The sequence below is a fragment of the Mercenaria mercenaria genome, chromosome 18 (genome assembly GCF_021730395.1).
Source record: "Mercenaria mercenaria strain notata chromosome 18, MADL_Memer_1, whole genome shotgun sequence".
In the NCBI taxonomy this organism is placed as follows: Eukaryota; Metazoa; Mollusca; class Bivalvia; order Venerida; family Veneridae; genus Mercenaria; species Mercenaria mercenaria.
In genome coordinates this window covers 45,370,206-45,658,563 of record NC_069378.1, presented here as the reverse complement: position 1 = coordinate 45,658,563, position 288,358 = coordinate 45,370,206, and the positions used below count along the sequence as shown (strand labels likewise).

At 34.1% G+C, this 288,358-nt stretch overlaps 11 protein-coding genes and 3 long non-coding RNA genes across 25 annotated transcripts; 12 read left to right on the top strand and 2 right to left on the bottom strand.

The window, feature by feature from the left end:
* The first annotated feature begins 33,292 nt into the window (after nucleotides 1-33,292).
* LOC123539203 (cytochrome P450 2C31-like) lies at nucleotides 33,293-84,628 on the top strand. Of its 6 annotated transcripts, none has more exons than XM_045323722.2 (9): nucleotides 33,293-33,422; nucleotides 73,952-74,242; nucleotides 77,418-77,592; nucleotides 78,064-78,299; nucleotides 78,980-79,183; nucleotides 81,038-81,176; nucleotides 82,336-82,549; nucleotides 83,306-83,485; nucleotides 83,784-84,628. In XM_045323722.2, exons 2-9 carry the CDS (start codon nucleotides 74,111-74,113, stop codon nucleotides 83,992-83,994), a joined length of 1,491 nt encoding a protein of 496 aa, XP_045179657.2. In that variant the 5' UTR covers nucleotides 33,293-33,422; nucleotides 73,952-74,110; the 3' UTR covers nucleotides 83,995-84,628. The 6 variants fall into 6 exon arrangements, with proteins under 6 accessions (XP_045179657.2, XP_045179653.2, XP_045179654.2 ...); XM_045323718.2 differs by lacking the exon at nucleotides 33,293-33,422 and adding an exon at nucleotides 56,457-56,607; XM_045323719.2 differs by lacking the exon at nucleotides 33,293-33,422 and adding an exon at nucleotides 58,192-58,352.
* Nucleotides 84,629-90,939: 6,311 nt separating this feature from the next.
* On the top strand, nucleotides 90,940-123,930 carry LOC123539205 (uncharacterized). 3 transcript variants are annotated; one of them, XM_053530760.1, is made up of 9 exons: nucleotides 90,940-91,022; nucleotides 113,215-113,494; nucleotides 114,993-115,167; nucleotides 115,639-115,874; nucleotides 116,553-116,756; nucleotides 118,494-118,632; nucleotides 121,844-122,057; nucleotides 122,622-122,801; nucleotides 123,114-123,930. In XM_053530760.1, exons 2-6 carry the CDS (start codon nucleotides 113,423-113,425, stop codon nucleotides 118,518-118,520), a joined length of 714 nt encoding a protein of 237 aa, XP_053386735.1. In that variant the 5' UTR covers nucleotides 90,940-91,022; nucleotides 113,215-113,422; the 3' UTR covers nucleotides 118,521-118,632; nucleotides 121,844-122,057; nucleotides 122,622-122,801; nucleotides 123,114-123,930. The 3 variants fall into 3 exon arrangements, with proteins under 3 accessions (XP_053386735.1, XP_045179664.1, XP_045179663.1); XM_045323729.2 differs by lacking the exon at nucleotides 90,940-91,022 and adding an exon at nucleotides 93,758-93,842; XM_045323728.2 differs by lacking the exon at nucleotides 90,940-91,022 and adding an exon at nucleotides 95,814-95,922.
* Nucleotides 121,918-123,324, top strand: LOC128546031 (cytochrome P450 2U1-like). The gene is made up of 3 exons (XM_053529814.1): nucleotides 121,918-122,057; nucleotides 122,622-122,801; nucleotides 123,114-123,324. Exons 1-3 carry the CDS (start codon nucleotides 121,918-121,920, stop codon nucleotides 123,322-123,324), a joined length of 531 nt encoding a protein of 176 aa, XP_053385789.1.
* Nucleotides 123,931-127,522: 3,592 nt separating the features above from the next.
* Nucleotides 127,523-131,486, top strand: LOC123539206 (uncharacterized). Its single transcript, XM_045323731.2, has 3 exons — nucleotides 127,523-128,301; nucleotides 128,470-128,682; nucleotides 129,280-131,486. Exons 1-3 carry the CDS (start codon nucleotides 128,280-128,282, stop codon nucleotides 129,555-129,557), a joined length of 513 nt encoding a protein of 170 aa, XP_045179666.2. The 5' UTR covers nucleotides 127,523-128,279; the 3' UTR covers nucleotides 129,558-131,486.
* Nucleotides 131,487-137,954: 6,468 nt separating this feature from the next.
* Nucleotides 137,955-158,708, top strand: LOC123538914 (acetylcholine receptor subunit alpha-like 1). Its single transcript, XM_045323329.2, has 8 exons — nucleotides 137,955-138,239; nucleotides 138,659-138,792; nucleotides 140,598-140,642; nucleotides 142,699-142,808; nucleotides 151,792-151,943; nucleotides 152,651-152,819; nucleotides 153,669-153,886; nucleotides 155,129-158,708. Exons 1-8 carry the CDS (start codon nucleotides 138,164-138,166, stop codon nucleotides 155,659-155,661), a joined length of 1,437 nt encoding a protein of 478 aa, XP_045179264.2. The 5' UTR covers nucleotides 137,955-138,163; the 3' UTR covers nucleotides 155,662-158,708.
* A 1,838-nt stretch (nucleotides 158,709-160,546) lies between these two features.
* Nucleotides 160,547-176,685, bottom strand: LOC123539414 (coadhesin-like). The gene is made up of 11 exons (XM_045323989.2): nucleotides 176,590-176,685; nucleotides 172,449-172,511; nucleotides 170,971-171,189; nucleotides 169,747-169,968; nucleotides 168,531-168,683; nucleotides 167,045-167,215; nucleotides 163,135-163,302; nucleotides 162,667-162,837; nucleotides 162,132-162,310; nucleotides 161,282-161,395; nucleotides 160,547-160,714 (listed from the first exon to the last, which is right to left on the bottom strand). Exons 1-11 carry the CDS (start codon nucleotides 176,591-176,593, stop codon nucleotides 160,619-160,621), a joined length of 1,560 nt encoding a protein of 519 aa, XP_045179924.2. The 5' UTR covers nucleotides 176,594-176,685; the 3' UTR covers nucleotides 160,547-160,618.
* Nucleotides 176,686-181,598: 4,913 nt separating this feature from the next.
* On the top strand, nucleotides 181,599-221,139 carry LOC123539491 (cilia- and flagella-associated protein 65-like). 4 transcript variants are annotated; one of them, XM_053530725.1, is made up of 40 exons: nucleotides 181,599-181,716; nucleotides 183,816-184,094; nucleotides 186,033-186,171; nucleotides 188,236-188,366; nucleotides 188,865-188,979; nucleotides 189,491-189,575; nucleotides 189,813-189,958; nucleotides 190,744-190,857; nucleotides 191,634-191,742; nucleotides 192,366-192,481; nucleotides 194,049-194,198; nucleotides 194,631-194,828; nucleotides 195,697-195,783; nucleotides 198,752-198,844; nucleotides 199,330-199,465; nucleotides 199,979-200,064; nucleotides 200,702-200,828; nucleotides 201,243-201,411; nucleotides 201,960-202,098; nucleotides 202,612-202,751; nucleotides 203,057-203,141; nucleotides 203,413-203,571; nucleotides 203,961-204,126; nucleotides 204,402-204,530; nucleotides 205,209-205,362; nucleotides 205,891-206,088; nucleotides 206,522-206,606; nucleotides 207,152-207,310; nucleotides 207,788-207,898; nucleotides 208,302-208,493; nucleotides 209,225-209,383; nucleotides 209,932-210,075; nucleotides 210,655-210,771; nucleotides 211,277-211,417; nucleotides 212,114-212,191; nucleotides 213,679-213,881; nucleotides 215,408-215,545; nucleotides 216,358-216,637; nucleotides 217,248-217,357; nucleotides 219,454-221,139. In XM_053530725.1, exons 2-40 carry the CDS (start codon nucleotides 183,829-183,831, stop codon nucleotides 219,617-219,619), a joined length of 5,520 nt encoding a protein of 1,839 aa, XP_053386700.1. In that variant the 5' UTR covers nucleotides 181,599-181,716; nucleotides 183,816-183,828; the 3' UTR covers nucleotides 219,620-221,139. The 4 variants fall into 4 exon arrangements, with proteins under 4 accessions (XP_053386700.1, XP_053386703.1, XP_053386702.1 ...); XM_053530727.1 differs by having other exon boundaries at nucleotides 181,709-181,733; XM_053530726.1 differs by having other exon boundaries at nucleotides 181,711-181,830.
* On the top strand, nucleotides 219,916-225,772 carry LOC128550565 (mucin-1-like). Its single transcript, XM_053529813.1, has 2 exons — nucleotides 219,916-219,980; nucleotides 224,857-225,772. The coding sequence occupies exons 1-2, from the start codon at nucleotides 219,916-219,918 to the stop codon at nucleotides 225,770-225,772; spliced, it is 981 nt and encodes a 326-aa protein (XP_053385788.1).
* Nucleotides 225,773-225,820: 48 nt separating this feature from the next.
* LOC123539492 (uncharacterized) lies at nucleotides 225,821-235,928 on the top strand. The gene is made up of 11 exons (XM_045324135.2): nucleotides 225,821-225,882; nucleotides 229,183-229,286; nucleotides 229,567-229,635; nucleotides 230,095-230,169; nucleotides 230,638-230,733; nucleotides 231,412-231,450; nucleotides 231,881-231,910; nucleotides 232,832-233,024; nucleotides 233,523-233,663; nucleotides 234,187-234,537; nucleotides 234,835-235,928. Exons 2-11 carry the CDS (start codon nucleotides 229,239-229,241, stop codon nucleotides 235,290-235,292), a joined length of 1,500 nt encoding a protein of 499 aa, XP_045180070.2. The 5' UTR covers nucleotides 225,821-225,882; nucleotides 229,183-229,238; the 3' UTR covers nucleotides 235,293-235,928.
* Nucleotides 235,929-241,587: 5,659 nt separating this feature from the next.
* On the top strand, nucleotides 241,588-246,461 carry LOC128550665 (uncharacterized). Its single transcript, XR_008368370.1, has 3 exons — nucleotides 241,588-241,889; nucleotides 242,677-242,718; nucleotides 246,405-246,461. It is a non-coding gene; the product is annotated as an uncharacterized LOC128550665 (long non-coding RNA).
* Nucleotides 246,462-248,276: 1,815 nt separating this feature from the next.
* Nucleotides 248,277-250,102, top strand: LOC128550633 (uncharacterized). Its single transcript, XR_008368342.1, has 2 exons — nucleotides 248,277-248,851; nucleotides 249,632-250,102. It is a non-coding gene; the product is annotated as an uncharacterized LOC128550633 (long non-coding RNA).
* Nucleotides 250,103-257,365: 7,263 nt separating this feature from the next.
* LOC123539116 (uncharacterized) lies at nucleotides 257,366-261,333 on the top strand. 2 transcript variants are annotated; one of them, XM_053529995.1, is made up of 5 exons: nucleotides 257,366-257,467; nucleotides 258,315-258,516; nucleotides 259,253-259,390; nucleotides 259,680-260,030; nucleotides 260,651-261,333. In XM_053529995.1, exons 4-5 carry the CDS (start codon nucleotides 259,859-259,861, stop codon nucleotides 261,025-261,027), a joined length of 549 nt encoding a protein of 182 aa, XP_053385970.1. In that variant the 5' UTR covers nucleotides 257,366-257,467; nucleotides 258,315-258,516; nucleotides 259,253-259,390; nucleotides 259,680-259,858; the 3' UTR covers nucleotides 261,028-261,333. The 2 variants fall into 2 exon arrangements, with proteins under 2 accessions (XP_053385970.1, XP_053385971.1); XM_053529996.1 differs by lacking the exon at nucleotides 257,366-257,467 and having other exon boundaries at nucleotides 257,517-258,516.
* Nucleotides 261,334-266,864: 5,531 nt separating this feature from the next.
* On the bottom strand, nucleotides 266,865-275,653 carry LOC128550445 (protocadherin gamma-B4-like). The gene is made up of 5 exons (XM_053529510.1): nucleotides 275,429-275,653; nucleotides 271,598-271,838; nucleotides 269,323-269,447; nucleotides 268,503-268,571; nucleotides 266,865-268,308 (listed from the first exon to the last, which is right to left on the bottom strand). The coding sequence occupies exons 1-5, from the start codon at nucleotides 275,484-275,486 to the stop codon at nucleotides 268,076-268,078; spliced, it is 726 nt and encodes a 241-aa protein (XP_053385485.1). The 5' UTR covers nucleotides 275,487-275,653; the 3' UTR covers nucleotides 266,865-268,075.
* Nucleotides 275,654-275,840: 187 nt separating this feature from the next.
* Nucleotides 275,841-282,035, top strand: LOC123538507 (uncharacterized). The gene is made up of 2 exons (XR_006683741.2): nucleotides 275,841-276,201; nucleotides 280,154-282,035. It is a non-coding gene; the product is annotated as an uncharacterized LOC123538507 (long non-coding RNA).
* The last annotated feature ends 6,323 nt before the right edge of the window (nucleotides 282,036-288,358 follow it).

The window sequence follows — 288,358 nt, the reverse complement described above, 5'->3', positions numbered from 1 at the left end:
TTTCTGTTTATTGTCTGTAATGCTTGCAAGGTTTTTCTTATTTTCTTGTACTGCACATATACAAAAGATGTTAACAGGATCATAATTGAGCCGCGCCATTTGAAAATCAACATAATGTGTTTGCGACCAGCATAGATCCAGACCAGCCTGCGCGTCCGCGATCCATGCTGTCCACTTTCAAAGCATATAGCAATCTGGGAAACAGTTAGCGAACAGCATGGATCCGCGCAGTCTGGTCTGGATCCATGCTGGTCGCAAACTCTGGTTTTCTCATGGCGCGGCTCATATGTACAAAATGACAGACAGAGCTAGTGATCATTGAATAATATAGTACAACTGAACCTCTTATTTAACTCAAACTATTTCAACTGTTTTGCAGATGTAGCTTTGGCCACAGAAAGTTGGAATGTGGAACACTTGACTCCTCAACTCCCCAGCCCCAACCACTACGCACATAAACAATCTATTTTCATCATCGCTATATATCCCTATGCAAACACTGTTCATACAACAAAGGTATATCTTATCTCACTGGAATTAATACACACAAGACAAAAATGTTCATCAGAAAATTTTTCGTACACCAATCCTACTTACATTTACTTACGTACACGTACTTTATCAGGCTATCCCAGGTTTTCAAAATCTTAACAGAATGTCTGATATGGCAAACACGAAGAGGGCAATATTCAAGACTTTAAATTGAATGTTTCATAAATGTACTTATCCTGCATACTGCAGTCGCAATAACGTATATTTTTATGTTTACTATGTTTATGTTACAATGTGTATATGATTTTAATTAGTTATTCACTGTAGTTATGTAATTATCTTGATCTTGTGCCTGGATATACTGGAAATGAATTGAAGTGAATGTCATTAAGAAGCAGTGTCCACATATACATCTAGCAAAGTCGAAAGTTAGATGACCGCTGCACAGCACCCTCATCTACTTATTGACAGTGTTCACGTCACTTATTCTTCAATGTCGTGGTTTTGAACGAACTTTGAAATATAAAATTTGCTTTTTTAAGGAAACCCAGCTGACTTGCGAAGGTCTTGATACTGTATCTGTGCTAACTAGTGCCTGATATAATTACATGGTACACTGTGCATTCCTTCGCCTTTACAATGTTGGACAGTCCCATATAACCAGCAATTTGACAATATGGCTTAAAACTTTACAGAAACGTAAATACAGTAATCAATTCCAGCAGGTAAATAAATAGTATATATACGATAACTACCCCCTCCGATTTAGTCAAATATAAGTGAGGTATTTTATATTTTACTCTACTAGTACAGACACAGGGCGATCTGACCAGAGGATCAATCCCCCAGAACAGATAGAGAAAAATCCTTTTTAGATACAGTCTTGTCCGGCAAACTTAGGCTAGCTCTTTGCGAATAGACAGTCTGGTTCTTTAACGTGCCCCTGGTGTATAGCACCGATACCGTCTTTCCTGGGAAGAACCAACCAGTTCATGCCTCTATGTATAAAAATTATATATAATCGCCAGCAAGATCCGTCGTCTTGTGTCTCCAGCTCTTGTTTACTTAACAAGTCCGCTGTTGATCCGACCTTGTAAGTTTCCTGGTAATAGATAGTAATTATCTTACAATTTTCCTGGTAATAAATTGGCTACAAATTACAAATGCATTGATATTACATAGGTAATATTACATTGTATGTATTATCAAGCTTCCTGGTGATAAATTAAGATTAAATTACAAGTTACCAAGTAAATGATTAGAATATTGTGAAATGTTTCCTGGTTACTGATCTGCATTGAAATTATAGTTTCCTCGTAGGAGGTTATTCATAATGATATGGCATGCGGCAAAAAAAAATCCTCTATTTATTCATATTTATTAATTTCCTTGGTAATACATCTGTTCATTAAATTACAAATTTCCTTATTAGAATAGTATTAGATTACCCATTTGAAAACAAGCTGAAATTTAATATCTTGTTTTTTGTTTATAGATATTGTTTTTCGTATTCAATTAAATGCCGAATAGGGTTTTATGCTTTATTACATGCTTGTGTCGTTTTATAGCTACAGGTAACGATCTCTATACAAATTCTTCATAATTGAAAATAGAAACAAAGAATTACACATATATAACATGCTATAAAAATGCAGAATTACAAATGTACTATAATATTTAGGAAGTTCTATGTTATGGGAATGAATATATAAGGAAACAACTTTATACATCTCCGCCTTATTTCTTTCGTTTAGTTTTTGTATATTTCAAGATAAATAAAATATAAGAGGCACTAAAGGAGCATTTTACAGGACAGAAGGCTGACAAAAATTAATCTGTTTGTATGTCTGACAACGATTCTGTTAACGCTTAACCTGCTAAATTTCTATAATGATCATTTCCCTCTATCAATTTGGACAGTACTATTAACTGTTAGAAGGGGTGCATACCAAAAAGATACCGACTTAATGGCGAACGGTGCAGATCTTGATTAGACTGCACGGATGTTTAGGCTGATCATGATCTACACTGGTCGCAAACTTTAAGGCACCATCAATTGTGCACAACATGATAAAAAGTTAAGAACTAAATGGTCAATAACGCAATAAACATTTAAGGTAAAAGAAACATTAATGAGCTAGAAATGAAAATCCGCGATGTCCATTCAAGATTTTTGTACTTTCATATCCTTTCCACACCTGTAACGTAATAAAACGTTTTAGCGTCTGTCGGCCCATTCACGCTTCCGTAGAATCAACATTTATTAGACGAGATTAATTTTGAAATTATTTCTTAAATGTCTAGGTCTGCAGATCGCAAATACGGAAATATCTAACATCCGAGGCATATACTGACACTTTCAGACGACAACAAAAAGGACCTTTTGAACGATTTGTCCGAAGTTTGTTCCGCTACGGACCCCTGTGGGATTTGTGTTTATTCCGAGTACAAATATTTTTTCGTAGATGAAAAGCTGACATATCGTGCTAAAGCCCAAGTATTTTCAAAGCATCAGAAAATGCTAAAAATGTACTGAGTCTCCCAATTAGTAAAAAAAAAAGTCCACGAGCATACATTTAGACGGGCTGGCCCCTGCGCGTGACCCTGACTAGACTATCGGTCAATGCAATTGCGACTTTCGTTTTCAAGTTTAGCCTGTCTACTTTCATTTTCTTTACTTCTGGAAATAGCTGAAGGTCGAGTGACGTCATTTTCTGTGTTGTCAAAGCATAAATATGCCTGGCGAGATTACAAGATAATGTGCCCGGTGTCTTAAGGATATACTGTTTTTACATTCTTCGGTGATCAGATTATACCCCGAACAAATCGCATACACGCATTGAATGGAAATTGTCGAATTTAATTACGGACGCACTAACTAATGGAGCACACACGGCAATCTGTCAGGAACCTTTGCAGCATTCAAACGCGGTTCACTAGTAAAATTTCTGAAAAAAAAATGGTACTAACTTTTTGACAAATTTTCAACTCTTATGGTTGCTAATTTATAAAATAGAAAAAGTGGAATTCCGTGAGAAACGGCGTATGGTCCCCAGTTAAAATAATGGGTTTGCCCTAAACGAGAAAACAATGAGCTGAACTAAACAAACTGGAATTTAGATAGGAGACCTGAGGTAATAGAGACCAAAACACAAAGTTAATTATACCTTTCCCATTACAGTCTTTACGTCCACCTGAAATCTGAAACAAATTTATACATACTTTGAAACAGCATTTCTCTGGATTTATACAAAAGTTATCCTACACAAATATATTCCTCTTATCAAAAAGCATTTATAATAATTATTCTTTAAAATTTAAAGATAATCCCGATAGCGAAAAAAAAAAACATGTTACATACATATTTTCTGGTCTTTCTTATGGAATAATTCTCATACAAGAATACCCGATAGTACTAATTCACCCTATTCCACTAAGAAATATGGTGCGTATTATATCCTTTCCATAGCCGTAAAGTACTAAAACGCATTAGCCTCTGTTGGCCCTTTCACGCTTCTGTAGAATCAATATTTATTTTGAAAATATTTTTGAAATGCCTAGGTCTGCAGCTCTCAAATAAGGAAATATCTGACATCCGAGGCATGTAGTGACATTCTTAGACAACATCAAAAAGAACCTTTTGAACGATTTAACGAAGTTCCAAAAATATCCATATACCCTTGCTCCGTTACGAACCCCTGTGGGATATGCGATTGTTTCAAATGCAAATAGTTTCTTTCGTACATGAAAAGCTGACATGTTATACTACAGCCTAGTTTTTTTCAAATCATAAGAAAGCGCTGAAAATTGACTCCACATTAGCATAAATTTCCACGCGCATACATTTAGAAGGGGTGACCCCTGCTCGTGAACATTGATTATAGACCAATGTTAATGTGACTTTCGTTTTCAAGTTTAGCCTGTGTCTTTACTACTGGGAAAATCAGAAGGTCGTTCGACGTCATTTTCTGTGTTTTCAACAACATACGTATGCCTGGCGAGATTGTATAAATATGTGCCGGTGTAATGAAGTATTTCGACCCCCATAGAATAACGACCCCCCGGTCATTATTCTATAGAAAATGTGACTCCTTTCCTGTAAAATATTGACTCCCCTTATAAAAAACTGACTCCCTTTGAAAACTCTATAGAATAACGACCCCCCGGTCATTATTCTATAGAAAAACTGACCCCTCCAAGTAAAATACTGACTCCCTAAAGATGACTCCCTTCGAACCTCATAGAATAACGACCCCGGTTATTATTCTATAGAAAAAGTGACTCCTTCCATGTAAAATACTCACTGCCGAAATTACTACATTCGAATTCTCATACAATATCGATTCCCGGACATTATTCTATTTAAAAAAGTTACGCTTTCCGTGTAAAACACCGGCTCCTAAAAGACTTTCGACGATAATATCTATTAAAAAGTGATCCTCACCAAACCTAACGGACAATTTTACTAGATCTACAACTCTAATACCCTCCATTGCCAATAGTTAACATTTTGATTGTACTACTACTACTGGTGCCGCTACTTCTATTGCTATTACTACATGTACTTCTTCTTCTTCTACTACTACTACTACTACTACTACTTCTACTACTACTACTACAACTGCTACTACTGATACTACTATACCTGCTTCCACTAATACGTCTTGTACATCTACCTCTTCTTCTCCTGCTGCTGTTGTTGCTGTCACTTATTCCTCTTCTGCTGCTGCTGCTGCTGCTGCAACTGCCACTGCCACTGCCACTGCCACTACTACTACTACTTTCTATTGTTGCCGCTACCGTACTTTACTGCCACTGCTAAGTATTGCAACTTCTATTAATACTAAGTTCTATGCTAGCAGTTTCTTGTGCAGTTTTCTTCTGAAGAATTACTTCATACCGAAGTTTGCAGGGATTATTGACACTGGTGTGTTTTGTGAACGTATTGTGAATTGTTATTTTCCTGAAAAAAATGTATACACCAAGATACAGCGTCTAGAAATAGAATCCCTTTTCCCGTTGCGGAATGCTCTGATTTCTGTGTCAAGTGATGGTATCTGGGGCTAATGGTCAAACGGAAGGACGGACGGACGGACAAGGGCAAATCTATATGCCCCCCTCCCCCGAGTGGGGGCATAAAATGCAGCAATTAGGCCTTAGATACATGAGTTATCACTAAATTTGACCAAATGACCGGGGTCGTTTTTTTATGGGAGTCAATATTCTTCGTGAGGTTCAGTTTACTTCACGTGGGGGAGTCATAGTACTATGATCTGGAGGTCATAATACTATGACCGGGGGGTCACTTTTTCTATAGAATAATGACCGGGGGGTCATTATTCTATGGGGGTCGAAATACTTCATTACACCGGCTCTCCTAAGAATATGTCATCTTCTATATCAAATATACAAGAGAACAATCTAATACAAAGATGATACGTTTTTGATAAAATCTTAAGCAAAAATCATTTTCAAACTGAGCAAATTATTTTTGTTTTATCTTGTTATGACTTAACAAAAAATTTCCGTTATAAAATTGTGTAAAATAGAAACAGTGTACTTATATTCAGTATTTTGTCGAGAAAGCCTTTAAAATACGAAAATGTTCTGAGCAAAAGAATGCATGATTGAATGATATTAGTGCCATGTAAATTATCCACTGGACCCATAGAATTATGAAAATGTAGCAACTATTTTAGGTAATAACTACCATTTCATTAATATGGCGCCGACTGTCTGAGTAGTTAGTATTAAATCTGCATAAAACAGGCGCATTACCCTTTAATTTGTGATTCATACATTCCTCAATGTCTTCTTATTGGGAGGCATTTAAGAAATGAAATGATTTTTTCGGTGTTCATGCGAAATGAACGACAGAATAGGATCTGCCAATCCATGAATCGCGCTAGGATAGGGCGAATGTAAATATTCCTCATTATACATGATGTCATGCCTCTTTATCATGCGTATTTGTACAAAGGTCAATATTTTTTAACAGTTTATGAGTACTCGTGTGAACTTCGTCTGTCTCTAAGATCTATAGCAAGAAATTGCAATTTTAAATATTTTAGAACATTACATGAACATTAAACTATATGTTGAGAATGAAACTTACAGTTGCTGTTTTTATCATGAAAAACAGTAGACTACAATAACGTCACGGAGTGAATGTGCGTGCATAGTTAACAATTAAGAGGACTTGGCTCACGTGCTAAAATGTATTAACTTATATCAAGAGTATGACTTCCTTCCGTGTCGTATATATTCGAAACTGTTTTAGAATGAATTCAATCGATTCCTGATCGAGCTTCAAATAACTAGCATTGGAACATTGTTGTTTAGTCATATTGACATAACTCATGTTATTTATTTGAGATATGTAATTTTGCCGATTAATTTTTACATAAATTAAAAACATTTCATTGTCATTTCCGTGATTGTCCACGTATTACAAAATTTGATGCTATTATGCGTGTAGTATAAAAAATGAATTACAGCTGAAGCCTTTAGAATGGAAAGTTATTTTGCCGTAAAGCTTAAAACTTATAAAATCAAGGCTTCTTTTTTAATTTATGAATCTAATCACAAATTGTAGTGAAGGTATACACAACCTTTCAAATTCCATACTTTGTGAAATAACAATCTCAAGTGGTATGTTGTCATGTCATTTTGTTCTATAACAACATGACATTGTTCAATTTGCAATATTACAACTATCCAATCCTTTTGGTTATTTTAATTCATCTTTAAAAAAAGTTATTCTGCACAGAAATACCGTAAATACATCAATTTATCTACTAGGTACTTTTGAACTCCCCAACTATATAATTATTTTTCAAATGAATAATTACAAATTGAAAATATCAAAAATAGACTACTAATTATCTTTAAATTTACCTTTCAATTTCCACAGACAGAGTCTGGATCTGGCTCAGGTGGCAAGTTCGATACTGATTTCCTATGAGGTCTCCTCCACAGACAAGCAAAAAAGGCCAGGGCTATTCCCGTTAGTTCTGAGAATATGTTGTCATTGCTGCGAACGTTTTAAATTATTTGATCAAACGCCTTCGTGTTTTTCATCTATTGCTGAACCGCAGAAATGTCCCTTTATCTAAAATGTGTGTTTTGCTGATGAATTAGTTTCAAGATAAGTCTTTCTGGAGTATAATTTGCGGTGTTGACATTTGCAGTAGAAATGTAAAAATGATTGCTTAATATCAAATTACTCTTGATTTAAACACAGCACTCGCCTCTGTATTTATGCACGCCTCCAGATTCATAATAAACTGTATCGAACTTTTAGTTCAAAAGGAATTTATTTATTTAAAGAAGTTATAAATTAAAAGGGGAATTAAAGTGATATCATGAGTTCAGGCCCCATTTTGAAAAATAAACCTTAAATAATTGCTTGACCAAGTCTGTTATAATTTCAAATGCTTGTTTTGTGCCAAATATGCGTCTTCAATGTTGACTTTCCATCTATATTAGAACCGAATATTACTATTTTCGAAGTTTGAATTTTACAGACAAATAAGTATAGAAATAAAAAATATGCTTGAGCTAATACCTAAGTTCATTATATCCTGCTGAAATAGAAATACCATATTTGCGTAACTGAAATAAGTACTACAGACAAATACTACTAGCTACAGTATAATTTAGTTATAAATACATGGTCATGGAACAAATAAACGTTAAATGACAATAACTCTTGAAAGCAATAGCACAATCTTAAAATAACAGACTTAACTCAGTTGTTACTTAAGTTTTTATCGTGAATTTGGGACCAGGTTCACAGAAGTATTTTAATAATATAACAATTTAATTTTTATAGAATATTTCCGAAAAGCTTTCTGAAGTTGAAGAGAAGCAACTCCTCTTAAAAAGACTGCCGCAGACAAAATAAGAAAATTGGAAAATTATTGTTTCGTACTGGTAAGTAGTATAGGGGTCGGTTTGGCCCCACGACTGCGCATGCGTGAGAATGACGTCATGCGCGGCGGCCATTTTGAATTTTATGTTTAGAATGACATCATCTTTCTATTTTAAGAATGACTTCACTCTGCTATTTATATCTCCCAGAAGTATATAGAGCTGACTTATATACCTATCTAGGGCGTGTTCGCGCACATTGAGGGTCAGGTGCTCCGCCCTAGACGGGGAGATACCATGAAAACAAAATATTTCAAGAAAATCAAATAAATATTAATTATATTTGAACATATAGATTTATCTATAAACTAAATGAATAAATACATTGTATGGTAAACAAAGAACTTATTAATGATAACTTAAAGCAAAATATTTATTAATTTTTAATTAAAACCATTAAGCTTTATTTAAGATAGCTACGTTAGAAATAACGTTAACTGAAAATAAAGTATTACATTTTTGCTTACGATGTTTCCTCCTTGGCGTCCACTGACAAAATGACTACAATCATAAGCGTATTATTCCTAAATGCGCATGCTCGGACCTATTTTTCATAATGACTTCATAAGCTATATTTAGATAAGGTCATGTAGTGCATCAAACGTGATCATGGTCCAGAATGTCTAGCGTGTGTTGATTTAAGGCCGGATAGATGGACAATAAAAAGTAACATGTCCAAAGTTAATCCCTTTAAAGTCGCCACAAATGTCTGGCGTGTATTTATTTAAGAGCGGATGCGTTAACAATAGCCTATTCAACTGTCAAAGTTAATCCCTTTAAAGTCGCCACAATGTCTGGCTTCTGTTGATTTATGGACGGATGCATTAACAAAGGCCTATTGATCTGTCCAAGTTAATCCGTGTATTGAGTACGGGAAGGGAGGTGACATCAGGTCTGGGTCGCATATGGACCGAAGTGCCTCTTTCATACCATCAATGATATGATGTTAAAGAACATTTTTCTTAAACAATTGCCAACATTTTTAATGACCATCCAGAGTTTAGAACCAGTAAAGGGCTTTTTTAAGAAGTTGCTAAAATCATCAAAATAAGACGTTTTAGGGTCCATTTTTACATTTTGGGTATCTGACATTTTTGAAAAGCCCAAAGGTGTACTTTACCATAAACTAGGTGCCAACCGGAAATGAAGTCATTAAAATTTCAAAGTCATCGTACAGACTCGGGACCGTACCGTTAGAAAAATCTTTTCGAGTAGGTTCAGAAAATATGTACAATTACGGGTCTATCTCTATCCGTTTTCCAGATATTGAGGTTTAAACCAGAATCATTCATCCGGAAACACCCGGCTTCATGCCTTTATTATTAAAGATAACCTAGGCATGTTGGGTATCTAACCGAAGGTCTCGACTAGTACTATAAGTTGGTACACTCAAACCGGAAGTGAAATCAATCACGCGTAAAATTCACATTTTCTGCACGTCCCTAGACTCGAACCTACACAAGCACAAGCACAAGCACACGCGTACACACGAGAACACACACACACACACATACACGCACACGCACATACACACATAGACACACACACACACACACGCATACGCGCAATCACACACACACACAAGCACACCCACACGCGCATACATGCATGCACGCACACACGTACGCGCCATTAAACAATATATGTAACATCATCAAAATATTCAAAATTATCAAAATCTTTCGTGCCTATTACCCTAGTACACAGATTGTGTCTGCAACTTCATTAACAGGTATCACAATAATATCTTCCTTTGTAACTTTACATTTGTCATCTTTAGTTATTACAACAACATCATAGTCTCCGAAACTGAACATGCCAGTTCCACTACGGTGTAGATACTCCAACACATCACACAATATTTCATATATATAATTTAGAACATCTAGAATTTTGAATTAACAGAGTATACATTTCAATGTAATCGTACAAGTCTATGCATGAAATTCAACCTTCAGCGGATTTTAAGTATTAAATTTTTTGACTTGAGATCGGCTTAAGATAATGTATGAAAGAGAACTGGCCGATGTTGACACTATACTTTGAAAACTGTAAAAGCGGATTAAATTTCGGTCAATTTTATGACTTTTAGGAGAAACTTATAGAAACGAGTATTTTGTGTTATAAAACTTTTATAGTCCTTTAGGATACTGTCTTAAGTACAGTTAGGTTCTAGAAAGCCTATTTCGACCATTCTAGGAAATCGTCAAGATTTTCAATAAACATAAATACATTGAACAATCAGTTTTCCCCATTTCGTGACACACTTTCTATTCATCAATTCTGAGATGTTATTTCATGTGATAGAATTCATAAAAATCTTCATTTACATCCCCATTCTCGATTCGATTTTCAACCGTTATCGAGTTATGACGTAACAGCGATTTTAAAACCTTCTTTCTTAAACTTTGCAATAAACTCTTGAAACAGATAGCATTGGAAAGATCTCGTCGCATAGGTTTCAGAAAATGTATAGATATTTACCTCTATCTAGATCCGTTCTCAAGATATTGGCGTTTAAAGATGAAGTGACGTCACCTTTTGAGCGGTAAATTCAATTTCGCAACCAAAAGTTTCAAAATGTAATTTCTCCTCTATTTGTGGACCGATTTTAATGATCTTGGTGTCAAACCAAAACGCTTGACGAGAACTAAGTGTTGGTAGCATACAACCGGAAATGAAATCACTCATGCGTAAAATATCGATTTTCTCCTTTATTACTCAACCGACTATACCCGTGTTTGGTATCCTACGAAAGGTTTTGACTAGTACTATTCCATTGTTTGCACTAAAAGAATATGGGGTCACTCACGCGTAAAATGCGTCAAAGTAAGCTTACCTGATCCATACACTTTGAGATCAAAAATGACAATGAACGAGTTCACAGTGTCATTTAGAACTGCTAGAAACGCTTATTGCGAAGCATGATATCAATTTGTGAAGCGATGTTGGAGAAATAAAATACAATAAACGAATATGTTGTTTTATTTGTGTACACCACAACACCTACTGACGCTTCTTCTTTTCTTTCAAATCAAATTCGAACGTATAGGTTATAAATAACAAATGCATATTGTTCTTTCAATCTTTTATTGCCAAAGCTTGTATCACTAATACAGGTAACATGTATCAACTAAAATAAGACAAAATAAAGTCATCATTCAACTTCTTGCAATACACATCAAACGGTTTTAAAATGTCCTTCATTTTTCGCCCAGAACATCGGTTCATAATGTAATATATGCAATACAGCCCGCATATGTTTGAATCTGTATCCTGTATTTGACTGAAATTCATCTAGTAACGCTTCTTTAACACTTGCTCAAAATGAACTTTGTAGTGCTCTGGTCTATTACCTAGTGAATCGAAAAATTCGTCGGGTCCCCTTTTTGGAAAATAAAAGGCCACCCAATGTTTTCCTGATCCCTGGCTCGTGTCTGTATTTGAAATGACGTATTGTCCCCTACGTATCTGAAGTTGGTCCGCCGCACATATTGTCACAGGGTACTCTTTTAACATTTTCTCGAGCTCGTAGTTATTCATTTTAAAATGTATAGGTGTTCCAATCCATAGTATCTTGGGTCATATTTTGGCGATATTCTTACGTCGTTGGTGTCTAAATCACGACTCAAAGGTGTGTCCCTTTTATCCCTATGTACGCTTCAGATCACTATGCTTTCGTGACCGTCTTATTTCCGACCTAGCAATATCAACCGCTTGGGCTACGGGTGTCACAAATTTTTACTACGGGAGATCTCACCTTTTTGTTCTTGTGCTTCTCTTTCTTGTTTCTCTTTTAGTTCAGCCATTTTTCTTCGATGTGCACCGCTTCCTACAAAGTAACGGCCCATATGATCAGGATACACATATCCGTCCCTCAAGTCTTTGAAGTGTTGTATCCATTTTTCCGGGTCCGGTTTATCCGGTACCCATTTTTCTCTGTTTATAATCGTATACCTCTATGGAACCCATTTTGCATGATGAAAGGTAAAACACGCAAATCCTTCTTACAACGTTCATTCATCATCATCCGATTCTTCATCGTCATCATTTTCTTTATTATCATCCATTGAATATTCTTTTTGTGCTTTTATGATCGGGCCACAACTCATCAAATAGGTCTTTTCTAAGGCAATGGCTTGCCGAACAGATTCTTTGACAGTCATGTTGTGCTGACTTCTTAGTTTCTTAGCCGACTGTAGAATCTGCTGCTGAGTAGGGTCGTTTTGTAGCTCATAAAAGTCAATTAGAAATCGGCATAATTTTGTCTCAGTCTCTTTCTTAATTGGGGCAATTCATCATTAGCAGTGCGACTGTACGCTTCTTTAAAAGAGAGCCCTTGTTCTGTATAGTTGTTTAACTTTAGCTTTAAATTGTTCCTTAATAGATTGTCTGAGAGATCCTGAAAACGCTTATCACATATCTCACGACGTGATCGCTGTTCTATAATCTCAACTTTTCTGCGTTTACCTGGAGGTCCCTTGATCAAAGATCGTTTCTTTACAAAAGTATCATTATTTCTGTTTTCTGTTTCATCATCACTATCATCATCATCATAGTCATCATAATTCTCCTCCTTATCTTCAAACTTGTCATCATTTTATCAGATCCTTCACCATTGAAATAGTCTTCTGTTTATATTCATCATCTGTTCGTTTTCTCTTTTCTGGAGTGTTTGCCTTGAAAATGTTTTCACGTAAACGGTGTTGTTCTGGGGTGCTTGATTTTAAGTCTAATTACCAAATAACCGTGAGGTCTTGATGTCGCTCGTTCAAACCGTTTCATAAAGATGTTACTAGACGAAGGATATATTCTTCTTGCCAATGTAGCCACTTGCTGTCTATCAATAGGATTATTAAATAGCACCAGATACTGCGTATTTAAAGCGATATCTCTGCAGGCTTTACCTTGAGGAAACAAATTTTGGGTGAGATATACAACAGATATGTTCCTGTGGTGACTGCCCTTGGTGAAGAGATCAGCAATTCTTTGGTCGCCATTTAGCTTCAGTCATCAAGTCGTCAAAGACAGCAGTTCCTTTGACTAACATTTATATACTGGGAATCATTCAAATAGTCTGGATATACCGTGTACAAATTCGACACCGGGGATTTCACGCTGGAAGTTCATCATACAATGGTTGCCATTGTCCAAAACACCATATATACGCTGAGGCTGAGGTCTTACAAGATTTGATGATAGCAGTTTCCTTGTCCATTCAGTTTTTCCCTACCACTTGGTCCAGAAACGACCATAGAAAATGATGTTGAAACGTCGTCTCTCTTGAAGTGTTCAATATTTGTAATGATGGTGAATAGTTCCCAGTGTGGTCGTCACTCCAATGCTTATTACGTTGATGTCTCAGCATGGCGTCGCGCCTAGAGAATGACTGGTGACATAGAGGGCACTTATTCATTTGTGAAGTAGATGTAAAATTATTTTCATACAACAAGACACTGCTTTGTATTCTTACAAATTTTAAATGCCATTCTTACGCTTATTAAACATATTTTGCTGTCAGAATTATTGTCAGTAATGGTGGTGGTGGTGTGGTGGTGGTGGAAGACGTGGTGGAGGTGGTGGAGGTGGAGGTGGAGGTGGTGGAGGTGGCGGTGGACGTGGTGGTGGTGGTGGAGGAGGTGGTGGAGGTGGTGGTGGAGGTGGTGGTGGTGGAGGTGGTGGTGGTGGTGGTGGTGGAGGAGGTGGTGGTGGTGGTGGTGGAGGTGGTGGAGGTTGTGGTGGTGGTGGAGGAGGTGGTGGTGGTGGAGGTGGTGGTGGTGGAGGTTGTGGAGGTTGTGGTGGTGGTGGAGGAGGTGGTGGTGGTGGAGGAGGTGGTGGTATTGGTGGTGGAGGTGGTGGTGGTGGTGGTGATGGTGGAGGACGTGGTGGTGGTGGACGTGGTGGTGGTGGTGGTGTATGTGGATGTAGAGGAGTTAGTGGTGGTGTGGTGGTGGAGGAAGTAATGGTGGTGGTGTGGTGGTGGTGCAATGATTGTTGTTATAGTATTTCTAGCCTTTGTGTCGATATGTAATATTCTGAATGCTTTGTGCTTCAATGATGGCTGCGTCGATTTTAGGAAGAAGTTGTATGATTGATTTCCACTGCTTAAGGTAAAGTTGTATTCCAATGATACTTGCGGTGTGTATTTATGAAACGTCTCAAATCCACTAGGATTTCACTATCTCTGTTGCAGACAGTAATATATACGTTTTGCTGTATATCGAACTGTTTCATATAGTGGCAGGCAGTCTGGTTTTCATTCACTTTAATTTCATAATCTACGTGTGTAGTTGAATTCTTAGTCGCAAACGCTAAAGCGAAAGGCAAGGTAAATATAACAATAAGTATAATCGTGCATAAGATGATTGCTTTTTGTCGTTTGATGATGACATTTGAATGGCGAGAGTTTTCCATACTGTAAGCGTTGACGTCTAAAGTCAGACTGATTTGACTAACTAAAAGCGTGCTCCAATATACACATTTCGAAGGGACTCATTTTCAAAGCAAGGCTTATATGTAGAAAAGGGAGTGATTTCATTGGCTGGTTAAAAATAGAAATTCTAGTTAGGAACAGCTTTGAACCAAGCTATCGCATAAATGACAAGTTTAAACGTGTAAGCTAGCCTTCCTTTGAGAAATAAACCAATCAGAATGCGTCATATCACTAGCCAATCAGAGCATTGCTATAACCTTTACTGACTAATCAGAACGCTGCTCAGACTCCATTTAGTTTACTTTACCCTGTGAATTCGTTCATTGTCATTTTTGATCTCAAAGTGTATGGATCAGGTAAGCTTACTTTGACGCATTTTACGCGTGAGTGACCCCATATTCTTTTAGTGCAAACAATGGAATAGTACTAGTCAAAACCTTTCGTAGGATACCAAACACGGGTATAGTCGGTTGAGTAATAAAGGAGAAAATCGATATTTTACGCATGAGTGATTTCATTTCCGGTTGTATGCTACCAACACTTAGTTCTCGTCAAGCGTTTTGGTTTGACACCAAGATCATTAAAATCGGTCCACAAATAGAGGAGAAATTACATTTTGAAACTTTTGGTTGCGAAATTTGAATTTACCGCTCAAAAGGTGACGTCACTTCAATCTTTAAACGCCAATATCTTGAGAACGGATCTAGATAGAGGTAAATATCTATACATTTTCTGAACCTATGCGACGAGATCTTTCCAATGCTATCTGTTTCAAGAGTTTATTGCAAAGTTTAAGAAAGAAGGTTTAAAATCGCTGTTACGTCATAACTCGATAACGGTTGAAAATCGAATCGAGAATGGGGGATGTAAATGAAAGATTTTTATGAATTCTATCACATGAAATAAACATCTCAGAATTGATGAATAGAAAGTGTGTCACGAAATGGGGAAAACTGATTGTTCAATGTATTTATGTTTATTGAAAATCTTGACGATTTCCTAGAATGGTCGAAATAGGCTTTCTAGAACCTAACTGTACTTAAGACAGTATCCTAAAGGACTATAAAAGTTTTATAACACAAAATACTCGTTTCTATAAGTTTCTCCTAAAAGTCATAAAATTGACCGAAATTTAATCCGCTTTTACAGTTTTCAAAGTATTAGTGTCAACATTGGCCAGTTCTCTTTCATACATTATCTTAAGCCGATCTCAAGTCAAAAAATATTAATACTTAAAATCCGCTGAAGGTTGAATTTCATGCATAGACTTGTACGATTACATTGAAATGTATACTCTGTTAATTCAAAATTCTAGATGTTCTAAATTATATATATGAAATATTGTGTGATGTGTTGGAGTATCTACACCGTAGTGGAACTGGCATGTTCAGTTTCGGAGACTATGATGTTGTTGTAATAACTAAAGATGACAAATGTAAAGTTACAAAGGAAGATATTATTGTGATACCTGTTAATGAAGTTGCAGACACAATCTGTGTACTAGGGTAATAGGCACGAAAGATTTTGATAATTTTGAATATTTTGATGATGTTACATATATTGTTTAATGGCGCGTACGTGTGTGCGTGCATGCATGTATGCGCGTGTGGGTGTGCTTGTGTGTGTGTGTGATTGCGCGTATGCGTGTGTGTGTGTGTCTATGTGTGTATGTGCGTGTGCGTGTGCGTGTATGTGTGTGTGTGTGTGTGTTCTCGTGTGTACGCGTGTGCTTGTGCTTGTGCTTGTGTAGGTTCGAGTCTAGGGACGTGCAGAAAATGTGAATTTTACGCGTGATTGATTTCACTTCCGGTTTGAGTGTACCAACTTATAGTACTAGTCGAGACCTTCGGTTAGATACCCAACATGCCTAGGTTATCTTTAATAATAAAGGCATGAAGCCGGGTGTTTCCGGATGAATGATTCTGGTTTAAACCTCAATATCTGGAAAACGGATAGAGATAGACCGTAATTGTACATATTTTCTGAACCTACTCGAAAGATTTTTCTAACGGTACGGTCCCGAGTCTGTACGATGACTTTGAAATTTTAATGACTTCATTTCCGGTTGGCACCTAGTTTATGGTAAAGTACACCCTTTGGGCTTTTCAAAAATGTCAGATACCCAAAATGTAAAAATGGACCCTAAAACGTCTTATTTTGATGATTTTAGCAACCTTCTTAAAAAAGCCCTTTACTGGTTCTAAAACTCTGGATGGTCATTAAAAATGTTGGCAATTGTTTAAGAAAAATGTTCTTTAACATCATATCATTGATGGTATGAAAGAGGCACTTCGGTCCATATGCGACCCAGACCTGATGTCACCTCCCTTCCCGTACTCAATACACGGATTAACTTGGACAGATCAATAGGCCTTTGTTAATGCATCCGTCCATAAATCAACAGAAGCCAGACATTGTGGCGACTTTAAAGGGATTAACTTTGACAGTTGAATAGGCTATTGTTAACGCATCCGCTCTTAAATAAATACACGCCAGACATTGTGGCGACTTTAAAGGGATTAACTTTGACATGTTTACTTTTTATTGTCCATCTATCCGGCCTTAAATCAACACACGCTAGACATTCTGACCATGATCACGTTTGATGCACTCATGACCTTATCTAAATATAGCTTATGAAGTCATTATGAAAAATAGGTCCGAGCATGTGCATTTAGGAATAATACGCTTATGATTGTAGTCATTTTGTCAGTGGACGCCAAGGAGAAAACATCGTAAGCAAAAATGTAATACTTTATTTTCAGTTAACGTTATTTCTAACGTAGCTATCTTAAATAAAGCTTAATGGTTTTAATTAAAAATTAATAAATATTTTGCTTTAAGTTATCATTAATAAGTTCTTTGTTTACCATACAATGTATTTATTCATTTAGTTTATAGATAAATCTATATGTTCAAATATAATTAATATTTATTTGATTTTCTTGAAATATTTTGTTTTCATGGTATCTCCCCGTCTAGGGCTGAGCACCTGACCCTCAATGTGCGCGAACACGCCCTAGATAGGTATATAAGTCAGCTCTATATACTTCTGGGAGATATAAATAGCAGAGTGAAGTCATTCTTAAAATAGAAAGATGATGTCATTCTAAACATAAAATTCAAAATGGCCGCCGCGCATGACGTCATTCTCACGCATGCGCAGTCGTGGGGCCAAACCGACCCCTATACTACTCTGGTAACAGGGAGAGTTTGGTATATTTGGTTAAAAGCTGTAACTTCCTCCACCCTTTTTACACACACATCTATTTCAGCTGGATTTTTACTTGAAAAATGCGCATAATTCCACTTTATATCAAATGTTATGTGAAACATCCTGGACATTTGCAAATACTTGTAGTGGCTTTATACACACTGAACATAATATAAGATGCCGTTGACTGACGACTTATGGTGTTACGTTATTTTGAACTCGTTCTTTCGCGGAATAATATTGCGCTCCTAAAGTCGCACAATATTTACGCTGCAGACTACATGCATATTTCTCGATACAAATATAAAGATATTTCACCTTAAGAAAACTTGATAATGAACCATTTTGCCTACTTTGAAAATGTAACAAGTTAAAAACGGTTAAGCCGCAATCATTTTCAGTTGACTATTCTCTAATTGAGCCGTGCCATGAGAAAACCAACATAGTGGGTTTGCGACCAGCATGGATCCAGACCAGCCTGCGCATCCGCGCAGTCTGGCCAGGATCCATGCTGTTCGCTAACAGTTTCTCCAATTCCAATAGGCTTTAAAAGCGAACAGCATGGATCCTGACCAGACTGCGCGGATGCGCAGGCTGGTCTGGATCCATGCTGGTCGCAAACCCACTATGTTGGTTTTCTCATGGCACGGCTCAATTAACCTTTGCGATTTGTACTCAGATTTAAAGACAAGTATATAAAACGTTTGACTGTTCTAGATTAACTAGACATGTTCTGTTTGTTTTTTTTTTTTCTTACAAATTTTTCAAATAATCCGATTTTTCCAAGATCTTCACCTCTCAAGATTTATCTGAGTTTTTACCACAGTATTTAGGCAGATGCTCATTTACATCGGACTGATAGTGGCAACAAAGTTTCGAGTCTTAGGTAACTAAAGTTTTAAACTGATAAATAGACCGTATATTTTCTTTCCCTTTTACGTTAATATAGCATTTCTAGAAGTATGAAATATTTATCTCCTTTCGCGCTCTTATTGTAATGGCTTGTTTGCACATTTTGATGTAGCTTAAACTATAAACGTTTATCCTATAGTCGTGTTTATAGTTTTGTATGTTTATAGTTTTGTATGTTTATAGTTTTGTACTATTGTAGAGACTTTTTCTGTTTATCTTTATATTCTATATGTCAGTTTAATTCATACGAACGTTGTCTAGATGACTCAAATGTGTATTTAACTCTTTGCAAAAATGAATTTTCTGTTTAAAATTTATGAAACTTATATTTCTACTCTTAATTATATCTGTGAAGGCCTTATTTCTTAAAAATTCTTGTGAGATTTGTAATTAATAAATCAAATGAAAAAAATGAAGTATTATACGCGAATTTGAGACTAGGAACAAGTTCAACTTAAACTCTTTATACTAAGCCTTAACATATTATTATTAACTATTTAAATGCTCGATTTTATCGGTCTTACCACAATACATAAGGTTATTCTTGCATATATATCAGACGTGGATTTCCGGTATTTTTATCGGTGCTGGCAAAATCCATCTTACACCCCAGGGTGTAAGATGACTCTCGTGCTTTAAATGACGTATTACGAACTACATATATGTAGAATATTTATGTAGTTATCTATATTTTATTTCAAAACACGGAATAAAAACCCAGTACCTTGAAAATTCCTCTTTAATCCTGGTGGTATATTTCTCGATTCAAAACACCTTATTTTATCAAAAAAAAATCATAACGTTACGCTGCAACTGATAAAACAAAACTGGAACTATAGATTGTTATTTGTCTTTGAAACGTCATGACGTCTTTTTCTGTTTATGGACGTTGCTTTCCCACGCTTTGTTTAAATACGCTGCTATGAGAAATAGTTCTAAAATGAAAGCCGTTCGATTGATTTTATTTTTATCATTATTTTGATATCAGTATGCAAGAAAAATATTCTGTCACTGGTTATATGTGCAGATGGGAATATCCGGCTCTCTGGTAACTGTTTAGGTGTTAACTCAGCTGGATCCTCGTTACCGCCTAAACAGTTACCCTCGAGACCGGAAATTCCCACCTGCACCTGCAACCAGTGAAAGAATCTTATATTACAAACTCACCAGTTATCAATTTTAAATTAATATTTGTTCCCGATCATTTATTTTAGTACTGACAAATCTGCCTATTTCTCTGGTCATAAATGTCAAATGCAATTATATAAAAATACAATTTCTTCACAAATTGAACGTCTTGACTCTGTGGAGTTGATCTTTTTTGAAGTGAGGCAACTTATATATAAAGCAGATTGCATGCAGTATAGTTATGCTTTTTCGCTATGTAACATTTATATGCGCTCTGGCGGACGGGATAGATTGACAATAGTGATAGCCATATCTGGTTACAACATTTTATCTTCCAGTATACAATTATCTTTATACAATGTTCACGCACTTGTGATGATGTTCAATGTTTTTGACATATTTGACACAACGATATTTAACACCGTCTTTATTAATGTTATTCATGGAGAGACGATGTTATAAAGATAAAGACGAATGCCATTTATTTAACAAATATATTTAGTAAATATTCCCATTTTTCATTTAAATCTGTACTGAATCCAACACACCATTGACAAAAATAGTTAAATTAGCTTTTGCATAATGGGAGAACCTAAGTGTCATATTTTTCATAAGAGTTGCATACCTCATTAAATCTGAAACGTTACTTGAATATACACGCTAAGATGACCGCTTTCACTGCTTGAAAAGTGCTGAAGGCATAAAGGTGTTGTAATGCTAAAAAACTCAATTTCTAATAATCAGTATTGTAGGTGTATAAAGGAGTATTACTGTAGAAAAGTGTGTAAGATAGTTGCTGAAAAAAAAATGCAGCCTTTCGTTTTTGTAAAAACTGGTGGCATTTTATGGTTTATTTGGAGCCGCCGTAGCGCAGTGGTAGCGCGTCCGTCTTGAGATCCCGACCACTGCCTTGGTGGTAGTGTCCTTAGGCAAGACACTTTAATTCCACATTGCCTCTCTCTCTCTGCTCTTAGAGGTTGGTTCCATCTGGAATGAGTCTCGAGAGCCATTATTATAAGTTGTAAGCACTTGTTTGGCAATCGAGAATAAATAAATAAACTAATATAAGGTTTATTTAAGGGTTCGTCCCGTCGGTTTATGCTTCAAAATAATAAAGGCATTACATATCTTTGGTATAACACATGGTATTGCTATAACATTTGGACGTTGGCCTCAATTCATTTGATCGAATTGATTTGATTTGTTATACATAAAGAAAGAAGGAACATCGATGTTCAAATGTAACATGTGATAAAAATATCAAGTGAAGGCATATTCTTATCTTAAGGTTACGATGACAGTTATTATTTCTGTTTCAAAGAAATTACCTATGTAATAAAGTTAAGATGTTTCAAAGACTTACAAATGATCGACAATAAGGTGCACTGATGCACGGACAGACATAATTACGGAAATACAGGGCAAAACTTTTTCAATAAATCTCCACTACATGTTGCTATAGTTTGGTTCGAAATTCCAGTATACATTACATTTATATATAAGCGTCATCGGTGTTGTGACAGACGGGACAAAGTTGTTCCAACACAGCCAAATATCCAGTCCAATACTCTTTATGAGGTACACTTATGGTGATTTAATTGCAAAGCTAGATTGAAAAAGCCTCAGACAGAATAGTGTTTCAAATGTTTACTATACAGTAATACTACGCAACATCTAGGGTATACGATGACAGTAGTGGGGGTTTCACTTTATCAAATTATATAGTATATTATCGGACAAAAAAAAAAAACAATCCGCTGATGTGAAACATATAAAACGATTATCCGCTCAAGAAGTTTGACAGTAGATTACAAAAAAGTTATTTCTTCTTTTTTTAAATCCCGCTCAATCACATCTGAATATCCCTATTCAGAAGAGTAAACTTTGTGACTATTCTAAAGATATGTTCACAACTTTCTAAATTCGCTCACAGCATGTTGTAAAAATGTTTAACCGTTTTGAAATATAAACGCTTTAATTTCAAACTGTCGCAAGTGGCACATGGAAAACAACACAGCACAGCCATCGTTAATTTTACATCACTCTTCATATTAAGGGGAAACTGATAGCACATTTTTTTTCGACACAATGTTCATATTTACTTTTGCTTTAAACTTTATCATGGAAAACTCACTCATCGAACATACATGAAATTATACTAATTATGCAGTTACTCATCAAATAAAACGTTTCAAATGATACATTATATTAAAACGTAAGCTGGTTTTTGTTACTTATTAAGTCGCGTGAACAGGACATATCAATTTTGACAACACAGCATAATCCGGACGTGTCATGTCATAGGGGAGGGGGATTGTAAAGCGGATATGCCATATTTTGAACGGCATGACATATTGTTTGTCTTAACTGTCACGTCCGGTTCACTTTAGGAAACTGGGTTGACAATGAATCAGTAAACTGTGTCAGTTTACTGGTAACTGAATATTCCAATACGGTAAACCTAGTTTTATCGAAGTCTGGATAAAGGTGATAATTTCTGATAATAAACTACCATAAAATTAACAATTTCTAACGTTTCTATTCGTGGCTAGACCTAACTATCCACGCCGTATATGTGACTGGGGTATTATTTAGACTTGTAAGCTCCGAATTGCAGTTACGATGTCTTAATTAAGCTACAGTCACACATACGGATATGCCCGTGCGTTGAGGTACGGTACGGATGGGATTGGTCTGTGGTGGGGCGGACATGGATAAGTTCGGAGCAGTTCTTCTTAGTACGAGAAAAATGGTGAGAAATGTGGAACAAAAAATACAGGACCCGAATAAGTATTACGTTGAACTATGTATTATTGCGCCTGGCAACTTGCCCAACGCGTGGACGGGTCTGCGGTGAACTACGTTGAACAACGCTTAAGTACGGGAAGTAAATTCATCTAACGTCTTCTATACTTAAAACGAATTCATCGTTGAAGCTCTAATATCATACCATTGTTATATCAAAATGTAATGACTTTCATCCTCGCGACGTCAAACATGTGATGATAGCGGTTTATATATGTTCAGGGGCCTGACTAAAATTGGAGATTTATAATCAAATTTACTTTTTGCTGCAGAACTTTTTGTAAGCGGTATCATTCAGGGTTTTCGCATAGTTTGTGTGGGTTGTTCTGTTCTGTCTACAATTTGAAACGTATGTGTTCCAAGTTTGTTGGGTTGTTGATTTGATCGCTTGCTTGGAAAAGTCGGTTTTGTTATATGTATCGTTACTCTGGAATACTTTTCTGTTACCTATTGCATGGGGAAGCAGAGAGGGACTAAATGCAAGGATTATTGCTCCGCTTAACCTTGGACCCGAAGTAAATCTGGTATATCCGTATTTGCGGGAGGCCACAAGCTGTGGCAAAAATGTATACGATGATAAACAGGATATTGTATGAATAATGTTTCTAATTTATTTTAATTGCGTTGTGATTAATCTATCCTATTATCATAGCAAAAAATGAACAATAAAATATGTGATTCAGGTAATTTAATAAAAAACATGCGGATCACTTAATACGATGCTTTATCTATGAACTTGATCAAATAATATGTTAAAACGCCCGACAAATATCTAGACAGTATATCTTTCATAACGGTTTAAGCAAAGACTTGTGATATGCTTTAGAAGTCGTAATATTTGTCATTATAAAAACATAAACAACATACGATATAATTATAGTGCGTTTTATTTAACCTGGCGGGGCGGAGTTAACCTCTGGCTTATGCAAATAATGGTAATCTCATAAAACGAGCAAAATTGGTAGAGTTACAGTGGTTACAGTGCAAGGCAGATGACCAGTGAATAAGAAATCAGGTTGCCAAATATACTGCATACCCTTTACAATAATGCAGTGGACCATCGCGAAACCACGCCCCGCAAGGTCAATTAAAATGGACTATAGCATATATTCAAAATACGATATTTTCAAGGCTGCTTTTATATACTGGCTTGTAAGTGAATTTACCATTCTGCACATAAACTTAAAACATTGTAATTAAATCAAGTCGTTAAAAGATTTCTGTATTATGCCCTTATTTCAAAATACATCAATGCTTTTAGTAAAAATCACTATAAATTAATTTCAAAGTGTCTCTATTAGTTAAGTGTATGAATCAAAAGACTGAAAATAGTGTAACGGAAGGCTGGGGCAAGGTTATCCATACACACAGACAAAGTCCTGATTATGAGTAATTTATTCTATTGTTGATCAATCAAACATCTAGTAACTTAATTACTTTGTTTGTAAAATGAATTTTATAAAAGAAAATAAACTTGCGATCCATATTCAAAGTTTGGCCACTGTCACAGTAATGGCTAATGTACTGCCAAGGCGTCCGTTAGCACTTCAAGTTGTTTTTTATTTTTTTAGAAAAAAATCTTTTTTTAGCTTAATAAAACATAAAGAAATCTCATTGTATCTTATTATTGTGGTTGTTCTGAAATAGTCACACTGCAAATAACCAAAGGTTAACAATGACAAAAGTGGGCGTTTCACTTCATGACAAAATGAAACCTTTACAACAGACACCATTTAACAGATGAAAAACGTTGCGTGGGTATTAATCATGAAATTATCACATAAATATGTTTATAAACAAATTATAAACTATATATAAACTGAAAATGTTTAACATCTTTTTCTTTTTTTGCAAAATATAAATATTCTATATTCTCATTTAAAGCGGTTATTTCAAAAAGAGGTTTCCAACTTCAAGAATGTGCGTCATATATTACCATACATGTTTTACTGTTTATCTTAAAACTGACTCTTTGTTGCAACAAGTATTGCCAAAACCAATGAGAAATTATATACATGTATTATTTATGTTTTATTAATTTTATATCCATCTTCATACGGTGATTTTCTTGAAATACTGAGGCTATAAACCATACTCTGTATGGCTGGATTCAGTGTTGTTTTCTTGTTGTTTTTTTTTATAATTCTGGAGTACATTTCAATTTTGTAATAGAGCTCAGCTTTAGCTGAAGCTAGCAAGCGTGAGATAAATTGCACATTTCATTATCTTTTTAAAAGACTCAATAATTCCGTGACTGCTATTAATTTTCTTGGTTGCGGTCTGTACCGATGAGCCTTTTGAGGGGTCTTCTTGCAGATTATATTACTAATAGATAAACTGTAAATATGCTGAAACAATTTTGCGCATAATAAGATTAAAATAATACGCTTATTGTGTGTATAAATTCTTATTTTATTTGCAGATCTTTCACACATTGTTTCGTTTACATAATGACGACTAAACGGAAATGGTACGCTAAACATCCGATTTTTCTGATAAGAAACGCCCCCCTTGGATATTGTTGCTATGTCTCACAAGCTTTCTCCAAAATGGCGGATACACATGATTCCGCTATGACGGATTCTCTTTTATAAAGTATCTAAATCTTCTACTCATTACTGTAAAAAGATCAAAAACCTGTCGGATCACACGCTAAATGAATCATTTAATAATTTACATTAATTCCATGAAGAAAAGTGATGAAATGTAGCTGTTAAATGTCGGTGACCGAAATTTGAAGATCGCCGTTCACATGTGTATGTTTTATTTGCCTTAAAGAATTCCGTTTTCTCGGGTGCAGCATCGTATGAAAATCCTGTGACACCTGTCTGAGAACCAATTCAAAAATACATGTAGCTGTAATTTCTTGAAATGATACACTTGATAAATGAACATGCTACTTGGGTTTCCACAATAATTTAATACATATGGTCACTTCTTTTCTTATTTCTAGATGTCATATTTACATTTTATATGTAAAGCATCTCTTTTTTCACACATGACCGTGTCGAGAACGAAAAATTTAGAACTTTACAGTCTGTAGGTACTTAGTTACGGTAAGCTTGTGAGACACAATGGCGCCTTAGCAACAAAGTCTGCGGATCGACGGATAACGCTTTATCTTTTTGGCCAATATTATTGGTTTGATTGACAGACCGGATCCATGCATTGGCTGATTTAGACTAATTTAAGAATGATCTTTAAGTTGCGCATGTTTTTCTTATAAAACAAGTCAGCTTTTTCTGGATTAACTTAAAATTTTAAGAATGTTTCTCATTGCAGAGTTGGTGCAGCCGTTCGGCGCATGCGCGGAATTATTATCAAATGGAACGCACGGCAAAAATACTCATTTTTTTGCATGTCCGCATGCATTTAGTGTATAATGTGCATAATATATTGACTAAAGGTTAGGGTTAGGATCACCATGGTTACAAAATATATACATTTAAGGTATTTTTGTTCAAATTTAGTTAATCCGGTATATACCGGAGTCTGTAATATATCACGGGCGCACCAACTCTGTATTTAGTCACAGCCAAATTTTAAAGGTACACTAGACCACAATATTAAGAACTTCAAGATTATGAGTATAAACAGTATTATGTATTAGGTGTAAAACAATACAAACTCAGTACATGTAGAGCTAAACAGGGTATAAATATGAACTACCATTAAACGTGGAAGTTTTAAAAGTACTCTACGGCGTTTAATTACGCTGTAGCTCTACATTCACAATTAATGTATAATTATATTCAGTATTAAATGTTAAGTACATTTGATGAGGAGTTTCTTTTTACAATTATTATGTAAATATCGAAAGACTAATTATTGTAGTGAAAGATGGGCATAACTTTTTGTCAAATTGTTGTTAAATATGTCTTCTTTCTCAAGCTAAGTTAAATAGGGGCAAAGGACAAATTTGAACTTCCAAACATTTGTGTTGATACCGGTGCGAAAAAAAATCATTAAAAATACTGTTTTGAGAAATGTCAGGGAAGTTTAGAGCTGATTTATTACATACACTTGTCATCATATGACATTTACAGCCTTCTATGATAGAAATGAGTAAAACTCCGGTTTTAGGACACTAAATTTTGAGGCAAAAATGGTCACTCACTGCGCGACCTGTCTTATCTGCCTGCGAATGACTGTCCTAAAACATGTATATTTTTAAAGCAAGTGACCAGACGAAATTAATGGTGGTAAGAAAAGTGTCTCACAACCGTTTACTTTTTCCGCAAATTTGAGCTAAATCTAGTCGGATGGATGCCCGTTTCCATTTCGTTGGAATGCGTTACCAGGGGGTAAACCCGGCCGTCTACGCGGAGCTACCTATTTATTTTACACAATTACTACTCGTCCGCGGGATTCCTTAGTTCTATAAACACCATAAATTACCAGTTGAATATAAATGCCTTTAATTTTTTAATTTTTTTTTTAAATACGAAACTGGTCACTTCTTTACACCAAGTCAAAGTTTACAGCGAAAAAAAGACAGTCAAAGATAATGGTATATGGTAGACAGATTTGGTGGCACAAAACAAAACGTGTTGGGTTAAAATGGTTGAACGATGAATTATCTAACATCTAATCTGGCGTTGTATTACAAACCTATTGTTCGCAAACAAGACATATTATAACCTAATGCTCATTGTCAATGTCATTTCTTCATCAACAAAATAAAACTACAATCATTTCATCACACAATATTACGTGAAGAAGTTTGTAAACTCCGGTACATGTAAAAGAAGATAATACAAAATGTACATAACATTAAAACTTACCTATCCAATATATATATATTTACAGATCGTATTGGCGAATCTTGGAGCATGGTGACATAAATGTCTAACTGCTTCATTATATTAAAACACATATGACTATACTGAATATCATAACTAACGTCTTTAATCAAAATTTAATGTGATATGTAACAGGATCCTAGTAATATGAGCGTCTCTTTGTACCTGTTCAAAGCTAATATACTTGACATATTTATTCAGTGAAGCTTTTTATGGTAGGAAACTTAAATGTTGGTATAATAAAATGAATGGAGAAACGACAAAAAACTGACACGACTAGTATAATGTTCTTTTTTATTAGTATAACATTGCTAGTGACAAATTTTGTTATGGGTAGAACTGCATACTTGAATGTTATTAGGTTTGTATCTAGCAATATGTACCTGTTTTGTAACGGAAATATTGCATGGCTTTAGGAGCGCATTATTATTCTGAAGAAAAAAAAAACAACAACAAAACTTCTTGGTGCAACTCTAACAATATTTTGATAACGTACATTACGCATCTAAGCTAAAAGATTTTTTATTATTATTATTATACCACATTTATATAGCACTCTTTTCATGCACGTGCACACGTTCAAAAGTGCTTCACAGAAAAATTGCAAAAATACTAACAAATACACATACAAAAATAATGCATTCCACATTAACAAAATTCATAAATGTAAAACGTATAGATTAAACAAGACAAACATACATACATATTTAAAAGTATTTAGGTTACCCTAGGATAAAATGCTGTTCTACGCAGATTTATGAAGAAGAAGAAGAAGAAAAGAAAGCATCAATGTATCGGTCAGTTAACAAAATATTGTACAAAGAAGTGGGATTTTAGCAGGCTTTTGAAAGCAGCTAGCGTGTCAGCTTCCCTGATCTTGACAGGAAGGGAGTTCCAAAGCTTCGGAGCAGTGCAAGAAAAGCTGCGATTGCCATACATCATGGTTTTAGTTTTTGGCATAACCAATGACAGTATGTCTTGTGATCTTAGGTTTCTGACCGGTTTATACACTTCTATCATATAACTAATATAGGCAGGGGACTGATTGTGTAAAGCCTTAAATGTGTGGGTCAGAACCTTGTACTGCACCCTGTATTTTACTGGCAACCAATGGAGCTCCTTCAGAACCGGTGTTATATGATTGCGACGGGGCGTCTTGGTGGTGACGCGAGCTGCCGCGTTCTGGACATGTTGCAACTTGTTAAGTGTGTTGTTTGGTATACCACTTAACAAGGCATTACAGTAGTCTAACCGTGAAGTAACCAGACTGTTGATAAGGGTCTTTGAGGCATCACTGGTAAGATACCGTCTGATGTGACCTATTCTGCGAAGTTGTGCATAACCAGCCTGGCACACAGAGTTGACTTGTTGTTCCATATCCATACTGCTGTCAAGTACTGCACCAAGATTCCTAACACATTTTGTGGATTTTATCACAGAGTCACCGATCTTAATAGAGACGTCATCAATGTACTTGGGAGTTACGCTTCGATGTGAATAGCATTACCTCCGTTTTATCAGCATTAAGCTTCAGCATGTTGCAATGCATCCACGAGACAATTTCAGCCAGACAGCTCTCAATGCGGCGCAAAGGCTCACTTCTAGCCACAGCCTCTATCGGCTTAAAGGATAGGTATAATTGAGAGTCATCGGCATAGAAATGGTGTAGAAGTCCATGACGTCTGCATAAGGCACCACGGGTTTAGTGTACATGATATAGTTCTTTGGACCAAGCACTGATCCCTTGGGCACACTGTATTTCATCAACATAGGCGTCGACAACTCACCGTCAACGCACACAGTTTGACAGCGGTCACTAAGACATGATGACATCCATGCAAGTGCTTTGTCTGTGACTCCAAAATGATGTTCAAGTCGGTGTAACAGCGTTTGGTGGTCAATCGTGTCTAAAGCTGCAGACAGATCGAGTAATACGAGGACTGTTACAGAATTTTGGTCAAGGGATGTGAGGATGTCATTCTGTACCTTTATCAAAGCCGACTCAGTTGAATGAAACTTTCTGTAAGCAGACTTACAGTGATGTAAATGTATACTCTAAACTGAGTAAAACTGAATGTCAATATGGAAAATATAGACGTTTAATATTCCTTTGTTACTTATAATGTAACGGAGTTTATAACTTAGTATGTGGTAAAGATTATTAGTTACACTCACTGCTTGTTGGTGACAGGATACGGGATATACGCTGTCGAGGAAATCCATATCAAGCGAGAGCAATAAGCTGTGTAAACGATTTTATCTTGCCGACTACCTTTTACTTACATGCTATAATCAACACATTTTGTAAATAACAAAGCTTCTTACAGTGCAGACGGGAATCCTAGCTTCGCTCTCGCCTGATATGGATTTCCTCGACAGCGTATATCCCGTATCCTGTCACCAACAAGCTGTGTAAACGGTTTTATATTGCCGACTACCTTTTACTTACATGCTATAATCAACACATTTTGTAAATAACAAAGCTTCTTACAGTGCAGACGGGAATCCTACAGTCATTTGTTTGGTCATCAGGTTTTGTTTATAGTTGATTTACAACAGTCATAAAATGCACAGTGACCTGTGTTTTGGTTAAATTACAAAACACAAAAGCTCATTTACACAGGTTATGAACTGGTTTAGATCAGAAACACTAAAAAAAAATCTTGTCCCATCCCTTCGAAAGTCACCGGATTTCACGATGTCACAAATGTCTTGATACTTAGGCTTTCATCCCGTTTCCTGTTAAATCATTTATCTTGCACGTAGATTAAATGATCCTACAACAAACTGCTAACAAATATGTCAATTCCTTTATTTTACGATGATTTAACTTAAAACAAAATTTCAACTTCCGTGTATCCTATACAGAGTTATTCCGCTTTTACGGCTAACTTTTGTCAAACTTCATGAGCCTCAACTTAAGTAGAATGAAATCGGCAAGAAAACACTAAATTTACTCTTGGAAATGGTACTATCGCTGGAGCTAATAAATAATCTGACTTGATTCAATTACGCCAGCAGTGTGGCAGCCATTTTGTTTTTATCAAAATTCATATCTGAAATATACTAGCAGGATATGGAATATATCCTGTCTCCATGTGACGTCTATTGACCAATAGAAATGCAAGAAACTTGTAGGAGGCAAGATAAACTTGCATATGTGACGGGTAATGCAAAAGTGATATCCTGTTGATAAAGCTTTGTTACACCTCAATATGGTAGCAACGCACTTTGGTAGTCACTACCAAAATTCGGCCGAGTTTTGGTAGTGAGAAAATGCGTTGCAATTGTACATATGATGTGTAAAGGATCATGGAATAGAACGTGTTTCGGTAGTGTTTTTTTTTTCTACCTCAGGGGCTGTGCTCATTTTTATATTACGCACAAAAGAGAGAGATAAAAGGGGGATGTCTCCTATAAAAATGGCGCGGGAGTGGGTTCGGAGCTCCCCACCCGAGATATAGTAACCAAAATGTAGATTCCTGCACGTGTAAAACGGGCCTCAAACGACGCGTCCTATGCAATAACATTGTATTGTTTTGTTGTTTTATTGTGCTAGTGTTGTCGGAGGGATAGTCCACCGAGATTTTTTTAAAGCACGAAAATGTTGAATTCTGTAAAACGATGTAAAAATGTAAGGATGGCACGTGGGTGCTCTTCCTAGATATTTTTAAAACATCCCACATAAACATAAATGGTGAATTCCATGCGTGGTTTAATGGTGTTAGATAATTATTTCCGGCAAAATCTTTTCTCTTTAAAGAAGATTGGTTTCATAAGTCCACCACAAATATCTTTGAAACACAACGTGAAAGAATGATAAAATGTGGACATGAGCTTAGTTTTCCGAAAACTAAATTTTTCGTCGTTAGATTTAGATTTTTATTTTGGCGTATAAATGCGAGTGGTGTTTTGGGGTCTTCCCCGGACAACGCATTCTATGGGTTTAGATGTGTAAGAAACATATCATTTACTCAGAAATTAAGCTTCCTCCGCAATAAGGTATACAATGTCATGTATCTTATTGTTTATCTACATTATTATATAAATGCGAATGGTCCTGATGGACAGAGTCTTTGACCGTTATATTCTCAAGGTCAAAATGTCATGGTCGGATCAGCGACTAAGTTCAATCATGACTCTCTTTGAAATAATATTGTCCATTCGTCACAAAATATTCTTTTTGTAAATCATGAGATTATTACTAATACCGATTTACATTGGATTTGTATATATCCAACGCATTTTGGTACTACATTCTTGTAAACTACCAAACTGCGTTGAGTGTAACGCATTTTGGTAGTGGCTACCAAAAATCGGCCGATTTTTGTAGTGACTACCAAAATGCGTTGCTACCATTTTGAGGTGCAACAAAGCTTATTTTATCAAACGTAGGGTACATTACATAGAAACAATAATATTGAGTGGCAGCATTAAATATGATTATTTATCCTTACGGTTCTAAACATTTCTATTTTTAAATGTCAATTATAAACTGCAAATATATTATGAAATAGAACATTGCAATTGCTTTTGTGTTGAAAGTAAACATGCTACAAAAGATAGAGGCAAACAGGAAAAAAAACTTGAAGTGGCAGAAAACTTATATACGACTTACATATATTACTTGCATGAACTTTGTTGAATTATGTATTGGATTATATACGGTACTTAACAAAGTTTAACTATGAAACAATTAAGTATCCAGTTTCTGTAATTTAGTTCTGACCTTGAGATTAATTAAGCTAGTTATAGCTAATTGGTTTATCTTGTATAATCAGCAGTTACATATGAAAATAAAATCTCTTTATTTTGTACAATAAACTTATACTGTGTTCAGACAGTACATTCGTATTATTCTGGTGCCAGCTCTAATTGGAGATTAAGATAAAAATTAAAAGACATTAAAATATAATCTAGTTTGCATTCACACTAGGCAGTGGAATGTGGGTTTAGGTATATGTATGCAAGAGTCATGAATATTTATAAACATTGTTGTATGATTGAAAGCAAACATGGTTGTTTTAGGGAATGATTTGTAACAATCTGAAAGAAAAAAATATATATAACCGTATTAATATTTGTGTTAACACTAACAAAATGAATGCAGATTAGATTTTGATGTAACATTAAAACTACCTCTGGATGTAGTTTTAATGTTACATTATTTTTTTTATCACTTGACCTTCAAATAATCCACATTGTAATAAACATTGTGTGCGGACACAAACTGGATTCAAAATTAAATATGTTTTAAACCACATTTAAACTATAGTCTGAAAAGAGTATTTAGTAATACGCAACAGCAACAGCACCAGTCCTATAACTGATGAGAAGTTTCTTGCCTCGGTCGCACGTTTTAAACTAATATGTGCTCAACAGGATTCATCTGTAACCACAAGTTCAGGTTAAAAAATATGCTTCCTGTTTTTATCAACATTTGATATTGCGGATGAAAATTACTTGCAACGTTGATGGGTTACCTGAAATTATAATGTTATGACTGGCTGCCGTATGTAATTTATGAAACTGGACGTACGCCATATATTCTCAGTCGCTATCTTATGAACAAAGCCACTTATGGTAGTGTGCTCATAATAATCTACATTTTGCATCCTTCGGTTATATCATAAAATCCAGAGAATGACTAAATCTCATACAGAGAATGGAATATACCTACACGGAACGCCGATTGTCACGACAGGTCAGTTACCTAATACTTACTACATGGAAATAGATGCCTGAAATTGTGTGGCTCCAATGTCATGATAAAATGTAAATAGTCTACATAATGATGAATAAGAAACGAGTATAAATAAACGGAATACGGTTTAAGGAATTGTGAAGAAACTTTGTGTTTATGGTTAACAACGTAACCTTTTACACAATCGCTTAAATATCTATTACTTTCATAGTCCGAGTTAGATGCCACTGCAAGACTTAAATAATTATTTAATTTCAGGTGCATCCGAAATTGTTTTACTTACAGAAAATGTATAATTTTATATCGAATGACGCCAATCACAGATCGCTGGACCTTGCCGTTTGCCAACAATTCTCGCTTTTGTGCCATTTTGGTTTTTCGCCACCGCAACACCTACAACACGCTTATCCGCGGGGATAGGTAGCACCGTTGGATAAATATTGAAACGCTTTATTGGTCTTACAAAAGAAATGATTATCGGTCTTACTAATGTAAAATTAAGATCAGATACATTTTTTGTTGTTGTTTTACAATAAAAGAGTGGATAGCAGTTTATTATAAAATGACATGTTTCGATGCAAGTTCTTGTGAAAATTCATGTATTTGTTGTTTTAGGTTCATTTAGCCTATGATATAGGTTCTCTGTATTTACTTCCCTCGTTACAGGATATGCCCCTTAAACAATTTGATTACAATAGAAACTTCTAGTTTTGCGAACCAAATAAGGAAGCTACGATATATATACTTGAGGAAATGTTATCAAATTAATATACAATGTAGTTATACTTTTAGCTCTAATCCCCCATGAAAAGGGACAACGCAAAACCATTAACAATTATGAGAGAAGACTATCTAAGAATACTGTGGATCAATGTCCATCAATTAATTTAAGATTTAGAAGGAAATTTAAAAACAAAATAATGTTAATATTCTGATTCCATTACATGTCATTGGGTCTCTCACTGCCAAACGTGTATGGGGCTACGTAAACGCATCAAGCAGAAGAGTAACAGCATTCACATTTATTATAAAACGTCTTTGTTTAAACTTGAACATTTATTTATAACAAAATCTGTAAAAGGATCCTCTGGAAGCAAAGAATGCAACCAAGAAGAATAATAGCAGACTCGGTTTGATTGAGTCTGTTCATGAGAGGTAATGAAATGTGCAACACCTCTCACTCACCCCTTGCAACGGTTTAAGCGGAACTCCATTACACATATGTTGAATGGACTCAATGATCCCAAAGGACCAGAAAACACAACAACACTGAATCCAACAACACTGAATGCAATAAATTTGACAGCAATATCGGGGTCCGACGATAACTGCAGTAACTGACGTGACATCAAAAAGATGAGTTCTTGGTTGGGCATAAGTTCATGTCCTATTGTCATTTTGCAGTTGCCAGAGCATTGATAAAGAAAGATATATAAAATATCTATGCTGATAATGAAACTGAAGGCGCAATTTTCGCATAGAAGAATTGCTATATGTTTAAAGAAAGTGTTGGTTAAAGACAAAACTTGAAACCCATTTGAGAGTTAAACCGGTTTATTGTGCACAAATACTTACTGTTTGCTCCAAACATATTTCAAACGGACAGTAAAAATAAAGTAATTCCCCCAAGTGAGTCCCTAACTACGCGAGCCAAACAAACACAAACACGATATCTAAAACAGGAACATCATTTGAAAAACAAATGACAAGGTAACATATGTTTTTGCGAGAAGCCAAGGGCTGCGTTGCTAAAATAATTTCAGTATATATTTTGACATGCAATTATAAAAGATTATATTTGAAAGTGCTTGGCGTTACTTCCGCATGAATTAAATGTACAAGTATGAATATCTAACAGGGAAATCCACGTTCCAAAAATGCATCCTCCCCGGACGCACGCACGCACGACCAACACATACAACCCGATAATTCTTGAAAAAAAACAACAACAGATATTTGTCTACGAATCGGAACCTATCGAATAAATCTGTCTATATGGTATCAGTTCCTTTGGTAATAAATGATAATTTTTTTTAAGAATCCGGGTGATCTTTAACCAAGTATAATTAATAATATCGTTTGTAACACATAAAATACCCCGGTAATACTAATTATTTACTTCAAAGACATCTCCTGAAAGCGAATGTTTACTTTTTGATTATTTATTAGGTAATAGCATATAAAACATCTCCCATAAAGGTGGAATTTCAAACGGGGGCAAACGTGCATGCATTTAATAATCGAATCATCGTTATCGTGCAGAGTTGCGAAATAAATATCAGTTGTGCGTTGACATGGTAACTGATATCTTAAATACACAGATCCCTTAACACCGAAACATGAACCCGTTCACTTGTGATTTTCCGCTGTGGAAAATTGAGGAATTGAATATCCTAATTCATACTTTTATCGGGCGAACCTAAAACGTGCTATTTATTTCAATATAAAATCTACCAGGTTTCTTGTAATTTTTGAACAAGTTTTCAGATGGAAAAACATTATGTATTTTGTGCATTGGTCAATAATCCTTGTCTAACAAAATGTTTTGTAGAATTTCATATTGTGCTATTAGCTTAAGATTTGAGACCTGAATAGAACAGGACTAATAATAATAATAATAATAATAATAATAATAATGATAAATTCTTTATTTTCAGAAGGCAACATGTACAGACACGCAAATAGAACATTAATAACATCTTAGTTCAAACATGGACTTCTATAACAAAAACAAAATAAGTACGATGTTAAATTACACGAACATAATCTAAAATCGCATTCATACTTCAACATTATACATAAACAGAACAAGTTTTATACTGTCAAAGACTTCATAATCTAAAGCCTTAGTTGGTACATACATGTAACACACAAGATCTCAGTGACTTTTTATATGAGTTTAGAGTGTTATGCCAGCAATATGCAGAGATATATGAAAAAGAAACTTTCATGTAATTAGTGCGTTGTTTATGTGTTACTGAACTGTTATTTGGAATCGATCTAAGGCTACATGCTGAGGTCATAGATAAAATTTTACCAACGCTTTACCAACTTGTGGACAAATACAGATTTGATTTTCTTTCGTAAAATACTTTAAATCAATAAGAGATCATAAAAATAAAAAAATATTTTGAACATTGATTATGCGTGTTATCAATATTTATAATTCCTTATTTATAAAACCTATGGTAATTTTTCTTGTAAACTATCCGTATATATCTTACATTATAATCATATCGCAATAGAAATTGGATATTATGATCATTTTTGTCGTTGTTGTTTTTATTTTTATTTTTATTTATTTATTTTTTTTGTTTTGTTTTGTTTTGTTTTGTTTTTGGTTTTTGTTTTTTTTTTTGGCTTTTATTTACCTGTTAAATGTAGTCGATGAGAGCTCCTTGGTACGGTTGTAAGATATTAAATCTTCTGATGAGGATGTTAAATATATTTATCTATAAAAGGTGTGTCTGACCGTCAGGAGTGAGGACAGGCATAATCCAAGTGTTCGATTCTGTTTAACTTCACGTATGTCTAAGGTATGTGTAACCTGCTACGCATTCAGATCTTTGAATTTGTAAGTTGTATCAGAAACACGCTACAGTCATGATGTTACATACTACCCGCGGAAAACCAGTCGGGTAGTCTCCAAGGAGAAAAGGTAAAGATATATGCACTATTGACAGTAATTCAGAAAGGGAAATGTTTTTAAAGTTTTGACAGGTAAGATAATTTTATAGCTGTACCCTTCATTCGGTGATTGTATTTATTCTGATGTCGTCCTTATTTATAGGTGGATTTATTCACAGGTAATTCTTATTCAAAGGCGCTTTTTATTCTGAGGTAGTCCTTATTAAACGATGTTCTTTATTTGAAAATAGTTCTAATTCAATAGTAGATTTTATTTATTGTACGCTTTATGTAGAAGCGGTCTTCATGCGAGATGGTCATTATTTATTTGCTAAACTACCTATTTTGAACCTACTGATCGTAAAATCTAAACGTATTTCAACCTGACACACATACATCCGAATCAGAATTAAATTTTTGTCGTATTTCATGTAATAAATTACATATATCATGTGTTTATATACGTATTGACCAATGACCCGTTCTTAACCATAGTTTCTTTTATCATTCTTAAGTTTTATTGATACACATTAACAAGTAAACAATGCTGATTAATAATGTGTGCGTTTTGTCTTTAAGTATTTGAACAGAGCGGTTTACTAGACTGATGTCTTACGAAAAGTTGATCGTAGATTTATGACAAGTACATGCCATTTAAAATAAACAATATTGGTGATAAGGTATGTTTAAATCATTAATTTTGATATGCCGTTTTCCTGTTGGTTTATAATAACAAAGTGTAAATTTAAGACATATCAGCAGTTTTCAGTGTATTTTGAAAGGAATTATATTTTATAGAATTTCATCAGGTAAGACTCTTTCTCCTTGGGTTGAGAAGTTAACAAATTTGTGTTTAATATGTTTTTAAAGTATGCAAGTGTTGGTATTAGATAGAAACTGTGAAACAGAACGAGGGATCCGTTGTATCTGTTTTGGTTACATTTTGAATATGTAAGTTCCATCATTATGTTATAATCACAAATAATATTTAAGGAAACGACCATTAGGAAATCAGGCGTTGTGGTCTATTTGGGCCCGCTCGATTATCTATTTCGTTGAAGATTATGCTAGAGTATTTATGTACTAAGGAAAAAAAATTACATTCATAAATATAACTATTTGTGTTTTTTTTTAATTATACAACCATTAGCTACAATCAAATGTTTTTTTGTTTTTTTTTTAAAGATAAATCGAATTTTGGCAAAGTTTCGAACGGGATCGATCACCTTCCTCAAAATCAATATCGATGTATGCAGCCTATAAACAATCAGGCGCAACTCATTTGAAAATATAAGATTAAAGGAAACAGGATATTTGATATTTGCCCAACCTTGATCTTCAGATGTTTATCATGTTAGCCGGGATTGAGAAAATATAAGGTATGTAAACATAACTGATAAGATATCTGATTCAACAAAGTCATCAATAACTTTGTTAATGATCTGTCCGGGTTCATCCACTTGATATATTCAATTTGGTTTTAAGGGTCATAATGGCTTTTGCTATGATTTGACTCGAGTATTATGTGTATAGGTAAGAGGATTCATGTATTCCACGAAGCGGATTATATGATTTGTCTTACCTTCTTATTGACAAATTAAAGCGGTCAACTGCAACTTCAGTTACGAAAATGACATTGATGTTTATAATACAAGTCCGGACCCTAACATTCCTTCGAGTCCATTTTAGGCTAGATGTATTTTCTTGCCAGTTTTATTTTTCAAAACAATGTCAACATTTTCATTAAAGTACATGATTCCTAGTAAAACATTTAAAAGTGTAAAATGACATAGCAATAATTAAATGAATACTTGTAGATCTAATATTAAATGCAGCCTTCACTTCAGAATGCTAAAAACTGTTATAACAGACAGGGCATTAAGTAGTACTGATGAGATAAAAACCAGATAAAATGTACCCAGAGATAACATTATGCAAACAAAAGCCGAAACGACGCTTTAAACAGAACTTTTTTTTTTCAAATTTAAGGAAGATATTTTATATTGTGTTGCTTCTTAATATTGCTTTTTCCATCTAATGAACCCATTGTACCTAAAAAATGATAAATTCCGAAGAGTGGCTGTTTTTATCAAAAAGAGAGCAGCGGAATTATACCGGTCAATTATGCAATTACAAATATACTCTTGCCTAATGTATATAAAAATTGGTAAAACTAAACAAACACGGATACTTTTCAATAACTATATAACACGGATGTAACACTTTGAAATCTTAAAAAAGTTACAGAATAGGTTAACCATCACTTTACAAAAAGTATGAGTGGAAATTTAAAATCTTCGTAAATTCTCGGAACTCATTTTCTTTTTAGATCACAGTAGATATCTTTATTTTCTTGGAGTTTTATTGTGAGGTGACTAAGAATCACTTGACCCTCATCGCTGTGGGTTCAAAATCTAGCTTGGGGTGTAGAATGTTTTCATGTGGTGAAGCCATGCAACTAGCTTACGGAATGTTGGTGGTTCAGCCCGGATGCCCGCTCGTGCCCGAAAGAATGCACAGATTGGCGATTGGGATCTTCCTCCGTTATCACAAGAGCCGACAATTCGCCATACGACCTATAATTGTAACAACGAAAACTGTTGGACCAACGCATATTTGCACGAATATATTGCATAAATCAGGTTTATATTTCAGGTTAATAAACTGTTATCATTTTGTCATTAAACTGCAAAACTTTATGTTTAAACTCAATGTCATTTTATTTTATAAAAAATAAATGTGCCATTTATCATTTCGATTCTATTTAGAATCTACTTGCAAATATTTGAACTACATTTAAGCATTCGGTCTATATCGAAATTGGAAAAGCATTTTATTAAGGAATGTTGAGCAGCATAAAACTAGTAGCCTTACAACATGCAAACTACTTGTGATTGAATTATCAAACAATAAAGCAGAACTTTGGTGTTTAGCAATGTTAAGGTTTTGTATCATGTCATATCGCTATGACGTCATATTGTTTCCCTTTATGACGTCACTGCTGAATCATACCTTAGTTAGGATAGATAAAAACATACTTATGGCCCCGCATATATATGGCACGCCAATTGTCCAATAGTTACGTGAACCCAAGTTCACGGTCGAAAAACTAGGATTAACGATCTATAAACCAGGTTTTTCGAACGTAAACCCAGGATTTTCGAATACTCATGTTCACGATCGTAAACATAGGTTCACGTACGTAAACATAGAATAACGATCGTAAACATAGGATAACGACTGAAATTCGTAGTTCAATTGAGAAACCTAGTTTATCAAACGTAAACCATGGTTTACGGTCTATATATTAGGATTATAAAATCAACTATGAATTTCGGGCGTGAACATGGGTTTACGGCCATGAACCTATGTTTACGGGTGTGAATCTATGTTTACGACCGTGAATCATAGTTTACGGACGTGAACCTATGTTTACGGACGTGAACCTATGTTTACGACCGTGAACTTGGGTATACGAGCGTGAACTATCGACAACCTAGGTTCACGCCCGTAAACATGGTTCACGCTCAATCGAGAAACCTAGTTTATATAACGTAAACATGGGTTCAAGAGCGTAAACTATGGTTTACGCCCGTTATCCTATTCTTTCGCTCGAAAATATAGGTTAGTATTCGATATTCCTAATTTTTCGACCAAGACCGTAATTACAGTCCCTGGCTCGCGGATTTTTCAAAGTCCGCGCTTCCCCGCGATTGGACCCTAGCGCGGACAATTTCCTGAGCCGCGGGGATGCGCGTTTTTTCATGCATCTCCGCAATACATTTAACAGCGTCCGCCGCGACCAAATGCAATAAAATCGATTGCGGTGTCCCGCGATGACGGTCGCGGCGCATCGCGATGAAGTGCCGGTGGTTCGCGGTGAATTGCGATGATTCGCCGCGATTAACAGGTAAATGCAGTGGCTTGTTGTTATCTATAAAATTAATTCAAAATTTCAACACTATGATGGGATAAGAAATGGAGAAATTAAACAATGTTTTATATTTTTGAATCATTTCTTTCTTTCTACTTCTCTATTTCAGGTGTTATTTCCATTAACTTATATAATTTAATAAATGCAAGGATTATATTTTTAAAACATCAGGTTTATGAAATTTAATGTCATTATGTCTTTGAACTTGTATAATGCATGTATATATACATGTACTACTGTATTATTTGTTAATTTATTTAGACAAGATGAAAATAAATAGTATTTTGTATTTTGCAAGCATTTATATATTCTAACTATTCTATTTCAAGTATAATTTCCATTAAATTCTATAATTTCATAAATGCACAAAAGACTGTCACTGCTTTTAAAATTCTGGCGTTATGTAATTTCATTGGACTCGTATACTATAATTACTAATTCATTTTAACCAGATGATTTTGGTTTTGAATAATATTGCAACAATATTTAATAAAACACTATTTATGTTGAAGTAATTGAATATGTTGATGGCTGAGTTGCGAAAATACATCACACATCCAAAATTCGATTTCATTCATCAACGTATTGTGGTCGATAATTGCCCCAAGTGCAATGATGCCCATTTGTTTTAATTCCGAGATATGAATTTAATTATAATTGATACTTATTTGAGTGTTTCATGCTATGTTCTAAATTTTCCACTGATCAGTTCGTTAACCAATAAAAATGTTACTAGTCAAGCATTAAGTACACGTGAAAATTAAAGACATGAAAACAGTCATTGTTCATCATAGTTGTGATATTGTGTTTAACTTAAAAGTTACAGAATTACGCTGGAATTAAAAAGTAACCTATAATGACACTTCGTCAACGGACGAATCAAATTTCGCATTTTCTTGTAAAATACATGTGTGACGACAAGAAACAGATCAGGAATTAAAGGACTTATTAGAACTAACAATGAGGTAATTGAAGATTTCACTTCGTTATCTTATATCTTATTATTTTCCAGGAGTTTTGCATAATATGAGCCGCGCCTTGAGAAAACCAACAAAGTAGCTTTGCGACCTGCATGGATCCTGACCAGCCTGCGCATCCGCGCGGTCTGATCAGGATCTGTGTTGTTCTCTAACTGTTTCTCTTACTGCAGTAGGTTATGAAAGCGAACAGCTTGGATCCTGTCTAGACTGCGCGGTAACAAAGCCACTATGTTGATTTTCTCATGGCGCGGCTCAATTATATAGTGAATTAATTTTTATCAGATATTATCAGATTACGAGTTTAAAAATCATATATTTACAGCTTTCTGTAATATTTTAGTGATCAAGTCTGCTACATGTAAATAAGGCGTTGAAGGTGTTACATAGTGAAATTAATAATATCGAAAATGATTTTATAATGTATATAAAATATCTGCATTTAAAACGGAATTGATTTTCACCCGATAATGTTCATGAAACTTTTGCAATAAAAATGATTGATTTAATAAAAACTAGAAATATATATCATGATAACAGATAAATTTTCCATGGATGCAAAATAAATATCATAAAAATATTTTTAAGTCAGTGCTTTAAACTCCAACAGAAATATGTATGTTTTCATTATATAAACTAACTTTTACACATTTATAACAACAATGTATTTACGTCCGATACCTTCCATTCAATTACACGCCACGTCTATATGTCATATCGATAAATATGTTACTCCATGTACTTTACTATTCGCATTATGGTTAACAATTTCGCTTTACTGTATGTTTTTAAATTGACGGCATTTTGTTACTATTAAAGATTTTTTAATTCTGTTTTTTGCCTTTCCTAGCCAAAAGTCCAAATTAAATATCCGCATTATATTCAATTTATTTACTTTTTAGACATAATAGCTATTTACGACCGCGCTGTATGAAATTTTACCGGTAATTTTACTGAAAATAGGCCGTTTTTAAGTAATTTTGTTTAGTTTAATGTTGATATCTTAATGAAAATGCCCTGTCAATCTAGCTGTATCTATCTTTTATCGATGTGGAAAGATGGAAGCAAATCTATTGGATAATAAAAGATCTACACGCATTTCCTGAGTACGGGACCTCAATTTCGCGGTATAATTCTTAACCAAAAATTACCTGTTTACCTGTTGCCTGCTTTCGGTTGCCTGTCGTCGTCTGCTTGTTTACTGTACTTCCTCACTTCTGGATTTTCCTATGTCATTCCTACTGGATTTCTTAAAGTTATTTGAGCCGTACCATGAGAAAACCAACATAGTGGGTTTGCGACCAGCATCCGCGCAGTCTGGTCAGGATCCATGCTGTTCGCTTTTAAAGCCTATTGGCATTGGAGAAACTGTAACGGAACAGCATGAATCCTGACCAGACAGATTGGATGCGCAGGCTGGTCTGGATCCATGCTGGTCGCAAACCCATTATGTTGGTTTTCTCATGGCACGGCTCATTTCTTATTAAAGTTTTATTACCTTTGTTTCTTTTCTATGTAAAACATGTAAAAATTGTGTAAATTTGGTTAAAACTTTTAAAACTAGCTACAACTGGATAAAATAAGAGTCGGCCTTTGCCGAAAACGAAAACACAAAGACTCTTAATTCTGATTTTTATTGTGCCTAAAGATTTAATAAAATTTTATTATAAAATAATATTTAAAACTAAGTTGGTAAAAACAGGTGACCATCCTTGCCGAAATGTAAAGTGGTTTACTTAGAAAGAACTTAAACAACGATTTCTTTATATATTTTATTATAATATTCTATAACAAAAAGGCCTGATATAATTAATGTATGTTCATAATACATATCACATTGTGCAACTGTTTCTTTACAAAAATAGAAAAGTGTCAAGTGTCAAGTACGTGTATTATACAGTATTTGACTATGCTTAAAATATTGATGACAATAAACAGTATGAAAAGTGACACTTCCTGCAAGTGTTAAACGGGTCATTTTTTGTTTCTCCAACCTCGGTACTCTACAATGACATGAGACAGTTTATGCTATATATTGCTTATATTTCTGTTTTATTTTGCGAATGAATATAAACATTAATCCTCAACAGGAAATCATTAAATTTCAAATTAAAACTACAAAATTCCAACGCCAAGCCCTACGTGTAAATTTTGAAATTTATCCAAAAGGTAAGATAGGAATAAATTTTAATTTGTTAAATACTATAGATATTTACTAAACTAATGGAATGACATATCAACATAAATTTTATTTATTTGTTCTTAAACCCTATTATTTGTCCATTTTAACAGAGAAACTAATGCAATTATACATGTAACAACAGTAGAGAGTTTATATGTATTTAACCTACAAAATTTACCTGGATTTCGCGGCGATTGCCGGTGGTTCACCGCGATCCATCGCAATTCACCGCGACCCGCTGAGATTATTCCTCGTGACTCGCCGCGGGCATTTATTGATACTTCTATTGCGATGTATTATATAATCACCGCGATTTTTCGCTCTTGTCAACAGCCGTTCAATGTGAAAGAATCATCGCAATTTTCCACTCAAGGCAAATATTTGTGCCGGTGGTAACGCGGAAAAAGCAAAATCCGCGAGCCAGGAACTGTATCTGATAATTGGTTTGCCGTGAACTATAGTTTACGGATGTGAACCTATGTTAACGAGCGTAAACCTATGTTTACGACCGTGAACTTGGATTTATGAGCGTGAACTATCGTTTACAAATGTGAACCTAGGTTTACGTTCGATAACTAGGTTTCTCGAACAAAACTATGATTTTCGGTCGTTATCTTATGTTCACCAGCGTGAACCTATGTTTACGGTCGTAAACCCATGTTCACGGTCGTAAACCCAAGTTCACGGTCGTTAACATAGGTTCACGTTCGTAAACTATGATTTACGCTCGTGAACCCAGGTTTTACGCCTATAAACATAGGTTCACGCTCATGAACGTAGGATAACGACCGAAATTCATAGCTCAATCGAGAAACCTAGATTATCGAACGTAAACCTGGGTTCACGAACGTAAACTATGGTTTACGCCCGTTATCTTATGTCTTCGCTCGAAAATAAAGGTTAGTATTCGAAAAACCTGGTTTTACGTTCGAATAACCTAGTTTATCGATCGTTAATCGTAGTTTTTCGACCTGGGTTTACGTAATTATTGGGGCCCGCCCGCTTAGCTAAGTAGGGAAAGCGTTGGTCTACGGATCACGGGGTCGCGAGTTCGGTCCCCGGGCGGGGCATATGTTCTCCGTGACGTTTTGATAAAAGACATTGCGTCTGAAATCATTCGTCCTCTACCTCTGATAATTCATGTTGGGAAGTTGTCAGTTACTTGCGGAGAACAGGTTTGTACTGTTACAGAATCCAGGAACACTGGTTAGGTTAACTGCCCGCCGTTACATGACTGAAATACTGTTGAAAAACGGCGTTAAACCCAAAACAAACAAACAAACAAACACACGTAATTATTGGACAAATGACGTGCCATACTCATAAGTTTTATGCAACGTTTTATCATAATAATTCGAATAAGTTCTTGTTTACTTTTCTAAAGGGTTGTATTGTTGTTGTTTGACACTGGAATAGTTCGTATATATACAATATAACGAATGCATTTAATAGGTTTGGGTATTGTTTAATGAACCCTTTGATATGGGACATGCTGTGTATCAATGAAGGTACCATGTACAACGTTGTATGAATACAGCTGTGGGTGTCGCTGAATAGTATTTATTTACTTGTAACATGTATTTTAAGTGTTGAGTTCTGCCCAGCCCGGACTAAAGGGCGTTGAAAGTAGCTGGCATTTCCTATACCGTCAATGAACAGGCTCACTCAAACCGAGCTTGCCACATGTTAATTTATATCATGTTGAGTGACCTGTAGTCTTCCACGATATCCAAGATAAATTCGTTACATAACATACCGTGCAGTACCCAGTGTACATACGAACCATTTAGAAAAAAAATCATTTTGAAAGAAATTTTTAAAAAATGGAATGCTGATAACATGTTCCAGTACAGGGGGTAATACAAGAACTATTACTCCTTAATATGTTATCTGTCACACTATCAACATATTATGAGAAAAGTAGCTGCTTGCACTTCAAAGGCCGTATCAAGAAGTTTAAAGGAAATCAAACACTAGACGCTTGACCCTCTTGACTCTGTCAGTGTCACAAGCTATCATACGATCTGATTAATAAGACTACTTCACATCCTTATCGAAAGATATATAAGTACCTTAGGCCTAAAAAAAATTGTTTGTTTCCAGTATCCCGACCTACCCGGAATTTTAGGCCCTACCCTAAATGTTTTTATGGCCTTGGAGATTTGTTTTTCAACTTTTTAACAAAAGGTTGCAAAACTGCATTTTTATGCTTTTAACAGGGTCAGTGATGTTAGAAATCAAATTACTATGCTCTAAAGGCATAACCCCCTTATTTGCATTCATTTTTACACAAAAATAATTCCGAAAAAATCCTACTTAATAAAAGAAAATTCAAAAAATAAATACCAAACTACCTGCCCTAATATTTTTGAGCATGTTACCGGAAACAAACAATTTTTTATGCCTTACCAACGAGAGTTTACAAATACATAATAATATTATATTTATATCAAGTAAGCTTGTCATTTGCATTTCGTAGTTTACAATTGTAATTATCTCAGCTAGGGTGCTTTGCGATATGATAAATTTACCCTAGGAGCTATGTATGTTTGCTTTGTTCAGTATTTTTGTTCTGATAAACTCTGGCTTTATGTGTATTATGTTTCTTCTATGCGCATGTTTCTACAAGCTCATGTTACATGCACAAAGTCAAAATGTACTATTAATGGTGTACTATACATCTTTGGCACGTTATTTACTAGATTGTTATTAGGGTGTGTGCACGTTTTGTATGGTCAACATAATGAATTTTATCAACATGAGTATCGTTAATTCGATATAGATAAAACGTTTATGAAGCCTTTCTTCTTTCAACGAATCTGTATTTGGTCCTGCCGTGGGTGACACTAACTTTAAGGTTTTATCAACGGTGTTTCTTAATTTTTATCTAAATTAAATTAACGATACAAGCATATGTAGATATAATTTTGTTTACAGTGACAGTGATACGATCATTTCGAGCAAATAAGCCAATTTACTTTATACATTATTGGTATCATACGAAATAACGAATTTTAATAAAAGTATTTATGATATGTCGTTCTCTTTACCAGTTAATATATGAATTTGATACTTGATACATGTATATTTTGTTGCTGGTATTGTATCAATTTGTTGTTGATGTTGTTGTTGTTGTTGTTGTTCAATATGCACATTCGTTCAAGTTCTTAAAATCTCACATTTTTAAAACTATGAAATAACATTCGTCCTCAAACAAAATACGAAAAATTCAATATACTCGTATACGCAGAGCTTAACAGTAAATTTATCTATTAAATGACTCCTTGAAAATATATCGCCGGTACTCAGTTTGAGCCATTGACAAGACTACACAGGTTTGCTGAGCTCAAGTTAAAGCTAGACAAAATAATTGAAATTTATTTCTATGTCAAGTAAACCATCCAATAACTGTATATGTTTTGTTTTCTACAACAGATAACGCATACCGTTAGGAGCCAAAATAGGATTTATCACCAAACCCATATATAAATTCATTTAAATTTAAATACACGATCGAAACTTAGGCAAACCGAAAACCCATACTGATAGGTGCACACATTCTTACGTGTGATCAGCGCACACATTTTTACGTGTGATCAGCAGGGATATCTTAAAACTAACAAAAATGTTCACGACACAGCACTTTGATTCTTAAACGGAATTGCAAAGTACAGATTTTGATAAAGAAAAATAAAGCACCAAACTCACAACGTCGTGCTGTATGATACATTTTCACAAATAACCTGCGAGCGGTTGAAATTAATATCAAAACAGGTCTTCTTTCTTCTTCTCGTACGCGACTACACTGTCAGACCAGTATCTTCGATGAAACGTGTGGTTTTCTGCAGATCCTCAATGCCTCCATACAGTTTCTGGTGGACTGAGGTATATGTCGGCCAAGTCGCAGCTCGCTCCTGGTCATGCCTTTTACATCTCTGAAGTATATGCTCCGCAGTCTGATCTTCCTCACCACATGGACAAGTTGGCGATGATGTCAGTCTGTATTTCTTGTACATGTGAGCATTGAGCTTGCTGTGCCCTGAGCGGAGCCTGACCATCATCACTTGTTCAGACCTATCAAGGAGATGAAAAGCATCTTCGTCTTCCTTGGTCTCGTTAGTGCCTTGATGATGACGACTTTCTCCTTGTAACTCACAGGTTCCGTTGGTTGTTCTGACTGAGCTCCTAGCTTAGCCAGTTTGTCTGCCTCTTCATTGCCTGCAAGTCCACAATGGGATGGCATCCACTGAAGTGCTACTTTGCAGGTTGTACTCAGGCTCTGCATTCTTCTGACTAGCTGCGGAGCTTTATTGGTGATCACAGCTTCCATGACAGACAGTGCATCTGTGAGAAAGACGACTGAGGAGCTTTCTTCTGCCGAGTCTTCAACCATTGAGACGGCCTTCAGGAGTGTTTCAGTCTCTGCCTTGTAATTGCTGCAGTGTTTTCCTGTGGCTGCATGTAGTGTTTCTCTCTTGTCAGATGGATATTGAATGAAAACTCCTGCTCCTCCATTTTTGACGGCGCATGTGGCTGATCCGTCTGTATAGACATGAGTCCATGATTCCGGAGGATAGTCTTCATTTATTATAGCAAGTGTGAGGCTCTTCCAAATGCCCTCATCTTCTTGCTTCCCGCGGTCAAGACGAGGAACAGTAAGTCTCACAGCCACTGAGGACAGATTATTAGCTAGTGGGTTTATAATGTCTTCACTGCCTAGGGGAGTCGTTGGTATGTTCAGCTCAGTTTTGAACTCTCGGTTGAGTTTCTTTGCCTCATGAACGAAGCTGCTATGTTTGAGCCGATTTTTGGTGTAGCCATCTAGCTTGACTTTCATGGGATGGTCTTGAAAAGACCTGAACTTCTCTGCTTGAAGCAGGACCTTTGCATGTCTCCTGCCTTGTAACGGCTGTATGCCTGTTAGCTTCTCCATGAAGGAGATTGGTGTAGACTTTGTAGCACCTGTCATGATCTGCAATGCTTGGTTCTGTACCTTGTCTAAAGCCTGTTGGTTAGTTTTGGCAGTATCAAAACAAGTGTTTCCGGTTAAGTTCCGACGATATGATGATATATTCAACAAAACATCAATAACAACATTTATTTGCATCTCGTAAAGCCTTCAGCATTTATAGGCATATGTAGTGATAATTAATTTATACCGAATGAATGCATTTATACCTTATAAAATCAATCAGAAAGAGAATGATACCAAACTCAACAATTTTGTTTGACAGAAACTGTCTGGTCAGGATCCATGCTGTTCGCTTTCAAAGCCTATTGCAATACGAGAAGCCGATAGAGAACAGCATGGATCCTGACCAGACCAGAATGGTCTAGCTCCATGCTGGTCGCAAATGCACTATATTGGTTTTTTCATGACGCGGCTCAAATTTATAACCTCTCGTGAACAGATTATGTTATGTAATATTGATTACTATAGTGGAAATTATTATTGAACCCATTTTTTATTATGTCTCTTGGTGGCTCTTGCTATATAAGATCATATTCAGTATTGAACTTTCTAGCCATGTGTGTATATATAAGATCTACTTAGACAGCCCCTTTATCTTTTTTCCTAGCATTAGATTAAAAGCCATGTTGCACATTCAGGTAAACTTATATCTTAAATACATTAATTAATTCACAATCAATTTATATATAACGCTCTTTCAGAATTTTAATCGTACTTAAATCTTAACGTTATATAAAATAATGATTTTAGTTACTGGGTCGTTTGAATTGGAGATTACGTAACAGATAATCTAAAAGTAAATATAGCATTGAGAAGTTTTCTTTTGAAATGTATACTTTGTATGTGTGTGGTAAATAAAACGATACATTTTATCATTGCAAAAAATATGATTAATGCATGTGTTTAAGGAAACCTTGATATCTGTAGACAGATGTTTACTAAATACATAGTAAATGGTTATAAAACGATTCTTATGTGACAAACTGTTATTTCACGTGATAAAGTAATAGGTTTTTTCGCGCCTGGTTCTGTAGTTCATCTCAAAATAACTGCTGTTACCTTGTTTTTTCCGTTTATTTACTTTAAAGGAACGTAACCATGGTAACTAAGGTATCACATCAGTTATAATGAAAAGTGGCAAAAATTGCTATTTTCACCATCAATATCCATTAAATGCCATAGTTTTATTGTCTCATACTTTGTGTTAGACCAAAGGAGTCCAGCGTTTTTACTGTCAGTGTTAAACTAGAGCAATAGTGTAACATGTCTCATTTTCAATTTGTTCGTAATGTTCATGATGATGTCATTGAACGTATTGAAGGCACTAACTCCAGATTTTGGCTAAAATGATCTTTTTTTATTGAAATTTGGTCATATAATGACCATTAGAATATGAGTTTTTGTTTCTAAATTATCTTAAGAATTCCAAATCATGAGAACATAAGATGCCGGCGTCGGAAAACGAACCCGGAATTAGCTTTCCCGCTATCTTTACCAATACCACAAAAAAATGAACTGAAAAACGATAAGTAGAGAAATTTAATACTTTACACTACAAGAGACCAGTTTTCTTTTAAGTTTCGAGCAATGTTTTCATTGTCGAGGTAGTTATTTATCTACTTCTTGACCTCGTTTTGAGATATGCTTTACAATTTGCAAAACTGTTAATCATTCCAAATACAGACAATTTTTATCATAAATGTGTATGTCGCCATTCCCACTTGCCTGCTTGAAACAATCGTTTTCGCACATACACACTTTGAGCGGCAAGGGAGATCCTACATGGACAGGTGGTTATCAATTCGATTCACTTGCCACTCCCCAATGCTGGTACGACACATCGCTTCTGGTGTAAAATTCTTAAGACCGAGTGTTACTCTAAAGCCTATAAAATTAAGATATTTAAGATACTATGAAATTCCAGAGGCACAATTACTTACACATAAATGAATCTGGTGTCAAAATATTAGTAAATTGTGAAAATGTTAAACAAAATTCTTGCAATACAACATGTAGTTATACTTTATCTTAACAGATATTAATTTGAAGTTTACATGACTGACTGATATTGCCGTTGGTTGTATTTTGTTATTGGTTTGTTCACATAAAAATTGCAAAGTCATCGGACCATTTAGAAAGAGGTTTTGAAAAACGCGGACTTGAAAGATATTGTTATATTACCATCAATGTGATGAATGAGAAAATAAAATTATAACGTGAAGGAATCTTAACACATTGGCCGATCTATTACAGGTATATTTTTAAGAGCTTGTATCACGTTACGCACTGGTTTCATCACTGAAAATTAAAGCCCTCTTCAAAATTCTTCAAACTAATTACCCTACAATTCTAACCGTTCATAATTCATCTTTATATAAACTAATTACATTTGTATTGTTTTACACGTGTTTGATCCTTAGAAGCATCACATTTCCAGAAAGAAGGCACAAGAGTTAGAAAATTTGCATTTTTCATGATTCCATGCTTTTTTGACAGCTCGAGCCAGCAGAGTTTTCGTGATAACAGAGCTGATTCTTAAATTAATAAATTGGTATTTCACACATATGATTTTTATTCATTTTTGTGTCGAATAGCATTTTGCTTTTTTTCGAAAGCGCTCGTAAATGTGTCATTATTTACAAAAACAAAAACCCACCTACCTCGATTTTGTATATATTGATGCGCAACCCCAGCACCGGAAGTCGCGCAACCCATTTTTAGCGTATTCCCAGTGGGAATTGGATTGCGCGTTTACGACCCGTGTTTCTGATCATATTAGCGCACAGTACAAATATAGACCGGATGTAAAATTTTGAGGCACTGCATAACAAGTATTTTGTTCTAATGATTTCATGTTATGATATTATATTGCTAGAAAAAATGCGATTGCCACAGTGCATTGAATAATAGACGACAATTACATATCACTTCAGTCCTATGGCTTACGTTGATGTTGTTTTTTTTTTCTAATTTTGCTATAAATTATTTCTTAAATATCGGAAAGTTGTCATATAACCTGAGTTTGCAAACTTCTTCAAATAATACTGAATCAGTTATACTTTATCTTGAATGAAAAATAGACATCATGTGTTAAATCAGGTGATATAGCAATTGAATCTATATCTTTTTCATTATTAAAAGCTAAAGTGGCCAGCAAGACGCAAAATGCCTTTAGTTTTTGTCATCATTATGCATATTATATTAATATGTTAACGATTTGCAAAGGCGGTAAGCAGTTATACAACTGAAAAGCTTAGCGTAATTGCCAGCGTTATTATTTTCCACGGCTTGCTGAGTTGAAAAAGAAAATTTACATGAAATGATTGTTCAAAACAGTTTGTACCACAAGATACTGTAACATGTTAATGATATTTTCCCGTTCTTTATTAAAACATGCTTTTTGTATCTTATATTGAGACGAGATGTGGTACGATAATGGATAGGTCAACTATAGCGAAATCTATCAAACGTAGCGAAAGCTTTAGAACAAGCACTGTTGGAGGTAATCTCTTCAATTGAGAATGTTTAAATTTGACAAAATGAAGTGATATATCAAGCTGTCATTTTTTTTAAAGTTTGTTGTAAAATTTAATTTAGCAAGTAACTTTATTGCTTAAACGCAAGCAACCGTTTTATCTATAGCTACGTATCTGTAGCGGATGATTTAAGTGGTTATATGTCTGTAAAACTCCCGTTTTTTAGATGTCGCGCAAAATGACTGTTTCAGAACAACCACATTGATTAGAATATGTCCCGAAACGTCACATGGCTTTATGTTTTTATTTAAAGTAATAAATCTGGATGAAAATCAAATTTAGTTGGCCGCAGAAAAATAAAGGTGTGCGTTTCACATGACAAATATTTAAATTTCATGATATTAATAACATATTGTTCCATCTGTAATATGAAAGATATTCTAAAGTTGCCAGGTTTCGCTTATTATGTAACGTGTTTGTATTGCTTTGCATGTTGCTTTAATCGTAATGGCAGATATTAACACGCCATATATGTAATATTGTAAAAGGTATTTGTTTCCGATTCATAGACAACGCTTTGTATTGAATATACATGTGTATTATCAAACTGTCTGATTGATGTTTTTATTGTCTAGTATTTATTCATAGAAATCGCAAACGTTACTCATAGTGTATCCTGTCAGCCTTCTTTATCAAGTTTGTCATATGCCTACGCATCTTGTGGCCTCCTACAAATACGGACACTGATTTAAGTGTGTATAGATGCTCGAATTAGGATCTTTAAATCGAGGTATACTTTGAATACGAACAGAAAATATGCCCAGGAAATGCCATCTCCAAAACAATGGACCAAAGCAACCAAAACCTTAAGCCAAACAACCGTTGAACTCACTTATCACCATAAGAACAGAACATCCCACATAAATGAAGAAAAACCTAAAAAGGTAACCGCCTTGGATTGGACTTGAGCAAAAGTTTCTCCATCCTCATTTCTGCACCAAAGACTAAATAAACATAATAATTGAGCAGCCCCATGAGAAAACAACATAGTGCATTTGCGACCAACGTGGATCCAGACCAGCCTGTGCATCCGCGCAGTCTGGTCAGAATACATGTTGTCCGCTAACGGATTCTCTAATTGCAGTAGGCTTTGAAAGCGAACAGCATGGATCCTGACCAGACTGCGCGGATGCGCAGGCTGGTCTGGATCCATGCTGATCGCAAATTCACTATGTTGGTTTTCTCATGGTGCGGCTCATGTGAACATATGATTCTTACCAGCAGCAACTCCATTGAAATGGCAGCTACACGGATATGTACGTGACAAGTAACACTTGAATGTAGAATTCAATTATAGTGCATGTTTTCAGTCAATAGATAAGGTAAACATTAACATAAAGGATGTTGCAACCATTGTTAACAAGTTTTATCTTTACCAATTGTATTTACTACGTAAACCTGCCACAAATAGTCTTATAGTATGTGTTTAAATAACCAATATTTTTGTATACACTATATAACACTATAAATTTGCATATTAAGTAGCTTGTCTATTTTAGATAAATTTCACACCAAATATTCTGTCTAAAATATGGGGTAATATAACACGAACTGAGATGGAAGAAAAATAATTTTATGAATTATCGCTACGGTCATCAATTCACGGTTAAGCAATTTTGTTTAGAATATGACAATATCGTTGCTCTATACGCGATAATATGAAAATATGTCTACGTTTTTTGATACAACATATCATCTGTTGACACACATTTATAGATATGTAAGAATTTTTCTACGGATATTGTGCTTCATTTCTCCCTTGACTTTAAAAGTACTGTTTTTGCGTATCATAGAATGAAACAAAAGCAATAGGAAATGGGTGAGGTTTGTGCTGCACATTCCTGTTATGTCTTCATTTAGAAATAAGAACAAGAAGAATTTTGCAGATGAAATGCACACAGTATTATAATTTTAATGAAATAATGCGGAACCGAACCGTTTATATGTGGACATATTACCCTCGGTATAATAACGTGAATATAAGAAATATTATTGCAAGCTGAAGATCAAAGCGAGTTTGCTTATCAGTCTAATGATTGAATACAGTCAAACCTGTGTTAAAGAACACCTTTGAACAGAGACCACCTGGTTCTAAAGACCAGATGTTTCGTTCCAATTTTAACATTTACAGTGTATTTTAACCTGTGAATAAAGACCACCTCCCAATAAAGACCACAGTTTGGCTTTCCCAAATTTGGTCTTCAAAGACAGGTTTGACTGCATATATATAACGATAACAAAATTGAACAGTTTCCATGAAATATGATATGGAAGGATGTACGCTAAATAATCAGTCGTAGATAAGAGGTGAAACAATCTTGATCTTTTCGGCCATTAGGTAATGTTACTTCATATTATAATTGAGCCACGCCATGAGAAAACCAACATAGTGGGTTTGCGGCCAGCATGGATCAACACCAGCCTGCGCATCCGCGCAGTCTGGTCAGGATCCATGCTGTTCGCTAACGGTTTCTCTGATAACAATAGGCTTTGAAAGCGAACAGCAAGGATCCTGACCAGACTGCGCGGATGCGCAGGCTGGTATGGATCCATGCTGGTCGCAAACCCACTATGTTGGTATTCTCATGGCGTGGCTTAAGACAGTTGGACATGATATCATATAAAGACTTTAACACTGCTTATAAGTTTAATATTCAAATCTTGCTTCGTTTGAATTTAAACCTTGAGCCTTCTTTCGAGCAGTCACTATCTGGGAGTTAATTTATCTTATATCGACATTGCTACTGTTTAAACAAAACATTCTACAGTTTATCCTTCAAAAACAAGGATATTTATTACTAGTTAAAGTTTTAAATGTTATCTTGTTTTCAGATCCGTTTGCACTGTTTTGATTATCGATAAATATTATTTAAACTAAGGAAAATCCAATTTGCAAAGTGAGATTTAAAATAGAAACGTTTTTGTGTTTGTTTTTGTTCTGTAAATTATTACCCTGAAATTAAAAGATGTATTTCCGTTCTATTGAAAGAGCTTTAAATTTAGCTTGACCGTCTAATCATGCACGTCCAGTCAAACAAGTTGATGCTCCCAGTGGGAGCACCTTGTTACGTTCGTCTAAATGTCTGTGACGCTATAAGGCCTCTTGGAATATGCACTATATTGTTTAAAAAAATGCAAACAAAATATGAGCCGTGCCATGGGAAAACCAACATAGTGGCTTTGCGACCAGCATGGATCCAGACCAGCCTGCGCATCCGCGCAGTCTGGTCAGGCTCCATGCTGTTCGCTTTTAAAGCCTATTGGAATTGGAGAAACTATTAGCGAACAGCATGGATCCTGACCAGACTGCGCGGATGCGCAGGCTGGTCTGGATCCATGCTGGTCGCATACCCACTATGTTGGTTTTCTCATGGCACGGCTCATATAAGGTTTTTGGCACTATTGAACGCGCTGATTTCCCGTTTGTCCGTTCAGAAGTCCGCCTGTCTGCCTTCTACGTGATATAATTTTGTTTTTCTTCAGCGATAATTTGGAACAAAGAGATGGAAATATCAGATAATTTGTTTAAAACTATAGGTTTTACAACAAAGTAAATAGACTCTGGAATATGCTCAATCTCCAAACGCCTACTTTTTGTTTAAGCCGACAGCTTCTCGTCACTGATGTAATCTCTAACTGATACTCAGTCTGGGTAATGATACTTGCCTTAAATTTCCGGGTTGCCCGAACTTGTCACTCATATGTGTGTCAGCTTTGCGCCACAGGCGTAAGTCATTATCAGCATTAGATTACACAAGCACGTAGCTTAAATTGGTATAAACAAGGAGTTAACTAACTAGCATTTTAACCGGACTTTGCGGTTGCTGAACGTTGTTTGGAATTTTACTTCCGGTTCGAGATCCGTATAAAGTACAGCTCCAATATCAAATAATTTACTTTAAAATTTAATGTAAATGGGAGTATAGTATAGACAATATTCAGGTGATTTCAAGAACGGTAAGAATACTTTCTTTTTTATAATACAGTTGAATTTCAATATCCCAAACTAGCTTTTCTTAAATTTTTGGCTACGTGCACACAATATGAGCATCCGCGCAGTCTGGTCAGGATCCATGCTGTTCGCTTTTAAAGCCGTTTGGAATTGGAGAAACTGTTAGCGAACAGCATGGATACTGACCAGACTGCGCGGATGCGCAGGCTGGTCTGGATCCATGCTGGTCGCAAACCCACTAAGTTAGTTTTCTCATGGCACGGCTCATATCATTTTAAGTCCAATTTCACTTATCTCAAAGAAAAACGCCCGACCCCTTGGGATTCAAGCTACCGATTATCAACTGTATGTGCAATGCTCTTGCCAATTAGTTTTAATTACAGTGGAGTTAGGCATATATTTTCCTGCCAGTCAAAATGATCGGCAAAATTTATGCCTTTTTTAAAGGTGAACAGGATTTTATGACACTTTTCCCTTTAATTTCGTTATAGAGGGATGTAATAAAGAAACAAAACAATCAGTTACGTAGAGTTCGATAATATGGTTAGTAATACATAACGCAATATCATAACTACACTCTCCCACCCATGCATTCATTCTTATATGAAAGTACTTAAACCTGATCAGTTTTATTTCAATATAATTTACATAGTTTAGCATTTTTCATCTCATAGATAATAGATATTTCAAAAATGGTTTTTAAACTTCGTGCATTTTCGCAATTCATTTGTTTCCATTTTAAAGAGGTTCAGATAATGATAGCGTTATAAACTCGCACTTTGTAATTAACATTGTCTAAACATAATATTTATCGGTGCAATTTAAAGCTTTATCTTTATACTGTAGCAACTCTTGGGCTGCTAGGGTGGTATCAGTTTCAAAAAGATATCTTGAGTGAAATGTAGCTTGTACTTAGCGATCAGTGATATATTATGTAGATTTCATTCTGTAACATGTTTATTGCTTCTTTTAAAACAAAACAAAATACAAAAAAACACAACAAGATATCTGTTGGATACAGTAACTTTGAATCATAGGTTAGTATTATGGTAAATTTTAACGATGCGTCTCATTGTCTGTCACAAGGGGACATGGCTGCGACTAGTGAAATATATACAGTGTCATTTGAATTTCTTCAACTGTTACAGTATCTGCAATACAAACTTAAAGATGTAGTTACTATTTTATTGAATATAATCCTTATAATACAGAACCACAAAATAATTTCCTTATATAATACAAATATAAAATATCTGTTGTTTTTTTTTTTTTTTTTTTTTTGTTGTTGTTGTTTTTAGATGCAAAATAATTGTTTTACAAAGTGAAAACAATACACAACAAACCATAAAAATGAACTATACAATTTAAATATTATTTTCTTGCAAAATTTTATTATACGGTAAAAGTATTGTGTCATAGTATGCAATATAGATATAACGATATATAACATAAATATTTCTTATTGATTTGTTAAACGCGTGGCATACTACGAGGGGAGGAGATGTAATAAGATATGACGATAAAAATACATAATTGTTTAAATAAATCATCACGGTCATCAATTCACGGTTAAGTAATTTTATACCCTGAAGAACATCTCTGCGCCGTGTTCGACAGTGTTTGTGTATTTAATAACGTTAAGGCTTAAATATTCAACGCATCGTGTTTGGGAATTTATCAACTGTCAACACATCAGTGTAATAGTGAATATTTACAGTGTGGATATTAAAATGTAACAGATTCTTTTCTTGTAAGTCTTAATTCCATTTTGTTTTTAGTTAAAGGTGATCAGATTTTTTTTTATCATTTTATGACAATTACAAAAAAAATTAGGAGCATAATGTATACCCTGCTTTAACGGTAAGGAATTGAAATATGTATCGGTAACAATATTTCATTTCCCGTAAAAATATTCCAGCCAAAACAAATACTGTTGTAATTTAAATATGTATTTATATTTCGCAGTTAGTACTGTAGTTATTTTTTGAAACAGATTTACGATTATCCTGTCTGTTGTTCCTTTTGTTTCGTTTCATTAAGGATCAACTCAAGACCGGACTATATCTTAATCTTTAAGACTGGAATATGTTTTCAGTAAATAATTAGTAGATACTATGTATGAATATATATGTTATGTTAATCTATTATTAGTGTGTAACCTTCTCCAAATGTAAAAACGTAGACACATATACACAAATGTTGTTTTTTTATATAATGCATGCTGATTTCACTGTTCATCCTATACTGCGCATGTTTATGTCCTCATGGGCTTCTAGCATATTGGAATTGAAATAAACTTACATACATTTAAACGTACATAGTATTACGTCATTACAAATTACTTATAATATTCTTCATTACAAATCACTTAGTAATAAACTTAATAATATAGTATACTTCATTACAAACTATTTAGTAGTATAATTCATTACAGATTGAATTAATATAATTCAGAAAATAGTGTAACTGAAATCTGAAGTGGGCAACAATTAAGTGTCAAGTATCAATTTCCTATATTTACATTAGTAACAAAACTATCGATGATACATTTCTGTCATTTCAATTAAGACAAAAACGTGTGCCGTCGTAAACAGTTTTAGTTTCGTTTGATTTTACATGGGAATATTTATTTTTACGAAAGTAAGTAAGGATTTATAAACATAATGTATATGCTATATTCATCTCAACATATTGAATACATATATAACGGATAACTGTTACATATAACACTTGTTTTTGTTCACTTCTGACAAAATGATGAATAGGTTGAAGATGGCAAGTAATGAAATATTAGAAATCAGTTTTTTTAATGAAAGATTATTGTGTATGACAATTTTTGCAGCAAATTGCCGGCTTGGAATTAGGAGGTTATAAAATGCGAAAGCAAGACCACAAGGCGGGTGATATCGTGATGTATGTGTTTTAAAAGTGTATTTAAAGCATTTTCTACGCCCATGATTAGCTATTTACACACCTAAAGAATAGTCACCGTGGGCGTTAAAAATTTTATATAAGAATTGTCTGTTGTTAGATACGATTGGAAATGACTTAACATTAGGATACTCATGTCCAGATTCATGTTAGACCTAAAAATCAGTTAAAGACGACGGCTTGTATTTCACTAAAAGATAATAATTGAGAGAAACTAGAATCCATATTGCATCAGGTGGAAATCGTAGTCAGTTTTTTTCCTGTGATTGGACTTCTTTCGTTAATATTCATGATACGGGGAAAAAGTAGTTCTTTCATTCAGTCATCTTTAGTTCTGATAAAAACAAAAAATAAGCGGATTTATATAAGAACTGGATCATAATAACAGATGTGTTCATCATTTTACTTGTGATTGGACTTCCAACATTAATATTCATGATACGGAAAAAGTAGTTCTTTAATTCAGTCGATTTGTAGTTCTGATAAAAACAAATGATGAGCGGGCGTATGTAATAATTCGGTTATTATATCAATACCTTGGTCTTGGATGTATTTATCTTCCGTATAATGCTCGACGTTTACTACAGTTGAGCAGCATACAATATACAGGTCTGATCAAAATGTGGTTATAAAACTGTTACTCTGTTGAAATGAACTGTTATGAATCATGAAGTATATGTTTTAGCTGTGGTAGTACAAGATATCTTATTAGTAACTTTACTCATGGTTAGATATATACTAATTTTATTAAATCATAAATCATAATCTTACTTTAAGTAAGAATTTCATCGACAATATTTGTCAGCGTAATGCACACTTGCCGTGTTTTATTGAAAATATATAATTGCATTATAAAATGATATACCACTGAAATTACTGTTGTATCATTTACGTTATTCCTAAAGAACATTTGCCAAAATTTGAATATAATATAATTTCACATTTGAAAGAAAAAAACTTTTATTGCACCATATCAAATATTTATTACTGCTGAAGCCGCCTTCAAGCGTGCAACCACCAACTCCAACTTTAATTAACAGATAGATAAGAGGTATATAAATTGTTTTGAGTTGCATTGAAGCAATCTTTAGTCAACACTTATCGTTACTGCGGTTTTCTGATGGATTTATAACACGCGTAAGTTTACTGTCTTAACACCAAAACTTACGTTATTATAGGACATTCGGAATATAAGCACTCTGCTATTGTTAATGATACTGGATATTTTATATCGACACACTGCCAAATTAATCAAATCTCTGTCGTGAACCTGATATTACATACGATACGGTACGATACGATACGATACGATACGATACGGTACGGTACGACGGTACGATACAATACGATACGATAATATAAGATATTATACCCCAGTCACACATACGGCGCAGATAGCTACGTCTAGCCACGGATTGAAACGTAGTAATCCGTATCGATCCGTACCTGAGCCGTACCTTAAAGTAGTAATCCCTATCAATCCGTACCAATCCGTACGGGTCATGTACGGATGGATACGGATTACTACGTTTCTATCCGTGGCTAGACGTAGCTATCCGCGCCGTATGTGTGACTGGGGTATTAGGTAATTAAGATAAGATATCATGAATATGATTTTAGATGTTTTAAAAAAGTTAAATGATATTTTGAAATGACAAAAACAATAGATAAGAAGAAATGTTAAAATATTGTATTAATTTGCTATTTTGCGTGATGTGTGTGTATTTCATATACAATGTATTTCAGTTATCAGAGTTTGTACAAATAGACATTTCTGATCATGTAGCCATACGGGGAACAAAATAATTGGAAGCCTCTGAAACCGACCATCCCCGAACTAACAGTATGCCACATTTGTCAGAATTTTAGGGTCATCACATTGTAAACACTAAAACTAGAATGATACGTGCAATGAGTAATAATTCTTCAAGCAACTTCACTTTATACAAATATATGTGTTAAATATGTTTGCGTAATACAAGTTGATGTTTTACTTTACAAGAAAGAAATGTATTTCAGATTTTAAATTATTTTTATTTCTAATTTGTAGTGTCATTATTATAACGGCTGAAATCATGATAATATTATGTCTCCGTCATCATGCAACTGTGAGGCAGAGGTTGTAACACACGAAACTCTGGTGCAAATTTGAATGATGTATACTTTTAACACTTTTTTTCCATAGAACGAATATTAAATTTTGATGTATATCATGGTATACAGGTTTTGAATATTGTTAAAAGTTTTGAGCTTTAAGTAGTTTATCAGCTGGTAAGTCACTGTTGTTAACAGCAGAGGAGTTTATACGTAGTATAGGTCGAAAATGTGCTTGCAAATAACAGTCCAAGGTTCGCGGTCTTTGCTTTTACGCGCTTCCACGGTTTGTTAGAAATAACAGGAATGCACTAGCTCTGAAACACCCACACCGCACCGGGTAACATTATTTTATTCAAGCCGGAAACTTTTTTTCCTCATACATTTTAGGTATGGCAAAGAAGTTTTAACATTTAAGTGAAACGTCTACATTCTAAACGCCTTTCTGTCTGTTTTTATACGGTGCTTGTTGCGTAAATCCAACATGAAATTATCTTCGTCGAAGGAGCGTCAGATACAATGTTTATATAATACATCAATGAATTTTAGTCATGAAGTAAAAAAATTCAAAATATGGTTGACAATACGAGCCTATTAATTATTAGAAAACGATACACTTCTTTCAAAATTTTTGTTATAATGATTAATATATTTTGTGCTAAAGTCACTTGTACAAATCAAATTTCATTACTTTTATTAGTATGCAAATGAACATATTTTTAAGCGTAATTCGTCATTATGCTTTTGCGAGAGATGGGAAGTATCACACTTTTTAATGAAAAAATATATGTGAATGTATAAATACATGAAATTTTAACTTGGTCGCTTTTAAAATAAAAACGCCTATAAATATCGATGTTCTAAATATGTCACAAAGAATGAACATCGTCATTAAATAAACGAAATTCTATTAGGAAAGGTTAAATGTTGTAACGTGATATAAATGTCAGTTGTGTTAATCTTTACCATCACCTTGGGAGCAGTCGCCACTATAACATAAATATATGTTGACAGAGCATGGGGTTGAGGGTCCAAATGCGATTTTGTTTTCTTTTGCCAGACGGGTTTTTAAAATTCTAATGATTAAGGTCATTTTTAAAACTAAGTGGTTTAGCAAATTGTCTTTACCATCACCTACAGAGCATTCGTATGGAACTTGTTTGAATTAAACTACGAATTCAAATTTTTTGTTATACATTACAAGACTGGAATTTGCCAACTTTTTGAACTAAATGTCTCAAGTTTATACTTATCGTTTAATTTGATGTAGTAGCATAAGCGCCTTTAACAACCGCTTAGCGAAATGCGATGGTAAAAGGAAATTGAATACTGAAAGGCGTTTTTAAGATCAAATTCTAATATTCAGAGTTAAAATGAAACTGTTGATGAATATGTGTCAAAATTTCCTTATATGATATAAGTTAGTACAATGGCTACATATTTCTAAGTTACATAGTACCCGTTCCATCTATAGAACAATTGTGTTTCAATAAACTAGATACCTTACCTAAAGGAAGATGCATTTTCAAAAGATTTTATTTAACGTTCAGGCCAAAAAAAAAAAATGTATTGGTACAAAATAGTAATTATACATTGTAGATAAAACTGACAGCGAATACTTCTTCTATGTTTGCTAATGCAAACGACTTCGCATATAATATTATGTTTACACGAAATTTGGTTAAATGTTCGATATGTCACCAAAAAAGACCTTTAGTTGGAAATCATTGGAATAACACTGGGTAAAATTAAATGATGTAACCATTGTAACTTCTAAACACACGTTGAAGTAATTCAGAAAGAATTTCGGCCGTCCAATTTTCAATTTGCTTGAAACATTTCTGTTGTTATCAAGCCCAGGCCTAATTAAGATCTCAGATAACATATAGAACAGGAAGAGCTTGTTGGCAAAGATTCGCCGTATTTTGAAAACCAGAAAAAAGAAATCTGGTAAACAGTGCAAAATCTATACGCTCCATCTGTTTTAATTCATAAGAAGTCAACAGTTGATGCTTAATGGATGGATTTCATGTAGGGTGGTTGTTATTTTAACTAAGATGTTCTGAATTTTACACTGTGTTAGCGTGACTAAATATTATAAACATATACCTTTATCATCGGCTTGAATGCAGTCTCGGTCTTGTAAAAGACATGCTTTCCAGTCTACTAGATATCTATATATCTATTTGTAAAGCACGTGTATAAAGATGACATTTTTCTATTCTGACATTGGTGTTTTATCAACAACAAAAAAAAGGATTACATAATTATTAAAATGAAACAATACAATCAAAATCATAGGGTTAACTGAAGCGCTACTTCGTTTTGCAACCTAATAAGTGGAATCTGTTTCATGCCTTGACCGTCACAATTAAATAAACTATGACAGGGAAAAAATGCTCAGAGCCATTTTGCTTGTACAAAGCATTTAAAAATAATGTTAATGTATTGTTTAGAAGTAAAATTATAAAATATTGATTTACGAGAAATGAGACATTAGTATTGTATTGACGAAACAAGTTGTACATCAAATTGTCTATAACTTAATTGTTTCGCAAATAAACGAAGTACTTTTATGTTAGTACTATAAACATTGTATTGAATTTATATCATACATAAACTGTATGCCGGATTTTAGTATAAAACTATATTGTATGATTATGAATTAAAGTACAAATTTAATGAGTTGTTATGATTGCATCGTGTTTAAACTAAAGGGAAACTGGAAATTGAGATATTGAACGAAGAAACTTATTTCTCGGTATTATGGGTGTGTAAGTGGGAAAACGACCTAAACAGATTTCTACTGCCTTTCTTTAAAATAAGTTTAGGTTTTATTGTAATTTCTTGTCGTTTTCAGATCACGGAGCCCGATGAATCAGTTTGGAAATTTTGATTGCCTGCAGTCATCAGTTTTTACTTCATATGGTCTATTTCCTACTGGTGCATTATAATACTTTTACACTTATCAAATAATGACAATGTTGATTTTCCAGCAGGGCAGTTACATCGAGTAAACAATGTTTATTCGCGGGAGTTAAATTGTAAAGTTGTTAAGCTATTATAAAATGTTCACTTCACTGGTTTTGCATCATATTTCCAACATCGCTATGGTTTTAAGGCCGTATATATTTATCTGAAACATAGCCGGGAATCATTTACTGGGTGTTTTCCTCAAAATTTCAAGTGCCGGTCTAATATAAAGTTGACGCATTAACATCAGACAAAAGGTTTCAAATCAAAATTTTAACTATTTTGAATGAAAGAATATTTTGAAAGATTCGATGGCCAGTTGATTGTCTCAATAAAGATGCTACATAATACAAAAAAAAATATATATATAAAAATAAGAAAGGTCACTGAGCTGACAAATTAGCAATGTTCTAGATGCAAGGTTGCTTGTTCTGCAACGTTCATCGCCGTGCGTTTGAGAATGAAGTATGTAGAAAATATATAAGACTTGGAAACATGTTGACATCTGAATTTCTGAATAAAACTCCCGCTTTAAATCAAATAAACTGTTCATAGTGATTAATTTACCCGGGCATCGACGCGGTAATAAAACGACTCTAAATTGAGATTATGATTGGAAACGGCCACGACAATAGTAAACACAAACCAAATACTTCAGAATATTTTGTAAGAATCCAGTATGTTTCGACACACATATATTGTATATGAAATTAGTAACCACGCAATCATATGCATGTTTATATTGAATTAAATTCTGTCTATGATATTGCAAGCGCATGCTTTGTAAGATATTTGAATTTCGTCCACTAGTTCGGTATGGCTTGAACAGTGTTTTATACCCTTATTTGACATATGATACTGTAATTCGAACCTCTGCGACTCTGACAGATCTATTTAAAATATATTTCAGATAAATGACACTCTCCTTTCAAACATGGTCGTAAAAGTTTAATTATGACCTCGTCAAAATCTATTAACATCGTAACAGGAACCTGAAAGACGAACTCCTGTAGCTTTGTAACTTTATACGAATTGCATTGGTAGCGTTAAACTGAATTAAATCATTGCGCATCTGGCGCGGACATTAAATGGGATATGAAGTTACATAGTAACTTAAATTTAACTGAATTTTAGTAATACAAAACTGAACGTTTTTGCTAGTCTGTTATGATATGTAAATGCATCAAAAGCTGTGTGAAACATTAAAACATTGAGAGAACTTAATGAGCTTACTTAATAGACAGTACACGGTCTGCCTTTAATTGTATGAAGTAATGTTATTAAAATAATACTATCAGATTTGATTTCAAGATAAAGTGTGTGCCTTGTATGCAGTAATTCCAAACCAAACAAGGTTCAGGGTATTATATAGGAAACATTTTGTCCCGCACTGTCTTTCCTGAAGTGCGTTCCTTGATCATATCGGGAACTGAGAAAACGAACGATTGTTCAGAATTTTAAGATTATAAGAACCTGGGCATAACTCTGAGTTTTTTTGTTGTTTTTTTTTGACAAAATAATTTGTCTTCTGCCACATGGAAAAAAAAGTCCCATCCCATCCCATCCAAACTGAAAATATCTCTGCAGCCGATACAGATATAATTATGAAAGTTCACATAAAACAGGCTTTTATTTACAACCTGGTTCCATAAATCTGTATTTTCATTTGAGTAATACGAAAAAAGTGCGGAACATAAGCTGAGACTATTTTCAATAGTTTTAATATGATCTCCCTGTATTCTTTAATTATTCTATAAAGGTGGACGGATAGCTCAGTGGTTTGCACACTGACATTGGCCTTCCAATCCTGAGGTCGGGGGTTCGATCCTCGGCAGCTACTCGGGAATTTTCAGAAACGCTTTTCAGTGTTTCCCACCCAACTAGAGGTGTACTGGTCAGGAACCCAGGCAATCCTAGGGTGTATCAGTGCTTTACACTGGGCAAGTTAAAGAACCAGGCTGTCTATTCGCAACGAGCTAGGCTAAGTTAGCCGGACAAGCCTGTATCTGATTTCTGATCTCTCTGTCGTGGGGGCTTTGTCTCACACTGTCCCTCTGGTCAGATCGCTCTGTGTCTGTACTAGTAGAGGATGAATTATGCGCCCTGTGTGGCTGCATTTGAACTATGTAAAGCGCCTTTGAACGTGAAATTGATTATGAAAAGGGCGCTATATAAATCTGGTATAATAATAATAATAATAATAATAATTCTGTTTTTTTTTTTTACTTAAAGACAAAAAACCTTCACTGGCGGGAGGTTTATGAAACTTGATATAGTGATGGAAAGTGAAACGCGCCAAAATATCAGAATTCTCTCATGTCTGTATTCAGAATTGAATCAGTATTCCTTTCTTTGTTCTAGATATTTCACCTTAATGTTTTAAACATTTGGAACAACATCTTTCAATCCGCTGATAGGAATTTAGTGCTATTTGATAAGTGATTGTATTGCAAAGGGAGGTAATGGAATTATGATAGGCATAACTCTGCCTTGCTTGATTATAATACTGTGTCTTTTTATCTAAATGTTTAACCTTATTGAAACTGTAGGCTTTAACTTTGACTTTTTTGAAGATAGCCGAATACTTCTTTATAATACAGAGATAAATGGCGAAGGACTCTTAAAAGCCTTTATAACCTTGATTCCCCCAGACTATCGTTACTTTTGCAACATATCCTTAGGACGGCCGGCACATTTTTATGCGATCTCGACAGGCATACGTGTGTTTTTGACAACACAGAAAATGACGCCAGACAACCTTCAGCTTTTTCCGAAGTAAAGAAAGTGAAAGTAATCGGGCTAAACTTGAAAACGAAAGTCGCATTTGCATTGGTCATTAATCAGAGGTCAAGCGCAGGGTCACCCCCTCTAAATGTATGCGCGTGGGTTTCGTAACGGTGCAAGGGTATATAGGGATTTTTGAAACATCGTAAAATCGTTCAAAAGGTTCTTTTTGATGTTGTTTTAAAGTGTCAGTATATGCCTCGGATGAAAGATATTTCCGTATTTAAGAGCTGCAGACCTGTACATTTCAGAAATATTTCGTGTAATAGATGTTGATATACGGAACCGTAAAAGGGCTACTAGACGCTAATACGTTTCATTACGTTACGGCCGCGGAAAGGATATACAGATTTCCTAAAATGCATTTTTATAGCTTTTTTGTCTCAAATGTCTGTTTTTGTACAAACGTGTTAAAAATGTCGAAAACAACTCTCAATTTTAGAAAAATGTGCTACAAGAATATATCTAAAAATGAACCGTTTTGTCTGTCTGTACGTCCATAAGTACATCTACGCGCCATCGAAGTGTCTGTCGATGTGTCATCAACATAAAACAACTGCGCTAAAATCAATTAGGTGAATTGTGAGAAACTATATAAATATTATCAGGACTGTCGTGTACGTTCAAGAAATAAGGAAAGAAATATTGTCACCAAACGTATCATTAAGATGATCTTGAAATCACTCTAGAACTAAACAGAAGATTTTTTTTCACAATATGTAGACAAGATGATGTGGTCTAAATGTAAGCCACACATTAGTCAAGAAGAAGTGGCGAGAAAAAGTCGTATTCGCGATTTGAAGCTTTGCCCATGAGTATAAGTGTCAAAAGTAACCAGCATTTATTCCGATAGAACTGCGGTTCATGTGTAAATGCTCATTTTTGTATTACTTGTGTGAGGAAAAGGATGTGTTTTCAGAATTTATTTTTGAAGGATATACATTAACTTTAAAGTGCAAAAAATATATAATGACATTGCAAAATAAAATAACTTGTTATGCATTTTTGTTGCAATTCATTTAATTAAATAAGAACATTTTAGATTGTCAATATCTTAACTAATTTGTTATACAATTTAACAGATGTTGAAATGACATTTTTGTTCTTATGATCAAGCAGTTTTATGACCAGACATATTGCAAATTACTGTATGTTAACTTTGTTTCTCCATTCTTATTACACATACAATTTTCGTGCAACTTGGATGATATTTATTATTCTCTCTTTAAATGTCTACATTGTACATTTATTTTTGGTGTACTTCATTACAAATTTTGTTTTTGAAAACTACAGGAAATGTGTTTCAATTGACTAAATCCTATATAGTATATACATTGGCAACTTTGAAATTGTTCATAGACTTTAACGCATAAGGAAGTGGTCACTAAATGCATTAAAACCAAATTTTAGTTAATCTTGTGATCGTTTAGGAAGGACACTAACATTACCTAGAGTACACGTTATACATTTACATATGATGTGCGTGTCATAGTTATCTACAATTTTAAAGTTCATATCAACTGTATCATTATAAATTGAGAACGAAATGCAATTTTACAAAATGAAACTTGTAGCGAATAATCAGTCTGGAGTTTGCGAGTAATAAAATATTTGACGATAGAAAATTATTCTTCACTGTTTTGTTGAAATGATTATTTTGTGAATAAAATTTTACGGGTGATAATCAGTTTAGCGATAGGAGGTTAAATTACGTAAGGTAAGACGACAAAATGAGTATGTTTGTGTACCATAGTGTATAAAGTTTATTATACAGTAAGAAAGTTTACGCAGTTTATTATCAGACATATCTGTGTTCACATCACTGTTGGAGTTAATGGAGTTAACAACGGGAGTTTATGCAGAAATAATGTCGGAAAACTAATCTAGCGCTTCAGACGTTATCTAAGAACCATCTCTAGCTATTTGTGTTTTTATTTCTCACTCTTCCACCGGCGGTAAAGCTTAACCAAACAACTGGTAAGTTCGAAATGTGAAATATCCGCGCCGCATCTAGCAATATTCGCATCCAGTCCACGAGATTTATAGTGTATCAAATTTAACTTTTTTTAGATAAGAAACCTCTTAAAGATTTACTTTTAACATACATGTAAGACGAGAGAAGCAATCAGACGGACAACGGCTCCAATCTCCCTAGCACCGGCTTAACCCAAAGAACGGGAAATTAAATGAACAAATGCGTGCAAATATTAGGCGGCCGTTATAGAAATTTAACATCGTTACTGCGATTTCACCTCATCGCCGAGGATTAAAGCCTCGCTCGTGACCGCCGCGTGTTTTTTTTTTATTTTATCTTAGATACAAAACTAGTAACTTGTAAGCAACAAGTCAGCGGTTCTTTATACCTCAGTCACACATACGGCGCGGATAGCTACGTTTAGCTACGGATAGAAACGTAGTAATCCGTATCTATCCGTATTGATACGTACCTGAGCCGTACCTTAAAGTAGTAATCCGTATCGAGTCATACCAATCTGTACGGCTTAGGTTCTGATCGATACGGATTACTACGTTTCTATCCGTAGCTAGACGTAGCTATTTGCGCCGTATGTGTGACTGTGGTATTACAGGTACCTACGCCTATCCGCAACGTAGCAGGGATGTATTTGCTCCACCATTTCAACATTATCATTTAAAATGCATCGGTTTGGTTTTAACTACTGTAATATCATTTAATTTCGTGGGCATGAAATTTCGTGGTTTTGGTCAAAACAGCAATTTCGTTGGGATATGAATTCGTAGATTTCAACTTTTGAACATAAAATGAATGGGAATTTTACTTGTTCGTTGGGATTAAATTTCGTGGATTGACTCAACTACTAAATCTACGAAAATTAATCCCCCACGAATATCAATGATTTCACAGTACCCGTTAATATATTCACATCAGACAGAATATATAAAATGAAAGAATATTTCAGCCGTTTTAAGCGAAGATGGCTTTGAAAGATACATTTGTCACGGAATTATTAGTGAAAAGATGTTAGGTAATATGATAGCAAATATGTGAAGTGTCACCATGGTAAACTAATTACCTCTGTCCTAATGTCACGGTTTTGTTCTTTTTTAGTATTATTTTCCAGCGTTCTTATCTGTGCTGTATGCGAACGATAAATGATAAAAGAGTTTGTATTATGGTACATGTTATTTTATTTAATGTCTCACGTTTTAACAAAATTTATCATAGTTCAAGCTTTGCATTTATACAGGCATCGACCTGACAGTAAAATGGATTTAAACCTTAAATGTCTGAAAACTGTGTTACAAGTGTGCGAGTCTTTAGCTATTTTCTTCTAAACGACTACTAAACAACCTTTAAAGGCAACCGGGGTTTTCACTTCTAACTAGGATACAGATCTTCATACTTAGATGCATTAACGTAACAATATTCCACATGCTTCTCTTTTCATAAAAAATAGTAACAAAGAAATCCTCAGTCTCGTAATGTTTAAAGTTTGTGGGGTTTTTGTTTTATATATTTAAAAGTCTTTAGACACTTGCAAATACTTTCAGTTTTTGTATTACTGAACTTCAGTACCGGCAATATTACACAATATATAGGATAAAATAGAGCAAAACATGAACCATTTTGTGACTAAGTCCGTCTTCTACGATTTTATTGCGGTTTCTACATAACGATTTTACTAAAGTCAATTACCTGAAAACTGAGAAAATGTTTAAATATTACCATAGAAATAGAATATGATCACCTGGCGTGTAATTTAGATGATCACCCAAGTGCTTAACTGATGTATTTCTTCACAAGATTATATACGTAAGGAGGACCATATATAAGTGAGGAAGAATCTAGCTGTGATAATTCGTCTAATTCGCGATTTAACCTCGTACCCTTGTTAATTAGTGCCAGACGTAACGAGAGAGGCTGATATGTATCTTATTCTGATAGAACACTGCGAGGTATCGTTCAATGCTTATTTCTACTTTACTTTACTTGTGCAGAAAACGGATAATTTTTTTAATTTTTTTATATTAATTAGATGAAATGTGAACATTGATGGATCATAAGTGTACTGGTTAGTATGTATGTTTTTTTTAAATAAATATTTGTAACATTTCTTCCATTTTGCATTAATATTTCCCTTAGCTAGTTGATCTAAAATCCTCCTTAGATGAAGAAAAAAATTCCTTTTTTGTTTCTCACGCACTACCCGTGCAGCTATAAAACTGATATTCGTGATAACGTCTTTCCAGTCTTATATTGGCACGTTAAACTTTTATTGGCGTTTTTAGATAAATTACGCGGTGCGCTTCTTAAAACTTTTGTCATTGTAAATTGCAGCAAATAAGTTTCAGTACATAAAGATGATTTTTAACGTAGAAATTTGTCATCATTTATGACAATACTTTTTACGAGATAATTTAGACATAATGTACGATTCATATTTATCTATCTGGTTTTGTGGAAAATTGTTTATCCGTTGTAACGAAGATTGCCGATCGTAGATTATTCGACTGAAATGCAATTTAGCTAAATGAATACTCACAGTGAATGTTCAGATTGAAGGCGGTGAGTAATGAAATGTTTGACGATAGATATGTTGTTTTTTTTCAATTTAATATATTAAAATGATTATTTTGTAATATAAATTATACGGGTAATAGTCAGAGGTTAAAATGCGTGAGGTAGGACGACGAAACGATTATTACAAACATACATTTTCCTCGTTGTTAGTTTGTTGTATGTACACCTTGTCCACAAAATAAAGATAAATTATGTAAAAAGAATGTTTTCTTACAATAGCAGAAAACTACAAACAAATAAAAGATTTTTTACTTCTAAAATTCTACATTGAAATGTTAAGGTAAGACCGTCCTTACGTTAGTCATTGCTTATGTACCATTTATATGGCTAGAGCTGTCTAAACCTGTTGAAGAATATAGAAAAGGGAGAAGCAGAGGCGAACATTTGCCGTATTATAATTATTTATCTCCATTTAATACCCTGGTGGGTAACTTATAAGGATAAACAACAAAATTCCTAGTGAACTTTTCAGACTTTTAAATATACAGTATATATCAAAAGCCCGCATCCTAAAAACTTTACGATAATTTTAGGACATTCTATGTTTTTAATTTTTATGAAGAGTCAAGTATATTGTATATTTTTATGGTAGCGGACACTTACCATGATGATCTATATCATTGTGTGTAATAAACTGATACAAGTTGAAATAAAAGTCTGCCTTCAATAGAGTATGATACAAACAGCTAAATTTGACTGTGGAACGTTTTGGATCACTTAGAATATTAAATTGCGTCTTGAAAGATATATTTCAGATATATTTCGTAGCTAATGGAGTTATTCTCAGACTCTTGATAAATTTTATATGCTATTCCGACAGTATTGCAAAACTACATATGTACTATAAATGTATAACAGAAAACGAACCATTTTGTCACCATGTCTGTTTTATTAGGTTTCTCTGCCAGTAGTGGTTGAATTTTTGATGAGTCCCCGACATAACAGTTGTGTTAAAAGCCATTACGTAGAAACTTAGAAGAGGAATAAATATTACCGGGGCTACAAATGAACGTTAAAGTAATTAGTAAAGAAATACTGGCACCTAGCGTACAATTTGGATGGTCTTGAAATCGATCATGATCTAAACTGAAGCCATTCTTCGCAAATATAAAGACAAGATGCAAGCGTCTATCAGTTCAATGTTAGTGACGAAGAAACGAGGAGATAATTTGTCGTGTTCACGAGTAAATGGTGATTTTCAGAAGTAACTGGCGATGTTGACACAAACAATTGAGATAGAATTCGATATATGTCAATACTCATTTTTACTTTATTATATTGTTTTTGAAGAAAGGATGCGTTATCAGAGAGGAATATATTACATCAACTTATTTTGATGGATGTACATAAACTTTGAAAGTGTATCATAAAATATCGGAGGACACTGTAAATTAACGCATTTTGAAGTAGTAAGATGTTTAAAACAATTTATCCAAAGTCATAAAATATAAAGAGTCAATATTATATTATCCAAAAAAAAGTATTATCAGATCTTTTCGTCAGTACTGACCATTTAATACAAGAGTTTTCATTGTCCTCTCATTAAATAGAATACTATATACCAACGAACTCTGAATGCGGTAATAGGAACGAATTTTAATTTACTACATCATCAAGAATCGATTCCGGTTGGTATTTCACGGTATTTAAGCCGTATTGGACACCTTTTTGGTATGTATGAGTGGATTGTTTTAGTACATTCAAGATATAAAGATATCATAGCATCAAGAAATTGACGTGGACAAAACAATGACTCGCCTAAAATATTTTATAGAGTAATCGTGTTGTAGATGACTATCTAGAATTTATCTCAACAAATTACGTGATCTTTTCTTGAATTAGAAAATAAAATCCTTTAGAAATTTCGAAATTTGGTATGAATCAGGAGGCGTACAGACTTGCGTAGGCTGATGTGTTGTTCATATGTACTAAATCATTATTTCTACTTTTATACTGAAAATGTCACAACCGCATCTAGAAATAATTACGCATGAATTCAATTCCAGAAAGACGTTATTTGAAACTGATTCACCAGCATTGCACATCAACAAGACAAATGGAAAATTCTTCAGCTGTGAAATAATTGTGATGCAAGAAGACGTTTAATCAAACTTTAATAATATTAGGTATTGACGATTGTCTGGAACAGTCAGATTAGAAACAGGATGTTCTCTGAACTAGCACTGACGGGAATAGCCCTAGCTTTTTTGGCTTATTTTTGGAGGAGATTTTCCAGCAAGCCAGCGTCGAATTTGCCACCTGGACCAGAGGCGACATCTGTATGGGGAAATTTTAAGGTATTCATTTTATTTTGGAAAACTGTACAATAGTTGGAAGCTTTAAATAGGGATTATTAAATATGTAGGTAATAAAGGAATTCTAAATTAGATTTATCTTTTTTCTCTCGGTTTGTTAATTGCATAGATTACTTTTGCGAAAATGTAAAATACGATAGTTTATATTGAAAATTTTAATGTAAATTCGTACATCGTCTGAGCACACTAGATGGTAAATATTTAGGTGGGGCCTCCGTGGCCAAGTGGTTAAGGTCCCTAACTTCAAATCACTTGCCCCTCATCGATGTTAGTTCGGGCATCACTCGGGGCGTTGGACTCTTCATGTGAGGAAGTCATCCAGCTGGCTTACGGAAGGCCGGTGGTTCTACCCAGGTGCCCGCTCGTGATGAAATGATGCACGGAGGGGCACCAGGGGTCGAAGCTGGAAAGTCGCCGTATGACCTATAATTATGTCGGTGCGACGTTAAATCCAACAAAATAAAATATAAATAAATATTTAACTTTTTGTGTTGTTGTTTATTTTTTTTTTTTTTTTTTTTTTTTTTTTTTTTTTTTTTGCACCTTTTTTAGCAGACTGTATAAACAACTACCACATTTTATAGATTTAAGCAAGCATTCATTAATAATGTAACGTTTAAGATAATTCGTTTTTCTATTTAAATATTTCTGCTCGCATGTACATAAATATTTACTTAATTTCGTAAGTTATTGAGACGAATTATAACTTTGGAGATATTCAACTGAAATGATAGCATCTTATTTTACGATTACATTCCATTAATTGCCACCAATTTGTAGGAGTGTAATTTCTGTATGTGGAAGCATTTAAGATTTCATATATTTTATTGGAATCAAGTTTATAAAAACGTCATTAAAATGGCGCCAACCCCTATACCTCTTTCCAGTTATATAAAGACATTCAATAATTTTGATATGTATCATGTTACTTAGTTAATACGTGAAATGCAAGCCTTTCGGATTACAACACTTCATATCATTATGCAAAACAATTTTAACTATGTACACATCAATAAACAACAAAATGAATTAAGAGTACATACTTAATGTTTGATCAGTATGGTAATCATTGTAAAATGTATACTAGTACAGATTTCGAACAGATTTAACGCAATTTGACTTTCCAGGAAGGAAATCACACTTGAGCTTAATGTTTCGTCTAATTTAAATATTTTCACGTAAAGGCAAGTCCTCGAAAATGTGCAATACGCGTCAGCTGATTAACAACACAGAATCAGGACGTTGTATGTTAAAAACAGCAATAAATGGATCTTCAAAACAGTTAAGCTAATTGTTCTAAACTTCTGTTTAAACCATTTTAGGTGGATAGGTACGGGTGCATTTTTAGCTCACCTGTCACATAGTGACAAGGTGAGCTTTTGTGATCACCCTTTGTCCGTCGTATGTCGTCCGTGCGTGCGTCCGTACGCCAACAATTTTTTGTCTGCACGATAGTGGTTTCATTTATGATTTTATTTTAACCAAACTTGCACACAACTTGTATCACCATAAGACCTCGGTTCCTTTTTTGAACTGGCCAGATCCCATTATGGGTTCCAGAGTTATGGCCCCTGAAACTGCCAAAATGAGCTATTTTGACCTTGTCTGCACAATAGCAGCTTTATTTATGATTTGATTTTTACCAAACTGGCACACAACTTGTATCACCATAAGATCTTGGTCCCTTTCTTGAACTGGCCAGATTCCTTTATGCGTTCCGGAGTTATGGCCCCTGAAAGGGCCAAAATTAGCTATTTTGACATTGTCTGCACAATAGCAGCTTCATTTATGATTTGAATTTAATCAAACTTGCACAAAACTTGTGTCACCATAAGATCTCGGTTCCTTTCTTGAACCGGCCAGATCCTGTAATGGGTTCCAGTGTTATGGCCCCTGAAAGGGCCAAAATTAGCTATTTTGACCTTGTTTGCACAATAGCAGCTTCATTTATGATTTGATTTTAACCAAACTTACACACAACTTGTATCACCACAAGATCTTGATTCCTTTCTTGAACTGGCCAGATTCCCTCATGAGTTCCAGAGTTATGGCCCCTTAAAGGTCCAAAATTGGCTATTTTGGCTTTTGCAGCCATATAGATACTTCATTTATGGTTTTATTTGATACAAACTTCCAAAATATCTTCAGCAACAATAAATCTTGGATTCCATGACAAATCAGATCCAATAGTAGGTTCCAGAGTTATTTTATATCTGATTACCTCCCCTGATTGTAATCAAAATGGATTTATATCAGTAAGTACTTATAGGACTTATTTGAAATTTCATTATTGTCATTAGTTGGACTGAGCCAATCAGGGTAGATAACTATGGACTGATTTTATGTCAAATTACCTCCCTTTATTTCAAATTAAAATGGGTATATCTCCGTAACTAATGAAGATACTGATCTGAAATTTCATTTATGTCAACAGATTTATTTGGCAGATCCTTCTTTTGTTCACTTACAATGAAAATTTTTTTAATTACTTCCCTTTTACGTTACTATAAATAGCTTATTTTTAGTAACATTTTATTATTGGCCGTAGGGAAAAACCGAGACCACTTTTCTGTGGTACAACATGGATGGTACCTCCAATTTTTAGGTCTATTTTGACATATCGGTACCTTGTAAGATTTTTTTTTTTTTGGTTAAATTTCTTCCCTTTGTTGCTCCTGTCCTTTGGACTTAGATATTTTTTCTGAGGACCTTTTTGTCCTCAAGTGCAATGATAACAGGTGAGCGATATAGGGCCATCATGGCCCTCTTGTTTCTTTATATGATTAAACGAATACTCGAAATATATATTTAGCTTATGGTTTATGTTTTTGTTTAAATTCTTTTTGATGGAAAGGTACATTTGTCTTTTCTATCAAATGAATCTTCGTAATATAATTTAGCTAATTGTATTGTGCTTCTATTTAAACAGTTTTAAATGGATAAATTCATGTGCCTTTTTTTCTTTGTAGATTTAAAAATGATCTTCGAAATATAAATTAGGTAATTGTTCTACCGAGTCTGCTATTATTCTACTTTGTTGCATTCTTTCCTTCCAAGGGATCTTTTTACAGATTTTATTATTAATTTAAAACGTTTTAATGAGATAGTACAGGTGCCTTTTACTCTGAATAGGTACTAATGTATGTTCTCTTTACAGGATTTAGACACAGACGGCGTTCATAGGAGTCTTCATAAATTGTTTGAGAAATATGGACCTGTTGTTCATATTCGTTTGCTAAAGAGGCATGTTGTGATACTGAACACCTCAGATGTGATGAGGAAAGCCTTCGATACAGTCGAATTTGAGGAATGCCTTAATGACAAGGCAAAAGGTAATTCGATTTAATACTTTATTTTTGTAAGCATCGTTAGAATTTGTTTAAATGTGACTTTTTACTATATTTACTACATTCGCATAATTTGGTAAACTCATTCTACGAAATTGATGGCTCACGCTTGTTGTGCGATTTTGATGTAAGCAAAAGTTTACATGTAGATAATTTGCAAACTACTTAACTATATGAATGCAAGATGGAGTGTTGAAATGACATTGTAGTTGTTTATTTGTTCTCTTGCATGTGTGGACTCTAACTAGGGTGACAGTTAGATGTTATATTTTGGGGTAGATGCGTGTATTTCCTACTTTGAGTCTGAAGTCGAAAATCATTATTTGAAGCTAATAATATGATTTGTTTACTTCGATTCGTCCGACTCTCGCAGCACATTCATTTTCGTTTGCGGTCACAAGTCAAAGGTTATACGAATATTATTTCAGACAAACCATTTGTTTTTTTATTTCGTAGGGTTCTTCGGGACATATCTGGTTTATGGCCATGCTGATATTCTGTTGGGTCCATACACGGAAAGGACGTTTAGGCTAAAAGAGGTCATGCACAAAGGCTTACAGCCCTCCATGTCTACTAAGCAACTGCAGTCAGAGCTACAACAACTGGTTGATGGTTTCAAAAATCAAATTGGAAAAGATTTTTGTCCTAGAAAGTCCATTGAAAGCAGTATTGCGGGAATCATGACAATGCTTGTATGTGATTATATTAGAAGTTGATTTGTTTTTGGGCTTTGAGTCACAAGACACATAGGCTATCATTTAATGACAGATGAATGCACCGTTTGCTCCTCACAAGTCCTCAGGGCAATACTTTAGGCACGCTTAGGTACAGTTTATTTGTTTACAGAAGGGGATTATTTAAAAATCCACATACAACTCGTATGTAACAAAATTATCAAAATTCAGTATGAAATATTACTGTGAAATACCGTATGAAACATTAGTAAAGTCAAAATCATTGAAGTTTAGCATGAAATATATATGTATGAAATATAAATGAAGACAAATAATTTGAAATTCACTAATTAATATATTAGTAAACTTAAGATAAAATTATTGAAATTCTGTATGAAATATATATTTAAATAAAGACAATTGGCATTCTATTTTAGATAATAGTAAAAACAAATTAATTGAAGTTTAGTATGCAGTATTAGTAAAGACCCATGCAGAATGTAAATTTTGTTCATTATAGATATAATTTAAAGAGGAACTCATTTGGTGTATTAATTTCGATACATTAGTTTGACAAGTTGACAAAATGTCACGTTCAATGACTTTTTGACAACGGGCAATTTAAGCTTTTGAGGACCTTTCTCTTCTCCAAGAATAATTATAGGCTAAGGTTCAAATTTATTTCTTTTAATTTTCAGATTGCAGGCGAACGTAAAGACAATGATGAGAAAATTATAAGTGACTTTGTGTTCTGGTCTAATAAACTATTAAGTCCAAGAGTAGAGAGCTTGTTGAAAAATTTACCATTTCTTAGACATTTTCCTGGTGAACCGGGTAGTTTGTATGCTTTAGCCAAGAAAAAGAGGGATATTCTGCTGCAAAGGTTCCTGACTGATTATCGTGTAAGTATGTTTCTTGATGAGGATCGATAATTTTCATTCAGTTACGTAGTGCTATTTTCGTATGAAAATTTATCGTTGTTGCGGAAGTACATATGCCGAAGAATGGCGGCAAAATAAGATGGGGAAGCACTTAATCGCAAGGACTTTCTTCTATATCGTCAGTCTCCGGTTTCTATGAAAAACAATGTTCTGGCCCCGTGTTCACAAAACATTTTTCAGTCTCAGCTGAGATTGAGTTTGAAATTTTAATATCTAATTTTTCTAAAATTTCAAAAAATTCCAGGTGAGACTGACCATCAATACTGAATAGACACTTGAAAATAGTTATTAACTTAAAATTTAGTTTTTAACATGCTATTTAGATATAAATGACAAACAAAGTTTCATTATCAAACTCAGCTGAGACTGAAAATGTTTTGTGAACACGAGGCCTGTACTTGCAGAAAGACGCCGAAATTTTATAGAGAGCGTAGCTATCGCAAGGATATTGCAGATTGTCATTATGGGCCCTCTACCTAAATTCTATAAAAAAAAAATAACTAAAATAAGTTAGAACACTGGTTGTACAGTAATCAATTATTCAAACTACAGTAATTTTGTCCCTGTCCTTAATGGTGTTTCTCTAGCTGCTCTCTGCAGCAAAGCTATTGGGTACATTGCGAATAAGGTTCTTGAGGTTGTCTTTTTTACATACATACATACATACATACATTTACATGAACATTCCTCGTGTTACAAATAATTTACATGTTAATTAAACTTAATAAAACAATTAAACTTCCCTCTGTTTTCCCATTGACTGTTACATAGGCGCTGCCAGTCTGTGTCCCTACATTTATCAAATTATTTGTTTCGCGGTATTAATTTTCTCTGTATGCTCATTTGCATAGTCATATTTATCATATTCATTATATAGAATAGGGTTATTATAATAGAAGCAAGGTCTTGGATGAAGTTTTCAGCTCGAGCGAATTATGCCAGGCCTTGTAAAAACCATGGGATCCGAATACAACATTTCAGACCAAGCCTCTGTTAAAATTTCCCGTTTAACATATGCCTTAACCATGCTGTTACAAACATTCAAGGATTATCGATCTTAAATTTGAAATTGATGGGTTTAGTGTGCGTCTTTTATAGAACTGTGTCCGAATATTTGTTGCCTGTTCGTATTTACATGTCAAATACAAGCCCTATCTTCTTTGAAATTCACTGTCCCTGTTTGTTTCTTTCCTGAATTCCTGCGTCATGTCTGTTCTGTCACAAACTAGATTTTTAAAGTGCTTTCCTAACCTTTAAGTGTGCATAAAAGAATCAATTTCAGACAAAACAAATTCATTTTGAAAGATTTTTTTTACTTTGTGTCAGAAAGATGGATTAGTTTGTATTTGTAATTTTAAGTGTAAATGAACAAAATAAGAATAGGCATCCAGATGATTTCTTTCTAGTACGTACAGAATGATATAAGGTATTAAGTATATTGAACTCAATTATATTAATATTTTAACAACATTAACTGCATTATGTAATACAATAAGTCAGATTTCATAATGATTGCGACATGTGGTGATACAATATCAGTTATCAAACAATTTATTAATTGAGAGAAAGAATATCTATTAACATTTAACGAGGAAATAAATTAAAACTCACCCTCAATGTGGTAAATTAATGTCTCCCTAAAAAGTAAATTTCTGATTTAATGAACGGATGTATTTCCAAGAAACTTATTATGTAAGAGAATTGAGATAATTATTCATTCATTACTTCCTTAATTATCCATAGTGAGAAAGCAGAAAACTGGTACTCAATGCGAATAATTTCCAAGAACATTTTACATTTTTATCGTTTTTTCAGGAAACTTACAAAGCCGGAATTAACAGAGGACTTGTTGACACTTGCTTAAATATACAAGAGCTGGAGACACAGAAAGATGGATCGTGTTGGCTGACAGATGATATGATTAGGGCACTTATCTTAGACACAATCGGAGGGGGTAATTTTTGTTTTATAATTTCCTTCATACAAGCGAAAACCTTTAAGGATATTTTATTGTTTGTTTCTTTGTTGATGTTTTTTTCGTTGATCAATGATATCGTTATATTCTACATTTTATTGTTGGGGACGACACAAGGTGATCCTTTTTTTTGACATTAATCGGAAACAATATAACATCGTCATAGAAAGCAGTATCGTTTCCGCAAATGTGAGGATACTACATCCCGATATTTGTTCAACGGCAAGTGATTCTAGGCCAGCAATGTTAACAAACATGTCATACAGGCTCAAATTGAAATTGAAGAATTTATAGATGAGGTCATGGTAAAGACAGTATGTTGAACTTCGCTTTACAATAGCACTATACTATATGCAGATTCTTTTTTTTTTTAAAGAATATGTTAAGAAATTTCAAATGTCAAAACTTGCTTATAATGATTAACTGTTGTAGCGTAGACCTTTCCGCCGTTTGTTGCCGAGTAGGTATTTGATTGGCTTCCGGGCATTGACCGCTGTGCGCCTCTCTTGCGAGAGTGGCAAGTCATAAATTCGCCATACAAATTTGGATAGATATTTGGTACGTCAGGGCGTCGTTTATTCTAAAACCGACGATAAGTTTTCATTGCCTTTTACTTAAACGGCGTATCAGCGGTTCGGTGAAACGAATACATAGAATTATTGGTATGCTATCATAGTAGCAGAATAAGGAAGACTGCTGTTACTTTAAGCTGAATATTGGTTGGAAGCTGCACTCGAAATTTGGCAAGATAGTTTCGTTGTTTTAAAATAAGTTTGTGATAGTTTTCTATAAAATATTGTAATCGCTGTTCCTTTTTAGTTATGTTTCTATTTGATTGATTCTTCGTTTGAATGTTGAATTCGATATAATAGAGTTATTATAGTGGTTTCTTTGTGGCCTTTTGTTAGGTATGGATCCCACCAGGCCTTTACAGAGCCGAGCGCATAATTGCATTTTGATAACTCATATACCTTTATCTATTTATAGTGTTATGCCGACTAAAATCTTAGACAATTAAGACCTAACACATGTTTGAAGTATGACAATACGGTATGTAATTCAATATCGGAAAAACAAAGAAATATAATTCCATATTCTTCCCATTACCCGACATGTATTCACGCTTTTTACAATGTAGGCTTCGTCTCCACATCGAACACGATTTTGGCGACAATATTAAACTTGTTAAACAACCGACGCTGTTTGGATAAGATGGTAGAAGAGATCAATGCAGTTTTAAGCAATGGAAAGTTCTGTACTTGGGCTGATGTGAAAATAATGCCATACTGTTATGCAGTCATTCTTGAGACCCAGAGATACTCTACGCTGGTACCGATTGTTAGCCATTACTGGTGAGATACTTATTCCATTAATGTAATTAAAATAAATATCTATCAAGCTGGATTGCAGATATAACTGGTAGAATGGCAACAACGCTTAATTCCTAAGTAACAATTGTTCCAAGGTGTCTTACTCTGTGTGGTGAATGTCTTTAATGTTTACCATTCTTTTCGACCGCATCGCCATAAGCGTTTTTTACAGTTGATAATATGTCTATTTTTTATGAAAGCGCGCACAATCACATCAAAGGAATAAACTTTGTATTGTTGTTGTTTGTTTTTTTTTTGTATCAGGGCAAGAGCAATATATACCGTATTTGGTTATGTATGTTTTGTAGGAAGGTGTAGATATTTAGCGATTACCCTGATTTTAATTTTTTTGGCATCTAATATATAAGTTTACACGGCGTGAGATGGGGATAAGTTTCACAAATTTGTGTAGATTTTTACGTCTCTTAATGCTGGAAATTTCATGTATCACACATGCTCCGGTTGTTGCTGTCAGAAGATAAATATTAGCAAAAATAGTACATACATTTGTACATTTTACTTTGTATCTCGCGAATGTTTTATTCCAAAACATTATCGTATATAGTTTAATTGAACATACTGTTATGCAATTTCGAATATATCATTACATTTTCAATATTCAAAGTTGGGAATAGTTTGTATTTTTTTAGGATGTCTAAAAAGTCATACTAAATTTTGAATAATCAAATATCATTTTATGACATAATAAAACCAAAGATCTAAATACTTCTTTTCTAGTTCAACAAAAGATGTAGAGTTTGAAGGATATACTATACCACGTGACACAATGGTCTGGGGAAATATATGGTCCGGTCATCATGACGAGGCGGCGTGGACAAATGCATGGACTTTTAATCCAGAAAGATTCCTCGATAGTACGGGTAATTTATTGCCAGAGGAGGATCCTCTGCGAAAAAGGTAATCTAAAGTCAAACCTAAATTGTTTTAGCTAATATTATTAGTTTGGGTGGAAACGGCACTCTATAAACAAATATAATCCAGAAAAGGACACACTAATTCATTTATATCTTAAAACATGGTGGTATGTAGCAGGGTAGTTAATACAACTTTGCATCCGCAAAGCGGTTATCCTTCAGAAAATTGACGTTTGAAAACATTTGCATCTGTTGATGAAATTTATTTCATTTGTGCTTTAGTACGTTTTTAGAAATCAATTAATGTCATCCTGTAGTTATTTTGAAAATATTCTTTCCAGACTTATACCACTTGGAGTTGGGAAGAGATACTGTGTTGGAAGTGATTTTGCCATGTCGCGATTGTTCACATACATTGTAACATTAGTGCAGCATTTTGATATTCTGTCTCCAAAAGACACGGAACTAGTTTCAGGCAATCCAAATAATTACACAGGTGGAGCAGTACTACAAGTAGAAGACTTTATGCTTAGAGTAGAAAGAAGAAACTAATATGACAAGAATCTCAAAATGCCTGATATTATTGAAATCATTACTGATTTATAGATTTATTTATTCTAAAAATATTTTGTTGTGTGTTTCACTTACGCTTTCAAAATGACAAAAACACTACGTGACGGTATAAAACAAAACAAGACAGAACAAAAGAACCAAAGGAAATAACTTCTTAATCATTACATGTATTTTAATTGCATATGATCAGTGTTATTTTTAGCTTTATTATCAGCATAAAAGCTTCAGAATTGAACTTAAGGGTTGTTCAGTATAAATGTGTAAATGTCAGTATATTGTTATTTGAATAGTATGCCCGAGCTAAAAGGATACAATACTATGTCTTTTGTGTATTAATTTATACATGACATAATTTCATATTAATTAACTTTACATATACACTGGATTTGCTCATAATAAGCAGAATCTGATCCCATCGTGGAATGTGACAGATATTTATGTGTTAAGCAATTTCAGAATTTTCTTAATGATTAGGAAGAAATAAAGTTCGCTTATACATATAAAGCATTTTTTATATATGATGTATTAATATATCGTGAACCTATTTCTAAATTGTTATATAGCTATATATGTATTTGTCAAAGTATTTAATAAAGTTTGTTGTTTTTCTTTATTTGTTTGATGTCTTTATATTTATTTAATAAGGACGTAAAAGCATTTTAGACCATGTGTTCCGTTTGTAGAAGGAGCTACTACATGCCTACAGTCCGATAATAGGACATTTCCTCAGACAACATTGAAGTCGCGTATATTTTATTTTAAAATATCTCAAAGCAATACATATAACTTGATGTCTTTTAGTGACAGATAAGTTTAAATATGGCATACAGGTGCAAGTTTACTGAGAACCAGTAAAACAGCTTCGCGTTAGCAATATTCCAAGTCCATGTTAAAAGGTTCTTTTTGTTGCGTTAGCTTTTGTCCACGGAATCAGTACATTGTGTAATGACAAAATGATACATACTAAACGTATATTAACATTTTCCTAACAGCTGTCAGAACAAAGCAGAACAAAGCATGAACTAACTGTCTCAATATAAGGCGTCACTATAAAGTGTAACAGTATTCCGAAACTCCGGGTCGAGTCGCTGTCTGACTGCATATTTTTCTCATCCTTTGACATTCGACGCCCAACGTTGGGTCATAGTTAGTCTACAACGAGAGACAGCCATTGTTCGAGAGAAAACATTGGTCCTTGTCTTGGTTCCTTGCATTAGTTGCTTTCAGTATCATACCAGTTCCGTTTTTTACCGCTCCAGAAAACTGTCCATCGCATTAAAGAATTGGTGCTTTTCCGTTATCCAGGAAATGACATAATTGACCTGCCAAGCCTACTGAGCTGAAAAATGTCCAAGTCAGAGTTTTTTTCGAGACCCGGCAAGGCAAAAATTGGCTCCATCCATACAGACTGGTATCTTTTGTAAAAGAAGGCGGCTACAGAAGACGCACTAAAGCCATTATTTGATCATGCCAATTCAAATTTGATTCACAGCGTGAGTCAACGGTCCCGACTCTGCGAGTTTTTGTTCCATTGCTAATCCAGCGGAGGGTTTGTTTCACGAAAGACTGCTACGCCGTATTTGCAGACAGCCACAGTGTTAATCTACTGCAAAGCTTTTTGATATGGACCAACTTCGGCCTCAGTGTAACTTCATTATCCGAGGATAATAGTACACTCTGTTTTATGGAAAACTGGATATGAGGGTTTCACCAATTCATCCCGTAGCACCGGTGAGCAAAGCGATTTATAGTGAGGTTACAAAATTGCGGAAAGGGGCAAGTGATTCGGAGTCAGTGAAATAATCCACTCGACCACAGAGACCAACAATACCAAGGGTCAAGATGTTCTTAGTTAGCGATCTACGCGACCACGGAGGCTTCCAGCTTTTTATCGTCATTAGCGAAAGCAACGACTTGAAAACTTTCTTGTACTCGAGCAGTTTCATGCATTTTGGAAAATGTGTTACCTTTTGCGCAAGGTTTTGCCCGACAATCCTAGACGTATTCTGAATAAAATTTGTCCACTTATTGTTAATGTTTCGAATTTCATCGTCTGATTTCTGTTAACACGAATTCTGATTTACTGACTTGTCAGTTACCACATCTTATTTACATCATATTTTGTGAAGGAGCTGAAATACTTCATGAATGGAAGAAATTATTTGAACAAATAACTAAAGTTACACCAAGGAGTATCATCGATTTACCTATAATTTATTTTAGAACATGCGACTTCTTTGATACTATGCATTAAAACACCTTTCTCGTTTTTATTGTCGTTCAAGAGTGTGTTATCATCTTAATATGCAAATGATATAACGTGAATAAATGCAGATTCAAATATATGATTATTAACTACCGGGCGGATCCCTATTTTATGTATATTTTTCATCTAAATGAGAAATTCTTAATTTAATTTATGCCATAATATTGTTATGTTACACGTTTAATATAATTCATGGTCTGTTAGGTTGATTAAATTGACACTAGTTTTTAAACTTTATTCTGTTACAAATTTTTGTTTATATCAATAACATTTAAAATGATTTTTCTTTGGCAATATAAAATTGCACCAAAGCCACAATTTGTAGAAAAATCTGTAGAATACGTTTAAGGTAGAAAAACATATTTTTTTACATGGATTCAATCGGGAACGAACTGCCCCGCCATTGTCAGTGATTATCGGGTACATACTAGTACTAGTATTTGTGGCATTTGTACAGCTATATGTTTTTGTTCGTGTTAAAATTTGTTTGTTCTAATTTTCTATAGAATTTTTTTTATATTGGGTGATCATGCAACTTATTCCAAATTGTGTTTTCAACATTTTTCATCACAAGCCAATTTTGAAGATGAATTGCATTTCTCTTATTGGTACTACTATTTTCATTAAAAGAAATGGCGGATAAATAAAAAGCATTATGTATACGGCCTTTTCAAAAATACCATGGAAAAAAAATTTGCACGGTGAAAACAAGTTTAAAATGTATGTCTCTTTATATCTGTCACACAGATTAGTTAATAAAGCGCCTACTTGACACGTATATGAGCAAATCTTATTGTTAACTTTGTTATTTCCTCTCATATGACGACAGATTGATTTTGCTCTATATATTAATCTAACGTATTAAATTACAGGCAACTTTTACGAAATTAGCCTACTATCGTTCGATACAACAGCCCAAATTATTAAAGGTATAGGACGTGTAACTAACAGGAGCATCGACAAAATCCGTATTACGTGCTCTCGTGTGTCTGTCAGTATTTCTCGGTCGAAATCGTAGCTCATCGAGCAGAAAATGCCGATATAACGTACGACAAATAGGTATTTGAACTGATATTACCGATTGTCATTAGGGGTCTACGTTCGTAAAGTCAGGTCAGTAATGGAAAAATGCTAATACATTTTTTTTTGTGTAAAATAGTAATTTGATGATCACTTATGTGTTCTGTTTCTTTCTACATATCAGTTATATACCGATACGAATGAAAGTATTCAGTTATATGCCGATACGAATGTCAGATACTCTGACGATTAGATACAGGTCATACAACAAGAATGACTATTGTCTTTCTGTTAAATGTTCCAGTAATGTAAATAAAGGTAAAAGCAGTGTCACAGACTTATTACAACAGTTTGGAGCAAATATTAGATTAATCGAAGTTAGCATTCGGCTTTTATACACTGAAAATGTTCCTCAGTCAATTAATGGTATAACATAAAAAGATGCATTAAGAACTTCAATGCATCTTGTACAATGAGACATTTCGAGTACTCTCATTTTTAAAAATACAGTCGACATTGTATTAATAGACCACCCAAGGGACTGCTAAGAAGTGGTCTCTTAATGGAATGGCCTCTTAATGAATTTCAGTCAGATGAAAAGGAAAGTTATTTTTAACTGTTAATGTAACTGTATTTATTATGAACATACATGTATGGTTTCAAAATCTGTTTAAACATCGTGAACACTTTTCCAAGTCCACAAACCGTGTAATTTATGGCTAGATTTTTTGTCAGTTAGACCATTGTAGACTGATACAAAGGTTAATTGCATTCAGTCACGTGCAAAACGTACTCGCTAATTACACAGATGAAGAAATGCCCGGTAGAAATTTGGTACCCGGTCGCTTAATAGATACTTTTTTCGAATATTTTACCTGTCGGAACTACATTAATGTGGTCGCTAGTCGTTTAATAAAAAAATCGTTTAATGGAATGAATTTATATACTGAAAACGTTCGGGAGGGATTTTGACTGGTCGTTTAATACAAAAATCGCTTAATAGAGGTGGTCGCAAGTACGATGTCGACTGTATGTTCGATATAAAATCACAAGCAACTTCACTCCGTCGTAATACCTTCCAAATAATTGCAATCAGAAATTTCACGGTCTAAAACTGTACAAAAGATATTTTAATGGCAAAATGACTTTTACAGGTACGTGTTATCAAATGAATAATTATTTTAGGGTACAAATGTCTAACAATCCTTAGTTATAGTGGGCCACTGCGGCTTAAGTGTTTGTTTCATTAACTCAACGAAAATATGATCGCTTATTAAGCTAGTGACATAGCAAAAGCTAATATACAATGCATCTGATACAATTTCCGGTGCTTGTTCAATTGTTTCAGTCCGCAAAAGAACACATTCTTAATCGGTTGAACTACATTCGACTGTTTTAATGGGACCACTGTGGCTTAAGTGTTTGTGAAATATCATTATGTCTCCACCATAAAATGTGGGAGGTATGTTGTTTTTGTACCCCCGACAACAAAGTTGTAAGTGGGGTATACTGGTTTCAGGTTGTCTGCCTTTCTGCCCGTCCGTCTGTCTGTCCGTAGACACAATCTTGTGCGCACCATCTCTCCTTATCCACTTTACACAATTTAATGAAACTTCACACAAGTGATCAGTAACAACAGTAGTTTTGCATGGGGCATGTAAGGTTCTTTTAGAAAAAAAATTGCAGAGTTACGGGACTTTGTTTTTTGTTACTATACTATATACATAGACACAATCTTGTGTGCACTATCTCTCCTCATCCCCTTGACACAATTTAATGAAACTTCACACAAGTGATCAGTAACAACAGTAGTTGTGCATGGGGCATGTTAGGTTCTTTCAACAACAAAAATTGCAGAGTTATGGGACTTTGTTTCTTGTTAACATACTATGTATATACAGTCTGCATAGGCAATTTTGTGCGCGCCTAATCTTTCGAACCCTTGCACACAATTTAATGAAAATTCACACAAGTGATCAGTACCAACACTAGTTGTGCATGGTGCATGTTACGTTCTTTAAGTTAAATATTCTGCATAGTTATGGGACTTTGTTTTTTGTTACAATACTGTATACATACAGTCTATATACATACAGTCCACATAATTATGCAATCATGTGTGCGTCAAATTGCAATGTACTGTTTTCAGTGCATGCGGTGGTACATTCATCACCCTTAGTGATAGCTCTAGTTGCCTTCGCCGTCCGTCCGTCCGCATTTAGCTTGCCCGGCTTTCACAGGTCAAACTGCTGGCCGGATTTCGACGAAACTTCACAGGAGTGATCAGTTTCAAGCATAGTTGTGCATATCGCCGGCACGTTCCGCTTCGCTACATAAAATGGCCGCCGAGCTAAAAGTATAAAAATCTCGTCTGGCTTTTACAGATCAAACTGCTGGCTGGATTGCAACTTAACTTCACAGAAGTGATCGGTACCAAGCCTGGTTGTGCATATCGTCGGCACGTTCCGCTTCAATGCACAAAATGGCCGCCGTGCTAAAAATAAAAACATTTTGCCCGGCTTTCACAGGTTAAACTGCTGGCTGGATTTCGACAAAAGCTTCACAAGAGTAATCAGTATCAAGCCTAGTTATGCATGTCGTCGGCACGTTACGCTTCACTGCACAAAATGGCCGCCAGAGCTAAAAATAGACAAATCTTGTCCGGCTTTCACAGGTCAAACTGTTGGATTTCGACAAAACATCACAGGTGTGAGCGGTACCAACCGTAGTTGTGCATATCGCCGGCACATTCCGCTTCGCTGCACAAACTTGCCGCCAGAGCTTAACATAGAAAAATCTTGTCCGGCTTTCACAGGTCAAACTGCTGGCTGGATTTCGACGAAACGATTTCGAGGTTCTTCGGAGTAACATCGGTTCAGTGCCAATGTCAGGATGACTGTCTGTATTTGGACAGACGGCTAAAATATAATGTCACAAAAGCTTATATACTTATAAAATATAAATTCCATTTCTGGTGCCTGTAAATCAGTTCCGTCTTTCAAAGAGCACATCCTTATACCGGTTCAACTCTAGTGAGAACCGCACATAATATTACAAGCCTTAGTAATATTTGACCATTTTGTCTTGAGTGTCGGTTGCTGTTACCCAATGAAGATTTGTCTGCTTTTTAAACTTTTGAAATATCATTTGATGTTCTTTGCAGTCGAAATAGTTCAGTGATTAGGGCAGAATGACGGTCTTAATTTGGACAAAATCACTGTATTTTCACATGCTAAAATTTATTACACAGGGCCTTTGAAATATCATCGGCGCTCACTGAATTGTTTCGGTCTGCCAGAGAATTCATAATTATAGCGTATTAAACAAAGTAAATAGAACCTTGGATATGCTCCATCTCCAAACGCATAGTTTATGTTTACACTCACATGCTTCATAGATGTAACGCAATACTTGTCTTAAATATCCGGTTTATTCAAACTGTTATCGTCCTGTGTGTCTTTACGCCACTACAGGTGTAAGTCATCATCAGCATTAGATTACACTAGCACGCAACTTGATAACCAAGCAGTTGAGAAAACATAGCTTAACTAATTCATTTATATTGGATGTTTTTTTAAACCGGACATTGCGGTTACTGAACGTTGTTTAGAATTTTATTTCCGGTTCGAGATCCGTATCAAGTACAGCTCCAGTATCAAATATTATTTCTGTTATCAATTGGAGTCCGTAAAAGGCAATATTTTAGTGACAATGTAGAACGGTAAGAACACTTTCTTCTTTTTAATATTTACTGTGAACTTGGCGGTGAGTTTTGGTAATCAGTGTTGTTATATATGTTCTGGTCCTTTTGTATAACATTCAATTTTACTATAATAGAATTCTTTTTAAGCGGGTGCAAGGGGGCGTAAGAGATGTCATTACCTGTCATGAACAGATTCTATCAAACCGAGTCTAATTTTATGTTATATGGTTGCGTTCTATGTTAAAACTTCCCAAAATTGTATCCGTTTCAACGGTGCAGTTGCGTATACACTTTCCCACTGGTCAAAATAATTGACTAATTTCTTGTCATATTTAAAGGTGGTTAAATTCATTTACTTAGCATTTTATGATATTTGCCCGTTTTGTAAAAGTGTAAATGTTACTTATAATATATATGAGAATAAAAAGGAATAATAATAGTTTCACAAATTTTCATTTGTAATGAATTTTGTCTAAGCATGTGTCGATGCAGTTCTTTGACAGATTTAATAAAATTGTTATCATTCCTTTTGATATTTAAGAAGTTATTAACTTATATTTAATATGCTATAACAACTCTGTCTTTGTCCGGCGGCTAGGATGAAAAAAATATTTAGAATGATACCTTAAGTGAAATGTAGCTTGTACTTAGCGTTCAGTGATATATTCCGTAGATTTCATCCTGTAAGTATTAATTGCTTCTTTTAAAACAAAAAATATTGTATTTATTTAATAATTTGAATCAAGGGTTAGTATACTAAATTGTAACGACGCACTTCATTGGCTGTCACAAATCGACCTGGCTGCGACCAAATGTACTCTTCTGTTGATTCTGTTGTTATTTGCTAGCGGTAACATGTATTATATACAGTTTTATTTGTATTCAGTCAGCAGCATCTGTAAAAAGTTTACTATCCGCTAAATAGAAATTTTTAAAGATGTTTTTACTAATTCATATTAGGATGAAACCACATAACACAGAATATTACAAAAATATTCCAGTATGTGATACAAATATTGTTTATATACTTACATGTATATAGAACATAATAGAATATTATTTGAAAAAATAAATAGCTACTGATTTTTAAAGATGAAAAATAAATATTTTACAAATCACAACATACCAAACAAGAAAGTAATATACAATCAAATACTGTTTTCGTGTAAATTTGCATTATAGCGTAAAAGTATAGTGTTATGCAATATAGATACAACGAAAGATATGTTAAACATACATTATGTCTTATTGAATTTTTAAAGGTTTGACATGCTAGGTGGGGAGGAAATGTAATAAGGTATTAGATACGACGATGATAAAGATAATTATTTGAATACATCATCACGGTCATCAATTCACGGTTGAAAAAGTTTATACCTTCAAGAACATCTCTGCGCCGTATTCGACAATACAAAATAAAAAGTGTTTGCGTATTTGATAACGTAAAGGTTCAATATTCAACGCATCGTGTTTGGGAATTTATCAACTGTCAACACATCAGTGTAATAGTGGTCGTAAAAAGAAGGGATATTCAAATGTAACAGATTCTTTGATTGTAAGTCTTAATTTCGTCTTTTTGCTAAAAGGTGATCACATATTTTTATAATTTTATGACAGTTACATAAATTTAGAAATTGTTCGTATTAAATTTTATCATATGGAATTCGAATATGACTAGAAGTTATAACTAGAATTTTGGACAATATAACATCATCTATGGATTCATTTATTTATTTCTAGTATATAGAGTAACATAATTAATACATTAACACTTGGTAATGGGGATTTATATCTTTCGAATAAAATGACATAATTGACGTGAAAACTTTTGGTACATGTAATCGCGATAATTTTGATTTAATGTAGTGGACCCGGAATATAATTTGGTAATATCTGTATGACTATGTATTCATTTTAAGCAATTCGGCATTCTTCGGACGAAATGTAGCTATACGTGCACAGGGCTTTCCGAAAAACCCGGAAACTGAGAGAGTACGTAACTTGTCTTTATGGGCGATTACCTTAAGTATAGTAAAGAATTCGCAATTAAGAAAATGACATTCACCGCGCAATATCTCATGAAAAATATAATTTTGCTGGACCATATACTTTCAGATAAAATTGTAAATAAAATTACTATCCAGCAATTGTGTCCCTTACACACGCAACAGGTACCGCATAAACATATTGTAAAGTACTAAATATGCTCATGCAAATATTATAATTATGTGCATTTGTAATGACAATCTATGAAACCGTAAAGTTGATAAAAATCGCTAAGGTGTCTTATAATGCGTTGTGAAATTTTATTCACCAAAATATTCAAAGGGTTGTATCTAGAAAGTATGTTCACTTTTACAGTTTTTGGAAAGGTTTTTATAACAATGTACAAACTCTAAGCAAATAAATAACAAATACAATTACAAATAACTTAGTAATATATATAATTACAAATTACATCAGTATAAATTTTTATAATACACTTCTTTACAAATTACTTTAAAATGTACTTTATCACAAGTTCCTTCGGAATACATGTCGTTACAAATTGCTTACAATATACGTCATCATAAATTACTTAGAAATATTCGTCATTACAAATTACTTTTAAGTTAGCAATAAACTTCGTTACAAATCGAATTAATATCATTGAGACAATATTGCTACTCACATCTAAAGTGGTCAGCAATTAGGTGTCAAGTATCACTTTCCTATATGTTCATTCGTAACAAAACTATCGATAAATTCTGTCATTTCAATTAAGACAAAACATGTTAAATTGTAAACAGTTGTAGTTTAGTTTGATTTTACATGGGAATATTTATTTTGCGAAAACGGGTAAGCATTTATTTATATACATAAGATGTGTACTACATTTATTTTAGCCCGCCCCCTTAGCTCAATAGGGAGATAGCAGATCTACGGATCGCGGGGTCGTGAATTCGATCCCCGGGCTGGGCGTATGTTCTCAGTGGCGACTTGATAATAGACATTGTGTCTGATGTCATCCGTCCTCCACCTCTGATTCATGTTGGGAAGTTGGCAGTTACTTGCGGAGTACAGGTCAGTACTGGTACAGAATACAGGAACACTTGTTAGATTGATTTTCCGCCGTTACATAACTGAAATACTGTTGAAAAATTGCGTCAATCCCTAAACAAACAAACAAAATATTTATTTTAATCTATTGGATACATATATAACGGGTACATGTTACATATAACACTTGTTATTCTTCACTTACGACAAATATAAATGTAAGTTTTGCAAAATGATTGAGTTGAGGAATCGATAGTAACAGAATATTAGAAATCAGTTTTGAAGTGAAAGAATATTGTGTATGACAATTTTGCAGTTAATTGTCGGCTTGGAGTTTATAAAATGCTAAAGCAAGATCACAAGGCGGGTAATATATAAATGTATCTTGACGGTCTTTAGTTTCAGGTTAAGAAACTTTATTTTCCTTAAAATGAAAATATAGCTCAGTGCAATATAGTGGTGTGCGTATTTTAATACAGTAACTTCGTTTCAAGCATTTTCGACGCTAATGATTATGTAATTACATCACCTAAAGAATAGTCACCGTTGGCGTTAAAACGCTATATAAAAATTATCTGTAGTTAGATACGAAGGGTAATAACTTCACATTAGAATTTCATGTACATATTCATAATTGACTTACAAATATTACGTGAAAGATCATGACTTAAATTTCACTAAAAGATGTAATTAGGAGTAATCAGAATCTGTATTGCATCAGGCTGACATCAGATTGAGCGTTTTGCCTGTGCTTTGGCTTCTTTGAATAATATTCATGGTGCAGGAAAAAGTATTTTTTCTGTTTATATTCATGATACCGGAAAAAAATAGTTCTTTAATTTAGTCAAATTTGAATTCTGATAAAAACAAATAAAGGTTATCATACAGTAACTTGGTCTGGGATGTATTCAGCTTTCGCAGATTTTGCATTGTCATATTGAGCTCGGCGTTTGCTCCAGTTGACCTACAAAAAATATTAAGGTCAGATCAAAAAACGGTTGTGGCACTCTTACTCTTTTTTCAATGAACTGTTGAAAATCATGAAGTATAGGTTTTAGCCGTGGTTGTACAGGATACCTATTGTTAACATTATATATGGTTAGTTGTATGCTAATATTAAACATCAACTTCAGAACCATGCTTTAAATAAGTATGCCATTGACAATATTTGTCAGGGTAATACATACTTGCCCGTGTTTTATTGGAAATGTAGTACCCTTAATGCTTTATCTCGCCTTCTACAGGTTTCTTGCATTTCTATTGGTCAACAGAGTCATGTGTAGACAGGATATATTCCATAGCCTGCAAGTACATTTCAGATATGAATTTTGATTAAAACAAAGTGTCTTCGCATCTCTAGCGTAATTGAATCAAGTCAGATCGTAAGCTTCAGCTATAAACATCGTTTCCGAGAGTAAATTTAGTGTTTTTCTTGCCGTTTTTATTCTCCTACCTACATTTGTAGTTTAGGCTCCGTGAAGTTAGCCGTAAGAAGCGGAAATGAAAGAACAATAACGTTGTATAGGGGGCACGGTCGTTGAAATTGTTTAAGTCAAATCATCATAAAGCAAAGGAAATTAACGTATTTGTTACTCAGCAGTTTGTTCTAGGATGGTTTAATCTACGTGCAAGATAAAGGATTTAACAGGAAACGGGATGAAAGCCGAAGTTGCAAGGCATTTCTGACATCGTGAAATCAGATGATTTTCGAAAGGATGAAACAGGCTGATCAAAACCAGTTCATAACATATGTAAATGAGCATTTGTGTTTTGTGATTCGGTCAGAATACAGTTCACTTCGCATGTTATAGCTGGTGTTAATCAACTGTAAACAAAACGGGATGACCAGACAAATGATTGTAGGATTCCAGTCTGCACTGTAAGTAACTTTGTTAATTTACAAACTTTGTTGTCCATAGCATGGAAGTAAAGGGTAGTTGGAAAGATAAAATCGCTACACAGCTTGTTGATCACATGATACGGGATATACGCTGTCTCGATAGTCCGTATCAGGATATGGGTCTCCTTAACAGTGTATATCCAGTATCCTGTCACCAACCAGCAGTGTTACTAATAATATCTAGCATCCATCATTTTAACAAAAGTATAAAGATGATTCTCGATATTGCTGTGCCAAGTATATGGGTTGTTGCATTATGAAATGATATAACTGCTGAAATAACTATTGTAACTTTTACTTTATTCCTAAAGTACATTTGCCGTAATTTGAATATAATAAAATTTTACATACTGAAAGACATAACTTTTATTGCACCGTACCAAATATTTTTATAGCTAAAGTTGCCTCAAGCGTGTAACCACCAACACTTAACTTTTATTAACAGATAGATAAGAGGTATATAAATTGTTTTAAATTGCACTGAAGCAATCTTTAGTCAATACCTATCGGTACTGTGGCTTTCTGATGGATTTATAACACGCGTAAGTTTACTGTCTGAACGACCAGCCTTACGTTATTATAGGACATTTGGAAAATAAGCCCACTGCTATGGTAAATGATAATGAAAGTTTTATGTCGACACACTGCTAAATTTATGAAGTCTCAGTCGTGTACCTGGTATTACATCATTATGATATGATATGACATGATATGATGCGGGGAACAAAATAAATTAAAATTTACTTATAACTCAAAATTGATATTGAAATATGTCCGCCAAATATATTTGCACATTGAAAAGTATGACTAGTGTCCAAAAAGCATTGAAATTTGCAATCATAGTCTGAGCAACACCTCTGAGAGCGACCATCCTCGAACTGACATTATGCCACATTTGTCAAAATTTTAGGATTTATCAAAACTGGAATGATACGTGCGATGATGAGTAATAATTCTTTATTGAGTTTATGTTTTACATTACAAGAAATGTATTTCAGAGTTTAATGTTATGTTATCTAATTTGTAAAGGCATTTTTATACATGTTGAGTCATTATTTTTTCTTCTCCTTCATCATGCAATTGTGAGCAGATTTAAGTTATAGATTTTCTATTTTTGTAACACATGAAAATCTATTGCAGTTTGAATGATATTGTATGATATCGTGGTTTTAGGCGTACAGTTGAAAACTACTAGTGCATTAACACTTGACTTAAAGATAGAAAACATCTCAATCATCCGCTAAGTGCACATCGTGACAAATTGAATTCATATCAATTGTTACTTGAACCCTACAGCAGTTATGTTTCAAAATGCGCATTGCAAAATGCGTTATCGATATAATATACATTGTTACGAGTAAGTAACTGAAAATCTAAAATTTAATTTAAATCTGCAGATATTTTTATATTTGTTTGTAAGAATAATTCTCTGATCAGAGGTTTTGATTTTACGCTCTTTAACCGCTAGTTTAAAAACATAGGGAAGCACTTGCTGTGAAATATCCGCGCCGCACCAACCAATGGGCTCATCCAAATGAAAGTATCTATTACGAACAGAAGACTTTTAGAGTTGTCGAAAAGTATTTTTAAACAAGAATTAATTGACACGTATAAGTTTAAAAGAGGATATCTGTCTGTTTCAAAGACAACACATTTAATGTAAATCCAGCACTAAAATATCTCCCAGCTGAGGAGCAACAGATGCTATGTTTTATATAAAATATCAATAATTTCAGTTATTAAATAAAAAATCTAAAATGCGGTTGACAGTGATAATCAGTCGTTAAAAATATAAATTGTCAGAACAAGAATCTCAGCTTTGAAAATCTTTTATTAATTTTCTTGTGCTAACTACTCTTGTTTATATCTGATTTCATTACTTTTACTAGTACATAAATGAAGACATTTGTCAGTGTAATTTCAAGACTGGTATTTACCAACTTTTGAAATCTAGATACTTCATGTTAATTGTTTAATCTGTATTTTAATATAAGCTCCCTTTACCGACAGTGTAGCGAAATTGCGACGGTTGAAGGAACTTGAATACTGAAAGTCCTTTTAAAGTCAAATTCTAATTTTCAGAGTTAAAATGGAACTGTTGATGAATGCCGGTCCCGATAACCTTGTCAAATTGATGACCTCCAGGTATATGACATAAGTTTATACAGTGGCTACATATTTCTAACTTACGTTGTAACTGGGTTGTTTTTTTTTAGAATATTTGTGTTTCACGTAACGGAAAACACATTTTTAAGTTTTAGGCCAGTCAAACTATACTGGTACGAAATAATAATTTTAGATCGTTTGTTTGCCAATACAAACGATTTTGCGTCTGTGATATGACACCAGAATAGGGATTTAGTTGAAAATCTTTGCAATATCACTGGGTAAAATTAAATAATCTAACCTTTCTAATTTCTAAAAATTACGTTGAAGTAATTCAGAAAGATTTTTTTCAGATTGCTTGAAACATTTCTGTTATTGTCAAGCCCAGGCCTAGTTAAGGTCTCAAATAAAATATAGAACAGGAAGAGCTTGGCGGCGAAAATTCGCCGTATTTTGAAAACCAAATAAAATCTTGTAAGTAGTTCAAAATCTATACGCTCCGTCTGTTTTAATTGATAAGAAGTCAACAGTTGATGGTTAGTAGGTGGATTTCATGTAGCGGAGTCGTCATTTTGACTAAGGTGTTCTGAATTTTACACTGTGTTAGCGTGACTAAATATTATAAACAGATGCCCTATCATCGGTTTGAATGCAGTCTCAGTTTTATAAAAGACATCCTTTCCAGTCTACTAGATAGTAGCCTTTATATATATACTTAAGGGAGATAAACATTTTATGAACTGTCTTTTGTTGTTCCTGGTTTTTGAGATTTATCCAAAAATTCCAAAATCGGATTTCGAATCTTACAGTGGGTAATTTTAACGCAAACTTCTTTCATTCATTTATAGGACATATGTATGTATCTATTGTTTAAGCACGTGACTGTATAAAGATGACAGCTTTCTATTCTGGCATTGGTGTTTTATTAACAAAGAAGGATTTCATAATTATTACAATGTAACAGTACACTCACCATTATAGGGTTAACTGATGTGTTACTAATGAGCGGAATCCGTTTCTTGCCATTACTGTAACAGTTAAATAAACTAGTATGATAGGGGAAAAGTGCTGGGGGTCGTTTTTCTTGTACAAAGCATTTTAACTCCCAATTGCACTACAGCTTAAAGTATCTAAAAATAATGTTAAAGTGCTGTTAAGTGGTAAAACTATATAAAATTGATTTACGAGAAATGAGACACTAGTGTTGTATTGATATTTTATGGACTGTCAAGCAAGCTGTACATTAACTTGTCTATAACTTATTTGTCTCGCAAATAAATGAAGTACTTTCTTGTCACTACAATAAACATTGTATTGAATTCATATCATACATAAATTGTATGCCGGATTTTAGTGTAAAACTATTTTGTATGGTTTTAAATTAAAGGAAGACTAACTGGGTTGTTACGATTGCATTGTGTTTAAACTATTAACTGGAAACTAAAAATTGAGATTTCCTCGGTATTATAGACTTAGGTATGCTAGTAGAGCAACGATTCGAATAGATTTCCACTACTTTTCTTTAGAATATGTTTTGGGTATTTATTATATTTTCCTGTCCTTTTCGGATCACGTAGCCTACAGAATCAGCTTGTAAATTTGACTGCCTCCAGTCACCAGTATTTACTACAAATGGTCTATTTTCTATGGATCAGTTGTTAACTAAAATTTACCAATGTTATTTGTAATACTTTTACACATAACAAACAATAACATTGTTGGGTTTCCATCCGGGCAGTTAGATCGAGTAAACAATGTTTATTCGAGGGAATGAAATTACTGTAAATTTATTATAAAATCTTCATTTCACTGGCTTTGCGTCATGTTTCCAAATCTTTATGGATTTAAGTCTCGCTCGTGGCCACCGCATATTTTTATCTGAAACTTTACTAGGTGTTTTCCTCAGCATCGAGAAGTTGGCACTGACATCGAAGATCGAAAATCGAAATTAAATTTCTAGCCAGCTTTAAATTTCGAGCCAGCTCAAAGATCGAAATTCAACATTTAATATCAATTTCGTGCTAGCTTTTAACTTCTAGCCAGCTCGAAGATCGAAATTCAACATAGAATTTCGAGCTGGAATTGAATTTCGAGCCAGCTCGAAGATCGAAATTTAGATTTTCTAAAACTTGAATATCGAGCTGGGGTTGAATTTCGTGCCAGCTCGAAGATCGAAATTCAGATTTAAAGAAAAAGTTGAATTTCGAGCTGGGGTTGAATTTCGAGCCAGCTCGAAGATCGAAATTCAGATTTTAAAAAAAGTTGAATTTCGAGCTGGGGTTGAATTTCGAGCCAGCTCGAAGATTGAAATTCAGATTTTGAAAAAGTTGAATTTCGAGATTGGGTTGAATTTCGAGCCAGCTCGAAGATCGAAATTCAAATTTAAAAAGTTGAATTTCGAGTGGTTAATTCGGCCAGCTCGAAGATCGAAATTCAGATTTGAAAGTTGAATTCGAGCCAGCTCGAAGATCGATTTTCAGATTTTGAAAAAGTTGAATTTCGAGCTGGGATTGAATTTCGAGCCAGCTCGAAGATCGAAATTCAGATTTTGAAAAAGTTGAATTTCGAGCTGGGGTTGAATTTAGAGCCAGCTCGAAGATCGAAATTCAGATTTTGAGAAAGTTGAATTTCGAGCTGGGGTTGAATTAAGAGCCAGCTCGAAGATCGAAATTCAGATTTTGAAAAAGTTGAATTTCGAGCTGGGGTTGAATTTCGAGCCAGCTCGAAGATCGATATTCAGATTTTGTGAAAGTTGAATTTCGATCTTCGAGCTGGCTCGAAATTCAACACCAGCTCGAAATTCATCTTTTTGAAAATCTGAATTCGATCTTCGAGCTGGCTCGAAATTCAACCCCAGCTCGAAATTCAACTTTTTGAAAAAATCTGAATTTCGATCTTCGAGCTGGCTCGAAATTCAACGCCAGCTCGAAATTCAACTTTATGAAAATTTGAATTTCAATCTTCGAGCTGGCTCGAAATTCAACCCCAGCTCGAAATTCAACTTTTTGAAAAAATCTGAATTTCGATCTTCGAGCTGGCTCGAAATTCAACCCCAGCTCGAAATTCAACTTTTTGAAAAAAATCTGAATTTTGATCTTCGAGCTGGCTCGAAATTCAACCCCAGCTCGAAATTCAACTTTTTGAAAATATGAATTTCGATCTTCGAGCTGGCTCGAAATTCAACCCCAGCTCGAAATTCAACTTTGTGAAAAAATCTGAATTTCGATCTTCGAGCTGGCTAGAAATTCAACCCCAGCTCGAAATTCAACCCCAGCTCGAAATTCAACTTTTTGAAAATTTGAATTTCGATCTTCGGGCTAGCTCGAAATTCAACCCCAGCTCGAATTTCAACTTTTTGAAAATCTGAATTTCGATCTTCGAGCTAGGTCGAAATTCAACCCCTGCTCGAAATTCAACTTTGTGAAAAATCTGAATTTCGATCTTCGAGCTGGCTCGAAATTCAACCCCAGCCCGAAATTCAACTTTTGAAAAAAATCTGAATTTCGACCTTCGAGCTGGCTCGAAATTCAACCCCAGCTCGAAATTCAGCTTTGTGAAAACAATCTGAATTTCGATCTTCGAGCTAGCTGAAATTCAACCCCAGCTCGAAATTCAACTTTTTGAAAATTTGAATTTCGATCTTCGAGCTGGCTCGAAATTCAACCCCAGCTCGAAATTCAACTTTTTGAAAAAAATCTTAATTTCGATCTTCGAGCTGGCTCGAAATTCAACCCCAGCTCGGAATTCATCTTTTTGAAAAAAATCCCTGGCTCGAAATTCAACCCCAGCTCGAAATTCAACTTTTTGATAATTTGAATTTCGATCTTCGAGCTGGCTCGAAATTCAATTCCAGCTCGAAATTCAATGATGAATTTCGATCTTCGAGCTGACTAGAAGGTCAAAGCTAGCACGAAATTGATATTTGATGTTGAATTTCGATCTTCGAGCTGGCTCGAAATTCGACGCCAGCTCGAAATTCAACTTTATGAAAAAAATCTGAATTTCAATCTTCGAGATGGCTCGAAATTCAACCCCAGCTCGAAATTCAACTTTTTGAAAATTTGAATTTCGATCTTCGAGCTGGCTCGAAATTCAACCCCAGCTCGAAATTCAACTTTTTGAAAAAATCTGAATTTCGATCTTCGAGCTGGCTCGAAATTCAACCCCAGCTCGAAATTCAACTTTTTGAAAAAAATCTGAATTTTGATCTTCGAGCTGGCTCGAAATTCAACCCCAGCTCGAAATTCAACTTTTTGAAAATATGAATTTCGATCTTCGAGCTGGCTCGAAATTCAACCCCAGCTCGAAATTCAACTTTTTGAAAATTTGAATTTCGATCTTCGAGCTAGCTCGAAATTCAACCCCAGCTCGAATTTCAACTTTTTGAAAATCTGAATTTCGATCTTCGAGCTAGCTCGAAATTCAACCCCTGCTCGAAATTCAACTTTGTGAAAAAAATCTGAATTTCGATCTTCGAGCTGGCTCGAAATTCAACCCCAGCCCGAAATTCAACTTTTTGAAAAAAATCTGAATTTCGATCTTCGAGCTGGCTCGAAATTCAACCCCAGCTCGAAATTCAGCTTTGTGAAAAAAATCTGAATTTCGATCTTCGAGCTAGCTCGAAATTCAACCCCAGCTCGAAATTCATCTTTTTGAAAATTTGAATTTCGATCTTCGAGCTGGCTCGAAATTCAACCCCAGCTCGAAATTCAACTTTTTGAAAAAAATCTTAATTTCGATCTTCGAGCTGGCTCGAAATTCAACCCCAGCTCGGAATTCATCTTTTTGAAAAAAATCTGAATTTCGATCTCTGGCTCGAAATTCAACCCCAGCTCGAAATTCAACTTTTTGATAATTTGAATTTCGATCTTCGAGCTGGCTCGAAATTCAATTCCAGCTCGAAATTCAATGATGAATTTCGATCTTCGAGCTGACTAGAAGTTCAAAGCTAGCACGAAATTGATATTTGATGTTGAATTTCGATCTTCGAGCTGGCTCGATATTCAACCCCAGCTCGAAATTCAACTTTTTGAAAATTTGAATTTCGATCTTCGAGCTGGCTCGAAATTAAATTCCAGCTCGAAATTCAATGATGAATTTCGATCTTCGAGCTGACTAGAAGTTCAAAGCTAGCACGAAATTGATATTTGATGTTGAATTTCGATCTTCGAGCTGGCTCGAAGTTTTAAGCTGGCTAGAAATTTAATTTCGATTTTCGATCTTCGATGTCAGTGCCAACTTCTCGACCCTCAAACATTATAAATGTCGGTCTTATTCAAAGTAAATTTGCACGAATTAACATCAGACAGAACGTTCCACTGATTTCAACGAAAAATGATTATGTAAGATTCGAATGTGAAAATAAAGATATTACGTTATACGATAAAACATATAAGAAATATATCCATCTTGACCAAATTAATTCAAAATTGCTTTTTTCTGCAACGTTCGTCGCTGTGTATATGCGAACGAAGAAAATGAGTTTATTTAAGAGTTAAGAACATATTGACATCTGGACTTCTGAATTTAGCTCCCGCGTTTTGATCAAATATACCATTCAAAGTGTTTAATTTACCAAGGCATCGATGCGATAAAAAAAAAACGACACTAAGATTATGGTTTGAAGAAGTCAGTACTATGGTAAGCACAAACAAAATATTTCAGAATGTGTTATATGAGGTCAATATATTTCGAAACATATGAATTATATATGGAATTATTTATATGCTTTTTGTATTGAAATAAATTCTGCCCTTGATATTGCAAGCACAATCTTTGTACGATATTTGAATTTCTTACACTAGTTGTTTCGGTACGATTTATATAGGGATTTTTATACCTGTACCGTAATTTGAACGTCTGTGACTCTGAGATATCTATTTAAACTATGTTTCAGAAAACTGACACTCTCCTTTCAAACATGGTCGTAAAAATTGATTATGACTGTCGAAATCTATTAACATCGTAACAGGAACCTGAAAGACGAACTACTTTAGCTTGGTAACATTATACGAATTGCATTTATATCGTTAAACTGAATTAAATCACTGCGCATCTGGCGCGGACATACAACGGTATATAAAATTACATAGAGTGAGTTAAATTGAACTGAATTTTAGTAATACAAACCTGAACGTGTTTGCTAGTCGGTTACGATTTTTAACTGCATCAAAAGATACGAGAAATTAATGATTTTTCTCTTTGTAATTGAATCTTTTATGGACAGTCAAGTAAGTGGTATACTAAATAGTCAATACAGTTTTTGTAGATTTCTATTACAAATTGAACCACTGTCTGCCTTTATTTGGTATGAAGTAATGTTTAACTTATTAGAATGATACTATCAGATTTGATTTCAAGATAAAGTGTGTGACTTGTATGTTGTAATTCCAAACCAAACAAGGTTGGTGTACTATAATAGAAACATTTTGTCCCGTTCTGTCCTTCCTGAAGTACGTTCCTTGGTTATATCGGGAACCAAGATTATATTGTTTGGGAATTTAAAACAGGATTTCAAAATCATAAGACAAGTCCACATACCCGGTGCCATAACTCTGATTTTTCTTTTGACAAAATTAATTTTCTTTTTCCGCATGGTTTCGAATGGAATATATAATATTTTCTTAAGGGATGTGCAGGTGCTCTGAGCTGTATTGTTAGACAGTATAATCCGTTGCAAGACTCCTGTGGAAATAGCATACATCGTAAACCCAAATCACCTCGGTAGTTAAACTACACTTTGTTTTGCTTTATAAATCCCCGATCGTATGTAAAAGTGTGGGCGCATGTAGGTTTCATAGCTTAAAGTGTGCATTGGCTAATGCGGCCATGTATCTTTCTTAAAGATACTTCTTGTTTCTACATGTTTAACCTTGTTGAAACTGCAGGTCGGTAACTATGACGTTATTGAAGAAAACGGAAAAAAATGTTTATAATGCAGAGCTGTTGAAAGCCTTTAAAAATGTAGTTACCCCGCTTAGCATTAGGTTTGCAGCACATACCAGCTACTTGTAATATTACAAGAAGCAAGTATTTTCTTCTTTACGCCGGTGTAATGAAGTATTTCGACCCCCATAGAATAATGACCCCCGGTCATTATTCTATAGAAAAAGTGACCCCCCGGTCATAGTATTATGACCTCCAGATCATAGTACTATGACTCCCCCACGTGAAGTAAACTGAACCTCACGAAGAATATTGACTCCCATAAAAAAACGACCCCCGGTCATTTGGTCAAATTTAGTGATAACTCATGTATCTAAGGCCTAATTGCTGCATTTTATGCCCCCACTCGGGGGAGGGGGGCATATAGATTTTCCCTTGTCCGTCCGTCCGTCCGTCCTTCCGTTTGACCATTAGCCCCAGATACCATCACTTGACACAGAAATCAGAGCATTCCGCAACGGGAAAAGGGATTCTATTTCTTGACACTGTATCTTGGTGTATACATTTTTTTTCAGGAAAATAACAATTCACAATACGTTCACAAAACACACCAGTGTCAATAATCCCTGCAAACTTCGGTATGAAGTAATTCTTCAGAAGAAAACTGCACAAGAAACTGCTAGCATAGAACTTAGTATTAATAGAAGTTGCAATACTTAGCAGTGGCAGTAAAGTACGGTAGCGGCAACAATAGAAAGTAGTAATAGTAGTAGTAGTAGTAGTAGTGGCAGTGGTAGTGGCAGTTGCAGTAGCAGCAGCAACAGCAGCAGCAGCAGCAGAGGAATAAGTGACAGCAACAACAGCAGCAGGAGAAGAAGAGGTAGATGTACAATACGTATTAGTGGAAGCAGGTATAGTAGTACCAGTAGTAGCAGTTGTAGTAGTAGTAGTAGTAGAAGTAGTAGTAGTAGTAGTAGTAGTAGTAGTAGAAGAAGTACATGTAGTAATAGCAATAGAAGTACCGGCACCAGTAGTATTAGTACAATCAAAATGTTAACTATTGGCAATGGATGGTATTAGAGTTGTAGATCTAGTAATATTGTCCGTTAGGTTTGGTGGGGATCACTTTTTAATAGATATTATCGTCGAAAGTCTTTGTAGGAGCCGGTGTTTTACACGGAAAGAGTAACTTTTTTAAATAGAATAATGTCCGGGAATCGATATTGTATGAGAGTTCGAATGTAGTAATTTCGGCAGTGAGTATTTTACATGGAAGGAGTCACTTTTTCTATAGAATAATAACCGGGGTCGTTATTCTATGAGATTCAAAGGGAGTCATCTTTAGGGAGTCAGTATTTTACTTGGAAAGGTCAGTTTTTTTCTATAGAATAATGACCGGGGGTCGTTATTCTATAGAGTTTTCAAAGAGAGTCAGTTTTTTATAAGGGGAGTCAATATTTTACAGGAAAGGAGTCACATTTTCTATAGTATAATGACCGGGGGGTCGTTATTCTATGGGCGTCGAAATACTTCATTACACCGGCTAAGCAGTCTTGTGGAAGTACCACTCACTTCTGGTATTTTCTTAGAATAAATCGTTAAATGTTGTCTGTATAACTAATCTCCAGTATTCGTATGCTTTTCTGATAATATTGCAAAAACGTGTGTCCTACAAATATATAACTGTGTCTCTCAGTACGTTTATTACTTTGATGTGTCATCAACATAAAAATTGCGGTAAAATCCATTAGGCGAATAGTGAGAAAATATAAAAATATTATCAGGACTGTAATGTACGTTACAGAAATAAGGAAAGAAATATTGTCACCTAGCGTACCATTGAGAAGATCTTGAAATCACTCTAGAACTAAACTGAAGTATGTTTCACAATATATAAACACAATGCTATGGTCTAACTGTCAGCCACACATTATTAAAGAAGAACAAGGCGGCGAGAATAAGTCGTATTCGCAATTTGATGCCTTGCCCATGAGTATAAGTGTCAGAAGTGACTACTATTTATTTTGATAAAAATGAGGTTTATGTGTGGATGCTCATTTTTACATGACTTGTGCGAGGAAAGGGATGTGTTTTCAGAATTTAATTTTGAAGGATGTACATTAATCTTTTAAGTGCATTATAAAAGAGATAATGACATTCCAAAATAAAACTACCTCGTTTTGAATTTATAGGAATTAAAATAATGAAATATAACAATGATATGTCATATTTTAGCTTGAAAAATCTGAAATAGAATTGCGATTTTAACGCAAGAAAGTAAACACTAAATAACTCCAAGGATTCCCTATCAATTCATTTCCTTTCAAGGAAAGCGTGAACTAACATGTTTTGCAGCGTTTTAGCGGAATTACGCTATTCGCAAACTTGAAAATAATTTCCTGATTAAAAGTGTTATACTTGTCCGCTCTGCTTTTAAGGTGATAGAGTAAGCGAATTTTTTAACATACAATTATCCCCTAACTAGCGAACGTGTGCTATTTACCCTTGATTCCATGAGTTTATATCTATTCGCTCTTAGCGAAATTTCGTCAAGATGAGGACATTGCTGTGCAAATATAATCTTTTCTCAAAATGCCTTAGCGAAATTACGCTTTCTAGATGGGATGAACCATAAACTTTATAGTATTTTTTTGCAAGGAACATTGTATAAAATTTGATGGTTATTTTTGTCTAAGAAGAAAGTAACGAATTTCTAGGGTACGTACATACGCATTAGAACTCTGTTTGAAGTAGCACCAGTCTCGATTTAATGGTTAAGTCACTGCATCTTTATGGCAAATTGATATTACCTCCTAACAATGTTGTAGGTAAAGAAAACATTATTCCAAAATGTCATGATAAAACAATTTGAATACCAAATTGGCATGTTTTTGACATAACTTGACAGTATGGAAACTGTCAACTGCAAATGGAATATGTTCAATATCATTACCGAGAATCGACATTTAATACACATAATGTACGTATTATGTGTATTTAACATAATATGGAAAATTGTCCGTTGAATCATCAAAAATTAAGGACTAATTTTACAAAATGAAACTTACAGAGAATAATCAGTTAGGAGTTTGCGAATAATAAAATATTTGACGATAGAAAATTACTTTTCATAGTTTTGTTAAAATGATTATTTTGTGATATAAATTGTACGGGTGATAATCAGTTCAGAGATAGGATGTTAAGATATGTAAGGTAAGACGAAAAAACGCGTAATACATTGGACTGCATACATGTACATTTTCACGGTCATCAGTTTATTTAAAGTAAGTTCTTTTTCTGTAGGACGAAGGTTGTTTGTGTATCATAGTGTATAAAGTTTATTATTCCGTAATTATTATTATTATTATATCATATTTATATAGCGCCCTTTTCATGATCAATTTCACGTTCAAAGGCGCTTTAAATAGTTCAAATGCAGCCACACAGGGCGCATAATTCATCCTCTACTAGTACAGACACAGAGCGATCTGACCAGAGGGACAGAGTGAGACAAAGCCCCCACGACAGAGAGATCAAAAATAAGATAAAGGCTTGTCCGGCTAACTTAGCCTAGCTCGTTGCGAATAGACAGCCTGGTTCTTTAACGTGCCCAGTGTATAGCACTGATACACGCAAGGATTGCCTGGGTTCCTGACCAGTACACCGCTAGTTGGGTGGGAAACACTGAAAAGCGTTTCTGAAAATTCCCGAGTAGCTGCCGGGGATCGAACCCCCGACCTCAGGATTGGAAGGCCAGTGTGCAAACCACTGAGCTATCCGTCCACCCGTAAGAAAGTTTACGCAGTTTATTATCAGACACATCTATATTTATATATCACTGTTGGAGTTAATGGAGTCTACAACGGGAGTTTATGCAGAGTAAGTCGAGATTTTGTATGATGTCGGAAAACTCATTTGGCATACGTCTTGGGAAGCAATGGGACAGACAACTGCTCCAATCTCCCTAGCACTGGCTTAATCAAAAGAACGGGGAATTAAATGAACACCGTGTGCAAATACCAGGCGGCCGTTAAAAAAATGCGATTTTACCTTATCGCCGAGGATTAAAGCCTCGCTCGTGGCTGCCGCATATTTTTATCTTAGACACAAATCTAGTAACATGTAAGCGACAAGTCGGTGGTTCATTACAGGTACCTACGTGTACCGGTAACGTAGCCTGGATGTATTATCTCCACAATGTTGATAATCGTTTAAAACGCATTGGTTTATATATTCACATCAGACAGAATATATCAAATGAAAGAATAATTATTTTAACCGTTTTAAGCGAAGATGATTTAGAAAGATATAATTGTCACGGAAATATCAGGGTAAAGATGTTAGGTAATATTATATCAGATGTGTGAAGTGTCACCATGATAAACTAATTACCACTGTCCTAGTGTCACGGTTTTGTTCTGTTTTATTATTATTTTCCAGCGTTCATATCTGTGCTGTATGCGAACGATCAATGATAAAGTGTTTATATTTTAATGCATGTATAAGTTGTCGGTGGGTACTTGTAGGGCGACGTGAAAATCCACAGAAAACTAACATGTTTTCCCTGCCAGGAGGCTCTGATAAAAATGGAACTATTACTTGAAATGTCGTACATACAGAAAATTATACCATGTTTTGCTGTTATTGTTTTTTTTTGTGTGTATAGTTATCTTGGTTTCTTGATAAGGGTCGCCTGGAATGTCAATTAAAAACATTAAGTTATTCTTCTTATCAGGGGCAGTGTATGGAAAACAATTTTTTTTTTTTTTTTTTTTTTGGGGGGGGGGGGGGGGGGGGGGCTTGAAGTAAAACAAGTTATTTATTTAATAAATAAAATCTCACGTTTTATTTTTCATATTCCATGCTTTTGATTAACGAAGCTGGAAGTGATGTAAAATTAGTATTAAATTATACTAACTGGATATCCATTGTTGAAAAGCTCACTATATATTTTTTGTTATATATGTATATCTTTCTTTAATTTGTTGAAATCAACATTTTGTTGGTAAAGTAAAATAATTAAAATTGGCCAGAAACGTTCGTTTTCACTACATACACTCGACATCACAGACATTACAGCAGCACATTTTTAGAGATGCATTACCGTTACAATATCCCGCATACTTTTCATTCCATAAAAATCAATAACCAAGAAATTCTACAAGTCTCATAATGTTTAAATGTTTTTATATATATATATATATTATAAGTTTAAAAGTCTTAAGATACTTGCAAATACTTTCAGTTTTTGTTTTCGGTACCGACAATATTACACAATATATAATAAAGAATAAAGCAGAACATGAACCGTTTCGTCTACGATTCTTTTGTGGTTTCTACATAACAATTGTGCTAAAATCCATTACCTGAAAACTGAGAATATGTTTAAATATTACCATAGCTATAAATGTACGTTAACGAAATAAGGAAAGAAATATTATCACCTTGCGTGCAAGTTAGATGATCTTAAAATCACTAAGGAGCTGAACGGAGGTATTTCTCCACAAGATGTAGATAAGATGCAATGGTCTGTCAGTCATATCTAAGTGAAGAAGAACCAAGTAGCGATAATTCTCGTACCCTGGTTAATTACTAGAAAGGCTGATAGGAAATTTACTCCGATAGAACTGCGAGGTATTCATCAGTGCTTACTGTTACATTACTTGTGCGAAAAAAACGGATAATTTATCTTCTTTTTTTATGTTATCAGAGAGGAATTGATATACATTATTTTTAAGGTCATAATGACATTTAAATGACATTATGAGAAAATTCTTCTTTTGGATGTTTCGTTTAATTAAATTAACGAAATATGAACATTAATAGATCATAAGTAAATTGGTTAGTATGGTATGTTTTTGAAATAAAATTTTTAATATTTGTAACATTTCTTCTATTTTGCATTAATATAGCTCTTAGCTAGTTTATCTAAAATCCTTCTTAGATGTGGAAATGTACTTTCATCTTTTTGTTACTCACGCAATCCTCGTGCAACTAAACAGTTATTTGTGATACCGTCTTTTCAGACTTATATATATGCGTTAAATGTGTATTGGCATTTTTAAATCAACTACTCGCTGCACTTCTTAAAACTTTTGCCATTGAAAATGACAGTGAAATACGTTTCAGTACGTACATTGAAGATGATTTTTTAACTTACAAGTTATTGATCGTTAAATGCAGAAAACCTAATTTTAGTCATTTGTGTGATCATTTAAGACAGTATTATTTACGAGATAATTTAGACACAATGTACGTTTCATATTTATCTATCTAATTTTGCGGAATTTTTGTTTTTGTTGTGTTGGGTTTAACGTTGCACCGACACAATTTTAGGTCATATGGCGACTTTCAAGCTTTAATGGTGGAGGAAGACCCCACGTGCCCCTCCGTGCATTATTTCATCACGAGCGGGCACCTGGGTAGAACCACCGACCTTCCGTAAGCCAGCTGGATAGCTTCCTCACAGGAAAATTTTATATCCGTTGTAACGAAGATTGTCTTTTGTAGTTTATTCGACAGGGAATGATCCGACCGAAGGCGGTGAGTAATGAAATGTTTGACGATAGAAATTTTGTTCAAATTATGTTAAAATGATTATTTTGTAATATAAATTATGCGGGTAATAGTCAGAGGTTAAAATGAGTGAGGTAGGACGACGAAACGATTATTACATACATACATTTTCTTCGTTGTTAGTTTGTTGTATGTACCCCTTGTCCACAAAATAAAGATGAATTTTGTAAGTACTTAAAACAGTGGAAAATTGTATATCAGAAAAAGCTTTTTACTTCACTTCTAAAATTCTGCATTGAAATGATATGGTAAGAGGTAAGGCTATTCCAAGCTAATCGTCCTTACGTTAGTCATTGTTTATGTACCATCTATATGGCTAGAGCTGTCTAAATCTGTCAAAGATTTTAGGAAAGGGAGAAACAGAGGCGATCATTTGCCGTATTATAATTATTTATCTCCATTTAATACCCTGTTGAATAACTTGTAAGGATAAACAGCAAAATTCCTGGTGAACTTTTAAGACTTTTAAATAAACAGTATATATCAAAAACCCGCAAAGTAAAAACTTTACGATAATTTTATGACATTCTATGTTTTTAATTTTTTTTTGAAGAGCCAAATATATTGTATATTTTTATGGAAGCGGAAACTTACCATGATGATCTATATCATTGTGTGTAATAAACTGATACAAGTTGAAATAAAGTCTGCCTTCAAAAGTTTTGCGGCAGTGCTGTATGATACAAACAGCTAAATTTTACTCTGCGGCGTTTTGGATCATTTAAAATATTAAACTGCGTCTTGATAGATATATATCGCAGCTAATGGAGTTATTTTTGGACTCTTGATAAATTTATATGCTATTCCGACAGTATTGCAGAACGACATATGTACTATAAATATATAACAGAGAATGAACCATTTTCCTTTCACATAGTTCGTTTTGTTATGTTTCTCTTCCAAAAAAGTGCTAAAAGCCATTATGTGAAAACGGAGAAATCGTATGTCTATTACCGGGGCTAAAATTGTACGTTAAAGTAATAAGTAAAGAAATATTGGCACCTAGCGTACAATTTGGATGGTCTTGAAATCGATCAAGAGCTAAAGTGAAGTCAATCTTCGCAAATATAAAGACTATTGGCATCTTGGTTAATGTTGTGTATGTATTTGCTGCATTTTGTCAATGTTTTATTATCAAATCTTTTCGTCAGTACTGACCATTTGATGCAAGGGTTTTCATTGACTTCTCATTTAATATAATACTATATACCAACGAACTCTGAATGCGTTAATAGGAACGTTTTTGAATTTACAAAATATCTGGATATTTCATAAATCCATCATCAAAAATCGATTCTGGTTGGCATTTCACGGTATTTAAGCCATTTGTGACACCTTTTTTGTAAAGTTCAAATTTGGCTTATGTATGAGTGGATTGTTATAATACATTCAGGATATCAATATATCACAGAATCAAGAAATTGACGTGGACAAAAAGCGGCTCGGCTAAGATATTTCATAGGAAACAATCGTTTTGTATATGTATACCTAGAATTTATCTCAACAAATTACGTTATCTTTCCTTCAATTAGAAAATAAAATCCTTCTGAAATTTCGAAATTTGGTATGAATCAGGAGGCGTACAGACTTGCGTAGGCTGATGTATTGTTCATATGTACTAAATTATTATTTTTACTTTAATACTGAAAATGTCACAACCGCATATTACATCTAGAAGGTAATTACGGATGAATTCAATTCCAGAAAGAGGTGACTTGAAACTAATTCACCAGCATTGCACATCAACAAGACAAATGGAAAAAACTTCAGCTGTGAAATAATTGTGAAGCAAGAAGACGTTAAATCAAACTTTAATAATATTCAGTATTGACGATTGTCTGGAACAGTGAGATTAAAAACAGGATGTTCTCTGAACTAGCACTGACGGGAATAGCCCTAGCGTTTTTAGCTTATGTCTGGAGGAGATTTTCCAGCAATCCAGCGCCGAATTTGCCACCTGGACCAGAAGCGACGTCTGTATAGGGTAATTTTAAGGTATTCATTTTATTTTGGAAAATTTACAATAACTTTTAATGGGTATTGTTAGATTTGTAGATAATCGGGGGAATTCTGAAATAAATTTATTTTTTTCTCTTGGAGAAACTTTATGGTAATTACAGTGTATATTTTATTCGGGGGTTTGTTAATTGCACAAATTACTTTGGCGAAAATGTATCGTTTATCTTGGAAAGTTTAATGAAAATTCGTACGTTATCCGAAGACACTTGAAGGTAAATATTTAGCTTTGCGAGTTTATTTTACTTTTTTTTGCGGAAATGTATAATTTACCTTGGAAACTTTAGAGTAAAATCGTACGTTACCCGAAGACATTTGAATGTAAATATTTAATTTTGCGCTCTTTTTCACATCTTTTTCTAGCAGACTATTTATACAACTACCACTAAGCATTCATTATTAGTATCACGTTTGAGATAAACAGTTTTTAAAGATTTCTGTTGGCATATACATGTACATAAATATATATTTAATTTTGTTAGTTATTGAGACGACTGATTACAAAGGACACATATCATATTATTTTTCGATTATAATCCATTAATTGCCGCAAGTTAAGATTGAACGTGAACTTATCGAAATGGAATTTCTGTATGTGAAAGCTTTTAAGATTTCATATATTTTATTGGAATCGAGTTTATAAGAACGTTATTAAAATGGCACCAATCCCGATACCTCTTTCCAGTAATATATAAAGACATTCAATAATCTTGATACATAGTTTTTACTTACGTAAAATGCGAGCGTTTTTGATTACAACACTACATACCATGAAGTAAAACAATTTTAACTATGTACACATCAATAAACAACAAAACAAATTAAGAGTACATACTTAATGTTCGATCAGTATGATAATCATTGTAAAATGCATACTAGTACAGATTTCGGACAGATTTGACTCAATTTGACTTTCGAGGAAGGAAATTACACTTAACCTTAATGTTTGATCTAAATATTTTCACGTATAGGCAAGTCCTCGAAAAAATGTGCAATACAAGTCAGTTGATTAACAACACAGAGCACGACGTTGTATGTTAATAACAACATTAAATGGATCTTCAATACAGTTTAGCTAATTGTTCTAAACTATTTCTGTTTAAAAAATTTAGGTGGATAGGTACGGGTGCATTTTTTCTTTTTATGATTAAACGAATATTCGAAATATATATTTAGCTTATGGTTGATGCTTTTGTTTAAATCATTTTTAATGGAAAGGTACATTTGTCTTTTCTGTTTATAGAATTAAACGAATCTTCGTAATATAATTTAGCTAATTGTACTGTGCTTCTATTTAAACAGTTTTTTCTTTGTAGATTTAAAAATGATCTTCGAAATATAATGTAGGTAATTGTTCTACCGAGTCTCCTAGTATTCTCCTTGCTTCCAAGGGATCTTTTTACAGATTTTATTATTTATTTAAAACGTTTTAATTGGATAGGTACTAATGCATGTTTTCTTTTCAGGATTTAGACACAGACGGCGTTCATAGGAGTCTTCATAAATTGTTTGTGAAATATGGACCTGTTGTTCATATACGTTTGCTAAAGAGGCATGTTGTGATACTGAACACCTCGGATGTAATGAGGAAAGCCTTCGATACAGACGGATTTGAAGAATGTCTTAATGACAAGGCAAAAGGTAACGCGATTTAGTACTTTATTTTCGTAAGCATCGTTAGTATTTGTTTAACTGTGACTTTTTACTAGATTGACTACATTCGCATAATTTGGTAAACTCATTCTACGAAATTGATGTCTCACGCTTGTTGTGCGATTTTGATAAAAGCAAAAGTTTACACGTAGATTATTTGCAAACTACTTAACTATATGAATGCAAGATGGAGTGTTGAAATGACCTTGTAGTTGTTTATTCGTTCTCTTGCATGTGTGGACTCTAACTAGGGTCACAGTTAGATACTACAGTTTGAGGTAGACGCGTGTACTTCCTACTTTGGGTTTGATGTCGAAAATCAACATCTGGAGCTAATTATATGATTTGTTTTGGTTCGATTCGTCCGACTCTCGTTACAAATTCATCTTCGTGTGTGGTCACAAGTCAAAGGTTATACGAATATTATTTCAGACAAACCATTTACTTTTTATTTCGTAGGGTTCTTCGGGACATATCTGGTTTATGGCCATGCTGATATTCTGTTGGGTCCATACACGGAAAGAACGTTTAGGTTAAAAGAGGTCATGCACAAAGGCTTACAGCCCTCCATGTCTACTGAGCAACTGCAGTCAGAGCTACAACAACTGGTTGATGGTTTCAAAGATCAAACTGGAAAAGATTTTTGTCCTAGAAAGACCATTGAAAGCACAATTGCGGGAATCATGACAATGCTTGTATGTGATTATTTTAGAAGTTGATTTGGTTTTGGGGCTTTGAGACACAGGACATATAATCTGTCATTTAATGACATATGAATGGAGCATTTGCTCCTCACAAGTCCTCAGGGCATTATTTTAGGCACATTTATGTACAGTTTATTTGTTTACTGAAGGGGATTATGTAAAAATTCACATGCAACTAGTATGTAACAAAATTATCAAAATTCAATATGAAATATTACTATGAAATACCGTATGAAATATTAGTAAAGTTAAAATCATTGAAGTTCAGCAAGAAATATATATGAATGAAATATAAGTGAAGACAAATAATTTGAAATTCAGTATGATATACAATGTATTAGTAAAGACAAAATTATTGAAATTCTGTATGAAATATAAGTAAAGAAAACCATTGGAATTCAATTTTAGATAATAGTAAAGACAAACTAATTGAAATTTAGTATGCATTATTAGTAAAGACCCATTAAGAATGTAGATTTTGTTCATTATAGATATAATTTAAAGAGGAACTCATTTGATGTATTAATTTCGATACATTAGTTTGACTAGTTGACAAAATGTCACGTTCAATAACTTTTTGACAACGGGCACTTAAAGCTTTTGAGGACCTTTCTCTTCTCCAAGAATAATTATGGGCTAAGGTTCAAATTTATTTCTTTTGATTTTCAGATTGCAGGCGAACGTAAAGACTGTGATGAGAAAATTATAAGTGACTTTGTGTTCTGGTCTAATAAACTATTAAGTCCAAGAGTAGAGAGCTTGTTGAAAAATTTACCATTTCTTAGACATTTTCCTGGTGAACCGGGTAGTTTGTATGCTATAGTCAAGAAAAAAAGGGATATTCTGCTGCAAAGGTTCCTGACTGATTATCGTGTAAGTATGTTTCTTGATGAGGTTCGGTAATTTTCGTTCAATTACGTAGTGCTGTTTTCGTATGAAAATTTGCAGTTTACCGTTGTTTCGGAAGTTCATGTGCCGAAGAATGGCGGCAAAATAAGATGGGGAAGCACGTAATCGCAAGGACTTTCTTCTATATCGTCAGTCTCCGGTTTCTATGAAAAATAATGTTCTGTACTTGCCGAAAGACGCCGAAATTTCTTAGAGAGCGTAGCTATCGCAAGGAAATTGCAGATTGTCATTATTGTACCTCTACCTATTAGTAAACTGTATAAAAAATTCTTAACTAAATAAATTAGAACACCGTTTGTACAGTAATCAATTTTTCAAACTACAGTTATTTTGTCCCTGTCCTTAATGGTGTTTCTCTAGCTGCGAATAAGGATCTCGAGGTTGTCATTTCTATATACATACATTTACATGAACAGTCGTCGTGTTACAAAATATTTACATGTTATAATTCTTGCATATATGTGTGTTAGGGACTTACCTGGCTTGAAAAAAATATTTATTTACAGTATTCTGTAACTTTGAAATATTGTTTAGATTCACAGTTAGGTTTGGCACACAATTAAATGGTTTAATCTTCCCTTTGTTTACCATTGACTGTTACATAGGCGGTGCCACTCTGTGTCCCTATATTTATCAAATTATTTGTTTCGCGGTCTTAATTTTCTCTATGTGCACATTTTCATTATATATAATAACGTTATTATAATAGAAGCATGGTCTCGGATGAAGGTTTTGGCTCGAGAGGATTGTGCCAGGCCTGATAAAATCAAAGAGAGCCGAATACAACAGGTCAGACCAAGCCACTGTTATAATGTCCCTTTTATCATATATCTCGACTATTTTGTTTGCTGGTATAAACATTCAAAGATTATCGATCTTAAGTTTGAAATGAATGGGTGTAGTGTGCGTCTTTTATAGAACTGTATCTGAATATTTGTTGAAGAATGTAGTCCGGCAACACAGGATCAGCAGTATAACACGGAATTTGTTTTCTGCCTGTTCGTATTTACATGTCAAATACAAGCCGTATCTACTTTGAAATTGACTGTCCCTGTTGTTTCTTTCTTAATTCCTGCGTCATGTCTTTGCTGTCACAAACTAGATTTTAAAGTGCTTCACTGACCTTTAAGTGTGCATAACAGAATCAATTTCAGACAAAACAAATTCATTTTGAAAGAACCGTATATTAAAAAGATGGAATAGTTTGTATTAGTAATTTCAAAATTAATGTAAATGAACAAAATAAGAATAGGCCAAGTTTAGAAAAATGTATCCAGATGATTTCTTTCTAGTACGTACAGAATGATACAAGGTGTCAAGTATATGGAACTCAATTGTATAAGTATTTTATCAACATTGCCTGCATTATGTAATACAATAAGTCAGATAACATAATGGTTGCGATAAGCGGTAATACAATAGCAGCTATCAAACATTTAATTAAATGAGAGAACGAATATATATTAACATTTTACGAGGAAATAAATTTAAACTCACCCTCAATTTAGTAAATTAATTTCTCCTGAAACAGTTAATTTGTGATTTAATGAACAGATTTATTATCAAGAAACTTATGTAAGAGAATTGAGATAGTTATTCATTCAGTTCTTGCTTAATTACACATAAGGGAGAAAACAGAAAACTGGGAGTAAGTGCGAATCATTAACAAGATAATTTTACATGTTTATCTTTTTTTTTCAGGAAACTTACAAAGGCGGAATTAACTGAGGACTTGTTGACACGTGTTTAAGTATACAAGAGCGGGAGACACAGAAAGATGTATCTTGTTGGCTGACAGATGATATGATTAGAGCACTTATCTTAGACACAATCGGAGGGGGTAGTTTTTGTTTTATAATTTCCTTTATACAAGCGATAGCCTTTAAGGTTCTTAGGGGGTTTAATGATAAGTAACATCATTACAATGTTTTTCATATGGTATTATATTTAATATATTTATATTTGTACAAGGGCAAGTGATTCTAGGTTAGCAGCGTTAACAAACAGGCCCGCATTGAAGAGTTTAAAGATGGGGTTGTGGTAATGACAGTATGCTGAATTTCACATTACAATTGTACTATGTTATATGCAGCCTCTTTTATTTAATATAATGTTAAGAAATCTCAAATGTTAACAGTAATAAACCTGATAAGGCCGTTTAACATTTGCAGCATACGCCGTTTCGCCATTATCAGCAGGGTAAACATTTGTTTGGCTTCCCGGTATTGCTTGGGTCTGTTCGGCTGTCACCTCTTTGCGTCGGTCTTGCAGGAGCGGTAAATCATATATTTGTTCGATACAATTTCGGATTAATATTTCAAAAATTTGTGGTTAATACCCATAATGTTAGAAACATACCACAAGAAACAAGAAATATCTTTAAAAATGATAGTCGGCGAATTGTAATAAGGAAAGAAGTTTATGAATTTTTCATCTAACATTCATCTTTCATCTAACATTTTTTTCAAATTGCAAAACTAAACACCGCACTTTAACAATTTAAATGGTTCTCTTTTAATTTTTCGCAAAGGTTTCGTAGGGTTGCAATTTTGTTTCGTTTATCCTTAGACGAATAATTACAGCAGTAGTTTGATGAAGATTCATGAAGCGGTTCATGAGAAGATGTCATTAAACGTGTTTATATTTTTAGCTAAATTGGTCCCTATCGCCATTTGTAACAAAATAGCAGGAGACCTTACGATATTGTTACACATCGAGTTTGATAAAAATCCATTACATTTTAGTGGTTAATGTGAAGAAAGGCATATCTACTTTTAGCTGTAGTAGTCCCTAATAGGGCCCAAGTTCCTATATAAATAAATTTGGAAGAGGACCTTATAATGATGCTCCAGACCAACTATGACAAAGATCCACCAAGCTGTTCATGAGACGCTGTATAAAGGCATTTCTAGTTTTAGCTCTAGCAGCCCCTAAAAGGGGTTAAATGTCCCAGCTGAAAAAAGTTGGCCGCGGGCCTAATAAAGATCTACAAATCAAGATTAATTAGAATACATGAGAAAAAAATCAATTAAAGGATTTTTTTATTTATTATTTTTATTTATTTCTAAAATAGGCCAACTGATCCCGCTTTAACAAATGCATATTCGCTATTCATGAATCTTTGGACAATGACGTCACACCTATAAAAAAGTGAAGGTCGAGCAAAACATACAATTGTAATTATTTCAATATATCTGTTTCATAAGCAAAGTTTGACCGTAGTCATATCACATAGATAAACTGTATGCAGCGTACCTTCATTTCAGTGTAATGAGATTCAGTCATTATATAGCATATAATATATATAATAAAACAGATTTCAACTGAGTTCAATATTTGCATACCATACTAAAGAAAAATATTCATATATAATAAATCAGTTAAATAATTTATAACAAATATATCAAAGCAAACTAGTACTCATTTTAATATGCAATCTGAATAAGTCACAAAAGCAAGAAACCTTTTCATATACAGACGGCAATTGTAACAAGGAAAATCTTTTAAAAAGCACTTCTCTACATAAAAGACTCCTATTATCACACCCTTATTCATGTGATACGCAGACCGTATTCAGCTCTTTCTTTAATTTGATATATGTTGGTATTTGAACAGGTTTTTATCATATTTATTAAACTTACTTATCATTTTGAGATATATCAATATTCTTGCTAAATATACTGAACCAAAGTTAGCTTTAAAACTGTGAGCAGCGTCGTTTAGGATAAACGCTTTGTCTACATTTCACTCAGCGTAGCACAATCAACAGAGTGAAAGAAATTGACACTCTCGTCCAATCAGGCAGAGTGTTGCATAAATCTTCCATTTTGATAAATTGTCTATAATGCGTTATCAAGTAGTTTGATTTGCAAATTGAAGTCACGTGGCATAGGTAACGAAAACGAATTTAGACGGCGTCGCCGAAAAATGCTTACTTACTTGGTACAGGTCACAATAGTATATCATAACAAATTAGAAATCGGTTCCTTTTAACTTGCAGCTTACGTGGAGCGTTTGGTAATTCTAAAATCGGCGATAAGTTTTTCTTGCCACTAACGTGACCGGCGTATCCCTAGCTCGGTTAAACGAAATGACTATAGATAGAAATATAAGTATGTTATCATAGTAGCTGAGTAAGGAAGACTGCTACTACTTTCCGGAAGCTGCACTCAGATATTGATATGAGCACGTTTAATTCCAGATCATGTTGCAACGTAGCTTGTCATGATACAAACAATGTCTTAAAATGTTTACAAATGTAAATCCCTCGACACGGACTTTAAGGCACATATCAGCCTGTATTTACTTTATGCTTGAATTTCTGAGGTTTTTACACAAAAGTAAATACAATCTAGGTCAGTAAAATGCAAGACACAACCTTTGACTAGAAATATTTGCTCTGAAAAATAGACATTTCATTATGACAGGTAGTTTGTATAAAACTATAATACTTACGTTTGAAATAAATCAGACTGTTCTTATTTAACACAACTTTCCTACAAAACATTGAATAGCAATTAAGAAAACATATTAAAAGTTGTTAACTACACCAGAAAATACAGTCGACGATGATAGATTCATAGTTTTAAAACAACCTCTATATATATGAATATTTCAATTGCAATTTCATTTCAATTATGTTTCAATTTAATTGATTCTTCCTTTGAATGATAAATTTATTATAACGGTACCTTGGTGGCCTTGCGTCAGGTATGGATCCCACAAGGACTTTGCCAGAGCCGAATGCGAACTTGCATTTTGATTATTTTTTATCATATACCTCTACCTATTTATAGTGTTATACCAACCAGTTTTTACTAAAAATTAAGGCAATTAAGACTTATTACAGATTTTGTTTGAAATGGTCAAATGGTAAATTTTCCCGGCATGACTGAAGCAGGTAGTCCCACCATTTAATATTTCTTCTAATATTATTTATATTTACGGTCTGTATTTTCAGACCATTCCTTGGAATAAAACAAAGAATTATAATTCCTTACTCTTTCTATTACCTGAATCTTATTCACGGTTTTACTAATATTTCAATGTAGGCTTCGTCTCCACATCGAACACGATTTTAGCGACAATATTATACTTGTTAAACAATCGAAGCTGCTTGGATAAGATGGTAGAAGAAATCAATGCAGTTTTAAGCAATGGAAAGTTCTGTACTTGGGCTGATGTGAAAAGAATGCCATACTGTTATGCAGTCGTTCTTGAAACCCAAAGATACTCTACACTTGTACCGATTGTTAGCCATTACTGGTGAGATACTTAATCCAGTTATGTAATTAAAACGAATATCTTTACTATCAATTTGGATAGATTGGTCAGCCATAAAGCTTACTTCCTAAGTAACAATTGTTCCAAGGTGTCTTACACTGTATAATGAATTTCGTTTACGTTTACCATTCTTTTCGACCGCGTCACCAAAAGCGTTTTTTTTTTGTTGTTGTTGATAATCTGTCTAGTTTGTTTATAAAAGCGCACACAAACACATCAAAGGAATAGATTTCATGTTTTTTATCAAGTCAATTGTAATATATATACCATATGTAGCCATGTATGTTTTGTAGGAAGGATTGGATATTTAGCGATTACTGTGACAAGTTTTGTGAATATGTTATATTCTAACGCTTAATCATATAATTATATTTTAATTGAACATGTTGCTAGGTAATTTCGAATAAATATTTAAATTTTCAAAATTCAAAGTTGAAAATATCTTGACATATTTTACAGACTTCTTAAATGTCATACTTTATTTTGAATCATCAGTTAGCATCATATGACGTAATTAAACTAAAACTCTAAACATTATCTTGTTAGTTCAACAAAAGATGTAGAGTTTGAAGGATTTACTATACCACGTGACACAATGGTCTGGGGAAATATATGGTCTGGTCATCATGATGAATCAGCATGGACAAATGCATGGAATTTTAATCCAGAACGATTCCTCGATAGTACGGGTAATTTATTGCCAGAGGAGGGACCTCTGCGAAAAAGGTAATCTCTAGTCAAACCAAGCTTTTTAGCTGATATTATCAGTTTGGGTGGAATCGGTAATCTTTAAACAAATATAATCCAGAAAACCAGAAAAAGACACTTTAAACCATTTATACCTTAAAAACATGATATTTCTTGAGGAACTTAGCAGGGTAGTTAAATACTTTGTATCCACAGAGCGGGTTTCCTTTAACAAATTGAGGTTGGAAAACATTTGCACATGTTGATGAAAATGATTTCATTTGTGCTTTTGTACCTTTTTAGCGATAAATCAATGTAATTCTGTAGTTATTTTGAAATTATTTGTTGCAGACTTATACCACTTGGAGTTGGGAAGAGATACTGTGTTGGAAGTGATTTTGCCATGTCGCGATTGTTTACATACATTGTAACATTAGTGCAGCATTTTGATATTCTTCCTCCAAAAGACACAGATCTAGATTCGGACGACCCAAATCATTATACAGGTGGAGCAGTATTACAAGTGGGAGGCTTTATGCTTAGAGTAGAAAGAAGAAACTAATGTGACAAAAATCTCAAACTGCCTGATATTATTGAAATCTACTGATTTATAATTATATTTATATTAGAAATAATTTATTTTTATGTTTCTCTTACTCTTCAAAACAACAACTACGAGCAAAACAAAGCAAAACAGAACGAACGAACCAATAGAAATAACTTAGTTTTACTAATCATTACAAGTATTTTAATTGCATATGATCAGTGTTATATTTTAACTTTATTATCAGTTTGTAAGCTTCAGCATTCAACTTAAGGGTTGCTCTGTATAAATGTGTAAATACTCGAGCTAATAGGATACAATAATATATCTTTCGTGTTTTATTTATACATGTTACAATTTCATCTTAATTAATTTTACATATCCTCCGGATTTGCTCATAATAAGCAAAATCTGATCCCAACGTAGACTGTGACAGATATTTATGTGTTAAGCATCTTACAGAATTGTTTTCATGATTCGGAAGATATAAAGTTTGTTTATACATATAAGGCATTTTTATTTATGATGTTTTAATATATCGGGAATCTGTTTTTAAATTGTTATATAGCTACAGTATATATGTATTTGCCAAAGTATTTTATAAAGTTTGTTGTTGTTCCTTTATTTGTTTTGAGTCATTGTGTTTATTTATAATGAAAAAAGATATGACCTAGAAGCATTTCAGGTCATTGATTCTATTGTAGAAGGAATTACTAAATGCCTATTGCAAACTTTTTATAATCAACATTAGACCTAATCTTCTGATTTACGCTAAATGACCCTATGAGTTATCATTGAAATTCAGGAGTTCATGTATATATCTCATTTTGATTATTCTTTAAATATTTGAAAGCAATACATTTGATTTGATTTTTTATGCTGAATAGTGCTGTATCCCGCCTATTTGAAATTAACACCTTATATATTGTGTAGTTCACGAATTAGAACGTTGTCTACAATTTGGAAAGTCTTCGTGAAAAGTTGTGTGATGAATTAGTTACTCTGTAGAATTCGTTGGTTCAGGAAAACTTCAAAAATATCATGCATATCAGCCATTACTAACAGAAGCACTATCTACATTAGAGAGTCATTATTTTGGCGGGATGTCCTTTTACGCTCAAGTGATATTGAATTTTGGTGATCTCTCATAGTTTCAGTTCTACACGGCAAAAGAAGCTACATATTATTTCAACATTTACTGAAGTCTATCGTTCGACTCACCTCTTAGAATAATTTGGAACGGGCATTCCCCCAATCTATGATTTGGTACTATCATATACTATATTGCGATAAATTGTCATATCATTCAGAGACTTGGATACAACGTACATATCCAAGACAAAATGTAGAATTTTGTCATATGCAGTCCTAGATATACCAGGGTGATAAGGCATAAGTCGGCCGCACCTCGCATATATAATGACAAAAAAACGAGGGGTGAAACATTGTAGTAGAAAGGCTTCGTTTTCCTTTCCTCCGTTGCTAATTTTCATACCTCGCATTTGTTATCTTTTTCTTAACTTTTGCTTAATGAATGTATCAGACAAGTTCTCCGGTTATAACTTGGCCTAGTGGGTTGCCATCCTGTCTAGTTGGATCAAATTTTCGTTAAAACTACAACATAAGAAATAAAATGTGTAAGAAGATCCTTTGGAAGCATAGAACGCAACCAAGCAAAGATAATAGCAGACTCGATTTGTTTGAGTCTGTTCATGAGAGGTTATGAAATGTACAACACCCCTCAAGTCACCTAGCACCGGCTTTAGCGGAACAATGAATGGACTCTATGCTCCAGAAGGACAAGAAAGTATAACAACACTGAAAGAACAAACATGCGTGCTTTTATCGTGCTTTTGATTGATTGTCACTATTTAGGCAATATGTAGCAGATGTAGCTCTACTTTGCCGACCAGTCTAGCTTGATCAGAACCTAACATGTAGCTTGGGCAATTGTGAGATGCATTACCATTGCTAAAAGCAAGCATCTCGTGTTGCTATCCTTCTGACATTCTATTTTTACTACATGTCCCTGAGGAGCTTTGTTTTAACGAGAGGGAGATTGACTTCCATAATTGCTAGATGCTGATACTCAGTACAATTGCAGGGGAATGTTAAGAAACTTATTAATATCTATATGAACAGACCTAAGTAAAAAGTATGTCCAAATACCAGGCCAGTTGAACATAAATAGTACAAAGCAACTTTTATTTTGCGCTTCCCAATACCTAATATAGAATTTACCAATTCTAGTGTCGATTGACCATGATTTTATTGCACTGTTTGCCTTATCATAATACCAGTCTCCTCTTGTACAACAGGCGTCGTTCTCTCTTCCATTTTCACGAACTCGTGCCTTTCCGCCATTGAGGTTACGGCATGCAGGACCTGCCAAGCCTCATGCGCTGAAGAAATATTTAAGTCAGAGTTTCTCGAGACTTGCGAAGACGCAGTAATTGGCATCATCAATAAAAGATTGAACACAATGTAAATATTTTGTAAAAAAGTCTGCCGCAGAAGACGCAGTAAAAGCCACTATTTGATCATGCCAATGCAAATTTCATTTACAGAGGGTCAACAGCATCGACTTCGAGTTTTTGCCAGACTGCTGGGTGCCAATCCAGTGGACAGATGTTTCGTAAGACTTGATTGTTTTTTCCTACTTGTGTGGGTGCGTTTGTAAGCTTGTGAGTCTATAACGGTGCCCTACTGTTTTCTTATGTGTTCGTTTTTCTATGTTATTCAGTTGATCGTCGTTGTGTGTTTATCTTTGGTACATGAGTGTCTGCGCTATTGTGGTTTACGTTCTAGTGCGACTGTTTTTTTAAAGAACATGGCATTCCCTTGTATATTCGTCCTTGTTCAACTTTCCCCTTCGGATATCCTCACTCCCCCCCCCCCCCCCGCCCTTCCCGACCCCATTGTTGGATGTTTGAAGCAACCCGCCTGAAATATTTTTCCATTACAGCTTCTTTTTGTTGTGGGCCTGCTATGTAAATGCGTGCCTCTAGAGCTGTGTTTTTGGTGCTCTGTGCTTCCGAGAAATCTACCCTTACCTATTATCTTCTATACACTATGTGTAGACTGTTAACCTGTAACGCTCTGCCGGAGGACTTTTTATTCGTCGGTTTCAGTGGAACTCGTTTTATCGAAGACTGTACATGAAGGTTTCATCCTTCACTCCCTATGTCGCCGATTGGCTTAGCTGTTTACTTGCATCACAATTCGACAGAAAGATGCATGTAATTTGTTCTCAGCTATTATGAGTTACAGAAATACTAATAGATTATCATCAAATCTTCAAAATGTAACCGTCCGCGTATCTGAAGTCAATTTCTATTAAAGTGATTATTTGTTTTTATATATTTATATTGTATCTTCCAGATTTTCTGCGATGCTTTTTAACATACAAACAAAATGTTGATACTTTAAAATAGTTTCAAGTTGGTCATTGAAGTACTTTGATAAAATCTAGATGTTGCCAGGCAACCAATGTCAGATACATAACAGATTAATAGAACAAATATCTCTCAATCTCTCATTTTCGGCCCTATATTTAACTATTTAATTATAAAGAAAGAAATAACATATGATACAAGAGACAGTCTGCCATTATTTTGCTTGTTTACGTTCAATGCTTCCAATCGAATTTAGTACATGTAAGTGGTTCACCTGTCGCTAGTATTGCCTTTTTCGTTCATTTGTACGTAAAAATTAATTTTAACACGATCCGATTCATTTTCCTATTAAACAAAGAAGGCTGAAAACAGTGAATTATCATACAACAATTCACTGTTCTGACGTCACAATCATTACGTCATGGCGTCAAACGGCATAGCTGCGCGCTGGAAAAGAAACCGATTGAACAAGGAAATATTTAATGAATGCCGTCAAGGATGTACTTTAAAGTCGCTGGTAACGTGTTAGAATTGAAATAATATATCCCATTTACTGATTTAGTGATTTGCTCTTGAATAAAATCATTGTTTGTCGTTCAGATGCGTATTATTATATCACACGGGCTGCGCCCTCCTGGTATAATTCCTTCGCATCTGAACTCCAAACAATGATTTATTCAGCGACAAATCACTAAATGAGATATATTATTTTTTAAATAACTCGGTGCTTGTTAATCAGGCCTGATATAATCAGACGTTTATTAGGGCTGAACAGAACAGACAATTTATTTAGACTTGTACAGCAATTATAGTGAAAAAAAATCATATTTTTAGATACACATGGCCAGTATAAACGACGACTGTTGACTGGTTAATTATGATTGATTAGGATTGATGCGATAACGGAATTCATATTATTATAAACTAGCTACAGTACATTTAATTTATTATACTTACAGCAAGAATCCCAATTGCGATACCCCAATGCAATTCATGACGCAAAAAATGAGTGAGCAAATCATTTATTATACTCAAACTTGACGAAGTATTGCTAATTACAAGAGCAGTATTATGTAATATAATAACCATTAACTGCTCATTAACTAAATACCCCATGGCCACGTGGTAACGCCCCTGTCTTGCAACCCTGAGGTCCCAAAATCTAGCCTCGGCTCGGCCTGTCGGCCACATTAGTTATGTAGTGATTGGTCATAAGATTATTTCTATGCCATTTGCTCCCTACCTCTGATTCAAGTATGGAAGTTGTCAGTTACTTGTGGGAGTATGTGCACTAAGTACTGGTAAACCGTTCAGGTCGGCTGATTCTGCGCAGGAACAGTGTGAGCAGGTTAATTGACCGCTGTGATATGACTGATGTAATGTTGAAAAAGCCTTAAAACCCATTAAAACAAACAAACAACTAAATACATGTTAATAGTAATAGCAATGTACAAACTATGTATGCATTTATGTAAGCCATTGTCGGGTCGTTTTTTCATCTCTATTGCAGGTGTTTTCGACATCGAAGCACGTGATCAGCTATCGGGACGTTAGCTGCTTTTGCAAGGCGCCAATGGCATGCAACTGTTATTCCCCAACGGTGAACAAATTTTCAATAGATACCGATTTCCTGCTTCCATGCTCAAGTACAGATAATTTATACAGTCTTTAGTTTAAAATATAACTCGGCCAACAATTATATGCCTGTAATTATTGCATTATTGTTTCGAAAGGTTAATCTTACATTGTTATTTGTATTTGAATATAGAGTCACAGATGCTACAGCCCACGAGTGACCAGCCTCTGCCACCCACAAGTGACCAGCCTCTGCCGCCCACGAGTGACCAGCCTCTGCCGCCCACGAGTGACCAGCCCCTGCGGCCCACAAGTGACCAGCCTCTGCCGCCAACAAGTGACCAGTTTCTGCCACCCACGAGTAACCAGCGTCTGCCATCCACAAGCGTCTTGTCAGATATCACAGGTAGGTGGAATATTTCTACGGCTTTTCTCTCCATACCGCTGTTCCATGTAACTCATGGTTTCTTACAAAATAAACCTCACAATCGTTTACACAAGATAGATAGATAGATAGATAGATAGATAGCTTTAATCAACATAAAATGTATATATTTACATGGCAATTATAATATGAAAACATGTCTAAATTAAATATTCATGGATTAATAGATTAGCCATGTCAAGTCAACATTAAATATCAAGGATAACACAAAATAGGGTAAAAATAAACCCTTATTTCCATTGTGGTCCTTGAGATGTAGTGCTGTTATAACATAGGAAATATCTCATAAGAATATCACAATAAGGATAACAGAAATAAATTAAGAGATTAAATATAACATAAATAAAATTACTTATCACAGTTGGTTGTAATTTAAAAATTTCTAACATGGATTAATTACCGAATGTGTTTAATAATAACATATACATGTAGCTATAGTAAAGAGTTAAAATTAATACTAGCAATGGGTAAAAATCAATATCATATGATATGGTTGTAATGCTATATAACTAGCGCAAGTACGCCAATCGTCGATATAATTGAATTTACTTATTTCAGTTGATGACAGCCTTCTCCATCAGTATTGTGTGGTGAAGTACGATAGCGTGCCTTATCCTGGGTTAATCACGAACGTCGAGTCTAACGGTGACGGTCTTGAAGTCAGTGTATTACATAGTGTTGGTGACAGTAGGTTCTTCTGGCCAAGGATGGAGGATGTGTGTGTTTATGCAATGGATGATGTGCTCACGCTGATTCCGCCTCCCAAGAAAATCACGCGCCACTACCAGGTGGACAGTGAGATTTGGAGAAATGTAAAGGATCACCTGAACATTTAATCCAATGCAATTATGTTACTGTTTGGTTTCAATTTGTTAAGACGTATTTGTGTTAATTACTTTTTTATCATACTGTGACATATTACGCGCAAACACTTTCTTCTGCATTTTTTTGCCATAAAAATGCACAGTGTGTTTAACACTATTCACCTGTTGCGTGAATGCAGCTAAAGTATTACTCCTATACCTACTTGATTCTCTATATAGATCTGAGACTTATGTAATTCATTCATATTTGTGTAATGTCGCCTTAGAAGTATTCAAAATTGGAGCCCGCGTACATAACAAGTAGCGTTATATCCAAATCCTTGTGTATCCAATATATGTAGACTACGTGACATGCACCAGGATGTTGTGTTGACAGCATCACGTTAGTCATTATTTCTAGTGCTGTAAAATCTATTCTTGCATAAAAACTACTTTTTTCACTGGATCCGCCCATGTATTAACGGGAGAAAAATCGTGTGCAAACAAGGCAATTCACGTGCTGTAAATACCGGAGTTTTACGTTTGAAATGCTTTCACCTGGACGTAAATGTATTTCTGTGCAGATTGACATCAGGTATCTGGGTCTTGTTTCTTTCATAAAAACCTCTTCTTAAAGCATAAAAGATGCAATCTAAACCATAGAATGTTGTGCTGTATCGGTAACTAACGCCAAATGCGCTTCCCCCAATAATGTCCGTACTCGTTTCTTCCCTTGTTTACTCCCCTTTTAAAACTCGGCGTCGATTCAGATTTTGTAGACAACCGTGAATGTTAAAGAATCGCGTGTAACCTGTGCGATTCTTTGTTTTTAGGAATCTTATTTATAATTTTGGTAAGTATCAGTTGGTATGTTTTTATCTAATCCAAGAACAACAGAGAATGGTAAATAAAAAATGTACCGGAATCGCCAAGTCATCACATATGAAAAGAATACATAAAGTCGTCGTGTAATGTTTTTTTATGCAAGAATAACGACAATACACGTTTATTGTGTCGGTCTCGGTCAACAATCCCTCTGGCTTCTGCAGACGTTAATACACAAAAAAACGTGTATTATCCCTACAGTATCATTAAATCTACATCTCGTTAATTTGGACTTGTCAGTAGAAAATTCCCACTATCATTGAAAAATAGAATAACGAACCGCATTTATTTTCCGACATGTAACAATACTAGTATACTAAAAGACTCGATGATTTTATTTAAGTTTCAGTTTCTCAGTTTGATTTAAAAAGCCAGAAATACAATGATTAACTAAAGTATAATGCTAGTCACTGACATTAATTTAGCGTCAGATCTGTCTTCATTTCACATTGTGTGGCCAAACCTCACTTTTTAACACAAGTGTGGTACTGCTCATACCCTTTTTGCTTCGGTTGAAAACCAAGCTATACGCATAATAATAACGCATAATAATAATATGAACTAAGGCACCGCCTAGCATGGGGATTTATCTTTTATAGATCTATATCAACTTACAAAGAAATATTTAACACTCAAAAGAAAGTGAAACCTCGCTCTTTAGTTTACATTCAGTGTCATCATACCTCTTACAGCGAATATCATATTTTGCAAAGTTTATGGGAAGCCGTGACGGTGACGTCATTCACCGCGTTCTCGCACTGGCTTTAGGAATTTTTTTGTTTGTTTGCACTCCTCGCAGAAACGTGACGACCTTTACACTTACTTGCTGTTTTAAAAGTGTTTTTCAGTTGCATGTACAGTTTTCATTACGAAAAAAATAAGTAAAAGAAGCATGTTGGTGCGGTTTACGAATTTCTTTGACTGATTCGGTGTGATCGGATGTTCATGCAGACAACCAGTCTGCGGCGTGTACATAAACCGGAACCGGAAAACATCGAAAAAATTGCCTCAGTATATGCTGACAACAAAGACGAATAACTATATACGGACGTTACCGTCTCGGGGATTTTCATCCCCTATAATTAATGGTATACTGTGCTGGTTCGGTGCTTTTCATCCCGAAAGCTGTAGTTATAAAAATACAATCACTTTCTAACCGGAAGCAGCGTTGATTTTTATGGAGACAACTCATTTGCACTGGATTTTGATGATTTCTCCATGGGGTTGACCTTTGACCTATAGATCCCAAAAGTTGAAGGGTTAATCTATTTCGTTAGCCCTGTCATGCTACCAAGTTTGACGTGTTCTCAGGTTATTGCGCAGAGACTTTTTTCGAGTTCTACAATCCTGTGACATTGACCTTTGACAAAAACCGGCTTTGACAAAGGCATTAGGGATCATTTACTTGATAAGCCCTATCATGCTACTAAATTTTAAAGGGTCTGGAATAAGTGATTCTCAATTTATTTGGTGAAAACCGTTGACTCGACAAACCGACGGACCGACCTACAGGTGCAAAGCAATATACCCAGCTTCTTCGAAGGAGGGCATAATTAGAACGTTAGGAAAGTATGTTTTCAGTGCATTTTCTGTTAAAATGAATATTATGTTCAGACATTAGTGCTAGAAATTGAAATACGAATGGATGTCAATATCGACTTATTAGTCCTGTTACTAAGACGTAATCACATTGCTTTAAATATATATCATTGCTTCTTTGTCTAGAGACCAAAATATTTAGTCATACGGCATTTGAGATCACAAATAAGCATCAGAATAGCAAACAATTATAAACATGTATATGAATTTTAATTATGTTGGTTTGTCGATTTTTAAAGTCACACGAACGTAGGTCATTTCAGGTGGTGACTTTCCAATTTTAATGATGGAGAAATGCCCCTGCTGCCCCTCCTGAGCGTATTTCAAACCTGGACAGGGACCTGGTAGGACCTCTGACGTTCCTTAAGCCAGCTACATGGCTTGAGCACATTACAACATGAGCAGAATTCGAACCACAGGGTGATGAGCAAGTGACTCGAATTATTTAGAAATTTACAAGTTTCTTGCACTCGTGTGTAGTCACGTTTTGCCTCCCTGTGCTAGAATTATTTTAACCATCCACATTTAGACATTGGAAAATGTTTCAAATTTTCACTTATTATTGGTGTAAACATGAATGCCCCTTTTCCCCGCCAGTTAATGTCATATTTCATTCACGTTTTATTTTGTGAATGAGTTAACAAAATTTAATATTTTAATAAAACAAAATATTTTAGCCAATAACGAAAACAGTTACCAAATGAATTATATATTATCATAAATTTACATACGTTTTAAAGCTTGCGGCGTCTTTGATGTCTCCAGTGAAAACAAATCTTGTACGTAATATTGTTTAAGGGTGCTTCCACCCATGAAAATGTGTCAATCATCTTAATAATATGCAAATGATAAAATATAACGTGAATAACGTGAAAAGATGCAGACATAAGATACAAAGATATGATTATTAACTATCGGGCGGACTCCTAATTTTTTATATGTTTATCATATAAGTGGGCAATTTCTGAATTTAATTTAGATCATGATAATATTATATTGCACGTTTAATATCATTCGTGGCCTGTTAGGTTGATTACATTGACACACCATTTTAAACTTTATTACGTGAAAATGTTTTGCAAATAATGATAAAATTGAAAAATAAAATTTTCTTGTACAAATCAAAGTTGCACCATAGCCACAATTTGTTGAAAAATCTGTAGAATACAGTTAAGATGGGAAAACATATATTTTTTAATATTTACATCGGACAAAGCAGCTTGATACAAACTGCCCCAGCATTGTCTATGATTGTCGGGTACATACATTTTTTTTTCGTTTAATTCTAAAATGACCTTAATCTAAAACAGTAGATATTATATAGTAGCGCTCTTTTTTGGTTGCAACAAAAACATTGACGTCGCCGCACGTTAACGTGACGTCTTTCTAGCGTAAGAGTGTTTAACAGAGAAAAGCATATTAGAATACATATCTAAACATATTTACAAATTCTCTATCGACAAAATCTATACATTTGGTGATCTAGCAACATATTCTAAATTATGTTTTCCTTATTTTTCATAAGACAAATTTTGAGATGAATTTCATTTCTCTTAAATATAGATACTACTTTTTTCTTTAAAAATACGGCGGATATTTTTTTTCATCCACACAAGACAAATCTGACAAAAAGTTTAACGGAAGCTATCTCCAGGAATACATAAATTTGGACACATTTTTACAAAAATTGGGTGCCTTTAAAACCGAAAAAAAGTGTCTTTATTGTGGTTCAGGGGGTTATTTGCCCATAAATATTTGTTGAACATCTAAATAATCATGTAAATGATAAAATATATCTTCAAATGCAGACATAATTTGCAAAGATATGATAATTTAGTAACGGGCGGACCCCCTTTTAATGCCTATTTATCACCTTTATGAGCAAATCTTATTTCAATTATTACAAACTCTAACAAAAAAGAAAATTTATTGCTTTTTAGGGTGTATTAGATTAAACTTAACACTACATGTTCACTTTATTCTTTCCTCCCATCTGACGACAAATTTCTCCCTATATTAATAATATAACGTATTAAATTACACGCCACTTCTACGACATAAGCCTACTGTCGTTAGATACAGCAGCGGTATAGGTTATACAGTAGTAAATAAATTAGCTATATGTTGTATAATTACGAAATAAACGATCTTCTGAGAGCTGTAACACATAGCAAAAAGAAATTTCTAGCCATATGTTCTTAAATGGCTCATAGAAACCAACAAAAATAACAAAAGAAGTAGGGGTCATTTATCTTCCGAGATAGATTTCTAGTCTGACAGAGCAACACTATGGAATATCTTCTAAACTGATAGCTAAAATGTGGGAATGAACACATGAGAAATAAGGTTTGTTTACATTTCTGTAAAATCTTGCAAATGCTACTAAAATGTCAAGTATAGATCCACAATGAATTATAAACAGGAACTGGTTTACATAAGATATGAAAATGACATTTAAACTGGGCAAAAATCAGATTTGTTTCTTTCCACCATTATCCGACTAGCCCGGCAGTGCTGCTTGTGTTATGGGTTATCATTAGTGGTCTACGATCGTAAAGCCAGGTCAGTAATGGAAGAATACTAATATCTTATTTGAGTAAAATAGTAATTTGATCTTTCTTTCAATAAAGGTTCAACTCCATATCAAATATATACGAATGACAGACACTTTGACAATTACATACTGGTCATAACCAAAATCACTACTGTCTTTTTGTTTAACGTTCTAGTAACGCAAATAAAGGTGAAAGCAGTGTCCCGGATTTATTACAACAGTATGGAGCATGCAATCTACTTTATCGAAGCATATAATAGATGAATGGAAGTTAGCATTCGGCTTTTATACACTGAAAATTTTCCGCAGTCGATTAATGACATAACATGAAAAGATGAAATTATAAGTTCAGTATGCAGCTTGTACAAGGTGGCATCTTTGTTGCAGTAATATTTATAAATACAAACTGTCATAAATGACGCATTGCAAGTACTCTCATCTTGAACAATATTTTAGATAAAATCACAAGCAGTTTTACAGCTCTGCAAAACTTTCCAAATTATTGCAATCAGAAATTCTACGCTCTAAAACTGTACAAAAGATGTGAAACTTTTAATCACAAAATGACTTTTACATGTGCGTGTTACGAAAGGAATAGGTATTTTAAGGTACACATGTCACAAGCTTTAATAATATCGGGCAACTGTGACCTAAGGTTAGTTGCTCTAACTTCTTGAAAATATGTCTGCTTATGAAGCTTGTGACCAATCATTAGAGGATCCAGTCGTGTCAGTTTAGTGATCAGGGTAGAATACAATGTAACGGTCTCAAATTTATAAAAAGAAATGAATTTTTACATACTAAAAGTTATTATACATGACCTTTGAAATATTAACGGCGCTGTATGGATTGGCTCAACACAAGTGAGACCCGAACACGATACTACAACCCTTAGTAATATCGTGCCACCGTGACGTAAGTATATGTTACTCTCATGCAATGACAATACGTTACTTTGTACATAAATCTCGTGGCCTGTAATTCAAGGTGATTCGCTGCCTAATCTATCCATTTGCTAGTTTAGGAAGACTCTCAGTTTCTACAAATTCCTTATTTTTTATAGAAAAAGCTGGTGTACTTTGCCTGTGATGCAATTTCTGATGCAGGTTGAATTGACCTTATACTGTCCAACGCAAGTGAGAACCACAGACGATATTACAACAAGACTGAATATCCAACAGGGAAAGCCACGTTCTAGAAACGCAGCCTCCCCAAACGTAAACCCAGAACGCGGACGCACACGATTAATTGATGCAATGACAATATGTTTCTTTATCAATCTTAAGAACTACAATTTGAGGTTTTTCGCTGCCCAAATCGGATCAGCGGCTTGGACTTGATGACTGTCTTAACTTGGACAAAAAATATCTACATACAAGAAAGTCATCATATACTGCGTCTGAAATTTCCTCTGCTTAATTATATCACTAAACTCATTCATATATAGATCGGTTCAATAGCTATGACAGCAGGGCTGTCTCAGTTTCGAAAAAAAGTTAAAATCTTACATAGCAAAAGCTAATTTATATGGCTTTGATACAATTTTTGCACTGGTGGCATTGTTTCAATTTGCCACAGAACACATCATTATACGGTTAAACGCAATTGAGAATAACACACGATATTATAAGCTTTTCTAATATCTGATCACCGTGACTTAAGTATTTGTCGCTCTCGTGCGATGACAAAATCTTTGTTAATTAAGCTTGCGAACTAAGCTTTGGGGTGCTTCTCTGCCAAATTGGCTCAGTGCCTAGGGCAGAAAGACTTTCTCAATTTAGATAAAAATGCTGAAATGTTGCATAGCAAAAGCTAATATACATGACACAACCTGTGATACCATTTCTGGTGCTGGTTGAACTGTTCCAGTCTGTCACAGAACACATCCCTATACAGTTTAACCCAGTGAATCGGACACGATATTACAAGCCTTTAAGTAATATCGAGCCACTGTGTCTAAAGTGTTTGTTGCTGAAACGCAATGGAAATATGTCTGATTTTTTAACTTGTGAGCTATCATTTGAGGTTCTTTGCAGTCCAATAGGGCAAAATGACGGTCTTATTTGGGACCGATAAAACTAAAGTTTTACCTGCTAAAAGTAATTATACATATCATCTGTTCCAGTCTGTCAGAGATCTCACCCTTATAATACTCAATGCAAGTGAGAACCGGGACTTCACTGTGACTTACACTATAATTTCGTAGCCCCGTAAAAGCACTCGGCATTTCACGTTCGATAAAGTATCCTCCGTATGCGATTTAGGCATTCTCCGTGTGCGATTTCGGCATTCCCCGTATGCGATTTTGGCATTCTCCGTGTGCGATTTCGGCATTCCCCGTGTGCGATTTCGGCATTCCCCGTATGCGATTTTGGCAATCTCCGTATGCGATTTCGGCATTCCCGTATGCGATTTCGGCATTCCCAGTATGCGATTTCGGCATTCTTCGTATGCGATTTCGGCATTCCCCGAATGCAATTTCGGCATTCTCCGGTTGTTACGAAAAACAATTTTTGTTAAGACCGAAGGAGGTCGAATAGCATACGAAGAACACGCAAATGCACTGGATTTCCCTAATATCATTACAGGATTATAGCTTCATACAATATTACTTTAGACAAATAACCTACATTTATATCTTATATAAATTTATTCAAATTACACTCTGTTCTTATACTTCAAAATTTAGTCCATTTTTAATTAAAAGTTCTCACTTATAGACAAGTTTCAAGTGCGGATCGTATACTTTTTGGTGTTTGCTCACTATATATCTATAAATACTAATATACTAAAAACTTTTAAAACAGGACGCTCCCATGTGTCGTCATTTATTTTCGCTTTTTTTTTATTTATTTATTTTCTTGTACAGAATGATTCGGTCATTTTAGGCAGGACAAGTGTACGAAAGTGCATTTATTGATTTCAGTGATAAAAGAAATTAAGTATCCAGTAATAATTAATCGTCGGGGTACAGTTGTGAAGAAAGCTTGCACAATGTAGCTACATGTACTTTCTACATTACATCAAACATTTATAATAGAACAGACATTTTTACAAAATACTTTTATATCTTACAATGTTTCTACCCTTTTTACGTTTAGAAAATGACATTTTTATGTAAATTAGGAACCATGCGATTTAAACTTATAATTACACCTTTTGGCTAGTAAAATACAAAAAAAAAGTGAAGCCAACTAGTGCATTGATTTGGAACGCCGGTTCATTAATTAGCTGATCCCTTTTTAAATAAACAATAGATCACTGATCCTTTGATTGTTAAATACAAAAGACTTTCATTTGTAAACATTTTGAAATATCTTAATATCTCTTTTGTTCTTGCTGTCAATTTAGTGAGCTGGTTTTAAATGACATATTTATTAAGTTTATACGAAACGACCTGCGAAAAATGATCTTTTCCTAACGAGAAATGAAACGAAGTGGTTAAAAGAATTATTTCCCACTGAATAAATTTTATGACTTTTGTATAAAAGATTAGATTGAAAACGAAAACATATTTGAAATAGTTCTGATATGGGAATGTTGCAAATTATTAATGTTTAAGTTGTGTTCATAAATCTCATAAGTAAAGAATGGATGGAATATGCCACATGTCAAAATGAAAAATAAAACATGGATTGTACATATTCTGTTACTCACTCTTCAGCTCTCCCTTCATGGTAAGTAAACTTACATTCTCTTCAATTTCACACAAACTATTTTTAAAATCCAGAATATTTCACTTCATGTGTTTTAATGTTTGTTAATTACACGCGTTTCTCCTTTAAAATTCATTGTCAGATGTTCGCATGTGCATACAATTGTATTTAACCTTTTCTTAAAATTATTATAAAATATGTTTATAGATCATTTTTTTTATCATACAATGTTTAAAAAGTTACAAACAAATTTTCATAACATGCTGGAACTACTTAAACAGCCCAACATTTTTAACGGTTCAGTATGTGTTACTTTTGCAATATATATTACCTGGAATGAATTAAGTCGTAATAATGCATTCATTCCGCTACACCCCACCTAAACTTAATTTCATTAAAAGTTATATAAATCATCTAAGATCTATATTTTTTTCTTTCAGTCTGTGGCTCCACGTACAACGCAAACTCTAAAAATCTGTTTAACGCTTTAACGAATGGTTATAACGTCAACATCAGACCTGACAGCAACGTCCCCGTTTCAGTTTCATTTACAGCGTCATCAGTCAACGACCTGGTAACTATACTTCAGCTTTTCGTCATGTAAAATGGACTTATTTTGCAAAGATTATAAAGATATTTTGAAAAGTGTCGTTTGAAATTAATTTGGTAAAAGTTTCTCTGTCATTAATTTCAACTAAGTTCATTTGGCACGTAACAATGAATATCGAAAAAAGGCAAAGACAAGAGTACATGTGAACTGTAGAAAAGATCTATAAAAGATTCTATTTAATTATCAGTCCTTTTAACATATTTTTGCTATAATGTTAAAATGTATGTGTATACAATATTGCTTAAACTATATAGCAGAACAAACCTCTGACAAGCAATTTCATTATTATGGTTATACAGTATAGTTTTCTCGCTTTACGTTAAACTTTCAGAAACGGCCATACATAAGAGTATGTAATTTAGTACAAAATTTACATAGTTATAGTTTCAAAACAGCAAGTCAGAGGAGTTAAAAAATACGATCCCTTTTAACATAGCGGCACCCATTTCTGGAGTTCATGGTTTGTTTGATGTATGTACGCATGAAAAAGAATTTTACATCTACTAGCGCAACGCTTGATATTTTGATAATTATTATTGTTATTATTATTATTATTATTATATTCTTTAAATAATGAAGATAACATATTTAGTGTACGTAACTAGTTCTTACAGTACATTTATGTTTTAGCATGAATTTGATACAACAGATTATCAATAATATACGGTAATTCGAATTTGAAAGGAAAAGAATAACATTGTGCAGTCATATAGTTTATAATATGTCACAAAATACAACGGTAAATTGCATTATCAACGAGCGAATGTCGTTTACCAATATAAAGGAATTTAGTTGATTAAATATGATTATAATATATATAAGTTTCAAGTTTCAAGTTTATTCATATATATTCCACTGGACTTTAAGTCCATGGTGGCAACATTTACATAATATATGACGAACAGTGAATACATATAAGTGGAGAAGGTATGACATATTACATTTTGACATAATAATACAATTACAATTCATATTATATATCAATTATTACAAATGATGTATATCTAAATTGTTAGACAATATTTCTCACTGCTGCGAATATGGCTAATTATACCGTTACTAACGTACGAGTGAACAAAATAACTGAAACTTAACATTTATTTGCTAATAATTTAAGTGTCACATTTAATGAACTTCATTTGTGTCATAAAGTAGATACTATGATTTGTATAGATCCAGGACTCTAGACTCAAAAACTGCCGCACTAACCTTACCGAAACGAAATTTAAGGTAATATCGGTCTAATGAATTAGACTTTGTATATATAAACTAAGCCGCGTAGGACCAATCTTACAAACTCGAAAAAATGATGTAAGATCGGTTTCACGGTCGTGCATGTGTATATAATAATATTCAGCTGTATTTAAGTTTTGTTGTTTAGGAAGTTGAATTTACTATATTATCTGTCTGGTTTCATAATTGTGACACTTTTCTAATACAATAATACATTTATACTACTTTACGTGCACGTAAAGATACAATCACGTTAAATGTTGTTTGTACCATACACTGCTTCATTTCGAATCACAAAAGCATGATAAACACATTTACCTAGGTTTTTGATTTGTACTGTATTATTACAGCTAAACAGTTCTATCAATTTAAACATACTTGGATATTATATGTTAAATTATTATATACTGCATTATTTTCTCAGTTATAAGCTAAACACAAAATTCGGAAATGAAATAAAAAAAGTGCTGATATCATAAATTTGTGTGATGTAAGATAACGAATCGAGCCATCATATATCTTTTATATCTTTACAGGATATAGGGACAGGTCAACTTTCTGTAACGGGATGGTTTTCGGTGGTAAGTACTTTCAATGTTTACTAAAATATATTATCTTTAGATATTTTACTTCAAATATATACAATCCTCATCATATGTATTTAACTTTACTTAATATATAAATTAGATTTGCACATACTACTACATTTATTATTAAATGTCATTTACAGCTGATTGTTAAAGGCAACTGGCTTCCAGATCGTTCGAAAACAACAAAAAAGATTTGTTTAGATATCTGGAAATTAATGCTGTATTTCTTAAGAATGCTTTGAAACTTAATTACTGACACACAATATGTTACAAAAACGCATGAGAATTAGTTGTTTTTACTACATTTTACGAAGAAAATTGCTTCTAACGCTTTACTCAAGGTAAATTGCCCCGATTATAAATATCTATATTTAAAGCGCATTGAATACTATCAGAATCTTTCACTGGTTGTGGGTAAAGATGGGAATATCCGCGAGTTACCGCCTAAACAGTTACCCGAGTGCCAGATATTCCCATCTTTACCCGCTGCCAGTGATTGATTCTTTTTCTTGCATGACTTATTCTTTAATTTGTAGAAGATATAAAGAAAAACGAGTTTTTCTTTAAGGCGCTATTTTGTTATAGTAGCGTATGCATTTACGCATTCATTCAAAAATTATAGCACGTGAGTCATCTTACAAGATGAGTTTTTCTAGCACCTGGAAAGCACGGGAAAATCCTGTCCGGCATGCAAGAATAAATCCTCTAACGCGGTATTGGTAACGACAGCGGAAAACTTCTTTCCTGTCGCGGCGGTCCGGGTTCGATTCCCGATGCGATCATCTTTTTTCTTGATTTAGCATTTTTGAAATAGTTCAGAAACAAAAATTCTAATGTTCATAATATAAACAAACTTAAATTTGAAAGAAATTCATCTTTTAGCCAAAATCTGAAGGTCCGTGCCTTTAAAGATAATAGTTAGTTTTTTAGTGGCAGTACACTATCTATACATGTATACAGAGTGTACTATTCTTAACAGTTTGAATAGTTCTGTTAATAGAAGTAAATTTGAATCTAATATAACATTAAGGTATTTAGTAACATACATTTAAACAAGGGAATATCTTTTATGTTATCACCTCATTATGACTTTTTAATTCTTACATGTATAAGACTGACCTTTGAAAGCTAATCACTTGCTTTGAAAATAACTATGCTTTCATGTCTATAGCATAACAATACAACACATACGAGGTCAAGATTCCCTGTCAATATCTATTTACCTTAGAATCGGGGATGAGGTGAAATGCATCTGCCCAAAAATCGTACTGTCCATCTGCTGTATAATTGTATTATATCTTTTCCTGGCTATATAAGAATTGTAATGAGTCATAAATAGTGTCCCTAACATAACTTATGATATGAAACAAGGCACTGCTTAAATCGGGAATAGATCAGCCTTCAAAGTATCCAAATACATCTTTATGAACGATGTGCTTTTTAGTCATACCCTTCTAGAAAGTTGAAAGAGACTGTTTAAATTACGACGCAAATGGTACCCTGTTTAAGTAGTTATGGCGTGATTGTTTCCGCCTGATGAGCTCTGTATCTATTCCCTCGGAAATTAAAAAAACACTGAGTACTCGTGATTCTGATTTTCTGAAATATATATACATGTACATGACACTCCTTAGAGTGAAAATAACTCGTGTTTACCACTTTACTCGTTTGATACTTTCATCTAAAACTACTATTCACCTAGTAGTATATTATTAAACAGATGCAATTTTAAGGTTACTTAAAGCTAGAATTCTTTTTTATTTCATATGCCATTAAAACAGTCTAAGGTCATTACATTGTTTGTTTTGTGCGAAACGTTGCGGTCCGACAAGTTGTGTAGACACTTATTGACACATTCAAGTAAAAAAGCGTCTTCTTCCAAAAAAATCCGAAGCTAAACCCTGAGGGACACATTTATTAATTTTATAGACTAGTATAGTTTCATTTGGTATTTTACGGATTACCGTTGAGGTATCGATCCGATTTTCGTCGCTTCGGGGATATATCAATTTCCCAATTGTAAACTTTATATTTTCCTGTTTTTCAGTCCTGGATTGATTCTGTTTTCACATGGGATCCAAGTAGTTACGGCAATGTTAACTACTTGTTTCTCACAAAAGAGTATTGTTGGAGACCACAGCTTGCAATTGATAATTCGTAAGTATATTATATTATTGTTGTTGCTGTTGATGTGGTTGTTTACGATGGTGTTGCAAAAACTACAGTACTAAGCAACGTAATGGAAAAGATCAACTAAAAGAGAAACAAATGCAACTGTTTTCTATCAAGTTATTCCTAATTTGAAATAATTCATAGACTGTAAGGCAATTCTATGATTGTTCCTAGACATAAAGGGACAGTCGCCAGAAAAATATGAAAAAAAATAAAGAGGGGCAAATTTAGCATCAATTTGATACTAGTTTTGTTTATTTGTTTATTTGAGTCTCATCATTGTACAAATATTTACATATATACAAATATAAAAGTCATAAAAAGTACAATGCCATTCATAATATTGAATTACAAGAGACTATTAAGTAAAACATTAAAGTACTCTATCACATAGCCTGAAATTTTAAACATGTCAAAAGATTCAACATTAAAATGCTACGAGTTTAAGTATTACATGTTAGCTATAAATATAAACAAGAACTGTCGGTTGACAGCAACGGTTGACCATTCAACAGTCTTGTCAAATGAATGAATTGGCATAATTTTGTAAAATTGCAAAACAAGATTTTGGAAGCTGTATAATGCATATCAACTCATTACAATTGACAATGGTGTGAAGATTCAGTCAATTCCCATCAGTGGGTACTGCCAAAACTTAACCAAAAAAATCTAAGTCGAAAAAGGGGCATAAACCTGTAAAAAACAAAACAAAAAAAAGCAAAGTAGAGTTAGGGAACCTGTCACTGCATGTCAGGTCATCATAATGATCAAGTGTGTGAAGTTTCAATCCAATCCACTCCCATCAGTGTGCACTGAGGGAAAAAAAGTTATGGAGTTATGGAACTTGTGCAATGTAAGCCATCAAAGTCCTAACAAATCAGAACGCCGACACCGACGCATGGGTGAGTCCAATAGCTCTATCTATTCTTTGAATAGTCAAGCTGAAAAAAATATTAACCTGTTAAAATAAAAAAGAAACAATATATCTAAAAACCGTGATCTGCCCCGAACGAAATAATTGTCTGTCGTTCAGATGCACACCATTACATCCCTCGGGCTACGCCTTCAGGATTAAATTCGTTTGCATCTAAACTCCAAACAATGAGTCCATCCAACAACATATCACTAAATGAGATATATTTTTCTTAAATAAAACAGAGAGATAAAAGAAATTATCGGCGGCTACAGAATACGAAGTAAAACTACCACTAAAAGTAAAAAAAAACAACACAGAATCCTAAAAAGCCTACGATAAAAAATCTACAATACCTACGGGTACAGAATGTTTGACCTTAATTGCAATATATTATAACAGGTTTTTGCAGTGACCTTGACAGTATCATCGTTGGAGAAAATAAAAACAAATTTTTCATTATCTGTGAATGTACTAAAAGCGGGATTAATCTCAAATGCTTTAGCCATCAATTGCTGTCTTAAATTTTCATAAGCGTTACAATGAAGTATAACATGTACCTCACTTTCAACAGATTCCCTACAAACTGGGCAAATCCTATTCTCAATGGGGAGGTTCTCATACCGGCCAGTTTCAAGTCTGATGGGGGCAACCCCACATCTAAATTTAGCAAAGACCGACCTATGTTTTAAAGGCATTAGCATTTTCAAATAATTTTCAGTTAAAAACTCCTGCTTCATCAATTTGTAAGTCCTTAACTTGTTTCCTGATCTGCCATTCAAACTTGTATTTCTATTCAACAGGTTATGCCATTCAACTCTATACTCTGACATTAAACTATCAATAACTTTATCACAAAAATATTTGGACGACTGTCTTTCACACTGACTGTAATGTTCAGTTAATCATAGTTTGTCTAAACATTTTGCAAAAACAAATTGCCAATTTTTACATCTATTTCCATTTATAGTTCTACATGCTGTGAAAACTTTATAGTTAAGTCTTGTCACCTCCATCTTACTAAACCTATGCCACTGATGACAAATAGATTTCCACTGTTTAACATGAGTTGGTTGCCAAGCTAGTTCTCCATAAAGAACTGTAGTTAGCGCGTATTTACCAACACCCATAAAATGACGCATAGCCCGATTTTGTACAGAGTTGATGCACGAAAATGACCTATTACCCCAAACGGAAATTTCCATAGGAAATAATAGGCCATACCATTGAATCATACAGCTTTACAAAAACATCATATGGCATAGACCCCATAGCTTTAGATTTGGCAATCAATAACCCCAAAGCCCTGCTTGCGCTTTGAGCTACACATTTAGCAGTTTTGTTAAAATCCGAATGCTCATCAAGCAGAATACCCAGGTAAGTGTATTGACCAACAAGTTTCAGTTAATTTTCACAGCATGAAAAACTAAAAGTAGGCTTATCATAAGAAGCAGGACGAAAGTGAACAATGTTACTTTTCATAGGATTAATTGATATTGAATTTAACTTACACCAATTAGATAATACATGTATATCCAGCATAGATTGCAAATCATGTTCATTTTTAGCAATTAAAACAACATCATCTGCATACAGTAATATACAAATTTGTTCATTGTCAATATAAACCCCGTTACCAATTGATTTTACCTGTACAACTAGATCATTTATGAAACAATTAAAAAGCAGAGGCGATAAGGAACAACCTTGACGTAGTCCACAGTGTACGTCAAACCAGTCTGTGTTAATTCCATTCAATCTTACACAAGATGAAACAGAGTGATACAAAGACTTTATTGCTTGGAACATATTACCGTAAATACCTAAATCACTAAGTTTCTTCCAGAGAATATTTCTTTCAACAAAGTCGTATGCTTTCCGAAAATCAATAAATGCACAGAATGTAGACTTTGTTAGTTTCTTCCTTGTATCAATAATATTACTTAATGTTGAAACGTGGTCTATAGTACTTCTGTTTTTCCGGAAACCATTTTGTTCATCTACAATTATATCATTATTCTCAGCCCATTTTGACAGACGGTCATTTAAGACAGAACAATCCCAGTAGACATTTGACGTCGGTTAGACGTCGTATAGACGTCGGACCCCGACGTCGGATTAACGTTGGATTTTGGTTGGATTTGCAAACCGTTTAGACGTCGGATCCCGACGTTGGCTAGACGTCGCAATTCCGACCATTTTCCAACCTAAATCTAACCACTTTTCAACCAAAATCTGACCAAATTTCCAACATAATTTGCAATCAAACAAATAATCAACGCATGTATTTTATCATCTTTATTTCATATTATTGCGACGTAAGTCTAATACAATAAGTCCAAAAAGTAATCCAGTAATTGAAACTTTCAAGTTTCGTCATTTTTGTATGATTCTTCAACTCCGCCACATTTTCCACCTGAAATGTATAAAATTTGACAGTTTCATTATTTCATATAAATCGGAAACTTATACAAATATACTAGCGCTATTACTAAGAGCATAATTACTAAGTGCCAAACAAATATGTAATATTTTAAATTCTATAAAAAAATCTTCTATAATTTCGTAAAATGTAATTAAAAGCAATTACTTTTTAAAGTAACAAACAAAAATGCGTCAATTTTTGAAAAAAAGTACGGAATATAAATCAGTATAACTTTTAAAATAAGTATAATTTTAAAAATCTGTTACTCACGTTGCGGATCCCTCCATTTGTGTAAAGTATTTGTAAAGTTGCTCTATCTTATCCCAACAAATATCAAATTACAGGAAGACTGTGTAAACCGATGCAGGCTTATCTCGCGAATGTGTGACTAATTGACAATGTGTGTAGAAGAGAAGATCTATGTGAATTTAGAATGATTTGTACATGTGTATAGAATGCATTTTTATCTTGAACAGCTTAAAGTTCGTGAAAAAAATCCGTCTCCGAAAATAGACAATCTCATGAGATATTGTAACATAATTAATATATTGTTTGTTGTGCGAATGAACTATTATTAATAAGCGCATGTCCAGGCCTTTATGAAAACAAGTAAATAGCTTTAAACTAGCAAAATTATACCAGTTAGTTTTATAACTAGAAACATTTATCAGACTTTCTATCCAACCTAATTCCGACGTCTTCTAGACGTCTAAGTCTAACGTCTATTAGACGTCGTGGATATGACGTTGGTTAGACGTTGGATTCAGGTCGCCGACGTCGCAACCAACATCCAACGTCTAACCAACGTCGGTACGACGTCAGGTGTTTACTGGGATAGATCTTATACATTGTACAGGAAAGGGATATACCTCTATAAGAGAGCGGATCTCTTGGATCTATAGTCATAGAGTTTGGAATGGGACTAATAATAATTTTGCCCCAGTCAGATGGAATAATTCCTTTTTCAAAACAAATATTGTACGAAATATGAGGGAATGATACCGAACAGTCATTTTTTTAAATTTCCATTGGTATATTATGAAATCCCAATGCTTTACCATTTTTTGCTTTAAATATAGCATTACGTACTTCAAGTATAGAGATATTTTCGTTCAAACTGGAAGAAAAGTCGTTCCGAATAGCATTACCTTCATCATTTACAGCAGCTGTATTTACAGAATATACTGATTTATTAAAAAGGATACTAAAATCCTCTTTCCATTTGTGTAACACAGTGTTTACCTCCTTAGAAACAACATGTGTAGCAACTTAGGTTTAAATATACACGTATCTACTAGATGGTCTGTGATATGTCTAACATAGCATACTCTTCGTCATAATGTCTAGCAAATGTCTATTACTGTTACAAATATCTGCATAAAGTACATGTTTTCGGCATATAAAAAATAATATAAAAATTATTTTACAACACATGCATTGAATATTGTGTCCGCTGTCTTACTAATGTCCTAAAAGTGTTATATGAAATCTGGAAGTTAAAGTATGGCCTAGTTAAAAGACAATTATACGATAATCGCCAAGAACAAAAAATGGATCTTAGCAGCTGACTGCAGTACAAATAGATATATTACAATATGTGCACAAAGCACAATTGTTTCATATTCAGTATGAAATGTTATATTCGTCGGCTTGTGTAAATTTCACAAGATGTTAAAAGAAAGATTTCACCCCAAACCCCTCCCTACCCCACCTCTCCACCCTCGCTGACATTTCTCATATTATTGTGCACTGACTTTGTAAAAGGGTTTGTTTACTCTTTTGTTATTAATAAAAAGAGTTAAGCATGTCATTGTATTTGTAATATTCCAATGACCTGTGAAGCGAAGCCGGGTTTGAAAATGAAGGATCAAATGTTAAATACTAGTATTCTTCGTGTGGTAGATTATACAGTGTTACAAGGACCCTCTATTGGCGCTAGATACAATTATACAATTAATAATATTTGTAAGAGATCCGTCTTCTTTATTGATTTTGGTTAAACGCAGATTTTGTTTGGTTTATTAACTACATGTAAACAGTGAACCAGCATAATAATATCTTTCATGTGTTTATGAATTGGATAGAAATATCCGTCCCGAGGGCACCTGCGGTAACGAGGCCTGTTTAGATGTTTTAATATAGTTAACAGTTTTAATTATAAAAATCATATATAAAGAGACCCGCAGCGCCATTCCGGACTTTACACACAAAACATCCAAGGGACAACTGTCACGACCATGAACTGCCTACACTTTACTTTTTTGTTTAGAACTATGATAATATAATTAAAACCACAGTTTTAATTAAAATTGTTTAAAAACCGCTTCTACGTCATGTATTAAAGTTTATTAAATTAAAAACAATAAATATTATTTACGTTCGCGATGTCACGTAAACCAATGTTTACAATACTATCCGCAACGCAAAGTAGACCTTATCCGAAAAGCATGCTACTGTATGTACACTTTTACAGAAGTGCATTTGTCAGAAAAAAAACGTTTTACTCCATATTTTTAAATTGCTACCGTTTTTTATTATTTAAGGTTTTTCTGTTCTGTGTTCCAAAGTCCAAATTTTATGTACAAATTTATTGAATATATTTTTGGTGTTTCCTTAAAAGAAAAGATAGCCATTTCAAAACGTGCTGTGTAAAATTTTACATGTAAATTTATGAAAAATCGATCGTTTTTATTGAATTTCGTTTATATTTCTAACAATAACGAATGTTTCTCATTGCAGAGTTGGTGCAGCCGTTCTGCGCAGGCGTGGAATTATTATCCATTGGAGCGCACGGCAAAATTACTCATTTGTTTGCATGTCCGCACGCATTTAGTGTATCAAATGCATAATATACTGACTAGAGGTTAGGATTAGTATCACCATGGTTACAAAATATATACATTTAAGATATTTTTTTCAAATTTAGTTAATCCGGTATATACCGGAGTCTGTAATATATCACAGGTGCACCAACTCTGTATTTAGTAACAGCCTTCACTAGTTATGTCCGTGTTATAATTCGAGCTTTATTGATTTTTCGGTAATATTGAAAATATGAGTTTATAATATTAAAAAACGAAGGTACCACGTGCGTTTTTTGTGTACGTTACGCTTACATTTCGTGATGTTTCTAGATTTTAAAGCGTTACCTGTTTGCTTATGTACGTATTTGTTACCTGTTCCCGTGTCATCTGGTTGCGTACTGACTTTCTATTCTACTGGTATTTCCTATGGAAGCCTCTTTCACATAACCTACTGCTTGCTACGGTTCCGGGCCGTTCAATGCGTGCCTCCGTAAGTCCCAATTCTAAATGATAATCAAGCGTGCTGGCCTAACTTCATATCTCATTAAAATTCATTAAGATTTTAATAAAATTTCTAAAAAAATGTAAAATATGGTAAAATTTCTTAAAGTTTGGTAACATTTGACTCAATTTGGTAAAATTTGACTTTTAAATATTAAAATTAGATTATAATTTTAAAGAGTCGAATATGATAATATTAGTTTGCAGTTAAAGGCCTTTGTATAATTTATATTATGAAAACAAGATCATAAGAACATATTTACATTATATACTATGTAAAAATATTATACTGATGTGATAAAAACATGAAAATTCTCTTTCGGATTATGCTCATACATAATCAGCTCCTGGCACAAAGTTTTTATACACATAATGGCTCACCCGCTGGTTATTGACGCAGTCATACTTTTGATTTTTTTATGTAATGGCACCCTTTCCCTGAGGATTTATTACCCCTAAAGCAAATACCAGTGTTATTAGCCTTACATGGTACATCAATACGGGCTGCATATTAAGTAGATTCAACATCCTGGTAATTTGTGCTATTCCAAGTCGAAACGAAGAAAAAATGTAGCGTATGCGGGGCCCTGGTAAAGAAGTTGACGATTAGCATTTATCACTACATTTAGCATTAATTTTGGCATTTAGCATTACTTAAGAAATAAAGCATTTGGTACATGCAGATAGCAATAAACATTAAGTAATTGGCAATTAGCACAAAATAATTGACATTTAGCATAAAGTAATTGGCATCTAGCATCACATAATATATTTAGCATTTGGCAGTTAGCATGGGGCACCAGCCTTCCATACATAATATAATTTTTTTGGATTTAACGTCGCACCGACACATGGAAGTTATATGGCGACTTTCCAGCTTTAATGGTGGAGGAAGACCCCAGGTGTCCCTCCGGGCATTATTTCATCACGAGCGGGCACCTGGGTAGAACCACCGACCTTCCGTAAGCCAGCTGGATGGCTTCCTCACATATAGAATCCAACGCCCCGAGTGAGGCTCGAATCCACATCGATGAGGGGCAAGTGATTTGAAGTCAGCGACCTTAACCACTCGGCCACGGAGGCCCCACATAATATTTAGAAATCTTGCAAAATTCATATGTTAATAAGTTTACACCACTTGTCACTTTCAAAACTAGTACCAGCATTTTATTGACTATTGAACAAAAATATAGCCGAGTCGCTTTAAGTACATGTAACATTGCCTTTGCTTAGATTGTGATGACTAATTTAAGAAAGAACTGGCTAAAACATGAATGAATTTCATTCCCATGAAACCAGATCTTATATGAAAGTCATACAGGAGAAAAATTGTTCACATTCTGTTGTTTCAAAATTCTAAACCCCGGTATTTTGATAATAAATCAAACGTTTCGGAAAATGACAGATAAGGAAATCTGATATCGTACGACTGGTTTATCTTTTTATATCGCTTAACTGACCTATATTCTTATCAAAAGAGAAATTTCATGAAATATTTAGGCCAAAATACAGGTGTAAAATTTCAATGAATAATAGATAGTTAAACAGAAGGGCAGGTATTCCTAATGTGTGCAGGTGACCTTTAATATATTAAGTCTACACCGATATTTGTGCCGAAAACTTTCTTCAGTCAAGGTTCAACGCAGCTAAATAATATTCCTTATATAGTCTTTATTAAATCGGCAATGCACACAGAGCTGTCACATATAGCTAGCCCCATTTCCAGTACAAATCTCTACCTCATTTTAAAGAATGATCATGAAAACGACATAAAATGAAGAGAACAATAGTGGGAAGATATCTTCACGTTTGTTTCTTCAAAATTACACTACTGTAAACTTGTCTGTATGACTCAAACTAAAATTAAGTTTTATTTTACCAGATACGAACCCCTCATATTTATTACCATGTAAAATACTGAACTTTTTAATACAAATTGACACACTCTTAAATGTTAGTATATGAAAAACCCATAAAAATTGTATCCAATTTTCAATAGAATATGCCGAATTTTTGCAAAGATTAAAAAGGTGTAGAGTTAGAAGAGTTGTAATGCTTGCCTTAACCCTATCATGCTGGACACGATTAAGTCTGTCTTTGCGATCAGTGTAGATCATGATCAGCACTTCCATGCAGTCTGCAGCCTGATCAAGATCTGCACTCTTCGTCATTCAGTCAGTATCGCTTTTGGTAAGCATACCTATAAACGGTTAAAATGTTACGGTCCAAACTGAAAGATGGATAAGTTCGTTATAGAAATTTAGCAGGGTAAGGGTTAAACATACCAATGTGATGCCTCATTCTACGTCTTTAACTAATATACAGAGTCGATGAACTGAAGATTCTGAATGACGACACACAGCAGATGCGGGTGGACGAACATGGCATTGTACTATGGGAGCCCGGTGGGGTATTTACCGTACTTTGTGATGTCGACGGCACTTACTTTCCATATGACAAACAGACATGTTATTTGAGTAAGTTCTTGTTAAAATTCAAAAAAATATATATCAGATTTTGTGTGCATACGATTACATGAAAAATACGAAGCTCCTAGTAAGGTCCAGAGTATATTGTTTTATTTATGCTTTGTTTTGCAAGGGTATTGAAATTTCCGAAGAAAAAATGCTGTTCTGTTGGTTTCATGTCCATAGGTCTTCGTCTGAATTTGCGCATTATCAAAAATAAGAAGTGATTCGAACTAAGTAAAATCAAAACTCTCAAGACCTTAACAAACATCATGTTGTCCAAAGATTGTCTTTTACTTACCAATACTTCAAAGTTTATGAAGATACATGAAGCGTAACCGAATAAAATGTTAGCCGTACTTTGTTTTGTTGTGTTATATACTGTATTGTATTGTATTACAATATGTATTGTATTGTATTGTATTCTTTGAATTTGCAATTATAAGCATAGTTATGATGGCAGACTGAAAAGTCTAAGATTCAGACAATAACGTCGATTAAAATCGGCCCGATTATGCAATGATATGATAGCAGTTCAACACACACATACTTACGTAAAAGATATATTTTTATTTTGTAAATTTTGTACTGTGTGTTTTGTTGTGTTGCGTCGCGTCGCGTCGCACTGCATTTTGCTGTATTTATTGCATATTTAAACATCCTGAGGAAATCCTACGAATTAAAATGATAAACTGCACACATGTATCAAAATTCAGGTCTATCAAGTGCGGTGTATGATAACATGGAGGTTACCCTGTCACATTACTCAACCACCATCAAGACAGACAACATTATCAACAATGCCGAGTGGAAAGTCTTTGACACGTCTACAGAGACAGAAAACCAGTTAGATGGACGCAACGAGCATTCTAAAACGTTGCTGAGGTAAATAATCAATTCACTGAAAATGCAATGTCGTAAAAAACAAAGTCTATTCAAATCAGAGGAACCGAGACAGATTTTTATAAGAACACAATATATAACATAAAAGATAAATTATACGTCCGTTAAGGTAAAAAAGGCACCTTTAAATGAAAACAGGATTAGTTGTTCTATGTAAAAGAAGAGTTTAAACTTCCATATGATACAACGTTGCTTTATCACAATAAAGTCAAAAGAAAATTAACACATGTGAAAAAGTATTTTTTTTGAAGCTGCTTGCACGGCTGTGACGGTGAAATAATCGTTCATGGTGAATATTCTACAAGAGCTCAGATGATGAAAACGTCAGACTGTATTCAAACAACTTTCTGAAAACAATGACACCATTTTCAACCCATTCTCATCCATTAAAGGTTCGTCAAAATCACGAGACGAACCATGGTGTGCGAGAATGCTCCAAACCACGCTTTATTTGTACACTTGGAGTGTAGGTGTGTTCGGGTTTAACGTCGTTTCAGTCATATAAACAACGGTGTCTACTTATAGCAGTGAGCACAATGCCCAACTTTATAATGCTGCCTTAATGTTGTGACCCAAGCGAGGAAGCTACTAGTACCCTTTTTTCACGTCTTTGTTATGACGCGGCCAGAGATCGAACTCACGATCCCCGCACTCGAAGCGGGCACTCTACAACTAGGCTACCGAGGCGGTTTGTACATGTAGAACAAAATATAAGGGGGTGAATTGTTATACACCGAAAGCATTTCCGTTTGAAGAATTTAAATTTAGGCTGGTTATATTCATGCTATCATTGCTATCACATAATTACTATTTGTAATAATTATCTTTCAGGTTTACATTCAAACTGGAACGAAATTCTTCTTTTTATGTGTGGACATTGCTGCTGCCATATTTTATGTTATCGTGCCTCGGTTTGGTTGTATTCATACTTCCGCCCACTAAGGGAGAGAAATCTTCATTTTCCTTAACAATAATTTTTCTTGTTGTTATCTTCTTCATCATATTTTCAACACTTACGCCAATTTCCAAAGGCAAATTTCCTGCAGTAGGTAAGTGCCTATCACATTCAAAGAACTTTTTTTAACAAAGCTCACACATTTTGAATTGCAGCTGCTTTCATTTTTAGCAAAAATACAGATTAAGACGTTTTAAAGTAAATTAGTCGTGACTATTTCGGTTCACCTTTTCTTACCGTATACATATGTTTTAGATATGTGTATCACTCTAATTTCATATGCATACCACTCTAAATTGATATACATACCACTCTAACTTTATATGAATATATGTCTACTTTGGCATACCTATCACTCTAATCTGATATGCATACCACTCTAAACTGATATACATATAACTCCAATTTTATGATATTTACATATCATTTTAAGGATAACGTGGTGTAATAGCCATATTTCATATCATGTATTACAATGGTAGTATTTAAATGAAATTTGGTCACTTTGAAGGCATTCAAAATTAAAAACTTTTCACCGAGAGATATTTCAAATTTTGTCATCTTTTGGGGGAGATAATCGGTATTGAAATTAACATTGATGCCTATGGGAAATATATAATTTCTTTGATTATGAGAATCTGAACCTGAGTTTCGAGAAATTTTTGCGGTAGAAAGCAGCATTATATGATTCTGATACAAATATCAAAAAGAAATCTAAAATTCCCCATAAAGAAAAGGATAAAATCATTTTTTCTAGTTTTCAGGGGAGATAACTCATGAAAAACCAAAATTATCAGGGGAGGTAATCTAAAGGAAATTTTTGAGAACTTCTGTCACTATATAACTTGTCAATATGCACCTTATATTTTTTATCGTTTGACATTTTTAAAGCTTACATTATCAAGTTGTATGTACGCTTTTGGTGACATTGAGGCCTATTACACCATGTTATCCTTAATTGTATATACAAACCGATACAATATGATATACATATCACTCTAATTTGCTGTAATATATCAGTGTAAATCAAGAACTGTATGTCATGTAAAAAGATGAAGTAACTGTTGAAGTGTTTACTAAGGTTATTACGTAATATTTAGTCTCTGCCGAAGAGCCAACATAATGTTTTATCATTACCAATAAGACTATGTTTAAGCCAATAGCATCGACTATAAATATAGATGTTCTAATTATAGTCTATAAGGAATCAGCAAACTTATCGTTCAGAAGCTTGTAGTACTGGCTTTGTTTCCTGTTAAGCTTTTTTCGCTTTATTAATGAATTATTGGATTTTATTTTTATTCGTTTAATATTTTACTCATCATTCTATTTATAGGTATCTATTTCATCCTCCTTCTCATTGTAAATATACTGGAACTTATGGTGACAGTGCTGGTAGAACGTTTGAATAGAAACGACAAAGAAGAACGGCCGGTGTCGGCAAAACTTCAAAGGATTGTTTACGTTTTGTTTGCCAGAATATCATGTTATAGAAAAGGATCTCCTGAAGCCCATGCTGAGTTTAGTGAGTCACCTTTATATCCCAGGCGTTTTTCTATGCCAAAGAACACTCGTGTAAGCCCGTCTTCGTTGCCACAAATTAAAAGTTCAGCTAGTATGACACCGCCTCCACGACCAAGGAACGGTCATCAGGTGTTTGATAGAATCAACAGCGCCCAGAGCACCAGAACGACGTCAGACGTATCTACGGACGTATCAAATGCATCTTCAACGTTACCATTGCAGATGACTATTCCAGAATATAGCTGGAAAGACATTGCTTGTATGGTGGATAGAATATCTTTGGTGATATTTTTCGTTCTCGTTTTATTATTGACCTCAATTTTCATTGTCATTTTTTACCTATAATATATATACCATATAGATATAAAGATATAAAGATTGACCCGTTACTTCTGTGATAGATAGACGACAGTTGCATTATACATTGTTACATTACCTCATTGATATTACATCCCCTCGGTAGTATATTTTCAACTTTTAAATTTCACGAAAACTTCCGACTAGCAGCTTTTAGACAATGGATGACTTTTACTTCTTACCTGATTACACACTTCATAACATATAATGAATTCACAATTATTTCTATTTCTTGCCTGATTACATTCTTTATGTTATTTTAAAAAATCCAAATATATGTACTACATTGTATTTGCCTTATTTACATTCCTCATGTAATTTAATAATGCAATCTTGCCAGATTTCTTTCCTCGTGTCATTTAATAATGCACGTTATTTTTCCCCATGTCATTTAAAAACACTTTATGCCAGATTTCGGTACACATACTAATGGCAAGTAACCTATACTTCTTGCCTGCTTGCCTGATTACCTTCCTTACAACACTGGGGAGGAAAACAAATTGCTCGCGAGGATATTGTTGAACGACCTATATTCAATATGGTTGATTCATAAAATCTAATGTCCATGTGCGACGCATAAGCTACGCATATAAAATTGAATTGGCATATTTCTGTATACACTAGACGTTTTTATTCGAACAGGAAAGTTTTTCTTGCAAATCAAGATTTTCTCGCGGTTTTGCCAGTGCTGGAAAAACTCGTCTTACACCCTGGGATGCAAGATGACTTACATCCTGTTATTTATGAACGAATGCGTAAATTCATGCTCTACTGTAATGAAATGAGTGCTAAAAAAGTAAAAGCATTAATTTTATTTTATTTCGTCTATTAATTGAAAAATACGGTATACTGGCACAAAAAATCTATCACTACTTGAAGGTGTGCATGGAAATAACGGGCTGTCTAAAAACTCTTTTGTGGTAACTCGGCAGAGCCACGTTACCGCCTAAACAACTGGTTTTGAGTCAGACATTTCCATCCGCACCTTCAGCTAATGAAATAAATGTTCTGTTGACATGCTATAACATAATATGTGTATAAATTGTTGCGCTTTACGGACGAACTCTTCTCAGGGTAAAGTTTTTTCTATCTTTAATGTAAAAATTGTCATAATGAATAATGTGTGACATGTATGTATGGTCAATAGACCGATTATTTCATGTTTTGTCTGGCTGTTGCTTCTCCAAGTTTTTGTCCTTTTGATGTAAACCCACTAAAGCTCAAAATGTATAGCAAATAAAATTTCGAGTGTTTTTTAGCATGCATTGATATATAAGCATCGATGTTCCATTTTTACAGTTTCAGCTGCGAATGTTTGAACATTCATTCTCACCTGATAAAATGGTTTTCTATGGTGCTTTCCAGGGCTCTGATTTCCTTTACGACCCGATGAATTTATCAGCAGTTGTTTAAGAGCAACTTCCTCGCTTGATACATAAATAAGTAAGACGAAAAAAAGTCATGTTTGAAAAATAAATCTATAAGAATGAAGAAGAATATGCTCATGTCTATATGGATATATCTATATCACTGCAAGATGTTTAATAAAGAGTTTCGTTCTATTTTCCCTGGACTGAAGGAGTGTTAGAGATCCTTTACAGATTGACTAATAACATATGATTGACTGTGAGTAAAACGATGTTCTCAACAGGCTGAGTATGTCTATGTTACAGATTCTTTATTTGAACTTTATGATCAACTTTGAGCTCAAAGGCGTTTTAACGGCATATCTTAAGAGAATCATTAATATGGCTGTATGATTTTAAGTTTATCTACGTTTGTAACAGTTTGTCTGTATATGCTTGACTCTGCGTTTAACGACGTTTATCAATGGTATACCTGTATTAGAGATTCTTTATCATAACTGCATAATTTTTAGTTAACGACGATTTTACAGTATGTCTGTATTGCGGCCTTATGATTGACTTTGAGTCTAACGACGTTTATAACAGTATATCTGTACTAGAGATTCTTTAATTTGACTATGTGTTTGACTTTGAATTTAACGACGTTTTTCAACGGTATATCTATATTGGAGATTCTTTAACATGGCTGAATGATTTTGAGTTTAACGACGTTTTTAACAGTGTGTCTGTATTAGAGATTCTTCGGTTTTGACTATATAACTGACTTTGAGTTCAACGACGTTTAACAACGGTATACCTGTATAAGAGATTCTTTAATTTGGCTGTATGATTTTGAGTTTATCAATGTTTTTTCAACGGTACATCAATATTAGAAATTTTTCAATTTGATTAATATATTATTGTTTTTAGTTTAACGACGTTTTTCAACAGTACTTTTGTTCTAGAGATTCTTTCATTTCGCTATATGAATCATAACGCCATTTTTCAACGGCATTTTGATAATGCTATTGGTCCCTTAGTTTTGAATATAGTATTTCGATTATGTTATGTTTGATGTTTAACACTGTTGTAATGTTATGATATGAAAATTGACACAAATTTTCACAATGACTGCTGTTTGCTGGTGTTTTCATCTTTATTTATTTTTTTTTCGGCGACGCCGTCTAAATTCGTTTTCGTTACCTATGCCACGTGACTTCAGTTTACAAATCAAACTACTTGATAATGCATTATAGACAATTTATCAAAATGGAAGATTTATGCAAGACTCTTCCTGATTGGACGAGAGTGTCAATTTCTTTCACTCTGTTGATTGTGCTACGCTGAGTGAAATGTAGACAAAGCGTTTATCCTAAACGACGCTGTTCACAGTTTTAAAGCTAACTTTGGCTTAGTATATTTAGCAAGAATATTGATATATCTCAAAATGATAAGTAAGTTTAATAAATATGATAAAAACCTGTTCAAATACCAACATATATCAAATTAAAGAAAGAGCTGAATACCGTCTGCGTATCCCATGAATAATGGTGTGATAAGAGTCTTTTATGTAGAGAAGTGTTTTTTAAAAGATTTTCCTTGTTACAATTGTCGTCTGTATATGAATAGGTTTCTTGCTTTTGTGACTTATTCAGATTGCATATTAAAATGAGTACTTGTTTGCTTTGATATATTTGTTATAAATTATTTAACTGATTTATTATATATAAATATTTTTCTTTAGTATGGTATGCAAATATTGAACTCAGTTGAAATCTGTTTCATTATATATATGCTATATAATGACTGAATCTCATTAGGTTGAAATGAAGGTACGCTGCATACAGTTTATCTATGTGATATGACTACGGTCAAACTTTGTTTATGAAACAGAAATATTGAAATAATTACAATTGTATGTTTTGCTTGAAAAATTCATAAACTTCTTTCCTTATTACAATTCGCCGACCATCATTTTTAAAGATATTTCTTGTTTATTTTATTTTTTTTTGTTTCTCGGCGTTGCCTGGAATTTGAACCTACGACCCCATATTAGTACCCAAACTACTGGGCTAACCAGGCGATATGAAAGTTTGTGAGATATGCCCAAATTTCGCCAAGTTTGTATGGTAAGTTAAGTCAAACCGACACAATTTAGATCAAATAGCAACTTCAAGGTTTTAAAAGTCAATGAAGGTCGCGTGTGCCTTTCTTGGCACTTTCCCCGACATAGCTAGGCACCATTGGTCTTCCATTAAGAAATGGCTTCAAGACTTGAACTATCATTATTCTTCAATCCTTGGCCTCCGTGGCCAAATGGTAATGGTCGCTGACTTCACATCACTTGGCCCTCATCGATGTGGGTTCAAGCCTCACTCGAGGCGTTGAGGAAGTCATCCAGCTGGCTTACGGAAGGTCGGTGGCTCCGTCCAGGTGCCCGCTCGTGATGAAATAAAGCAAGGAGGGGCACCTGGGGTTTTCCCAACAAAATAAATAAATAAATAAATTGAGGGATTTCGAGCAAAAAAGCGATTGAGGTTTAACTATTTCAAGTGTATCAGAACGATAACAGTTCGCTTCCAATACTCATTCCTATATTCAAAACCATTTTGTAATTTATTAAAACAAGCCAACGATGACGTCACGCGTCGACCTTCTTTGACAACCAAGAAATAGTACTATTATAGGTGATCTTCCATTTACGTATATCATATGTGATCTTCCGTTTACATATATTAATTTGTTTGTTTTTGTTTTGTTGAGTTTAACGAAGCACCGGCACAGTTATAGGTCATATGGCGACTTTCCAGCTTTGATTATGGGGCAAGACCCCAGGTGCCCTTCCGTGCATTATTTCATCACGAGCGGGCACCTGGGTAGAACCACCGACCTTCCGTAAGCCAGCTGGATGTCTTCCTCACACGAAGAATTCAATGTCCCGAGTGACGCTCGAACCCACATCGGCGAGGGGCAAGTGATTCGAAGTCAGCGACCTTAACCACTCGGTCACGGAGGCCCCTACATATATTAAAGGTGATCTTCTATTTGCATATAAGCAATTATGCATGAAAAAATATATTAAAGGTGATCTTCTATTTACATACAAGAAATTATGAATGAAAAAATATATTGAATTAATTAATTTTAACACTCGATATTGGTTATAAACAACATTAAATAATTCATTCAGACTATTCCTTCGGGATATTATTCGGCCTGACATATAACCTATTTGTCTTGTTTGAATTCATTTAGTAAAAGCATGCTTCTATTGTGTATAAGAATCACATCGTAGATTGAATTAACTCGAAGTTTGTGATACTGACTTAAAAAGACTAAAACGTGAGATTTTTTAAGAAATGTCCTGCCAGTTTTCTCTAAGAATCAAAGTCTAATGAAGTCTTCCTCAGATACAAATTATGTAATAGGAATCTAAAACAATGCTTGCTACACACGACTGAGCATAAATAAATATATAACTAGAAATCATTATCTGATGAACTTAAAAGTCACAAGAAAAGGAGAAATTTCAGAACAAGATTTAATAAAAATACGAAGCCCTAACACATTCGTATATCTTTTATATTGAAAATGTATTGTCAATTTTCAAACAATATCATATGAACACTTGCATTCGTGTCTGTGAGGTTGTAAGACTTCAGAATAGTATTAGTGTTACATGACTGGGACAGCATCTGAAATTTTTAAAAGATAAATCTCAGGTCACAAGAGATTCAGCATCAGCTTGTCTGAAGGCTGAACGAATGACTGTCGTAACTTCTTCTTTTAGATTATTTAACATGAATTACGACATTTTTCCGTTCAACCTTCGATATGTCATTTGACATATTTGGCATTGACTGCTTAAATATTTTGTAGTTGTACTAAAGTCATATTAGGTCTTCGTAAAGGCTGAACACCACTAAATCAGGCTGTTCTTTATCTCATATAAAACTCACTTATTTAATTACGTTATTTCGACTTTTTCTACAATGTCTGATGCAAATATTCCGATGAAGAACAATACGGTTCTACAGAAAATGAAAAAGGGGTGTTGACATTAATATGATATAATTACATCTCTTAATGTTCTGTACCGATACCAAACTGTTTACTAACATGATAATCTGGACAGTGCTGACAGTTCCGCATTGTAAACAAAAGCTGGTCTACATTTTGCAACTTTCAATACATATTTTATATAAAAAAAGAGTTTACACTCGGACGATTTCCTGCAACTGAAGAAATATAGCTAGATCTACCTGTAATGTGTCTCCGAAGCAATCTGTCATCACACCAGCTTCCTTCACGTGAACACCGTTGTCTGAGGATCCGACCGGAGTATACAGAGGTATCAGTTCGCAGTTATCGTGAATCTAAAATTGTAGCAGTTTACAACTGAATTTTGAATGTTTGCTTGTCATTGGTTAGTTTTTTATGACGTAGCTTGGAATCAACCAAACAGATGCTTAGACAGATGTAGTTTGGAGACCGGTCTACAAATTGAACTTAATAACCAGCGGCGGCGAAGATTTGATATTATTTCAAAAAATATTTTGACCCGATAGGCATATATTATTTCACGAATAATTTATTCATGCGCTGTAAGAATAAATTAAAAAAGACACGACTTATCATTGGAAATGAGGTATGCTCTCTGACTTAAATCTTATAAAACGCATACAGTATTAAATGAATTATGAAACATTATCACAATTTTTGCATTATAGTTAATTAAAAAAAACTATATGGTAATGAAGAAGGGAAATATCGACACAGTCCTTTACAGACATCTGCATTGAGTTGGAATTAATTCTGTTACTGACAGTTTAAAAAAAAACCAAAAAAAACATCATGGAATACACAATTGTGTCCAAATTTAAACATTACTGGCTACCTTAATTAAGGACAAAATGGTAGATGGAAACTTTTCTATATTACAAGTAAAGTCACATGCTGATCATTAATATAGAAAAGACGTATGCATATTTTCAACGTATGTTTCTAATGTAATTGAACAGATGTAAGACAAATTCTGACAAAGGAATAGTCTTAAACTACTATGACATGTTTACAAAATTCTTAAAATATGCTCAACATAATGTACACAACCTTGATTCCTAGACGCCATTTTGATCTGTCGTTCGGCACACTACAGTATGATTCAAGCAAAGAGAAGCCGCTTGGCTCCGCTAGTGATCCGTTGAGGCAGCCAGTAGTCACAGAAGATGTGTTCGAGCTCAGTTGTGCGGCCATTCTTTGAATCTGTGCTTTGTCGCATATTTTTATATCTGAATCATAATAGCTTTAGTTACAAATATGATGAAAAATCGTACAAGTAAATATATATGAAAAAAAAAACTATCAAATCAGTTAAGCTATTTTATGCTTTAAATACATGTAGTAAACTTTTACAAAAGATAAAAGATTTAAAATTTCAAGAGATTTGCCAAATGTTAGCTGTAAACATGCCATGATATCATTTGGTATCGGTGTATCCCATGAAAGTTTTTACAGACTTCTTAGAGGCAACAGATTCGGTCGAAAAGCAATAGGAAAGTTCCGGAGTTTGCAGAATTATGTTTAATGTAGTTAACTCTAAAATATGCGTATCTTGTAAACAAAATAAAGAAAACAATTCTCAGACCTGGCGGGCACTGGCCGTTTTGGCATTCCGTTCTTTCAGTCGATTCGCCTGAACAAAATGCTCCACCATTCTGCGGTGGGGGATTAGTGCATGTCCGAGCCCTAGCCACGTAACCATCTCCACACACAACTTGACAGTTTGAGTAATTACCCCATTCGCTCCAGATCCCATCTAAATAAATGAAAGTAACTGTATATTAGACTAATTTTAGCAAATGGCATCAGTGCAGCAGTGTTAGCTAAATCAGCTCACAGTGCTCATTCGAATTCGATTATTTTTAAATCATCCTTTATTAGTAATATCATAGAAATCTAGGCAAACGGTGTCATTAGCAAATAACTTGCGCAAGTATGCCCTTAAATGAAGGCAAAATGAAAAAAAAATGTACATGAAATCACTTATCGATGCAGCCTCAACTCATATGGATTACAAACTGTAAAACAACTGAAAGACATGTGAAAATCTAACCGATTTTACACAACTGGTTGGCACACTTTTCAAATTTGGTTGCAGAGCCAGTGCACTGAGCTCCACCATACTGCGGAGGTGGGTTGTCACATTTTCTTGTAGAAACCAGTACGCCTACCCCACACGTCACCGTACACTGGTTGGCCGTGTAGTTCCCCCAGCCGCCATCTAAAATGAAGATTACATGTAAATGTTTAAACAACTTCCTATTTTATCTCACTTTGTGTGAATGACGTTTATAGAAGACCTGAATTATCTATTATAGGGAGGTGAACTTTAAAAAGAAGTTATAACTTCGAGGTATTATCTACCAGTAATCAAGTTTGTTTCACAGCTCCACCTCAGAAGTCTTCGCTATTATCAAAGTCAAACCAGGTTGTATTTAGAATTGTGAACGTTATGTTTTATTGGGCGACTTGTGGTTTTCCACTTTTTCGGCGTAGCTGAATAACATGCATTTTGACCTATATTCTGTAGTAAGCGGGGCACGGAACATTTGCGCGCTGAAAAGATAAACCATTTATTTCGGTCTTAAATAACATTGAATATTAGAAGGCACATATTAAAAAGAGGATATTTAGTCATTTTAACCCAAAACTAAAATGATTTATTCTAACTTTAAAGCCTTTAGTAATTTATCATCTCAAGAGAAATCGAAAGTACTCTTCTTTCCCCGTTGCGTATCTCGCTTTCATGTGAATGAGTGGTGGATGTTTGTAACTGTAGTCTGGGTCGAGATATTGTGCTAGTGGGTACTTTTGGGGGATTCTGACCAAACACGAAATTATTTGAGAATCAGCACAGGACGTCGAATCATTTTGACCTTCTATTACTTAAAGGATACATATTGATCCTTTCAGTTTGCTGCATAGTTGAAATACTTGCAAATGCGTCATGTGTTCATAGATGCATATCCAAATCTTTTTTGTCCGTACATCCTGTTTAATAATTATTTTTCCATGCGCCAAAACATTATTACCTCTACGCCGTTTGTCTTTTTTAAAGACATATCTTGTTTAATTTATTATCACAGCAGCGTTGTTTGCGCCTGTGTCTCCCCGTACCTTTAATCAGAGCTGTTATATTTCGATATCTTCAGATCGTTCAGCACGACATTAATGTTGTGTTAGTGTACTGTTATATTTTTCAGCTTATAAATTTCGGCTTGGGTGGTTCCAGTACTCCCGCATTAAAAGCGTCGGGTACTGTTTAATCACCCCTTGGATATGATGCCTTTTTTTTTTTTTTTTATTTTTTTTTTTTTTTTGGCGGTTTCTGTGATATTCAGGCTCCATAACAACAGATCCCCCTTCTAAATTCCAATGTGTTTATTTCTGCCCATTGTTTTCTTGTTTAGGGCAAAGCCATTATTTGGGGACCATACGCCACTTTCCATGGAAATGCACACTGTGCATCATTGAAGGTTCGACGTGCACCGCCGTAGCTGGCATTTCCACTACCGTCCATGAACAGACTCAGTCAAACCGAGCCTACAGCATTTTCGTTTATGTTGTGTCGGGCGACCTGTGGTTTTCCACTTTTATCTCGCGGCCACGAAATACTTAACTCATGGTCATAAGACAATGTCTCGTTAGAATCTCGAGACTATGAGATAATATTTCTTTCTCACGAGTTTAATAACTTTTGTGGCCACGAGATAAAATCTGGTTCCCACGAGTTAATATCTCTTGGACACGAGAAAATTAACGCATAGCCGCGAGAAAATACCTCTTTCCAATTGTATTTCACGGCAAAGCAAATTTGTCACCTTGGAGCTTCTGTAATCTACTGGCCGACAACTCGATGACAAAATAAGCGTTGTCGTTACCAAGAGAAGGATACTTACTCCTTTGAACGTGACACTGACTCAAGGTAACGAGATAGTTTTTTATAGCCACGAGAAAATTAACTTTAGACTTCCCGGCTGTATCTCGTAGGAAAGAGATTGGACCCTGTGGTCACAAACTAGGATCTCGTGGGCACGAGTTAAGTAAAACGCTTACTTATCAACTCGGAGCATCCGTAATATATTCCAAATATATCGATATTTTTGTAACTTTTGAAAATATATTCTGAGCTCTTTACTTCTGTGACATCCGGCCTATCAATCGGGACTTTTACAGTAGGAATAGGAGTGCCAAAATGTCACAATATACGCCCATCAGTGCAAATTTCTTTACACTAGCACCTGTATTTGCAAATGGAATGTTAATTCCGTGGTTGTGTAGTATTTATTGTAATTCTTTTGTCTTCTCAATCCAAAAAAAAAGACATCCATACTAGGTAGAGATACCTTGAAATACACCTAAAAGTAACATCTATGTTGTACCATAAAAAGTGGTCTTGGTTTTTCCTTTCGGTCAGTTACAAAAAAAAGTTACAATATAAGTTATTTTTAGGAAAAACTAAGTGAAGTTAATCTTTTAAAAAAATCCCCACATAAAAATCCCCCCCCCCCCCCCAAAAAAAAAAAAAATTCTATGTCCACATAAAAATCCTTACCTGGTAGAGATAAGTCAAAATACACATCAAAATTGGATGTAACAGGAATGTTGAACTACAGAAAAGTGTTCTCGATTTTTACCTACGACTAATTATGAAAATGTTACAATATAAGTTATTTATAGTAACAACAAAGGGAAGTAATTCTAAAGAAGGGACCTGTACATGACACTCCGTCTCATGATGGTGTACAATTGTGCCAAGTTACATCAAAACCCCTCCATCCACGAAGAAGAAATGATTCGGACAAAGTCATTCTTGCATCTGACCTCTATGTGTGACCTTGACCCTAGAACTTGGGACCTGGTTCTTGTACTTCACAATCCGTCTCATGGTGGTGAACGTTTGTGCCAAGTTATATCAAAATCCCTCCATGCATGAAGAAGAAATGATCCGGACAAAGTTTTCATTCTTGTATCCTTTGACCTCTAAGTGTGACATTGACCTTAGACCTAGGGACCTGTTTCTTGCGCATGACACGCCATCTCATGATGGTGAGCAATTGTGCCAAGTTACATCAAAATCCCTCCATGCATGAAGAAGATATGCTCCGGACAAAGTCATTCTGCAATTTGATATTTGACCTCTATGTGTGGCCTTGACCTTTGACCTAGGGATCTGGTTCTTGCGCATGACACTCTGTCTCATGATGTAAACTGTTGTGCCAAATTACATTAAAATCCCTTCATGCAGGAAGAAGATATGCTTCCGGACAAAGTCTTTTAACGTCGCCCGTCAGCCCACTTGGCCGCCAGGATCGTTCCCATGTTACGAGTATAAAACGGGCGTATAACAACGAAACATTACGAACAGGTTGTTTTGTGAATGCGGGAACTATAGTTTGAAAGATATGTAATTCTTTAAATCAATTAAAGGGCAATAACTCTTTAGCTACTCAAGAAATCCCAATGACAGATTTTCGGGCACTATTGCCCTACAGTGATACATCGGTAGATTACCTAGATACAGTCAAAAATCCCTATTTTCACTTATTTTTACTAGGACAATGGCGATAATACTACAGGTAAGAAAAGGTCTTTGCTAATTACTAATTACGTGAACACTTTTTTAGATTTAAACACGGACAGACCTACGCACGCAAGGACAGACGGACGAACAACCGAACAGACACCGCCAAATCTATATCCCTCCACATTCGGCGGTATGATAATAAAAAACAATAAAAAAGTTTAAGGTGTATATGAATAACTACATATTATATAAAAATATGAAACATTTAGTGAAAATAACACGAGAAATAATTTAGCCATAGTTCCACCTGTTTTTGTTGCCACGCGACACAGACATTCTACTTTTAGATGTTTTAACAAAATTAGATATGCATGCAAGAAACGACAATTTTGTGAATGAGATTCGGAATATGATACAAATCTAATCTTTAACTTACCTATTGGACAGTGGACAAGTGGACACACTCTGACTTGGTCATGTTTGCCGGAACATGCAGCTCCACCATCTTGTGGGGCAGGGCTGTCACATGATCTGAACCTCACGTTGTAACCAAGACCACATGATGAACTGCACTTGCCCCAACTCGCCCATCCGCCCCACGCACCATCTAGAAAACATTTTCAAGCTCCAGATAAAAATATTTTACGAGGAGAGGATAGGGGAAAGGGGTAGGGAAATCGTAGATTTCCAAATCGATTTGACGTTATTATAAGACCTGAACATTTTGTCGAGAAAAAAATAATTCTTTTAGCAATGGTAACTGTTGTTCTTGGCACCACAAGATTCATGTACATGTGATTTTGTGATTCTGTTTAATGCAAATCCGTTATAGTTAAGCTTCCAGACTTGTTTAAAATCGAACATAGCGATTTGAAATACGTTAGCAATGTATAGCTACCGGTATGTGATTACATAGTAATATTACTCACTTTCAACTCCGTTCAGCTACAACCAAACGTAAGATGTATTTTTTTCAAACTTCTTCATTCGGTTCGCAATGTCTTTTGTGTGGTCAGTTTAATTCGCATCGTTACGTTAAAATTTTCATTAATGACGATATTTTAAATTTTACTCTTGCTACATAACGAATCTGTATCATTTATAATATAATTAAGAGCATAGATAATTATGTACGTTATAAAAGATTATTATGTTTGTCTTTTGTGGTATAAAACTGCGCAAAATTGTCTCTGGAAAATTCGCGCGTATTAAACTTTATCTGCACAAAACTAATAACCCCTCTTTTATCTAAAACTTAAAAGTATGTTCTTTTCATAAATAACGTCAATGTTAAATGGTGAAAAACTGGATTGCAAGCGTCTTGACCCTTGTAGTACCACAGTGCTTATCAAAAATAGCCCTAAATTAGAAAGAAAAACGTTTTCTCTTCAAAAGTATAACAATTCTGCTAACATAGAAACGTAATCTGAATGTGCATTTCAAAAGGTGAAACAGAAACAGAACTTTTCCCAACCCGCCGTCCTGAAAAAACGCCTAATTGCAGGCAACTGTTGTCAAATTCCACGAGAAGCATGCTTGTGCAGTACTACCGATCTCCTATTTTAGCAAATAAATTGACCATTTAAAAGCATTATGGGATTTCAAATATAATTTTTCAAACTATATTATGTCACGAGAAACTGAAGAAATAAGTTAATTTAATATTTGCTACTTAGTACATTTTAAACTGTTACTTGTGGGCAAAATGTTTGTAATAAAAAACCCAGAAAAATCGAGAAAATTTGAGAACGGAAATGTACAAATATAGAAATGTGACCAGAATAATGTACCCAGGTTATTTACTATAGTAAAAAATAAAAATAATTGTTTCAGAGCACATGACTATATTTTCCAAATCTAAAAATCGAAAGCTTCAACGGGAAGGTGTTATTTAGCGAATATATAATATTTATTTCACGTACTAACTACATGAAGACATCTGCCTTTGTTGCAAGTCTCTTGCTGGAACACATCTCCGACGCATGCATCTCCGTTCTGACAGTGCCGTGCGCGGTATCTCACGCCATCATCACAACTCTCGCTACAGTCCGACCACACTGACCAGTCACTCCAAACTGAAACAAACATAAAATGGCAGTTATCGACAATTAGAAAGTGCCGTGTGCAGTATCTTACGTAAGCACCCCACAGCTTTTTACACTCGGACAAGTCGGGAAAATTATCTATTTATGAACTGAAACAAGCAAATATGGTCATTGCCATTAAGACAATGTCGCACGCAGTATCATGCGTTAGCGTTGCAAGTATCTCAACATTTCAACAAGATGCCTCAGTAGCCATTTGTTCACTGAAAATCAAGTTTTAATAAAGTAAAAGCCGTGCACGATATCCTTTACCAGAGTCACAAGATTAAATCTGACATGACGGACCAGGCACCCTATTATTTCACTCAAGACTATGTCGTGGTATTTTTACATCAACGTCACACGTTTCATTGCATGCAATCAAAGCGGACGGACCAGCCGACATTGGTTCTGAAATCACTGAATGGAGAATCATCGTGCAATTGAAAAAAATGCCGTGAACGTTGTGTTACACAAACGTCACAAGGTTCAATTTTATCGGACCAGACGCACAAATCACTCTATTGTAACAGTTTCACAGATATAGCCGTCATCGTCATTAAGACAGTGCCGTGCATCATATCTTAATAACATCTGCACCACACGTTTCAGACAGTTTATACACTCCATCTAAGTCACCAATGCAAGGTTCTTGTTACCATGGCAATAAAAAAAATTAAGAGAAAATAATACTCGCTAGCCGTAATTCAGAATAATTCTATAATTTCACATGGCATAACATTAACGACTGTTGTCTGCAAATAACTTACTCATAGCGGTGTCGTAAAAAACGCTGATCATAAGAAACAAACGGCTTCAGTTTGCAAAGGCCCGGGAAAACACTTTTGCCCCGAACAATACATCAGTCTTATATATCGTTCGAGTTACTGCAATAAGGTAATAAAATTTATTCAAAATCATGTGCAAGTTATTGTCGTTCATCTGAGGTTTGTCATTGTCCTAGGACCATGTTGGGCCACTGGTGTGCGAAAATGGTACAAATAAACTCCGCTACCATTATGCAAAATACAAGAAAGAAAATTCATTAGCTTACAGTTACATGCAGGTCCGCAACTTTTCCTGTCATATTGGAAAGCTCCTCTTGTATGAGAACCACAGTGTAAAATGTCAGTGGAGTGATCCGTTTCATTTACTTTGTGTCTTATACATGACCTCAATCGGTAAGTTGTCCCATCACATGTAGCATTGCAATGCGTCCAGCTTGTCCATTTGTCCCATCTGTATGTCGTACTAGTTAAAAACCTCCTATGAATACCTGTAAAGAAATGCCTACGATCGAAAGACACCGATAAACAAGAAGACCATGCATAAAGGCTCTAGGTCACTCACCTGATTTTTCACAGCTCAAACAAAAAGTGTGTGAAGTTGGTGAGAAGTTCGACATTCGACACTGGACATTAGAACAGGGAACGGCATTGGACATTTAAAGTGTGAAGTTGGCGAGAAGTTAAACATTGGACATTCGAAACAAAAACGATATTGAACATTGAACATTCGATTTCAGAACGATACTGGACATTCAATTTCAGAATGACATTGGACATTCAAATTCAGAACGACATTTAGACATTCGTACAGAGGCTTTTTCCAGTTACTTTGAAAACTCATATAACTGTTATAACTAGATAATTTTTGTATTATGAATACAAATATTGATAATTGAGCCGCACCATGAGGAAACCAAAATAGTGCATTTGCGACCAGCATGGATCCAGACTGTTCGCTAACGGTTTCTCTAATTGCAATAGGGTTTGAAAGCGAACAGTATGGATCCTGACCAGACTGGTCTGGATCCATGCTGGTCGCAAATGCACTATGCATGTTGGTTTTCTCTTGGTGTGGCTCATAACCTTTTTTTTTACTGAAGAGAGACAACCTCTTTTCAGAAAGCAAAGCATCATCTTAATCCTATCTTTCAAATTCGCTGGAAAAATAATCTATCTATGGTACCTACAACACGTGATAGCACAGTCAGGAGTCTAACAGTTATCAACTTATTTTGTTTGATTTTCTCATACTTATATATATTTGTTGCATACGTACTTTGATATGCATATAATTGGAGATGAGCCTTCAGTCACCGAAGGAAGATTGGTTTCGGCTTAAATAACTCCTTATCAGAGAACGATCCCGTATTTTCTTCAGACTGTGAACTTTTATGCGGTTACTTCATGTATAAGTGAAAATAAGTGGTTCATATTGGGAGTGTGTGTGCCTAAAAATTAAATATTGTCTGATATTGATCCTTTGTACCTACCTGTGCAGCTTTCAGAGCAGTCACGTGTTTGAATCTCTTTTGTTCCCTGGAATGTAGAAGTACCATGGTGGTCATCGTTGGCGCAGTGTCCGTAATCAACTGGTGTGGTTATGGAGGAACCTACATGGTCTAGACAATCTCTGCTTCGATGCTGACTGCCGTCGCATTTGGCATCGCAGGAGCTCCATTTTGACCATTCGCCCCACTCGTGTTTAGCCTCTAATATTTATGTAAATCAAAAGACCATCTTGTTTGTTGATATATATAAGATTAACTGCTATAGACTCAGGTATGTAAAAGTGATTCGCTAATGGTAATATGTTGCATATAGCACAGAAAGAGTCCATAGTAAATAAAAAAAGTCATGGTAATATTATTTGCGATTCAGTGACGCGGAACGTCGTGTGATGTTAAATAGATAAGATATTGCATGGTTAGTATAAATTTTCATTTCTGTACGGGAATTCTTCAGAATTACAACCATGGTTGTGCTAGGCAGTTTTTCAATCCAGGTAAATAAACGGGGCCATGATTGAAATTAAAATTTGAACACAACAGCGAAATCTTCGTTTTAAATTGTAATAAACAATTCTTATTTCTTGCTTCTTTCATTTTTACCCACACGAATGGATCGGCTTCTCCTGATCAAAGAATTGATGCTGTAATACTAGTATAGGACAGGAAGTGACTACTCAGTGTACATGGGAAGTAGTCCAAAATGTTGTTCCATGCTGTTGATGAAATCTGGTATAATAAGTCATATGAGGATGTGGCAGTTATATTTTTTGGCTTAGTTTGATTCCTTATTGTATTGAGAAAAGATCTAGACCATTTTCATTGCGAATTTCTGGGTATTAGCTTTTTTCTTTGAGAAAATGTCTACATACGCGTAATTGCTAAACGGCTATTTTTATGGGAGCATTTTCAGAGGGTGATGTTTTTCAAAACAGATTATTTTTCTAATATGTAACATAACCTCTCAATATTTTTCTATTTTTTATAAGAATACACTAAATGAACATATATATGGCTTTTATATCATTGAAATGCTCTAAAGTACTGAAAATGAGGTCTCAATATTTCATTGTTTATATGAAATAAAGAAGGAACTGAATTGGTAGAGTGTAACCTATATGATATTAACTCAGCGGGCTAATCTGGCATACGACCTACTTTCTGAGAGAACTTATCATCAAATGATTTATGTAAAAAGATAACAATGTAATCACTATTTCAACCTTCACCCTGCTAAGTTTCTATAATAAACTTGTCCATCTTTCAATTTGGACAGTACCATTAACTTTTAAAAGGGGTGCTTACCAAAAAAGATACTGACTGAATGGCGAACAGTGTAGATTATGATCAAACTGCACGAATGTGCAGGCTGATCATAATCTACACTGGTCGAAGAGGCAGAGTCAATCGTGTCCAGATGACAAGGGTTAAGACATTTTAAAGGTAATCTGTAATTTGTTTACCTGCAATGTGTAGCAGAAGCACCACATATATAACTGCAACAAAAGAGCCTCCAGCCATAGTGCCTGGAATTATTATGTATAAAATATTAGACTTTTTAAATTAGAGTGTAGACAATGATCCAGTAATAAATAGTCGCCTATATTGGTTAGCGGTGGCGACTATAGATACAATAGACTTACAAACAAAACTTTCTAGCTTTTTCGATTGCCGCTGTTGACAGGATAATACTTTTACGCTCATACCCACGAACTGCACAAATCGCGAATTTTAATCAGACGTGAACATATTATATACCGTAGTAAGGGTTGTCGGTTTACTTTTTATTAACTATTCATTATAACCATTTAGCGATATGCAGAATTCAATTCTGAATACCATAATATTGTTGTGATGTCATTAATTCACTGACGGACTATGATATTATGTATTGCTTTTTTGATATCAAGAAATGCATTCGAAATATCACAATTTGATTTATATATTTTTATTGCTTATGATATCATGATATCTTTATATCTATTTTATGGTATCCATCAGTGAATATTAGATACAACGAAATCAAATTAGGATATCATTAAAAACGGTATGAATGGTTTCCTCAAATAGATCTTTTATTCAATGATTAATTATTAGTTTCTTAAATTCAATTTTATGACACTATTAACATAAATATTGATATCCAGCTTTGAAGATTAATAATGGGTATCTCAGAATGGAAATTATAATATATTAAAACACACACACACACATGTTTTGAGATATTCTTATTGGACTGACTGTTTATCATTAAAAGTATTCTGAGATATCATAAAATGAATTTAGCATATCATTAATCAAGAAATGTAAACACATATGCATATTTAGAGACATCTAATGTATGTGATATCTTAAATATTTTTTGATATCTTCAAATCATTCTAGAATATCACTGAATACATCTAATGATATATTAAATCATTATTAGTGATATCATTAAATTCACCATATCTTAAGATATCACAAAATACTTTTTATTGATATCATGAAATGAATATCACAAAACATAAACAAACAAAAATACCGACAACTTCTTTATATAACATTTAGTCATTGAGCCCAGACGTAAAACATTTTTTCAGTTGACACGAGGATTATTTGACACACTTTGAGATTAAAGTGGATTTGACTCCAGATTTCGGCTGTAAAAAACTTTTCTTAGTCAGGAAGTAAACCTTGTTTGCCTAAAATAATCTTACCATCCCGACCAGCCATGGTGGAATTCGTACTAAACGACCGTTTAGGCCAATATAAAACTTCATAATCAAAGCAGTTTACCTTCCATAACCTTGACAAACGCTTTTCAATTTTGAATGGGAAAATTAGTAAAACAACTTATTCTCAGGTGTTTCCATAACTTGTAGTATGTCAGTAACTAAGTTTCAAAGCTTTCTTAAGAAATATATGAATAATTTTCTTATATCTTTTTTTTCCTTTGTTGTCGCACGATCTTGTGGTCACTCCCTTTAAACACTCATAGTTTCGCTGTTGACATTATGAGTAAATCAAATTGTACAAGTAGGCAGGTGTCCATCGGTACTATACTTATGTCAGGCATTAAAAGCGGGAAAAATACACTAGAATTCTAGGCTACATAGCTTACTGAAACAAATATGTATAGCAAATTAAGAAACTTTTACCTTCGGCGAAAACCTCCCCTAAAGAAATGGCACAGTTGAAAGATAAGATAAAATCTATTTTAGACAAAGCGATTGCCCTCAATTCACGAAAGTGATATTAGAAGGTCACCAGTGTATAAAATCTCAAGTTGTTAAATGTGTTCCGTAATTAATAAATTGTTTATACTCGTTTCGGTTAGGCTCCGACAAAAGTCAGGTCATATAACGCGACTTTAAAGCCCTGCTCCCGTCCTACCCTTTAACCTTGAATTGTCACTGAAAAAACATGAAAATCCTGACTATGAACAGTGACGCCTGTAAAATTAGAGTCTAACTTATATAAAATTCTATATGAAATACCTGTGGTTTTGCGTGCTAAAGTGTGGCACGTGGCCGTTAACTGTTACCTATCGTAATCATGGGAAGAATTTGAATAGCCGGGGAGCAGGGCTTTAACAACTTTGAAAGTGGGGGAAGACCTGAAGTGTACCCACGTGCATTATTTCATCACTGGTGGGAACCTGGATAAAACCACAGACCATCCGTGAGCCAAATGAATTAGCTCCCTCACATGAGTTATTCTATACCCATAGCATGATTTCGAATCCACATAGCCGAGGGGTAAGTGATTGGAAGTCAGCACCTTAACCTTAAATTCCTGCTCCGCGGCTATTCAAATTCTATTGTGTGTATGCAACCCATGATCATAATAGGTAGCAGTTAACGGCCACGCGCCACACTTTATTTCATGGTTCATAGTCAGGATGTTCATGCTTTTTCAGTGACAATTTAAGGTTAAAAGGTAGGACTGGAGCAGGTCTTTAACCCTTACCCTGCTAAATTTGTCCATCTTTCAATTTGGACAGAACTATTAACTGTTATAAGGGGTATTTACAAAAAAACATTCTGACTGAATGGCGAACAATTCAGATCATGATCAACCTGCACATCCGTGCAGATCATGCATGACCTACACTGGTCGCAAAGGCAGATCTCGAACCAATCTTGACCAGCATGATAAACACGGGTTAAACACGGGCTTCGGAGACCCGTTTCAGTATGTATGTAATGGTTTTAACACCTTGAAGTTCTTGAATGTTTTCATCACACTCGATAAGTTATAATGAATGAATTCCTTTCAAAAGTTTCATCAAGTTAATTATTGAACTAAAAGGAACTAATTAAAAAGTAAGAGAAATCGGGTGATGATAACGAAACTATTGTAACTGTATTTAGATAAAGATAAGATACAGTAGTTTCGCTCTCGGTCCTCGAAATACAATGAACTTCAAGGAACTTCCTGTCAATGACATGAAGTGGACACTATAAGAAAATCCGTTCTATGCTCCGGACAAAGTGTAATAAGTAAATTATATAATAAAAGGGAGATAATTAAAAATTAAGCAGGGTAGAATTATGGTTTTATGCATTGCACTGACATTTAATGCCTTCGTTCTCTGTCCAGGACAGAATTTATATGAGTAAGTCATAGAATTAAAAAACACTTAAAAACAATGTTTTAACTAAAATAAAGAAATAAAATATAAAAAAATAAGGAAGGTATAGTTATGGTTCTTGTACACTGCATTACAACTTCAGCTCGCCAATATTTGCCCAGAAGTAATTATAGAAAAGGAGAAATTTAAAAAGTTCATGTCCTCTATCTTTATATGCAGGTTGTATAAAATCCCTTTCAGCACCGAACAAGGTAGTTATGAGTAAAAAAATAAATAAAAAGGATAATATCAAATTATAAGCAAACTAGACTTATAGTTCTTATATACTACAAGTTCCTTCAAAAATTTCCTTATTTACATGTAGTTTAAGAAAATCATTCGCCACTTACAGAGATGCGCCCTAGATAAGTTAATTCTAATAAAGGGAAATAATCTTTAAAAAGTATGCAAGGTAAAGGTATGGTTCTCGTACAATTTGCCACTGTATTTACAAAATCCTCTGAATACTTTTAGAATTATGCTCCGTATATATAAAAAATTGTGGATAAATCATAAATTGTGGATAAATCAAACAAACTGAGATTATTTTAAGTGAGCACGACAGAATTATGAACTTCCATGAGATACAGTATGCCATTGTGTGAGAATCCCTCAAATAGTTTTGGAGGTATGACCAGGACAATATTACGAGCTGATCGTAGAAAGAGAGATTATTAAAAAGTTATGATTTATGTACATCACACTTTTGCTCAGTGGACTCTGCCATTATGTAAAGTTTTAACAAAATCCCTTCGATAGTCCAGACAAAAGCTTTATGAGGGAAATAAAAGGGAGATGATTCAAAAAGTAAGCTATGCAGAAGTTTTAACAAGAGGTTGATTTGGAATTATGCGTCTAAGAAAATTCTAAGGAAACACGGACAGACGGCCTGATTCACAGACGCATTCGGCTTTCGCCTGGATGATAGTAAAAATATATATTGTACCGTCGATATGTACTTTTGTTTAATTTTCTCATATAATACATACCCATGGAAAAAGTGACGGCCGTCACGTACTAATCAGCTCACTTGACAATAATATTTGAAACCTGAATAAGCAACAACCCTACCTCAACCTCAAAATCTACGAAAATTAGTCCAACGAAACATTAAACGATGTTACAACATATATGAGCGGCACGATCTATTTATTATCAATGCCTAAATATAGAATATTGCACTAAAATGCCCGATAAATACAAGATTTAGGAGTTCCTATTTCCTTTATAAATAAGGTCTACTAATATAGGTCTCTTTATATAAATCTCTGGCCTGCAGATTGTCCTGTGTGACCAGTCAGTCCTTAGCTCAACACTAAAAACTGCTGGGTTCAAGGATATAAAAATGATACCAGTTGCTCAGCATTATGCGTATAGAACAGACTCTTCTCTCAACTCGTAATCTCGTGGAGATTGGTGTCTAAATTGGTAGAATTTGTTTCATGATTTACAATAAATTAATCCGTGTGAAAATAGTAATTTCATATCAGATATAGGATCTGGTATACTTTTTCGTGCTGATAATACATGTGAAATGGAGCAACAGTCCGACACGCGTCGATGAATTTTTCTGGTAAAATCAGGCAAACCCTCATATCATAAAATTACATAAGAATGAAAATTCTTAATGTTTAAAACATGTTGAAGTACCTATTTTCACGAAATTAAACCATCAACTGACCGCATACTAGATTTTTTACAAAGCAAAGTCAGCATTTTGCCTTAGACTGAGAAGATTAGTAACATCTATTCTTCAAGCTTTGAATCTGCATTTTGAAACCATCAATAGGAATAAGAAATGGATGATAAAAGTGGATATATTGTCCATAAGTATTGACCTGGCTCTCAATAGAGAAATAACTACTGCGTAAGTATTCTTTATAGGATTTAAAAATATCGCATGTGCAAGTAGCTGCGGGGACAAAACGATTAGCCATCAATCTCGAAGCTAAGGGTTGTAGTCCTCAGTCTAACATTTTTTTTTTCAAATTTTATCTCCAAATTTTACAGGACGGAAAATTAATACACTTATCTATTTCTTTTTTATGTTTCATTTATTGAAAGAAATATACATGTATTCAAGATATTTTGTAGTAAGTGTCGAGTAAAATCTTTAAAGGTATCTAAGATAAAAAGAGAAATTACTCCCGAAAATAGAAACTACAAGAGAAATCAATTAGAATTCGTAAAAATCGTCGCAAAAAAATATTGTAAGAATAAAAGCAAATACGGTGACACTTCATTATATTGAATTTAAAAAATGGTCTGCGGTAATTTCGCACCCGTGGTAACCTGCGTGGAAGTCAGACGTTTAACTATAAAGGTTATTTGTGTAATTTTATATCTTTTCAGGATACAATATTGTGTAAAGGAAGGAAAACGTCCGAAAATATTAGCGAAGATTGATGAGTGTCAGGTCAAATATTTACGGACAATTGTACAAGAAATACATTTTGTCAAAGGTGTTTTCTTTCACTAGTACATGACATCTGAAGTTGAGATCGAATATATCGTGAAAATTTCTTATAATAAATACATCTCGTTTTTAACACGAACGTAAATTGTGTAAGTTGAAACACATTCTTTTTTACTCTAACGTCATATAGCCACAAACCATGTGGGGGTGAGGGTAAAGTTATGTTATATTGCAAAAAATTAAAGTCGGTGACCCCTAAGTATTTATGTGTCTACTAGACGTACACACATTGCGAAACAACATACCAAAATTATACGTTTTTTTATCGAGCCGATTTTTTATAAACTGAACTTTAAGGCAAAATTTATAGCAAAACTTGTTGTAATTTTTTCCGTTCTGACGTCACAAAATCGTAACTAACGTCCTAAGCGTCAATTTCATTTCACTGAATTTTATACCATTGAGTAGTATTTTCTGTTTGCAAAATGAACACTATTTTGTATTTTTCATTTATACAACATTCAGAGCGCGGGAAAGGAAGAATGCCGAAAACACTCGGAACTCGGCGTTGCACGAAAAGTGACGTCAGGGGCCATGTTTGTGACATAATAGCAAAAAAACACGAGCCATACGGCGAAAAAGTAAAACTGGAACTCAATCGCATATATCCTGAATTTTGTACAGTATAAATTTCAGGACAATATTCGGCAAAAAAATTTGGGGTGCATTCCACCTTAACAGCTTGCCAGGCAATTGTCACTATTATTGGCCCTCGGGCTTTCAGGGCCCGGGCAATACCGGTAGTTTTTACTGCTGACTGGTAAGACATTCAGTTAGTGCATATTAATCGTGCGGATATTACGAATTAATTTACATGCTAATAATCAATTTATCAAAAATGTATAGCCATTTCTTATTTGATGTCATACACCTGGTATGTTTAAATAACAAAGTATTGTAATCGTGAAAAACACATTTACATGACTTCTGCTTATAAGTCTAGTGTTTTTCGAAAGCTGTCATTGATGTTGTGTAGGTAACATCAAATTACGTCAAAATCGACGCCGCTGATGCATTTTTATGTGTGTAACGAATGAGCATACAACTGACTTAACATTACGATAAAGAATATCCATACATGTTTAACTTTATGCACATGCATTATACCATTTTTGCTTATTGGGCAATTAAGAACAAACAGATTGCAAAATGAGTCCTCAGAATAAATTTAAAAAAAGATTAATAAAAAAAAAATTGATGGCATTATTTTTGCGTTTGTACATTTTTTGTTGCCACTTGCATTTTGTTTTCAAAAAAAAAAAGAAGAAGAAAAAAAAACAGGCTCAAAATTTTCAAAATGTGAATTGTCCTTGTTTTCTGGCGTCTGGACCGTGAGTCGTCTGCGATACATCTGTGTCCGCTTTTAAGTCTCCCATACAACTGGTTAAATGCTCTTTTTATCTTATAGGTATCTCAAGATTTTGGCTAAAATGGTCTTTCTTTGAAAATGAAGTAAGGTTATATTATGAACGTTAGAAAAAAATGAGCTTTTTCGTTTTTGTTTCTAAACAATCTTAAAGATGCCAAATCAGGAAAAAAAAACATGCCTAAGCCGGAAATCGAACCCATGTCCCCGCGGAAATAAACATTTTCCGGTGATCTTGACCAGTGCATCACGGGGGAATATGTAGATAGTATTTGTTAAAAAAAACCAAAGCTTTTCAATTCAGTTTACCTCCGTAAGCCGTTACAAACGTTTTTCAATTTTGAAAGGAAAATGTAGTAAAAACACTTAATTCTTACATGTGTGTGTTTTCATAAGTGATAATCTGTCAGTAACTAAGTCACAAGGTCTTCTTAAGAAATAAAGCAATAATTTTCTATTTTCTAATACCTAAAGCATCCCCTTTTTTGTCGTCTGATCTCAGGGTCAGTGCCTTTAAAGGTATAGTTTCCTAAAGCAACTGCGTCTATCTTTCTTTCTTCTTTTTTGTGTGTCGTTTTTTGTTTTTTGTTGGTTTTTTTTCGCTTTAAAACACAAAATGTTATCTCTGTTCAAAGTGAACTAGTTGTACATTTGAAACATTGACATTCGTTGTCGAGATAAGATACACTATTGAAATCATCAGAAATCAGTTTGTGTCCGCAGATAACAAAAACATGGACAAATATTTAATACCTGAATGAATAGATCACTTGTATCTCTAGTCAGCGCATGAGGGATATACTACCTATTCATATAAATAATGTCAACTCGTCTCTCGAGTGTTATAGACATGGGGTGCACGTCGACTTGTTAATTAAGGTGAAAAAAAGTTCTAAAAGACTGATGGGTCCAAAATCAGCTAAAGTGAGAATAGGCTAAAAGAATGTTAGTATGGTAAATGTGATTAGAAAAGAAGAAGCATTAAAAGATAAAAGATCTATCTATCTATCTTCCGTGACCGTCGAACCCCTTGCGGGGACGTAGACATTTTGCGCGTCAAAATCATTAAGAGAAAGAGTATAGTGATAAAAACTTAGAGTGGAAGAAGCTAAAAAAAATAACTTTGGTGAAATAAAAGGTTAAAACTTGAGTTTGCAGGATAACTAGGGCGAGACATGTTCAAGGCTGCAAACTGCGGCACTGAACTGCTCTAGGGTAGGGAGGTGGGCGACACTGGGGGGAAGTTGGTTCCAATGGCACACAGTTCTCGGAAAATAAGATAAAAAAAACCCATTGCTCTCTTGTCTAGTACTGGTTGGTTGCAACAGCTACATTAAAAGGGATGGTAACTATACGGCTAGGCAGGTTATTCCACAGTACAACTGCATGTGAGTGTGGAAAGAGTAAAATTTGTGGTAATCAGAGGTAACCCACATGAAACTATGCCGTTGCATTTGTCTAGAACATCTAGATGGTATTTAAATGTAACTTGGGAGATCGATGGCAACAAGATGATGGTAGATTTTATAACAAAAATTATAAGACGGGAATCCAATCTGATACTTGAAAGGCATCAAGAAATATTCTAAGTTCGATATTTCCCTGATGTCTCGGGTTTTGTAACTCTATCATCTTCCATTACCAACCCTCCGTTCCTCCACACAACATGTCCTTATTGTACACTATATTTGATTTTTTTTTTCAACCATTTTAAACTGTTTGATTTAGATCTCAATGATTGAATTCTTACATGCCTACATGTGGATTTTTCAAATTTACTACATGTCCCTTACCAATTCCCGCGATGTTAACGTAATGGTCGTTAAAACGGGCATCACGGATGATAAATCTGTTTCATATCTACATTAAAAGAAAATTCTAGGGAAGAGCCCTCGACCCCTTTATACAGGAAGGGGTACAGTAAAAGACCCCACCCGTACCCCATTTGCGCCTGGGTACTGTAACGCGCGTTCAATATAAACAAACGACAAAATGTAACCGAAAAAAAATCTTTAAAACAAGTTAGTAACTGTAATTTCAGCCAGCAATATGGCTGTTTTTATAGTTTTAGCAATGTTAATAAAAGAACCATTTTCTAAATTTAGTGTATTTATGCCTCAACTTAGCGATACTTACAAACATAGCATTCGCACGAGGCAAATTGTTGCTATGAAAATTACCTCCCTTGCGCGCGAAGGAAAGTTCACCTGGATTTGAAATCTTAAAAAACAGCATGCTTTAAACAAAATCCAACGGAAAGAAATAATCCTATAGGTAATTTACCTTGCTAGGTATGATACTTTGACAGTTTTAATCTATTTGGAAACAAATTGTCGTTCCCTTAGCAACTTCGCCATTTTGTTTATTAAATATGGCGGATACATAACCGTACGTATTGCTGTTTACTATTGATACTAAGATTACAGGGTTCTGCCGAGCATCAAAAATGGTTTGGACTCATGTCCACTTGGTATAAAAATGTGGGGACATGTTCAAATCCATTGATGCTCTTTTAAATGAACTTCTTCCATTCTTGTACAGGTCCCACTCTCCTGGCATTTTGTTGAGTCAATTTCATTTTTGGCTTCTTCTGAATTTTCATTTTAGGTTTGATCTTGTGACTCATTTTCAGTTTTGGAGACAATTAGTGTAGGATAGTCGACAGATTTTAAACAGTCAATGGACACACTACCGCATCACACAGTTGGTGGAGAAGGGTTAACAACATTGGGTTTGTGGGGCTTTTATGAAGGGACATGAAGTACTAGGCCATTTATCATTACACTGAATGATTTTCTTGTCTGCAGATACAGAAATGTAGCTTAAAAATGAACCAATCTTACTTAGGTCTTGTCGCACTGTAAGCACATTCATCTCCAGAAATTTTGTAACACGACAACTGACGTTTTTATCCAACAATTTTAGTGCAATATTCATAATTTCTATGTGAGATTCCTGTGATATTGTATCCTCGGCAGAGCCCTGAGATTGCTATCAAAATCCTCATTTACAAGACAGAATATGGAGCACAATACAATACAATACAATAAGTTTTATTTCAAGTTGGCAAGACACAAACATAGGAAACATAAGCTCTGATGAGCTTTTTAACCGACCATAACTGAGCACGTACTTAAGTTTAAAATATGTTTAGAGTGGTGGAACCTATGCTCGCGGTATTCATATGCTCGCGGTATTTCGATGAATACGCTCTCTGCAGAAGCACAGCTAAAAATATTTCATCGTGCTATGTTCAACACCGGCCAGTGGTGAAATGCCTTTACAACAAACGTAGCGATAGCCGCGCGTGCCGCTCACGTGACGTATACAGCAGCCGATACATTTTACGCAATCTGTATCCGTCGCACCAATCTCAGACAAATATGTCAAAATAACCCAACTAAAATTAGTTTTTTAGAAATCATGCATTACAGTCAGAAGTAAGATACATTTAAGAGCAAGGTGTGATGAATGTGACGCCTGGCTACACTATGAGTGCCTGTTGAACTATGAAAAGATCGATGTTGATCTTAGTATTTTGACAAAGTCCAAATGGCTTTTTCTGAGATGTAGGGAGGAGTAATTTTCCTACACACAAAAGAAGTGTCGCAAACAGTAGTGAGTTATTCACGGTCGTTGTTTGAATCATTAATACTTGAACATTCTGTTTTTATATAACATTATTATACGTTTTTAAGCTTTGTTCTAATAGTGAGTCCATTTCTGTAAGGGAAATATACACATAGAGGCACATACTAAATTTTATCCTCATTTCTTTTGTTTTTCACATAATAAATGAGTAATGTTCTAAATATTATATTCGCATATGCTTGTTTGTTCATTTTTAGCCCGCTGAATTTTTTTTTCCGCCCTTAGTTTAATAGATATAACATACCGCCAGCATAGGTTTCCTTCAGGGCGAATTTTCACCTTTTCACTTGTGCCGTGTCAATAGCTCACGAAACGACTAAGTCAGTTGATGACGCACATGATGAGGTCATCAACAATATGTTTTGATAATAGGAGGATAACTTTATGTTTTGTATAGGCAAATTGAAATACCGTTAATAAAATTTTCTTGTTTCTTAAAAAGATAATATATGTACAAAATACCGCGAGCATAGGTTCCACCACTCTATACATCAAGGCATTTTAAAGTGAAAGTACGCTGGAGTCATTATCTGACTAAGCAGGTGTTATAATGAAAGGCAGTGCCAATAGTAACTAGGGGTTTGGTTACCGGACCTCTAGACAACCTGAAATGGGCTGTCTAATCAATATGAACAGTTATTGAACACAATGAATTGTAAAAGCTTGAACACACATACATTTTTTTTTTGTTATTTCATTTTCAGATTATAATTTTCTTTCAGGAATGACTTGAGTATGCCAACAAGTATGATGCAGGTAAGCCAGCCTGTCGCCCACACCTTGGGTGGACAGACCATCAAACAAGTGCCAGGACTGAAGTCAGTCACAAAATCGAGTGGCCTGAATATTGAGGTAGTTGAACGATCCATGTGCAGACCTGAAGATCTTGGACTTGAAGTAGTGGAAAAGATTGTATGGCAGGGCTGGGAACCAGGAAGGGAATACACTAAGAATATTGTCCTTAAAAATGTCAAGGTTAAAACACAGAAAATCAAATACAAGTAGGTTATGTTTAGTTACTACTTAAAAATTGTATTTTAAACATGTTAAAAGAACTTTATGAAAGCTTGAAAATTATTTAGTCAGAATCGTGTCCTTTTGTCAGTCAGGGGTGTAACTGTTTTAAGTTATATAACTTATTTCAGTTACTTTTTCAAGCATTTTATAACCTGTATTAGTTATAAAATATAGTAAACTCAGGTAAGTTATTCAAAAAAAGTCTTGCTGTTCTCACAAAGTGACCTTTAAAGTGAAATTAGTAGCAAACTGTGGTTAATCAAATTCTCTTTTAGTCTGACCATGACCTTATAAGCATAATGGGATGATAGGAGTTTTATGGCTTTAAAACTTTTGCGTAAACATTTATCAGCCTTGCATAAAAAAATTTATTGCATAGCTGGAAAGATAAAAGCTCATGGATTCAGACAATATTTGCATTAGTCACATTCAAAATAAGGAATTGGCACAGGAGGGCTTTGTAATATTTTATGATAACTGAAACAAGTTATGAAAGTATAAGCAATAACTCAAATGGGTTATGAACTGCGATAACTTGAAACAGTTACACCCCTGACTGTTTTATACAAAAATCCTGTAAGAAGGCCAAGTTGCAACGCAGCTTGATCTCGAATGCGTGTTAAATTTACAATACAAATTAGATAACTTTTCAGAAACAGTGGTTTACTACTTCAGAGCAATGGTGTTAAATTTTCTTCTCGTCCTGATAAAGTTGATGTAAATCTATATACAGTTGAAACTCAATATCTAGAACCTCTGGCTAAAAAGCATGTGCATAAAATGAGCCGCGTCATGAGAAAACCAACATAGCGCATTTTCGACCAGCATGGATCCAGACCAGCTTGGGCATCCACGCAGTCTGGATAGGACCCATTGCTGTTCGCTTTTTTTTTTTTTTGATTGCAATTAAAGAAACTGTTAGCGAACAGTATGGGTCCTGACCAGACTGCGCAGCCTGGTCTGGATCCATGCTGGACGCAAATGCACTATGTTGGTTTTCTCGTGGCATGGCTCGAATTATCATTTGGCTATCTCGAAGAAAGAGGCTGGTACTGGAGATACGGAGTTTCAAATATATTTTAGAGTACACAGGTGGAAGTAACATACTTAGGATACTGTCTGTTAGGTCTTTGAGCCATATACACTTAAATTTATTACAGTGATAATGAAAAATGAATGCCAAAAGTCATCTAAGTGCTCATTGTCACACGGGCAAATTCATATTTTTCAAAATGACTTTGGCATTTTTGTTTCTCAGGAAAAATTCATAATATCATTGTATAAATTTAAGTGTACATGACTCATAAACCTGTATTTTATCCTAGGTACATTACTTTCACCTGTGTTATAATATTCAATACTTTCAAAATGCTTATTGACATATTGTCAGCTTAGCACAAAAAGTGGATAAATGCTTCTACAAATTTAGACTTTTTTGTACTGAAGTTATGATATGGTTTATGTGTGTCTGTTTGGAAATTAATACTTAGAGGCAGAAATTGAACTACATGTGAAAAAAACTATAAAACAAAACAAATAGTAAGAGGTATGTTCATGACAGTTAAATTTATTAAGTTGTATAGACTACATGTCATTTTGGTACCCGTCCACTTAGCTCAATAGGGAGAGTGCAGATTTACGGATCGCAGGCTTGAAGTTCGTATGTTGATGACTTGATAAAAGACATTGTGTCTCAAATCATTCGTCTTCCACTGCTGATTCATGTGGAGAAGTTGGCATTACTTGCGGAGAACAGGTTTGTATGGGTACAGAATCCAGGAACACTGGTTAGGTTAACTGACAACCGTTACAAAACTGAAATACTGTTGGAAAACAGCGTTTAACCCGAAACAAACAAAAACATACCATTTTGAGCTGGTTTTATGTTCTTGACATTTTAATGTTTTTTGGTTTTTTTTCAGTGTTCCGAGCACAAGATTTTTCACTACATTGTACCCAAAACAGATAGTGCTTAGTGCAGGGACCAGCTTCTCCTTACCTGTAACATTCCGTCCGTTAGAGAAAACAGTTTACGATGACAAGATTACCTTTCACACAAAGGTGAGTAATTCTAGTTTTATGTCAAAATGCAGTTTCATCATCATGATGACCGTAAAAAAGTGTTGTTTTTTTTTGTGGTAATTCATTGAAATCACCAATCTCTGGAAGTCACAAGGGAATGAGCAAAAATGCTCAAGTTATCCAGGATTTTGAGCATTCTGAACATAGGAAGTACAAGGAAAATGGCTGGAGACAAATGAATTGATCAAGTCAGCTGTGATGTTCACACTGTTGATGTTACTGTTAGTGATGTTAAGCTGTACTAACGCAATTTTATCTTAGCTAAAATCAGACTGGTTTTGACATTTAAGCAAGATTTTTGCATTCTATTGCTTTCTTATAAGTACATAAAAGTGTTTTATAGATCACTACTTACATTTTTAGCTCGACTATTCAAAGAATAGTCTAGCTATTCTACTCACCCTGGCGTCGGCGTCGGCGTCGGCGTCACACCTTGGTTAAGTTTTTGCATGCAAGTACATACACCCATCAATTAAAGGCATATAGCTTTGAAACTTATTTTTTCTTTTTCTAGGTCAATTACCAACCTCTCTGGGTCAAGTCCCATAACTCTGACATGTATTTTGAGCAAATTATGCCCCCTTTTGGACTTAGAAAATTTTGGTTAAAGTTTTACATGCAAGTTACTATCTCCAAAACTAATGCAGATATTGATTTGAAACTTCACATGTGTCTTCGGGGTTATAAAACTAGTTGATAGCAGCAAGTCCCATAACTCTGACCTTCATTTTGGCCAAATTATGCCCCCTTTTGGACTTAGAAAATTCTGGTTAAAGTTTTGCGTGCAAGTACATACAGCTATTTCTAAAAGGCATATAGATTTGAAACTTACTTTTTCTTTCTCTAGATCAATTACCAACCTCACTGGGTCAAGACCCATAACTCTGACATGTTTTTTGAGCAAATTATGCCCCCTTTTAGACTTAGAAAATTTTGGTTAAAGTTTTACATGCAAGTTATTATCTCCAAAACTAATGCAGATATTGATTTGAAACTTCACATGTATCTTCGGGGTTATAAAACTAGTTGATAGCAGCAAGTCCCATAACTCTGACCTTCATTTTGGCCAAATTATGCCCCCTTTTGGACTTAGCATATTCTGGTTAAAGTTTTGCATGCAAGTACATACAGCTATTTCTAAAAGGCATATAGATTTGAAACTTATTTTTTCTTTTTCTAGATCAATTACTAACCTCACTGGATCAAATCCCATAACTCTGGCATGTATTTTGGGCAAATTATGCCCCCTTTTGGACTTAGAAAATTTTGGTTAAAGTTTTACATGCAAGTTATTATCTCCAAAACTAATGCAGATATTGATTTGAAACTTCACATGTATCTTCGGGGTTATAAAACTAGTTGATAGCAGCAAGTCCCATAACTCTGACCTTCATTTTGGCCAAATTATGCCCCCTTTTGGACTTAGCAAATTCTGGTTAAAGTTTTGCATGCAAGTACATACAGCTATTTCTAAAAGGCATATAGATTTGAAACTTATTTTTTCTTTTTCTAGATCAATTACTAACCTCACTGGATCAAGTCCCATAACTCTGGCATGTATTTTGGGCAAATTATGCCCCCTTTTGGACTTTGAAAATTCTGGTTAAAGTTTTACATGCAAGTTTCTATCTCTAAAACTAATGCAGATATTGAATTGAAACTTCACATGTGCTTTCGGGGTTATAAAACTAGTTGATAGCAGCAAGTCCCATAACTGATATGCATTTTGGTCAAATTATTCCCCCTTTAGAACTTAAAACTCTTTTGATATTTAACCTTTTTGGGTAATATTTTCCTGCTTCTGGGACAATATTTTGAATAGTCGAGCTTGGCTGTCTTACGGACAGCTCTTGTTAAAGTTAGAGGTTTTTTTTTCTAGGGAAGATGTAATTTTAATCTCAGTTGGATTATGATATTAAACACTAAGAGTTCTTGCTAAAAACTTTACTTAACATTAAGAAATGTTCTAATCAGTTATTTTTCTGTGATTTTAGGACACTAGAAAATGTTTTAACCAATTATGGGTATTTTTTGTTATTTTAGGAGGGAACGTTTGAGATCCCAATCAAAGCAGTGCTACCAAAATTTGACCTTGTTGTACCATCAAGGGTCAGTTTTGACATGTGTGCTGCAAAGGACTTTATCGAAGCAAATTTTGTTGTCCAAAACTCCGGGTAAGAATTATATAACAATTTGTTATTTAGGCAGTTAAGCTTGTACATTTTTTGTGTGTCATCTTAATATAAGCTACATCTTCATATGTAGACCAATACTGAGACAGTTAGTTAACTAGTAATCTAATTAATCTTTTATGTACCAGTTTTCTGTGACATTTAGATTTTATGCAAATTTCATTCATCCCCCGTCTGTGTTTCATGTGGAGAAGTTGTAGCTAAGACTTGTTGAGAACAAGTTTATTGTAATATAAATGAAAGAGTATCAGGAAAGGTATTTATTTTAATATGCTGAAAAAAAAAGATAGAACCCAGTTTTATGACAACCCTAAAACAAAGACCACCCCGTTTAATTAGGCATTATTTTAAAGCATGAAGTTTTTCCTTCCTTTTTGGTGTGTACATTTGTTTTGGAACTGACAGTGAAATTTTAGTTTTTTCTGCCTTTTATCCTAGTGTAGGCAAATTGTTTAATTAAGTGTCATTTTCATTTTTCAGTGATTTAGAAACAGAGATTGAATGGCAGGTAGGACAGCCATTTACAATTCAGCCAGAGGTTACCAAACTTGGACCAGGAGAAAATAAAACATTTAAAGCAACCTTTAAACCAGATGTAAGAGAGATGATGAATTAATTCATATTCTAACAGGCATTAGCTAATTATTGACATGTCATTGTAGCTGGGAAGCAGTAAATCTCAAGTTACAGTTTACTTTGCACATTGCCAATTGTTCATGCCACAGTTATTTTGTTTTACTTTTCAAGAATCATTTGTTTGGCTGTAGAAGGAATTCAGTGTACAGTCAAACTTGCCCGCGAGTCCACATCTATTAAGAGATCACTTGCATTAAGAGAGCACATTTTTAGTTCCTATTTGTGTTGATAAAGAACAAATTATGTTGTGTTAAAAGATCAGTTGGGTTAAAAGACTAACTTTTGTCCTTCCGTGGTTGGTCTTTTAATGTATGTCTTGAGGAATTTTTACTTTAATTTAATTTACTTTGGAAAATATTGTCATTTTCAGATTAGTGTATAAAAAAACAACTTTATAGTCTCATTTCTGTGTTAAAATTGACAAAACTAGACGTAGTGGAAGCGTGATGTGTATGAATATATGTTTTCAGTCTGCCACAGGGTATGAAGCCCAAGCTGTTTGCAAGTATGGTCTAGAGGGGGAGCTTACAGTTTCCACAACATTTGTTGGAATTGGTATGCATATTATGTCCTGTAAATGTTTAATCTATTTGTTAATGTTTGACTTTTATCTCTCCTTCACGTAAAATTTATCCTGAGTTCATTTATAATGTATTAGATGTAAGATGGTTTATTCATAACAGAAATGTAAACAGTCTCAATTTATTGTCTAGATGAAATTTTTATGACTTTTAAACCAAGTTTGATAAATTCATGAAATATTAAGTAAACTTATATTTTGCAATTTTACAGGGAAGTATCCACATATAATTGTGTCATCTGTTGGTAAACCATCGACCACACTGAATAAGGACACACTAGAAGCCGTGATACAGTTTGGACCTACTGCTGTCGGTACAACAGTACAGAAAATGGTGGAACTTCACAATCTCTCACCTGTAAGTATATTCTGTAGTGGTCAGTAATAACTTCTTTATGATTTGTTAGCATATCATGTGTTTTCACCAGCCGCTATTCACTCATTTTTATGCTAAATTATTATGGTTGACTGTGGGTAAGACTTTAAAGGTAAAGTTTTCATTAGTGACATTATTTAGAAACTTCACGTTAGAATATAAAAATATCTCCTTACCTTCTGCATTCAGACAGAATGTATGACTGAAGCATAAAAATAACAATTTTTGGAAAAAAAGCCTAAAGTTCTTATTCAAGACACAATCTGATTATTTTCTGATTAACATATTTTATGTCAAAACATGTATAATTGTTCATCATGCTATTAGTTGTTTAAGAGCTTAGAAATGGGAAAAAGTCTGTATTAATAAACCTTTGTATTAACTTATTTGTTTATTAAAGTACAAAATGTTCCTAAGTGTTTTGGCATTGATCATCAGTTTGTAGCTTGACTTTTTGAAGAATAGTTAGTCTATCGGACTCACACATTCATCGGTGTCAGCATCCCGATTTGGTTAAGTTTTTGTATATATTAAGCTGGTACCTCAGTAACTGCTAGTGGGAATGGATTGGAACTGCACACACTTATTCACTGTGAAGAACTGACTTACATAACTCTGTTTTGCTTTTTTACAAAATTATGCCCGATTTTCGACTTATATTTATTCAATTGACAAGGCTGTTGAATAGTTCATCGTTGATGTCCACTGACAGCTCTTGTTTAGTACTGATTTTGTCTTTTAAGTATTAAAATCTCTGATTTTTAAAGGTTCGAGCACCATACAAAGTAGAACATCCATCAGCTTTGAGTCGTATTGACACAGTGTTCACATGCCCTAAAATGCAGGGAGTAGTTCCACCAATGGCTTCTGTTAAAATTCCAGTAAGTGTTAACCACATCACTAGGGAGATAAATGTAGATTTTACATTCAAGTTGATAGAAAAAGAGAAATGATATTTAAAAGGGTACAAATTCGACATCCAACATACAATCAGGTGTTTCAAATGAAATGTTTGGAATAATACTGAAAATTGCGTTTTATAAAAAGCCGAAAAAATCACTTACAGCTATTATATTAAAAACATTTTAGAATTATGAGCAGAAAAGCATGATGTTTGTTTGTTACAGAGAGTGACAATTTTAAGTTTATAACAAGAGATGAAATTACAAATTTCATTTCTATAAACATTTTGTAAATACCTTCTTTGAAAATATAATTTCACAAGCAGGCTTTACATGGATAATAAGTAGTGTTACTAACTACTCTTCTTTTTAAACTCCATTCAGTTGCAATGGAACCCTAAATGCCAATATGTGTTTTATACTGATGCATAAGTTTCATATAAGGTAAATGACATCATTTTTGAAAAAGATTTTAGGCTATTAGCTATAATATTGACAAATATAAACTTACAATTTTGCAATAAAGTATTGCACTCCTCAAGTCCTGCAGTATCTCCCCTGCAGAACTTGTATTGTGCATATTTCACATTGCAAATTGTCACCTGAGCCCCAAGCATGGATAACTGCACCGAAATAAATAAGCACTTATCACTTCTTGTACTTGTGTGACGAAATTTCAAGTCAGAATTAGACTTTATCCTTCAGAATTAAACTTCAACTTCCTTTTGTCATATTTTATGTATTTTTTTATGCAGATTACATACAACCCAAACATGGTAGATGTTACCAGTGTAGACTACTTCAATGTGATAGCTATTGGCAAAATCAGTAAAAGTGTTATCAAATGTGTGGGATCTTCAAAAGGTATTCGGTCATATTTTTTCACAACTTTGAATTAAACTTTTTTTTTGAAATTTAAAAACAGGCAATTGACAGATTTATTGATAATGTTAAGTATGTTTAATTAACAGTTACTTTTTTATAGCAATTACTGGTGACACATGGATGAAATTATATAATTTGCATTCAGATCTTATGTTTTGTTCATGGGAGGTAACTCGTGTAGCTATTCAAATTTTATATAATTTTGTCCCTTCTCTCTTTAAAACTAAGCTAATCTCAGCTGTTTTTAAAATACATTTTATTGAGTAAAAAATTAGAAAGTAAGACAAGTAGTAATTAATTGAAAAAGAGTATTTAGTTGTTAGCAAGGCTGGTATGAATCTGTACATTCAAATATAGATGCTTTAATTACAGCACAAATTTATTTACCTTTACCCTGCTAAGTTTCTAAAATGGATGGGTCTATCATTCTATTTGGACAAAAACCATGTATTATCTGAAGGGGTGTTCTCTAAAAATTTACTATCTGAATAGTGAACTGCGCAGGTCACAAGTGCAGAATCACTTGCCGCAAGCAGGCTAAAAGTTAGTATTAAGAGCTTCTTCTAAAAGTGATGGTGCATTCTACTGGCATATATTTGCAGGTCCTGAAGTACAGCTTGGTGCTAGAGTTGTTAACTTCCTACAGATAGACGTGGGTGAAGTGGCTACAAGAACTATAGACATTATCAATGATTCTGATATTGATGCTGAATATCAGGTAAAAAATTAGTGTATAGTGTTTTTGTTATGGATATTTCTTTGAGTCATTTTTGTATTGCTTTGGTTTGTTTGTCATTTTTCAAGGTGGATATGGAGATTTGTCTTGTGTTCATGCAGAGACCAATTATGTTTGATATCCGAAGCCTTTTGTCATCATTTATTCAAAACTTGGTCTTCGTAGAAAATGATATGGGGATGTTTTGATGATTGATATCCATTTTTAGCTCGACTATTCATAGAATAGTAGAGCTATTGGACTCGCCTATGCGTCGGCGTTGGCATCCTCGTCCCGATTTGGTTAAGTTTTTGTATGTAAGCTGGTATCTCAGCAACCACTTGTGGGAATGAATTGAAACTTCACACACTTATTCACTGTGATAAACTGACTTACATTGCACAGGTTCCATAACTCTGTTTTGCTTTTTTACAAAATTATGCCCCTTTTTGACTTAGAAATTTTTTGTTAAGGTTTTGTATGTAAGCTGGTATCTCAGTTACCACTTGTGGGAATGGATTGAAACTTCACACACTTATTTACTGTGTTAAACTGACTTACATTGCACAGGTTCCATAACTCTATTTTGCTTTTTTACAAAATTATGCCTCTTTTTCGACTTACATTGCACAGGTTCCATAACTCTGTTTTGCTTTTTTACAAAATTATGCCCCTTTTTTGACTTAGAATTTTTTGGTTAAGGTTTTGTATATAAGCTGGTATCTCAGTACTCACTAATGGGAATGGATTGAAACTTCACACACTTGTTCACTGTCATGATCTGACATGCACAAAGCAGGTCCCATAACTTTATTTGCCTTTTTACAAAATTATGCCCCTTTTTCAACATAGAAATTTTTGGTTAAGTTTTTGTATGTAAGCTGGTATCTCAGTATCCACTAATGGGAATGGATTGAAACTTCACAAACTAGTTCACTGTCATGATATGACATGCAGTGCAAAGGGTCAATAAATCAACTTCGCATTTTACAAAATTATGCCCCTTTTTCAACTTAGGAGTTTTGGGTTAAATTCTTATATGTAAGCTGGTATCTCAGTTCCCACTAATGGGAATGGATTGAAACCTAATATACTTGTCCACTGTCATGAGCTGATAAGCACGATGCAGGTTCCATAACCCTATTTTACTTTTTTACTAAATTATACCCCTTTTTCGACTTCGTATTCATTCAAGCGACAAGGCTGTTGAATAGTCGAGCGTTGCTGTCCTGTGACAGCTCTTGTTGATTTACACCCTTAGTTTAAAATGGTGAGCAAGCACATAAATGTATCTCACCCATGGAGTATTTTATATTTCAATTTGATTAGGTTATATTTCTTTGATGATGTTCTGTTTAAAGACAAAGTTAGGCTGAGAAGTAGTCTCATTTACTTGTTTTAAAATTTCAAGGGATTTTCCATTTTCTATCATTTTAGAGATTATTATGTTAATATTACTTTAATTTATAATATGTTGTTTAAATTCTCTGTATTCCTTTATATTTTAAGTTCAGTAACTACTTTACTTTGAACCATTATGTTGTAAAGTTTATAATGTTTACAATTTCAGTTTATGATAGACTGTGGTGAAAGTGTGTTTAAGTTTGAGCAGACAGTAGGAACACTAAAGGCAAAGGAAAAAAGAACGCTTATCTTGAAGTTCATTCCACAACATCCAATAAATTATTATAGACGGGTGGCTTGTGTCATACACAATAAGGTTTGTGTTGTAAATATACTTTAAATTTAGATTTTATGCCCAGGCCTTAATGAAAGAAATACATGTTTTAATTAATTGAAACATTTAATTTAAACATGACAAAGATGTTGTACTGGTATGTCCCAAAGAATAATTATTTGTTATAACTGATTTGAAGCCGTTAAGTTACTACAAAGCACTGTCTATGTATAAATTTGGTTCTAATATCTGTTATATGTAGAAAAAGGATATCAAATATCACTGCATTACTTCTTGGTCCTTAGTATAATAAGTTGACCTGACAGGACTGTTATTTTATACCATTTGAAATACATTGTAAACATGATTTTTCTTACAAGTGTACCAGAATGCTTGAATAAAAAAAAGGGACTTAATGTTCAGGAATTATAATTGATGAAGTTTCACATAAACTGATATTGCTATTTTCCCCAGGGTCCATTATTCCTTGACCTGCTAGGAACCTGTCACTCAGAACTTGTGAAACCAGCCGTTCTTCAGAGCAAGCACCTCGATAACTATCGTACACATATCGAGAGAGGTTTCTCCGTGTATCCTCCGGAACAACTTAACGAGCTTCGCCAGCAGGGGAGATTGGAGCTAGATGATGCCGGAGCACTTATGGCCCCAGTTGTAAGTACTCCATAGTCAGAATATAGAATTTTTTGTTGTCTGAAAATCTTCGAAAAAATCTCGAGACAGTGGGAAATGTTTGTAATTATAAAGCCCTATCTAGAATGCAGGAGATTAGATGTATTTATAACATATTTTAGTAACTATCATAACAGCGGTCTTTAACCCTTAGCCTGCTGGCGGAAAATGATTCTGCCTTTGCAACCAGTGCAGACCAAGATCAGCCTGCACATCCGTGCAGTCTGATCATGGTCTGCACTGTTCGCTATTCAGTCAGTAAATTTTCAGTGCAAACCCCTTTGAATAATAAATGGTATGGTCCAAACTGAAAGATGGACCAGTCCATTATAGAAATACAGCAGGGTAAGGGTTAAGTGCAGTGTTGCAGTGGTAAAATAGCTCCATGTTCTTGGACTCGGTGTTGCTATATTTTCTGATCCTTATGGATCATGGAGTCCCTTTAATGTATATGCATAACAAAATTCTGCTTAGCAAGGTGCTAGAGGTTGTGAGAGGTGTGGCACATTTCATTACCTCTCATGAACAGACTCCGTCAAGCCGAGTCTGCTATTATTTTACTTGTTTGCATTTTATCCATCTGAAAGATCTGCTTAAAGTTAAATCATATATTCAGACTAGTTGAAAAAGGAAACACAAGATGTGAAAGTTGTTTTCAACTTGATTGAATGTACCTGTTAATTGCCATGTCTCTCTGTTTTTTCTTATAAGTCGTTTTGCAACAAGATTGTGTTTTGATCAGAAATGTTGTAGTTTGTGATAAATATCATGTTTTTTTTTTTTTGTAAGTTTTCTTCAGCTTTTTGAAAATTATTAAAACGAAGTTATTTTCTCTACGCACCTAAAACAGAAAGAACCTTATGAGGTAGAACCGGTGGAAAATTTACGGTTTGAGAACAGTTACTTGAAAAAGTCAGATAATAGTTCTAGTGTATTGGTGAGTGACAAAGCATTGTTTGAGAGTGTATGCACCACACAATATATTATTGTCATATATATCTTTGAGTTTTTAAAAAGATGAGTGATTACCTCCCTTATCATTACCATGTGTGCAGCCATCTTTACCATATATTTTGGTGATAAGTTTGAAATTCCTTATCGCACTTTATGGTAGGAATATTTCATAATGTATTCTGTTGTTTGTTTTTTTCCACAATTTTTAGCTCATCTGATTTTTTGAAAAAAAATGATGAGTTATTGTCATCACTTGAGCGGTTGTCGGCGTCGGCGTCGGCGTCTGCGTCGGCGTTGCCTGGTTAAGTTTTATGTTTAGGTCAGCTTTTCTCCTAAACTATCAAAGCAATTGCTTTGAAACTTGGAAGACTTGTTCACCATCATAAGCTGACCCTGTATAGCAAGAAACATAACTCCATCTTGCTTTTTGCAAGATTTATGGCCCCTTTTGTACTTAGAAAATATCAGATTTCTTGGTTAAGTTTTATGTTTAGGTCAACTTTTCTCCTAAACTATCAAAGCTATTGCTTTGAAACTTGGAACACTTGTTCACCATCATAAGCAGACCCTGTACATCAAGAAACATAACTCCATCTTGCTTTTTGCAAGAATTATTGCCCCTTTTGGACTTAGAAAATCAGTTTTCTTGGTTAAGTTTTATGTTTAGGTCAGCTTTTATCCTAAACTATCAAATCTATTGCTTTAAAACTTGCAACACTTGTTCACCATCATAAGCTGACCCTGTACAGCAAGAAACATAACTCCATCCTGCTTTTTGTAAGATTTATGGCCCCTTTTGGACTTAGAAAATATCAGATTTCTTGGTTAAGTTTTATGTTTAGGTCAACTTTTTCTCTTAAACTATCAAAGCTATTGCTTTGAAACTTGCAACACTTGTTCACCATCATAAGCTGACCCTGTACAGCAAGCAACATAACTCCATCCTGCTTTTTGCAATAATTATTGCCCCTTTTGGACTTAGAAAATCATTTTCTTGGTTGAGTATTATGTTTAAGGCAACTTTTCTCATAAACTATCAAAGCTATTGCTTTAAAACTTGCAACAGTTTTTCACAATCATAAGTGGACATTGTACATCAAGAAACATAACTCTATCCTGCTTTTTGCAAGAATGATGGCCCTTTTTAGACTTAGAAAATCATGGGTAGGACAATATTTCTATTATACAAAAAAAATCAGATGAGCGTCAGCACCCGCAAGGCGGTGCTCTTGTTTTTTGTGTTTTTGGTTTCTTCACCTACCTTTCTTTTTAATAACTCATCCTAAAGAAGTCGTTGAGGGTCATGCGATAATAATTTTAAACTTGCTACACTGTTTAGAAAAAATGAAATCTGAAGATTAATGGTTCTTTGGTACTTTCAGTTTGAAATTAAACTGGTTGATTATGCTGCTGTAAAAAGCTAGTACATCGTTTATAAGGTAGTTCTGCACAGTCATATCTAAAGTTTTACTAAAATGTGCTTTTTGATTTAACTGAATTTTTGAAACTACAGTGAAGAAAATTCAGCATTTAAAAGAGATTGGGTCGTGTGCTTGGGTTTTTTAGCTAGACTAATTTGAAACATTTGGACCTCATTTTCATAATGAGAGTCAATGAGAAAGCAGAATTTTGATAACACTTTGGCAAACAAATTTTCCTTCACAATTTGGATTTTCACAGCTAGTAACTGTTGTAAAATGGTAAACTTTAGGATATAGTGGGCAATAAAATGTTTTTCTTTTTTTTCATCTTAAGAAAGAATAATATTATATAATGTTGCTGTTTTTATAAATGTACATGTTGGATGGCATTTATACGCAAGAAAATTTACCTTTTTGTATTCAGGGTCCAGCTTTTCAATGCTTTCCAGGTAATGTCATTACACTGTAACTTCCAGTTTATCAAACACGCAGAACTACCTTACTGGACAAACTATAACGTTGACTGAAAGAAAATATAGGATCAAATACATTAATATAATCATCAGTTTGGCCCTTTTGTGTTAAACATGTCACAGATCTCATAGTGTCATCTCTCCAAGTGTGTTTATTGTATATTCATGATTGGTTGACTGTATATATATATTCACTTTCTGATTCTTAATATTTATTGTGCTGTGAGTATTGTGGTGTGTGAAATACTTTGATATGTCTGCACAAGTCATTGAGATTTTGGGCAGGAAAACAATATAATATTATTGTAACCTTGTTTTAGTGTCACTGAAAGTAAAAGATAAGTTATAAACAAAAAAAAAGGTTTATAAGACACTTATTTTAAATGTATATTTTAACTCATTAACATATTTCTAATAATTCATTTTGAGTTTAATTCAGCTATACATTATCTATATACAGGTATGCTATGTACCCATCAGTAATTATGCAAGACCTTATGGATATTATATTTGTTTTTAAAGAAAAGTTTTGGGGGAGTAAGAGGTAGCAGGTTGGATTTGAATGATCTTTTATTTTGCTTGTACCTTCTTCCTTAAAGCTGAAAAAGTTTGGCATAATTTCATAATTATATCTGTGTCTCAAAAAGACACTAAGTTTATTCATCATACCACAATAAGGTATCTGTAACTTTTGTGAAGCTTTTAATTTGCATTTGGAATGACCAAAATTTAAGGAAGAAAATGGAATATGCAGTCAAGCTGGTATATAAAGACTTACTAGATCTATTCATAGAGCTCCAAATTCGTCTACCCCTATCGTGCTTCAGTGAAACGGCAGTATGTCAATATATGCGATCAGCTGTTTAGATGGAGTAGAGGCTATGAGTAATAAAGACTCATAGACCATGCTTAGGATAGCAAAAAGTGGACTTATTCATAGGTTAACTGCAGATTTTTAAATCTGATACAAAACTAGTTGTTTAATGATGTCTATACACAAGTTGTCATTCACATAGTTTGTCTTTATGTCAATTTCTCTGTTGTAATTTACTTGCAGATTGGTACAGTTGAGAACCCATCTGAGCACCCACTGCATCAGTTTGCTCCTATGGATGAATATTTCAATGATGGTTTCCATTCTGATGTAATTGTAAGTACTTGTCTGATTTTGTATTTTCTGTCACAGTTCAAAATTGTTTGTTTATACTAATTTACTTTAATGTCATATAATTAATTTTGTGATGAATTGCACCACTGTGGCTAGATGGTTAAGACCTATAACTTTGAATCACTGCTTTCTCTACTGTTGGCTCAAAGTCTTGATCTTGGTGTAGAACTCTTTCATGTGTGGAAGCCCTCCAGTTGGCCTACAGAAGGTCTGTTGTTCTGCCTAGGTGCTCTTGTTTTTTTTTTCATATTGCCTAGTCCATTATAAAAGCTTTTTTCTTGTGATGCATAACTTTTTGACATCGCTAAATTGTCAATAAAAATTTTTATGATGAGTATTTTTTATCGATGGAGGATGATTTTTTATGAAAACACATGTTTGTATACAGTCACATTATAGTAATTATAATTTTTTGGAAAGAAATGTTCAGAATTTAATGCAAATTATGTTTTTTGTTTCAATTTCAGAATTTCGTACCACATGTGAGTCTGGATGTGAATGTTGTAGATTTTGGTAACTGTCAGAACTTGAGGGTTATAGAGGACAAAATTCTCAATCTGACCAATCATACTAAAGGAAAAGTCACGGTTCAGTGGATCGGAGGTAAAATCTATAGACCTGTTTTACCTTTCATGATGAGATCTAATATGTAAAGACTTGAAAGTTAAAAATATTTAAAAACTTCTTGTGATATAGAATCTAATTGCAGTATTTTAAATGTTTTCTTTTTTTGGCATTTTTGGTGTTTTCTTGCATTCCAAAATAATTTGACTATTTAAGAAGTAAAAAAGTAAAAGTATTATCCATGATTGACATCCAAATACGAAAAGTAAAATATCCAACCAGTTATTCCAACTAAATTTGCAATTAATAAGTAATCTAGGTGAGATAAAAGATTTCTAAGTTACCCTTTTCATGTTTGTCTTAAATCCTTTCTCCTATTTTTTCCTAGTCTCTGATGATGAAAAGTAGATCTTATCATCACAGCAGCAGTGAGTCAAAACTTCACTATCAAAATTTCAATATCAAGCTGACATCCAATAAATTCTTGCTTTTTGAAAGTTGCATATTTCATAGCATTAAATTTTAATACAGTTTTGTTTTAAATATTTCCAGGGCCAGAGAAGACTTTTTCAGTGACCCCAGAGGTCATAGATATTCCACCGCTTAAATCATGCTCATTCCAGGTCAAATTTAAACCAGTAAGTACTGCAGAAAAAACTGTGATATATTTGTTAAACTTCTGTTTTGTACCTTTGCTCTTTGGCAGATTCTATTTCCACTGTTCTTGTCTTAATTACTTTAAATGAAAATTGCTCATGTCAGGGTATAGGACCTGAATATAAAAATGGGGAGAAAGTGTGTAGGTGGCTAGGTAGTTCAGTTGGTAGAGCGTCGGAACAGTATTCCAAGGCCCTGGGTTCTAGTCCTGACTTGGCTGCATATTTTTCTCACCCTGTGACACTCGTACCATGATTCATGTCTTTATTTATAGTTCAGTTTTTCCGTGCATTTATACTGTTTAAACTGATCTTGTATTACATACATATTAAGTTAATAAGTATAAAAAAACCCCAAAGAGTCTTCTAAAGGCAAACGGTTTGAATAGCATACACAGTCTATTCTCATATTCCTTTGATTAGCTAAAACTTAATCTGTTGAAAACTTGAAGAATGTTAACACTGCCTGACAGTTGAGCATTATGATTTCATTAATTAAAGCTGAAACCCCTGTATATAGTTTTATCAAGCTAGATTTATTAGGGTTGTAAATATTTAAATGTGTGATGTGGGAATTTTAGTGTTTTAGATTAAAAAAATGTTGATGTTTTTATTTCAGAATGCTCCAAACCAGTTATTTGGTGCTGAACTAGAATGCTATGTTTACTACAAGAGTCTAAGAGATTATAAACTTGTAGAAAGTACAACTCACTGCCCACCCTGGTGTCTCACACTCACATGTGCAGGTATTTTCATATTCATAGACCTTTACAAGTCTTACTAAGATTAAGCAGTTTGTTATTCCAATTTCTACATTCACGACCACAGCTGGAAAGTTGTCTAGACTGTTACTGACTGTTCCATACCTGTATAAATTGTACAATTACCCCAAACACAGGAACAGGCCATATATACTTGATTAAGGCTAAAGGGGAGTGTCAGGTGTTGTTCTTTTCCACTAAGAATTGCGCATTTAACAATTTGGTTCTGCCATAAATATCTGAACTTTGTATAGTGAATTTTCCACTGCCACTTTATGAAAAAGATTTGATTGCATGCCATTACCAGTTGTATGTATTTCAAGTTTACTACAGTTTTATTTGGTAAAGTTAAATATCTTAGTAAGGATTTATCTCAAAAACTTCTTGTTTGAATTTCAGGTCATACTTTCATGCCAAATAACGAGACGTTCTTACCAAAGTACAGCCTTGACTCGGACAACCTCGTATTCCCAGCAGTTAATGCTAAAGAATCTACCTACAGAACTATATTAATGACAAACACAGGAACTACTCCTATATTGTTTGATCTTGAAAAAGATCCTTCAAAGTAAGTTACTGAATGATTTTAATAAAGGTTTCATTCAGTCAGTTGTTGCAATATTTAGTGAAGGTCTGTCGGTAATTTACCCAGATTTTCTGATGTAAATGTTTGCATGTGTGTTTAAGTTGTAAATCCCTTATATTCAATTGTTACATCATCATGACCATGGTTTAGTTTATAAAGACCTTTCAAACTTGTTACTAAGCATAACTTACAGGTCTCTAAAAAAGCTATTAAAATCCTTTGAAGTTTGATTAAGCAATGATAATTTTATGTAAAAACCATGTATTACCTGACCTCTTGAAAGATTTTTATAAAACCAGCATTAATTGGTTACCTAATTAAGGTGATGTCCATTCCCCCATGTCTAAATGATGTTTTGAGGTTTTAATATGCTCCAGTTAGTAAGTTATTACATGGTTTAATTAAGACTTCCCGGAAGTAAGCTTGTGTTATCAGTTAACTTAAAGGAGCAAGTTGTTACATGATTAACTTAGTGGCCTTCCGGTGTATATTTGCATGGTTTTAACTGAACCTTAATTTACATTTTTCAGTATATTTTCTGTGAAGCCTGCCAAAGCCTTGATGAAAGGCCAGAGACAAATATATGTTGTGAAGATCTCCCCGAAGGAGGTGAAAACATACAAACACAAGATGAAAATGAGGCTGAATGACAACAACAAATACGACAAGGTAAACTCTTTTAGTACTAAAGGTGTATGTAAGTGACTAAAACTATTAACAGTATTTAAAGAAAACAACTAAAAAGAAATATAAAATGGATGTAATTTAAAAAAAAATTCTCACTGGAACATAATGGCTTATGCATCAAGACCCAGACATTTCTTATGGTCCGTTGCTGTTTTCACTATATCTTTTATGTTTACATCACTGGAAACCTTAGATAATGCAAGCAATTTGCTCATCCCCTTGCATCCCTGACTTTACTTAACTGTAGATAACGTTTTTAATGAACTTTTCTTGTCACAAAAAAATTATATTCTTACAAAGTTCTGTTTAAGCTATGGCAGAGTCTGTATGATGTGACGTTGTACCAAAGGAAATAAATAATTTCAGATTTGTTTACCTAGTATGCATAATTTTCTCCTTTTGTGAAGTGTAGTTTAAATTAAGTCATAAGGAGTCTTAAAAAAGTCAGCTGTTGGTTACGTTCTGTTTTTCATTCAATGAAATGATATATTTCAGGAATTGAAATTGGTGGGTTCAGCAGAGGCTCCACAGGTGTTACTGGAAACACAAGGGGAAATGTTCTTCAAACCGACATGTATCGGAACCTCGTCTAAACGAACATACAGTATCAAGAATGTATCAAGAATACCCCTTAGGTAAAAAAAATCATGTGCATTTGATATAACTTCTTATTTCAAAATTATTGTTTTTTTAAAGTTCATGAATTTAAGATTTAAAAATCGAAAAAAGTTAATTCTTAACTTGTATGGGAGATTTGAGGAAAAATTTTGAAATAAAGTCTTCTGTGCTCTAGTTTGGATTTAATTTTTGACGCTCTTTGCAGTTTTAATACTTGATAGAAAATTGATTCAGAATGAAAAAAAAAACAAAAAAAACATTATCTTTATTTAATTTTTATGATATAATTTATTAGTATGTTGTTTAATTGTCATAAAAACAGGTTTGAGTGGAAATTGCGGTTTGCAGACAAGAATCTTCTCTCGGTTTCACCAGAATCTGGAATCATTCAACCAAATGAAAGTCAGGTAAATTACATACACAGAAGGCTTAATTAAGGGAAGACTGTTGTATTTTATTCTTTACTTAATACGAGTTTTGACAGTTTTCTAATATAGCCAATTACATTATGATTTTATATCCTATGTTAGAACTTGTAAACTATTAACTGCCTATGACTTTGAAAATCATTTATCACTAGGCAGTGAATGTTAGTAAGTGAAATGTTATAATTCATTTTGTTTTAATGAATCTGTTCATTTTGTTATGTAAGTGGCAGCAAATTTATATCTATTTCAGTCACAAATCTGGTCATTTGTTCCGAAACAAGAGCAGAAGTATGTGATGAAACCCGCCTTGGTTGTTTGGGGTCAGGGATTCAGCTCCACATCATCTGGTGGGAAGAAGAAACAGTTTGATGTCCGAGCTATCGGTGAAGGCTCTATTGGAGACATTAAGGTATTGGTTGTAATTGTTATTTTTGAGTAAACAGAAACTGATCAATTCATGCTTGCAGTTTTTGCAGTAGTAGTGTACTTTGTTCAAATGGAAATTACTTAGACTTCATAATTATAAAATATGAAAAAGTTATGCATACACAGTTCCCCCTAAATTTTGTAAAAATTCTTTAAAATAAGCATCCAAGTCGAAATTACTGGTGTTGGCACAGAGTCATCTGTTTCAGTCAAGATGAATCATACTGTAACTTATTATTCTGTGAAAAATTTATGAAGATTTGATGTCTTATAAAATGTAGCGGACAAAAATGAATAAGTCCCATTTTGGAATCTATGTTTATTGTTCTTACATGAGGAAAAATGTTTCAATGTTTTTCTTTACTCTAACAGGCAGAAGAGGCTTACCTCGACTTCGGAGATGTGATTGTTGGAAGTTCTGCGTCTAAACATATCACACTGTTCAACAACAGTATCTGTAGTTTACACTATAGACTGTCCATAGACCAAACTCTCGATGGACCGTACCCAGAGGAGATGACTAGATCTGATATGATAGGTAAATGTTTTTTTTGTTTTTTTTTCCATGTACTGGGCTTGACAGATTGTTCGAAAGCAAGTTGTCCTGAAGGATGAGCTGCCTTTAACATTCACTCATTCTGTTGCAATTAGTACTTATCTAAGGAAAAATGATTTTATCTATAGCATCTTAGTCAAGTGCATTTGTAAATTATTACACCTTTAAAAAATTTGAATGAAATGGAATGTACAGAATAAAAGGTAGGGATCTTCTATCTTATGGGAGTAATTTATATATATAATTCGCTATTGCAGGTCTGGACCTGGATAAGATGGAAGGTATTATACCGGCAAGATCTCGGCAGGTCATCTCCGCCATGGTGAGACCAGTGAGACGTGTAACATACCAGTTTGCTATCTCATATCAACTTGTCACTCCAGAAGGTATTGTATGGTACTTTTTTCATGTGAATTTTTGCCTGTTTTTAATTTCAAAATAACACCAGTTCCCGAGGGGAAAACATAACCCTGCTTAAGAGAGGCATGCTACCTAGAAAGAGTTGCTTAAAACTTTTTCCTCAGGTTTAAAGCTACCTACTAGTAATATTTTTTAATATTTTCTATTGAAATCACATCACTTAATGTGGAATGAATGGCTGATTTAGCCTGTTATAACTACAGAATATGTTATTATGTTCTGTATTGTTGTGTATTTTCATGAGTATGCTAGTGTCAGTTGTCACGACATACATTAAATAAATTTTATACTCCGGTATATCTTGACTGTAATTAGTACTTGTAATGACGGTATGTACTGGTAAGGTACTGGGGAATACCACTCAGTTCCTCAATATATACTATGCACAGATGAAAAGCAATCTATAAATACACTCAGCAGCTTTATATCCACTTGATAAATTTTAATTAATTTATACAGGTAGATATGTTACAAAATACAGATTTTAAAGCCTCAGACATGGAAATAGAATCAGTGTCATCTTTCCAGTAATAGACAATGACAGGGGAAAGAAGTGGAAGATTTCAAAAAGTATTAATTTCAGCACTCGGAGCTTTTGTACCTTTTCTGTATTTTATTGTGTAATTTTCTTTATTTTGTTCCAGATAAAGACCGATACTCCACACAAGAGCCACAGCATTTATGTCACATCCTAGCAACGGGTGTTTTCCCCACCATGTCTATAACAGATGCTAGATGCTTCGGTAGTGCTGTGGGCATCAGTAAAAAACAACTGTGGTCACTGTTTTCTCTAGACAGGTAAGGGTTTTCTGTAACAAAGTTAGTGTTTGCTGGACAGTCTAGTGTTGTCTCCGGGCATTTAGGTTTCTGCTCTGAACAGGTGATTACATCACAATGTCAATTTTAAATACATGTTCTAGCTGTTATATTATAAAAGTTATGACTCTTGTTGGACTGATAAATTGTCAAATAGTTGGGCGTGCTGTCTTATGGACAGTTCTCTTAGAAAATTTTGTGGTGGTGTGTATGTAATAAATCCATTGCCTGGCTCAAGTAACTCCCATTGCAGTGTGGTCTTAAGCAAGGCACTTGATCACGATTACCTCAGTAGACCCAGCTGTAAAAGGGTACCAGCAAATTGCCAGGGGTAAGGGATAATTGGTTTTAACTGTTCTTAAAATAGGGGTGCTCAAAAAAGCTCTACAGAGCTTATGTTAATTGTTTCACAAAGAGACGGTAAAATTGCTTACTGCTGTAGTATGAAACACAAGCATGATTGATATCTACACAGGATGAAAAGCTAATTTCAATATAATTTATTTTCAGCCTAAATGTTTGTTTGGACAATGATCCATCAGCACGAGAGTTGATGTACAGCGTACAGACAAGACACAGTCATCAGCGGCGACCTCCTGTCTACACTCGTGCCATCATGGATTTCAACTTCAGTGCTGCGCCACTCGGCAGTGAACCATGTGTGGTTAGCCTTATGTTTGAAAATACAGGAACTGTTGCTACAGAATGGTAAATAATGTAAAATTTATTCAGAAAATATGAGACTGCTAGCTTTGAGAATTTTTACCCTAAAAATGAAAGCGTATTTCATAGATCTATAAAAGTGTATTTGATATTTGAAATTTTTCTAAATAATTATGTAATCTCACTGTATGAAGATTTGCAATAATAGGTTAATACAATATCTAGGACCAGTCAGTTTTTAAAAATACTTCCAGCCTTTTTATTGGTATTGTGTATGCACACTGCATTTTCCTACTTTTATGAGTGTGTAAGAATTTATATTGAACACATAGTACTATTTATACACACAACTGAGATTATTTCAGTTTGTATAGGTACTGCATAATAATTGTTCGTATTTTGAAATATAAAACTTTGGCTTAATATACCTTTAAAAAGAAAACATTTTTATTATTCTGATTACACCATTGCTTTGCAGGGCATTCCTGTTCCCCTCTGACTTACACATGGAGCTAGAATACTGGGCAGAGACAGGAGAATTTGATGAAGATGAGCTTCATGAGGTAAAGATATTAATATATTGTTTAGTTTACATTTTTATTGCTGATGTTTATAAATATGTTGGAGTAAACTTTGAGTTTAAAGTACAATATATATATATTTTGTTAGCTGGAGTGTACAGGGCATTTTGTTGAATTTATACGATTACTTTCAGTAGTTTCTTACATTTAAAGGGTTCTCCACTGACAAGTGGTTAAGGTCGAGAAAACTTTGCTTGGTGTGTAGAAATTCTTTCATATGAGGAGGTCATTTATGTTTGATGGTTTCAGTTTGACCTTAGCAAAAATGCTAAATCTAGAAATACCTCTGTCAATAATTTGGTTAGTCTCTAGTTTAAGGAGGTGTCAGTCTGGGTGGGGAAATGACATCATCATCAAGAATTTAAAGAAGAGAATTACTTCAGATATTATCATCAACATATTTCTCATGTTTCAGTTGCTACCTTGCTGTAGGTGTATTTGACCTGTTGTTTCATAAGTAAACCAGGGGCGGGCCAACAGTTTTCATGAATATTATTATAGTGTTCGACATACATCCCTTTTTACAGATGAAGGTCATGGACAATAACCTGTTCACAATTGAACCAAAGAAAGGTCAGTTACAGCCAGGAGAGTGTGGTACTGTTACATTCCAGTACAAACATACTATGGCTGGAACAGACAGACTACCGGTACTTCTGAAGTTGGCCAGGGGCAGAGAAATACTGGTTTGTACTTTGTGTGATTCTGCCAGCTTAATGTCTTATAAGTTATGTATTTAACAAAATTAGGAAAAAGATAAACTGGTCTGCAACTGCCATAATTTTGGATTATTTCACACTCCTCGAGTCTTAGAGGTTTATTGACTTGTTTGTTGACTTGTTAGGGGTCCATGAAATATTCATCATAATTTTGTATTGTTTTAGCTTATGACATTCATTAACCCTTACCCTGCTAAATTTCTATAATGAACTTGTCCATCTTTCAATTTAGACAGTACCATTCACTGTTAAAATGGGTTCTAGCCAAAAAGATACTGACTGAATGGCAAACAGTGCAGGTCATGATCAGGCTGCACGAATGTGCAGGCTGATCATGATCTACACTGGTCACAAAGGCTGAACCAATCGTGCCCAGCATGATAAGGGTTAACTTTCTGTTCATTTAATTGCTTTTCTGTATTTCTGTTTTCTTCTGCATTTTAGCTGAATTTTATTGGTGTGACAGTAGATCCAGAGAGAAGATATATTCATTTCCCATCCAGTAAACATATGTTTACACCTGTACCTGTCGGAGAAAAGATCAGTCCTAAACAGGTAAGATCCTGATTTGTTAACATCACGAGTGATTTTCTTCATTTCGCTTGATATGGTTTTATGATGCTACTTCAGTAAGTTCTAAAATTATCATGTAAAGGGCCTCTAACTGCTGTGGATTAAGTTAATTCATGTAAGGAAGCAAATGTATAGAAGCATTCAACTAGCTCATTGAAGGTCAATGGTTCATTTGGGGTGTAGCACATGACTTGAAAACGCCTGAAGGAGCACTGTGTTTTCCTCCATCATCAACAGCTTTAATGTTCTTAACTGATTAAAATTGTGATAATGTGAATTAAAATACAGTAGGAGAAACTAACATATTTGTTAAGGTCTTTGTTGCTCTACTTATTTTTTTTTCCACTTGAACTTTTTCTTATCATAAAGATCTTGATTTTTTCAGGTGTATGAGTTATACAATGGAGGTGCGTTACCAGTGCAGTACCAGTTTGACCTGACACCTATGGACCTGATCAAGCAGGAGAACTTTGACCAGCCTGTCTTTGAATGTTTGAATCCTACTGGTGAAATACCACCAGGCCGCTCACTGAACATTGAGTGGAGGTTTTCACCTATAGAAGCCAAGACTTATATGGTAATTTTTTTTTAGTTAATTTTGAACCTGTTCATTTTATATTGATCACAGAGAATTTTCTTACAAATATTATTAACAAAGCTCATTGACTGCATACTGGAGTTCAGACCATTATTTGCTACATATGAACCAGGAGGGTGATGTTATACCTCTTACATATGTTACTGCACTGCTGAAACATGGTTGAAAGTTTTCACTGACACAAAAATTCATTTTACTTCATGTCTACTTATGTAAATTTCTGGTGCATAGTTTGTGCTATTGACCAGTCAATAGTTCATCACAAAGTGACAAAAAATGGAAGAAAAAAATATGAAAATTTATTTTCGATACACATATTGAATGGCTTGCCAGTCAATATATATGTTATCTAACACAACAGTAAGTCAGTTGTATGGTCTTTAAGTTTTTTTGAGTAGAAATCAAAGATTATATTTATTGAAAATATATAGGTATTGGGTCATTATGTTTTTGAATCACATGGTGAGAACAGAAACCTGATGTAAAACTAATTTGTATAGGGAACTGGTCAGATAATGCCCCTAATAGCTAAGTTTCCAAAGATTTGACTGTTTGAGATCAAATAACAGAGAATTCAGACATGGAACGGAAAACCGTGTCATACACTCAGAAATTCCAGTATCGCTTGTGTTACAATTCTTGTACCTAAATTCTAAAAGGTTTTATAGTGCAGATAAACTGGGACATCATACTTCCATTATCAATTTCAGGTTGATGTACCCATACATGTACATAATGGTGATACGGCCATTGTAACATTTACCGGTGTCGGTTATGACAAGAGGATTATGGGAGATACGATGCCGATGACAGACCAGCAAGACCTGACTGGCGTTCCGGGAGTACAGAGTGTTCCAGTTCCAGGACAGGTACTTCTATATATTTGTTCATTAAGGAACTATATTTTTGCACTACAGGCTTAACCAGAAAATTATATCTTAATCTGCCTGCCTATGTCTGAAATATGTTCTTTCTCTACTGTTAAAATTTGCTATGAGAATTTAGTTTATATATATTTTTTTTAACTAATCACTGTGTATCTTATGTAGTATACTGTGAAATCATTTAAATTCGCTGGCATGAAATTTCGCACAAATATGAAAAAGGACAGTTTCGCACGGGCTTTAATTCGCGCGTTTCAATTTTAGAAATGAAAAAAATGAAATTAAAGATTAATAATAGCGCGGTCTTTAATTTGCGCATCGGTCATAGTGCGAAATACGCGAAAATTCGTCTTACACGAATAAAAATGATTTCACAGTAGATTTATACATTTAGAAAAGGTGTTCTCCCAGCTATAATTGTGTTTCTAGCATGATTGTTAAGGTCTAATTCTTTGTTCTTAAATTATTGCCTAGAATAACCCTGAGGCAATAATCTTAAAACATGAGGTTAAGTTTTATTTTTATTTTTCCAGCTTGCGTTTTTGTCCCAGGAGAGAATATCATTTGGCAACCTTCCATTGTTCTGTCGTGGTCGTAGAATGGTATTCATTACAAACAGATCTAAAAATAGACCAGTTTCATTTGAATGGCATGTCACATGTCCATCTGATAGTCAGGTATGTGGACAGTTATAGTTAATATTGTTTCAGAAACATCCATTTCTACTACAGTAACTGCTAAATCATTTCATTGTGTGGGCCTTTAATTGGTTGGTTTCTGTAAAACTGGTTATGTCATGGGAATATGATTGTGTGAATTTCTGATTTTAAAGATACAAAAAACTTGAATATTATTTGTTCTTTTGCATTACTTTTCACTAATTAAGTTAACATAACTCTGAATTTCACAAAAATGGCCCCTCACAAATATTTGTCAATTCTCAGTATATTTCATTCACTTAAACTTTCCTGTGTTCAAGTACTTAAAAAACAAAAAGCACTTTTGCAGAATCTTTGTAGACCAGAGCTGTCACACTTTAATAAAAATATAAAAAAGACAGCTAGTAATGCTTTGGTTATTTAGCACAATTAACATTTGGTGTATTTGCTGGAATACGTTAGTACTGGGCCTGTATTCATCAGTGTTTTCATTCTGATATATATTCACCATTGTTGTAAGTAAACTTTCCATTTCAAATTTTTAATGTAAAACTCTTTGAATTATACAAAGATGAATGTTTTGCTGTCTATTTTCAGTATTTATCTATTGCTCCAGTCAGAGGATATCTTAATCCAGGAGAGGGAAAAATGTGCCGAGTCATCTTCATTGCATGTGGTCAGCCATCTTTCTATGACCTTGACCTTGTCTGTGAGGTACATACATCCTTTTCTTTCTTTCAGAGAAGATACTTGTAAATCCAGTGAAAAACATTGAAAATGACTTTTTGTTTTTGAATTCCAAGGGACTAAATATTCTATTTCAAAATGATCAAAATTATTGTGAAAAAACAAGGTCTCAATGTAAGTTTTTTTGTTTTTTTTTCAGTCAGTGTGTTGCTGACTAAGCGTACACATTTTGAGCAATTTGAAATGCAGGTTTTTATAGGGTTTATTTCTGTTTATAGTCTTCATTTCAAATAAGTAAAACTCAAATCTTTTAAAAACAGCTGTTACTTTAGGATAGATGTAACCTGGAAAAACATGAATATTAGTCCTGTACAAATTTTATTCATTTCACAGCAGATCTGCATCATATGAGTTACAGTATGCAATATTAGAATAATCCTTATAGATAATCTCACCTTCAGTGAATTTATCCCTGAGATCCACTTCAAATTGTCACTTTTAACTAAATTGTAGAAAATGTTCTTTTAACTAGGTGACAGACCAGGTAGAGTATGGAAACTACAAGATGAAGTTGAAGGAATGGGACGATGAGAGGTTGAGACAGAAATACGAGTTCACGATCACCGAGAACGATTTAGATGCCGACAAGCGTATTGGCAGTCCTGAAGTCACGGTAAGATGTTAAACGTTTATCAATAGGGAACTTGATAAAAGCATCTGCAGTGATGAAATGTCAAGCTTGGTGAATTTAGTGCCATGTTGAACGATATTGAACCCATGAATTTAATTTTCTGTACAGTGAAACCTTTCTTTTCTCATTTTTAACAGATACATATATTATTGTTATAGCCATTGTAGTGTTTTTATAGCTTGTAGATGGTCATGTAATTATCTACCACATTTTTGTTCATAAAATCTTCCAATCATGACCCTTTGAAGTTCATATATTTTTACATTTTCATAAAAAGTATTATACCCCCATCAAACTTGTTTGGGGGGGGCTATATAGGAGTCAGTTTGTCAAGTCACATCGCGTCCTGTCGCATCCCGTCCCGTCCTGAAATCTATATCTCAGTTATTACCGTACTAAATGGATTTGATTCAAACTTTAATGAGATGTTCCACCTTATCACCCACATCATGTGAGACAAAGTGCAGAACTCTGACACCAATTTTTCATGAATTATGCCCCCTTTTACTGAGAATTTAAGGTTAATTATGATGCATTTTCACTATATCTCAGTTATTACGAAATGCAGTTGTTTCAAACTTATCTATCTTTAATTATTTTGTCGTTATCTCCCTTTTTGTTCTTTAATTTTTTCCTTTTTTTTTTAAAGATTTTAGCCAATAACTTTTAATTTTACAGGAACGTCCTCTATCCAGACTAAAGACTTTGGAAGAAGGTGCAAGAACTACAGAATCTGCTGATCTAGCTAGATACAGGGTATGTAAAATACTACATAATGTAATTTTATCTATTTTCAAGTCTGTTATTGTTTTGCCTAGTTGAGTTTATGCATCTAGAGGATCTTCTTAAAGATTTTCTTACATTTATTTGTTTTCAGTGCCTTTTTAGACAGTGTTATGAATTGCATCCACTTGTTACCAATAATTATTTTATTTGTTAGTTTTTATATAAATCAGCCAGGTTAACTTTTGTGTGTCATATTTTATTTTGATGAAATACATTATATCTTTCACATCAGAAGATATCAAAGAAGAAAAGATATCCCCCATTTGATTTTTTTTAAAAACAACCCAAAAAAGAAAAAAAAAGGAAGACAGTGAGAGAAGGTGAAGAATTGCAACTTTCAATGTGATGCAAATGTTAATATATGTATTTTTATGCCCCCGAAGGGAGGCATATAGTTTTTGAACCGTCTGTCCGTCTGTCGGTCCGTCGGTCTGTCAGTCTGTCCGCAATTTTCGTGTCCGGTCCATATCTTTGTCATCGATGGATGGATTTTCAAATAACTTGGCATGAATGTGTACCACAGTAAGACGACGTGTCGCGCGCAAGACCCAGGTCCGTAGCTCAAAGGTCAGGTCACACTTAGACATTAAAGGATAGTGCATTGATGGGCGTGTCCGGTCCATATCTTTGTCATCGATGGATGGATTTTCAAATAACTTGGCATGAATGTGTACCACAGTAAGACGATGTGTCACGCGCAAGACCCAGGTCCGTAGCTCAAAGGTCAAGGTCACACTTAGACGTTAAAGGAAAGTGCATTGATGGGCGTGTCCGGTCCATATCTTTGTCATCGATGGATGGATTTTCAAATAACTTGGCATGAATGTGTACCACAGTAAGATGACGTGTCGTGCGCAAGATCCAGGTCCATAGCTCAAAGGTCAAGGTCACACTTAGACGTTAAAGGTCATTTTTCATGATAGTGCATTGATGGGCGTGTCCGGTCCATATCTTTGTCATTCATGCATGGATTTTAAAATAACTACGCATGAATGTGTGACACAGTTAGATGACGTGTCGCGCGCAAGACCCAGCTTCGTAGGTCAAAGGTCCTAAACTCTAACATCGGCCATAACTATTCATTCAAAGTGCCATCGGGGGCATGTGTCATCCTATGGAGACAGCTCTTGTTTTAACCAGGATGAAGTGAAAATTTGGATATACTGGTAGTTGGAAAAATCTAAGAGAGGATTTTGTCTGCCTTGGCTAAATTGTGCTAGGGGGATTTTTTACAGGAGGATTTTGTCTATGTTCCAAGAAACATGTATATAGATAGAGTGAAAGATACCTCCTGAAGGGAATTTGTCATTTGTATGACATACAGTTTTTCTTGACATATTTCTTTATATATTTCTCAGTTTGCACTGTTTTAGAGATTTTCTAGAGTTAATGGAAAGAAAAATAGCCATTTTATCTGTACACTATTTTGAAACCATTTTTTCTCTCCCATTCTGTAGACCTTACCACCAATTAGTAAACTTTCACCAGATGAGGAGAAGGAAGAGTGTGAACGTGTACGCAGGAAGGAAGATGTATTGTGGGAGAAACCAGAACCGCCAACTCCGTTCCTACTCCACCTTGGTCTAACAGCAAGAACACATGACCTTCGTGCTTTCCAGACTAATTTCCCAGATGAACATAGGAAGTTCTATGTTGACAGGTATACAGTTTGTTTCATTTCTTGAAGGCTATGTGAAATCATTTTATTTCATGCACGTAAATTAACTTATGGCGATGGATTGCATCAGGAATGAGGTAATGAGAGTGATTAATATAAGTTGTAGAACTTGCTTCACAATCGACCTAAACTAAATAACAATAAACTAAATAACCTGATTTGTTTTCTGTCGTAAAAGTCGAAAATACTACTAGTAATGTTTTATGAGTTTTTTATAGTGGTTACATGTATATTCAAACCATTTGATTTAAATCAATTTCCTTGGAATGTCAGTATAGCTATTAACATGCTAGCAATAAGCCAGGTAACAGCATATTACAGTCAATAAACAAAATCTGTTAAAAGATACTTTGAAAGTATAGAATGCAACAAAGCAACAAAATTGCAGACTTGGTTTGATTGAGTCTGTTCATAAAAGGTAACGAAATGTACAACACTCGGCACACCCCTAGCACCGGCATAGGCTGAATTTTTGTATTATAAAATTGAATGGAATCCATGCTCCGAAATGACAAGAAAATGTAACAAGACAGTCAATTATAAGGAGACTTTCTAAAGCAGCAACATGGCACTTATAGATTGTGCATCCACGCAGTCGGGTCTGAATCAAGTATCTGAAAACAAGAGTGAATCACTTATTAATGTTCATTGACGTCACATGACTGCATATTTTTCTTACTGCTCTGTGTTGGATGACTGCTTTCCAAGTTGAAAGGGCATTTATTATAGAAATGCATGGTGCCCCTCACAAGATGAGCTCACATAATTACAAACTGCTGACATTATTTATGTGTCCATGATATCTCACCATTCAGTATGAAGTTTCGGATTTCAACTGTTGGAGATACAATTTATACAAACTTTATTTTTTCTTTGTAAAGTTGCCTCTATGGCTAGGTGGTTAAGGTTGCTGACTCGGATCTTTGGTGCCTCACCGATGCAGGTACAAAACCTTGCTTGGGGTATGGAATTTTCCATGTGAGGAAACCATCCAGCTGGCCTACAGAAGGTTGGTGGTTCTACCGAGAAGCTCATCCATGATAAAATGATGCCTGAAAGGGCACAGAGGGTCTTCCTCCAACATAAAAAGCTGGGAAAGTCACCATGTGACATAAGTTGGGTCCATGTGACTCTAAACTCAACATACACTTGAGCCGCGCCATGAGAAAATCAACATAGGGGCTTTGCGACCAGCATGGATCCAGACCAGCCTGCGCATCCGCGCAGTCTGGTCAGGATCCATGCTGTTCGCTTTCAAAACCTATTGGAATTAGAGAAACTGTTAGCAAACAGCATGGATCCTGACCAGACTGCGCGGATGCGCAGGCTGGTCTGGATCCATGCTGGTCGCAAATGCACTATGTTGATTTTCTCATGGCGCGGCTCACTTATTGGGATTTACTTTCATGGTTTGATACAGCCAGATCATGTGTTTGTAAATGGTGTATTAAAACCTCATCAATTGAATGAATATCAAATACATTTAAATTTGCATGAATATATTACAGATGTCTGAGTGACAGAGAAGGACAGATGGACCAGACCAAGGCTACGGAACATAAGCAGGAAACAAAGAGGCCGGAAGTTGTTCCATGCCGCATAGCTGAGTCAGACGTTATCTCAAGTGTAATGGCTAATGTGCTCAGGTAAACAACTGTTAAATTAGCTTGTAAATTGGTATTTTTCTGATAGATTTGAACTCATTTAAGGGGCCTCTGTGGCTGAGTGGTAATGACATTTTCAGTATTCAACATTTGCTTATAGATTTTGATGTTTATATGTAGGCATATCCCTTTAAATTAAGCCAGATAACTGTAATTCTCTTGAATACCATGTAAGTTCGTTGTACATTTCTGAATTGGATTGAATAATAAGGGAACAAAAAATTCTGCCATGTCTCTGTTTTTGTCTAGGATAAATTTGAACACAGTCACTATGAAAGTGCCATTGTGCAAAAACAAATGTCAGGGCTTTGTAGCCAGCAAGGATCTAGTGTACCTCCATACTGTTTATTTATTCCTGCTTCCATACTGTTTATCAGTTTTCAATTTCAGCACCTAAATGCAACTGAAAAGCAAATACATGTAGTATGGATCCAAGTCAGATTGATGAGCAGGTTAACCTGGATCCATACTCGTCACATTTGTTTTTTTCACAGGGGAGCTCATGTATATTCTGTGTTTATAAATCAGTTTGTAATGCACTGCTGAACTTGGCATTACAAAACTCCATTTCTGTCAGTAATTAAGTGGTTGACAAAGTATCAGATTACAGTTACAGTCTTAAATAGGTAGGCTACTACTTTAAACTTGAATATTGTATACATGGCGGTTTAACAATTTTATTTGTACACTGCAATACACAGCACTATATAGGAATGAAGACTTTTTAAAATCAAGAAAATTAATGTTTTATAATCCTGTTTTATTGTACTTTAAATTGGATATGTATATTTCAGAGGTTTGCTAGATGACACAAGTTTCCATGAGTCAGTGGTCAAGGTGATGAAAGATCCTATTCCACTGTTTGCACAGATTGGTGATCGTAAGATTGTGGAGCCTCCATCAGGTTCTGCTTCTCCACCAGGTTCACCGGTGGAGATGACAACAGACTTGGTCACCGAGGTAACATCAGAGAGAGTAGTTAGTCCGACCACACCCACTTCCATCAGTTCTGCACCTTCAACTAAAAAGAAGACAAAAAGCAAATCTACATCGGCAGCATCGGAGAGAAGCAAGGTGAGCAAATTGACTCTTAGTAATACTAGTTGAAATGCCTTGAGGTGTGTTTTTCTGATAGGTATTTAATGAAATTTGTTGGATTTTCAGTTACACTAACAATAATTGATGTGGAAGACCCAGGTGCTCCTCTGAACATTATGTTAAGACACCAGGGTAGAATGTACTTTCGCTAAGCAACTGGACAGGTTCCTTACATTAAATAATTTTTCCTTCAAAGCGAAATTTTAAATAACCAAGGTGAGAAGCAAGTGATTTTAAGTCATTAGTCATAACGGTAACAAAGTGAAATAGCCATATGGTTGCAACATCAGCTGCCATTGTTGTGTGCTTTTCATGAATTATTTGGAAGCAAGTGAACTGGCTTCAATGACCTAGATGCTTATCTCTACCAGAAAGATACCCAGAGCGTACCAAAAGATTCCCTATCAGAGAGAAGCTTGAAAATTACCATTTTCACTTGGATGCTTTTTCAACAATAAACCCAACACAAATATTAAACTTAACAGCATGAGTTCAAATGTTTCTCTTAAAAGGATGATAGTAATAAATTGTCCTCATAAAAAGTAGTGGAAAATAGTTACTATACATCAGAATATTTTACTTTTAGGCTAGTGGAACTGAAACCTCAAAGACAAGCACTCCAAGATACACGAAGGCTGATGTAAAGAGAGTTAAACAGGAGGAAGATAGATTAAAACAAAAGCAGGAACTGAAAAAGTAAGTTAATATACATACTAAGTCTTGTCCATATATGTTTCCTTAGGAGAATATTGTCACCTGAAAATAAAAGGTTGATAGGTGATTCTTTAGGTTAATGCAGTTATCTACTTTTTGCGCTCAGGTGATGTGCTCATTTTCTGTTATATATAGAAACAACTCTGATTATTGAAAGATAAGGGCTTTCATATGGTTGACTGTCAGATTTGCCATGATTCAGAGTTCAGATGCATTTGGTATTGAACTATGAGTGTGTGTGCATGAGTGGTTGAATATCTGAGCATGGGGAAAATGAACCATGATAAATATAGAGATAAACCACAAGAAAGACTTGTTAATTTTCATTCCTACATACTTATAATTGAAGTCAGAATGCTCTCTCACTTGATTGCCTGTCAACCATGGTAAATGGCAGAATTTGTAATGCTTGACATCCTTACAAATGGATCATTGTTAAAATAAGAAATAATATATCTCATCCAGTGATTTGTCTTTGAATAAAATCATTGTTTGGAGTTCAGATGTAAAGGAATTATATCATGAGGGTGCAGCCTGAATGATATAATAATACACATCTGAACGACAATGATTTTATTCAAAAGTAAATCACTAAATGAGATATATTATTCCGATTCTAACACGTTACCAAGGATTTTTACGTATATTCTTGATGACGTCCATCGAATATTTGCCAGTTTTTTTGTTGGTTTCTTTTCCAACGTGCCGCTATGCCGTTTGGCGCTATGACAAAATAATTGTGACGTCAGAACAGTGAATTGTTGTGAAACAACTTTCAGCTTTCTATGTTGAATAGGAAAATGAATCGGGTTGTGTTACAATGAAAGATAAATTCATGGAATGCAACTTTCATGGAACTTACTTTGCAAAAAATAGTGCACCCATTACAAAAGCAAGCAATTGGTTTTTGAGATTAAGTTTATGATGGCATGTATTGTTTCTTCATGTTTTGAAATCAGGAATGCTTTAAAACTGAAATGATTACTAGGTGGATATAAAATGAACATAAGAATTACAATCATATTGAAATTTTTAAAACTTTTTATTTGATCTTTAATCTTTTCACAAGGAGGTAACTTCAGACCGATTAAATAACACATTGCCAAGTCACACTTACTGTAAACATTTTCTAAAGTAAAAATTACCAAACTACAACATATTGAGTGTCTAGAGTATAGTATGCAATATTGAGAAATTTCTTTCTTCTTCTTTTATTAGGATGCTAATGTTTAAGTAAGTTTTACACAGTCATACGTTTACTGTTCAGTTATTGATATTGCATTCATGTTATTTCAACACAAATTTATCAATTTTTGCAGTTTGGTAAACATGCATTTGAATAAATTGATTTTGTTATATCTGTCAGGAGAGAAGCTGCCTTTCAGTAATGTTTAAAGAGTTTATGTTAAAACAGAGATAAGGCAGTCATTAATAATTAAAATTCACAAAGCACTCTTGCAATGTCAGATATAAGGTAACAGGCTATAAAGGGAGGTAATTCAGAGCAATGGATTAATAAAACTTTTGACTGTATTTATTAAATACTGGAACTAGTTATATATATGGTAGATAGCCTTTGACAAAAAAGAAAATAGTAGAAATTCAGGCATTTTATGTTCATAAACACAATGTATAATTATGATAGTTGATTTGGAATTTCATATTGGATGGCTTATTTACATGTATGTTTACGTGTGTTACTTTTCTTTATAATTTGTTTATTATAAGTTATTTATTTCATTATCACCTTGTTTTGTACATTGAAAGTTATACAATGGAAAAAAAACTTTGCAAGTAAAGTGTTCTCTTTTATTTTAATAAAGTTTTTTGCTCTTTCCTTAGTAAAATGCATACTTTATTAAGTTGAAAATGTTATACTTTTGCAAAATTTTCTAAGAAAAAATTATTCTTGTACAAATCAGTTTAGCCCCTTTTTGTTAAAAACAGAAGAAAAGTCTTTTAAGTTAATAATTGTATTTTTATTTTGCATTATTTGAGGTAGATTTGCTGAAATTTATAAACAAAAGGGAGAGTATTCTTTAGACTGTTTGATCATTTGTTTCCTTTTTGTTTTTCAGACTGCCGGAGTTTGGAAACGCTGTTGAAGGTATCATAGAGAACACGTTACTCAATGTTTTGTCGGAGGCCCTGGAAGGCGAGTTTAATATTACAGCGAGGCCCAGATTTATTGCTCTGCCTAAGCGGAGTGGAACCGGATCAACGAGCAAAGGACCTAAATCTTAAGCAAAATATTTTAATGAACTATTAACTGTGTTAATTGAGATGTGTTACTGATGACTCATTGTCTGAATGTGAAATAAAATTGTGAAAAAAAGGAGAAAGCATCATAGTGTTTATCATTCTTCATGGAAGAGTGTAAGCTTATTATTAAAGTACAGATGAAACTCAAATTCTACATGACCAAGCATTTAATTTTAAATGACCAAAATATTACATGAAAGTGATACTCTGTGCACATTTTGGGATAGGCTTGTAAATTCCTTTGAGATAGGTGAAATTTTAAGATAAGCAAGTTGAAGATGATGAGTTTTAACTGTTTATCTGGCTTGTTTGAATGTGAAAGAGGGACCATTGAACACTTCAGGTAAAAATACTATCTGCTGTAATTTTCTTTGTTTTCTGTTTTAAGTTAGGTTATTATGTAATATGCACATGTTATTTTATTTATCACATTTTTGCAGATCTAAAAATGTTTTACATAGTAAACTGTTATCATGTGGAATGCATGAAGTCCAGCGTTTCTATTTTTTGTAATCTGCAAAATAAATAGTACATGTGTGTTAGAAAAATATGAATGGATTCTCATTATATTGTTATTTATATATATTATTCAAATATATTTAAGTATTGATCAATGTTAAATGATTTTTATTAGTCATGTTTTCCACTTAGGTATTATAATACACATTCCAGGATTCCCAGTATTGAATAAATGGGATCATTACAAGATATCTAAAAATACAGTATTTGAAAGCATTCCAAATATGGATATGAATGTCCATTTAAGGAAATATAGGGGTGTTTTTTTTATAGAAAACTACTAATATGCTGTCTGTGATAAAACATTTTATAGAAGTTATTTATATTATTTCTGTAAACAGTTGCTGTACATTTATTTGTCTTATATCCACTGTATACATGATAAATTATTAATATCGCTTGATTAAAATTAAGTTTGCTGACAGCTCCAGTCTTTTGTTGACAATTTTGAGCAAAAATCCATCATGATGTACAATACTTGTTTTTAAAGCTCAGTTATGCATGAAGTTGTTAATTACGTCGAAGTAGCTTAATTTCGCATTATCATATTTCGTTGATGCTAAATATAGCACCAACGGAAATATCCTGTAGCAGACTGGTCTGTGACGGAAGGTTTTCAGTTACGTCAGTGTTGCTAGTTGCGCACGAACTTTATGATTGTTGCTAAATATAGCACACGTGGAAATACCTGGCTAAATATGGTTCTCTTTTTAGCACAGAAGGAGACCGCAATAATTGTGCGTAATAATATGGCGGACGGCAATGTTTCGCTTATATAAACCATTCCTGTTAATGCATTTTCTCGAATGAATTTGTATTTTTCAAGTTGTTAATTTATAAATTGAACTACAATATTATATGTTTTGAATAGAGTTCCGTCCATTTTTTTTATTTCATACTGTTTCTGTAATATTATTTGACGTGATTTATCAATTATTGTATTATTATCAGACATTTATGAATAAAAGATGTCACTCTTTGAATACCTGTTGATTCTTTTTTTCTTTTCTGGTTAAATTCTTAGATACAGTATCAAGTATACAGTATGTCCGTCTATTTCTTTCCAGTTTAATTAAAATATGTACAAGTCATCGATGGGACACCAATTAAATGTTCCATTTTTACGTTTCATATTCATTGCTTTTCACTGGCAAACGCAAGTCACGTGGCGTGGTTTTTCTTTAAATGTTTCAACAAACGAAAATAGCACAGCTAGATCATACAGTAAGAATTGCGCCAGTAATATGATGCAATGGAACTCACAAGATATGCTATAATTAGCATGATTAGAATATAAATAGCTTATTTCATTAGATGACGTGCGCATATTGCTTGGTCAAATTAACCCTCAAATAGACTTATTTCGCCATATGAATATTTTATGAAGTTTATTCATAAGTATTACGTCTTGGGTTCTGTCTTCGAAGTTGTCAAAGGGTTGCCTATTATGACAAGTCAACAGACTCGTCTAGATTTTTCCTTTATTAAGCTGTCACATTTACCCGCTTAAATACATAAATTTGCTTTGAGAAGAAAAATAAATCAAGCGCTTGACGCCTTTTCCTCGACCCGTATGTTCATAGACAGGGGAGTGAAATAAGACTGCATACTGGAAGGTGATATAGAGGGGGAGTAGTAACTGTTGTCTTTTAATTAAGCGACAGACGTCAATAAATTCCAAGGCAGAAACTGTATGCTACTATGGCATTAATCTTTAAATACAACAATATCTTTTATTTCCACACACATTGTCAAAGGCAAACTTATCAGTTATATTTTACAAATAATTGTTATCTGAGTTGTCATGACAACTGAAAATCGAAAGCACACATGCACCTTGATTATATATATAGGATTTTTGTTTGTTTCAGTGTAAGATCTAACTTTCTTGCATACCAGACGGGGATTTCCTGTATTTTTACCGGTGCTGGAAAAATCCATCTTACACCCCGGGGTGTAAGATGACTCTCGTGCTTTAAATGACGTAATACGAACTACATATATGTAGAAGATTTATGTAGTTATTTATATTTTATTTCGAAAAACGGAATAAAAATCCAATACCTTGACAGTTCCTCTTTGTTCCTGATAGTATATTTCTCGATTCAAAACACGTTGTTTTATAAAAAATTCATAACGTTACGCTGGAACTGATAAAAGAAAACCGGAACTAAACATTGTTATTTGTCTTTGAAACGTCATGACGTCTTTCCTGTTTACGGACGTTGATTTCCCGCGCTTTGTTTAAATACGCTGCTAGAAGAAATAGTTCTAAAAAGAAAGCCGTTCGACTGATTTTATTTTTATTATTGTATCTTTATATCGGTATACAAGAAAAAGATTCTGTCACTGGTTATAGGTTCAGATGGGAATATCCGGCTCTCGGGTAACTGTTTAGGCGGTAACTCGGTAGGAACCTCGTTACCGCCTAAACAGTTACCCTCGAGGCCGGAAAATCCCATCTGCACCTACAACCAGTGAAAGAATCTTATAATATTTCACCGGGTAAACACTGTAATGCAATACTTTCATGAGTGGCGTAGCCACGAGTGAAAATATAAATTATGGTGTTCACTAGTGAAATATATTTCGATCTTACACCTGAACAAACAAATTTTCTGTTTATTTCATGTGCTTTTTAAGGTATTAGATCACTAATAGTAATGTTTTCAAAATGGCCTTTGTTTGGTTTATTCTGAAAGATAACCATGCTTCGCACTATTGCAATTTTGAAACAAATTTTACCGTGGCGTTTTTTTATAAATTTTGTATAACTTATGGTATCTCCTCAAGCTCAAGTAGACACAAATTTCAAAGTGATGACTACTATCCAAAACGTTTGCAATTATAAAACACAAAATAAAAATGTCAATATCATTTTTTTCTATGGTGCCTCAAGTAGTCAAACGGTACCATCCCATACCAGTAGTGGCATTGCAGACTGTTATAGGTCTCTAAGTTTAAGACCTTATTCCGTGGACAAATGTCTAACCTATATCACTGTAACTTCTGTTCAATAAAAGCTAAATTAGTCTACTTGCGGGAAAAGAAAATTAAGTTTGAAACGAGCGAAGAACCACCGCCGGAATGGATTTACGTACCGTGAACGAGAGAGCATCGTTTTTGTTTGAAATGGGATCATTCGCTGTTTATTAACTGAACTAAAATGTAACTCACTGCATGACTTCCTCTTATTTTTGTGCGAAAACAGCGTATGTCGTGCCAACTATTTCCGACGGAAGATCTGTCGGATTAATAATTACATACATATTATTGCAAAGGTGATACTTCAAACTATAATGTAAATGTTATTTGATTTTTTATTCTGTATCCATTAAATTATAATTCGCATTTGAAATTAAAACAAAAATGTTAATTTGGTGCTGTCACGGACTTGTAAACGTACTGACGGCGGCTTATTTACGGCGCGTACATGCTGGCGATATTTTCAGATTTGAAATATAAAAGAATGTACTTTATGAATAAGTTGTTATCTCGATTTTGATTTTTTTTGTCATAAATATAAATTTAAAAATAGCACATGCAAATATTATATAATTTAAATTCAAGGTAAGATGATTAAAACTTCAGAATAACTCGTGCAAATTTATACAGTTGTAACAAAAGGTTAGATAATGTGAACTGCAGAATATTTTATGCAAATATAAACTTTTAAGGTTAAATATGAACTAAAGAATTGCTATTGCAAATTCTATATACAACTGTATCCAAAGGTAATATTATTCTAATATGACTAGGCAATGCTTAAACCATCAAAACAATATTATGTTTACGTCACGCCGACGTGATATTTAACGCCATGTACGCATCGAGAAATAGCGCTTTCAAATTTGATAAAATGTTTTACTTAAAAACACTTTTACAAAGATGAATTTACACACACACTGAGTTGGTAGTTCGTAGAATAATTCACTATCATTTGCGATCTAACTGAACCATTCAGCAAGACGTAGTACAATTTCCGGTCCGGGCTTGTATAAACAAAGCAGCGTCACGACCTAACATTTGGCGCCATATATATACGCTAAGAAACAATTCGATCACATTTGATCTAAATTTTACAATAACAAACGAATTAGAATCGAAATAATTTATAGCAAAACCGTGTTTCAACACTATTTATACACTCCGGAGGTTATACATCGTGCGAAATAAGCCCCGTGAAATACATGTAATAACGCACGACTTTTAACCGCTCGTCATGTATAAATAGTGTTAAAACACGGTTTTGTTATAAATTATTTCTTAAATACAGAAAAGCTGATGGAAATATATATGATTGTAACAAAGGGCTAGATGATGTAAACTACAGAATAGCTCTACCAAGAATAATTCAAAATAACTGTTCAATTTTGTGCAGCAAAAACACAACCGTGGTCATTTTGATTATTTATGGTATAATGTCGTGACGTCACACTGACGTTTCTCTATCCGGTTCGCGCTTTGAATATATATATAGATCGAATAAATGAAGAAGGTCTTAGTCCGTTTGATTACAAGCTGAGAAAAGAATCTGATTTCGGGAGGAGTCCTTTCAGTTTTGTCAAAGAAGTGAATCAAGTTTTAATAAGCACATCAAGTTTAAGAAGTGTAACAATTTTATGAACGGCAGCAACACCAAGACGGAAAGCAAGTCCTGACAGCACAGCAAGTACATGAAGCGCAGAAAGTCCAAATAGCGCAGCGAATCTAAGGACCGCAGCACATACAAGTAGCGCAGCAAGTCCAGCTAGTGCAGCAAGTACAATTAGCACAGAAAGTCCAGATAGCATAGCAAGTTCAGGTAGCGCAGCAACTCCAAGGAGGCAAGCAAGTCTTGATAGCAGAGCAAGTAGGACTACAACTAGCGCAGCAAGTCCAAATAGCACAGCGAATCGAAAAAGCGCAGCACATACAAGTAGCGCAGCAAGGCCAAATAGCGCAGCAAATCCAAGTAGCGCAGCAAGTCCAAGTGGTGCAACAAGTCCAAGTGGTGCAACAAGTCCAAGTGGTACAACAAGTCCAAGTGGTGCAGCAAGTCCAAGTGGTGCAGCAAGTCCAAGTGGTGCAGCAAGTCCAAGTGGTACAGCAAGTCCAAGTGGTACAACAAGTCCAAGTGGTACAGCAAGTCCAAGTGGTACAACAAGTCCAAGTGGTGCAGCAAGTCCAAGTGGTGCAGCAAGTCCAAGTGGTACAGCAAGTCCAAGTGGTACAGCAAGTCCAAGTGGTGCAACAAGTCCAAGTGGTGCAGCAAGTCCAAGTGGTGCAACAAGTCCAAGTGGTACAGCAAGTCCAAGTGGTACAACAAGTCCAAGTGGTGCAGCAAGTCCAAGTGGTGCAGCAAGTCCAAGTGGTGCAACAAGTCCAAGTGGTGCAACAAGTCCAAGTGGTGCAGCAAGTCCAAGTGGTGCAACAAGTCCAAGTGGTGCAGCAAGTCCAAGTGGTGCAACAAGTCCAAGTGGTGTAGCAAGTCCAAGTGGTGTAGCAAGTCCAAGTGGTGCAACAAGTCCAAGTGGTGCAGTGGTGCAACAAGTCCAAGTGGTGCAGCAAGTCCAAGTGGTGCAACAAGTCCAAGTGGTGCAGCAAGTCCAAGTGGTGCAACAAGTCAAATCGTGATTGACGTTACTTACAGACTCATTGAAATTCATTGAAAACCGCAGACACAGTCACCTTGATAGAAGACCTACTTGACAGGCTCTTGCAAAAGTATATTATTGTAACAAAAGGTAAGATCACACAAACTACAGAATAGCTCATGCAATTATATAATATTATATAATTTCAACAAAGATAAAAGATAATGCAAATTTCAGAATATAATGTAAAGGAAACCAACGTATCAAATAAATAAATAGATAAATAAATAAATAAAATAAAATAAAAATAAAAAGTACTATTTGATTGTAGTAAGCAGGACCACATTTAAGTACCATATAACGTGTCTGACAAAAGAGAAGAAAAGATAAATATTATTTATAGGAACTCAGTCCAAGCTGTCTTTTAGAGCTGTCTGATTAATATGAAAATAATCATTTAAAATTCAGCCGTCTCCACCCACCAGTATTTATCATTCAAACATAGCTCGATTTGTCTGCCAGTTAAACAATGAAGAACTTGGAGCTTTGTATATTTAAGAAATAATTTATAGCAAAAGAATACTTTAACACTATTTATGGACGATAGGTGTATACGTCGGGCGTAATAATTTCACGAGGGCGCAGCTCGAGTGAAATTATTTGAACGACGTATTACCACCCGAGTGTATAAATATTATAGTGTTAAAGCACGCTTGTGCTATAAATTAAAAATTTCGATTCTAATATGCCCTTAATCTCAAACACTAGATAAAATATATAAGCGCTCTTTCATGGTCGCAACAAAATACTCTGACGTCACAACACGTTAACGTGACGTCATTCTATTCGGTAAGAGTGTTTTAACAGAGACAAGCATTTTAGAATCTGCGATAAACAACGGTTGACGCGCGGACCGGTAAGAGAACACTATGACGTCAATTATGACGTTATATTTATGCGAGACGTCAGGCTCATTACTAATCTCATAAATGAAGCCCTCGTGGTTCCATTCCTGCGCATCTGAACTCTGAACCGTGGTAAAATAGACTATAAACTACTCGAAGGCCTTGGTTATTTGCTAATCATATTACCATGCTTTCATACAGAAACGAACGTAAAAATAAAAGAATCATTAGTAAAATCTGCTTCAAATAATTAATTGCATACGTTTGATGAATCAGGTCCTTTCTTTATAAGTTAAAAAAATACTTGATTTTTACTAGACTATTAAAAGTATTTACGGATCAACGAACAAATACGTAGGTTTATTACAAATTCATGAAATATACATAATACTAATTGAACACACGACTGTGTTAGTCAGTTAAAATGTAAAATGAATTCGAATGGAAATCAAGAATATGTAGTGATAATGTACTATACAGTTTTTTAACAATACACTACGACTATATTCCTTGTAATCTATGGAAATTCTGTCAAATTTACAGAAACTACCACTATGAATGTGCCAGCGCAATGAAATTAATGTGCTATTATTTTTCACAAAGATTTATGACGGAGTGCACACAGTATCGTATTGTAACGAACAATAGTTCTCTACTCACAGTTATTTTCTGTCCAATCAATAACACTCGTAGGTCAAATCTTTGGTCAAAATTATCCAATGACTTAGGCATTGAAACGTTTGACCAGTTTTGTAGTGTAGCCCCCGAGCAACAAATGTTAGAAATGTTTAAGGGCTTTACAGCCTTTGACTTGACTGATACAACAAGAGTGAAATGTATGAAATCATGTCTTAATTACATGCACAAAATTTCGCAGTGTTAATCAAACACTATCATCAAATGGCTTGTGGCCTCTATTCTGTTATGTCTGGATATGATTACAACTAGTTATTGATGATATGTACAATATTGTAAATAGACTACTATTGTTAAGTGTCCTTATTAAATTAGCTGTGTTTATCATTAAAGCGTTTAAATTGAGACAGTTTCAGTTTCGAGAGAATGTACAGTAACTCTCACCTTTACCTGTATTATTATGTGGATTCTCGCTTTTGTGCTTTTTGTGCTTGTTGTGCTTTTGGTGTTTGTTTATTTGTGTATGTATTATGTTTTGTTTTGAATTCCATGAAAATGTATGATTTGTCTATGTATTACGCATGCCATGCACTATATAATTGTTTACGTATATGTCGATAAGCTGTTATATGCTTAAGACTAATAAATACATGTTCTGTTCTGTTCTGTTCAAATTATTGGATTTCGAACATGGGACCGTGACGTAGTTCCATACGTTAAAGGGCAGTCACGGCAGCTCAATGACCGAAATCGAATCATAGCTATAAAGTTAAGTTATTAACCATGTTTATATGTTGATTTCACTGTACACTATGATTTACACTTTATCTGTCATTAGCCATTGTCGAATAGGCCTGCTATCAATTATCTACTTTATTTCAAATGGTTAGTCGTTTAATTATTTCTTTGTCTTATAAGGAACTGGCGTTAGCTTCCTTTGTAGGTAAATAAAGCGGTCACGGTGGATTAATAATTGTAAAAGGAGTCTATCAATGACATTTTAGTAGATTAAATCATTAATACAAAGTAAAATGTGGTACAAGGTTGTTTTTTATGTTTTTGCGTAACATTGACTGATTTAGATATCGATCTCCCAAATTAGAACGTGTTAAAGTATATCAAATTCCCCGTTTATAACATGCCACATATTAACAGGTTTCCCATTTCGTTGTATCCAACATGCAACATATTATCAATAAATAAATAATAAGCAAATAAATGAATAAATAAATAAATAAATAAATAAGCGCTATCTATTTAGAATGGATTATTAAATGCATTTCATACACGTCTTGTTTTGTATCAATTTTCGTCTTTATTTTTTTCCCCTTTTCCATGTTAAGCCATGCTAGATAATGGGTAGAAGTGGCGGTACCCGCACCCCTATCAATAAATAGATCGTTACTAATACGGATTACCGTAACAACAATGAACTGTTAAATCTAATGCGTCTTTTTTTTTTTTTTTTTAAATTAATCATAATTATTTAAATAATCTGATTTTCTTCGCATATATATTAGAAAGATGATTTCTAAAAAAAAACCGATAGGAAATAACCTTTCTGTTGAAATAAAAAGAGATAGATGCCACATATTAATTAGAATTCAACTTTACGCTTAGTTTGGTTGCACAGGTAAAATTTATTTCTTCAGTTATTAAGTTTTTGTTTACGTTAAAAATTTCTGATATTTGTTTCTAATCGAAAGAAAGGAAGAAATTAAAGAAATACTGATGTTATAACGAAAGGTTTTAGTTTTTGCAAATCCAATCTCCATTTTCACCCATATTTTTTTTTTATTTGATTTGTTACTTTGATATTTCAAGTTGATATTGTTTTACTAAAATACAGCGGGTTGAAATAGAACTAACACTATGGTAAATTTCTTTAATTTTTTAAAAAAAATTTTAGCCCAGAAAACGTTACAGCTAACTACAGTAAAGAGATACCAAGATATATGCGACAAAATGGGAGCGCATATATCCAAACAGAAGAGCAAAAGGCGTATATACCTGGTAAGGATGTGTTTGAGGAAATAAAAAAAAAACATTCATTGAATTATCCATACTTAAATAACTTAACACTTATTAGTCAAAATGTCATTAATATACTGAATGGAATGATTAGAACTATTGAACATTGCAAAATCTTTAAACAACAACTTCCCATGTTTACTTATGGTGATTAAAGTCTTTGGATGATCCCATCTCATTTTCAAATTCTGTTGAAAGAGGAACGGCTGATAGAGGGGCGCTTCATTATTTTGGACATGTACATATTTTCTTATTGTTTCAGTCAAAAGGCAAGGTGCCTAGGGCATGGAAAAAAATATTCAAAAGGAAGAAGAAATATGTCGTTATAGAGGTAAGCTATCTAGAACCAACTTCAATAATAGCTATATAATTATGTAACTCAATTCGCTGATCTAAGATTATTCTAATTTGTAATTTTACAGTTAAAATTTTGTATTTCTGAATTGCTTTCCGTTGCAAACAAATTATAGATGTTCACAATTATACTTCAAATACTTTATAAAAAATAGTGGTTTCAAGTTTTATAAGACTTCCTTAAAAACGAAATAAGAGTTAACGTCGTCTTTTTATCGTAAATTTTGTTTGTCAATGTTCTTATTCCATTATTCATATAATGTACTTGATAAAATACATAGGTTTCTGATTTTGATAAGACTTTCTTAACAATATGTTTTTTTTTTCGTTTATGAAATAAGAGTTAACTTCGCCTTTTAATCCTAAATTTAACTTGTCATTTTTTCATTATTTATATAATGTAAAAAATGTTTTTTTTACACCCAACATAATAAAGCAAGATGAGGTAGACAGTGCAGAACCATACACCCATGAACACAGCAAAGCAAAGAATGACACGGACACAAATACAGTAAGGTCTTTTTTGTAAATAAGAAAAATAAAGTTACGAATACACAGGTACAACACAAACAATTAGTAAATTTTAGAGTAGGATTTGTCACATTTTTCAAATTCTATTAAATTCCATCAGTTTGATTTTTTTCTCTCTTTCCCTTACCGCCGGCGTAATTTTTCTCTGATTTCAAAAACATCTAATATTGCATCTGAGATGGCCGCTAAATACAGGTTTACAATTTACAAGGCTAAATATAAATGCTTTCTGCGTATAAAATCACAGATATACGTGTTACTTAATACTGCCTAAATTTCATTAGATTATTTTATATTATTATAATTTCGAAAAGAAAAGAGAAAAAAACAAACACAACATATATAAATCTGTCGTTGTGCTTCTATAACAATTGTTTGAAGTTATCTTCCATTTCTTAATTTATAATGCAAATTTACAACATGTATTTTTTCCTTTACAAATATCTAGCAAAGAAGTATATCCGTCGAAACAACAGCGAATGGGAATCTTGAAGTGTGTATAGGGTATGACAATATACCTTCGGATACTTCTGAATGGGAGAAGGTAAATTTTTTCTTTGAATGGTTAATAATAAACTTCTTATAAATGACATATAAACTTCATATTCCGGAATTATTTAGAATATTACCCACACGTAATATATACATTAAAGAGTCAACATAGAATACTAATAAAGTATATCTTAAAATGCAATAAAAGATATTTAATGTAACAACATTAAGTATTATTTCAAGGGGCCTCCGTGGCCGAGTGGTTAAGGTCGCTGACTTCAAATCACTTGCCCCTCATCGATGTGGGTTCGAGCCTCACTCGGGGCGTTGAATTCTTCATGTGAGGAAGCCATCCAGCTGGCTTACGGAAGGTCGGTGGTTCTACCCAGGTGCCCGCTCGTGATGAAATAATGCACGGAGGGGCTCCTGGGGTCTTCCTCCACCATCAAAGCTGGAAAGTCGCCATATGACCTAAAATGTGTCGGTGCGACGTTAAACCCAACCAACCAAATTATTTCAAAGTAATAAACCCAATAACAGCATGCATAAATAGCAACGCCTTTTATAATCGCTAAATACATAATACAAAAATATAATGATTTTACGATCGTTATCGAACCTCTTTTATAGCGGCCACCGGTATTAAACAGACATCTGCCTTAAGCAGACCGGCTGCTTAATTCAGATTTAACTAAATATTATTAGTAAATGTATTAAACTTATTTTGTAGGAAAGCATGTCTTCCTGTGAAATACTGGACTCGGAACAAGTAAGATATAGTGTTATAACAGTGTTTGTATAGCTAATGTGAAAAAAAAACATAAAATGTAAGAAGACAGTCTGTTAGTTTTGTTTTAAGAAATCCGGATTTGGAGACATATTTCTTTCACGGATTATATGTAACTTTTTTTATTTTACAATAAGAAAACACAGATTACCATCATGTTAGTGTTGGTTAATGTTTCTCAGCATATTATATTGTCCCTTTTTATGTTGAAAAAATTAGAAAAGATTGAAAAACGTTCCTTTTGTTATCTTGTATTATTTTCTGGTGAGTGGTATGTACTTTGTTTTTGGTATATTAATTTACTTTTTCGCTTTGATATCCAGCCTTGTTTGATTAAAACCTTTTGTTATTATTCCACATTGATGTAATTTTGTCATATTCACTTTAGTATTTATTTCTTATTTTGATCCAGGATAGACCAAGGCCTTCGTGTTCACTTCAGGTACGTATGTTAAGTTTTGAAAAGCCACCGTGTTTATCATCAAAATGTCATGGTAGTTCAGTTAAGTATTAAACCTTTTAAACATTATACCAGTTTAGATAATAAGCTTAACTTTTATTACGACAACTTTATTCATGTATATCCAGTCATGGTTACACTTATAATCACTTGTTCTAGTCGTCAAGACAGACATAAAAATCTAAACGCCCTACAAGTCATCTTAGGCTAGAAAATAATTAGATCTACGCTTAATAAAAGCTTAACAATATTATTTCAGTTACCTGAGATACATTAATCCGCTGCTAATTTTAAAGCTAACTACATGTTGGTTTCCACAATAGTTTTAAAAATAGATCATTAATATACCCGCTCATATACTTATATCGATTTTTGTAATATATACCTATAAAGAGGTCGGTATTATAACTCAATAGTCTATACATGTATTAATAATTCTATACTACGTGACACACATTCGGACTGAAATAATGATACACGCTTACTAAAAGGCGATGACGGGCCTGAAGTGGATATTAGCACGACTAAACCTATACCTGCACGCGGACGCAGTCCGAGTGAAAGTATAGGCTTATGTGTGATAATAAGCACTTAACGAAAGTAATTGCCGTTTAACGAGTTGTTTATTATAATTATACAAAAACACAATTATCGAGTACTAGATTGCTTTAATCAGTTAATCATATAAAATATCGACGTTTACGAGGTTTAAGCTAACGTCATCAGTGACGTCACTCATCTTTGGTTGGCCAAACGGATTACTGTTCTCGCTTCCGTTTATATTGCCCGCTTCCTATTTGGCCTGGATTCCTTTGCAGTTTTGTTACTAAATATAGTAAGGTATACATAAGTACGTACATACTGTTTGTTTGGTATTCTAAATATAACCATAAAATACTCCAGCGGAATGAAAGTGACAGACGGACGGCCTACTCACCCGATTCAGCAATGGATGTGTCCTACACAACAAACTTTTCCGGTGATGACTGTGCTTTATGCAATGCGAACAATACAGAGTATATGGTACAAGTCTTCATGCCAACATTACAGAGACATTTGGATGTGAAAGAGATATTACCGTATCTACACTACATTTGTATGTCTTTTTATATTCTACATTACCATTAGAATATCTTATGTTATCTCATAGTTGCAATTTACTGCCATTTTCATATAAACTGAGCCCAAACATACCCTGTCTTGTTTCCGTGTGCTAAAATTGTAAAGCGGACACATTATTGCCATAGAAACATTAAAATTTCAAATTGGTTTACTCATTTAGTTATTCAAAATATTCTTTAATAGCACAGTATGGAACAACAGTGTTTAAATCGTAATCAAATCTTTAAGCATAGAAATAATAGCAACTCGGTTTTATTGAGTTTGTTTGTGAAGTTTTGCGCAAATGCAGTTGTAAGATTGTGTAACATACACAAAAATAGACAGATATCTAGGAATTCAAATATAACGAATTTTGGTGTTGTCCTTCCGTCTAAGACATATGCGCAATTTATGAATAGTAGCTGCTCGTTGATGTATATAGTTCTGATATGTAAATAAAATCTATTTTTAGAAAGCCTAATATATTCTTCAGGTCATAATGATGCAAGAGCACTGTCAAATACAGAGCCCCAAGAACTTGCTGTGAAGAATCTTATTGACACAATACAGTGCAAAGTAGACCCACAAGAGCAGGGGAAATGGGCAACTTTCCTTGTAGCCCTTGACAAAACAGGTGCAATAAATAATAATATGCTATGTAATCATTGATGTATTAGATAAAATTATCGTCTTTTTTTCAGTTATCTGAAATATTGTAGTTTGACATCGTCCTCATGTTTTATTCATACATTTTAACTGATTTTTACATCAGTAACTCCTCATAAGTGCTCCTTTGATCATTGAAGGTTCAATATGCACCGCCGTATGAATACATCTGCGGAGGTCTCTAAATTGTTTTCGTGGTTGTAGCATGAGTAAATGTTGAGTTCTGCTCAACCCGGGGCTAGAGGGCGTGGGCGGTAGCATGTATTTTCATTACCGGTCATGAACAGACTTGATCAAACCGAGCCTGAAATATTTTCGTTTTTGTCATGTTCAGCGACTTGTAGAGTTTCCACATTTTCTATATTCCTATATACCGCAAACTTTAAAGTGACACAATATTTGCAAAATTTAGACGGAAAAAAATGAGACGTAGATCTAGCTGTCGCTTTGTCATATTTGATGAGTGCGAATAATATTTTTCTTATTTCAAGGTAATATCTACCTACATCAGTTGTTAACTGGCAAGACAGAAAAAGACCACTTCTTTACCAATGAGATCCTGAAGCTGATGAAACCAAACCTTATAAATGATATTTGCCTTAATGACGTAATGGATCACCTGATCGAAAGGGAAATCATAAATGAGGAAGATCAAGGTTACATTGAAAGTGCTGCGAAAAGTCAAGGACCAATTCCCGCGATAAGAATAATGCTCGAGAAGGTAGACAAGAGATTACCAGACTGGGATGCAAAATTTACGGAAGTTCTTGACAAGGCTGGCATGTCGGAAATTGCAGATGTGTTTAAGATGGTAGAACACCATGAGCATGTTGGACCGAAAGGTACATTGCTCATTGTTTAAAGAATACTAAAGCACTACGTTAAACGTTAAGCATTACCGGAATTGTTGTTTTTCTAGATTATGTTTATTTACTTCGTCATTCCCGTATAATAACTTTTCGAATTGAGAACAGAAAAGAGAAAAATATCTCCCGGTACGAAACGTTTGGATAACAGAGTAGAGAAAGCATAATAAGTAGATTTTACAAAGACATCCGTGACTGGAAGCTTGAATCACAAATTACAAAATTGAACTACATGTACTAATTTATAAATATTGTTCGTCTCTTATGTTACAGGTGACGAGAACTTTAAAAAGAAAACCCAAAATCGCAAGTTGAAGAAGGCAAAACGGGGGAAATGTAGGTTGCACAATCAAGTGCACAATATTCCTACCAATGATGCAAGTAATGAGCCAGAATCAAAAAGAAAGAAGATGAGCGTCTGTCTAACTTCTGAAGACAACGGCGTAACAAATGAGGCTTTTGCCATGCCTTTAAACGTACAACATGGGCACAAGGAAAACGATAAAATGAAAAAGTACACGGCAGAAATAAAGGATGTCCAATCCTCGGTTGAGACAATGATGGTTAAACAGACAGATCTGATCAGCAAGATGGATGATTTAATGGACATTATGAACGAACAAATGATAAAGTCTGCAGAGGAACGAAACTTGTTGAAGCAACAGATCTCGGAGCAAAGCCAGGCATTGCATTGCCTGACTCAAATGGTTTCAAAACTGATCACGAATTGAGGTTTCTTCCATGAAGAGCATTTGGGAAATGATATTTGAAGGAAAGAAAAATAGTGTTGTATTAAACTTTATACTTGGGATTGCATGCACGTGTCAATTATTTTCATGCTTATAACATGATACATCAGGTTCCTTTTTTTGTTTGCATCTGATTGTCAGACATTTTCAGTACTAGAAAGGTGTCTTTGTTACCAGTTTTCAATTGTTTACATTTGATCTCAAGACTTGGTGAGGGAAGAACAACGTGTTCTATCTTTTTATTATATAGTAGTCTTATCTTTATTTTCATTTCTCCCATTCCTCGTGTTAAATGTGTTTTGTACATCTTTTCATACACATAATATTCATTTGTTCAAACACAAATGTACATTTCTTTATATACATATGTATAATTCTTCATACATTTAATGTTGTTGTTTGTTGGTAAGTTGTGTTGTTGTATGAATACGATTACGTTTACATTTATGAGAGACTAACGTTGCATGTTCTGATATGTATAGATACAGAGAAGTTATTGGAAAACAGCTGTACCATGTAACATAATACTTGAGGGTGTATAATGTGTTTAGTTGATAAATATTTTTGTGTGAATGAAATAAAGTGTAATCAAGTAGTTACAATATAAGTTATATATGAGACGAGCGTTTGAAAAGTAGTGACAACAGTGGCGAAATATTCATACCTCAATCATTTTCAAAGAAATAACTATGTTAAACCTTCAAAGGACTTTCCACCTGACTGTACACACTTCTCTAGGCGCAAATGCCACTCAGAAAATGCATTTTGGAATCGCGATTTATGTACTCTGTTTAAACACTGGTATAGAGCTTTTCCGACTGTGCTGTGCGTTTCAAGCGGCGCCCCCTTTAGCGTAATTTATTGTTTGGGTTCAACCAAAGCTCACAAAGGGAGAGATCAGAACTATATAGTTGGTTCGGTAAAATCTTAATATAGTTCTCCATGAGGTATTCCTGTATTACGGCTGAACGATGGGCCGGGGCATTTTCATGCTTAATGCCAAGCGCCCCTGTCCTTTGGCGCCTTTCTGTGTACTGGTCGAGGACAACAGAGAAGACATTTTCCTTGTAAAATGTACCAGCAACAATTCTGTGCTCAGGGACTCGAGCCACAATTTCATTGGAGTTACAGAACAAGACATACATAAGTTAACCCGCTTCTGCTCCGCTTTGCAATAACGGGCGTCTCGTTATTTTCATATTTTCACCTACCTAAATTTTATTAATTTCTTCATTGGCAGGCTCAATAAAATACAGCCACATCTCATCACCTTTATCAATTTCTTTGATACGTCTAAATTCCTTGCTTTTATATTTGGCGAACACGGCGGAAGCTTTTTCTACCATCACCCTCTTTTGCTCAGGGGTCAATAAATGCGGTATTGAGAGTACACAAACCAGACGCAGTTTTAGCCTTTCTTTTAAAATCAGAAAAAACGTTGACGGATTAAGGCCCGACGTTTCCCTTATCTGCTCCACTGCATCTTGCATCTTTCCCGATTATTACTTTCACCGCATCAATGTCTTTGCCAGACACAAGCTTCATCTTTGGTGTTGGTTCTCCAATCTGTAAAAAGAGAGATACCCATCGGTAAATAGTGCGATATGGCAGTGCACTGTCCCCTTACACTTTGTCGAAGTCGGCTTTACTTTCTGATGCGCCGATGCCAAGCGAAAATTGCAGTCAGATAAAGCCATGTTTTCAGCCCGTATGATATACTACATGTATTTTAACTGCTAATTAAATGTGCTTCTGCACGTGATTTTGTGCCATTTCCAGTCAGTTGGACAGCAGAGGGGTATATTGTTTTGCAGATGTCGGTATGTCTGTCGGTAGGTCGGTCGGTCTGTTAGTCGGTCGATATGTAGCCAAATCCGTTTCCGGATGATTACTCAAGAACGCTTGGGCCTAGGATCATGAATGTTTAGTAAAAGATTGCTTATAACCATCAGATGAACACTATTGAATTTGGGATCAGTAGGTCAAAGGTCAAGGTCACAGTGACCCAGAACAGTTAAACGATTTCCGGATGATAACTCAAGAACGCTTAAGTCTAAGATCATGAACATTTACAGAAAGGTTAGTCATGATAAGCAGATGACTCCAATTGATTTTGAGATCAATAGGTCAAAGGTCAATGTCACAGTGACACAGAACAGTTAAACGGTTTCCGGATGATGAGTCAAGAATGCTTTGGCCTAGGATCATGAAAGTTAATATGAATGTTGATCATGACCAGTAGATAACCCCTATTGATTTTAAGATCAGTAGATAAAAGGTCAAGGTCACAGTGACCTTGAACAGTTAAACGGTCTCTGAATGATAACTCAAGAACGCTTAGGCCTAGGATCATGAAAATTAATAGAAATGTTGATCATGATTAGCAGATAACCTCTGTTGATTTTGAGATCAGTAGGTCAAAGGTCAAGGCCACAGTGACCCGGAACAGTTAAACTGTTTCCGGACGATAACTTGAGAACGCTTGGGCCTAGGATAGCGAAACTTGAAAGGGAGGTTGATCAAAATCAGCAGATGATCCCTATCGATGTTGAGGTCAATAGGTCAAAGGTAAAGGTCACAGTGACCCGGAACAGCTAAATGGTTTCCGGATGGTAACTCATGAACGCTTCGGCCAAGGATTATGAAACTTAATAGAGATGTTGATCATGACCAGCAGTTGACCTCTGTTTAGTTTAAGGTCAATAAGTGAAAGGTCAAAGGGGACATTTGGTGTTATACGAGCTCTTGTTTCAATATTCTTTCAACTGATATGCAACACTTGTGGGTACACGTGCAAAGTGAAAATACTGGACTGTTGATAATACTGGTCAACTGTTCCTCGTACAATTACCATATTGTGTACTTGTAATACTTGTACTTGTACTTGCAAACGATGTAAAAAGAGAAAGCAAATCCGTGTAATAAACAGCAACAAAAAAAAAACAAAAACAAAAAAAAAACAACAACAAAAAAACAACAACACCATATTATGTACCTGTATTGTCCTTAACAGTAATCTAAATGATGTAACAGACTAAAAAACTACGTAATAATCTAAATGAGCGTCATCACCATTATGAGTCCTTGTAACAGTAATGTTAATGATGTAAAAAGTAAAAAAGTCACGTAATAAGCTAAACAAGTGAATGAAGGATTGCCAGGCAATACAAAGTCCCCTACTGGAAGGCACCTAATTTTCTCTACTGCAGTATAACATAATGAACTGATATCTGTCAATAAAGTATAAACAATACTGTACCATATATACAATATATTATAACAAAACACTTGGATTAAGATTTGAACATATAAAAACCTATAGTTTTTTTCATACATCATTTTTTTTTGGCCGATTATCAAGTAGGTATCATATAAGTTATTTATAGTAGAAAAATTCTACATATATAAGTACACATAACACTCTTTAAAAGATAGAGATAGGTCAAAATACACCTCAAAATTCGATGTAACATGCATGTTGTACTACAGAAAACTTGTCTCGATTTTTCCCTAAGGCCAGTTATAAATAAGTTACAATATAAGCTATTTATAGTAACAACAAATGGACATAATTCTAATACCCTTTCAAAGGCTTTTCTTCGTGGTAAAGGAAATGAAATTGCTTGCCATGAACAGTAGGATGGTCTTAGAGGACCAAAGATTTACTTCCATTACCACATGCCGATACTAAGCCACTCCCCTGTATTATATATCATTATGTATCATAATGTAGCTATACATATACCTTTTTGCACCAATACTTGAACTTTTAAAATGACACATTTAATGGGGGAGTGGCAGTACATTGAATATAGTGCCAAAATGGAAATGTCTTATATACTATTAAATACATATGTGCATAGAAAGTCATAAGCTAAATAAATGTCATCATCATTCTGTGTACTTGAAACAGAAATGTTCATGATGTAAAAAGTAAACAGTTACGTAATAAGCTAATTTAAGGTAAACCACATTACCACACCATACCTGTACTTCCTTAACAATAATTTAGATGATGTTATACAGTGATAAACAATATACACCACCACAATACTGCGTCCTTTTAAGGAATGTGAATTATGCTGAAGAGTGAATGGCTACATAATAAGTTTAGTAAACAACACCTCAATAAGTATCCATGTAATGTTATTAACCAAAATGCAACTGATATATATGAGTGTACAACTGAGTGAGTGTAGTAACCAATAAAAAGCAATTTTTTTTTGTTCTTTTGATTTAGGTTTTCGGAATATACCAATTAAATAACTCGGTAATTCATTGCAAACATGTATGTATCTTATATGATCTACACTCGAAAATAACGTTGCAAGTTAATTTCAAATGGAGAAATTCATGTACTAAAATCATATATTATAAATTACTTTATCTCTAAGATAATTACTTTTATTTTTCACGAAATCGTTGGCTTGTCAACTCGTACCTATACTTAAACATGTTTGTTTACTGCAGTTTTTGTGAGACAAAACATGTTTTGGTTCCAGGTCATTTATAAGCGTAGCATATGGATAAACTATATTTGTTTGGGAACCATACCAGATTACTAACAAGTGATTAAACTGATAAAATATGATCTATGTTTGTAAAAATTGACTTTACACATTCCAGGGCAATTATCTCCTCTTGCGCTAGGTCACAAATACCACGTAAAAATTATAATCAAATGACCGTTGAAAAGAAATTCTAATACTTCGATTGATTTTATCACCTACATAAGAGAAAATAACTGCAAGCTAAATGTAACAAAGACATCATCTACCAGACATGCCGACCAAGACATGTGTTATAATTATTGATGATCACTGTTTATTTACATGAGAGTGTGTGTGTGTGTGTTCGGGTTTAACGTCTTTTTCAACCATTTTTCAGTCATATAAACGACGGTGTCTACTTGTAGCAGTGAGCACATGAGAGACCACAACATATCTTAACATAGCGTCTCCATTAAAGTGTTAAATTTATAAAACTACATTCATTGTGGTTCAAATATAGAAGTTTGACTTCCAGTTTATCCTAGAGATAACGTCACTCATCATTCAATTTTATCAATGACCATCACGCTTAAATAATAGAATGATTTGTGTCACAATCTGTAATATTGGTTAAAAGAATTTAAAGTATGCTCAAGTTATTGAAATGTTATAATGTCAATGATCTTTGAAATGATTATGTCAAAGACTTGTATTTGTTCTACATTAAAACAATATATTTAATATTTGGCTGTACAAGAAACCTACACGCAATTTGTTAGTTTACTATTCAGTATGTTTAAATGTGCGAATGCCATTTGCCTTAACGCGCTCTGAGTAGTCTAAAGTGATGAGAATGCATTGCTGAAGTAGTAATTAGATAGTATAAAAAACATACTGTAAAATTTATTTTACTTACATTCACCTATTTCACACTATTATTATCATTTGTTATGATACCGGATTTATTTAGCGCCCTTTTCATGATAAACACGTTCAAAGGCGCTTTACATACAGCAAACGCAGCCACAAAGAGCGCGAAATTCATCCTCTACTAGTTTAGACACAGGGCGATCTGACCAGAGGGACAGAGTGAGATAAAGCCCCCAGAACAGATAGAGAAAAATTCTTTTTAGATATAGGCTTGTCCGGCTAACTTAGCCTAGCTCTTTGCGAATAGACAGCCGTGCCCGGTGTATAGCACCGATACACGCGAAGCTGTCTTTCCTGGGAAGAACCATTACAGGCCTCTTAGTTAGGTGGGAGACACTCAAGAGCATCTCAGAAATTTCCAGTGTCTGGACCAGGATTTGAACCCCGTACCTCTGGATTGACAGTCAAGCGTGTTAGCACTAGACCACCAGCCCACAATCTTATGTGATATCATAATCTTTTTCAGGTATGATACCTACCTGATTACAAAATCGTGAGCATGTCCTTGGCCTATTACCGACAATGGTATAAATCATTCAGTCCTAGTAAACGCAGTATTTGAAATTATTATTTTTCTGTTTAAATAAGTAAGCACTAACGGACACTTTCAGACAGATGATCGGTAAAAGCAACTGTTATCTACAGTCAATTGAAACACCGACAAAAAAAAAAAAACAAGAAAAAAAAAGAAGAAAGAAAACGTACTGTTTACGGAACGTTTCAATCAACCCTAAAAAAAAAACAAAAAAAAAAAACAACAGATAACTCTTCATACTTAATGGCAGTGGTCCTAAATAGCTGAAAACCAACACGTCATTGTTATAATTCATACATAGTATCTATCGATAACCCATTATTGACTGTGTTTGTTTTAATTATGTGACACAAATATAATTTGCAGATTACATCGAGAATGACATAAATAACATATTGGTTATGATTGTTTTGCCAGTAAGGAACTTTGACAGAAGATCAAATTAGCTAGTAGTAGTAATACACGTCTTTTGTTTGGCAAAATAGGCAATTGTTATTTTGTGAAATAGATCATTTTTGGTTCTGTTTTCAAATGCCATTATGCAGTATGTACATTAGCTGAATTGTATTCGTTTCGGTATAATTTTTCTATAAAATTAGGATTACAGAAAAAGAGAAGAAAAAGGTATGTATTTTATGACGCTTATTTAAGCTGATTTTGATTTCTTTTCACGAGTGCTTACACTTACATTTTTCGTTCAGAAATTATAATAAAAAAACGTTGCTTTTCGAAGTCTACTGCTGTCTGGTTTTACCATGATTTTGAAAAAAAAACACAAAAAAACAAAAAACAAAAAAAAAAAAAAAAAAAAAAAAAAAAAAAAAAAAAAACACAACAATTGTCTTAGTATGAACGTCTCTGCTGACTTGATCAAACTGCAGAAGTCTATAAAATTCGGACTTGTCTTTTACTTTTTCGTGTTTTAATGTTACTGTACTGGCTCAACTTTTGAGAGCTTTAACTTTAAACATTAGTTATCAACGTTGCTACAGAAGGATTACAATGTTTCTTGTAAATGCAATAATACCATTGGCTATCATCTCCATCTGTTATTATCTTCATATCCTAGATCAGTTAAAAATAGCCAAAGGAAATGGTTAGTACCATATAAAAAGGTAGTTTTATACCTGATCGTATATCATGTCAAAGACATTTGAGCCGCGCCATGAGAAAACCAACATAGTGGCTTTGCGACCAGCATGGATCCAGACCAGCCTGCGCATTTTATGATCGGAAACCATAAATATTCAATTTATGACATTTATGCTGTTCCTTTGAATTACATTGCTTATCAGTCCATCGGTCATATGCAAACAAGGACATGTGACCCAACTAATTTGATTTTTCCTCAATGGTAATATCAATGTCTTGTTGAAAGAATTTAATGTGTGCACACATTCACAATTACTAGAATTCATAGATGAGTGTTGCTGCGAAGAAAAGCTTTTTCGAGGTAGGTACATGTAGATGTACCATTATTAACGATTACTACTGTGGTGTGCTAACTTGGTTTTGGAATTCGTTTGAAACGTTTTTAAATGTGCCGTTTGTGTTCATCATTTACTAAAGTTACTGTTTAATCCACATTTTTTCCGTAATGATGTCTTAACACTTTAAACACAAGAATATAGTATTGAGATTTTATATCATTCTACTGAACTCGGAGGATGTAACAGGGTTTGGTACAATGTTCAAAATATTTTGATTACTTTTGAATTTTTCACCAAAATAAAAGGAAAAAGGTTTTGGTAGATTATTCCACTTAAAATTTCGGCCATTTTTGAACCTAAAAATTAGTTTTAATTTTAGCTATTGTGATAAAATTAATGTTTAAGATATCTAACATAAAGCAACATTTCCATAATACAAATATTCCATAAAAATGTTTTTCACACGAGGGGCGTTCAATATGTAATGTTACTCCGTATGTAGTTCCGTAACCGGTTGTTATTTTTAGATGCGGATTTCGGTACATTATAGAGCAATTTATTGGCAACAATATGTTATATAAATTATAAAAATTGGTATTTTAAAAATAAAAATATAATCATTTGAGTGAGGTGTACTCGGGTATACTAGACAATTTTATGTCCAAAATACTGAGATTGTAATATGCAATTCCTTGATTCTACTATTCATAAACTAGAACTATAGTTCAATTTTCAGTTTAAACAGATAAAACAAATCATGGTCTTCACAAAAACATTTGAAAACTAAAATAAAAATGTTTATAACAGTTTTAAATTGAGTGTGTATATTTTTACTCGAAAATGATAAGGTGAGTATAATAAGCCTCTGCAATTTTGTCAGGCGCGATAATCATCGTTTAAAAAATTCTTGTATTTTAAGTTGATACCAATATCTTAATTCTCGATTGCGAAACTAGTTCTTACAACTTTGATTAATCGCTCTCAACACTCATTCCAGATGGAATCAAGCTTGAGTTTAGATTTTTTAGTTGTGTTGTAAAATTAAAAATGCAATAGATAGTTTAAAACAAACGCAAACGCATCACAAATTGCTGTACCTCGTAGAAAAATGATAGAATTTTGTGATTTTACAAGTTATTCTATTTTTCTGAGACTCTGGCTGCCCAGGACAAACCTAAATTATAATTATAGTCCAGTATACCTGAGTACACCTCACTAAAATGATTATATTTTTACTTTGAACCTGCCGATTTTTATAATTTATACAGCATTGTGTTTCCAATAAATTGCTCTATTATGTGCCGAAAACCGCATCTAAAAATAACAAGTGGTTACGGAACTACATACGGAGTAACATTACATATTGAACGCCCCTCGTAATTATGATTTTGCCTAATTTTTACTATGGTAAAATACCTATTTGGTCATGAAATTGACATTCCTAAAGACATATTCTAAAAATTAAAAAAGATCCATAGCTATCTTTATCCTTAAGAATGATATATGATTTATATCAAGATCTTGCAAAATGACGCCATAATTCGCGCTAAACCTTGTTACGGATTCGATGGATCAATTAGCATATAAGTGTATAAGTATTCTACGTTATACTGAAGTTTACTAATACATAAATTTAGCCTTTTTGGTAGATATTTAACGACAATGTTTATATACATACAATTTGAAAATTGATATTCAATATCAATGCATTGTAAACACGTTGTGTAAAATTGTTGCGTGATGCGCCTAGTGTATTAGTGGGGTCGCTTGTGTTTGTCATATCTCGCTTTCAGCTCTCACCGCTGGCATGCAGGTTCCGTGTAGGGGAGAGCAGATTGTGTCAGTCTCTTCCCAGCCAGTATATAGCCTCTCCGCAACAAGCCCTATTGTAATGCTTCATCGTTCGCAACACGGATCAATTGGGCACCTTCAATCCAAGAGGTAGAGAAAACTATCAAACAACTCTCGTGTGGAAAATCGCCAAGTTCAGATGCCATCTTAGCAGAAGTCTACAAAGCTGGAGGAGACACACTGAAACAGAAACTGCTAGAACTGTTTGTATCATTCTGGCCTGAAGGTGTCCTGCCGCAAGAATTCAAATATTCATTAACTGTGCACATTTACGAGAGGAAAGGGAATAGACATATCTGTGATAATCATAGAGGAGTATCTCTCCTTAGTATAGCTGGAAAGATTCTTGCTAGAGTGTTACTCAACCGACTGATATTTCGCCTAGAAGATGGTCTAGGTCTAGTACTAGAGAGCCAGTGTGGCTTACGCGCAATCGTGGAACTGTCGATATGGTGTTTGCAGCCCGCCAACTTCAAGGGAAATGCCATGAACAGCACAAGGACCTATACACGACGTTCTTTGCCCTGACCAAGGCATTTGATACTGTAAACAGAGAAGGTCTCCAGAAAAGCATGTCAAAGTTTGGATGCCCTGATCGCTTCATCGTCTTAGTTCGTCAGTTCCATGATGGTACAATGGCACCAGTACTAGATGATGGACAAGCATCCAATGACTTTCCTGTGATTAACGGAGTCAAGCAAGGCTGTGTGCTGGTCCCTACTCTATTCAGCATGATGTTCTCCGCTGACCGACGCCTTCAGTCATGAAGACCCTGGGGTAGGCATCAGATACCAGACTGATGACAAACTTTTCAATCTGCGGCGACTGAAAACTGTCACGAAGGTGAAGGAAACCATTATCTGTGATCTGCTGTTTGCCGACGACTGTGCCATCAATGCAACAACAGAGCCACACATGCAGCGCAATCTCGACCAATTTTTTAGGGCATGTGACAACGTCGGGCTTACCATTAACACAAAGAAGTCCGAACTGCTTCATCAACCTGCACCACGCAAGCCATATGTCAAACCCAGACGCAAAGCTGCAAGCCGTCGACAAATTTACGTACCTTGGTAGCACCCTGTCGAGGGCAGTGCACATAGATGATTAAATTGACTGCCGAATAGCAAAAGCCAGTGCTGCATGTGGGAGACTACGACCCTCAGTATGGAAACGTCGCGGCACACATCTCGAAACAAAGATAAGTGTCTACAGGGCTGTCGTCATCACTACATTGTTATATGTTTGCGAAACATGGACAGTGTATGCCAGACACGCCAAGCGACTGAACCACTTTCACATGACTTGTCTTCGCAAGCTGTTGAACATCAAGTGACAAGACAAAATTCCAGATACAGATATACTCATCTGAGTTAAACTCCCCTCGATATGTGTCATCTTTCAGCGTTCACATGTACATGTACTCTGGACTGGTCACATCTGCCGCATGCCAGAAACAAGGATCCCAAACAACTTCTGTTTGGTAAGCTAACTGCTGAGACAAGCTCCTTAGGTGGTCAGTTATTTATACTGTTTTGTTAAATTATATCATTACCAATGTTTTACACGTCTGGTTTTACGTGATATATACTCGCATATCAAGTCTAATGAAAAACAGTTAACAGAAATGTCGACCATGTTGTTTCCTTTGAAAAGCCATTCTTCTAAATTTAGACAATTCAGATTTTTAAAAATATGTTATGGAATCCAGCTCATATGCATATGTACGAACTAAGTATATTTTCTTACAGAATGTTTTTACTTACCATAAAGTGTATTATATATATATATACAATGTACGTATATATGTAAAATGCATATACGTAATTGTATATTATTTTTTGTCTATTTTGATTAGCATCTGATAGCATCATGCAAGTCAGAGGATAGGGATAATGTCCCTAGAAACGGAAACTATGTGAAACAGGTAACAATATAAACTTGTTTGCACTTTTTATCTATGTTAGGTACCCCACTATATTGCATACATATTTGTTAAAGGGAAAGGAACATCTAATTTCATGTCAAATTCTTTTAAAAATTTTCTTTCTGTCTTTATAACTCAGGCCGTCTATTTATACATTTGCTATTTCATATTTACTTTTTGTAGAATGAAGATAATTGCAATAAACAAGATGAACAGGAAGGAGAGAACCATAACGAAATAAGACAAAGTGTGATCAAAAAGGAGGTACCTAATTAACAATGTTGTGGTGCAACAGGGTCAAAGGCTTCACACTTACTAAACTACAGCAACAACAATAAATGTTCTCTTCAATAACTACTATTTAATAATAAGTTCTAAGATTGTATATAAATCAATGCCTTTCTTTATAATTCTCTAACATGATTATCTAACATGATTTCAGTTATTAACTGAACTTCTATTCTTCAACATAAATTTTTCAACGATAATTTCCTATGTCCTAAACTGATTTTAAAAATGTGTGCGAGTATCAGGCATACTTACCTACAACCTGACTGAGATCAAGAATGATACTAAAGTTCTAGGAAATCTGCCCATAAGATGAGTAAACATGAAACACCAGCGTCACCACATAAGAGAGTCCTTTTTGTAATAAACATGTTATGATTTCTATTTAGTAAGCTTGTCAAAACAATTAGTAACTGGACAAAACGATCATGACGTAGCCAAAAGATGAATAACCCAGGCGAGAAGATGCAACCTGGGGCCGTATTCATAAAACATCTTAAGTATAAGAATAAGAAATTGTTTTTTACTTAAGTATTTCTTAGGTAAGAAATTTATTTTACTTAAGTATATTTGTTATTCATAAATCAACTTAATATGTAATTTTGTGCTTTTATTGTGGACGAAAACAACATTAATTTCAGACAGATACAACATGCACAATTATGTTTAAAGTGCTTTTATCTGAAAAACAACATTTTAATCGTACTCACGACGCCATTTTGTTTTCTGACTTAAGTCATTTCTTACGTATCTTAAGTTTAAGCTGTTTTATGAACAGGACTTAAGTTTTTTACTTAGACTTAAGCCGAAATCACCACAAACTTAAGTAAAATCTTCAACTTAAGTCAAAACTTACACTTAAGATGCTTTATGAATACGGCCCCTGGACTCATTTATGAAGCTAATTGAAAAGGGAAATGCGACATTCTTTAATAATATGACTTATCTCTGGCCGAAATATGGAAGAATGTATAAAACTTAAAACTTTTTGGTATTAATAATGATTTATTTAGACCATTATACCACAATGTCTTGTAAGCTTCATTATTTCATATTCTTTTGAAATGTAACTTTTTTCCACTTTTTCTATTTTGGTGTACATTTTTAGGATTTGCTAACAAAACATTTGCTATCCAAATGAATCTTGAGTAATATAGTGTTCCATTGGGACAATCGCATTTTAACTTCAGACCATAAAATCAAAATCCGGAAAGAAAAGTGATGACACTAAGTCTAAAGTAGAGAAAAGTAAAAACTTCACAGGTCGCTCAACACGACAAAAACGAAAATGTTGCAGGCTCGGTAAAGTCGAAGTCATAATTCTGAAAGCTTGAAACAACGATAGTGAAAGTCAAAATTATTAACCTACGATTACGAAAACGCAGTATAATTTACGGTTTTGCGTTTTCATTATCATAGGTTCAATTTTTATGAATTTTATGAATCTGGTCTAGACATAATCGAATTTGACATTCATCATCGTAGCTTTGACTATGGACATCTATCATTGTACGTTTGACTGCCAACAGCATGGTACGTTGTCACCCATGACTTTTGTATTTTCGACTTTCGCCGTCGTTCGACCGTCATCATTTTGTCACAAATTGACATACGGGCCTTATTTTATCTGTATTGTAAATGCAGGTATTGCATCATCTTTTTGTAAATTTTTGAGTTATTGAGGTAAATGTCAGATTTCACGTATGAAATACCTCTCATGTTTTTCTGTATTTCATAACTTAAATTTCCATGTAAATTTCATTAAATTCTGTTCAGTAATAAGAAAGTTGATATTTTATAAACTTCAGTAATTTATGTTTTTATCCCCAAAACCACTATAATGGGCCTCAAATTGTCAATTTAAATTCGCGCCAAAGTAGTTAGATTCCCCGGCTATATCGTGAATCCCGTGAAAATGACAATAGTCGGAGTCCACGGCTTAGCCGTGAATCCCATGAAATTTAGTATTTGGCGGGACATTATCCTTTAAATAGACTGGACTAGATATGCCTTGCGCACACCACCTTCCGACTTTATAGACGAATCTATGTCTGAATTATTTTCTTGCTAGAAATTTATGCTCGATCGAGGTAAGAAATTTATTTGTTAGATTTTTGTATGATTTTTGCATTACGATTTTTATTTGATAAATTTTTGTTCATTCTACAGAATTCTGTAACATTTACTTTTTGGCACATGATTTTGGCTAGTTTCGGTATGTCAGGATAATTTATTAAATTTTTCAGACTTTTGTAAATTATTTAGAAAGAGGAGTCTAAATGTTTCGTTTATATAAGATGTAAAATTTATACTGAAATTTGTATCGTGATAATTGTAAAGCACTGTTTCAAAAACTTATGTCAAACATTTTGTTAATTATGGAAGGCCATTACTGCATTGTATTGTTATGTATAAATCTATATGGCAAGTCTAGTGCCATGTTTGTAATATATAATTGTGTGCCAGTCTATAGCACATCTAATTAATGTCCGTTGTAGTGTATGGCATTAGATATTATATGGATGCCAACTCTCATATAACGTTTGATTTACATTGAATTTTGTTAATTTGTAGTTGTAAATAATGGCTGCAGTTTATCATGTCCGTATCTATAATGTTTCATCATATACTTTTGATATTTTTCTCATACTTTAACTTTAGTCTTTTAAGTAAGTAATCTTTGTAATAATGGAAGTAATAAGTGACGTATTTTAATCATGTGACGTTTGAACTTAGTAGCACATATGTTTTGTATAAGTAGCACGTATTATTTATGGGAGCCTACGGAGGTATGGTGTACCCAAAGGAGCAGTTTTATGCCCTGACTTATTTGTTTTGCTATGGTGCTTACCATATGTTATATATTTTAGCTTCTTCCGCCAGACGATTTTTCCTGGTGATGTCATAACCCGGAAGTACAATGCCCGAGGTTCACTTGTCTTCACTCGCCTGGATGTGATATTCCCAGCGCAGAGCTTTCGTCCCATGGTTGTGCCGTAAACCGCAAAGACGATGATTTTTGTTATCCTCTGAAGTCAGCTCAGGGATGCAATCACCTACCACCATAGGGAGCCAACACGGAATCAACGTATTCACGGTTTAAAGGGACTGTATTTTGAATTTAGAAGCTACGTTTTGTTTGTGCTACTTAAAGTTCACAATTACATTAAAGACCTGTGTCACGTCAGATTAGAATGGACTATAAGAACTTTTGTATCTAGAGATACTGAACTTTCTTTTTTTTTTCTTATAATCAGTTTTTTTTTTGTTTTTTTTTTCTTCATATCATCTATTCATTGTAAATAATCATCTTTTGTAAATAAATTTGTAAATATTGTAAAGGGTGTTGATTTGTTCTGATGGTTACTGTCGCCGGTACGGCCTTTCCTGTCACACATTTCGGCTATTGCCTTCCAGCTGTGCTTGTCCTTCGCACATGTATGCACATGTAATTAAGTATATAAACCAGTAATGTACCTTGTACATGCCTTAGGTCCAACGCCTGTCTTCTTTGTAGCCCAAGCTCTTTACATGTTGCTTCAGTTTGTGAAAGCTTGAGTTAAATATCTGAAAAGTAGTAAACCCTGAAAGATCTTGAGAAACAGTTGGTGTTTCATGCGTACATGCATCCATGTATGCTTGCTGTTATGTAGGACCTACGGATGTTTTCGGAATGGCACATGCGGGTAGCACCAATATTGACTGTTTCTCGATGCTTTTGATATGTACGGCTATGAATGACATCAGGGAGTGAGTGTTGTCTCATTAGTTTGCGGCTTTTGTCACAGATTTGCTTACCGACAATGGTCCTGTTAGAAAGGACTTATGTTAAGGGAAACTATGGATGATAGGTCCGATATTTTGTTTACATTGCATTGTACACAATAGGAAGGCAAAATTACGACGAAGAAAGTCGGAACTATCATGATTAAAGGCAAAATAACGACGACGGACGAAAGTCGCAACTACGATAGTAAAAGGCAAAACAAAGATGATGAAAGTCGACAATGCTATAAAGTGTTGAAACCACGATAGGGGAATATCACAAGTCGAAACCACAATCATGTATAACGAAAACATAATGGAGAAGAAACGATATCAAATATCGCCTTTTCACTATTGTGTTTTCCTGGTATTTCATGATTTCGTATTTCCACTATTGTGATTTCGACTGTCATCATTGAGATTTTGACTTTGAGCTTCTTGTTTTTATCACCAATCTTAAGGCTTTCATCATCATGGTTCCGAGTATCGTGGTTGGGGAGCGAAAAAAAAGAAATAAACATGTTCCAAACGGAGCAACATATAGTGGGATATTGAAGTTGCGTTATCTGTATTTAAAGTCACTATCAAGGTCCGGAATAAGATTTGTGTTTTCTCCAAAACACGCCAATGTCGTCAAATATATTTCGGCAGTGTTGATGATCACTGCGCGTAAGTGTAATGAATTTAAGTATTTCAAATGCGGATTATTATAATGTCAAATTATTCAACCTATTGTTTACATCAGAAATGACCTTTCCCACAATGGTCATTTACTTGATAGTAAGGAGTTTCTGAGGGAAACATAACTGAGGGATGCATATTGTTTATTTACGTGTATCAATATCACCGCTAATCACGTAATCACATGCGGTCTACCTATAGTTCAATATAATCAATGTCAAATACACACGTGTTCAACCTTTGCCGAAAGGCCATGAAAATGTAAATAAACACTGTTAAATTTACTGGTCGGCTAAAACAAAAATGAAAACGTCGTTACTTCAATAAAAATATTTTGGTAATAGACTGAGTGCTGGGGATTCACGTGTTTTTGGTCTAAATTGACTTCTTAATTTAATAAGACTAGTAAAACCTGATGTTCTAAAATCTACCTTTACGCACGTCAATTTGGGTTTTAATACAATGTATTATTTTCAAATAATGGTGATATAATTATGTAGAATGTATTCAAATGTAGCACAATGTATTAGAGCTAATGCACTTTTTTATGTGATCAAACATTTCTCACTTCAATTATTTGTGCAAAATACTTTTGATATTTTAATAATATATGTATACGCGAAAAACAATATCTGTATCATCATAACGCAAAGCTTTAAACGACCTTTTTTTATTTGAGAAAGCAGAAACTTGATAGCTTTGACAAATTCAAGACATGAAACACGATTTACAGTTTACATAATTGCTTCCTGTGAGTCATATTACGGCGCCTATATCCCAGAAGCCATCAATTTGACACTTTTATTAACAGGAATATTTAGAAATAGGTTCTACTCACGTGCCAAATCAAGGTGTGGCTAGAGCAGACAACATACTCGCTTCAGATACAGATAGCAGAACAAAGTCCCATCCGTTGCGTCCGGCATCGTTAGGGAAAGAACAGCTTGATATCATTATTGAAGACAAGGTATGTATTCACGTATTATAAATATTAATGCATACACATCATAAAAAGACCATCCAGTTGTTTTCTTATTTGAACTAGATGGTAGTTAATAATTAGTCTAAAGGTATATTAGATCCAAATTTCATATTAAGAAACATGAAAAATTACGTCATAAAGTTTATGTAAACATAAAATTAAAAGGTTTATGTGCATTAAAAGTACTATGCATAAGGTTTCAAATCGTACACACTGTATACATCTATGGATAAACGCAGTATAAAAAAATGAGTACTACCACTAAATCAAAGTACTGAAAGTACAGAAAGGCTGGCTACCACAAAACACTGGTACATTATTACGGGTACGTCAAATTTCCTAACCATCGTATAGGGAAGGAACGTGACTAAACAATAATCATTAACAGTCCGGTTTATAGCCGGGTCCGAGCCCAAAATTCCCCTCATACCGACAAGAAAATCGCCGCATCTGATCAGTGTTCATACATGATGTGTGTGTGTGTGTGTGTGTGTGTGGTTGGGATTGCATATCGAAATATAGATGCGGAGTTTGTTACCTTTATATTTTATCTGATATAATGTCCCTCAATGTTTATTATCGCTTCTTTAGAAACATATATAAACGGTTATGGCATGCCAATTGTTCAATAATAACGATAACCCAGGTTCACGGTCGAAAAACTAGGATTAACAATAGATAAACTAGGGCTTTCGAATGTAAAACCAGGTTTTTCTAACACATACCCATATTTTCGAGCAAAAACACGCCCGTGAACCCATGTTTCAACTAGGTTTTTCAATTGAACTTTGAATTTCGGCCGTTATTCTAAGTTCACGAGCGTTGACCTATGTTTACGGAAGTAAACCAGGGTTCACGAGTGTAAACCATAGTTTACGAACGTGAACATATGTTAACGATCGAGAACTTACGTTTACGACCGTAAACATAGGTTTACGCTCGTGAACATAGGATAATGACAAAAAATCATAGTTTTGTTCGAGAAACCAAGTTTTTCGAACGTAAACCTAGGTTCAAGTTCGTAAACTATGGTTCACGCTCGTAAACCCAAGTTCATGACCGTAAACATAGGTTCACGTCCGTAAACAATGGTTCTCGGCAATCAAATTATCAAATAATTACATTCTTGGTCGAAAAACTAGGATTATCGAATACTAACATAAATTTTCGAGCGAACACACAGGATAACGGGCGTAAACTATAGTTTACTCTCTTGAACCCATGTTTACGTCCGATAAACTAGGTTTCTCGATTGGACTTTTACTTTGATGCACAAGTTAATCAAGATGGTTCATCACAAAAATACTCTATGCTCGCCTTAGTTTGATATGGAAAACCCATAATATCTAAGATTTTGCAAACATCTTTCCCGCACAATTTTCATTCAGTGTTTTGTGGTAGCCAGCCTTGCTGTACTTTCAGTACTTTCATTCGATCATGAATCTGGGTTCACGTTATAATTGGGCAATTGGCGTGCCATAACCGTTTATATATGTTTATAAAGAAGCAATCATAAACATTGAGGAACATAATATCAGTTAAAGTATAAAGGTAGCAAACACAACATCTATACTTCGATATGCAACCCCCTCCCCACCCACACACATACACAAACACATTTATGAATGTATGAACACTGATCAGATGGGGTGATTTTCTTGTCGGTATGAGGGAATACCACTATAAACCGGACTGTTAATGATTATGGTCTAGTCCTGTTCCTTCCCTAATACGATAATTAGGAAAATTGCCGGACCCGTAATAGTGTACCTCCTTTTTTTGAAAAGTATTCCATTCCTACCATAGGCTGCTTTAACTAATTTTTCAGGAAGGCATAGGTTCAAGCCCCACTAGGACCAATCTTTGTTCATTATATTTCTTCTTTCTAGTAAGAAAAACTGTTGTTTTTTTACAATACTTATTATCATTGATTTGTCGTACAAAAGCGGACAATTTTCATTTGATTAACCATTTCTTGCTGTTTAAATTGAATTTAACCTGAAGGGTGAATGTTTAGACATCTTTGAAAATACTTTGTTACATTTTGCATAAGTTCTTGATTTTGCATCTATTCTTTAGTTTACAAAGTTTGGAAGAAATGTAGGTAGGTCTTACTTCTGCCCTATCATAGTATGGTTCTTTTTGAATGCAGAGAGCAAGGCTATAATTCTTAAGAGTTGGAGCTTAATTTCTGTCCGATTAAATTCTCTTACTCGAGGCTCCCAAGAAAAATTGTTATCGATAATTTTATTTTGTGTTTTATAATTGTTACGCAATACTTTGAGGTTTCATTTAGAAAAATATGAGGTAAAATGACTTCTCTGCGATCGTTTTGTGCAATGCCTATCGCTCTGAAACTTGTCTCTGTTTCAGCTGGAGGAAAAAACATAATTTATACAAGATTTACAAATTAAAAAAAAAACAATCAAACAACAATGACGCAGTAAAAGTCGTTTAAAGATGCAACACAGTGCGAAACAGTGTTAACTTCAGGACTGTATCAATTAATGCATTTGTTAAACATTACCGTTACGGGTCCACTATCTTAAAATAACCTGAAATACAGCTTAAAAACGTGTGTTTAAACAAAAATCGCTTACATCTACGCCCTTTAAACAAAATGGTGACAAGGCACTTTTTGCAATATATCTTTCAGCATTCGCCAGAATGTTTCTAAAATGAATTTAGTATAGAAATAGCAAAAAAGAAAACAAGAAAGAAAGAAAAAAAGAATATATAGCATGGTCATTCTTTAGACATACAACTCGTAGAAAGTGGTCATTTGTTTCCTCTCACGTTACTGTGGCAATTCCACGCAGCGATTACGTCCCTTAGTACCTACAGCAAATGATCTGAAAGAATAGATTCTTACAACTTTAGCCCTAAATATAAGACCTGACATAACTCGTATCACTATAAGTTCATTTTAATTGATATTTCATATTTCTCACTTTCCATGTTATGTCAGATCGTCGAATACGCAGTGTAACTCAAATCGACAATTGTTTCTCGGAACCAGCGTTTGTTTAATTAGCTATTTACAGACCGGGGTCATTATCTATAACGAAACGGTCAACAGTGTTGAGTTATGAAAAAGTTCCATTCATACAGACATTTCATTCATAGGGGCGAATTAATTTACCATCATTATGTAATATTTTTTAATATTATCTTTCTAGTTTTTACCGTTAGAAAAATAAAACATTAATATAACATGTTAAAGCAAATAGATTTACTGAAACAGGTAAGTTTAACAATCTTTATACAACTCTGTGGCAAAACTGATAAACGTGGCGAACTATTTGAATTGCGCATGAAATGGTTTTGTGTTGTCAGTCTCAGCACCGTTGAACTTTTGTTGAACTTTGCAGAATTTCGATTTATGGTTATAATAGTCTGGCGAATAAATTCGCCAGCCTAAAAACTGGATGTTTTTTTTAACAGTTACTGAATGACATTTATAATTATGAACTTAACGGTTTATGCAAACTTAATTGATTAGATACATTTGTTGAAGATTTTATACATCTGAAGTGAATATATGAATATAAAATAATTAGTGGAAGATGGTCATTGGATATCTTTAATTGATTTAAAAGTAATTAGATTTGTATGCAGTTAGTCAGAAATGGTTCGAACGCCTGCGCAAGTATTTTGGATGTGTATATGCTGCGAGAGCAATGCACGTTGTTGAGAACAGCAATTTTAGTGCCAGTACTAGATGTCGAACTAAGAATAGTACATTTTCCCATGGTGCAGTCTATGTGTATGATTATGTTATAAGGATAAGGTTCATATATATGTGTTCTTAAAGAGAATTCCTATAGTTTTTTTCCTTTCATAGAATTTTTTTTAATTCACATATATGATAGGAAAATTTGTGCTGAAAACAATGAACAAATAAAAACAATAGGTCACCAGGCTTGTTTTTGTGAAAAATTGTTTTCAACACACCCACTGTTGCTGAAACTGCTAGCGATTTTTCAACATTTTCATAATTTTCTGCTTTTTTGTAAATACCAACCAAAATATACATCAAGACAGCACAATAAGTTTTTTTCTTTTTACAGATTTTATTATATATTTATTTGATATCATAGTCATATTTGTAATACTCTATCCTTACAATAATGGGTACAAATGAAAAAAAAATATTGTTTCATATTTACTTTTGTGAACTTTTTTCAGTGAAAAATGCCCATAGTGAAGAATATTTTTTTTAAATTTTGAAAAAACTCTTTCATAGAATTTTTTCCTGTTTTTCTTATGTATAGATAATTGTATTGTGAGCATAAAAATGGCTAAAAATGTATGGGTCACCAGGCTAATTTTTTTGTTAAGACCGCTAGAATACAACACCTGTTCGACGGAAAATGGCGCTAAACTGGCCAAACTGATTACATGTATGTCTGCTAGAAGTCAAAAAAAGTTTTGAAAATTCTTAATTCTTTCTATAATTGAATACTAAATAATCTGAAAGGTGATAATGTCTTATCAGTACTAAGTCAATTATCTTACATTATATGAACAACACTGTCTTTGTACTAAAATGCGATATGAAAACACAACCAAAAAAATAGCAAGATACCTGTCAGGCATGATACTCAATGTCAATACAACATAAACCAGTATCAACATTTGATTACTGATAAAACTTACCAAAAATGGTATTTCATTCAAGATTCCTCATATTTAAGGCTGTCTGTAACATGTTTCAACAAATTTTGACTTCAGTTCGGTTTTCCATAGAAAGTTTCGGCTGCGCAGAAAGATGCGCATAAAAAACTATCGGAATTCCCTTTAAGCTAGAATTGCGTATACATGTACATTGTACTGTTAGTTTCTTTGCTTTTTTATAGGTTTTAGCTGACACTGAAGCGAATTTTGAAGATGATGACATTACGCAGGCAATATCTTATTAATAATAGCAATATTTTGTTCTCAATGTTGATAAAATTTTTTCGGTGAAATGCAAACTTGATGCAAATATCGTACTCAATTTGTAATAGTTTTCCAAATTTATCTCTGAACGGAAAATGTCGTATTCCCCTTTTTATTTAATATCAGTTAGAACAGTTCTTCATTCAACCAACGGAATATTTACTGTAAATTCGAATAAGTCTCTTTCATAACATTTTACAAAAATGTATTAATTTTTTAAACTAAGGCCTCTTGTTCCAATTGCTAAATTGAATCTAATTGTATTCTGATTTGACAGTTTAAACCCGCTGCAGACGAAGCCATCCGATCAGAAGACGAAAACACTGACAGCGATGGTGTACGTACTAAATGTAATGATTCAAATACTTTAATACACTTTAAAGATTTTCTTTTATATAAACAAAGAAGGATTTTACCATGTATTGTCTTGTCAATTAAACGACGTTTCGCAAAATGACCTACTTTAAGCGCCAAGGGAAGTAATGCGTCCATTTACGCCTAAAGCAAGGATTCCAGTTTAGTATCCCTTTCTGGTGTAATTCGAGCGTGTTAGAATGGAACTAGACTTTAATTTTGCGTGCTCTGTTAGCAAATAAATCCGCATCTGAACTCAAAACCGTGTTTTATTTGCCAACAAAACACACAAAACTAAAATCTCTTTCCCAGTTCCATTTAGCGACATTCTTGCTGTTATATTAAAAAGGAGACAGAAACTATATTTAGAATGTAATGTTGCAATTATGGTTACTGCTCTTGGAAGTGTCATGACAATCTTTAAGTGTCGTTTTCCATCTGTCATTTAAGAGTTTGTTTATAGCATATATTTATACCCTGTTTATAACACATGTTTATACCCTGTATATATCATCTGTATATACCCTGTTTATAACATATGTTTATACCCTGTATATATCATATGTTTATACCCTGTTTATACCCTGTTTATGACATAATAAGATGCTTATGCCCTGTTTGTAGCATATGTTTATGTCCTGTGTATAAGATTTGTTGATATCCTGGTTATGACATATCTTTCTACCATACCCTGTTTATAACATTATATTGTGTAAATACTCTGTTTAAATCATATGTTAATATCCTGTTTAAATCATATATCAATACCCTGTTTAAGCATATGTTTATACTTGTTTATATCATATGTTTACAACCAGTCTATATTTCAGCAACTACAAGATCAATTCAGAAGTCTGCTTCAGATTGATTCTGGTTTGTCAGCTTCGGAGAGTTTAGGCAGACGCTCAAGCTCAAAATTGTCTTTGCAATCAAGTTCCGAGGAAACTACTGCATTTATGGTTGATGCATATAAGAATGTAATTAAGCACCACTTTAAAGTGACAGAAATCCTACCTTATCTTCCGTTGATAGGTAAAATATTTGGACTCATAGACTGTGGTAAATATGGGAAATTAAAATCTAACTTCAACCAAAGGAAAAGAAATTAAATGATGTATTTTATCTATATACTCATACTGTTGTCGTGGCGACTAGCTTAGGAAAATGGTAAAGTAAGCTTATACTATTATAGTACTGATAAAGTGTTATGTTGAACAAGAGACTGATACTGGTATTACTTCTAGTTTAATGGGACTACTGTATGTTTAGAAAACCCTGGAAGTATTTGCTAATAGGCTGAGCTCATTAGAACAATATTTAAGATTCAAGGTGTACTGGAAATATGCACATTGCTACAGAAATCATTTTCTGTATCGGTAATGAAGATCGTGCATATCCTTATGTAAGAAAAAATGAATTAATTGTCAGTGTATAAATGCAAAATATCTGGTATGTGGACTTTGGAAAACTGAGTGTTCTTAAACTAAAATAATAATTTTGTTTTTCCTCAAGATAACTCGTGATATTTTCGATGTATCTAAATAGGCCAAAGAACAATTTTGAAAGCAATTCAAGATCTCGACATATAACCTATATTATGTCTGTGTGACTTAATGCCTTGTGTATAGCATATGTTTATGCCCTGTTTATGGCATATGTTTATGCCCTATTTATGGCATATATTTATGCCCTGTTTATGGCATATGTTTATACCCTTTATCGTCCTAAAAAGCGAAACAATCTGTGAACGATGTTTTTCATTTTACAGATAAAAGGCGTGCAGATATGATAAAAAGTAAACATGACTTCTGCGCATCTGATGCAGTTGAACTACTTATTGAGACATTAAAAGACACTAAAGCTGATGGAATCTGGTAAAGCTTTCTAGATGCACTTGACAAATTAGGTATGCGAAACATTACGTGTCTTTGAATTATTTCAATAAAACATTTCCCTACTGTTACTGCATTCATTGCGTTTCCTATTAAATTAAACAATTTCACTCCTCTTTAATATTTCATTTTGCAACTATTAAAGTGGTTTATCCTCTGTAAATACCTACCTTACAAAAGTTCTTTGAAAAATGTTCTAGACTTGCTAACAGTTTTTACATATTAGACTATTATGTTTCCATCCAGTTACATTGAGATATGTGGATGTATTTGAAATTATTAATATGCCTTGTCTTATTACAGAACATACACATCTGCGTAAACTTCTTAGCAATGAAACTGAGACACATTATAGTTATAAGTCTGAGATTTTAAGACTGGTTTCTCCTGAAATTCAACAGCGAATTTGCTTTCCGGATTTCCTTGATGTTGTGTATGAGAAGGAATTGGTGACAGAAACAGAAAAAGAAGAAGTAGATATCATGTTGAAATCAAAGGGAACAGTTCCTGCTGCCGGATTACTTCTCGAAAAGGTCGACAAACACAAGACCGACTGGGATAAATTATTTGTAGATGTTCTTGAGCATTTTTTTATGGCGGATATTGCTAAGGTGTTCAAGATGGTCGAGGACAATGAAGAAACAAAGATTCCAGGTAGGATATTGTTCATACATGTATTACATTTCATATTACGCTCAGCCTGCAAGAACATTTTTCGTTGATTAAAACAAACGTAACAACTACATTAAATTTTGTTTTGTTTGGAATTCAAATAACATGGATAAATAAATAGAATAAATCTGTAAAAAAGATCTTTTGGAAACATACATTACAGAATTATAGCACCTTCAGTTTAACTGAGTCTAAAAAAGAAGAGTGCGATTTCCTTTAGGCATCCCACCACGGTTAACTCATATTGTGTTTTAAAATATGTAATAGTCTAAAAATAAGTAAATGAAATAAAGAAGTCTAACATTGATATATCTTTATCTTGAACGCCAGTAATCGCAAGTAAAAGAGTTTACACACTGTATGAGTTTTCCACCATTTTATAGGATACACAAGACTATTTGTCAGCGCATGCAAGTGTCGTCATTAGTATTTTAAATACGGAAGTTTTATATATTGATTTGATTGAATTGTTTACCTTGATTCATATTTTCGTATATAAATTTTTCAAAGTTATATGTGAAAGTCATAATGTTAGTACACAGAGGTTGAAACCATTTCCTATAATCTAGTCAAAGGAATTTTTTTTAAAAATATTGTTGCAGCTGAAACTACCTTTATTCAACCAAAGAAGAGTAGAAAACGAGAAAAGTTTAGGAAACGCCGTTCAGAACCCGTTCATAATACACACAATACTGAAGATGAAAATAAGGACAATGAGATCTGTACTGGTACAGAAAGAGGTCTGTTTGAGAATCCAGCACAAAAAGTTGATGAAAGATTGGAAGTGACACGATTATTTAATGTAGTAATTGGTATTCATAAAGACTTGAATGCCGGTTTGAACAGGATTTCCCAGAGACTGGAAGAAGTCTGTACCGCAGTGGGTAATTTAGAGGAGAAATTCATAAATCGAACATATTCAAAATGTGAGCACTCATGTCAGGGAGGAAATGAGATCAACAACACGTCGGAAAAATAGCAAGAATCAAGGGAAAATATTGATTTTGAAATAGTGACTTTGAATTGGAAACGTTATCATGGAGCCAGTAGTATGGAAATACAATACACTAATTTCATTCAATTAAATCTTAAAATTCCTAAATCTATATTTAAAAAGGAACGAAATATGACGGATTGAAAAGAGTTTTGCTGAACAAATCCATAATATGAGTTGTTCGCCCTTGACAAAAGGATTGTGAAAAGTTATATTCGGATTTCTATTTATAAATAACATAATATTCAATTGTTTTATCTGCAACATGTTCATGGTTTGTCTCTAATGAAAAATGCAGGATCGAATGGCTTTCTTAATGGCTTTCTTAACCTGTTTTGGCAGGATTCATTTCAAACCGGAATCGTCTGTCCCTGTCAACCATGAAAGAAACATACTAAAAGTTATTAACTAAAGTAAGTGTTTTAGAGAGGTCCACCAGTCAGCCACAACAAAACACAAAAGCTAATAGTATGACGGAATAAAAACAGGTTTAAAAGTGTTGTGCACCCTTCTAACGACAAAACGGAATGTAATCTGTATTTCACTCGTTTTTGAAATTTGACAAAGTTGAAAGAATATATAATTGTTACGTATAATTACGTATAATTAATTCTTTTTAAATAATTTACTACCTAGTCACTTGATGACGGTAAGTGATCCGATGTCTTCATGATATAAAATGTATATGGTATTGATATAAAATTTCTTTGTTTATTTATTTTATTATCTTGTGTGTGCATCCGTGATCATTGTCAAATGTTTATGAAAGTTGTTATATAAGCCCATTTTCAGTGTATTAATGGGGTTGTAGGATAGCAAAGTAAAACACCCTATACTGATTGGGACACGACTGAAGTGATAACGGTTCCATATTTGTTCAATACATATCAGACGGGATATTGATCCGACTCAATAAGGCCGTGTTACGATACATACTTTTAGAAACATAAATGTACACACTACTGCATAATTTTACCATTCAGCTCGTTATACAAAACCTATTATTTATCTACTTTAGAAATTGTTTCTGTTCTGGACATATATTAAAAGGTTGATTTAAGCTTTACCAATTATTTTCTCTACACATGAAACAATACAGAGTAGGTTTCGTTTCAGAATAAAAAGGGGCATAACAAGAACGAATGTTGAATAAAAACATGATGAGTTTCCTCCCTTGCCTCAAAAGTTATAACCGATTACATAACATTTGAAATTTATAGGGGAGATGGTACTAGGGAGAAGATTAATATATTTGACGAGAACAAAATTTCAATCGTTCCATATAGTAATTTCGGACATTGTGTTAAGTATGTTATATTTCCTGAAGGAGGCCAAACAGAAGATGTAGTTATTATTTCTTTCATAGCAAATGAATTTTATTTTGAATATTCGTCAATGAAATAAACAGCTAAAAGAAAGGCAACGTTGGTTGTCACAATTTTTTTGTCGTGAATAAACGTCTTTTGCAAGACGTTATCTGACTTCATGACAGTGTGTTTACCTGAACATATGCATGTAAATTTGGAATCTGATGTTTATTCAAATACGTTTCTCCTAAGTAGAATTCAATTCTCAGACTGTCATTTTGATTTTGCTCACCTAATAAAACATCAATATATGAATACGTCTCAGATCACTAGTTTCAACTGAAATCTACTGTTCTATTGGGTTTAGCTTTACATATGTAACTTATAATTTTATACCGTATTTACATTCAAATATGAAAACTGGCTGGAAAATATCTGTATATGTACATTTAACCGGGGCTTAGTTTGTATTCTTAACACTAACGCTGACGATTTCAAACTTACGTTTTATCTGTCTATATCGACAAAGCCTAAAATAGATCACATATTGTTCAACATCAGCAAATAACATTACAAATTGCATCAACATCGGTATTCGAAAGACAATACAAATTATAATATAATATCACGAAAAGGGAAAACAAATCTATCCAGGATCACTTCAAACATATCTAAACAGAGATGAATGTCGGTTTATAGAGCTTCTAAACAGATAAAAGTATACATAGACAGTACTGCAAAGTGCGTTTTACTTGTACAGTTTAAAGAAGTAAAGTGTCCGGAGAATAGAAAGATAGACGGGAAGAGAATGTTTCGCGTGTTAGTATAAATGCACGTGCAAAACTGAAGAACACATTCATACGACATTTTATTGACCCATACGACACTTGCTACATCACTGTATGAAATATTGCTATAGTTAGGTAATTCAATAGATATTGAAGTTAGAGAGATAGACGCGATACATGTTCGTTCATACAATAAATAAAACACAATCAACGAACACAGTAGAATGTTTCCAAGATTACATATTCCCCTCCTTTTATATTGTATTTTCAGCCACTAAGATATATCGCATCAGAATAATCAATGCAAGAGAGAAAACTCTTATAATATATTACGATAGTAGTGATTGTATTATCTCCCCTTATACTAGTACAAGAGATTTTTTCCATGTACTTATAGATTCTGACAAACTTGATTTATATCTCGCAGAATTCTTATAAGAAAGTGCATAGTGCAAATATATCCTAACACTTCTTTACAAAAGAATGATTCTGAAAAACAGGTGTTAACATTGTATGGCACCTACACGCTTGCTGTTCCTCGCCGACATGTGTGCACAAGAACCAAACGCAGAGCTGCACCTCAGGAACATGTTACTCAGAAACATGTAACGCCTAATTTGAAATGAATAGTTTGTTTAAAGCAGCTACTTACAGATTCATCTACATGTACTCAGATTGACAGAAGCATATCATCAGCTTTGTACAATGTCAGAAAATCTCAATGTAATGAAGCTACTACCATAACTCTGGGGAGGACAATACAAGTTGTGAAAATGCAGCAACAGAGCTAGTGTCCTACTTAATGAAATTCATCTTGACAGGTCTGCACATATACAAAATATTGATACACTGTCTGCCTAGGAAATATTTCTGTACATGGAGAATGTGAAACAGACATCTGAGATAAAAGTCTTAAAAGAGGAATATCAGAAGCTGAAGAGTGTAAACACCTCCATTTGTAAAGAACGTTCGTTCCGAAAAAGGTTCAGGAAACAGGTATGTACATGTATGTTTGTTATGATTTTTAAAGATCAATTTAAAATATTCTATGAAATTATGAGATCTTATTATGGCCTTTTGGTATGTTCATTGCCTGCCACCTGATTCTATACACTATCATAAAAATTTTATCTACTTTATGTACTTCATTAATGTTTAATGGTCGCCCCTGATACTACCTGGCAATCTGAAGTTACCAGTAAAGGACGTTCCACACAGGACAGTGGACCTCATCCACCGCATCATTCGTAAAACCGAGAGCTCTCGCTCTTCATAATTATGTGTTCCATGGACTAAACTCAGAAGTTCCTTATGAAGTTGACCAATTGAACCCACTTGAATCTACATTTATTTCAAGACGGATACCAGCCATGAAATTATAAGCTTTACCTCGAGGAAAACAAAAAGCTGTGCATGTGAGTGTGGTCGATGTGGCGAAAGAAGCGGATCTGCTTGCATCTGTCTTGCCAAGTGTACCATCTGCTGACACAGTCATTGCAGAAAAACTCAAAGACATAAGGAAATTGAAATACCGAGTATACTTATATATCAGTCCAATAAGACCGATGAAAATAAATGATGCACTTTACATCTTGAAATATCAGCTCCATAATAAGCTCTATGAAGAGGTTGTGTGAAATGAAAACAGGATTGAAGACAGTTGTTATGACAATTCTAACCTTTTGGACACCCTGTACATAGCGATCTGCCTGCAAATAATTATGAAAATAATGAAAAATTGAGAGAGGAAAAGTCGGACACAGATGCTGAACTTGAAAACTTGAACTTTAAAAACTCAGTGAAATCCCTTTTGACTCGTGGATACAACCTAATGATATTGTAGTTGAAAGTGTTCAGAGCATTGCATATGGGGAGAGGAAAAGACAAATCAGTTTCGCCAAGGATTAGTATGAAGAAAAAATGGCCTTCCCATAACTATTACCTACAGGAAAATTTTGACTCTCCCATGATCCAAATGTCTATGAAGAAGTACTTTCAAGCTAGACTGTGATGATTGCTTCGCTAAAACAATTGATTACATCTTCTATGTACAGTATAGAGTGGAAGCAAAAGAAGTATATGACATTCTTCGAAAAGGAAAACAACGTATAAGTGCTGGTCACTTGAAAATCAGGATTGCATATATTGCACGAACAGACTTAGGAATACATTTCATGCTGAAAATTCATGGATCTCCAGCATTCTGTAACAAATTTTTTATGACCATTTTGGTACGATTTGACAGTTGGGGTCCTGTTTACACTTTCAGCGGCTGATCTAAAATGGATTTATACCATTAAATTTGTTGCAAAACGCCAAGAAAGACAAGTCTCTGATGACGACATTTAAGCTCTGTCATGGAAAGAGAAATGTCAATACCCCCGTTTAGACCTGGTACCCGCAGCAAGACATTTTAACTATTCAACAAGCAAATAAATCCGCTTAGGAGTTTGTTGACTATAAGTATAGAATATAACTTCAACAAAGATGTTCCCCACATCTGCATTCGCTAGTTTGGATAGAGGATTGCCAAGTGTTAAAACAAGTGAAGAAGCTGGAGTCAAACACTACATTGACAACACTATCTCATGGGAAGTGTCAGAAAATTGCCCTGATGACTTAATTATTAAATTATAAAACGTTTCATTAAACGAGGTTTTGACCAAACTGTTTTGAGAGACTCCGCATGTGTTCAGCCGTTATACATGGCCACTGGACTTTCCGCTTTGTTTGTGTCTGACGGAACAAGTGGAGGACCCTATGACAAGTATTCTTAAATCTCACCAAGAATGAGTTTCTGGCCTATTTCTTCGGGCTTTAAAGGGTGTTCCCCTTGTTGTTCTGTCTTCTGCAAAGGCATTTAGTGCATGCGTTTTTTTATATTTGGTTCTTACGGATTACGTTTTATGTAAATATACAAGAGAAGTTTTGTTTATGACATAACTGCGTATGTTAGGGTTTTACCTGGCGGGGATCATTTCTATTTACACTGTCTTTGGAGCATAGGGAGAATAAGAGTGAGATTTGGTACACCATAAACCGGTTTAAGCACCCAAGTGGTAGTTTTGACGCTTACCATTCCAAGGCGGTGCCACACTTATTTCCTTTATTTGTTCGTTTTATCCTATTGTGTTTGCTTTTCGCCATCGTGCTGCTTGGCTTGGTTTAGGGAGGCTACGTTTTATGATTGGTTTACCCTGATGGATATTTATCCTAGTTGTTTGTAACACAAAATAAGCTCGAATTTATTCTAGTTAGCATTGTTCTTATTTTCGATACATCAAAAAATGTTGACACTACACAGGTCGCACAATGATAATTTTAAGATGAATATATTTCTCCTTTTAGCCGATGCTATATTTCATAAAAACTAATGATAAACAACACATTATATCTACGGCCTTTTCGAAAATATCAGGGAAAGCATGCTTAAAATACGTGTCTGTTTGATAATAACTTGACACTAGTATACATAGCAAAATACAATGATAGATTACATTTCCCTGATCTGGTAACTACATGATAGCTAATAAAAAGGGCTTGTAGGTTCTTCATTCTATTTTTGTATTGGGCTTGTCCTCTTCTCGACTTTTCAATGTACTGATAATCATGTAACTGTCATCTTTTAACCTTGGTGTTGATTATGGCGTTATTTCTATAAATTGCAAGATTGATTTTCAACAACAATATCTCTAAAACACGGAAATAACAACTTGAAGATAACAAGAATGCTATTATATATTGTTTTATTTTTTTTCACACATACACTTATACAAAACGAAGCATTGTCAGTATATTCTGATTAACTGTAGGGTTTGATATCTACGTTTGAGCAACTTAAGCTGATATTGTCGCAAGACCGATGGAATGAAAGCAATTGACTGCTCAATTACATATTTTTGTCTTTTCAACTTTGAGCTGCAGGGTTGATGTTCAAGGTATACAGTCATTTTTTACGTCGTTCAATCTAGTTTGATACTAATACTTACCGAACAATGTAAATGTATAAGGCACTCAATATAAATCAACTAAAGAAGCACATCATATTAACTTAGAAATGACTCAGACATCGACACATTGGTATCTCATTACCGAAATCATTTCTTAATCGCAAAATGTGAAAAACAAAGAAACACGTGGTAGGGAGTATACATTCTCACCAGGACATTGAGACATTCATTTATAATGTGTTGTTCTCTGCTGTATGAGCAGTGACTTGTGTTCAGGATTCTCGTGTTCGGATTTTCGAATATTCAGATACTCGATCACCGGTACCTATTATCGGATATCCATTATAGTCGTTACACTGTTAAAGAATTGACAACTGGATGGTGTTTGATCTTCTTTTGTTATAACGTTTCAAAAACAAATTTTAGATACGTCTACGCTTGAAAAGAAAATAAGTCGATAAAAGGTTTCGTAGATAGACGCTAAATTTCACAAAAGTCGGACACTATTACAGATAGTCACACCTTTCGAGTGTTTTATTTTTGAAGTAGTCACGGCACGTTTGACCATGTAATGCAATGTGGGTAGAATTTCCTGGATTTAAAGGTAATCATCTCACCTACGGTACTGACATTCAAACAAGATATATATACATTTGATTATGTTTGACATGAATTACTTGTTAACTGGTACGGAAATTGCAGAATTTCCCTTAAAGATGTCAACGTGGTTGAATAATCAAATTAGATCGTCAGCATTAGCAGTGTTTGACATTTTGTTGTAGTGTAGTCCGTAAATTTTAGATGGCATATAAATTACTTCAAACTAGTTACATTATCTGAGTCGTGTTACTCTGCTTTATAATGTTATTGTTTCAGTTTCATGAGATAAATGTTTTTTATACGCGCGACGATATTGTAATATTTTAGTTATTGATTTTAAAATGGCTTTTGCTGGATTTCAACAATTTCAATACTGTTCAACAAAGATTTAATTCATAGATGCAACAAGAGCTGTCATGATGGTCAAGAGGCTGACAACGAGAGCTGAGGCGGCGCTGTTACAATTCGAAGAAACAGTTATACTGATGGTTGTTGTTGCAGTGACGGTGCCATCATGAACTTCGACTTGCAAATTGTAGCTTGGTGTTGTTGCCATGGCAAGTGTTTTCGCTGTACGAATTTCAGATGCAACATTACTGAAGTCAGTGTTTGTGTTCCCGCCTAAAGAGCGAAAAATTGTTACTACTGATTATATGCGTGATAACAATTTTTTTTTTCATATATATATATAGCTTAGAAGTATGTAATATTTTATTACTTAATCTGGTAATAATATTTTTGTAATGATCTCAACAGTCATCAAACGATCTGAATGTCCTTGTCCAATCGAAATTGAACTGTATTGTTATACCTACCGGTAATAGAGTAAGTAAGTGTGTCTCCGCTGTCCTGATCAGTTCCGGTCACTGTTGTCACTGATGTACCTGCATTTGCATAAGGGAATAGATATTTAATCATTTTATATATTACTATAAATAGTAACAAAATTGTATTAAGACAGAATTTCGTTACCCACGTCGGAAGCCAGAAGCTTAAAAGTTACAGATAAACGACTAGACGGGTGACATTCAAATCTCTGGGCATTACATTAAGTTATATGACAAACAACATATTAAACGGTATTGGGTCTCCTTGACACCGCTTTACCTAGCACTCGGGCTACAATCTCGTGCAATTATCGGTTTAGCATTGCACTTAATCCTTTACACCCACTAGCATCGGCTGAAGATTATATCGTTTATAAAGATACATGGAAACGATTTCTTTATCATAGATACCGTGTATCTTATCGTTGACGTTGTGGTAAATACAACCAATCACTCGAACATTGTTACACTATTTTGTTAGTTCGTCACGTTTCTAACACTTATAAACAATAGGAGTGAGATATTAGGAGTGAGTGTCGGCATATCATAGCTAGATATATATATATATCTATATATGATATTTTTCTTTTTCAATTTACCTCATTACACTCTCAAACTTTTAAACTTATTTAGTGTAAATTAGATCAAATGCATTCTGTGTTACTGCTGACATGTGAGCAGACATACAATTTCTCATTAGTTATATCACAAATTTCATCATACGAATCATTAGTTATATTTGTCTGAAAATATACATAATAATTTTAAACGTTTTCAAAAATTAATTTTTTTTTTCTAATACCATTACCTGCTGCAGTTCCATCATTTACGCATGCCGTGTAGGTTGCAGGACTAAACACTGGAGCATCGTTGGCGTCAGTAACAGATACAGTAAGTGTCGCTGTTGATGAAGAAGGAGCATCATCTGCCACCCTGGAATAAACCAGATTTTGATTCTTACTGAATAAATAAGCTACACAAATGTGATTGCCGAATTATGTAAAATGAACTGAGGTGGTCAATAATGAGTGATCCTTTAGAAGCATAGAACGCCAATAAAGCATGATCATAGCAGTTTCGTTTGATTATTTCTGTTCATGACAATTTATGAAATGTGCAATACGTCTAACGCCCCAGAGACGGCCTACCCGTAAATTCATGTTTAGACACATAGAATCTTACTTCATGATCCCAGTTAACCAAAAATTACAACATCACCGAGTCAATGTGCAGAGAGACTTTTACCGGCCACCACTTGTCGATTAACACCGTCGTTAGAAGTAGTCACTAAAATCTAATAAATGGAGCTTTTAACCGATGTTTGGTCCCTATTTTTCGACATTAAAAAGGACTGTAAACAAGAAAAGTTAATTCAGTAATAACTGTTTAAGACAATATGTCTGCCAAAAGTTGATACCATATTCAGTTGTCTACTGCAAATCTATTCTTAGACAAATGAAAATGGTTTGGGAGTAGTTTTCTTGCTATGTTTGTCTTCTTGTTTTCGTCGGAAAACTAAGTAAACTTTGTATAGTTAATTCAAGTACTTTAATATTTTTCGTTTCAGGCAAGGACTTTTGTTCGCCGTGAACTTGTAATATATTAATTATAATTCTGTGTTTATAACGTTTAAAAGACTGTTAAACTGACTGCAATAGCTAACCAGTCATGTAATATTTTGACAATATCTTAAGCGAGTATATGATTTAATTTGTTTTATAACTACATCTTTTTTGGTTAAATAATATTTTATTCATTACAATTCATTTACATGGACATATATCAAAAAGGCATATAGGATTGAGTAGGAAGCTGAAAGCTTATTTGAAACTCTCTCCTTAAATATTCACGTTTGTCATGTTAAATCACGGTAACTTATATCGTGATATAAGTGATTGCTAATATATATTGTTTGCAGTTTATTCATCTACACTTGTTTTATTCTTATTTTAGGTTTTTAAGTAATAACCATGTTACGCGCAAGAAAGCAAAAACAAAATAGGAACTATTATCTATTTTATCTGTCCAATCGTGAACGTTCATTTGCAACACGTGACCGTACAATATATTACCTTATTGGATGCACGTGCGTACAAAAGTGCCTGTATTTTTTCTGTATTTGGACGGTTAAAAAAGTCCCATGTTAAACATACGATAAAGCCGAAAACGCGTGGAAATGTTCCGAATGTAGATCGGGTGTTGCTGGCATTTCTAAGATATTTCAAAAGTCACAATTTTTTGTTAAATTAAACGAGTGAAAACCATTTAAAGGTACAGATTTGTAGATATTAATTCTACTAGAAAATGATTAAATATCAGAAAAATATTATACTTAGTAAACGTAGTATGCTACGTTTGAGACAAGATAGTCATTTTCTTTCCTCATAACGTTCATTATCATTACTAAATTTGCAATATCTTTTAGAACTGTCTAATGTTTATCATTCTTTGATAAATAAATAAATACATAAATACATAAATACATAGATACACATAAATACATAAATCTAAATTAAATAAGTAAAAAAATTAATGAGTAAAAAGCTAAATAAATAAATAAATAATAATTATCATTATTAAAATTTTTATTATTTTTATTATTATTACTATTATTATTATTATTTTCAGTATAAGTATTGTAGTTCGTTCGTAAAATGAATTATGTACCTTTAAATTTATAATGTAAAGTATTGATTTAAAGTCGATTTCGTGAATGCTATATATGTTTCCTGCACAGCGAACACTCTGAAACTAAAAGGGGATTTAGGTGTCGGTTTTTCTGGATAAGAAGATCAAAAGCACTAAAGGCACGTGTACACGGTGCAAACAACATCTGACTGATTGACGGACTAAGGGACAACAGCAAAATATTTTTCACCTTATTAAAATGGACGTATAACAACACTAAAATATTCAGAACGGTTATATACATGTAGCAGGACTTCTCCAATACAAGATTCTGAACACTTTAGTTTTATCTTCTATTAATATATAACTCCGCAATTCGTGACCTTACATTTTTTACTTGTGAAATAAATAATAAGAAATCTTTACTGCATTTGAAAACTTTTGAATGTAATTACTGAATCTCTAGTGTGTAGGTTGGGGTCGTTTCAAAGTCAAGGGTATTTGCAGCTGTAACCGTTAGCGCGCCACCAGTTGCCAAGGTAAATGGAGAGCCTTGGGTCACCAGAGTATAATTTCCGATAGTTTGTCCGGTTGAAGTCGCGACCAATGTTTCCACTGTGGCTCCCGCTGCATTGTTTTCAGCTACGTTTGCTGACCCACTCCCGCCTGAGGGAGTCGTCCATGCAATGGCAGCATCTTAAAAGAGAAAATAGTTATTTATAAATTCTATTAAAATTTATAAGAAATATTTCTGTCTGAAATAACTGTTATTACAAAATGGTAATCAATTTACACCATCTGAATGCTGGCATTTTTTATGAATATAAAATCAGATATTCTCGCTAGCTAAGTGTTCACTAGTTTTTGGATCTGATTGTTTTTGCACGATTAAATTTTCACAATTTTTGACCTATATTTGGGATATTATGGGACTTATCTTTGACAACAATGCCATTTCTCAATCAGTTATTTTCGCGAAAAAGTTTTCATTATGGTTTTCTAATTTCACATCATGAGAACAGCTATTTCTTACCTTTGCGACTAAAGTTCAAAGAATGATTTGAATCGAAATAATAACCTGTTATTTTGATACTAGGGTACGATTTATGGCAGAAGAACATATACTTGTAATGCAAGACCTATAAAAGATTCATTGAAAGCTAAAAAGCAAACAAGCAACATGAAAGCTAAATTTGTTTTATTAAGTCTTAGATGTATTGAAATGGCAACATCTTCTCCGCTAAGACGGGCTCTGATGGAACTCTATTGCTGTAAAGTCACAATTTTTCCACAGTGATTTGTTTTCGTTATATTCTCTGTCTGTATCTGCGAAATTTAATACTCACGAAAGTGCTGTTATTATTGTAATAAATAGCTAAATCAGTTTAACTGGCAGTATGTATCTTGAATTATCAACCTCGCGACCAAATCTGCAAAATTTTAACCTCGCGAAAATATCTAATTTTACACTGTACAGATAAATTAAATTTTATGATCCAAAAGCAACCAAAAACCCCCCCAAAAAACCATACAAAATCGCCACAATAGCTTTGTTTTCATCTGCCACAGAATGAAGCATTTCATTTTGTTTGTATACAGTGTTCTTTCAAGTATGATATATAAGTCGTCATTAAATAGCATTATTGCAAGTGACATAGATAATCATGATATTTGAAAATACAAGAAATTGAAATTGTATAATAATTAAGAAATTAATACTAGTAATAAGCTAAAGTTTAACGTGTGATATATCGAAGTTCTTTTTTGTGACAGCTGTACAGGAGAACACAGTAATATTAAAGCGGCATGCCTCCAGATTGTTTGACAACACAGAAATATATTTTTTAGATATCTTGAAATAAATGCAATATTCTTAAGAAGGCTTTTAAGAAAACTTAATTACTGACAAACTTTATGGTACGGAAACACATGAGATTTTGCTGTTTTTACTACTTTTTACGATGAAAATCGAATTTGATTCATTTGCAATAGCATGCGAGTGTTGAAATTTCACATAACTAAGTGGAACACAGTTTTCAGCAATTGTTTATTTTTATTTCTTTACAAATGGCATTCATTTTCAAAGGGGGACAACTTTTTCAGAATATTTTCAGTACGGGACAGTACGGCAGAACATGTAATGGTTAAATAAAATATTGGTAACGATGTTATTCGTTTATAAAATATTTCTGTGTTTTGGTGATATACTCTTAAACCTTAATACATCATAACAGAATGTCAACTTCGTTGAATCATATTGGAGATAAAGAAATTAAAACAATTTTAAAAACTAATTTTTACGGGTCTGCGAATTGAACTCTCGACGAAAAAGTATAAAATGAATACCGTAACCGCTCCAAGACAACGAGGAATCACTCACTGCATCGTAAGCGTAGTGTATTAACTTAATTTTATGTTATTGTTTTGTTTGTTTACATATCAAAACGCATAATACTGTACGATACCTATACCTATATGTCGTGTGCGCTCATTTGATTATTAATGACGGAAGCAAAATATGCGCATGTACAGTTGGGTTTGCTGCCCACGTGATTAGAGTGTCTGAAAATACTGTCACGCTTCATTTTATATTCATCAATATTTACAAAAGTGAATCATTCGTTGCAGCTGTTTATAAAAGTGCATGAGAAAAATAACAAAAACTCGTATGTTCCCGTAGTACTGGAAACTAGAAACATATCAAACATTAATTTTAATGTAAATATATGAAACAATTGCGGCATTATGCCTTTCGATGATAAATTATTTTAAAAAGTCACAAATCACAACGTGTGGATTAGTCGCTTTAAAATGATAACACATTTATTCCAAACAACTTCTTATTCTTGTATCGTTTTATCATACGATTAATACTTCGATCTTTTCACACAAAACTAAATTATGAATTGGTATAACCCGATGAGAAGAAAGTGTTTGTGCTTGTAACTTTGACTGCCGTTTGCTCTTATAAAGCTAAAGAAGTAAGGTGAGCTATTTCGTCTGAAGTATGTATGAATATTTTTGTGCTTTATTTCAACTTTGTCAAATTGTGTAGTTCGAAGCCAAACAACAGATTCGTGGATCAGCAGTGTGACAGTGCTTTTTACAAGCTTAATCGCCTATTTTTGGTCCCGTTTCTTGTAAGCTTAGGGTAGAAAGTCGCTGGAAAAGATTCCCTAAAGATTATTAAACACGTCTCAACTGGGCGTTCTTATATGCAGAAGTACTCAAGTTGGTGAGCCTGAAACTATATAGATAATGAAGGCTGGTAGGAATGTACAATTCCTTTCATTATTATTACCATCCTAAACATATCACATCATTAGAGGCAAGTTGAAAAATATTAATTTCGAGAATTGTTCCTTTTGTGATAGTCTGTTGCTTAACGGCAGAACGGAAGCATATGTTCTGCCTGATTGAAATACAAGATGTCATCGAACTTTTAATCTTACATTGGTTTTCGTGTGTGAACCGTGAAACTCACATAAATTAGACGTATTATATTTAGATTATGAGACAGATCTGTTTTAAAGCACTCCAAGCGTCGCCATCAGAAAACATAATTCAAATTTGAGTCTAAAACATAAACTGTTTTCATCACAAAACGCAACAGATTGTCCTTTTTCAATCAAATGACTGTAACGTGAAATAATTGTCAAAATAGCAAATTTAATGACAAAAAAAAAAAAAAAAAAAAAAAAAAAAAAAAAAAAAAAAAAAACAAGAAAAAACATTTTTTACACAATTTATAAAAAAAACTAGAAAACTCTGAGCAATAGTTCCACTACAGGGACATGTTTCATAAAAGTTCGTAAGATTTGTCCTCTCCAAAATTAGAACTTTTAAAGCACATTTCCTCTGTAGGAACTATCTATACCGCTTCTAAAAGATTTTTATATCTTTTTTTTTGACGTAACTATTATATGTTTGTACACATCGAAATTGTTCGTGAAACACCTAACACCTAAATTGTAATTTTGTCCTATGTAGGCTCCATGAGACGGGCCCCTGTAGAGTAATTCCGCTTGAGCTTATTCCCAAAGTACCTTTTCACGCATTGCCATTCGATATAGGGAAATCATATTAAAATCACGGCTTACCAGCGGTTATTTAGAATTCAGAGACTATGTCATTATGTATTTGTTATATCAGATTGCAGTGAAATTGAGATACCAAACTTAGTATGATGTGCGTTTAATTTCAAAACCACACGTCCTAAAATACGTAATAAATTATGTTTCAAAATGCATTCAATTAGGTTTATAATTTAACATAAACCAGCTTACCTCTTTCTTGGAAGAGACCGGCAAATGCCAACAAAGCAACTGAAATAAAAATCTTCATTTTCAAGTCCGCACAGTAAACACGTCCTGGAAAGAGCAGAAGGGTTTGTGGTCCTCATTCAGATGTCATTCCGTTTTTATACCCTCATGCCCAGCGGTTTCTATGGCTTTATGTTAGAACACAAACACAAGTATTTTTCCATGGCTGCAACTAGGGAAACATGTCATAACAAATCAGGTCTGAATTATGACCAACTCTTAACATAATAAGTAACTTTGGAGATGATCAATCTAACCAAACATGACACTCTTAAATCGCAGTCAATCAGGAAACTTAGCGTTATTTCATCAGTCAATAGTTGCAATATGGGCGTGTTTAAAGGATCGGTAGTTATGCAACGTTTACGTGAATGTTTTGCTTCTTTGATTTGAGATCCAGTTCATGTGTAAACATGTAGTAATTCATTAAAGGGCACCTTCAAAATGTACTGTGCATTAAGAAACAAAATGCTGAAGGTATTGTATGTCACAGATAATGATACTCTCCTTTCACATACCCAAAAAATCGAGAGAAAATAGTATTAAATGGAATTGTCTCAAAGTAACAAAGTTACACGAAATTTTGTTTTTTAACTGTGCATTTAACAGTTTGATTTGTTTTAAAAAGAACCATCACGCATCGACAAGCATATTCACTGAGCAGATGCTTTTGAAAGAAGGTAGTTTAAATCATTTCATGTCAAAGCGGAATACGGAAATAAACCTGTGTAAAGCTGGTATGTTTTTATATTTTTATTTTAATTATTCTTAGTTGTGTTTAAATACGCAATTTTTGTGGTGCAAGTAAATTAATGGACATAAAAGTATTACAAGATATAATAGTTCCCTTTTTAGAAAGTGTGTTGGTGTTTTGGAAGATTTTTTTTCGAGAGATAGTTATAATTATTGATCAAATAACATTAGTCATTAAAAGTTTAAACTAATAATTTGAAATAAGTAAATATACTGAATGTATTTCAAACGTTGTCGATGGCAAAACAATTCATCAAATTTAGATTTCTTTTGATGTAATCAGATACTATTCTTAAACTAATATCTAGCAGAGAAAGTATTACGTAGGACATAAAGTACTACATACGAACAGTTAACTCCTACATAAAACCAAAATTATACAAAGAACGGAATAAGCGCTCCGTACGACTTACAAACTCCTACGTGGAAATAATTTGTATGATATTTCATCTGACTTAGGAACAACTAAGTAGGATATATTAGAAAGTACGTTGGAAATAATAAATGCAACCTGTGCGTACAATTTGATTTATTCAAGTTAGTGTAACAAAGAATTGCTAAGTCGAGAAATGGTAGAATTTTGTGAAAAGCAAATTAGTGTAAAATGGAACCTGTGCAGAGAATGCAAAATAGTCTGCAGTGAATGGAAAAACTTTCTGAAAAGTAGAATCTATACAGGGCATGTCATGTTCTAGTTGTAATTTGTCATGTCATACGTATCGTAATTCACAATGATTTAATATATAAACCAAATGGCTGTTTGAAAACAGTCAGGAAGTTGGGCAAAATTGTATCAAGGGGTCGCCAAATTGCCCTTATAGTCTAACGTTTTTTATTTTTTATTCCATAAATACCCATCTGAAAGAACATTTACAATAAAGTATAAAGTTATATAACACAAAAGAACAATCATGTCTAAACTAACACTCAAATGTTTATTTCATATCCATGTAGATTGCTCAAACGGTGATTTTTAAAGATATTTTCAATTTTCATTTCTCAAACACTTACACCGTTTCTATGATCATGCTGTTAACATTTTAAGTAACGCAATAAAAACAACAACGACGTCCCGGGTATCACAAACATAATTTTAGATTGCGATTGTTCATTTATTTCATATCATTTTTATGTATCTAAACTGTGCATTTAAATAAAAGAAACAAACAAAGAAACAATTATGATATTTTTTTTCTATTTTTTTTTTCGGTTTTGTATTCAAAATTGATCAGAATAATTAACTTTTATTTCTTATTTTTGCTTTTTTATTTTGTTTCATCTTTGTTCATATTTCAAACATAACTGTAACTGGTTTGTTGCAGGTATTCAATACAATCTTTATTCTTTACAAACGATGAATTAGATAATGAATATACACAATAGAGACACAGAATGAAAACTCTAGTAATGGCCGCTTTGGCTGATGATTTTACATTTAGAATTCATGTTCTAAACAGTACTAAGTTAAGCCTTAATTTTCACTTTTGTAATCATAATTATCATAATCAATTATTTTGATTGTTTAGTGCGTCAGCAGTGTTTATTGATTAAAACTACATTTCAGATTAAGTTAGGACAAGTGAATTTATTCTATACCTATTTCCTGTACCATTCAACGATTCTTATCATTTTTTTTTTGGTATATTACATAAACTTTTTGTGGATGAAATCTCAATAAATATAGTGAAAAAGATGATTTAACATTTTCCTGTACAATACCAGGTATATTTTGCCATGAAGCTCTCTGACAAACATATCGTTTAGTCTAATATGTTATTTTCCAAATGAATACTCGTCCAAATGTATCACCATATTGGACAGAACAATATTGCTGAAATAATTATTAATGTACTCAATGCTTTATAGTCCGGTTGACCTGAACTTTTGAAATGGGCATAGGACATAAAAGATGTTTCCACTGGACGGTAAATTTTCTTTGAAATTTGCGCCAGTAAGAATAAACATGTGCTCAGTGAAATGAAAACTATTGATGTATTTGAAACGTTAACAACGGTGTACGATATTTTAAGCATTTTGTGCGAACGCGTTGGAATGAATTGTAGAAGAATTACTCAGTCCAACGTAACTACACGTTTACCTTTTTCAACGCTTGACATTATTAGCAAATTACTTCGTCTACTCGAATTTGCCCCGCTGCGAGATATAAGTCCTTGTAAAATATTGAAACGAGCCATTTCTACATTACTTCCATCACATACAGCTTAAGATCATTCCATTTTTTGGTGTCAAATCCAAGTAAGTGTTTACTCAACAGGAACGCATATTTTACAATTGATGAAATAGTTCTGTAAGAAATACGTTTAGATTTATCATGGTGTGGATAACTGGAGTTTAAAAACATCAGACTTTTAATCAGGGATCTCTCCTTATTTTCATTTAACTATTGTCCACGTACTCCAGCACGAGTTGATCAGAACTCGACATGTTAAAAATGTCCAAATTAAAAGTAATTTAACACCGGCGCCAGTCACACAATCACAACTTCCCTATTTCGCTTTTTATCTATCATATTTTGTTTCGTTATTAATAAAAAAATACTTTTTCTACATTGTAGCGCAAGTGACACTAACATCTTTGTAAAACGTTCTACTAGAATAATAAAAATACTGCGAATTATGCTTCTCAGTGTACTTTACTTTTAAAACTCTGTTTACTCTAAAGGCTACAAGATAAATTAGTAAATCTCTACAAACTCGATTTAATATATTAATCTCTAAAATATATCTTTTTAACGATAAACGAAACCTAATAATCCGCCATTGTCAAACAGTCTCATATTAATGAAATTTTTTAATCATCCAATTACCAAACAAGGAATAAAACTATCAAAATGCATACACCGATGCCTACTTTGAGATTCTTGCTGTCTTAACAAGTCATTTTTATTGGTATACAAATTTGTACATAGTTACGTGTAATCGCATCTTCTTTGTATAATAGGAAACTCATTAAATTCTATTCGTTAAACTAGTTAGCAGGATTAAAATTGTTTAGGAACTTCAAGTAAATTGCTCGTTTCTCAAAATCGCCTTGTATTTAAATATCAATCATAATTTCGCGCAGGACCATTTGTCTGGTCGTACTTCATGGAGTAAATTTTGTAAAAGAAAAGAAATAATTATTTCTGTGACTTGTTCTATAAACTTTGTTTTGATGAACCTTGCCTTTCGTAAAAACAAAACAGTGCTCAAAACCGTTGATGTCAGCTTTGGGAAGTTTCGGAGTTTTCTTAGCTTGTTTAAAATTGTTATTTAATGCATCTCATGTTGAACTTTTTTTTTCGGGCGGATATTGTATCAAATTAACTTAAATGTTTCAAGAATGTATTTTATATCAATATGAATAAATTACTGACTGTTAGAAATAATGCAAGAAAGACACGAAAGAAGTACATGGGCATCGTACGCGTAAAACGTATGAATGCGTTTTCAAATGTTCGTATGTAGAAGAAGAATACAACTTTCTACACAAGAGTGTAATTAAAAGTATTTCTAAAACAAAATGTTTTTATTGAAATTTACAAGTTACATGTACCTTATCACTGGTAATAATTGTCCGTATTTCGATCGAACTGAAAACCCCCAAAAATCATTTAAATGCTTAAAATTAAAAAATGAACTGTTTGAAATGTTGCTAAATAAAATGTTTATGTAATATACGGGTAACCGAAAGTACTAGACGACCTTTTGATAAAAATGCATGTATATATTAAAACTCACTGAAGTCAACCGCAGTTCTTCCTCGTTATCTAATTGCAAAAAAAATGTCAGTTTTAAACTTTGGAGTATCATTAGTATTAGTTGTATTTGGTCCGTGTAAATAACATATTTATCCGATATGTCAGAAAAGAAATAAACAAGTAAATTCGTTTCAGTAGCATATCACTAACACGCTCACTTTATGTTTTAACTTCAGGGCGATGAACAGCATGTGAGAAACGAAGACATGTGCAGACAGAGAGAACCTCAACTTTACCTGCTAACGCATTATATTATTTTGTTTCGTTTATTTGTTCTTAAAACGGATCCGAAGAAAAAGGAAAATACACATTAAAAGTTCTGATACTTACATGAACTGTAGTTGTTTCACGAATAGATAACACTTTCCGATAGTGTAAAGTAGATTGATGCAGATATCATTGTTCTATCTGGTTGGAGAGTCATCATTGTAAACTGTACATTCGATACTAGTTGTCAAAAGAGACTGTTGAACTAATTACTTGATTCAGCTGCTGAACAATCAAGACAAATGAGTACTTTTGGAGCTGTTGCTTTTGATGTCATTGCAACCTGTGTCTCTTTGAAAGTTCTACGTATAATGCCAAATGAACACATGTGCATATATCTTTAAATAGTTTTGGACGTTAGTGTTGGAGGACTTGTGGAGTTTTAACTTTGTGAATGAAAGTGGCGATTTTACTAAGACAAGACAGTGTGTAATTGACAGCTGATCTCTAGTCGATAGCTGAAGTTGAAACAGCTTTATGACTTGAAAAAGTCTTGGAAAATGTCAAAATTTCCAGGAAAAACACCTGCAGTTATTCATGACCTTTAAAAAGTCTTTAAATATATTTAAATACGGTAAAACGTTTCTTTCCGTTTATATACAATATAACAGTAAAGATTTAATTGAGTCTGTTCAATGTGCAACTACCCTTCATGCCCTCTAGCCCTCGGTTTAAGAGGAATTCTATCATAGTTGAAAATGAGAGCATTCCATGATCCCAAAGGGACAATCAATAAGCCACGACAATAACTTTGAGGGACTATGTACCAAAACTGGTACTTCTCTGGAGATCAAATAGATACGCGATTAAGACTTTAATCACTTTAACACATCCATATCTAAAGGAAATTTACGCAAACCACACCACATATCCTCTTTTTTCTGTTTGCTTGGCATGTCTTGACACTGGCTTTGCTAATGTACCTTAAACGTAAAAAGTATCAATAAATGCATTATTAAATAAAGGCAGTCGAAATCTTATATTCAATTTGACTTAAAGCGTTTTGTTTGATTGCTACAACTAATTCATTTTAATCTACTTCTTAATTAGAATTAATATTGTCATATATAGTCAACTGAATTGTAATACCTTCTATGATAATGTTTTGAACACCTGTTTTTTGAAAAATATCTTGAAATCAGAATGTAATGAAAAGAATATTTTAAATTTTATTAGTCAGTTAAGATAACCTTCGTTTAAGTTATTGCATTCAAGCCACAATATAATAGATTCGTTGTTTTATCAAATATGATCGCTGTTGCATTGTTGTAGTTAAACTGATAATATCCTACACTTTAAGTTGTTTCTCAAAATGAAAACAAATATCTTGTTAATCGTCTATCATGTTTTGCAACCATGCTAGTTTAATTTTTGTACTTCGATTACTGGTATGTGTAACTGAATAACATTAGTTCAAAACGCAGTTGTGGTATCTTTACTCGGATGAACGATATTTCGAATTCATAACGGACAACTATTATCTTATTATTTGTCAGGCTAACTCCAATCCTTGTGCACAGTATACACAATTCAGAGTACGAATATGATAGTGTTATTAAGACTGAATGAATATTTGATATAAATACCATCACTGTAGACGAATACATGTATCAGAATTATAATTATTATTGAACTTGAAATGGTTAAGGCTAAACGAAGCTGATATATATTTTTTACATTTATTTTCAGTTGATAAATTAAATATAACGACAAAATATATATACTGTTGATTTCAAAAATGGATATATTTTGGTTATAACCATTGCAAAAATAGATTGAATAAAAGAAAAATGTGTTTGTTTTCTATGTAAGATTGATGTATCTTTCATAAGTGAATATGTTGCACTGGTGTTCGCATCGGCAACAAAGTACTAAAGTACTTAAGATAATATCATGACAATTCATTAAAATTTATCATCTTTGGTAGTGTCCGTGTGTCCGTGTGTACGGGTGTATGTGTATGTTTGTTAGGGCAAGGTCGGATTTCGAACTTACATGACACCAATTATCAACATCACAAATTGTTGCTAGAGAATCTCAAAGCCGTAGTTTAAAGGTGAAGTTCACACTGAGATATGAAATACTTTTGGTTTGTTTTTGTCTGATCTATTTATGCATGATCTTCTATGCATGGATGGATATTCAAATGACTTAGCACAAACACCCACGTTACAATGCGATGTTTCGCGTGCATGACACAGACATGTTGCAAAAAGATCAAAAGCACATTTAGCGGTCAAATAATTAAATCATTTCCTCTTGCATACAAAATTGTTGTATTTAAACATGTACATTGAAATAGAAAAGGCATATATATGTTCATAAACCATTGCATGTTTTTAAACTGAACTTCATATGAGATGTCCTAACGGTTTTCCATGTGTAATATTGCCACAAACATGTAAAAAGAAAATGTTTTGTTTGTTTTTATTAGAAAAGTATACTTTTCAAGGAAGTCAGAAGACAAGGCCCATGATACATTGAATATTTGCAGTTTTAAGGAACAAATGCTGAACCGTTCTAAACTGGAGAGTAACAAACATGTAATATAATCCGTTTATTACACCTCAAGGGCAAATGCCTAGGCAAGTGTAGCAAAAGGGCGCTATGGCCTGTGAACTGTTCCGCGTTCCAGAATTTGAATGCATCAGCTGTAAAGAGCTTAATAGGAGGAAACGCACGTGTAAATATGGCAGATAAAACCATAGCATAGTTTTAATTATTAAACCCAATTATCCCATATTGACAGGGATTTTTAAAACTTCCGGTACATATGAATGAGTACTCGTCAACTAAGAATACCACTTGTCGGAATAATTAGCCAAATACCTGTACAGTTCAACCACATGCAGAAAACAATTATAATTAATTTTCACGGAAACAGTCAAAAAAAAAAAAATATTTCGTAAACAAATATCAAAATTTAAATATTAATTTCTTGAAAAAAAAATAACAGCAATAAGATGTTTTATATATCAGTGTAGTGCTTCGAAACGTGGGTTTACGCCGTTGATTATTTTTGATAAATAGAAAAGAAAAAGAAAATAAGTGATGCACCACATGATTTAAACTAAAGTTGTAATAAATACCTGCACACGGTTAATGTGACCCTCATAATTTATTTTAAATTGATTAATATGCATGATTCATGTTACATTTGATAAGCGCAGTAACAAACACTTAGGTAGGTTATTGACTCAAAATATCAATGTAATGTACTGTACCAACGACGATAAACATGCCTTATCCCGCGGATGATTATTACCTTCTTTTCCACCGTGAGGTTTGTGCACAACTAACCACTTTAGAATACCCAACCGCTGTGTTAGTGGAGTATACCTTATTTTAGTTTCTTGTCAGCTTCGTTTGATAAAAATGTATAGATTTAAGCGTTATTATGAGTATATGCATGAGGTAAAACTGAATGCAAAGGTTACGATTTTCAAACACGAACATACTTGATAGCAATTTACCTGCAATTTGGCACGTATCTAGTCAAACCTGTAACAAGACAAGACATTTAATTTTCAGAAAACTAGATGTTGTTCATATAACTACACCCATTGTTATCAAAAGTGTTCATCAAATATTTATCGTTACTTCTTAAACTTTAAACAAAGAGGTTCAAGGATAACGTACCATTTTAATCGACCCTTATAATCACAAGAAAGAGAAAAAGATGTCATCGTATAATAAACGATATCAGATATGACGATTTTCATGCTGTAAGTGAAAATATTGTAAAAGCACGGGGTAACATCCTTTAAATAAAGCTTTTGTTCCTACATATTTAAAGTTTTAATTGATTTTTCATATTTGAAGTAAATAGAGACGATTCAAATTAAGATAAAACATCGAAGAGCTTTAAAACGTCCGTAATGTTACACCCTTGGGATTCCAATAATTCATAGAAATCAGCCATCAGAAAGATTTGTTTGACAAAACTTGCCGTGGAGATCACCTTTGAAGCAGTTAGTATAATTATGCAACGATAAACATTTTGGTTATACAGATAAAAATCAAAAACAAGAAGCAGTTTACAAATTAGACTGTTTCTATAAAAAAGGGGAAAAGGTAAATAAACGTTTTGATCATTTGGACAAATGGAAACACAGTGCTGCTGAATGTGGCGAGCATTTCGATTAAGGTCCTTTTTTCTTTTTCTTGATATAAGATTGAAAACCGTATGTGGAACGCGATTTTGTTATTATTAGATTAATATTTTACAGTTTTTCAAATTTTCTTACAAAAATGATATGCCAAGTAGAACGAAGAATCTACGTTTAAGTCAATAAGGCTCTTAATTTTGTGTTAAAATAGATAACAAATAGAGACTACACATAATTGAATAGTTAGAAAATGTTCTTTTTCAGTGTAACACATGAAATTATGAAGTCAAATACACAAAGGAAGATAATAAAAAAAGTGCAATTTATAATACTTTCTATTATGTTAATCATATAATCAAACCTATGATAAATACATGGATAAAACAAGAAAATAATATATTCTATGTTCACAACAAAAATGTGGCAGTCACATTTAAAAAAAGTATTATGACCCTTCGACAAGCTATGACAAGCTATTGAGGCAAATATTGCTAGTCTCAGAACTAGTTCGCCATTGTCAATATATGTCCTTCAACTTAGATTGCGCAAGGGCATGCGCAGTATTACGCGCACAGAAAAGTGTCTCTTTCATGACCTTGAGACGGTATTATATTTTTGTTAAATATTGTTTGAAATGTTATTCACCTGTATGCCTAAAGTAAACACGGTTAGTTTCGAGAACGATATAATTTTTGTAGATGTACAGCAAACATTCATTAACTTGTTGATTTGAAGGCGCTGAAAACATAGGTAGCACACATTTCCGACAGTTCCGCTCGATTTCATCGTTTTGGTGTCCCTATAAGTGTTATGAATTTTATCTCTGCTAAAATGCCATTTAATACATTTACCACAGTTACTCTTTAGAAAGAAAAAGGCGGCCTTTGCGGCCGAGTTATTGACGTGCGTGACATCGGATACTAACATCGCGCCCGCTGGACGCCTGAACGGATCGTCATTTGAGCTGGATTGCGGAAGATGTACGGCTATTCCAAGGTTCCCGCTCGTGCCTGAAATAATGTCTAATGCTAATAACCTATAAACCTCATACGGTAACATACCAATTAAACGCTTAAACTCTATATGTAGTTTTTGAAAACAAGTACGTATAAGGAAAACGTTGTATAATTATGCCCTTCTTTAACATTAGTAAAAATGGCATTTAGAGAAAGTCAAAATAAAAGGTACAAATATTATTTATACAGTTTCCTAGCTTCCTTAAATACTCTAATATAGGACTTTATTTGCCAAACTTTGTCATCGGTATTGGATTACGGAAGATTGAAAATGATTGGATAAATTTTGTCGTATTGGCGCCAGTTTGCTAAATGCTGTTTGGCATGTGAGTTCTTTCAGCATATTCGGAGTTAATTTCATGGCACAATAGAAGACATATTTCTATATCATTTTTATCGCACTGTTTCCTTATTTATCCGTTTATCGTTAATAATTATTCACAGTTCGTAGATCTAAAAAAATGCATAATTACAGTAAATATCATGACAGGTCAAATTTGTGACAACTAACAATGCACCCATTCTCGAAGATAATAACGTTTTTGTTAATGGTTTGAATAGTTTTGTATTAACCGAAACATCTCATTTTTATACCGAATGTTTGTGCAAATGTTTCTCTGAATTTTAGTCACGTCGTACATAATTCCCATGACCTCTAAAATGACATAACAAAAAAGACAAGGACAATTTAAAAATAGACCTAACCAGTATAAATTACTACTTTATTATCATCATGTTTAGTGCAGTCCATTGTATCAAGTCATTATTTTACGCATTGAGATAATAAATGACATTTTTTCATCGTTTGAATTATAAAAGAATATAAATTTAACTGGCATATGCCTTGTTTTTCGAATGTGTTTTGAATGCTCTCACATGTATTTGTATATAAAACTGGTTTGAACTGTTCTCTGCATGCGGATGAAGTCTACGTATCTCATATCCTCTAACCTCTGTATCTGTTTTTCAAGAAACAGAAAAATGAGTTTATCAGATATTTTACGCATTTTACTAGGAAACTTATACCGTGTTCAGACTACGTTTTTAATCCTATATTAACTTGGGTTTACTTTTTAAACTCATTTGCGTCCACACTAAATGTGGTGTAAAGGTGGTTTCTGTGATATAGCATTAAAACTACCTCGGGAGGCGGTTTTAATACTATATTAAAAAGTAATACTACATTAATTTACAAGTGTGAACGCAAATATGAGTTATAACCGGTTTTACAATCCCAAATCTACAGATTTTACCTTTTGGCGGAAGAATACCATGTGTTTCTCTTTTGAAACAAGCAATTGATGCTATGGCTGGCAACAGTAATTGGAGTGTTGATGGAACAAAAACATTAAATTACGATATGGAGCCATGCTGATGCTCAAAATGGACTATAGATGGAATGAACAGAAATTCTTAGATGAACACAGAAGTTTAAACATTGATGACTCCTTCTTGTTTCTGTTAGCCTCCTTCTCTGTAACCTGTTTTGCTTATTGCAAAATATTCGTTAACTTCCTACATTGCATGTATATATTTAAACCATATTTCTATGCCTAGTGTGGACACAAATACCGTGTTCACACTAGCAGATCGGTTATATTTTTATCAGGCACTAATTGGCTATAACTGGTATTTGACATTTAAAACCAATCAAAATATAATCTAGTTTGCGTCCATTATCGCGCCGTACAAAATTGCAGAGGCTTATTATACTCACCTTATCATTTTCGAGTAAAAATATACACACTCAATTTAAAACTGTTATAAACATTTTTATTTTAGTTTTCAAATGTTTTTGTGAAGATCATGATTTGTTTTATCTGTTTAAACTGAAAATTGAACTATAGTTCTAGTTTATGAATAGTAGAATCAAGGAATTGCATATTACAATCTCAGTATTTTGGACATAAAATTGTCTAGTATACCCGAGTACACCTCACTCAAATGATTTATATTTTTACTTTGAATCTACCAATTTTTATAATTTATATAACATTTTGTTGCCAATAAATTGCTCTATAATGTGCCGAAAACCGCATCTAAAAATAACAAGCGGTTACGGAACTACATACGGAGTAACATTACATATTGAACGTCCCTCGTATTATTGTTACGAAAAATCAACCATAATTTTACTAACTGTACAATAATAACAACGAGGAGATGACTAATCAAAAATTAAAATCTCGACAACTTGGTTCCAGTGCTTTGTCAAAATCGTGGATACATTCCGGAATATTGTTTTCGAAAAGAAATGCACACCGCATTATCTGCAAATGACTGACCTAAATCATATGTATACTTTTAAAATAATGGTGGGAAGAAAAGTGTCTCGTAACAGTTTACTTTTTTCGCAAATTTGAGCTGAATCTGGATGGATGGATGGGTAACCGTTTCTACTTTTTCTGACTTCCGTTACCTCAGGTAAGATTTTAGACCCGGCCGCCTGCACGGAGCTAGGAAATTCAATTCAAGCATTTGTTCATTTATTTTACACAATAATTACTCACACGCAGGAATCCTTAGTTCTATAAACACCATAAATAACCAGTTGAATATAAAGACCTTTAAAGTACATCTACCTATTTTATTTAAAAAAAAGTTGTCTGCCATTTAACAAACCAATTACAAGCGTACAGATTTCTTAGACTCCTATTTCAGACGTAAATAAATATGTAAGACAAGGGAAGTAACACAGTCTAACAGATTTCTGTATCGTATTAATACCATGATCTACCGCGCGGATGTTAATCTAAAAATAGCCAGGCTTTCCCTAAAAGAAATGTAGCACAATATAAACCTTTGTATTGCATGCTCATAGAAAATTGTCTTAAACCTCAAAAGCAAAGAACTTGACTTGCGTATTGTCAATAAACAAACATAACACGTTAAACCTACAACTATGAAGGTTTAAACAATACACAACTGATAAGCGCAAATAATTCCAGTGGAAGCGTCTCATTTGATTAATCGATTAAGTATTGTCCCA

What these genes read in the sequence shown, in the direction of transcription:
- LOC123539203 (XM_045323722.2), top strand. Translation starts at nt 74,111, where the DNA reads ATGTTCTCTGAACTAGCACTGACGGGAATAGCCCTAGCTTTTTTGGCT. An exon ending in CGGGAATCATGACAATGCTT is followed by an intron (nt 78,300 to 78,979) that starts GTATGTGATTAT and finishes TTTAATTTTCAG; the next exon opens with ATTGCAGGCGAACGTAAAGA. An exon ending in GGTTCCTGACTGATTATCGT is followed by an intron (nt 79,184 to 81,037) that starts GTAAGTATGTTT and finishes TCGTTTTTTCAG; the next exon opens with GAAACTTACAAAGCCGGAAT.
- LOC123539205 (XM_053530760.1), top strand. Translation starts at nt 113,423, where the DNA reads ATGTCTGGAGGAGATTTTCCAGCAATCCAGCGCCGAATTTGCCACCTG. An exon ending in TCTTAATGACAAGGCAAAAG is followed by an intron (nt 115,168 to 115,638) that starts GTAACGCGATTT and finishes TTTATTTCGTAG; the next exon opens with GGTTCTTCGGGACATATCTG. An exon ending in CGGGAATCATGACAATGCTT is followed by an intron (nt 115,875 to 116,552) that starts GTATGTGATTAT and finishes TTTGATTTTCAG; the next exon opens with ATTGCAGGCGAACGTAAAGA.
- LOC128546031 (XM_053529814.1), top strand. Translation starts at nt 121,918, where the DNA reads ATGGTAGAAGAAATCAATGCAGTTTTAAGCAATGGAAAGTTCTGTACT. An exon ending in CCGATTGTTAGCCATTACTG is followed by an intron (nt 122,058 to 122,621) that starts GTGAGATACTTA and finishes TTATCTTGTTAG; the next exon opens with TTCAACAAAAGATGTAGAGT. An exon ending in GAGGGACCTCTGCGAAAAAG is followed by an intron (nt 122,802 to 123,113) that starts GTAATCTCTAGT and finishes TATTTGTTGCAG; the next exon opens with ACTTATACCACTTGGAGTTG.
- LOC123539206 (XM_045323731.2), top strand. Translation starts at nt 128,280, where the DNA reads ATGCAACTGTTATTCCCCAACG. An exon ending in GCAACTGTTATTCCCCAACG is followed by an intron (nt 128,302 to 128,469) that starts GTGAACAAATTT and finishes ATTTGAATATAG; the next exon opens with AGTCACAGATGCTACAGCCC. An exon ending in CGTCTTGTCAGATATCACAG is followed by an intron (nt 128,683 to 129,279) that starts GTAGGTGGAATA and finishes TACTTATTTCAG; the next exon opens with TTGATGACAGCCTTCTCCAT.
- LOC123538914 (XM_045323329.2), top strand. Translation starts at nt 138,164, where the DNA reads ATGCCACATGTCAAAATGAAAAATAAAACATGGATTGTACATATTCTG. An exon ending in CAGCTTGCAATTGATAATTC is followed by an intron (nt 142,809 to 151,791) that starts GTAAGTATATTA and finishes ACTAATATACAG; the next exon opens with AGTCGATGAACTGAAGATTC. An exon ending in CAAACAGACATGTTATTTGA is followed by an intron (nt 151,944 to 152,650) that starts GTAAGTTCTTGT and finishes ATCAAAATTCAG; the next exon opens with GTCTATCAAGTGCGGTGTAT.
- LOC123539414 (XM_045323989.2), bottom strand. An exon ending in GCTTCTGCTACACATTGCAG is followed by an intron (nt 171,190 to 172,448) that starts GTAAACAAATTA and finishes CATAAATATTAG; the next exon opens with AGGCTAAACACGAGTGGGGC. An exon ending in ACTTGTCCACTGTCCAATAG is followed by an intron (nt 163,303 to 167,044) that starts GTAAGTTAAAGA and finishes TCTTCATTTTAG; the next exon opens with ATGGCGGCTGGGGGAACTAC.
- LOC123539491 (XM_053530725.1), top strand. Translation starts at nt 183,829, where the DNA reads ATGCCAACAAGTATGATGCAGGTAAGCCAGCCTGTCGCCCACACCTTG. An exon ending in TCAACTTGTCACTCCAGAAG is followed by an intron (nt 204,531 to 205,208) that starts GTATTGTATGGT and finishes ATTTTGTTCCAG; the next exon opens with ATAAAGACCGATACTCCACA. An exon ending in GTGTTCCAGTTCCAGGACAG is followed by an intron (nt 209,384 to 209,931) that starts GTACTTCTATAT and finishes TTATTTTTCCAG; the next exon opens with CTTGCGTTTTTGTCCCAGGA.
- LOC128550565 (XM_053529813.1), top strand. Translation starts at nt 219,916, where the DNA reads ATGATGAGTTTTAACTGTTTATCTGGCTTGTTTGAATGTGAAAGAGGG. An exon ending in GGGACCATTGAACACTTCAG is followed by an intron (nt 219,981 to 224,856) that starts GTAAAAATACTA and finishes AAGTCCAAATAG; the next exon opens with CGCAGCGAATCTAAGGACCG.
- LOC123539492 (XM_045324135.2), top strand. Translation starts at nt 229,239, where the DNA reads ATGGGAGCGCATATATCCAAACAGAAGAGCAAAAGGCGTATATACCTG. An exon ending in AAATACTGGACTCGGAACAA is followed by an intron (nt 231,451 to 231,880) that starts GTAAGATATAGT and finishes ATTTTGATCCAG; the next exon opens with GATAGACCAAGGCCTTCGTG. An exon ending in TGTAGCCCTTGACAAAACAG is followed by an intron (nt 233,664 to 234,186) that starts GTGCAATAAATA and finishes TCTTATTTCAAG; the next exon opens with GTAATATCTACCTACATCAG.
- LOC123539116 (XM_053529995.1), top strand. Translation starts at nt 259,859, where the DNA reads ATGTTGAAATCAAAGGGAACAGTTCCTGCTGCCGGATTACTTCTCGAA. An exon ending in TGAAGAAACAAAGATTCCAG is followed by an intron (nt 260,031 to 260,650) that starts GTAGGATATTGT and finishes ATATTGTTGCAG; the next exon opens with CTGAAACTACCTTTATTCAA.
- LOC128550445 (XM_053529510.1), bottom strand. Translation starts at nt 275,486, where the DNA reads ATGAAGATTTTTATTTCAGTTGCTTTGTTGGCATTTGCCGGTCTCTTC. An exon ending in CGGTCTCTTCCAAGAAAGAG is followed by an intron (nt 271,839 to 275,428) that starts GTAAGCTGGTTT and finishes TTCTCTTTTAAG; the next exon opens with ATGCTGCCATTGCATGGACG. An exon ending in ACCTACACACTAGAGATTCA is followed by an intron (nt 269,448 to 271,597) that starts GTAATTACATTC and finishes GGTTTATTCCAG; the next exon opens with GGTGGCAGATGATGCTCCTT.